General features: G+C 38.1%; 8 protein-coding genes and 4 long non-coding RNA genes across 29 annotated transcripts; 6 read left to right on the forward strand and 6 right to left on the reverse strand.

Annotated features, from left to right (window-relative positions):
- The first annotated feature begins 7,019 nt into the window (after positions 1 to 7,019).
- On the forward strand, positions 7,020 to 15,648 carry LOC129428133 (uncharacterized). 2 transcript variants are annotated; one of them, XM_073876119.1, is made up of 17 exons: positions 7,020 to 7,261; positions 8,305 to 8,505; positions 9,195 to 9,395; positions 9,614 to 9,697; positions 9,876 to 10,550; positions 10,664 to 10,758; positions 11,018 to 11,068; positions 11,161 to 11,542; positions 11,738 to 11,896; positions 11,980 to 12,102; positions 12,187 to 12,357; positions 12,507 to 12,601; positions 12,884 to 12,934; positions 13,279 to 13,660; positions 13,844 to 13,999; positions 14,085 to 14,207; positions 14,286 to 15,648. In XM_073876119.1, exons 1-17 carry the CDS (start codon positions 7,093 to 7,095, stop codon positions 14,390 to 14,392), a joined length of 3,225 nt encoding a protein of 1,074 aa, XP_073732220.1. In that variant the 5' UTR covers positions 7,020 to 7,092; the 3' UTR covers positions 14,393 to 15,648. The 2 variants fall into 2 exon arrangements, with proteins under 2 accessions (XP_073732220.1, XP_073732221.1); XM_073876120.1 differs by having other exon boundaries at positions 12,190 to 12,357.
- Positions 8,140 to 26,999, reverse strand: LOC141369478 (uncharacterized). Of its 5 annotated transcripts, XR_012373226.1 has the most exons (9): positions 26,385 to 26,997; positions 25,176 to 25,486; positions 24,420 to 24,981; positions 24,072 to 24,226; positions 23,576 to 23,821; positions 14,059 to 14,224; positions 13,856 to 13,964; positions 13,240 to 13,566; positions 8,140 to 8,490 (listed from the first exon to the last, which is right to left on the reverse strand). It is a non-coding gene; the product is annotated as an uncharacterized lncRNA (long non-coding RNA). The 5 variants fall into 5 exon arrangements; XR_012373227.1 differs by lacking the exon at positions 8,140 to 8,490 and having other exon boundaries at positions 12,841 to 13,566; positions 13,836 to 13,964; positions 26,385 to 26,999; XR_012373224.1 differs by lacking the exon at positions 8,140 to 8,490 and having other exon boundaries at positions 12,841 to 13,566; positions 24,021 to 24,226; positions 26,385 to 26,998.
- Positions 27,000 to 35,103: 8,104 nt separating this feature from the next.
- Positions 35,104 to 43,402, forward strand: LOC129427735 (uncharacterized). 3 transcript variants are annotated; one of them, XM_055184453.2, is made up of 17 exons: positions 35,104 to 35,385; positions 36,319 to 36,519; positions 37,231 to 37,431; positions 37,650 to 37,760; positions 37,909 to 38,574; positions 38,676 to 38,770; positions 39,024 to 39,074; positions 39,167 to 39,548; positions 39,744 to 39,902; positions 39,986 to 40,108; positions 40,193 to 40,363; positions 40,513 to 40,607; positions 40,931 to 40,981; positions 41,326 to 41,707; positions 41,891 to 42,046; positions 42,132 to 42,254; positions 42,333 to 43,402. In XM_055184453.2, exons 1-17 carry the CDS (start codon positions 35,217 to 35,219, stop codon positions 42,437 to 42,439), a joined length of 3,243 nt encoding a protein of 1,080 aa, XP_055040428.2. In that variant the 5' UTR covers positions 35,104 to 35,216; the 3' UTR covers positions 42,440 to 43,402. The 3 variants fall into 3 exon arrangements, with proteins under 3 accessions (XP_055040428.2, XP_055040429.2, XP_055040431.2); XM_055184454.2 differs by having other exon boundaries at positions 40,196 to 40,363; XM_055184456.2 differs by lacking the exon at positions 36,319 to 36,519.
- On the reverse strand, positions 40,897 to 48,459 carry LOC129427739 (uncharacterized). The gene is made up of 5 exons (XR_012373228.1): positions 48,321 to 48,459; positions 47,923 to 48,086; positions 42,106 to 42,271; positions 41,903 to 42,011; positions 40,897 to 41,613 (listed from the first exon to the last, which is right to left on the reverse strand). It is a non-coding gene; the product is annotated as an uncharacterized lncRNA (long non-coding RNA).
- Positions 44,498 to 50,122, forward strand: LOC129427738 (uncharacterized). Of its 3 annotated transcripts, none has more exons than XR_012373222.1 (5): positions 44,498 to 44,728; positions 46,782 to 47,096; positions 47,318 to 47,704; positions 47,909 to 48,088; positions 48,307 to 50,122. It is a non-coding gene; the product is annotated as an uncharacterized lncRNA (long non-coding RNA). The 3 variants fall into 3 exon arrangements; XR_012373221.1 differs by lacking the exon at positions 44,498 to 44,728 and adding an exon at positions 45,458 to 45,804; XR_012373220.1 differs by lacking the exon at positions 44,498 to 44,728 and having other exon boundaries at positions 46,493 to 47,096.
- Positions 50,123 to 52,652: 2,530 nt separating this feature from the next.
- On the reverse strand, positions 52,653 to 118,800 carry eif4g3a (eukaryotic translation initiation factor 4 gamma, 3a). 4 transcript variants are annotated; one of them, XM_073876118.1, is made up of 34 exons: positions 118,096 to 118,800; positions 106,799 to 106,865; positions 104,408 to 104,575; positions 101,609 to 101,701; positions 101,325 to 101,357; positions 88,605 to 88,781; positions 86,004 to 86,115; positions 85,677 to 85,783; positions 84,879 to 85,061; positions 80,067 to 80,154; positions 79,293 to 79,982; positions 78,081 to 78,166; positions 77,570 to 77,801; positions 77,185 to 77,309; positions 74,180 to 74,299; positions 73,760 to 73,906; positions 73,421 to 73,618; positions 70,618 to 70,764; positions 69,693 to 69,929; positions 65,037 to 65,141; positions 63,966 to 64,104; positions 62,823 to 62,935; positions 62,479 to 62,569; positions 61,440 to 61,560; positions 61,059 to 61,255; positions 60,808 to 60,923; positions 59,262 to 59,434; positions 59,032 to 59,157; positions 56,633 to 56,714; positions 56,339 to 56,437; positions 54,783 to 54,929; positions 54,587 to 54,674; positions 54,368 to 54,508; positions 52,653 to 53,633 (listed from the first exon to the last, which is right to left on the reverse strand). In XM_073876118.1, the coding sequence occupies exons 1-34, from the start codon at positions 118,257 to 118,259 to the stop codon at positions 53,452 to 53,454; spliced, it is 5,094 nt and encodes a 1,697-aa protein (XP_073732219.1). In that variant the 5' UTR covers positions 118,260 to 118,800; the 3' UTR covers positions 52,653 to 53,451. The 4 variants fall into 4 exon arrangements, with proteins under 4 accessions (XP_073732219.1, XP_073732217.1, XP_073732218.1 ...); XM_073876116.1 differs by having other exon boundaries at positions 84,879 to 85,070; XM_073876117.1 differs by having other exon boundaries at positions 60,808 to 60,926; positions 118,096 to 118,799.
- Positions 118,801 to 119,365: 565 nt separating this feature from the next.
- On the reverse strand, positions 119,366 to 139,906 carry ece1 (endothelin converting enzyme 1). The gene is made up of 18 exons (XM_073876121.1): positions 139,574 to 139,906; positions 137,199 to 137,337; positions 133,087 to 133,299; positions 130,272 to 130,396; positions 129,990 to 130,136; positions 129,613 to 129,678; positions 129,238 to 129,426; positions 128,991 to 129,133; positions 127,638 to 127,752; positions 125,418 to 125,528; positions 125,238 to 125,336; positions 123,807 to 123,884; positions 123,603 to 123,709; positions 123,415 to 123,522; positions 123,177 to 123,244; positions 121,043 to 121,233; positions 120,448 to 120,543; positions 119,366 to 120,356 (listed from the first exon to the last, which is right to left on the reverse strand). Exons 1-18 carry the CDS (start codon positions 139,700 to 139,702, stop codon positions 120,180 to 120,182), a joined length of 2,301 nt encoding a protein of 766 aa, XP_073732222.1. The 5' UTR covers positions 139,703 to 139,906; the 3' UTR covers positions 119,366 to 120,179.
- A 104-nt stretch (positions 139,907 to 140,010) lies between these two features.
- Positions 140,011 to 144,479, forward strand: LOC129427742 (uncharacterized). Its single transcript, XR_008638723.2, has 2 exons — positions 140,011 to 140,149; positions 143,653 to 144,479. It is a non-coding gene; the product is annotated as an uncharacterized lncRNA (long non-coding RNA).
- Positions 144,480 to 150,517: 6,038 nt separating this feature from the next.
- alpl (alkaline phosphatase, biomineralization associated) lies at positions 150,518 to 179,580 on the forward strand. Of its 3 annotated transcripts, none has more exons than XM_055184540.2 (12): positions 150,518 to 150,671; positions 156,042 to 156,162; positions 159,089 to 159,208; positions 162,492 to 162,607; positions 163,189 to 163,363; positions 168,632 to 168,807; positions 169,100 to 169,240; positions 171,447 to 171,516; positions 171,592 to 171,726; positions 171,920 to 172,111; positions 172,206 to 172,325; positions 176,151 to 176,869. In XM_055184540.2, exons 2-12 carry the CDS (start codon positions 156,102 to 156,104, stop codon positions 176,417 to 176,419), a joined length of 1,575 nt encoding a protein of 524 aa, XP_055040515.1. In that variant the 5' UTR covers positions 150,518 to 150,671; positions 156,042 to 156,101; the 3' UTR covers positions 176,420 to 176,869. The 3 variants fall into 3 exon arrangements, with proteins under 3 accessions (XP_055040515.1, XP_073732223.1, XP_073732224.1); XM_073876122.1 differs by lacking the exon at positions 150,518 to 150,671 and adding an exon at positions 153,956 to 154,477; XM_073876123.1 differs by lacking the exon at positions 150,518 to 150,671 and having other exon boundaries at positions 156,087 to 156,162; positions 176,151 to 179,580.
- Positions 179,581 to 217,382: 37,802 nt separating this feature from the next.
- LOC129428185 (guanylin) lies at positions 217,383 to 219,773 on the reverse strand. The gene is made up of 3 exons (XM_055185119.2): positions 219,614 to 219,773; positions 217,919 to 218,138; positions 217,383 to 217,798 (listed from the first exon to the last, which is right to left on the reverse strand). The coding sequence occupies exons 1-3, from the start codon at positions 219,683 to 219,685 to the stop codon at positions 217,740 to 217,742; spliced, it is 351 nt and encodes a 116-aa protein (XP_055041094.2). The 5' UTR covers positions 219,686 to 219,773; the 3' UTR covers positions 217,383 to 217,739.
- An 18,653-nt stretch (positions 219,774 to 238,426) lies between these two features.
- Positions 238,427 to 249,534, forward strand: nmur3 (neuromedin U receptor 3). Of its 2 annotated transcripts, XM_055183467.2 has the most exons (3): positions 238,427 to 238,883; positions 243,230 to 244,192; positions 248,840 to 249,534. In XM_055183467.2, the coding sequence occupies exons 2-3, from the start codon at positions 243,319 to 243,321 to the stop codon at positions 249,148 to 249,150; spliced, it is 1,185 nt and encodes a 394-aa protein (XP_055039442.2). In that variant the 5' UTR covers positions 238,427 to 238,883; positions 243,230 to 243,318; the 3' UTR covers positions 249,151 to 249,534. The 2 variants fall into 2 exon arrangements, with proteins under 2 accessions (XP_055039442.2, XP_055039443.2); XM_055183468.2 differs by lacking the exon at positions 238,427 to 238,883 and having other exon boundaries at positions 242,401 to 244,192.
- A 3,516-nt stretch (positions 249,535 to 253,050) lies between these two features.
- Positions 253,051 to 276,762, reverse strand: lactbl1b (lactamase, beta-like 1b). 3 transcript variants are annotated; one of them, XM_055183463.2, is made up of 8 exons: positions 276,637 to 276,762; positions 272,636 to 272,703; positions 266,066 to 266,216; positions 260,202 to 260,308; positions 259,402 to 259,559; positions 256,185 to 256,432; positions 255,436 to 255,541; positions 253,051 to 255,261 (listed from the first exon to the last, which is right to left on the reverse strand). In XM_055183463.2, exons 2-8 carry the CDS (start codon positions 272,696 to 272,698, stop codon positions 254,283 to 254,285), a joined length of 1,812 nt encoding a protein of 603 aa, XP_055039438.2. In that variant the 5' UTR covers positions 272,699 to 272,703; positions 276,637 to 276,762; the 3' UTR covers positions 253,051 to 254,282. The 3 variants fall into 3 exon arrangements, with proteins under 3 accessions (XP_055039438.2, XP_055039440.2, XP_055039441.2); XM_055183465.2 differs by lacking the exons at positions 272,636 to 272,703; positions 276,637 to 276,762 and adding an exon at positions 266,547 to 266,762; XM_055183466.2 differs by lacking the exons at positions 266,066 to 266,216; positions 272,636 to 272,703; positions 276,637 to 276,762 and adding an exon at positions 260,453 to 260,538.
- Positions 276,763 to 277,023: the final 261 nt, after the last annotated feature.

The following is a 277,023-nucleotide window of genomic DNA, read 5'->3' on the forward strand; positions in this document are numbered from 1 at the left end:
GGATGGCTCCTCATCTTCCTCCGAGGATTCTGAGGTCGACACGGAGGCCTCAGAGGTAGAAGTAGACCAGCTGGAGTCTAATTCATTAGAGAGATCTTCAGAAGACTTGTCAGAAGGTGAGAGCGGAAAGGAGATGGATGAAGTGGCGGCAGGATGGACGTCAAAAATTTAAAAATCTTCTGGTCTCCCACAAACATGGAGACGCTCCGCTACTTCCCAGCAGCCAGAAATTTGATCCCAGGGCTCACACACTATGCCACTGCCCGAATCAGCCCTGACTTCAAGCTTTTCATTGATGCTGATGCATGAAATCCTGCAGCATATTGGGGCCATGACAAACCTACATGGGAGACAGTCACAGACTGGAGAGATCTTGAGACAGAGAAACTGCAGGCTTATGTGGGGCTGCTCATTCTGACCGGTGTTTACAGATAAAAAATTAATTAGCTCTCAGTCTCTGGAGTGAGAAATCAGGACAGGTCACTATTTGGGCTACGATGTCCCACAAAAGGTTTTACGACATCAGCCGAACACTGTGGTTCGATTAATGTTAACATATTGGCATTTAAAGGGTTAAAATTTCCACAAATTTAATTAATATTTGACATGTATGTTTCAGGAAGAAGTAGTGTTAAAAGATTTAATAGTTTAAAGTGGAAAAAAATATTGATGTATGATATTTTTAGAGCAGGTTTTGGGAAGGTGTCATTTTGGTGTCATTTTGGCCTTAGGATCACAAGTGTGAGTTTTGTATAAAATCTGACCCTGTTCAAAAAATAACAATGCATCAAAATCAATGTTGCTACCAATCTTTGACCCATCTTGGGGTATAATAATAATAATAATCAGATGGTGGTTCAAATGTGTTTTTTGGAAAATATTTAGTTTTTTTGTTTTTTCTGTTAAAAAAAAACATGGGCTAATGTAAACAAACAGGCATATAAAGGGTTAAAATTTCCACAAATTATATTAATATTTGATATGTATGTTTCAGGCAGAAGTAGTTCTAAAAGACTGCATTGTTTAAAATGAAAGAAAATATTGACGTATGATAATTTTAGAGCAGTTTTTGGGAAGGTGTCATTTTGTGGCCTTAGGAACACTTAAGGAAGTTTTTTATAAAATCTGACCCTGTTCAAAAAATAACAATGCATGAAAATCAATGTTGCTACCAATCTTTGACCCATCTCAGGGTATAATAATAATAATAATCACATGGTGGTTCAAATGTGTTTTTTGGAAAATATTTAGTTTTTTTGTTTTTTTATGTTAAAAAAACATGGGCTAATGTAAACAAACAGGCATATAATGGGTTAAAATTTCCACAAATTATATTAATATTTGATATGTATGTTTCAGGCAGAAGTAGTTCTAAAAGACTGCATCGTTTAAAATGAAAAAAATATTCACGTATGATATTTTTAGAGCAGTTTTTGGGAAGGTGTCATTTTGTGGCCTTAGGAACACTAAAGGAAGTTTTTTATAAAATCTGACCCTGTTCAAAAAATAACAATGCATGAAAATCAATGTTGCTACCAATCTTTGACCCATCTCAGGGTATAATAATAATAATAATCACATGGTGGTTCAAATGTGTTTTTTGGAAAATATTTAGTTTTTTTGTTTTTTTATGTTAAAAAAACATGGGCTAATGTAAACAAACAGGCATATAATGGGTTAAAATTTCCACAAATTATATTAATATTTGATATGTATGTTTCAGGCAGAAGTAGTTCTAAAAGACTGCATCGTTTAAAATGAAAAAAAATATTGATGTATGATATTTTTAGAGCCGTTTTTGGGAAGGTGTCATTTTGTGGCCTTAGGAACACTTAAGGAAGTTTTTTATAAAATCTGACCCTGTTCAAAAAATAACAATGCATGAAAATCAATGTTGCTACCAATCTTTGACCCATCTCAGGGTATAATAATAATAATAATCACATGGTGGTTCAAATGTGTTTTTTGGAAAATATTTAGTTTTTTTGTTTTTTCTGTTAAAAAAAACATGGGCTAATGTAAACAAACAGGCATATAAAGGGTTAAAATTTTCACAAATTATATTAATATTTGATATGTATGTTTCAGGCAGAAGTAGTTCTAAAAGATAGCATCGTTTAAAATGAAAGAAAATATTGACGTATGATATTTTTAGAGCAGTTTTGAGAAGGTGTCATTTTGTGGCCTTAGGAACACTTAAGGAAGTTTTTTAAAGGAACTCTTGAGGGTTAAAGAAATTATTTGAACGTAACCCGAACAGCAATGTCGCGTGCGCTCAATTTATAGAAACAAGCCAGGAGTCAGGACCGCTGTTTTCTTCATAATCTTACTTCCAAATCTAATCCTATAAACTTTTCGGTGTTTGATGTATCGCTGTTACCGCCCTGCCAGACTGTCTTAAATAGAGAAATAAGTTAATTCCTTGATTTGCGTTGTTGATTCATTTATAAATAATTCCCCCAAGGGTTTAGTTTATGCGCAAAAAGCATTAAAATGAATAGAATGTGATGATTACGTCTTTCTTTGGTGAAAAAATAATAAAATAAATAAGCCTATATGAAATGTGTTTCCCTTAAATAATTAGCAAATTAACAAAACGAATTCAAAAGTAGCATATAGCCTATATGAGTTTATTTTTTTGTGTAACGTGCTCCCAAACCGATGCAGCACAAAACACTTTTTACCTATTTAAAAAAGCACAATGTTTTGTTATTATTGCGAGTGTAACTTTACATAAATAAATGTACACATTACAGTTTTGAATGTTGTTTTACTTTTATTTGTATGACCATAATTTAAGGTAATGCAAAATGCAAGCTCCTCACGCGTTTGCCATCACCCGCGTGGGTTTACACAGGGCAGCGAGAAAGAGACATTAAACTTAAAACATTTAACACTCTACTTGAGTTTTTTTTGACATCCCTTTGGAATCACTGCAATCATATCATCAATTTATAAGGTAATAATAAATATAAGCGCAGCGCTTATGAGTGTTCAAACACTGCTGACCGCTCAGCTGTCAATCAGCCGACCCTCACAAAGTTTCACATTAAATGATAATATATTTGAACAAGCATGGTCCTGTGCTTATTTCTGTCAATGTTCTGCATGAAGATCTTTAAAGGTTTCTACTTACATCACGATTTGCGGTGCGGCCGGTCGCAGTCTTTATGTAAAACGGGTATGAAATAAATTGATGCTGATGTCGGATAATGGGTCAACTGTTATTTTAATCGCGCGGATGCGGGTTATCAAACAGGACTGTGCATGACTCGTATAGGGAAAATGGAATGACAACATGAAAATTATAAAATAGCCTACATGTTTATATTCTGTATGAAACCACCATGGTCGCTAAACTTGCGGTGTTAAAGGGACAGTTCACCCAAAAATAAAAAATTCTGTCATCATTAACTCTCCCTCATGTTGTTAGAAACCTGTATAAATGTCTTTGTTCTGGTGAACATGAATGAAAATATTTTGAGGAATGTTTGTAACCAAACCAAGCATGAGCCCCATTCACTTCTATAGTAGGAAAAAATTATACTATGGAAGTGAATGGGGCTCATGAATGGTTTGGTTACAAACATTCCTCAAAATATTTTCATTCATGTTCACCAGAACAAAGACATTTATACAGGTTTCTAACAACATGAGAGTTACAAACCTGATTTTCAAATAAATTATACAGAATTTTAATGTTTGGGCGAACTATAAATCCGATGGGGTCAAAAATTAGGGTGCACCTAACTTTTGTGCTGGTGCACCTAAGAAAAAATGTTAGGCGCACCAGTGCAACCAGTGCAAAAAGTTAGTCTAGAGCCCTGGCCGGTCATTTAAAGTAGTCACTCATCATCAGCTGACCCCGCCTAAACATGTTCATGTATCTATGTGGTAAATTAAGAAAAAGGAAAAAAAAGTAAAGTAAAGTAATAAGTAGTGAAGTTACTTTTCAAATGCAGTAACTAGTAAAGTAATCTCATTACAATTTTAAGAAGTAACTAGTAACTAGTAACTAATTACATTTTTTGAGTAACTACCCCAACACTGCAAATGGGTTACAATTTTTATCAAGTCATACTTGGATCAGATAACAAAATATCAAAACTGATGCTAACAAATGATGTCAGAAAACAGCAAAACGTGATTGTACGAGACAGCAGAGACACATACGGTTGAGGAAAGAGGCCTAAATTCCTCAACCCTCTAATACAGTGGTTGTGTACGGTGCATACCTTGGCGACACCCCAAAGAAAATTTGTAACAAAAAACTGTTCTAAAACTCAACATTTTAATAAAAAACCATTAAATTATACAAAAAAATAGTGCTTTTGTTTAGTAGCCTTATTTTTTTTAGGTTTAATTACACATAATTCACGATAAATTAATGTATTTCATAAAACTGGGGCCCCCCTGGCACCATCTCGCGGCCCCCCTGTTTTAAATGTCTAAAAAAACCACTGCTCTAATTTCAGTTTGAAAACCACTGGTCTAATAAATACCTATACATGCACCATCCAAAAACACATTAATTAATCTCAATATATATTTAAATATTGAGTTTTCCTTAGGAGTAAAATCAGAGACTCTCAGCACCACTTCAAAGGAGTCCCGTCTGAAAGAAGTGGAGAGGAAGACCAAGCCCAACATTAAAGGCGGAGTCCATGATGTTTGAAAGCCAATGTTGATATTTGAAATCACCTAAACAAACACGCCCCTACCCCAATAGAATCTGGACCTTCTGTTGATAGACCCGCCCCACACATACGCAACCCGGCATTTGATTTGATTTGATTGGCTATAAGTGTGTTTTGGTAGTCGGCCCGTCTCCTTTTCCAACGCGTTTTTCAAACATCGTGGCTTCCGCCTTTAATGAGTTTCTGCACTAGAAGGTAAAACACGCTGTCCCCCCTTCCCCCAAGTTGGTGTACAACTTGGAATAAAACAATGGGGTAAGTATTGGACTGGTCATGTGATCTCATGATGTAGTTTAATGTTTTTGTCTTCTGATTTTGTGTCACATCTCATTTGCTTTTCTGCTAACCAGAGATAACTAGGATTTCGCAAACGATTTTTTTGGACTCTAAATTTCACTCTCTTTTATCTGCAGATCAGAGTCAGTCACTGCCTTATTCACATTTGTTATATAAGGCAGAGGAGGAGTCTGAGGATAATTGACATAAACAGACAACCGATGCAAGAAGGCATCCTACTGACACAGACACTGAACTGAACGCAGACTATAAAAGTCTAGCCATAGACTTCTACATAATACAGGAATGGCCAGAGTCCTTCACGTTATGACTTTTAAACACTTTTTGAGGCACATTTTGAGCTGGAACTTATTGTTCCCTCGACATCAGGAGGGAACAATAAATACTTGTATAATATATATAGAAAATATTTTTGTTTTAAAGTTTGACATTTTGCTTTTGTTACTTTTAAATAAAGAGACGTAAAGGTTCTGAACTCATTTAACTTAATTTATTCTTTTTTTAAAAGGCTGCAAATATATAATCTTTCTAACATTTGCACTCTAGAAGAACATTGATAGAAATAACAGAATAAACATGTATCATAACAACAATAAATTAGTGTAATTGTGTAAGCAGCCATCCTGAATTTCACGAGATTCACCTTGAACAGGGTAAAGATTTCCCCTCGGCAAAAATTAAATATCAGGCCTTGGCAAAAGGGGATCAAGGATGGAGACGGCCAGTGCTGTCTTTTTTCAGACTGTCAGAAGAATAAAAATAAATATGCATCTGAAAAAAAACTATAGGTGAAATGCAAGAAATAAATGCAAATCAGAACATTTTTGTTCAGTGTTCGTGTATTAAAGACCTGCAGAGGAAATGTACTGCTTGTAAATAAAACAGAAATGACATTTAAAACAAGCATCAAGTTTTGATAAATCTTAGATAATTTTTCTTATGAAAGCACTATCTGTCCCCTCTTTGCAACATGTGGATTTTGAGCAGTTTATCTGTTTTTATACCCTGAATTAATGGACACACCTTACATTAAACATCAGTTATAATTTTATTATGTTAAAGGGCAATGGGGAAATATTTAAATTGTCTTATTTTGTCCAGGTGCATTTAAAAATGCACGTAAACATATGAATTACCATTATTTTATTAGGTGTCCAAGCAGTAAGTGCTGGAACCATTTGGGGAAATATTTTATTAATATTGTTTCTCTGCCCTAAAACAGTCCCAATATGGTGGAGTGATCATGAATTCCTCTCACTATTCTACTAAATTATAGCAAGTGGTGCTATAATAAGCTAATTCATATTTTGGTAAAAGTAAGAGGCTACGTGTAGAATAAAAAATCTACTTTCTCCTAAATGTATAAGTCACTGAATTTAAATGTACTGATTTTACAGACAATCTCATTTATTTCAACTCTTACACTATTTGTTAACAGTTAGTGTTAGTTTATTTTTCAATAAAACTATTTTGATGCACAGATTAAAATCTAATCTTAAATTGTGCCATGAAACCGATTTAACTTTACCTGACTGTCTAAATTATCTGATCATCAGTGACAATAATGTTGGCTGAGGTGATGAAAGTTTGTCTTTCTGCTTTTTTAATGGCAGATTATCTACGTTTGTTGTCTTTCTGTAGAAACTTTTTTTTATTATACAGCAAAAGTAAAGACACATGTTTCTATTTCACAACAACATTTCGACAAAATAACCAGGAAAACAAATAAAAAATAAAACAAACTAAACACTGGGCTAGGGGTAATTATACAGTTCAATAAACAAATTAAAGAAAGAAAAAAGATTCTGGAGTCCTTTTTATTAATGTTGTGAGTTTAGACATGATTTTAGTAAACGTTTATTTATTTATTATATTATTTTTGCTATGTTGCTAAGATATGTTTTTTTTGTTGTTGTTGCTATGATATATTATATTAATATAGAACGTTCTATTACGTAATAATGGCTATGACGTCACACAATAGAATCTATATAAAGAGGCGCATTCAGAACAACGCTTCAGTTCATTGTCATTCTAAGCGCAAGCTGTGGAGATACTTTGAACATTGACTGAAATCTTTTCTGATCGAAAGTCAACAATGAAAAACAAAAACCTTCCAGTGCAGGAGACGGTAAAACCCCGGGCCAGTAACCAGCAGGTTGGTGGTGCACAGCGGAAGCTGAGCATCTCTCCTCAGGCGGCTGGTTCGGGGTCAACCGACCCGCACGAGGCTTGTCCTCAAACACAACACCCTGTGAGCTCAACAGGTTAGTGACAACACCTTAATTAGCCTAAATTACATGAAAAATTATATCCGTGTACAATCTACAGTACCGTTCAAATTTAAAAAACGCTTAACGTTAACTTAAATGTTGCTCATGATGTTAAAAATCGTTTAATTTTGAAGCTGTAGGCCGATATAAACATACAGCATCTACATGTAATTGAGAGCATTCGGAAAGACTGCTAATGTGTTATCATGTCAGTTTATTATAAGCAAGAAAAGACTTTAATAGTCAATTTACAGCTTGGGAAACTGATTTTTAGACTGGTGTAGATTTAATCAACATCTAACTCAGTCCAAAATTTACTCAGAAGAATTTAATAAACTGTTTACAATCTTCATTCCATGGCTAACACATGTATGAAAGGAAAACATGATCCACTCTTTCAATAGCTATTAACTATTGATAGCTAACATTACCATACAGTAATTTAATAGTGTGATGTGAGTAATGTTTTTAACTAATACACATTTAAGATGACCATAAATTAATATACAAGCAGCATATAAGAATGAAAATAGGCTTGTATCTAATTATTATTACAAGATTATCATGTAGCGTAATATAAGACACCAAAACCAAAGTGGAGATGATGATCTTTAATTTGTGGGTCTGAACTGAACATCAACGCAGACATGAATTACCTCACAGAAGTTTAAGACAAGTTTGTAACTTCAATTTTGATTTAATAAGATTCCAGTCACAGGGCAGCATAAGCAAAAGATTTCTTACCTAATTCAGTTCTAGCAGAAGGAACAGTTTTGAGAGCGTAAAGAGTATTTCACATCATTTTTTATTGCACGTTACATAAATAAAGTGATACAGGAGATATCACATAACAAAAAGAAACATGCTTGATGTTGGATGTATTACCCTCTTAGTTTAATAGGGTTTTAGACAGTGGGCGAATTTCAGCTGTATTCACACTATACTCAAATATATGAAATTACTTTAATTGGACAAATATAGAATTGTGCCAATTTCTTGTATTAGCAAACTAAAATAAATTATTATCATTCATACAGTGACGTCAGTCTTCACAGACCGACAGTCAAAAATGAGCACCACCGTGGATCAGGTGCAGGAGACAGTGGAGCCCTCGTCCAGCAGCCAGCAGGTTGGCGGTGTACAGCGAAGGTTGTACATCTCACCTCAGGCGGCTGGTTCGGGGACCACCGATCCGCACGAGGCTTGTCCTCAGATACACCACCCTGTGAGCTCAACAGGTCAATGACAGCATCACAGTGAAATGAAAATAAGACACAAGTGTTAACAATTATTAAATAGAAATACAATCCACAGAACTCTTTAACAGTTTAGAAACACTTAACTAAAATGATTCTGATGATTTTAAAATCTTTTAATCGTCAAGTCAAGTCAAAGTTTATTGATATAGCACAGATTTAACACAACTGTAGTTGATCCAATGTGCTTTACAATAAAACAGTTGAAAATAAAAGAAATAGAAGAGAAAACAAGAATGAGGATAAAATCAAATATCAAAACAATCAGACAAATACATAGTTGGAAGTGCCAATTATAAAGAGATCTGTACATGCCACAATTAGGTGCATATACACACACAAATACATATACACACCCCTGCACCCCTACACAACTACATATACATACCCAAACATCATTCGAATGCTAAGGTGTAAAAGTAAGTCTTTAAACTAGTTTTAAAAACACCAAGTGTTGGAGAGGTCCTAATACCCAAAGGTAAACTGTTCCAGAGTTTTTGGGGCGGCTACAGAAAAGGCCCCGTCACCTTTTGATTTGCAGCGAGAAGTTGTGTGCCTAAATGTTTCTTTTTAGAAAATATATTCGCGCCAACATATTAATTTTTCATTAGAAAGCATACGTTTTATTAAATGATTTTAATTTAATTTTTTTATGATTATCACCCATACAGTGACCGAAGTCTTCACAGACCGATGGTTTGAAATGAGCACCATAAGCACCATGTTCGATCTGGTGCAGGAGGCGGAGGAGCCCATGACCAGCAGCCAGCAGGTTGGCGGTGCACAGCTCAGGTTGAGCATCTCACCGCAGGCAGCTGGTTCGGGGAGCCCGCACGAGGCTTGTCCTCAAACTCATGCTGTGAGCTCAACAGGTCAGTGACAGCATCTAATAATATGAAAATAATGACCTAATGAATCTATACTAGTGTTCAAGTTTAGAGACTCTTGATTAAAATGTTTGTCATGAATTAAGAAGTCTTTTAATCTTAAGGTGTATGTCTAAAGGACAAAATTGTAATTGTCTCAATACTAATTTTACATTACATTAATTCATTTTCTGTCATGTAATAAATTATTTTTACCCGAACAGCGACGAAAGGCTTTACAGGCCCACAGTCAAAAATGAGCACCATTGATTCAGAGAGAATGGAAGATGTGGAGAAAAGCTTAACAGGTCAGTGAATGCATCTTAATGAGACTTGTATTAAATATAAATACAATCTATGCCCTTAAATACATTTAAGTAACTGTTTCAGGACATAATAATGCCAAGCTTCACTTAAGTTTGAAATATATTTTAGTTGTAGGGTTTTTATTTATGAAGTCCAAAAATGTGTTTCTCTCTCTTATAGATAAGCATACAAGTAAAAGGAAGGAGGAAGGCTGTAAAGCATTCTTCCAGAGAAAATTGTGTGCAGTGAAAAGTGCTTTCAAGTGCTGCCGAGGCAACAAAGTGGAGCCTCTTAATGTCCAGTTGAATGCCTCACTGGATGATAAGCGAGCAGATAACGTGCCGGGTCTTGATGATACCGGTCTAAATGATCACCAAACTGATGCCAGAGATCTAGCTGCTCATGAGCCCAATGCCATACGGGCTCAACATTTTGTCAAACGAGGCAACAAAGCCGAGCCTCTGACACCCCAGCTGAATGCCCAGCTGAAAAAACCCAAAAAGCGAGCAGATGCCCATCCCGGTCCATCCGGCTTTGGGATAACGGATCACAAAGATGCCAAAGATCCAGCTGCTCAGACGTTAAGTCCATCGGCTTTCCGGGCAGTCCCAGGCCCGTGTGATGCAGCCGGCCTTATGCTGGCTAAGCCCGAGTCATCTGACCAAAAGTGGGCTGAATTTGTTTCAGAGTTAAGGCCTGTTGAAGCCCTATCTACTCTGGAGGCTGTGACTAAAACTAGTTCGGTCGAAACGGATACGGTCAAATCAGCCGTACATGAGCCCTCACCTCTGCCAGGACCATCTCAACTGGGACAAATACCTGACACATATTTGGTCGATCCCAATCCAGCGAAGGGTGAGTCTACTTTCATGCTGAATTGCATTTGAAGTTTGTTATTGGAGTTTATCTAACCAATCAGAAATACAGGATCATCTAATCTGTTAACTTGTTCTTTCCATGTGTTTTAGATAAATACTCATCCTTATATAAACTGGGAAAGAGGCTGGGAGAGGGATATTACGGCACAGTGTATAAGGGCACACGCAAATCTGATGGTCAGAAAGTAAGTTTCATTTTTGCAATCCTGATATACTTAACATATAACAAGAATTTTCTACATCTTACTTGATTTATTTTGTACACCCATTTAATTTTTGAAGCAGATTTTAGCATTTTGTTCAAGTTTGATTATTTTAAAATATTTAAATGTGAATTTATTTTGCTGTGGTCTATTGGAAGAGTGCAAGAAGCAATTCTGTCAATCATCATATACATTAACATGACTTGATTTAATCAGTTTACATCTGTTTGTCTCTTTGTAGGTTGCCATCAAATTTGTTAAAAAGCTGCCGAGCGATGAGTACATTGACATTGTAAGATTTAACAGATCTGAATACATGTAATGAATTTTTAGACTCCACTGTACTCATTGTCAGCTAACCTTTTGTTGAACACTTTTCTACAGCCCGGACATCCTGAGCCCCTTGAAACAGAGGTTGCGCTCAATGTTCTGCTATCAAAGACTCCAAGGAGTCCGTACGTTTTGCCAATGTACCAGTGGTTTGATGAGCCTAAAAGACGGATACTTGTTTTGAAATATCCAAACCCCTGCGAGTCTGTGAATAACTTCATCAGTCGTCACAAAGGTCGCGTGAGTGAAGAGACGGCACGTGACATCATCATTCAAGCAGTGTATGGAGCGAAACACTGTCTGGAGCGGGGAGTGTTTCATCTTGACCTCACTTTGGACAACATGTTGATCAACAAAAAGACGTTAAATCTACAATTAATAGACTTTGGAGTTGGACAGTACGTTGGCAATGACGTGGACATCAATGAGGAGATAGGTGAGTGTTATTTGGTTATTCACAAACTTACTTTCAAGTCTCTGCACATTATTTACAGCAGATTCAAGTTTATTAATTGGAATTTACTGTGGGTTGGTGCCATTATAGATTCAGCAGATATTTCGTAATGTGATAAATTCTGCATTTCATGTGTTTGCTAAACTCATCATGAAAATCTCATGCTTCCATGAACAGAGGAACACCTTCCAAAGGAGTTCTATAGGAGACGCAGATATTTACTTGAAAATACAACAGTCTTCTCCATCGGTGCTATGATGTATGAAATACTACACGGACACCCACCCAAAAGGACGCGTGGAAATGATCTGATTCTTAAACCCAGTTTATCCAAAGGTGGAAGAATAGCATCAATAATAGCAATAATAAGAACAATTGTAGCCCATAACTAACCAGATCTCTTTTTAAAACCTGTACAGAATGCTGTGATTTATTAGCTCAGTGCTTGAATTGCAACACACTTTCAAGACCACATATAAAGCAGATCATTGACCATGAGTGGTTTAGGGGAACAGAACGACAGGAAGAGCTTCAGGAACCAGGTAGTGTAACAAATAGTTTGACAGAAGACCTCAAACCCCTTTCCACCCAGAATCACCGAATATTTTTTTCTTCTTTTTTGACAGCAGAGATGACTCCCATGAAGAAGAACATTTGGAAGAAACTGAACAAATTTTTCACACAGACCAAAAAGGCTACGGAAAAACCACTGGTACCTGAGCCCTCCCCTGTGCCAGCTCCATCTCAAAAGGATAAAACTCCTGACACATATTTATGTAACCCTAAACCAGCGAAGGGTGAGTCTACTTTTATTTTTGTTGTAGGTCTGGCAGCTGAATTGTTTTTGATTTTTTAAATAAAATAATTTTTTCCGTTACAAGTGTTGTAAACCATTCAGAATCTACAGAATCTAATCTATTAACATGTTTTTTTGTATGCATTTTAGGTAAATTCACTTCCCGATATAAACTGGGAGAGAAGCTGGGAGAAGGAAGCTTTGGCACAGTATTTGAGGGCATTCGCAAATCTGATGGCAAGAAAGTACGTTTCATTTTCGCAAGCCCAATATACTTTGAGTCCTAACAAAACTTGTTAGATTTCCCTGATTTTAACATAACATTCGAACACTCAAATCTGAAGAATTTTCTACACATTTTACTTATATTTTACTTATATTTTTAATATAAAACTATGTTCAAATTTTTGCTGTGGTCTTGAAAGTGTGCTGGAACAGTGTGGGAAGCAGTGCTATCAATCATCATATATATACACAAATACACTTTCATCAGTTTCATCTGTTTACATCTGTTTGTTTCTTTATAGGTTGCCATCAAAATTGTTAGTAAGATACCAGTCAACAAAATGATTGAAGTTGTAAGTTGAAGAGACTTAACATCTTTAAATACATATTATGCATACATTTTATTATAAATACCTACAGTGGGGTCCAAGTCTTAAAACCACATTAAAAATCAAGAAAACATTTTTTTTTAAAATTCTAGAGTAACGTGATCATTAAAGCAAAAGGGAAAATAAAGTTTGCATTTTTTTTAACTGAAAATGATACTTATAATAATAAAATCAATAATAATAAACTACTTCTACATGCAAAGTAGAAGTATTTTATTAGTGGTTTCAATACTTTGGACTCCACTGTATCTCATAAAAAAAAAGAGTACCTATTGTCAGCTAATCTTTTGTTGAACACTTTTCTGCAGCCTGGTTATCCTGAGCCCCTCGTTACAGAAATTGGGCTCAATGTTTTGCTGTCAAAGCATCCAAGATGTCCCTACGTTCTGCCAATGTACCAGTGGTACGATGAGCCCAAGAGACGCATACTGGTGTTAGAACATCCACACCCCTGCGAGACCCTAAGTAGTTTCATGACGCGCAACGGGGGTCGTCTCACTGAAGCAGTGGCACGGGATTTAATAATCCAAGCACTGCGTGGGGCGAAACACTGCCTTGAACGGGGTGTGTTTCACCAGGACATCAATTTGAACAACCTGTTGATCAACACAGAGACACTGAGGCTAAAATTAATAGACTTTGGTGCTGGGCAACATTTTGACACTAGTGTGGACATCAACGAGTTGCTAGGTGAGTGTTAATGATATTTGATTCTTCATCGAGCTTTAAAGTCTGCACATTATTTATAGCGGATCCATGTTTGTAAATCCAACAATTGGAATTTAGCAGATATTCTCTGTTAGATATTGCACTGATAAATTATGCAATTTATGTGTTTGCTAAACTGTGAAAATCTTGTGCTTACATGATTAGGCAAACCCTCACCGTTTGAGTTTTCAAAGAGGTGCCGATATCTGGCTGAATTAACAACAGTCTGGGATCTCGGCACCGTCCTGTATGAAATGTTGCATGGATACCACCCCACTGAAGAGGGCTTTAAAAAGAAGTTTCATCTCAGTTTATCCAAAGGTGAGAGAACAGCATCAATAATAGCAAAAATAAGAACTTGAGTGTAGAACATAACTAACCAGATCTCTTGTCCAAACCTGTACAGAATGCGTCGATTTATTAACTCAGTGCCTGAACCGCAACAGAATGTTGAGACCGTCTGTACAGCAGGTTATAGACCATGAGTGGTTTAGGGGAATAGTGCAGCAGGAAGAGCCTCAGGAGTCAGGTAGTGTAAAACATAGTCTGAAAAAGGACCATAACCCAGAAACACAGAATTAATATTTCTTTATATTTATTGATACAGCAGCAGAGTTAAGTCCTGTGAAGAAAGAAAAAGGAAGACGAAGTGCTTTTAATAACAAATTGAGAAAAGTTTTCAGAAAGAAAGAACGAAATTACAATTTACAATAAAAATATATTAACTAAAACCTTTAAAGGTGTCATGAACTGCATCTTTTTATTTTATTTTATGTTTTCTAAGGCAGGGGTCAACAACCTTTTTTACACCGTGAACCAGTTTAAGCTTTTAAAAAAATCTGCGGAGTAGGGGTGGGGGTCGCTCAGTTGCTGTTCAAACAAAGTGCTGAAAATCTTCTGCGCAATGTAGAACGTTTAAAACGGAAGATCAAAGAAAAAAGTGTTAAAAGTGTACCCATTAAAATATGTTTATTGCAGTAAAACAGTTTATTTTGATCATGGTGCCACAATCGTTGGATAATTCTGAAGTTGTTTTCCAGAAGCCTGCAATTACTTTTTCGAGGTACATTTGCAAATGATTCATGAAGTCATACATCTGTCTATTTTACGGTTTTATCGGTTATCGCATAGCGCGCCAGTGAACTTCCAGTCTGTATTTATTTATCGGTCTGGTTAGTGGCTAAACTGATCTCTGAAACAATTACCTTGCCGAAAAATTTAAAGTTTTGGTTTGCTAAAGATGAGGGGAGACGACGAGCATGGATCTCAATGAAGGCGGAGAGGCAGCCAGGCAAGAATTTAAAGACCTGTATCTAACATCGTACTATATACATTCATTTAACACAGTAACGTTTGCTCAGTGTAATAGTTGATACACATTAGATATGATACATGAACGAAGGTCATTTATTTCCCTTGTTATCACAAATAAACTACCAGTGTAGTTTTCCACATAGAAGTGTAAATAGGCTATAATTTTGACCCCAACTTTAATATAGTGAAAGCATGGTAATGATGTTTATGGCAGACTAATTACCATTTTACTACAAATACCATGGTTATTGTGGTGAGAGACTTTAATAAGTTTGAGGCTACTGTGGTTTTACTATAAATAAACCCCCCAAATACTATGCCAGTATAATTAAACAATGGTTATTTTAAAGAGCTGCTGGCCTTTTCTGCCTAATCCCCAGGATTAATGAAACGAGATGGCAGTAAAAAAATTTAGTAAACTGTATTTATATTATTTTAATAATATTATATTATTATATTTTTCTCTGTTAATTTTGACCACTTAACATGCGTTATTACTTTAATTTAAAGCTTGCAGTATAGTAAAAATAGACTCTGTGCATAAACGATAGCTGCACTGCTGCAGACGCACCGCTCCTTGATACACTGATGGACAGTGTGCAGTGTAAAAGTTGTAAAAAAAAAAACCTTGATCGTTTCATGCAGCATGACACTAACATTTGAACCTCTTGTTTTGCAAATAAATGCTTCTTTTGTTCATTATTTGACATGCATTTGTTGACACAAATTTTTAGACAACTTTGCATTTTAACAAAAATATTTCAACAGCATTACTGAAAAACTTTATTCTAATTTTAACGCCATAATTTATTAATTTATTTTCAATTTAACAAAACACTATCAGTTTGGGAAATTAAATCGATTCTTTATATGGGGGTTTCACTTCAGAAGATGTGAATATTATCTGTATTTTGCCTCTCGTCTTAAAAATGCCGCCATTTTTCGTAACTTAACTTAAAACAAAACCAAAAAAGAGAGGATCATGGAGGAAGGTCACTGTACCCAAGGACAGCTCAGGCAAAATTAAAGCCTAATGTGTGGAATTATTTCAAAGATGAATTCAGCATTTGTTGAATTTCGAAAACTGTTTTATTATGTTGCATGGATACCACCCCAGAAGTATAAAGCAGGGTAATTCATCATCCCAGTTTATCCAAAGGTGAGAGACTAGCACCAATAAAGCACTAATAAGAACATGAGTGTAGCACATAACTAACAAGATCTCTTTAAGAGAATGCTCTGATTTATTAGCTCAGTGCCTGCATGGTAATGCAGTGAGACGACCATATATACATCAGCTCATAGACCATAAGTGGTTTAGGGGAAAAGTGTGACAGGAAGAGCTTCAGGAGCCAGGTAGTGTAACATAGTTTGACAGAAACCTCACACCCCTTCCCACCCAAAATTAATTATTTTTCATTTTTATTGATACAGCAGAGTTGACTCACGTGAGGAAAGAAAAAGAAGCTCAAGGAGAAACATTTAAAAATTATTTTCACAAAGTCGCCGCCTGTCGCAGGCCCATCTACATTGGAGGCTAAAACCAGTCGGACCGAAACAGATAAGTTCAAACCAGCCGTACCCGAGCACTCACCCATTTCCTCACATGTGCCAGTTCCATTACACATGGATAAAACTCCTGACACATATTTTATAAACCTAAACCAGCGAAGAAGGGTGAGTCTACTTTCATTATTACTTGTCATTGCATTTTTATTTTGTTTAGGTCTGGCAGCTGAATTGCTTAATTTTTTTTTTATTTGTATATGTGATATGTAAAATACGATGAGGCCATCGCAACTGGCCCACCTTTACAGGTACTTAGCATTGCACCAACTGTGAGCAGTAGCATCGCTTCTCCTCTCCTTCTCTTTTTTCTTTCCAAGCATCAGGTCAAAGAGTTGGTAGGTACAGCTGATTCATCGATTTAAGCCCATGACACCTCTAGTGTATTGTAAACCATTCAGAAATGCAAGATCCAATCTATTAACATGTACTTTTTGTATGTGTTTTTGGTAAAATCTTTTCCCAATACAAAGTAGGAGAAATGCTGGGAGAAGCAGGCTTTGGCACAGTATTTGAGGGCATTCACAAATTTTATGATAAGAAAGTAAGTTTTCACAAGCCCAATTAACTTTGAGGCTTAACATATTGTGTCCACTAGTTTGGTTATAACTTGTCAGAATTCCTTAACTTTAACATAACATCAGCCAGTCGTATATTAACCCTAGGCAACAAGGCATCACGGCATGTCCAAATCCAGTGTTTGATTTACTTCCTGTCTCCTGAGATACCTTCATCGTCTTGTCCCACAATTCTATGCTAGTGTGCACGGGTAGGAATGCGATTGTTTGAGCCTGGTCGAGTTTGAAAAAATAAAATAGCGGCCAAGAAAGTGGCTGAAGCACAAATTTAGTATAAATAGTTACATTTTTACACCTTTTGGGGCTGTTTACACTTGGTATTAGGATGTGTTTTCATCGATCGGATCACAAGTGGACGAGAGAGACACATTACGTTTACACCTGGTATTTAAATCAGTCTCTTTTGTCTACTTTCGACCGCTTCTGTGCTGAATACTGTGAGGGGGTGGTCTGTGAGACGGTGGGCGAATCTCTCTGCTGTCATTCAACATTCTCTGAATTTTCAGCGCAATTGATGAAATAGGATCGCGCAACTTTCACACGCTTTCAAAACGAAACTACGGAGATCAGACGCTTTAGTTTTATCACTGAAAGGCTAAAAGTAGCGCTGTTCACCGTGTTCACGCCAGAAGTCAGAAAGAACTAAAACATTGTGTTCAGTACCTCAGATTAGATAAATGGGCGGAGAGAAGGCGGTCGCAGGTGGCTGTTAGAACGCATTCAACCACATGTGCGTTCCGCAACTCCAAAGCGATCCGATCAAAAGTGGTTTCAACTACCTCTGAATGTGGTTGAAAGTGGTCGAAAGTGGACAAGCTCAAAACGTTTTGAACACCGTTTACACCTGGCATTAAAGTCGTCCACTTTTGATCCGATCGACGAAAACGCATGTTAATGCCAAGTGTAAACAGCCTCTTTGATTGCATTTCAAAGGTTTAATATAACTGCATGTCATGCAGTTATATTAAACCTTTACTATGTGATCAGATTAGTGTTGTGCCGATAGACGATAGTATCGCGTATCGACGATCTTTAGACATATCGCCAATGGCAGACTTTCATGGCGATAGTCATGACGATAGTTGGCGAATGGTTATTATTATTATTATTATTATCATCATAGTTTTATATTAACACCCACAATGCATGCTTTTCCTCACATGAGGGTTTGTGGGCTTCACTTTACGCGCAGAGCTTGTAAAGAGAGAATTCCTTTTTGCACGTACCTGCACTTAATGTGCCCGTCTTGGACTCCTTCTACCACTAAATCCAGCGCGCCGCGTCATGAGCAGCTGCGCTTCTCTCTGTCTCACGTGCACGCGCTCTCGCGTCTGTCCGAAGTCTAAACATAAACCAAAGTAGTAATCCTTATGTATTTGTTCAGTTGAATGCGTTTAATGCGTTTCATGCGAGCTGAGGCAAACTTTACTTTTTGTTTAAAATATGACCCGCTGCATATTAGCGCCTCTCTCTCACTCTCGCGTACGTGCAGAAAGAGCTGCGCTCTGTCCGAAGTCAGATCACTAGGTATTAATCCTGTTTATGATATGCATTTCAAGGAGTTGTAGCAACACGTCCCTCGTGTTTAATATATGATTGCGTTTAAAATATGATTGCGTTCCGCTGGACCGATGCGTTTAAAAAGGCACCTCATGAGAGCACCACTGCTTGACACGAGTAGTCTTCTGCAACAGCACTAAACCAATGCATTGAATTGTTTGTATGTGCGCGCACGTGTGTGTGCGTGCGCAGATGCATGTTTTTACAGTTATAAAGTAATCATGGTTAGGGTTTTAATGACGCGCTCGCATTAATGGCATCAGGTTTAAGAAGGTTGCGGTCATGACGGTGTTGCTCTTGTTTTTTTGTCCACCCATCAAGTGACTTGTTATAATGAGTAAAAAATTTACAAATAAAAAAATGAGTAAACTACTTCCCCGCCCCCCGATAACATCGTGTATCGCCGATCTCACAGGCTGACGATAGGACGATCTGAAAATAGGGCATATCACCCAACACTAGATCAGATGTTATCTGTCAGGAATTTCTTAAACCATATGGGTCAGTTTCCCAGACAGGGATGAGACTAGTTTTAGACTAAAATAAATTTAAAAGCGGTCCAAACTGAAAACAACTTGCACTTACATGTCTTAAAATACATCAGTGCCCTTTGTTTTGCCTTAAAATGCACACAAGTAATGTTTTTAATAAGGCATGTTTGTTAAAACTAGTTATATTTCCTAATAAAACTAAGGCCTAGTGACTAGTCCTGGCTTAAACTAATCCCTGTATGGCAGGGGTGTCAAACTTAATTTCATCCCGGGCCACATCAGCATTACGGTTACTCCCAAAGGGCCGGTTGTATTTGAACGACTGTATGAATGTATCAACTCTTTTATTACTGTATATTGCATAATGATTACTATTGGTTTTGTTAATAAATTAATTAATACCTAGCTTTGAAAGTAGAACCCAGGCAACTAATTACAAAGTGTATAGAGTACAACTGTTCTACAGATTATTTTAAAAATAATTGTGGTGACAAAAACACATGGGGCCCTATTTTAACGATCTAAGCGCATTGTCTAAAGCGCACAGCGCAACGTCTAAATGGGCGTGTCCGAATCCACTTTTGCTAATTTAACGACGGGAAAAATGTTTTTTTGCACCGAGCGCATGGTCGAAAAGGGTAGGTCCTATTGTAATGGGAGTATTTTGGGCGTAACGTGCAGTAAAACAAATGAGAGTCTCAGCTCTCATCCCCTTTAAAAGCAAGTTGGGCTGGCGCTATGTCTAATCCCTATTTAGATGACGTATTTTGTAAACTGAAAAACTAAGCGGTTGTAACAAACAGGAGATAAAGAATTTACAAACGGCTCTCCGCACGTTTCAGCACTTTGGACAGCGTTTTTTTTAGCAAAGAGTTTTTTTTTAAGCATTATTTAAAAATGTTTAGCATCTGACCATATACACAGGTACAGAGTCATCATATACAATAAATCTGTGAGGTAGCATTAAAAAAACATTTAAAAACAGATGCGTTTGTTTAAACCAAAGCATTTATTTACATACCAGGCTGCAGGTGAAGCAGCTCTTTGCGCCTTCTAACGTCTCATAATTAGTCCTCATTTATGTCCAAGAGACTCAATAATAATCTTTTACATTCAATCCTTTAATCTTTTATATTTAAAAGCATTTTTGTGCTGCTGCGCATTCATGTACTTTGTGATAAGCAAACCCGCGTTGTCCTCCCGTTTATAGGCGCATATTATGCGCTCTTTAAATAACATAAAACATATTGCGCCATTGACTTTAGACTTTAGACCAGGTTTTTGTTGGTCAATGGAGTAGTCTATTTTAGTTGCCTCAAAATAGCAACGCGCCAACAATGCGCCTGAACACACCTCATTTTCAGACCAGAACGCCCATGGGCGCAAAAGAGGGCGCAAATGCATTTGCTATTTAAACAACGCGGCGCTAAACGTGAAAATTAGGGTGGAAACTAGCGAAAGACACTTGCGTCGCGCATTGCGCCGGGTGTAAGATAGAGCCCATGTTGTATGTGAGTACACTCAAAATGTTCTGTTATCCTTCATTGTGCAGGTAAGAAAATTAGATGCATTTTAAGATACTAATAAAGAGTTTTACAATCTCCACCACAATATGCATTTATTAGACACACATACTCTCATTTCTTGCCCTCTTTACAAAAAAGCTGTGATTTTTTACCTGGCTTTAAGTGTCTGACTGACTGACGTCTCATGAGTTCAGTGTTGTAGGCCAGTGGTTCTCAAACTTTTTCAGCGTGCGGCCCCCCTTTTGTATGGCGCATTCCTTCGCGGCCCCCCCAAAGAAAATTTATGACAAGAAACTGTTTTAAAACTCAACTTTTGATTAACCAAAACATATTAAATGATACTAAGTAGTGCTGTTGGTTATAAGTCTTATTTTTTTTTGGTTTAATTGCAAAGAATTCATGATAAATTAATTTATTTTATAAAATGTCATAAAACTGGGGCCCCCCTGGCACCATCTCCTGGCCCCCAGTTTGAGAACCACGCTTGTAGGCTACAGATCGTTTCAATCGTTTATTAAAGGGGACAGAGAATGAAAAACCATTTTTACCTTGTCTTTGTTGAATAATGGTAGTCTACCCACATTCACAAACATACAAAAAGTGCTAAACATGCTAAACATCTCAGTCTCATAGAAATTCCTCTTTTAGAAATGTCAGCCAGAAAACTGCCCAATCTGAAAAACTGATGCTTATGACATCACAGGCATCTAACTGCCCCTCTACTTTAAAATAATTAACTAAATTTTTTGAGTGGCAGCAAAGTCAGCCAATCAGTAATGAGATTGCAAGTTAAGCCAGTAGGGGGAGCCAAATAGGTGCAAAACCACTTGTTTAAAATCCCCCACCTTAATAGAGCTATCTGAGAGAGGTTTTTAGGAAGCTTCTAAGGCATTACAGACCCAAACAAAAAAATGTTTGTCATATCACAGAACAAGGATAAATACTTCGTTCAATCATTCTATGTCACCTTTAAAAGTAATCGGTTCAGATGAGTCATTAGTTCGCGTATTTAGCGGGAATACGCGTTGTAAACTAATCCCCGCTGGACATCGCGAAACATTTCTGTAAACAAGACAGAAAACATTTTCTCGCTGGATGCGCATGACGAGAGAGGGAGAGAAAGAACGAGCAGATACTGTCCATTTCTAAATTCAAAGGCTGCAGCCTGGGGAGGTCGCATATGCAGCGTCATCAAGCCTGGTTTATTTGGGTTAACTGACCATTACATTCGCAAGTCATACGCATATTACAACTATTTACTATAAACGAAGAATAATATTTAACTTTATAATTGTTAATATTCTGAAACAAGACAGTCTTGATGACGTATGCAGCCTGGAAATGCGACCTCCGGACGCTGCAGCCTTTGCATTAAGACACGGCCACTTTAGCAGTGCGCGCGTGCGGAGCACTGCTCGCTCTCTCTCATGCAATCATCAACATTATCACTATAATTACATTACAAAAAGACTTTGGCGGGACAAAAATTTGTTTTGGTGGCTGCTAAAAAAAATCAATGTAGGAAATAAACTGCAAAAAATAAAACTTAAAAAAACCAATAAAATAATCTGTAAACTCTCGCGGGCCACATAATTAACATAATTTGTAAACTCTCGTGGGCCAGATGAAATGAGGGGGCGGGTCGGATTTGGCCCGCGGGCCTTGAGTTTGACACCCCTGCTGTATGGGAAACCGCCCCTATGTGAGCTCTGTGGATTCCACTTAAAAGAATTTAAGTCTTCTGATTTGAAGGAATAAGTCTTGGCAAGTTTTCAAATAAATTCTATCTTGGTACATTACAAATGAAAATGAATTAGTGAGTTATTGAACTGGCTGGGGTGCACATTTGCACAATGGTGTTGATCCAGGATCACATCCTACTTTGTGAAATCACGTTCACCGTAGTGAGATATGTCACTTCATATCGTCTACCCACGTGACGACTGATGGGACAATATGAGTGCATAATTTTTAGATGCGCACTTTTCAATTTGAAAAATGGAGAAAGAAACTGAGTCTGACTCTGCACCACCATTTTCAATTAAAAAGAGAAATTGTGGGTACAAGAAAGACTGGGAGAATAAATATTTGTGGCTGACAGCCCATAAGATGTCCCCAGAACACTGAACAGTTTTTTTCCCTGCGCCTGCCTTTACTAACATGCAAGTTCCCCAACCATCCTCCCCCTTCTCGTTCCGTGAACCTCTGGAGTTGTGAGTTAAGACTTTTTTTTAACTGTTCCAGTGTTGTTGAGCAACTACAATTTATTGTTAATCCTATCATTTTATATTATAATTTATTTACAGTGAATAAATTGTAATGAAAAATAAATTAAATAGGCTAGCTAAAGTAAATCTACTGCGCTGTGTCTCTATTGACTTATGGCTAAGCCACGCCCCCAAACGCAATGAGCCAATCACAGTGCACATAGTTTAACATTAAATAACATCATATTTGTCCAAGTCAATAACGATTAACATTGGCTGCTAACGTATATTTTGCATTTTGAAGTAGACGCTATCTGACGAAGCTCGCGCTATTTAAATGTGCACTTCTGGTTTACAATACCTCCGAGTTGTCCTAGACGCGACTCGGCACGGCGCTGAGAGGCCGGTGTGCGATCCCCTTTAGTGCCTGTAAAGTAGGTACTTTGTGAAATTCAGTACCTTCTCAGTAAGTATGCGATTTCGGATTCAGCTAATGTGTGGGGAAACACTGCCATGTATTTTACAGGTGACTTTGATGAAGCAAAAAACACACACAAACGTATTACCTACCCAATTGAAATATGCCTAGCTGAATTGTTATATCAATTACATGACTAGTAGATTATATAACATTATAAACCAAAAACATCCTTACCTTTAGTGATCTCACCAGTTCCTACTAAGACGGGAAGGCGCGACGCCAAACTGTGGTCTCTGGGAGAAATTTCTTGCTGTGGGCAGGTAGACTGCCATAGATACGCAGCCCAAAGAAACACTAGTGGTTCGCGTGCATACTGATGTTTTGCCATGCAGTGTTCTGAAGGTTGAGCATCTCACATCAGGCAGCTGGTTCGGGGACCACCAACCTGCAAGAGTAAGTTCAACAGGTCAGTGATAGCATCTATATGACATGGAAATAATGACATTTATTTTTAAATATAAATAATACAATTTACAGAACTGTTCAACAGATTAGACCCACTTAAATAAAAATTATTTTAAAATCTTTTCATCTTAAGTTGTATGCCTAAATGTTTCTCATTTCTTTTCAAGACAAATAAATAAATGTGCATACATTTCATTTAATAAATTATTATTACAGTGGCCGAAGTCTTCACAGACCGATGCTAAGAAATGAGCACCATAAGTACCACCAATAATCCAGTACAGGAGGTGGAGGAGCCCTTGACCAGCAGCCAGCAGGTTGGCGCTGCAAAGTGAAGGTTGAGCATCTCATCTCAGGCGGCTGGTGCGGGGACCACCGACCCAAACCCATGCTGTGAGCTCAACAGGTCAGTAACAGCATCTAAATAATATGGAAATAATGACCTAATGAAACTATTCAAGTTTAGAGACTCTTGATTAAAATGTTTGTCATGATGAATTTAAAAATCTTTTATGGTTAAATGTTTGCAATTACTTTTGTTAGACAGAAACATAACTATCTTAATTTATTAAATGCATTTTAAATAAATTGACAGAAGTTAAAGTTATTTTACTTGAACAGTGACCAAAGGCCCATGGTCAGAAATAAGCACCACCATTGATTCAAAGAGAGAGGATGATGAGAGAGTGGATGACGTGAAGAAAAGCTTAACAGGTCAGTGAAACTGTCTTAATGAGACTTGTGTTAGAAATAAATAAAATATATGCCCTTCAAAATAAATAAAAATAAGGAAATGTTTTAGGCACATGTTCATGCCAAGATTCAATTTTGTTTGAATATTAGTTGTAGTATTTAAAGTTCAGGGTTCTGGAAGTCCAAAAATGTGTTTCTTTTCTTTAAAGATGAGCAAACAAATAAAAGAAAGAAGAAAGGCTGTCAAGCATTCTTCCAAAAAAAATGATGTGCAGTGAAAACTGCTTTCAAGTGCCGCAGAGGAAACAAAGCGGAGCCTCTCAATATCCAGTTAAATGCCCCACTGGATAAAAAGCAAGCAGACACCGGGCCTGGTCTAGATAGCGGTCTAAATGATCACCAAACTGATGCCAGAGATCCAGCTGCTTATGAGCCAAAGTCATGTGATGCCATGCAGACTCGATCTATTTCAGAATTAGTGCCTAAGAGACAACAAAATCAAGCCTCTGTTAATCCAGCTGAATTCCTATGATATTTATAATATAATACATTTGTATCCAATCTAGTAGCTTTTTTTGTCTATTCTATCTAAACCATGCAAAGTAGAAGTATTTTATTTGTGGTCTCAATACTTTGGACTCAAGTGTTCTCAATATACATGCACATGAAAGATTACCTATTGTCAGCTTTTGTTAAACACTTTTCTGCAGCCTGTCATTTTGAGCCCCTTGTTAAAGAAGTTGGTCTCAATGTTCTGATGTCAAAGCCTCAGAGAAGTCCATACGTTCTGCCAATGTACCAGTGGTTTAATGAGCCCAAAAGACGTATACTGGTGTTAGAATATCAAAATCGCTGAGAGTCTGAGGAATTTCATCATGGAGGTTTGTGAGTGAAGAGATGGCACGTGATTTAATAATCCAAGCACTGTGTGGAGCAAAACACTGTCTTGAGCGGGGTGTGTTTCATCAGGACATCAATTTGGACAACCTGTTGATCAACACAGAGACACTGAGGCTGAAATTAATAGACTTTGGCATTGGGCATGTTGACATTGGTGTGAACATCAACCAGCGAGTAGGTGAAAGTTAAAAATATTTGAGTTCCTGGGTTATTTAATTCTGCAAATTAGTTGGGGTAATGCAGAATTGTTTGGTTTGGCTTGTTATAACTATTTGTATATTTAATAATGGTTAATTTCAATGGTTTATTTATTTGGGGGAGGGTATAATGGTGTGTGTGTGTGTGTGTAATGGACTAGTCCTGTGTATATAGGCTTCCCTCATGTTGATGGGGTTTTTTCTTCAGGTTAGGACCCTGTTGTTAAGTCTTGTTTTGTTTGATTGTATTGGGTCAGATTTAGATTGATTTATTGAGTTATTTTTCCAATTTAATTTGTAACTTTGACGTTTTAACAGAGTAAACAATCTTTTTGGAAAACCTCTTGCCTTTGGCTGCTAGATATTACAAAGATATTATCTAGATATTACAAAATTTGTAAATATGTTTATAAACATTTTCCTCCTATTGTCATGGAACTGTCAATGATCTGTTTTGATTCCTTGGGTTAAACTCAGTATGAATATACCAAATAGCCCTAGATAAGTTAACACGTCAGAATTGTTTGATAAATTTGATGATTTCTATATTTCTGTTAGTCTGTTAATCATTTATCAGTAACATGTAACTTATGAAACTCCTGACCATTAGTAGTTTACTGTTAAAATATAATCTTTCTCCTGTACAATAACTAAGAAATATTCTAGTACATGCGTGTTTAATTTATGAGGGGAATGCAAACACTAAGTTAGCTTAAAGGTCAAAAAGTGTAGACACTATATGACAGATTAAAATAATCGTTCATGAATTGTTATTATTTGAGGTTTACCTTAGCAGGTGGTCGGTTGGCATCTCCCCACTGGTTACTAGTAGGGGATGCAGGCTCGCTGATAAAGCACGTTGTTTTTCTCAGAGTTTCAAATGTGTTGACGCTTTAAACTGTGATTGTATGTTACCAATGTGGCTCCTGCTTACGAATGCTCTTCGCACCGCTGTAATCTCACAATCCATCGGCTCAGCAGCAGCCTACTTCCGCCATTTTGGAGTGAAAGCGGCTGTCTAGCTTCTTGCTTTCGCTATGGCAATGTCAGCTGCTTTTTAAAAAAAAAAAAACGTACATTACAGTTAAAATCTATGAATGATGACGACACAGAATAACGTACAATCACTAGACTAGTGATCATCAAATTCTTTAAAGTTTATTTTACAGACTTTATGTTTAAGTTTTATGTTTCGCATATCGAAAGTGTTGGGAGAGTGGAAAAGACCATTAAAAATGTTATTTAAAACACGCATTTCACTCGCGCTCCTACCGTTACGTTGAGCTGCCTGTTTCAGTCAGATGCAAAATGGCGGCAAATTTAAATCTGCGTTGTCTGATTGGATGATTGACATGACGCGATTACGCGTCTGGGTGGAACTTTACTTCCGGGCTCAATGGTCTGACCGTGACCCGTAGCTGTGTCTGAAACCGGTCCCTCGTTCACTCATTCACTATTCCCTATATGGGGAATGACAGTTGAGTCCACTATATGGGGAAGAAGCAAATGAAAATGAGTGAGCGATTTCGGACACTGACGCAAATATCATGCGTCAGAGAGCTGTCGCAGAGATTCATCAAAAACACCCGTGTGGCTTTATTGATTGTGCTGTGAAATGGTAAAGTTTACTTTCTTACTGTTTTTCACATTTGTCATGTTTATTGTATTAGTTGATAATAAAGAGAACAAAACAACTGCTTATAATATTTATTTACTGCTGTTTATTTATTGTTTAATAAAAATGTGTATTAGATTTTAAATAAAAGATAACGCAATTATTTTTCATTTGTTTATTTTCAAAAAGTAGAAAATAACTGTCAACAAGAAAATGTTTGGTGTTTACTGTCAGTATCCTTCAGCTGATTCAAGTTACGCGTTCGTCTCCCGTTGCATCATGGGAAATATGAGTGAACGAGTGTACATCGAATGTACCCTCAAAATCAGAGTGTATTGTGGGTAAAAAGTAGTAAATGAATGTAGGGAATGAAGTTGTTCACGTATGCTGCGTCCGAAACCGCCTACTACATACTATATAGTACGCGAAAAGCAGTAGGCGAGGCGAGTAGTATGTCCGAATACATAGTATTCGAAAAACAGTAGCCGTTTCTCAATGTCAAGGAAGGATCCTCGGAAGCTAGAATTTCGAGGATGCTACGTCATCGACGTCTGTCGAAGGACTGTTCCAATGTCGAGGATCCTCGAAATTTCAGCCAAGGACTGAGTCCTTCGTTCGAGAAATATCCCATATACAGGAAAGGATGCAAATTTGTATCCTTCGCGCTTTTCACGCGCTGAAATCACCCACAATCCTATGCGCGCAGCACCGAAAGCACACCTTTCAATCACGCAATGACGTAATGACGTGCACTTGTTAGCCTGTTCCATTTAACGTGTTCTCCGAATGCTTAAAAGGAGCCTCGCCTCGCCTTTGAAGGAAGTGACTTGTAAGGACTAGTCCTGCCAAGGAAGTATCCTTGACATTGAGAAACGGCTAGTATGCGAAAAGTACCCGGATGACCTACTACTTCCGGTTAGATTTTGCAGTGTGCATACGATATACGCTTCACTATCCCATGATGCCCCGGACGATGAGTTATCCAACGAAGAAGAAGAGGCACGCTGCTGTTTTCGCGCTGAAATGACATGACATGATGACGACGTATGTCACGTGATGTAGCAACATGGCGGATGTAGTACGTCCGAATCTCATTCATACTACCAGGATTCATACTATACAGTACCTACTGTTTTAACGGCAAGTAAGTAGGTACTTTATCTTATTCAGTACCATACAGTATGCGGTTTTGGACGCAGCCTCAGGTTGCGGATACCACTACAAAATGGCCAACATCCGATATAGTGCCCTATATAGTGGATAGGGAGCGGTTTCAGACACAGCTCGTCTGACTATAGGTGCGTTCCATTTGACAGGGTCCCTGCGGAGTGTTCACTGCTTCCTACTCCCTGAGCACGGTATATCAGTTGAAGTGGACTTCACGGACAATAACCGCTCATTTGGAACGGCCTGCAAACGTCATCAAAGAAGTCAACGACAGGGTCGCGCAGATTGATATAACATAAATTTATATAGGACTACATTTCATATTTTAATTTTTATTTACTATCACATTTAAAATATGTACACTATACAATAATAAAAAAACATTGAGTACTACGTAATGAAAAACGTATGTTTATTATACACTTAAAGGCGGAGTCCATGATGTTTGAAAAACGGTATGGAGAAGGAGACGGGCCGACTACCAAAACACACTTATAGCCAATCAAATCAAATCAAATGCCGGGTTGCGTATGTGTGGGGCGGGTCTATCAACAGAAGGTCCAGATTCTATTGGGGTAGGGGCGTGTTTGTTTAGGTGATTTCAAATATCAACATTGGCTTTCAAACATCATGGACTCCGCCTTTAATTGACTACTGCTGCTATTACTTGACTATTAACAGAATTGAAGCCCTGGTGTAACTGTCATGCAAATATGAAAGTAAACTTTTATTTGGTTAATTATGTGTATATATGTGTTTTTACACGATTGTCATATAATTGCATAGCGGTCTGACCCATAGATATGTATAAAGGCTAGATGGCTCGTCCGCGCTGCTGGCCAATGGAGTGCAACGTCCGCATTTTGGGCGGCCATCTTACGACAGGGCGCTCGCTCACTCGTAGCATTGAGTTTTAATGATGCAGGTACTTTTAAATGACCATAACTTGCTTAATTTTTTACCGATTTTCAAACGGTTTGGTTTGTTATAAACGTCAAAGATGTACCTATGACACTGCATACCTATAGCCTACTAAAAATAAAAAATAAATTCATGAAACATGTTAAAGCATCCAGAATTATAGCCACGTTAATAACGTTTGTGAAAATCCAAACCGTTTGAAAATCGGTAGAAAATTGAGCAAGTTATGGTCATTTAAAAGTACCTGCACCATTAAACTCAATGCTACGAGTGAGCGAGCGCCCTGTCGTAAGATGGCCGCCAGGTGATGCCGTTAGGGACTCCGCCTTGAGCCATCTAGCCTTTATACATATCTATGGTCTGACTACTAAACTTGCTAAACTGAACTCTGAAACAAATACCTCACATTAATTTGAGAAAAATTAAAACAAAGTAATATTTCTAGAATTAAGTAATAATAACGAAAAAAACATTTTAATATTTGATATTTTGAGAATAAAATAAAAATCAAGAAAATAATCGTAACAACACAAAATTTAAGTCGTAATATTTTAGCTGGGTCCCAATTGGAAGGCAGATTCGTTCGAATGTAACACGCTATTTATAACAGTTTTACAGTCAAACGAAAACACCTGAGGCACTGTGTTTTTAGTACAGAATAGGCTTTATGCCCAGCTGCACTACTTCCTGAACTTCAGCCCGCTCCTTAATTGTTTCCTGTCTGCCATTATTGGACAAACTAATTAATCCAGGTGTGCTTGACCTCAGTAGTCACAACAATAATCAGACACACCTGGATTAATCAGTTTGCAAATAATGGCAAACAGGAAACAAGGAGCTGGCTAGAGTTCAGGAAATAGTGCAGCTGGGCATAAAGCCTATTGAAGATAAAATTGCATATTGGGAAAATAATACTTTATTTTGTATACCACACTTTTCCTTTAACATTTACGGTCACTATGGTTAACTTGCATGCATCATGTCGTAATAGACTTTGGTTGTGCTGCCACCTACTGGTTAAAATATTTGTCACTTCAAAAACTGTGTAAAGAACATTGGCAACATGTGCTTTAAAATTACTTTGTAGCGTTTGTGATGTAGTGATGAGGTAGTAAAACACTTCCACGTTTCTTTTGTGATCTCTAAGCACCAATCAATTCCACACTACAGCCTCAAATTAATGAAAAGATTCAGCTGGGTCCACAGGCTCAGATCAGCTGGATATAGAGCAGCAGCGATGGAGCCAAAGCCAGTGGCTCTGATGAGGATAACATGTACACACAATTGGCCCCAAATGGGTTTGAATTTTAAGAAAGTCACACTTGGATCAGAAAACAAAATTTCAAAACTTTAATGATGCTAACAAATGAGCCAAGAAAACTTGCAAAAAGAGTGATTGTACGAGACAGCAGAGAGACAGAGACGGTTGTGGAAAAAGGCAGGCTTAAATAGCTCGACCTTCTAATAAATACATAAAGATGCACCACCCAAAAAAACATTAATTCATCTTAATATATATTTAAATATTGAGTTTTCCTTAGGAGTAAAAACAAAAGACCACTTTAAAGAACTATATCCTGTGTGAAGAGAATGTGGAGAGGAAGTCTATAAGTCCATCATTGATGAGTTTCTGCACATTAATGACTAGATAAGATAAAGCATCCTATAACACCCCTCCCCCCAAGTTGGTATACAACTTGGAATAAAACATAGGGACTTAGGTAAGTATTCGACTGGTCATGTGATCTCTTGATGTAGTTTAATGTTTTTGTCTTTTGATTTTGTGTCACATCTCATTTGCATTTCTGCTAACCAGAGATGACTCGGATTTCTCAAATTATTATTTTTGTTGGACTTTAAATTTCACTGTCTTTTATCTGCAGATCAAAGTCAGTAACTGCCTTATTCACATTGGTTACATAAAGCAGAGGAGGAGTCTGAGGATAATTGACATAAGCAGATGACCGATGCCAGGAAGCATCCTACTGACTGACAGACACATTAAACTGAACGCAGACTATAAAAGTCTAGCCATAGACTTCTACATATACAGGAATGTCCAGAGTCCTCCACGTTATGACTTTTAAACACTTGGCCCATTTTGAGCTGGAACCACTGATCAGTGGCTGGAACTCTCGGCAACAGGAGGGAACAATAAATACTTGTATCATATATTTTTTTTTAAAGTTTGACATTTTTGCTTTTGTTACTTTTAAATGAAGAGACTTAAAGATAGGTTCTGAACTCCTAATTTATTAATTTTTAAAAAGGCTGCAAATATAGAGTTCTATCTAACACTTGCAGGCTAGAAGAACATTGATAGAAATAATAGAATAAACATGTATCATAACAACAATAAATTAGTTAATTGTGTAAGCAGCCACCCTGGATTTCATGTGAGTCACCTTGAACAGGATAAGGATTTCCCCTCTGCAAAAAATAAATATCAGGCCGGGGCAAAAGGGGATGGTTGGTCCAGGATGGAGATGGGCAATGCTGTCTTTTATCAGGCTGTCAGAAGAACCACACCTGCTTTTGGCTTGCTAAATTAACGTTTCATATAACAAGAATAAAAATAAGTATGCATCTAAAAAAAAATAATAATTCAGATACCTTATGATCAAAATCAACTACCTGTAAGGTGAAATGAAAGAAATAAATGCAAATCAGAATATTTTTGTTCAGTGTTCGTGTATTAAAGACCTGCAGAGGAAATAAAATGCTTGTAAATAAAAACAGAAATGACATTTAAAACAAAACAGCATCAAGTTTTGATAAATCTTAGATAATTTTTCTCATCAAAGCACTAATCCGTCTCCTTTTTGCAACATGTGGATTTTGAGCAGTTTATCTGTTTTTATACCCTGAATTAATGGACACACCTTACATTAAAGATCAGTTATAATTTTACTATGTTAAAGGGCAATAGGGAAATTAAAATGTCTTATTTCGTCCAGGTGCATTTAAAAATGCACATAAACATTACCATTATTTTATTAGGTGTCCAAGCAGTAAGTGCTGGATCCCTATTTAGGGAAATATTTTATTAATATTGTTTCTCTGCCCTAAAACAGCCCCAATATGGTGGAGTGATCATTAATTCCTCTCACTAAATTATAGCAGGTGGTGCTATAATAAGCTAATTCATATTTTGGTAAAAGTAAGAGTCTAGAACAGGGCTATTCAATTAGTTTGTCGTGGGGGCCAGTTCATAAAAAGTATCTTAAATGAGGGGCCGGAGATATAACAGTGATGATGACTAAATTTTTCTACATTTAAACATATTCATGTTGTATTTTGAAACTGCATAACAAAATCATCAGTGCATTGTACAATAGGCTTTTTCTACAAACATGTATTTTGAAACTGCATTCAACAACATTAGTGCATTGTTAGATGTCAGAGTAGGCTTTTTCTACATCCAGACATGTTCGTTGTATTTTAAAATTGCATAACAACATAAGTAAGATGCCCAAGTAAGCTTTATTATACATTTAAATAGGTAAATAAGATCCATATCACACTTGAGAATTTAACTCATTTACTCACTTCACATAACAAAAAAGTTTATAATATGGAACAATTGTTTTGTTTTTTTTGTCAAAAGCTAATTATTACAGTAGCCCTATTTAAACTACAACAGCCATCTTAATAACTGGCAAACATTAGGCTACCTTCTAATAAACAGAATATGTTTTTAGATTTCGCAAGAGCAGTAAAATCAGGTGTATATTTGTCAGCATGATACGCATACAGTGGTGCAGGTGCTGTGAGCGATGGGCGACTAACTGTTACTCGTTTTAATTGCATTCTTATGTGAGAACGATGACTCGCATAATATTTGAGCTTTTGTCTGCTTTGAATTTTGGAGAAACTACAGGATCTTTTTGTCTAGTTCACAAAATCGTTTCAACGAGTTTCCTTTATTAAGACATCTAACGTTAATGTAATTGTGGATAAGCATAAACATATCAGACAACAGTTGTCGGAAAAGGCAGTGTTTTAAGCTGAAAATACAACAAACAAAGTTAAAACAACCATAGAGTCCGGTCTCTTAACTCACCACTGTCTGTCAGCTATCGCGTCTTGAGACGCGGGCGCAAGCGGGGGAGGCGATCGCTTTGAACTTGTGGACAAAAGCGCGAATACTCGCGTGACTCGCGCTCTGCAGCTCATGCTGCATGAAACAGACGCACGCGCATCAACTCGTAACTGTACGGCCCGTTGTCTAACTTTTACTAAATTTATTTTAGAGATGTCTTTTTTACAGACTACATAAAGGGCCGGATCAAATTACCTTGGGGGCCGGGTTTGGCCCGCGGGCCGCCAATTGAATAGCCCTGGTCTAGAATAAAAAATCTACTTTCTCCTAAATGTATAAGTCACTGAATTTAAATGTACTGAATTTACAGACAATCTCTTACACTATTTGTTAACGGTTAGTTTATTTTTCAATAAAACTATTTTGATGCACAGATTAAAATCTACTCTTAAGTTGTGACATGAAACCGTGCTGCACTTTAACTTTACCTGACTGTCTAAATTATCTGATCATCAGTGACAATAATGTTGTTGGCTGAGGTGATGAAAGTTTTTGTCTTTATGCTTTGTTAATGGCAGATTATCTGCGTTTGATGTCTTTTTGTATAAAATTTTTTCATTATACATCAAAAGTAAATACACATGTTTCTATTTCACAACAACATTAATTTCGACAAAATAACCAGGAAAACAAATAAAAAAATAAAACAAACTAAACACTGGGCTAGGGGTAATGATACAGTTCAATAAACAAATTAAAGAACGGAAAAATTCTTGAGTCCTTTCTACTGTATTAATGTTGTGAGTTTAGCCATGTTTTTAGTAAACGTCCATTTATTTATTTATTTTTTATATTATTTTTGCTATGTTGCTAAGATATGGGTTTTTTGTTGTTGTTGTTGCTATACGGACTACCGGCACATCCGGGAACTTGACTGTAAATTTCGTCACCGCCCCTTTTCGGGGGTTAAAAAAGCAGCGCCTCCATTGGCTTCCATTCAAAATAGCGGAACAAAGCAACGGTTTTACACAGCCGGCAGGCGTAAATAACTTATGAAATCACTCGGATTGAGCATGTCGAGTGTTTGTCTGTCCATCCTGCCTGCCGTGGAGCGCGGGGGATACATTGGCACATTTGGTTTGGTCAATGTGGAAACATGTCCCTTTCATTCTCGCAGCGTCAAATTTGTGTAACAACGCCATCCAGTGATTGCTGGAAATATCGCTAAGCCAGTTAGTTGTATGGCTGGAAGGAAAAGTGCACTCATTACTCTAAATATAAAGACATAATAAATAAATACGAAGTAACTTTAAAATACGAAGTAAAATCATTCACTTGCTTCCCTGTTGACTCGATGAGGTACGAGTAAAATGTCCGGGTAAGACACCTCTGGCCAATAGGGAGCGTTGTTGCACAGATTTGATGCTGTGGGAGTGAGGGAGACATGTTTTTGTGTTGACCAGGTTAAGTGTGTTGATGTGTCTTTCGCGCTCTGTGGCGGGCAGGGTGGACAGATGGTTGGTCAGCGTGTTTGGTCTGGGTGATTTCGTGGGTTGTTTGCGCCTGCCGGCTGTGTACGAAGGTTGCTTTGTTCCGCTGTTTTGAATGGAAGCCAATGGAACGTCTAGTGCGATTTCCCCCAAAAGTGGGCGTGAACCTGTTCAGAGACATTCTATGACGTTGCGCCGGTTGTGCGTATGATATATCATATTAATATAGAACGTTCTATTACGTAATAATGGCTATGACGTCACACAATAGAATCTATATAAAGAGGCGCATTCTGAGCAACGCTTCAGTTCATTGTCATTCTAAGCGCAAGCTGTGGAGATACTTTGAACACTGACTGAAATCTTTTCTGATCGAAAGTCAACAATGAAAAACAAAAACCTTCCAGTGCAGGAGACGGTGAAACCCCGGGCCAGTAACCAGCAGGTTGGTGGTGCACAGCGGAAGCTGAGCATCTCACCTCAGGCGGCTGGTTCGGGGTCAACCGACCCGCACGAGGCTTGTCCTCAAACACAACACCCTGTGAGCTCAACAGGTTAGTGACAACTTCTTAATTAGCCTAAATTACATGAAAAATGATATCTGTGTACAATCTACAGTACCGTTCAAATTTAAAAAACGCTTAACGTTAACTTAAATGTTGCTCATGATGTTAAAAATCATTTAATCTGAAGCTGTTGGCCGATATAAACATACAGCATCTACATGTAATTGAGAGCATTTGGAAAGACTGCTAATGTGTTATCATGTCAGATAAGCAAGAAAAGACTTTAATAGTCAATTTACAGCTGGGGAGACTGGACTGATTTTTAGACTGGTGTAGATTTAATCAACATCTAACTCAGTCAAAATTTACTCAGAAGAATTTAATAAACTGTTTACAATCTTCATTTCATGGCTAACACATGTAGGAAAGGAAAAACATGATCCACTCTTTCAATAGCTATTAACTATTGATAGCTAACATTACCATACAGTAATTTAATGGTGTAAATGTTTTTAACTAAGACACATTTAAGATGACCATGAATCAATGTAATACAAGCAGCGTATAACAATGAAAATAGGCTTGTATTTAATTATTATTACAAGATTATCATGTAGCCTAATATAAGACACCAAAACCAAAGTGGAGATGATGATCTTTAATTTGTGAGTCTGAACTGAACATCAACGCAGACATGAATTACCTCACAGAAGTTTAAGACAAGTTTGTAACATAAAGAGTATTTCACATCATTTTTATTGCACGTTACATAAATAAAGTGATACAGGAGATATCACATAACAAAAAGAAACATGATTTGATGTATTACCGTCTTAGTTTAATAGGGTTTTAGACAGTGGGCGAATTTCAGCTGTATTCACACTATACTCAAATATATGAAATTACTTTAATTGTACAAATATATAATTGTGCCAATTTCTTGTATTAGCAAACTAAAATAAATTATTATTATTCACACAGTGACGTCAGTCTTCACAGACCGACAGTCAAAAATGAGCACCACCGTGGATCAGGTGCAGGAGACAGTGGAGCCCTCGTCCAGCAGGCAGCAGGTTGGTGGTGTACAGCGAAGGTTGTACATCTCACCTCAGGCGGCTGGTTCGGGGACCACCGATCCGCACGAGGCTTGTCCTCAAATAAACCACCCTGTGAGCTCAACAGGTCAGTGACAGCATCACAGTGAAATGAAAATAAGACACAAGTGTTAACAATTATTAAATAGAAATACAATCCACAGAACTCTTTAACAGTTTAGATAGAAACACTTAACTAAAATGATTCTGATGATTTTAAAATCTTTTAATCGTCAAGTCAAGTCAAAGTTTATTGATATAGCACAGATTTAACACAACTGTAGTTGATCCAAAGTGCTTTACAATAAAACAGTTAAAAATAAAAGAAATAGAAAGGAAGAAAAAACAAGAATGAGGATAAAATCAAATATCGAAACAATCAGACAAAGTTGTATATAGTTGGAAGTGCCAATTATAAAGAGATTTGTACATGCACACAATTAGGTACCCATATACATATACACACACAAATACATATACACACCCCTGCACCCCAACACAACTACATATACATACCCAAACATCATTCGAATGCTAAGGTGTAAAAGTAAGTCTTTAAACTAGTTTTAAAAACACCCAGTGTTGGAGAAGTCCTAATACCCAAAGGTAAACTGTTCCAGAGTTTTTGGGGCGGCACAGAAAAAGCCCTGTCACCTTTTGATTTGCAGCGAGAAGTTGTATGCCTAAATGTTTCTTTTTAGAAAATATATTCGCGCCAACATATGCATTTTTTCATTAGAAAGCATACGTTTTATTTAATGATTTTAATGTAATTTTTTTATGATTATCACCCATACAGTGACCGAAGTCTTCACAGACCGATGGTTTGAAATGAGCACCATAAGCACCATGTTCGATCTGGTGCAGGAGGCGGAGGAGCCCATGACCAGCAGCCAGCAGGTTGGCGGTGCACAGCTCAGGTTGAGCATCTCACCGCAGGCAGCTGGTTCGGGGAGCCCGCACGAGGCTTGTCCTCAAACTCATGCTGTGAGCTCAACAGGTCAGTGACAGCATCTAATAATATGAAAATAATGACCTAATGAATCTATACTAGTGTTCAAGTTTAGAGACTCTTGATTAAAATGTTTGTCATGAATTAAGAAGTCTTTTAATCTTAAGGTGTATGTCTAAAGGACAAAATTGTAATTGTCTCAATACTAATTTTACATTACATTAATTCATTTTCTGTCATGTAATAAATTATTTTTACCCGAACAGCGACCAAAGGCTTTACAGGCCCACAGTCAAAAATGAGCACAATTGATTCAGAGATAGTGAAAGATGTAAGAGTGAATGAGATTGTGAATGAAGTGGAGAAAAGCTTAACAGGTCAGTGAAAGCATCTTAATAAAACTTGTATTAAATATAAATACAATCTATGCCCTTAAATACATTTAAGTAACCTTAAGTTTGAAATATATTTTAGTTGTAGTATTTTTATTTATGAAGTCCAAATATGTGTTTCTCTCTCTTATAGATAAGCATACAAGTAAAAGGAAGGAGGAAGGCTGTAAAGCATTTTTCCAGAGAAAATTGCGTGCAGTGAAAAGTGCTTTCAAGTGCTGCCGAGGCAACAAAGTGGAGCCTCTTAATGTCCAGTTGAATGCCTCACTGGATGATAAGCGAGCAGATAACGTGCCGGGTCTTGATGATACCGGTCTAAATGATCACCAAACTGATGCCAGAGATCTAGCTGCTCATGAGCCCAATGCCATACGGGCTCAACATTTTGTCAAACGAGGCAACAAAGCCGAGCCTCTGACACCCCAGCTGAATGCCCAGCTGAAAAAACCCAAAAAGCGAGCAGATGCCCATCCCGGTCCATCCGGCTTTGGGATAACGGATCACAAAGATCCAGCTGCTCAGACGTTAAGTCCATCGGCTTTCCGGGCAGTCCCAGGCCCGTGTGATGCAGCCGGCCTTATGCTGGCTAAGCCCGAGTCATCTGACCAAAAGTGGGCTGAATTTGTTTCAGAGTTAAGGCTTGCTGAAGCCCTATCTACTCTGGAGGCCGTGACTAAAACTAGTTCGGTCGAAACGGATACGGTCAAATCAGCCATACATGAGCCCTCACCCCTGCCAGGACCATCTCAACTGGGACAAATACCTGACACATATTTGGTCGATCCCAATCCAGCAAAGGGTGAGTCTACTTTTAAATTACATTGTCATTGCACTTCTGATTGCACAATCAGAAATACAGGATCATCTAATCTGTTAACTTGTTCTTTCCATGTGTTTTAGATAAATACTCATCCTTATATAAACTGGGAAAGAGGCTGGGAGAGGGATATTACGGCACAGTGTATAAGGGCACGCGCAAATCTGATGGTCAGAAAGTAAGTTTCATTTTTGCAATCCTGATATACTTAACATATAACAAGAATTTTCTACATCTTACTTGATTTATTTTGTACACCCATTTAATTTTGAAGCAGATTTTAGCATTTTGTTCAAGTTTGATTATTTTAAAATATTTAAATATGAATTTATTTTGCTGTGGTCTATTGGAAGAGTGCAAGAAGCAATGCTGTCAATCATCATATACATCAACCTGATTTAATCAGTTTACATCTGTTTGTCTCTTTGTAGGTTGCCATCAAATTTGTTAAAAAGCTGCCGAGCGATGAGTACATTGACATTGTAAGATTTAACAGATCTGAATACCTGTAATGAATTTTTAGACTCCACTGTACTCATTGTCAGCTAACCTTTTGTTGAACACTTTTCTACAGCCCGGACATCCTGAGCCCCTTGAAACAGAGGTTGCGCTCAATGTTCTGCTGTCAAAGACTCCAAGGAGTCCGTACGTTTTGCCAATGTACCAGTGGTTTGATGAGCCTAAAAGACGGATACTTGTTTTGAAATATCCAAACCCCTGCGAGTCTGTGAATAACTTCATCAGTCGTCACAAAGGTCGCGTGAGTGAAGAGACGGCACGTGACATCATCATTCAAGCAGTGTATGGAGCGAAACACTGTCTGGAGTGGGGAGTGTTTCATCTTGACCTCACTTTGGACAACATGTTGATCAACAAAAAGACGCTAAATCTACAATTAATAGACTTTGGAGTTGGACAGTACGTTGGCAATGACGTGGACATCGATGAGAAGATAGGTGAGTGTTATTTGGTTCTTCACAGACTTACTTTCAAGTCTCTGCACATTATTTACAGCAGATTCAAGTTTATTAATTGGAATTTACTGTGGGTTGGTGCCATTATAGATTCAGCAGATATTTCGTAATGTGATAAATTCTGCATTTCATGTGTTTGCTAAACTCATCATGAAAATCTCATGCTTCCATGAACAGAGGAACACCTTCCAAAGGAGTTCTATAGGAGACGCAGATATTTACTTGAAAATACAACAGTCTTCTCCATCGGTGCTATGATGTATGAAATACTACACGGACACCCACCCAAAAGGACGCGTGGAAATGATCTGATTCTTAAATCCAGTTTATCCAAAGGTGGGAGAATAGCATCAATAATAGCAATAATAAGAACAATTGTAGCCCATAACTAACCAGATCTCTTTTTAAAACCTGTACAGAATGCTGTGATTTATTAGCTCAGTGCTTGAATTGCAACACACTTTCAAGACCACATATAAAGCAGATCATTGACCATGAGTGGTTTAGGGGAACAGAACGACAGGAAGAGCTTCAGGAACCAGGTTGTGTAACAAATAGTTTGACAGAAGACCTCAAACCCCTTTCCACCCAGAATCACTGAATATTTTTTTCTTCTTTTTTGACAGCAGAGATGACTCCCATGAAGAAGAACATTTGGAAGAAACTGAACAAATTTTTCACACAGACCAAAAAGGCTACGGAAAAACCACTGGTACCTGAGCCCTCCCCTGTGCCAGCTCCATCTCAAAAGGATAAAACTCCTGACACATATTTATGTAACCCTAAACCAGCGAAGGGTGAGTCTACTTTTATTTTTGTTGTAGGTCTGGCAGCTGAATTGTTTTTGATTTTTTAAATAAAATATTTTTTTCCGTTACAAGTGTTGTAAACCATTCAGAATCTACAGAATCTAATCTATTAACATGTTTTTTTGTATGCATTTTAGGTAAATTCACTTCCCAATATAAACTGGGAGAGAAGCTGGGAGAAGGAAGCTTTGGCACAGTATTTGAGGGCATTCGCAAATCTGATGGCAAGAAAGTACGTTTCATTTTCGCAAGCCCAATATACTTTGAGTCCTAACAAAACTTGTTAGATTTCCCTGATTTTAACATAACATTCGAACACTCAAATCTGAAGAATTTTCTACACATTTTACTTAAATAATCTTTTCTAGACCTATTTCTTTTTTGCAGCAGTTTATTTCAATAATATATTTTTAATATAAAACTATGTTCAAATTTTTGCTGTGGTCTTGAAAGTGTGCTGGAAGAGTGTGGGAAGCAGTGCTATCAATCATCATATATATACACAAATACACTTTCATCAGTTTCATCTGTTTACATCTGTTTGTTTCTTTATAGGTTGCCATCAAAATTGTTAGTAAGATACCAGTCAACAAAATGATTGAAGTTGTAAGTTGAAGAGACTTAACATCTTTAAATACATATTATGCATACATTTTATTATAAATACCTACAGTGGGGTCCAAGTCTTAAAACTACATTAAAAATCAAGAAAACATTTTTGTAAAAAATTCTAGAGTAACGTGATCATTAAAGCAAAAGGGAAAATAAAGTTTGCATTTTTTTAACTGAAAATGATACTTATAATAATAAAATCAATAATAATAAACTACTTCTACATGCAAAGTAGAAGTATTTTATTAGTGGTTTCAATACTTTGGACTCCACTGTATCTCATAAAAAAAAAAGAGTACCTATTGTCAGCTAATCTTTTGTTGAATACTTTTCTGCAGCCTGGTTATCCTGAGCCCCTCGTTACAGAAATTGGGCTCAATGTTTTGCTGTCAAAGCATCCAAGATGTCCCTACGTTCTGCCAATGTACCAGTGGTACGATGAGCCCAAGAGACGCATACTGGTGTTAGAACATCCACACCCCTGCGAGACCCTAAGTAGTTTCATGACGCGCAACGGGGGTCGTCTCACTGAAGCAGTGGCACGGGATTTAATAATCCAAGCACTGCTTGGGGCGAAACACTGCCTTGAACGGGGTGTGTTTCACCAGGACATCAATTTGAACAACCTGTTGATCAACACAGAGACACTGAGGCTAAAATTAATAGACTTTGGTGCTGGGCAACATTTTGACACTAGTGTGGACATCAACGAGTTGCTAGGTGAGTGTTAATGATATTTGCTTCATCATCGAGCTTTAAAGTCTGCACATTATTTATAGCGGATCCATGTTTGTAAATCCAACAATTGGAATTTAGCAGATATTCTCTGTTAGATATTGCACTGATAAATTATGCAATTTATGTGTTTGCTAAACTGTGAAAATCTTGTGCTTACATGATTAGGCAAACCCTCACCGTTTGAGTTTTCAAAGAGGTGCCGATATCTGGCTGAATTAACAACGGTGTGGGATCTCGGCACCGTCCTGTATGAAATGTTGCATGGATACCACCCCAATGAAGAGGGCTTTAAAAAGAAGTTTCATCTCAGTTTATCCAAAGGTGAGAGAACAGCATCAATAATAGCAATAATAAGAACTTGAGTGTAGAACATAACTAACCAGATCTCTTGTCCAAACCTGTACAGAATGCGTCGATTTATTAACTCAGTGCCTGAACCGCAACAGAATGTTGAGACCGTCTGTACAGCAGGTTATAGACCATGAGTGGTTTAGGGGAATAGAGCAGCAGGAAGAGCCTCAGGAGTCAGGTAGTGTAAAACATAGTCTGAAAAAGGACCAGAACCCAGAAACACAGAATTAATATTTCTTTATATTTATTGATACAGCAGCAGAGTTAAGTCCTGTGAAGAAAGAAAAAGGAAGACGAAGTGCTTTTAATAACAAATTGAGAAAAGTTTTCAGAAAGAAAGAACGAAATTACAATTTACAATAAAAATATATTAACTAAAACCTTTAAAGGTGTCACGAACTGCATCTTTTTTTTGATTTTATAATGTTTTCTAAGGCAGGGGTCACCAACCTTTTTTACACCGTGAACCAGTTTAAGCTTTTAAAAAAATCTGCGGAGTAGGGGTGGGGGTCGCTCAGTTGCTGTTCAAACAAAGTGCTGAAAATCTTCTGCGCAATGTAGAACGTTTAAAACGGAAGATCAAAGAAAAAAGTGTTAAAAGTGTACCCATTAAAATATGTATACTGCAGTAAAACTGTTTATTTTGACCATGGTGCCACAATCGTTGGATAATTCTGAAGTTGTTTTCCAGAAGCCTGCAATTACTTTTTCGAGGTACATTTGCAAATGATTCATGAAGTCATACATCTGTCTATATTACGGTTTTATCGGTTATCGCGCCTGAACCAAAGTGAACTTCCAGTCTGTATTTATTTATCGGTCTGGTTAGTGGCTAAACTGATCTCTGAAACAATTACCTTTAAAAATTTTAAGTTTTGGTTTGCTAAAGATGAGGGGAGAGACGACGAGCATGGATCTCAATGAATGCGGAGAGGCAGCCAGGCAAGAATTTAAAGACCTGTATCTAACATCGTACTATATACATTCATTTTACACAGTAACGTTTGCTCAGTGTAATAGTTGATACACATTAGATATGATACATGAACGAAGGTCATTTATTTCCCTTGTTATCAGAAATAAACTACCAGTGTAGTTTTCCACATAGAAGTGTAAATAGGCTATAATTTTGACCCCAACTTTAATATAGTGAAAGCATGGTAATGATGTTTATGGCAGACTAATTACCATTTTACTCCAAATACCATGGTTATTGTGGTGAGAGACTTTAATAAGTTTGAGGTTACTGTGGTTTTACTATAAATAAACCCCCAAATACTATGCCAGTATAATTAAACAGTGGTTATTTTAAAGAGCTGCTGGCCTTTTCTGCCTAATCCCCAGGATTAATGAAACGAGATGGCAGTAAAAAAATTTAGTAAACTGTATTTATATTATTTTTATAATATTATATTTTTCTCTGTTAATTTTGACCACTTAACATGCGTTATTACTTTAATTTAAAGCTTGCAGTATAGTAAAAATAGACTCTGTGCATAAACGATCGCTGCACTGCTGCAGACGCACCGCTCCTGGATACACTGATGGACAGTGTGCAGTGTAAAAGTTGTAAAAAAAAAACTTAATCGTTTCATGCAGCATGACACTAACATTTGAACCTCTTGTTTTGCAAATAAATGCTTCTTTTGTTCATTATTTGACATGCATTTGTTGACACAAATTTTTAGACAACTTTGCATTTTAACAAAAATATTTCAACAGCATTACTGAAAAACTTTATTCTAATTTTAACGGCATAATTTATAGGGCTTGGGAAAATATTAATTTATTTTCAATTTAACAAAACACTATCAGTTTGGGAAATTAAATCGATTCTTTATATGGGGGTTTCACTTCAGAAGATGTGAATATTATCTGTATTTTGCCTCTCGTCTTAAAAATGCCGCCATCTTTCGTAACTTAACTTAAAACAAAACAAAAAAAGAGAGGATCATGGAGGAAGGTCACTGTACCCAAGGACAGCTCAGGCAAAATTAAAGCCTAATGTGTGGAATTATTTCAAAGATGAATTCAGCATTTGTTGAATTTCGAAAACTGTTTTATTATGTTGCATGGATACCACCCCAGAAGTATAAAGCAGGGTAATTCATCATCCCAGTTTATCCAAAGGTGAGAGAACAGCACCAATAAAGCACTAATAAGAACATGAGTGTAGCACATAACTAACAAGATCTTTTTAAGAGAATGCTCTGATTTATTAGCTCAGTGCCTGCATGGTAATGCAGTGAGAAGACCACATCAGCTCATAGACCACAAGTGGTTTAGGGGAAAAGAATGACAGAAAGAGCTTCAGGAGCCAGGTAGTGTAACATATAGTTTGACAGAAACCTCACACCCCTTCCCACACAGAATTAATTATTCTTCATTTTTATTGATACAGCAGAGTTGACTCATGTGAGGAAAAAAAAAGAAGCTTAAGGAGAAACATTTGAAAAAAAACATCAAACACGAAGTCTGCGCCTGTCGCAGGCCCATCTACATTGGAGCCCGGAACTAAAACCAGTCGGACCGAAACATATAAGGTCAAACCAGCCGTACCCGAGCACTCACCCATTTTCACATGTGCCAGTTCCATCTCACCTGGATAAAACTCCTGACACATATTTTATAAACCTAAACCAGCGAAGAAGGGTGAGTCTATTTTCGTTATTATATTGTCATTGCATTTTTATTTTATTGTTGGTCTGGCAGCTGAATTGCTTAAAAAAATAAATTAATATTTATTTAGTAACATCTATGTTATTGGAGTTAATGTATTGTAAACCATTCAAAAATGCTGGATTAAATCTACTAACATGTACTTTTTGTATGTGTTTTTTGTAAAATCTCTTCCCGATATTTAGGAGAAAAGCTGGGAGAAGCAGGCTTTGGCACAGTATTTGAGGGCATTCACAAACTTTATGACCAGAAGAAAAGTATCATTTTCACAAGCTCAATTAACTTTAAGGGTTAACATATCGTGTCCACTAGTTTGGTAACTTGTCAGATTTTCTTACCTTTAACATTCAAAAAAGTGGAGTGTCCCTTTAAGCTTGGGCCACGAAAGCCATTTGTATGGCTGCTTCCGAAAGCTTAGGCAGGCAGCGTAATGTACTTCATAGGTAGCGTAATGGAATTCTGTTTGAAACAGAGCGCTTTTGTGATAACTAATCACATATTTGAAAACTAGTACTTTTTTGCTAGAAATGCAAATAAAAATTAAAATGTAAAAATAACTTTATTTACACTAAATTTGTGCTCCAGCCGCTACTTGGCCGTCATTTTATGTTTTCGAACTCGACCAGCCTCGACCAATCAACTTCCCCATGCTCTTGTCAATCATCCAATCACTAAACGCATATTTAAATTGGCCGCCATTTTGCGTCTAGCACAGGCAGCTCAACTTACTGTCGCGCGTTTGCGCGAATGGAATGCGTGTTTTATGTAACATTCTCATGACCTATTTCCACTCTCAACACTTAAGCTATGCGAAACATAAAATTTAAACATAATGTCTTACATAATGTTTAAAGGATTTGATGATCACTAGTCTAGTGATTGTCCGTTATTGTGTGTCGTCATCATTCATGGATTTCACCTGTAATGTACGTTTTTTAACAAAGCAGCTGATATTTCCATAGCGACAGCAAGAAGCTACTAAACAGCCGCTGAGCCGGTGATTGTGAGATTACAGCGGTGCGAAGAGCAGTCAAGCAGGAGCCTCAATGGTAACACACGATCACAGTTAATACATTTGAAACTCTGTGAGAAAAATAACGTGCTTTACCAGCGAGCCTGCATCACCTACTGGGGTCGCCAGTGGGGAGATGCCATCCGACCACCTGCTAAGGTAAACCTCAAATAATAACAATTCTTGAACGATTATTTTAACATGTCATATTGTGTCTGCACTTTTTGTTCATTTAAGCTAGTGTTAGCATTCTCCTGATAAATTAAACATGCATGTACTAGAATATTTATTAGTTAGTGTACAGGTTAAGGTTATATTTTAACAGTAGAATATTAATAGTCAGGAGTTTTATAACAGTTACATGTTACTGATAAATTAACAGAGATATAGAAATCATAAAATGCATCAAACAATTCTGAGGCGTTAACTCATCTAGGGCTATTTGTATATTCATACTAAGTATATCCAAGGAATCAAAACAGATCATTGACAGTTCCATGACAATAGGAGGAAAATGTTTATAAACATATTTACAAATTTTGTAATATCTTTATGTAAGGAACCAAGCAGCCAAAGGCAAGAGGAACACGTGTTCCAAAAAGATTATTTATTCAGTAAAACACATCATAGTTACAAATTAAATTGTAAAAAGAACTCAATAAATTAATCTAAAACACAACCAATCAAACAAAACAAAACTTAACAACAGAGTCCTAACCTGAAGAAAAAACCCAGGATATATACACAGGATACACACCTATATACAAATCAACCACAAAAACACAAACATTTTAAATAAAAAACAATGAACCATTATTAAATATACAAATAGTTATAACAAGCAAAACCAAACAATTCTGCATTACCCCAACTAATTTACAGAATAAAATAACCCCAGAACTCAAATATTTTTAACATTCACCTACCAACTGGTTGATGTCCACACTAATGTCAACATTGCCCAATGCCAAAGTCTATTAATTTCAGCCTCAGTGTCTCTGTGTTGATCAACAGGTTGTCCAAATTGATGTCCTGATGAAACACACCCCGCTCAAGACAGTGTTTTGCTCCATGCACTGCTTGGATTGTTGAATCACGTGCCATCTCTTCGCTCACACAACCCCCATGCTGAAATTCCTCATAGACTCTCAGCGGTGTGGATATTCTAACACCAGTATACGTCTTTTGGGCTCATTAAACCACTGGTACATTGGCAGAACGTATGGACTTCTCTGAGGCTTTGACATCAGAACATTGAGACCAACTTCTGTAACAAGGGGCTCAGAATGACCAGGCTGCAGAAAAGTGTTCAACAAAAGCTGACAATAGGTAGTCTTTTATGTGCATGTATAATTTGTATTGAGATACAGTAGAGTCCAAAGTATTGAGACCACTAATAAAATAATTCTTCTTTGCATGCTTTAGATAAAAAAGATTAACAAGCTAATAATAGATATAAATGTATTATTATAATTATCAGTTTTAATATGATATGAAACTGATTCTGTTTTTAGCTGGATTTTTAGAGGCTTGACTTTGTTTTCTCGTAGGCACTACTTCTGAAATCGATCGAGTCTGCATGGCATCACATGACTTTGGCTCATGAGCAGCTGGATCTTTGCATCGGTGTGATCCTTTAGTATCATCGAGACGGGGCTGGGTGTCTGCTCGCTTTTCATCCAGTGGGGCATTCAACTGGATATTAAGAGGCTCCAATTTGTTTCCTCTGCGGCACTTGAAAGCACTTTTCACTGCACATCATTTTCTCTGGAAGAATGCATGACAGCCTTTTTCCTTTTATTTGTTTGCTCATCTTTAAGAGAGAGGAACACGTTTTTGAAACCCTGACCCTTAATAAAAATACTGTAACTTATATATATATATATGAATCAATGGTGGTGCTTATTTCTGACCATGTGCCTTTGGTCACTGTTCGGGTAAAATAACTAAAACTTCTGTCACTTTATTTAAAATGCATTTAATAAATTGAGACGGTTATGTTTTTGTCAAACAAAAGTAACTGCAAACATTTAAGCATACACCTTTAGATTAAAATATTTTTAAATTCATCATGATAAACATTTTAATCAGGAGTGTCTTAACTTGAATAGATTCATTAGGTCATTATTTCCATTATTTAGATCCTGTTACTGACCAGTTGAGCTCACAGCATGGGTTTGGGTCGGTGGTCCCTGCACCAGCCACCTGAAGTGAGATGCTCAACCGTCGCTGAGCAGCGCCAACCCGCCTCCTGTACCGGATCATTGGTGGTACTTATGGTGCTCATTTCTGACCATCAGTCTGTGAAGACTTCGTTAACTGTACGGGTGGTGATCATTTATTAAATGTATGCTTTATAATGCAAAAAAAATATTATATGTTGGCACATTTATGTAAGAAACATTTAGGCATACAATTTAAGATTAAAAGATTTTAAAATAATTTTTAAGTGTTTCTCAACTGTTGAACAGTTCTGTAGATTGTATTATTTATATTTAAAAATTGTTAACACAGGTTTCATTATTTCCATGTCACATAGGTGCTGTCACTGACTTGTTGAACTCCTGGTGGTCCCCGAACCAGCTGCCTGATGGGAGATGCTCAACCTTCGCTGTTCACCAAACCGGCTGGCTGCTGGTCGAGACCTCCACTTGTCTCCTGCACCGGTTGTTCTCATGATGCTCATTTTTGACTGTCGGTCTGTAAAGACTTTGGTCACTGTTCGGGTGATAATTTATTAAACAAAATGTTAGTGTTCTAATGAAAGAAAAGAATATGTTGCAGAATTTTATTTTTGTCTTAAGAAGAAATTTCAAACATTCAAGCATACAACTTCAGATTTAAAAGTTTTAAGATCATGAGAAATTTTAGTTAACTCTTTCCCCGCCATTGATGAGATATCTCGTCAATCAAGAGAAAACGCTTCCCCGCCAATGACGAGTATTTCTGTCTTTCTGCAATACCACTATTATCCACTAGGTGGCGCCCTTCCGCAACTTTTTAAAACCGGAAGTATTGCCCTATGGCAAGCAGCTGCATGTCCGTGTCTGTTTAAAGATCACTCTGAATGGGATCTCTATGAAAAGTCCGTCACAAAAATGGAATTATCTCTGCTTTTTCCTCAAGATGTGGTGTTTTTGCAGAAACCTACTTGTATTCAAAAGCTGATTACAAAAGAACTACTGAAGGTAGGATGAAACGGTTTTTTTTTGTTTGAAAGCAGAGGGTCTGTTCTTTCATTTGGTATATTGTATGTTTTTATATTTGAAGAAGAACATTTTCTGGAAGGCATTAAACTTTTGTGAAAATCATGAAAAACGCTGGCGTTGGCTGGCAACTTTTTTTAAAAACGCTGGCGGTGAAAGAGTTAAAGGCGGGGTGCATGATCTCTGAAACCCAGTGCTGACATTTAAAATCACCTAAACAAACACGCCCCTTCCCCAATAGAATTAGGACGACCTTTTGATTGACTCCCCCACACATGTGCAACCCAGGCAGCGATATCAGTTAGTAGACACGCCCCTTACTGCTGATTGGCTACAAGTGTATACTCTCAGTCTCTAATTTTTAAAAAGTTATACATGCTTATATCTCCACAAGGCTGGATTATTGTATTTCGCTTTATATGGGGATCATCTATTAACCGTCTTCAAATAGTCCAGAATGCTGCGGCAAGAGTTCTGACAGGAACTCGGAAACGAGATCATGTAACTCCGGTCCTTAAGTCACTTCACTGGCTGCCAGTGCACCATAGAATTACTGTTAAAGTTTTAATGTTAGTTTTTAAGGCACTACATGGGATGGCTCCTTCGTACCTCACGGACTTACTGATTGTTCACCAACCATCAAGAGTGCTTAGGTCTGCGAACCTGGGCCTGCTGGTGTTTCCAAGAACAAAACTTAAGACTAGAGGGTATAGGGCCTTTTCTAATGCCGCTCCTAGAATCTGGAATAGCCTCCCTCCTGAAATCAGAGCTGCACCAACTCTCTGCATCTTTAAAGGGAGTTTAAAGACATTTTTATTTGATCTGTCGTATACAAATTGAATGTTGAAGTATTGCCCTATTGCTGTCGCTATATTGTATTGCATTATGTTTGTTTTGTTCTCTCTGTACAGCACCTTGGTCAACGGAAGTTGTGTTTATTGGTGCTTAATAAATAGCTCACTGCATGGGTTTGAGGACAAGCCTCCTGCGGGTTGGTGGTCCTTGCACCAGACACCTGAGGATAGACACTCAACCTCAGCTGTGCACCACCAACCTGCTGGTTTGCCAAATCCACAGATTTACAGTTACATTACTATTATTGGTTGTGAGTCTTGTCTTTAAAAAAAAATAAAATAAAATAAAGAATTATGAATTGTAAGAAAATTCAGTCATATATTATTATGTATTATGTTATTTGGAACAGTTTAAAGTCACCATGAAATGGAAATAGTGAATGCCTTTTTTCCACGTGGTGATGTATATGTATATAAATAAGGCAGGGCTGGATTTGAATTAATCCATTGGGATCTGATTGGATCATTTGAAGTTGTGTTGTGTTGCTAATTGCTAATCACAGCGATCTTCTTTCAGACCCCACCCACCTGCCATACGATATGACCGGAAGTAAAGAGAGATTGTTTTGAGGAGGGGAGGAAATTGCGTTTTGAATCCACTGTAATTCAAAATTTATGACATAAAACATTGCAAAACATACAATTTGAATTGACCAAAACTTATTAAAATATACAATGCAGTTGGTTGGTAGTCTTATTCTGAGATTTAATTACACAGAATGATTGCACAGAATCCATGATAAATTAATGTATTTTATAAAACTGGGGCCCCCAGTTTGAGAACCACTGATCGGATTCATGTGATTACAGTTGCATTATAACTAGGGCTGGGTGTATTGGCAAGGGCCTCCCGATACGATACGTATCACGATACAATACAATACGTTGCATGTTGTGATACATTGCAATGCTTTTTCTTACTTTTTTTCTAAAAATGTACAAAAAAATATAGAACTGAACACCTGCAGCTCTTTGAAAGCAGCAGGTGTTTTTAAAATTTCTGCCATTTTCTTACTCCCTCTAACTTCTGAGACATTGGCCGTATATGGCAGACAACTGGACAGTGACAACTACAGCAGTGGCGGAGGAGGTCGTTTGACGCACACAGAGGGATTTGATGGGTTTCAAATATCGATAGTAGAGAACGAAATATCGATACACTATCGATACAGCTAACTATCACGATAGTTAAGTTAGCTGTGTCAATATTTTTCCTCAGCCCTAATTATAACTTCAATTTGCTAACAAACTCATTTAAACAAGCTTTTGGGCAAAATTAACCATGCAGTCAGTGGCCATGGGCGCGGCTTTGTTTGTGGGACGTCGCATTAATGAGAGAGTGTGGACTGTTTTCATTGTAGGGTTGTTATGGTCTCACATTTTAGTCCAAACACGTTGGGGTGGATTTTGCACAATATATGATGCCCTTTAATGGGGGAAATAGAGAAATCATGCTGTAACCTGGCTGTAAGTCTGTATCTCAGTTAGTGACACCACAGAAAAAATGAGATATTAAAGGCGGAGTCCATGATGTTTGAAAGCCAATGTTGATATTTGAAATCACCTAAACAAACACGCCCCTACCCCAATAGAATCTGGACCTTCTGTTGATAGACCCGCCCCACACATACGCAACCCGGCATTTGATTTGATTTGATTGGCTATAAGTGTGTTTTGGTAGTCGGCCCGTCTCCTTCTCCAAACCGTTTTTCAAACATCGTGGACTCCGCCTTTAACCACCCAGTCAAATTTGAATAAGTAAAAACGCCAAATAAATAAAATAAGTTATCAAAATCTTGTAAAATGTATTCACTGCTCTTGAACGCTGGGGCCGTATCTGCTATCGACTTTAAACCAGACCCACTTGCGATAGCCTAGGGGCGGGGCCATTGTCGGTTTTAGCTCCGCCAAAATAATACTGAAAACAAAAATGTGGAAAAACTGTTAAATGGTGTGTAACCCCACAATTCAGTACTACATAGCTCATAATCTTTGCAAGGCGTAGCCAAACATTTCTTACGTATAATCTGTTTAGAAACAATGACTTTTACACGGACGACGGACCCATTTTACCTCAGCCCATACCTACTACACCTTCAGATTAAAAGTTGTTTAAATCATGAGAAACATTTCAATTAAGCGTTTCTAAACGTGAACGTTACTGTAGATGTTATTTCTATTTAATGATTGTGAACACTTGTATCATTATTTGAGCGTATTGCGGTGTTGTCACTGACCTGTTGAGTTCACATGCTGTCAAGGAAGATTTCTCGGAAGCCAAAATTTCGAGGATGCTACGTCATCGACATCCGTCGAAGGACTGTTCCAATGTCGAAGAGCATCGGAATTGCAACCAAGGACTGAGTCCTTCGTTCGAAAAATATCTCATATACAGGAAAGGATGCATATGTGTATCCTTCGCACTGTCAAATCACCACAATCCTATGCGCGCAGCGCCAAAAAGCACACCTTTGTACTGACGTAATGACGTGCACTTGCTAGCCTGTTCCATTAACGTGTTCTCCAAATTCTGAGGAGCCTCGCCTAGCCTCTGAAGGAAGTGACTTGGAAAGACCAGTCCTGCCAAGCAAGTATCCTTGCCTCGTACAAGTCATTTGTAAAAATAAATACCACAATAATCCAAAACAAATTCGTTTTTCATTTTAATTTCATTGCGACTCTAAAAACGATTTGTGCCATATTATAAGAGAATTGAAATATTTCCATATTGCCCGTTAACATAATAATAATGTTTAAAAATAATGCGTGCCACACACGTTGTATTGAAGAAAACATTCTCCAAGATAAAAATGAACTTGATGCTGTTTTGTTTTAAATGTCATTTCTGTCTTTATTTACAAGCTTTACATTTCCTCTGCAGGTCTTCAATACACGAACACTGAACAATCGTGGAAATGTCATGACTTGCATTCATTATTTGCATTTCACTTTCAATGCATACAGGTAGTTGATTTTGATCACAAGGTATCTGAATTCTTTTCATTTTTTCAGGATGCATATTTATTTTTAATTCTTGTTATCTGAAAAGTTCATTAAGCAAGCCATGGTTCTTCTGACTGATAGCCTAAAAATGACAGCATTGGCCGTCTCCATCCTGGACCAGCCATCCCCCTTCTGCCAAGGTCTAATGTTTATTTTTTGCAGAGGGGAAATCTTTACCCTGTTTAAGATGAATCACATGAAATCCAGGGTGGCTGCTTTAGACATTTAAACAAAATTATTATTGTTGTTATGATACACGTTTAATCTGTTATTTCTATCAATGTTCTTCTTGCCTGCAAATGTTAAATAGAACTCCATATTTGCAGCCTTTAAAAAAAAAAAATAAATTAAGAGCTCAGAACCTATCTTTAAGTCTCTTCATTTAGAAGTAACAAAAGCGAAAATGTCAAACTTTAAAACAAAAATATTTTCTATATATATGATACAAGTATTTATTGTTCCCTCCTGTTGTCGAGAGTTCCAGCTCAAAATGGCCAAAGTGTTTAAAAGTCATAACGTGGAGGACTCTGGCCGTTCCTGTATATGTGGAAGTCTATAGTCTGCGTTCAGTTCAATGTCTGTGTCAGTAGGACGCCTCCTGGCATCGGTCGTCTGTTTATGTCAATTATCCTCAGACTCCTCCTCCGCCTCACGTAACCAGGTGAAGAAGGCGGTGACTGACTTTAGTGCCACACCTTTTCCCTGCTGCTCCGCTGGGTCTTTACTTGTTTCCCATTTGTAGAAAGCATCCTCTGAAATAACATCCTCATCGTAAAGGCAGTCAAAGAACATTCGGAGCAGATCTGCAGATAAAATACACTGAAATTTAGAGTCATTGAAATCGTTTGAGAAATTCTAGTCTTAGCAAATGAGACGTGACACAGAAGACAAAAGCATTAAACAATACAAGCTACCTTCAATGCTAATCTAATGAGTTTATCATAGATATATACGTCTAGATGTCGCCTTGGCTACGGCAGTTCATTGGACCGAATGCGTCAAATAGAGCCGCCATCTTAAAACAGGGGAATCCCGCATCAGCGTCTTTGTAGGCAATGGTGTAACGGAAATAAAATCACATGAATGCAATTTTCTTGGGTTTCTTTTGGTTCGTTTCAACAGTGAGACTAACTATAATGCATAGTGCTAGTAGGCCTAACATCCATACGCAGCACAAAAGTCTGGCATCGTCCATGAATTCGAAGTACAGGCGGAGATAGCAGCTTTACCTAGATACTTCCTATGACAAGACCCCTGTTCTAAGATGGGGCAGTTTTGACGCATGCTTAGAACCCCAAGGCGACATCTAGTGTACATATCTATGTGAGTTTATCATGCAGAGATCACATGACCAGTCAAATATTACTCACTTAATCAGTCCTGGTATTAGAAACTTTTGCACACAAAATAACAAATTTTTATTAACTATCCCTAACTGCAAAAAGTACATTTCTAAAATGACAACGGTTAATAAAAATGTTGGCTTTCCTGTCATGCCAACTTAAAATGTTCAGAATTTGCAAAGAAATCTACACACTAGGTGGTTGATCCAAGGCGACGATTAAATCCTGAAGAGCGTAAAGGGCCTGTAGCTGTCGCTCGGTGTCTGAATTAAAGTATTTGTGTAATATAGGTAAACGTCTCTGGATGATAGCGGTGTCCACTCTACAGGAAGTGCTCTCATCTAAATAAGAAAAATAAAGAATAAATATCAATCAATTAAACTTTTTTTTCCTGGGCAAATCCAAGCAAGATTTCTCATCTTTAACTGCTGCCTTACATACGGCTGTCATTAAAGCTCTCAAAAACAGAGAGGAACTCATCTGAGATTCATCCAAATTCGCCTGGAAAAAAAAGCAACTTATAAAAGGGCATTTTATAAATTTTAGCTTAAAATATTTTAATTTTAGTTTTGGTTGGTCTCCAGTTGATGTATGTGTGCTCAGCCTCACCTCAATCCAGTCAAAGATCTGCTCATCATTGGTCATGTCTTCCAACAAGAGGTTTTCAAGTTGTTTGAGGAGCTCCTCAGGGGTCAAGCTGATCTTATCCAGGGCCGGGGAGATGGTGGAGCTGTCTGACAATGTGAACTCTAACTTCTGTAAAGAAAAAAAAAACAAATAGGACTGACTGATAGTGCAATCATATGTGCACAAAGTCAATTGGTGTCCTCCTAAACATTGCTTTTAGTCAAACAGTATCCATCTGTTTCTTGACGTAAATATGGGCGCCGCCATCTTTGAGCTTTCTGGTTTATGACTTCCTGTGAGCCACTAAAGCTAATGGGAGTTTATGCTAAGGACACAAGTGTGCCATTTTGACTGGCTGTTTAATGTTTATTATGAAATCCAGGAAGACCGACATCATTTGTGCAGTTGGCGTTGCCATAATAGCTGATACAAACGCAGTAAACCCCATGCACAAGAATTGAATATGTATGTGGCGCACATGCACTCATGATCTGTATTTACAAATCCATCCCGTAAAACTTTTATTGAAACTGCCAGTAAACCATTAATACAATAATTGTTTAAAAACAACTCATATTATGCTAATAAAATTATGCTGATTTAGCTTATTTATTCTGCTACTATATATTATTACAAAAATGCGATTACAGTACAGAATATATACAACATAATCTGCTTAGTTAATGTTTATAATAGTTCGTAATGTGTTTGCGCGTACTTTTGTTATGTTTTAAATGAAAAAGCAAATACTTTAAAAAGTAAGCAAATAATTTCATAAGCTCATGTCTCCACCCAATGTGTAAGAAGCGATGTAATAATATTTTCATAAAATGAAAACAATACTCAATACATGTAGTAGTTTAATATGTTTATTACGGCTTGTTCAATTAACTTACAATCTGTTATATGATACTGCTGACTGTGTCGGACTGGGTGAAGCTTGACGTGTCGCCATATAAACAAGTCCATTAAAAATTGCCGTTTAAAAAAACCTCACACCAGAGGGCCAGTTGTGACATTTTAAACCATCCCCTGAAAAGTTAAAAACACGAAGTCTTGATTTATTTCATGTACAAACACTCGACTGACTTTCCCATTGTAAAGATACTGGTATGTCTCTGTGATTTTATATTTGCGCATTGAAGACCCGTCACCTCCAATCAACAACACGAAATGATTGAATATATCCTAACATACATGGCAGGTGTAGTGAATATAAACTGTTTAAATCATGTTTTATGCGTGCTCCCACTACACTGTTTTTTTACCGGCTGACTATTGAACCAGAAGTCTCGGACCGGAAAGGAAAGGAAATACCTAACATCACTTACTTCCGCGTTCGAAAAAAAGGTGGATATATCTAGTCTTGTAGATTCACCTAAACATGAAAATTCTCACATAATTCACTCACCTTCATGTCATCCTAACTGCACGATTTGGTAATGCAACAATGACAGAGATCATATAATAATTGTGCTGTGTGGATTCATCTCATGCTCGCTCTTGTGGTTGCTGAAACTACATTAGTGTCTGCTCACCTGCTGTGAGATGAAAGCTGTAAGATCTTCTCCTTCAGGCAGGAAGTCGGCCCAGTTTAGCCCAGAGTCTCTCCACAAGTCTCCAACTTTCCTATGGCTCTTTAGAAAAAGCAAAACACCCAAGACAATAAATAAATAAATAAAGCAGCTTGTTACAGACTCAGTTGAGTTTGTGTTTGAAAAAAGATCATTTGTGACAGCATCATGCAGAAGAGGCCTTTAAGCCCCAAATGACGACTGAGTCGTGATCAACTCGTTCTAAAGACACCATACGTCTACTAAAGTTAATCTTACCATTTGTTTGCATAGTAGGTGCAGTATTTCAGAAAATAAGATGGCAGCTCTTCCCGCGGGGAGTAGCGGTTTACTTAACTCACTGCAGAAACAAAACAAATCTTCATTAGATGCTAAACTGAATGACTGTGACAGCTGTGAAAGCCTGGAATCACTGCATCTACTGTGCACCGGCAAACTGTTAAAGCTCCAGTACTGTTGAGAACTCATACACTCAACCTGAGTGTTTATTTATTTATATGCAAGTGTTTCATTTATTGCGGACACCACAGGAGGTTTGATTTGCATGCAATCCCTAAAATTTACGTCATGTTGTCTGAAGTTTTGACTGTGCAGTCTGATGCTCTGAACCTCAAAATTATATTGTGAGACTTTATATTGAGTTTCACAGGCATGGTCTCAAAATTTCTAAAAGTTTTTCTTGCTAAAGCACACTAGCATATACAGTTGATGAATTTAAACCCACATTTTGATTTAATGGGGGTATTCATTCATAATTCTCTAGAAAGCCCTAGAAATAAATCAACCATACAACAGTAAGCAGTCGGTCTTAGTAGATCTCAACTCAGTACTGGAGCTTTAACAGTACATGCATTTCCTAAATGATTCATTTAAAGAGAGAATCCACCCTAAAACACAAACTTACAAATGTGACTCAGGACCACAATGGGTCGTAAAGGTAAATTTTTGGAAATCGAGACTTATATATCATCCCAAAGCCAAATGAATAAGCTTTCCTTTGTCAGGATAGGACAATATTTGGTCGAGATACAATCAAAATCTGCAAATTAACTTTTGCCCCCTTGTGGCGATCATTCTCTGATGATGTCAGCTAGGCCCCTCCCCAAATAGCACACTCCGAACGTGTGGACTTCCTTAGAGTCTACACTTTGATGACATCATGTAGTGCAGACCTTAGGGACTCTTGGCGTGAGTTCACGAGAGTGCACCAGAGTTGGATTTTGGGACAGACTCGAGTGTCACGCTTGAACTAGAAAGAGTAGTTGCCCATAAGTGGGAACTCCTCCCATCCGTCATCTGATTCGCCAATTGCTCTTTCGCAAGGACTTCTGGGTTGGTAAAGTGCGTGAAGCCTGCAGCAGTGCGGGCCTCGTTGAAGGCCACATCACGGGTGCAAAGGTGGCGCTGATGAGCACACTTCGGAGCATAAAAATGACAGATGGACATCCCACGGACTTGTAGACTAAGCGGGCATGCGCAATTTAAGACCACGAGACCTAAAGTCGTCAAATTCGCGTCTACCACGTCTAGTTTGCTGCTTGCACATTTTAAGTTTACTCGCTTCATTCACGCGTGAAAGCCGCGCGTGAAATTCTAGTCATCGAGACATTCACGGAAATTTGCATCATGGGAGGGGCTTTTGCGACTCCGCTCACTTCCTGTAATCACGTCACTACTAGAGCAAGCTCCTGATTGGTTAACACCGTGCGTTTTTCCGCCAAAGTTCACATTTTTCAACTCGCGTGTTTCCCGCGGCAACGCTCAATTCGCGTCTAGTTCGCGCGAATAAGGCAGAATCGCGTCTACCGCGCCGCGCTAAACGCCTCATTCGAGACCTCCAGACGGGCGTTAACGCGTCTTTACGACTTAACATTGAAATCACTCGCGCTTGACGCCTCCACCGTGACTGGTCTGAACGCAGCATTAGACGGCTTCAATTGGAGCATCCGTTACCTCCGCCCCACCAACTTTCAGTCTGCTGCCAGCTCGATTTCTAAATTAAGAATCCAATCAAAGAATCTAATCCAATATCAATCAATCAATGCACAGTGGAAACACAAGCCACGCCCACTATTTTCCTCGCGTGATATTCTGTTTCACTCTGAAGTACGTCACAGCTCGGAAATAAAGTCAATCGCGACTTCTGGTTCACAGGAACAAAGTCCAAATAAAGTTCAAAGTCCAAATAAAGTCCAGTGAAGTATATTACTAAAAAAAGGTTTGTTTTAGCGCTCTCTACTGGTTTACCACTGTAATAACCTGTGGACTAAATGGGGGAACTTGTAAGCTTTTACATAAATGGGAAATTCCCATGGAAAACGAAGTTTGTAGGCAAGTTTCTGGCCAATTTTGATTGCGATTTTACGATATTTTTTATATTTACAGTAGGACATATCTTCATGGAACATGATCTGTACATAATAAAGTTTTTGACCTAAAATAAATTTGATAATTTTGACCCATGCAATGTATTTTTGGCCTTTTCTACAAATATACCCATGCGACTTACGACTGGTTTTGTGGTCTAGTGTCACAAATATCAACATTCAGACTACATTAGATATTTGGGGTGGAATGTCTCTTTATCTCAAATTACAAGAAGCCAAGAGACTCAAAGTAACAGAATGTCACTCCAATCTGAGCAGAAAGATTCTGACCTGAACAGATCTCTCATTGCAATCCCTCCCTCTCTTAACAGAGGGCTGAGCAGCTCAGCGAGGTAAAGCCAGATGAAGGGAATATCTATGGCCATATCATCAGCCTGCTCCAACATCTCTGAAAACCTACAGAGCAAAAACAAACCATTAGTACCTGTTATCACAGCTCATTAATAAAGAATGAATAATACATCTTAAGAAAACGTGTGTGTGTGTGTGTATAAGCTTACCCTTTGTACAATTGAGAATGGGGCATGATGCCCTTCTGAATGAGTTGATAGTACAGCAGTCCCATGTGCTCTCTGGCTATCTGACTGCGTTCTAGTGTGCACTCCAGACCCACACGCACAAACACATACAGCAGCGATGGCTGATCCATTTCCATTACACATTGCACTGCTTCCTGTAGACACACAAGCATTAATACAACCTAATACAGCACACAAACATTACACAACTGATACAGCTATACTGGTGTGTTTGTACCTCAGTACAAAAAGTTGCATGCTCGATTCCCAGGGAACACACATATGGTGCTTTACCATTGCATAGCACCCCACAGTCTGGGTCAGGTCGGGTCAGCTCACCTCACTTTGGCTTGGATAGCTTTACCATCAAGTTTAGTAACACTTCGGAGTGGGAGGGATTATAGGCGTGTCGTTATATTTGCACTGCCTACTGCTGGGACATCATGTGAGAGCGTTGTTGTACATTCCCATACATTCATTTATTTCTCAGTCTGCAACAAATTTTAAATTGACCACCACAAATAGATGTTGGCACACCACGTTTATCACTACCTCTGTATCACATGACAGTTTCTGTACAAACACCCGTGGTGTAGGTCGATGCGCTCCGCTGAGCCTCATTTAGGTAGCATATATGCGGATGTGCGCGTCTCAAATGTGCCGCCACAAACTGCAAGTTTGAAAAAAAACTGTTATGATGTTCCTGATTTACATCCTGTGGATGTTTTTCATCGCTAAAAGGTAGTTTGAGAACTTACAGCAAAGCACAGATGACAACATGTTTACCCGAGACAGCGCAAGCTAGCATGAAGGTAAAGCTAATCTTTTACATTATAATGATGACACTGGAAGTGACGATTCTCTCAATCAGTGATCTACAGTGTTTTCTCGTCACGTTTTGGTATCTGCTCGGGTCGCTTGAAACCCAGACCGAGGTGGTACTAAAAAAAGTATTGGGTACTACGTACTGCACCCAGTGGAAAAGCTCCCAAAAGTAAGCTGACCCAAACCAAACCGTGCAATGGAAAAGCACCAATACTGATAAATATAATCTGAAAGCACTGTAAGTCTCTTTGCCAAATGCATAAATGCAAATGTCTGCTAAGTGCATATTTAAAGTCAAAGGGTAACAAGTTGGACAAAGGACTGCACAAAGGTGGGATGAACTGGAATAGTGCACCCTGGTCCATCATCCACCATCAGGGCTTGACTTCACTGATGCTCATGTGACTTGCTAGCATGGCTCCGCCCTCCTACGTGCTTCCACTTAATTTTCATTTCGCTTCAGTACAACGTCTCGGACTGCTGTGTAGAATTTTGTTTTCTCCTGCAAAAATCTGCAGGTCCAATCAGCGAACAGAGGGGGTGGCTAAGAACGATGATGTTGAGGTCTTTAACAGAGGACCCTCCTTAACGGAAGTAACGCTTCGCAATGGAGCGTGGCCAGAGTCTCTGTACAAATGAAATGAATGTACGAGAGTCTGGTTGGACCAAGCTAGTCACTTGCGTCAATCACAGGGTGTTTTACCTTATAGTCATTAATGTGCAGAAACTCATCAATGATGGACTTAGACTTCCTCTCAACTGTCTCTTCAGACAGGATGGGCTTCTCTGAAGCGGCGCTGACAAGCGTCTCTGGTTTCACTTCTGAGGAAAACATTGCAGGAGCTTAATATTAAAATATATATTGAAATCAACATGTTTTAAATGTAATGAAGTAATTTTAAGCACATATAATGCGTTTTCACTGAAGGAATGAGGAATAAAGTGTGTGCTCACCCGTCTCTGTGGCTTTGCTGTTTTCAATTTCATTTTTGTCCTCTGAGATGCTGGCTTTGTGTTGTGAGTTGGGTGTTTCTTCGGGGGTCATGTTGTCTGTTGGCTCTTTGGTGCTGCTACTTCTGCTATATGGCCCTGCTCGTGACGGCCCCAAACTCAAAGGCTTTTCACTGCGTTCACGACCGGCATTGCCTCGGCTGATACAAACAGACACGTGAAATTCAAAACGATGAAAGATCATTAAATAAATAAAAACATTATTTAAATGAGACACTTCATATATGCGGCAAAGCTCTATATACCCAAATGGTTTTGCTGGTGCCTTACTACATGTGTTATATAGGATTTCTATTTTTTTTGTTTCCCAGTGATGTTAGTTACCTTCCCAGTGAGCGTCTGGCCTCAGGTTCTGAGTTCTGGGCTGGAGGTGGGCTGGGTTGAGCTGTAAACGACTGCAGCGCTGAGTAACGGTTCAGGGTGTTTCCGGCAGACCGTGTTAACTCTAAAACATGTACAAACACAAAATATATACAACTCAAATATCTGAAACATCATTTAAGTACATGGCCCAAAAATGACGTGTCACTTAAAGCGACATTCCACTTTTTTTTGAAAATATGCTCATTTTCCAGCTCCCCTAGAGTTAAACATTTCATTTTTACTGTTTTGGAATCCATTCAGCCGATCTCCGGGTGTGGCTTTACCACTTTTAGCATAGCTTAGCACAATCCATTGAATCTGATTAGACCATTAGCATCACGCAAAAAAATAGGCAAGAGTTTGGATAAATTTTAAAACTTGACTCTTCTGTAGTCACATCGTGTACTAAGACCGCCAGAAAATAAAAGTTGTGATTTTCTAGGCAGATATGGCTAGGAACTATACTCATTCTGGCATAATAATCAAGGACTTTGCGTCAGTACCATATTACGCAGCACCTGAAATTGGCCCCTTGGTTACTTTCAATAGCAGAGGACTATTTACAGTTGCTGTGTAACATCATTGCGCCTCCTGCAGCCATGTTACGGCAGCAAATTCCTTGATTATTACGCCAGAATGAGAGTATAGTTCCTAGTCATATCTGCCTAGAAAATCACAACTTTAAATTTTCTGTCGGTCCCAGCAGACGATGTAACCACAGAAGAGCCAAGCTTCAAATAGGAAAAATACTGAAACTCCTCCGTTATTCCCGAGCGCGATACCAATGGTCCAATCAGAATCAATGGACCACGCCAAGCCATGCCAAAAGCGGTACAGCCAGACCCGGAGATCGGATGAATGGATTCCAAAATGGTAAAAATAAAATGTTTCACTTTTTACGGGCTGGAAAATGAGCATTTTTCAAAAAAAAGTGGAGTGTCCCTTTAAGCCACTGCAGACAATGCTTTTGGCTTAAAGATTGTGTATGTGTCCTCCTCACCAGAGTCACTGGCTTTTGCTCCACCGCTGCTGCCCTTTATCCAGTTGATCTGAGCCCGTGGACCCAGCTGAATCTTCTCATCGATTTGAGGCTGTGGTGTGGAATTGATTCGGATTTAGGGGTCACAGAGGAGGCTAAATGCAGTTTTACTACCTCAAATGCTACAAAGCTTTTTTCACAGCTTCTGGTCACTAATATTTCAACCAGCAGGTGGCAGCACAATGTCCTTAATTGAACTTTTCTTACATATCTCGCAGTCTGATTCACATTTAAAAACATTTTGAACATTAACTGGTGTATAAATGATAACAATGCTTCAGCATGTGTACTTATTATCTCTTCACCTTGGAGATCTTAGGGATCTTGGTGGGGTCGATGGTTCTGCTGTTTTTAGTGGTGGGCACGGTGTTCCACGTCTCTTCTCTCTGCGAGCGCTGATCACGCTGCTCACGCTGCTCTGTAAACACAGACAACAGGACAACGTGTTACACAAAACGCTTTATTCCCAAATGCACCGCGCTTATACTCTTGATGAATATACAGTATCACACATCTGTATATGTATCATGTGCCATAAGGCCACAAGCCAATACTTTCCCTTATACTATTGAACCCAAAACGATCAAGAATAAAGTTTAAGTTTAAAGGGACATTCGACTTTTTTTGAAAATTTGCTCATTTTTCAGCTCCCCTAGAGTTAAACATTTGATTTTTACCGTTTTGAAATCCATGCAGCTGATCTCCGGGTCTGGCACTAGCACTTTTAGCATTACTTAGCACAATCCATTGAATCTGAAAGTTTCAATATTTTTCCTATTTAAAACTTGACTCTTCTGTAGTTACATTGTGTACTAAGACCGACAGAAAATTTAAAGTTGTGATTTTCTAGCCCGATATGGCTAGGAACTATACTCTCATTCCGGCGTAATAATCAAGGACTTTGCTGATGTAACATGGCTGCAGCAGGCGTAGTGATATTACACACTGCCCGAAAATAGTCCCCTGCCATTGACTACTTTTGGGCAGTGCGTAATATCACTGTCGGTCTTGGTACACGATGTAACTACAGACAAGTCAAGTTTTAAATAGGAAAAAAATCGAAACTCTTTGGTTATTTTTAGCGCGATGCTAATGGTCTAATCAGATTCAATGGATTATGCCAAGCCATGCCAAAAGTGGTACCACCAGACCCGGAGATCAGCCGAATGGACCACAAAACAATAAGAATCAAATGTTTAAATCTAGGGGAGCTGGAAAATGAGCATATTTTCAAAAAAAAAGTGGCATGTCCCTTTAAAGTAATCTAATGTTACTGTTGGTCATATGAATAAACCCAACAGAACAAAAAGCAAACACAAACAAGCCATTTGCAAAGCTTGCTGTCCAAACGTGCCATACTAATGTTTTTATATGAACTTTTCCAATTTTTGAATATGAACATATCCATATATATTATTGCTGAAGGAGTGCCATGTTCTTAATTTTACCTGGTCTCCTCTTGATGTCTTTAGATAGAAGCTGCTGATGAACCTTTCTCTGTTCTTCCTGCTCCTCCAGCTTGGCCTCTTTATGAATCTGCTCTATGGTTTTGGGTCCCTGGTCTGCTCTCCGGGACACCCAGTTATGCTATGTGCACAATGATATTCAAATAGAGAGAGCTTTGAAACACCGAGTTGTTAATTCGTGCATTTTTTTCTTTTTATGGTACAGTATTATCAGTGGCGGCCGGTGACTTCTTTTTTTGAGGGCGCGGATGTGAAGTTCGTCACAACATGTATGTAGCCCGTCATGTGTGTGGTTCGTAACCTCAAAATATGTCTTTGCGCGTCGAGAGTGTGCATCACGTGTCTTGTCAAAATAAGTGCCTGCTGCAGACGCATCCAAAGGGTTTATGATAAAAGAGACGCTCGCGTTTGCCAGATACTCACATAATCTCATGCGTAATCAGAGTTTACTGTTAAGGGAGTGTCTTGCGTGTATTTTGTGAACATAAGCATCTCTTTTATCATAAACGGTTTTGACGCGTGTGCACTTATTTTGACAAATTTGTGCCCCTCGGATGAGCAGTCACAAGCCGCCACTGAGTTTAATATACCTAGTACATCAAATGCAATTATTGCTTGATGCTTGCATAGCACCATATATGATTGTTTCCAAACAGGGTTCCCAAATATTCCAACTCCTTCCTTATGCCCCCAAACTGCTATTGGTTAATAAAACAGATGGTACCGTCCTAAACTCAACATTGCTGGTTGAGTCAAAACATGCTGATCTGCTTAAGCAAATAAGGGGAATGTTTTGAAAGTGCCACAGAAACGGTTTACATTTTTCATGGGACTCACAAATGTTTTAGGAAAAAAAAAACTTTTTACCTTTTAAAAAAAGATTAAAATATTACATTTTATATTTCTATTATTGTAGTGCAAATGGAGTCTTAATATAAGTTAAAATCTGTGCAAAAGCAGATGTTTTTAATGTTTCTTTTAGTTTGTAATGAAACCAGGCACTCTCTCATCACACGCAAGAGAAACCTAATCGAAATCCCTCGCGGCACTTACCAGTCTCAGATCTATCACATCCTGTAGCATGAACCGTATCCGTGAAGACGTCTTGCGCTCTTTGACAATTTTCTCCATCTGGTTGAAGTACTGGTCCATACGGGGCTATTCAAGGACACAACAGTGCAGCGGTTATTAAAAACACAGAGACTTTACTCCACAGCCATTTTCAAACCGTCATTCCTGTCACATAATTGATTATAAATGAAGACAGGTCCTTTTCTAACATGTCAGATGATGTAAGATCACACAGTCCAGAACCGTATTTGTCGTAAATATAAAAACAATGTTTTGAGACCAGAATCTGTACTTCGATCCTAAATCATCCGGGTCAATAAACACAGTACCTACTTCCCGACCCGACAAGCTGAAAGATGCCCGAAGCAGCTACAAGGTCAGAGAGAGAACGGATAGATACAGAAATCATTTTTATTTACTCTCTTGCCTAACACTGAGCTCCAGGCTTTTTTGCAGCATGTCAGGCCCAGCTGGAAAGCATTTGGTCGCTGTGTGTGCTTGTGTGTATAGCATTATTCACGCCTAATATTGATTATGTCTTATTTTGTATTGCAAGGTTACATTAAAGTAGGGATGCACCGAAAGAAAAATTCTTGAATAAAATGAAAAACTCAGCCGAAGGCCGAATACCAAACATTTTCAGAATGTCTTTTTACTAGGGGTACACCGATATATCGGCTGATGATGCTTGCTATGCTTCTCAATGAATTACGGTGAAATGCCGCTACATCCAAAAGCCAGAGGGCGCTCTTGTGCAGAAACTCAACATGCGCTGCAGACAAAGAACCATATACATGCAGCTATGACATTCATCTCCAGAAAATGGCTTAAAGGATTAGTCCATTTTCTTAAAAAAAATCCAGATAATATACGCACCACCATGTCATCCAAAATGTTGATGTCTTTCTTTGTTCAGTCAAAAATAAATTATGTTTTTTTGAGGAAAACATTCCAGGACTTTTATCATTTTAATGGATTTTAATGGACCCCAACACTTAAAATTGCAGTTTTAACGCAGCTTCAAAGGACTCTAAACGATCCCAAACGAGGCATAAGGGTCTTATCTAGCGAAACGATTGTCATTTTTGGCAAGGAAAAAAAAAATTAAACACAACTTCTCTTCTTCCTCCGGTTGTGTGACGCGTCAGCTTGACCTCACGTAATTGCGAAATGACGTCGAAAGGTCACGTGTTACATATATGAAACGCACATTTGCGGACCATTTTAAACAATAAACTGACACAAAGACATTAATTAGTATCATTTGACATACAACAACGTCAGAACGGTTCTCTTTCTCCACACTTGTAAACACTGGGGCGTAGTTTCGATACGTCGTTTGTGACCTCTTGATGTGACGACGCATGACGTGAGGTCGCGCCCGCGCGCCACAGGACCGGAGGAAGAATAATAAATGAAACTTGTAGTGCTGTATGTTTTCGTGTCTTTCGCAGACACTTTAAAATGCTTTTACCAACATGTTTGCTGCTTTTGCGCATCTCTCACTCTGTGCTGGTTACTATCTGATCGAACATCAAAGACCTTATTGTGAAAACCTAAAACCACTTAAAGAAATCTTGTGCTTTCAACTTTTAGATTGAATTTGAGCTATTTTCCTAACATAAGTGCTATATTCAACCATGCTCTTTGCCTTCCTCTAAGACTATCCCAAATAACACCCTACAGCATCAGCTATAGTCGCCTGCTGACTGCTGTATTTCCAGGGCACCGGACTGATTCATTACCCATTTTAATCAAGACAAATAAACAGCAGAGGGGTGCCGAAGAAGAACAAGTGAACCACTGTGATTATGTGGTCAGGCATTAAATTGAATAGAAGAGAGCGTTTGAGCATCTACTCAAGATAAACAAAACAAATTCCTAAATTATAATCTTAGCTTTAGACAAGCTATAGACACAGTCTGCCGTTTTAAATGTCACATTTGTGAAGATAAGTCTATCATTCCTACCATTCAATTTAAAAGTATAGTTCACCAAAAAAAGAAAATTCTGCCATCATTTACTCACCCTCAAGTTGTGACAAACCTGTATAAATTTATTTCAAGGAAGATATTTTGAGCTTTGGTTGTAACCAAACAGTTTTGAGCACCATTGATTTCCATAGTATGGTTGCCTACTATTCATTTACAAATATCTGTCTTTGTGTTCACTGTAGAAGCAAAATCATTTGAACAGGATTGTAAAGTAACTCCTCCTTCTTCGTTTTTTCGTACGTTACCGGAAAGATTCTGTAAAGCTAATCTTTCTTTTATAAATCTGATTAAACTAAAGACTCTTCAGAGATATAAAGGATGTCATACTACTCTATAGCTACTCCAGATTAACATCAGAAATGCAGAAACAGCGTGTATTACGTGAGCTTTAGTTGATCCCTGCAAAATTCCCATAAAATTGCCAGTGTGCCTTCTGTATAAATGCAAACGTGTCCCGTTATTGATTCTAGGAACGCTCCCGTAAAGGGGAACATGTTCTGTGTGAACAAAAAGCAAAAACAATGCCGTAAGTGGTTATCGTAGTGAGGACATTTTTGCCATCTGTACTGGAAGTTATGGTTCAGCTCTTCAACACAAGGATTTTAAATGCAGATCAACATTCACGAAGAAAAATGTCTGCTAACTAAAATAAAGCAGATATCAGGGAGCTCCAAATTATCCGCACTAAAGCTGAGATTGTTTGCCATCATAATAGAAAAGCAGATTATGTGCTAGTTTATGATAAAATCAGAAAATAAATGCAAGTAAAATATGACAAATGTCATTGTCGACCCCAGAGAGTAAAAATGAAGCTAGCATGATTTAGCATGGAGCTAGCATGATTAACCATGAAGCTAACATTATTTAAAGGACAAGTTCGGTATTTTACACTTAAAGCCCTGTTTTCAGATTGTTTATTATGAAATAGAACGGCCCTGACTGAAATTTCGACATATGCGGCTGCCCCGAGAATTTTCGGGTGTTTGTTGTATCACCTCCCACCTCCACAATGGCTGCACAGGTGCACCGGAACAATCCCTCCCAAAATGCATTAAACTTTCGTCCACAAAGACGTGAAACCCACCGAGTGGTCAGGGGTGCTCACCGATATGCCCACACAAAAATCGCTGCAAAAGATGCTTTCCAACAGGTGTTTTAGCATTCGTTGTAAACTTGTGGACCTATTTTTCCAAACGCCTCACACCCGTACATTCTTCCATTGAGAGCTTGAATAATAGACACTCCAGCCCAGTTGGTGGCGATAATTTGCCATTGCCAATGGCGAGAATAGAAACAAAGTTCCCGGCCCGGAGTAATACCGTACCTCACAGCACATCTAATACAAGTCAATGGAGCCGGACAAAACTAGATAAAACCTGTTGGAAGGCATCTTTTGCAGCGATTTTTGTGTGAGCATGTCGGTGAACGCCCCTGGCCACTCGGTGAGTTTCGCGTCTTTGTGGGCGAGGGTTTGGTGCATTTTGGGAGGGATTGTTCCTGTGCACCTGTATAGCCATTGTGGAGGTGGGAGGTGATAGAACAAACACCCGCAAATTCTCGGGCCAGCATCATATGTCTAAATTTCAGTCAAAACCGTTCTATTTCATCATAAACAATCTGAAGACAGGGCTTTAAGTGTAAAATACCGAACTTGTCCTTTAACATGAAGCTAGCATGAAGTTAACATGATTTAGCATGATGTTAGCATGATTTAGCATGGAACGAGCATGATTTAGCATAAAGCTAACATGATTTACAATGAAGTCATATTTTAAGAGAGAAATTGCAGATAATAAGCAAACTTTAGACAAAATCTGTGCAAAAAGTGCACAACTACAAGATGTCACATGCCTTTATGAGATATTTACGAGATCTATATGGGATGCGTGTGAATGCATGCACAGATTGCAAAAAATCATTGTCAGTGTGCAATCATTTTTAGTTTAATTCCTGTAATCTATGTGTAAAAAAGGCTTAAAGGAAAACGCCACCGTTTTTCAATATTTTACTATGTTCTTACCTAAATGTACATGAATTAATACATACCTATCTTTTTTTTAATGCGTGCACTTTAATCTTTGTACAGAGCCTCATGAATGTGCTAGCATCCAGCCCAGCCCCACTCATTCCCACGGCCCCAAACAGGGAAGAATTTAGAAGCCACAAAACCCAGGTTTTCGCTATTTAAAGACATGAGTAGTTACACGAGTAAGTATGGTGGCACAAAATAAAACTTTTGTTTGGAGCCATAGGAATGAACGGGGCCAGGCCAAATGCCAACACACCCAAGAAGCCCCGCACAAAGGTATGTATTAATTCATCCAAGTTGAGGCAAGAACACAGCAAAACACCGAAAAACGGTGGCGTTTTCCTTTAACAAGTGACCAGACAAATGGCCCAATTCTACAAAAGCGGCACAGTACTGTAGAATGAACTTTATGCTGACAATCAAAAGGTTAAATAAGGCAAAATGAGACTTCACAGTCCTGCAATCTCCAATACGGTCACATTACTTCGATAAAAATGCCAAATTCAACCTCAGATGCACTTAGAGCTTTCTCACAATTGAGGGTTTTCTCCGCTGCTCTTATGAAACATTAATCAACACGCTCCACAATGTCTCATAAACTGTTATGGCACTTACCTTGGCTTTCTCAAAGTCGAGGTCTTTGCCGATGGTGGTGAGAAGTCTACAAAGACACTCCAAGCTTTCGCTGTCATGGTTTTTTAGCAGCTTGACCATGCAGTCATGCATGATGGGCTCTGTCAACATCTTCAGCTTGAACAGCTCGCCGATGAACTTGATGTTTCCAGTGGAGCGTCTGCGGGCTTTATCCTTTGCTTCCTCTAGTTCCTCTTGTAATCTTTCTCTTTCTGTGGGCTGAAAGTGAGTTTACATTTCACATGCATTCCAACTGTAGTACTGCCAAGGCAAGGTCATGGATATAATAACATATATACCCATTTTATTTTAATTTACGTTTGTCATATTTTACTTCCCCTTATGTTATTCTTAAATCTATGTCATTTTATTAAATGGATCAATGTCATAGAGTATAAAGTTGATGTTTATCTGGGCTGCCAAGCTACAAAAAGACAAAAATGACTCATACAGTATATTTTAAGTTTTTGGATAGCATACAACAGATTTGTATAAAGAACAGAGATTAAGATGCGGTTTACTTATAATCTTAGTCATAATGTCATTGACTTCAAAGCTGTTGCTTATAAAGATGCCATATTTTAATGGGTGCAGACAGCAGATGGCACAAAAACAGAATAGAGTTTCAGAAAAGTGCTTTTCTTGTCACTTAAAAGCTCGACAGCCCAAACTCACTATCGCTTTTATTCAAAGAGTGCCAGCAAATTGTTCGACAGTTCTTTCCAAAAAGAAATTCAGTGGCATAACGACATAAAGATGACATTTTTTGGCAAACTATTCCTTTAAAATGCAGGCATGTATTGAATAGCAAGTATAAATCTCACTCTTCACATAAATGGTATTCCTAAATGAAAGCGAAAAGACATCTCTACTAAGATGAAAGAGTGAAATATTATTAAATATTTACTGATGTGGCCAAATCCAGCTCTTTCTGTTTCTTCTCCAGTACGACATCATCCACTTTGTCCCTCTCAAATTCCTTCTGACAGCGGTTCAAAAGCAGCTTCCGGAAGTTTACAGAAGTGTTGGGTTTGTCCGACGTGGGCACTTTTAGCTATAATGGGATCAGAAGAAGAACAAAAGCCATTTATATACTGAAGAATAATTCTCAATGAAAGAAAAAAAATGAACACAATCGTGGTTTGTTCTTTAGTTGGGTTTTGTAATACAGATTCCTTCTTATCCTCTCCAAACAATCTGACAAATCAGACCTCCAGAAATGATGCCCTAGCCAATCACAGGATTTAAAACTATGCCTCCTACATAAAGTTAGTACTGGATTTTCAAGAGCCCCTATTTTCTTTTTTATGATTTTACATTTCTTTTGATGTGTAAGTGTGTGTTTGTAAATGTTAATGATCTGCAAAGTTTCAAATCCCAAAGTCTACAATGACGCAAATCTCCAACTAAAATCTCTTTGTTCAATCCTTGAACACAAGTATTGTAGGCAACAGTTTACTTCATAATTCTGCCCGTTTATTATTCAGTAGCCTATGTTTTCATATTTAAGGAATTTGCTACTGACTATTCAAACCATGATTCATGAGTATTGAGCAGTAAAGAGTAGCGCTTGTTGTTTGTTTTTCTATGATCGCAAATGCCGACTTTAAATCCAGTTTTTATGTTTTAGTATCCTTACCTTACCAGTCTGTTACATTCTGCTCAAGCTGTGCTGGTAAAGTTGATCAATCAGCTTGGTCATCTGGGGCCGGTTGCATCAGCTGTGCGTAAGTTACAATGTAGCTTAGTTGCGACGTAAATGGGCACTAAATTACAACTTACGCACTACTAAATGTTTTTGCTTTGCACCATTAAACTTAGTTTAAACGTAACAATACTTTGTAACTTAATATTTACAGAAGCCTCTGTCCATGAAAAACGATTGGAATAAGTTGTCAGCCAGATTATATTACATCGATAAGCTTGTATAAATTATGAAGAGCCACAAGTTCGTCAACGAGTTTTCAAGAACTGTTTAATTTTCTGTGTATCCATCAATTAAAATAAGATTTAAAATTTCTGTTTATTTTCTCCTCCATGTGTGGGATAGATATTTTCAATTAAAAGTGTAATGTTTTGAGTTCGATAACGTTTGCTTTAACGTACTTTTTAACTTTCAATTTAGGCGAGACAAGAATGAGTTTAAAATTACGTACTGTTCAGACTATTTCCTGTTTACCCATTATAAGGCTTGTGATTGGGTTAAGAAAAATAGACGTCATTCTATGTGACAACGCATTACTTTACGGAGAGCTTACGACCTACTAGCTACGTTCTGCCTTAAGAACAAATGGTGCAACCGAATTAAGTAAAGAGTTAGTTATAAACTAGCTAGAAGTTACTAAGCCTCTAGTTTGGACTTTACGTCCCAGTTTAAGTAAGAACTTACGAACAACTGGTCCAACCCTACCCTGCATTTTATGGATCAGATTCGGGCTCGTATTGATAAGTTAGTAAAGACGATATTATCTCCTGTGGGGAGCTGATCTTCTAAATATGGTAAGGAGCGTCACATTTCGAAAACACGTTTGAGGTATTTTGTCAATCACAACCATAGACAGTAAAAAAAGATGGATGATGCGACGCCACTTCTTCTATTGTAAATGAACTGAACATAAAATGTATGATGATGGGCGCTAAGATGTACGCAAAAACGTCAGTTTGGAGTCAGGGCATGGGCAGAAGGAATCGTCCGTTAAGCCTGGAGGCGGAGCTGCGGTATCAAACTTCCTTCCTCGGATCAGCAAAATATAGGGGTGGAACGGTTCACAAAGCCCACGGTTCGCTTCGTATCACGGTTTTATGGTCACAGTTTTCAGTTCTGTACGGCTCTTGTTGTTGTTTTTTCTATTAATTGTTAACACTCCAGGAATTTACTTCAGCATATGATATATAGCTTAATTATTCACAATTTAGGATACAGTAATAACAATATTGTTATATCATGTAATTGTAACTGAATTTGACTTGACTTTAAGCACATTATTGGAACCATCTCTAAGGAAAGCTAGGTGAGATTTTGATACAGCAAGAGAGAAGACATTGATGACATGCTTTTCATTTATTTGGCAAAAAAAGAAGAATGTGTATCTACAGAAATTGGAATGTGCCTTTATAGCACACAAAGTTTGAACCTGAAGGACACAAAGATTAAACTGAAGAATTAACTTGCATTTATCAAACTGCCAACTTCAGTGTAACTTGCTTTGTTTATATTTGACGCGTCCACACGAGCGCGAGGATGCGCACAGCGAAAATGACGTTAATGCGGAGTGGGCGGTAGTGCGCGAGACCCCATTTCACTTGGCGGTGTGCACGTCAAATTTTGTAACTTTGGGTTCTGCAACCCAAGAAGCATAAGTCGCGCCGGTACCCAGTCTGTGCGTCGAGTATAAACACATCCCCAAACGGAGGCTCGTGTTGTGGAGTCAGATGAAAGTAGGTTTCAGGTAACATACGGGCACGATGCTACATCGCGCATGCGCCAAACTGTGCAACACATACATGCTCCGAGACAAGCAAACCGAACGGTTTGGATGTTTTTTCATGTACCGTGCCACCCCTAGTAAAATAATGTGTTTTTGGACCCATAAACCACATGAACAAATTGCATTACACCAAATACACAAAATAACCATTTTTAGCAATGTAATAGGGGCTCTTTCATGATCTGTCAAAGTTAGTGTACTCGTGCTCATTCTCAGACATACCGTAGCCAGGCAGCGACACATATTGGCATAGGCCACGGAGAAGCTGGGCTCATCGATAGCCTTCTCGAACACAAGGTCAATGACTCCTTTGAGCCTCTCCTCTGTATTGATGGTCAGATCTGCCACCTGTTTCATCAGCTGGTGAAACATCTGGGGCGTGAGCTTGTTCAAAATGCTACGGACTTTCCGGAACAACTCCTGAAAACCAACAAGATGTTTCAACTAAACATGAGTTTTAAGGATTTTTTTAAGAACAAACTTGCATCTTGTTCAGTTTATTGTAACCACATTTAAAGGATAATAAGGAATTATCACACAGGATAGCACAGGAATCCATACCTGGGTTTTCAGTGCCTCTGGGTCATCCACTGCGGATTCTCGCTTCATTCCAGGTTTCCAGGCATTTTCCGCCTTCTTAAGCTGGACATCATCGACAGAAACATTTACGATGATCTTGCGCGGTGGGAGCCGACGCACATTTAGAAGCTTTGGATGTATTCAGAAAGAAAACAAAGATGAATGAGTTACTTAAGTTATTTCACATACTGAAGTGTTGATTCATTGAACAAATTTTGGTTCCTGAATAGGGCTAAACAAACAAATGCTGTTTAAATAGCACCACAGTGCTTTCACATTCAACCATATTTATTTAAGTATTTTTCTAATGAATGTGTGTCCTTTAATAAAAATTATATCGCAAACCCAGTTCATCCATAACTAAAATCACAATATAGCATGTTTTCTGCTTGCATAACTTACCGGAGCTCCACGGCCTCCTGATATTTGTCTGCCGAAGTCTGCAAAAGCGGGTGTGAAGTCAGGGCCTCTGGAAATGAGCCTGGGGTCCACAGCCCTTAGCGGTAGCTTATTTTGGTTAATCTGGAACAAAAGAGACAAACCATGATTCAGCCAGGAGGGGGCGCAGTGAGAAACTCCCCTCTCTCTCTCTCTCTTATAAAGGATCATGAATGAAACACCAGACCTCTCTCTCTCCCCCTGCTATACATACACAATCTTAAATGTTAAATCAAATAACTACCCTCTCTTAAACCCAACCTAAACTGTTAACCCTACCCATCCCTTTAGCTCTGAGAGAAAATCAGTATCTGTGATGGAAAGCAGCTCTATGTTTTTCATATATGAACATTTTGTGTAACAATACTACTCCAGTCATTTTGAGGCACAGAGGGAGCAATAACATCCAGAAACAGATGTGAATGAGTGCACATGCAAAGTGAAGTCTAAACTAGGAACTGAAATGGCAAACTGAAAGTACAAAGAATACAAGACAAACAAGTCTGAGAAAGCGTATAGAAATGACTGATTCCAGGTCTGAATAAGCAAAAGTCAACTTTCTCAATTGCGCGGACTTGACTAAAAAACTAAAGCAGGGCAGAGCATTTATCTTCTTTACAATAAATGAAGCTTACTGCCAAACATGACATAATCGTAATGCAATTTTAATGGAAACAGCACGTTCAAGGGAGTTCCACAGCTGAAGTGCGCAGATTCGGCTGAAGTTTACAAATCAGGCCAGTCTTTTCTCTCACTTAATTTTTAAACATTTTATTGTGACAATAATGATTTTTTAGGTTTTTAGGAAAACTCCTGGGATTGTTTTGTTAACTAATGTAAGTTCCATGTTTTACATAATTCATACTTTATCCTGTCTTAGTATTTAATCCTGGTTAAAATTCGTGATTTCACACAGTACATTTATTAACTCTGGATGAACTCGTATTTGCACATCTATTCACATTTGCAAATAATCAGACAAACAGGAAGGCACTTATGAAATGGCTTTAAAGGAAAACACCACCGTTTTTCAGTATTTTACTATGTTCTTACCTTAATTTAGACAAATTAATACATACCCATCTTTTTTCAATGCGTACACTTCATCTTTGTACAGCGTGTCGTGAATGTGTTAGCATTTAGCCTAGCCACATTCATTCCTTAGGATCCAAACAGGGATTCATTCATTATGATCCAAACAGTTTTTCCTATTTAAAGACTGTTACATGAGTAGTTACACGAGTAAGTATGGTGGCACAAAATAAAACGTGGCTTTTTTTAAGCGGATAAAAAAATGAGAAATATATTGTATGGCGAAAAAGCACTTAGTTTGCAGCACTTCGACCTCGTGCACAGTAATATTGACGGAAGTTTGAGCGAGAGGGGGAGGAGTCAGGAGTGATGATGTTCTAAATTCATCCCTGTTTGAATCCTAAGGAATGAATGGGGCTAGGCTAAATGCTAACACAGTCACAACGTGCTGTACAGAGATTTAGTGCACCCATTGAAAAAAGATATGTATTAATTCGTTGTATTTTTACATATGTATTAGTTGAGGTAAGAACATAGTAAAATATTGAAAACGTTTGTGTTTTCCTTTAAAGTCCCAATGAAATCAAAACTAACAACTCTTATTTGTTAATTTAATATTGTAGTTTTTATTATAAACAATTTATATGTGTAAGTCTTCTATTTTATTCATGTCTCCTTATAAACTTTAATCAAAATCTAAAAATGTACTTCTGCCCTCTTGTGAAGATCATTTTCTGATGACGTCAGCTAGACCCAAACTTTTCATTTCGCAACCCACTTAAGTACAACAATACCGGGACCCACGAACATTTTAAAATGGAAGTATGAGGAAACACACTTTTACCTTTTTAAAATAGAATAGTTTTTATCCTCCTTTTTATTTTATTAATGAAATGTAAGTTTGATTGCAATATCAAAATACCTTTTGGTATTTCATGTCATTGCTTGTCACTACTTGACTTTTTCAATCCAATATCCATTAAAGCACAGTGGAAAACACAAACCCCGCAAACTATTTTCCTCAAGTGATATTCTTTTTTACTCTAAAACAGTGGTTTTCAAACTGGGGGCCGCGAGATGGTGCCAGGGGGGCCCCACTTTTCCGACATTTTATGAAATATATTAATTTATCATGAATTCTCTGTAATTAAGCCTAAAAAATAAGGCTACTAACCAAAAGCACTACTTTTTTGTATAATTTAATGGTTTTTTTTTTTTTATTAAAATGTTGAGTTTTAGAACAGTTTTTTGTCACAAATTTTCTTTGGGAGGCCGTGAAGGAAGGCACCGTACACAAGGGGGGCCACACGCTGAAAAAGTTTGGGAACCACTGCTCTAAAACACGTCAAAACATGAAAGTAAACGCCTACTTTTCTATATCAAATCAAGGCACAGTGGAAAAAACGTCACAATATGGAAGTTGACCGCGACTTCTGGTTCATGGGGGCTTTAAAGTCACAATCAACTTTACTTCCGTGTTGTGAAGTGCTTTCCACTATGATTTGATTCCGACGGAAACAAAATATCATGTGAGGTAAATAGTGGGCGTGGCTTGTGGTTTCCACTGTGCTTTCATTTGATATAGAAAAGTAGGGGTTTCATTCAGAAATAGAACTGGCAGCGGACTGACAGGGGGCGGAGTTAACAGATGCTCCTCCCAAGCCATCTAACTGATCGCCACAAGGGGGCAAAGGTACAATTTCAGATTTTTGTTGAAGTTTATGAGGGTACATGAATAAAAAAATTATAACTTACACAGATAAATTGTTTATAATAAACACTGCAATATTACATAAAAAAATAAGAATGTCAGTTTTGATATCATTTGGACTTTAATGCTGAAAAGCACATTTTCTGATCAAATGCACTTCATGGAGCTGTCCACAAAATTACAAATATATAATACAAATAATTCAAGAGAATAATAAAAAAAACACCTTGTCTAGCACCACATCACTGATGGGAGGCAGTCCTTCTGGCTTTTGAACACAGGCAGGCATAAACTGAAAGCCCAAGAGAAAGTCACGGTCGTACTGTCTCTTGCCATTAGACTGCACAAGACCTGAGGTGAAAAAAGACTGTGGTATTCATTTGCAAGTCTAATTTATTATTATTATTAATGTATTTAAACATAATTAACAAAGCACTAAAATCCTACTTACATTTTCATCAATGCATTTAAACGGAAGTTAATAAATAAACCAATCACTGAATAAATACAGTAAATGAATTTAAATACTGCTAAGCATCTAGATTAAAACTGCTAGGCTTCTGCGGAACAGAAGGAAACCCAAGCGGTTCCTGTGGGAAGTCTTACTGTACCTTCCTGCATGAGTGGAGTAGGGGAACACATGGATCCCCTGCTGTCCCCGAGCGTCACACCACTATCTGTGCTCTCCGTCTCTACCCCGTTCCTCAAAGCCTCCACCTCTGTCTCTCCGTTCTCCTCTGAGAGTCTCTCCTGGTGCTCAGGCAGTGGAAAGGGGCTGTTGAAAGTCCCTAGGGTTGTTTGAGAGACCAGCTCATCTCTAGTAGAACTGTCCTTGAAGGACTCCTTTTAATGTGATGTGAATAAGAAAAAAATTAGCACAAAGGGCCTGAAGGCTTTATGTGAGATGATGACTGTATTATAGCTTTATTAATGATAACAATATCATTAGATATGTAAAAACTTTCAAAGAGGGGTTTCGTTTCACTAATATTCGGTTATTTCGGAACGTGTTTTGCTGATCCATCTATAGATTATATATTATGGAAAACTTCTCAAACTAATTTAACAAACAAATACACAACCGTCAAGGACACGTGCACCTCCATGTAAACTTTCTCTCACCTCATTATCCTTCTGTAGTGTTTCCACCATGTAACTTTCTTCTTTTGGTTTCATCCAAGACTTTGGTACAGCAGAAACATCATGGGCTATGATGATAAAAAATTGGTAGATTAGTAACTTATACAGTACACATATTAAAGATTCAATCTTTACAGGGTTAATCTACACAGAATCAAATCAAAATTGCCCTTATTACTTTTTAAATATAAATTCTTCATATTAGTACACAAAATTCATAATTTTCATATTTCATAAAAATTATATCTTGCTCAACCTCTAAAATGACTTTCCTATTACCTTCTTAGTTACTTGCTAACCAATAACCAAAATGTTTAAACTGTTTTTAGGTCTGAATCCATTATGGTAATGCAAATCAATTCACAATAGATAAAAACCTCTTTAAAGAGACACATTTTTGAAAATATGCTAATTTTCCAGCTCCCCCAGAGTCAAACATTGGATTTTTATCGTTTTGGAATCCATTCAGCTGATTTCTGGGTCTGGCACTACCTTTTTTTGCATAGCTTAGCATAATCCATTGAACCTGACCAGACCACCAGCATCGCGCCAAAAAAACAACCAAAGAGTTTCAACATTTTTCCTATTTACTTGACTCTTCTGTAATTACATTGTGTACTAAAAACGACAAAAAATTAAAAGTTGTGATTTTCTAGGCAGATATGGCTAGGAACCATACTCTCATTCTGGCGTAAAAATCAAAGACTTTGCTGCAGTAACATGGCTGCAGGAGGCGCAATGATATTATGCAGTGCCCGAAAATAGTCTCCTGCCATTGAAAGTTACTAAGGGCACTATTTTCGGCTGCTGCATAATATCATTGCACCTCCTGCAGCCATGTTACTGCAGCAAAGTCCCTGATTATTACGCCAGAATGAGAGTATAGTTCCTAGCCATATCTACCTAGAAAATCGCAACTTTTAATTTTCTGTCTGTCTTAGTACGCGACGTAACTAGTCAAGTTTTAAATAGGAAAAATATGTAAACTCTTTTTGCTTATTTTTTAGCGTGATGCTAATGGTCTAATCCGATTCAAAGGATTGTGCTAAGCTATGCTAAAAGTGGTAGCGCCAGACCCGGAGATCTGCTGAATCGATTTCAAAAAAGTAAAAATCAAATGTTTAACTCTAGGGGTGCTGGAAAAAAGTGTAGTGTCCCTTTAAGGTACAATGGAAATGACTCCATTGAAAATACCTGTGGGTGTGGACTTTCTTGAGTTGTTTTGAGTCTGTGATTCCAAAATATCCTGAGCCTTCAGCTGGACATCCTCTGAGGTCTTGTTTATAGCCTTGATTGCAGCAGGCTTCAGAATCAGTGTTAAACCAGGTGGTGGTGCAAGGACAGAAGTGGTGCTTGAAGAGGCCTGCACAGTAGGAACCAAGGGCACAGGTGTAGCTAATGAAGTGAGGTGCTCTGCCTTGAGCTCCTCCAAGGCCACTGCAACTTCTTGATGGGACACCTCCGTAGATGATGTAGCCAAGGTTGACGTTTGAACTTCACAGGGCAAAGGAGTCTTTAAGGCTGCCTGGACCTCTGGCTCTTCATAGCTTAATAAGCATGTTTGATAATCGGCATGGCCATTTACGGCTTTGTCAGACGGTGAGGGTACGTTAGGCATACAAGGTGCTTCTGGAAGAGAGTCCTCGCCAGAGATGACCTGAGCCGTGGTGGTTGTGGGAGAAAAAAATTCTGGTTCACCAGCTGCAGTGGGTACAACACAGACGCTTGCAGGATGTGAAAGGAGATTGGATGGATTTAGGATCCCTTTTGGAGAAGATGATTCTAATAATGGAAGACCTGGGGCTGCTCTCTTCTCTACAGGGGACTCTGAAGGAACAGGTCGAGGAGATACCGACTTCATGGGCTCCGTTTTTGGCCTGTCATCTATAGAAATGCCAAGAAAGAAAGTGTGAATGCCGGTCTATGAGATAAAGGTCACAACTAAAAGCAGGTTAAGTGTGGGTTTACCCAAGTTGGAGTTGCAATCCATGGTTGCAGGGCTGAGTCTTTGAGGTTGGTTGACATATGCCGTTTGCTCTGCATGGCAGTTGCTTGGCTGTATTTGGGTAAAAGAGAAACAGAAATATAAGTCACCTATGGCAGAGGAAGACAGATTTCCCCAGCTCTTCACTTTTTTGCAACATGCATTAGAGTTTATTCTTTAGGCATATTCAGTGGTCATGATGATTTTTGTAACCGCACATACTTTGTATGCACATGTGCCTACAGATGAATGTAATATGTTTCCCAGTAGATGCCCTGCATTTTGTCGCAATGTGTGTATGTTCGTGTACACATACACAACTGAATATACTCTAGGTTTAGAGCTATCAGTATACACAACATCGATGTTGTGAAAATGATGTAGCATTTTTGAAAGATTTCACGTACACACGACACATGTTTACACAGATCTACAAAGATGACTAAATACGTTGTATTACGTGTGCCAGGCCAGTAGATGGCAATGCTACCTTGTAAAGAAACACATGGGAATTCTCCACAGATGCAAAAAATAAAAACAAATCAAGACCTGAGAGCATTGAGCAGTTTTGTTTAGATGTACGATGAGGTTGATTTATTAAAGCAATAAACCACCAGAAACAATGGGTTACCAGTGCATTTTATAACAGCTATGGGGCGTTGTTAGGCACGAGTGCCTAAAACCCCCTTAACTGTTATAAGATGCACTGTAACACCACTGCTTCGCGGGGCTTATTGCTTTTATAAAATGGTTACTTCATATGCATAGCAGGATTTCATAAAAAAAACACATATAAGTTATTAGGTAATTATATAAGTACTCTTCCGCCAAACAAAGTAGTTCCTCAGAATCTGCAACAGAGCACAGTTCCCAAGCAACACAGACGCAGCAAAGACACATTGATTAAAGACTGTGGTGTTTATTTTCATAAATCAACATTCATCTAATTTATACATTAACATTTATATTGTGCAACTGTTCAAGTGTGGATCAAATATGCTTGGAAGCATGCTTAACTCCTCAGGAAAGCGTTTTCTCTTTATTGATGAGATGACTTAACAATATTTATTGACATTTATCACGATATTGCCATTAATTTTGTAATTGTAGAAACAACATTTCGAACATGTTGTGTAAAGGTACGAGTAAAAAAAACTACGACTGTGGCCGTACGTTTGCGCACACATAAAAAAAACTCTTTCTATACTCCAGGCTTAAGTGATTTCTGAATTAGTATGATGGTACATCACAAAACCACAGCTGTAGTGTGAACAAAGTGTCCCAAAGTGAGATAAACCAGGAACTAAACTAATAGTGATTCCTGTTCAATCACCCTCTGAGATATCCAAGGTTTTTAATCAGTGCTTTTTCCCCCAAAGAAATTCCTCTTTATTTTGTATTCAGAGCATCTGCTACATTTTAACTATGAGTCATCAAAAGTGGTTCAATGGAACACAATTAATAACACACGGTAGGATTCACGATGCTCTATGTGTTTTCTGTAATGGCGTGCTTGGATGCAGGAAAGCCTGAGCAAGGATCAAACTACACATTATATCAGACAGCGGTGAATGTTTAGCTCTTGCTCTCTATATGCGGCACCATAGTCTGCAAGATTAAACCACGGGAGATTTACTACAATGTCTTTCACGAGGGTAATTCTAATCATCTGGTTAAGTAAATGCCTGCTTCTCTGCAAACACAGAAAAAGAGATAAGAGAAAAAGAAACAGATGCAGGGAGTCAGGTTGAAATCCATTAACTAAAAATAAACAGATGCAGCTCAATTTCTGTAGCTCAATTGTGTTAGCAGCGCAAACACTATGGGTTCGATTTCTAGAAAAAACACAAACAAAAAAAATGTAGATTGTTAGTCTCTCTGGATGAAAGTCTCTGCCAAATGCATAAATATACCATGTTTTGTCGACATGGTATCATGGCAGTACCAAAGTACACTGGAGCAAAAAAAATTACCTAGTATTTTTGTCTTGTTTTCAGTAAAAATATCTAAAAATTCTTAAATGAAGATGCATTTTCTTGATGAACAAAATGACCTTAGAAAATAAGTCTAGTTTTTAGAGAAAAAAAATAAAAAATAAAATTTAAATAAAATTTAAGTAAATTTGTGCTTAAAACAAGCAAAAATAATAATAATAATAATAATCTGCCAATGGGGTAAGAAAAAACATGTTGAAATAAGTTAATTTTTATTAAACACTTCATAAAAAAATGCAATAACTTTTTTTACCCCATTGGCAAATTTTTTGTCATTTTGTTCATCAAGAAAATTCATCATGATGTAAGAATTTTTATTTGTATTGAAAACAAGACAAAAAATACTAAGTAAGAAAGTCAAGTTTTGCAGTGTAGTTGAAATGTACTATTGTATCTTCTAGGTACCTTGATGTAGCATAAAGTATTTATCATGGTATGTGGATTTGGTAATTTTTTGCCATTATGGCATTCACAGTGGTGAGCTGTCAGGGCAAGCAAAGCCTTCTCTGCCTAAACACTATCTAAATCACTGATATATATTTTAATATATTTTCCATAAATGTGTATTAAATGAATTCCATAATAGTCTATTATCTTTATTTAATATCTTTTCTTTTGGTTGTGCTGCTTCCAGTACTGTATTTTTATGATAGAGCATTTATCCAATCATATTTCAGCCAGCGGTTAACATCATGTGTTGCCATGGTCAAAGAAATCTGCCTAGGCCTTCAGAACGAGCAGTGTGGGCGCCTTCAGCTCAAGATAAATGACAATGAAATCATTGCATTAACCACCAGATTTCAAGTTGGTGCCACCAGCGCCATCTAGCAGGCTTACAAATGCTGACGTCATTTCGCATCATTTTATTGGATTGACCCCCAGCAAAGTTAAGGAACACTATTTGATCTGTCCTGGCTAAAAACAGAACTGACTGTAATGCATGCCATGACTGATTTTGATGGCAAAAATCCTTGATTTCCTACAGCATAAAAATCAGCATGTGACAGCTGTACCCGTTGACATGTTTGCCGGTGACTATTACTGTGTTCACTGCTTCAGTCGAACGGACATTCTCAGCCTACAACAAATTAAAACTTATGCCAGAAATACTACTAGACAGTCTCGACTTTCAGTATTAGCCTCTATGGCGATAGAAAATGACGTATTGTTGTACAACAGCGTGATCGAACTCTTCTTGAGGAAAGAAAGGAGGATGGATTTTGTTTACAAATAATCTGTAGGCTAATTTGGTGAGTTTAATGCATTTTATTTAGTAAGCAAAAAATATTTGTAAAATGTAAATTTTGTAAAATATAACTTTTTTAATAGTAACCCTTTCAAAATGTTTTACCTTTGTATTATCTTCGAATAACAGACTGTCAACAAAGTAATTTGTTATACTTTTGTTTCTTCAAAACACTTGTAAGCTTTTTAAAGAACCATTTATGCGATTTCTTTAGCAAAAAAAAGTTTGACTTCATTTCAAATAGGCCTACCGTTCAAACGGGTTTCTGCATAATATTCACCGCGTCTCTTTTTGTATTGTCTTTTTTTAATAAAGTAAAATTTGACTTATTACTTAAGGTGTAAAATACAGTAATTTCCATTTTACTTTGCAACTAAACTGTTGATGTGTTTCTATTGCAGTAACGTTGTAATGATGTTATTACAAGACAAATTAATTCAGAGAGGACACCACAAAGGGCCTAGGTGTGAAATGCACGGACTGCCACTGATGGCATATATAAATCATCTAATATCATCAGTACACCATGGTGCCAGACCGGCACTTTAACATTTTGTAAAAGAGGTAATTGAAATCCTATCATGTTCACATTCACACCACAACTGACATTTCAGCATCACTGGCGGCTGGTGACTTCTTTTTTTGAAGCGCACGATGCGAAGTTCGTCACAACATGTATGTAGCTTGTCATGTGTGTGGTTCGTCATTTCAAAATATGTGTTCTGCGCTTTGAGAGATGGTGTGTGCATCACGTGTCATGCCAAAATAAGTGCCTGCTGCCTTGAACTTGAAAGGATGCGCTCGCGTGTGCCAGATACTCGCACAGTCTCATGCGTAATCAGAGTTTACTGTTAAGGGAGTGTGTTGCGTGTATTTAGGGAACGTGAGCGTCATTTTTATCATAAACGGTTTTGACGCGTCTCCAGCAGGCACTTATTTTGACAAAACACGTGATACACACAGGATCTCTCCACACGCAAGACACATATTTTGGAAAAGGGAACCACACACGTGACAATCCGAACACTTATTTTGAATTAGCGCATCCTCGGAAGAGCAGTCACGAGCCGCCACTGTTCAGCATCCTACTGACATGCTTTTCCACATTTATCCAGATTGTCCAAATCCAAAGACCCAACTATACATAAACATATAATGGTGCAGCAAACAACCTGACGCTCTCATTGTATTCATAAGGATACGACTAAGGATTTGACTGTGTGAGCTGGAACTAATCCATGCGTACAGCGTGTGCCAGGAAGAGAGTGTGTGTGTGTGTGTGTGTGTGTGTGTGTCCGATTTAGGCTGTACATGTCTGGAAAATAGCATTAGACAGGTGAGCTTAACACAACAGAGCCAAGTCACACTGGACAACAGCTTTAATCATAGATGACAGGACACATAAACTCATTAAAATGTGTTAAGATCTGCACTCCACCGAGGTAAGTATACAATGATAGGATGTGTAAGTAACTGTGAAAAATGTTATCCTTGACTACATCTGCTAGAGTTTGGCCGCTTCAAAAAACAAAGTTTGAACAAAGTGTGTTTCTTGCCTGTGGAGGGGTGGGTGTGGCCGACGTGTGTCCTGTGGGTGGGGTTGGTGTCGAGGAGGCGCGTCCTGCGGGAGGGGTTCGGATGGAAGCGGGGTGTCCTGCAGGAGGAGTGGGATTCCTGCTTCCGAACATGATCTCCTCCGTGATGTCCTTTCCGCCCTGGTTAGGGTCTCGGATACGGATCTGGGAGGACAATGGCACAGAAGGGCAAAAGACTAACTATAGCAACTGAGTCAATCATGGATGCTATGGGATGACACATGTGCTGATAGTTGATAACAAAATGAACTTAATTTTTTTTAACACATTTTACTGGATCAGTTTATTCCAAGATTAAAACCACTATGATAAAGAATTATCATAAGGTACTTCCCACGATTTTTTCTAAAATAAATGTGCCAGTTTGCAGTAACTGGTGTAAAATTGGCTCAGATCTATCTCTGGCTTGTGATAAAACATCTCGACTGTGCCAACCTCCCAGCATGCAACAGAACGGCCACATCACATAGTCTGATCCAAATACGTGAAGTGCAGCAAACAGATTTAAAAATGTAATACTGATACCTCATCCTGAATTCCGGAATTGTAATTGACTACCATGACGTAATTATACAGGAGTCAAGGCCAGTGTTGGGGTAAAACTACTACTTGATGAATATCCCTTTTAACAGCATTTAATCTGGGTCTGGCAGCCAGGGCTGCAGGGATTAAATTCAAGCCTTATCAGAAGAAAATTAACCGAAAGTAAAGTGGATTCCTTGGCATTTCTGGAAGCGGTGATTTGTTTTAGGTACTCACTGGTTTCTTTTCTCGTTTGGCAGGTGGAGGGGGCAGAGGTGCCGGCACTATGATGGGTGGAGAGGGCGGGTACACTGTCTGGCCAGCATAATACGATGGCCCGGCAGCTGTTGTTGGAAAAGAACAGGAAGGGAGGAAAAAAATGAGTCATAGTCGCTGTTTGAGCTTTCACAAACAGCCCTACAGCGAATCGCTTTTTGGGAACGAGGTCAATTCTCAGTTAGCTAATTAGACGCATGCAGAAACTACCTGAGGCTAACATGAACCAGCTGGATGTGATGTCAGAGCGCTCGCAATGAAGTACACTACAAAGGGCTCAGTACTTGCCATAAGGGTTTGGGTATTCCCCAGGGCCGGGTCCTGGGTAAAAGGTTCCAGATCCTGGAGGTTGCACGGCATATTGCTGCGGGGCTCCTACGTAAGGTGCGCTGTGACGATACTGTGAGAAGAAAAAAAAAAACTTGCTGATACACAAACTTTTCAGAATATCTTGTCGACATCCATAGCTATAATGCAAAATGATGTAAAGCCTACTGTATATTTTGCATATATAGGTCATATTTAAAATATTGGTTTCACAGCATTTTTTTATATTCACAGCCTTTTTGACTTGTCAACAACAATATTTGAAGGCCCCCAGTCACAATAGCTCTACCCCTTCCTTCGGAGGTCACATTTGTAAAACGGCATACGTTATCAAGGTTTATTATCTAAAAAAAACTGTTACATTCCAAAGTAAATGAATGTTAATTTAATATATTTTCCCTAAAATTATAGTACCTCAATGACAGATATGGTTGACTAATGCAACCTCTGAAAGTTGCCTTTGAAATAAGACTACCGAATAAAATATTCTAGAGGTTGATATAACTAGAAACTAAAGATGTATATTCGATTAGGACTGCATAACAACTAATCGCAATTAACCGTTTGCAAAAGAAAAGTTTTTGTTTACATTATACACGTGTGTATTGTGTATAATAATTATGCATATATAAATGCAAACAGATGCATGTATAATGTTAAGATAAAATATGTGTAGGGGTGCGCGGGGCAAACACTAACACAGGTTTAGTTGTAACACGGACCGTTTACATTGTTGCACAGGGTTGAGCGTTTTTTTTCTCGTATTGTTTTCAGGCTGCCAAAAGATGGTCTCCCGAAAATTTATGGAAAGGTATGTTTTCCCATCGAGTTATTGATGAAATTGTGTTTTGGAGGCATGCAAGTAAATTTTTTCATCATATGTTTTTTTTTGGTTTCTGAGTTGGGTGTGTAAGATACCAAAACCAATGTTATGTCATCTTAAGCAGTGTCTTGTTGACTTAAACATAGCATCATTTTGAAATATGTCTGCAGCTCTTAACAACTTTATGGTGTGATTGAAGATATTTTGACCCAGCGGGGTTAATTGTAACGCTGTGTTACAACTAACCCCTCAGCACTTACGATATGATAACAGCTATCGTTAGCGTTATTCTTGCCGTAGTTTTAAATAGGCTACACATGAATGATTGTTGGTTGTCTTATCAAAAATTTGTGTGTAAAAATGCATTTTTGTTCATATCTTTAATATTGATTGAATAAGGTCACGTCAAAGATTGAATTCATAATGAAATGAATGGCTAAAATCAGACTTTCATTTTCATTATCTCAGAATTTGATTTTGAGGCTTTAGTATGGTTTTAACTCAGTCACATATTTTTTTTTTTGTCATAATTGTGCTGCTTTTTCCTCACATATTTAGACATTTGTATCCATTTATAATTGAAATATGGTTAGATAAGGAATTAATAGTGTAGATACCTGTCTATTATAGACAGATATATCCACTTCAAGTATATAGACAAAGTAGTAGGGAGCACCGATACCGATTTAAACAGACAACTTCTGGCCGATACCAATATTAAACACTTGTATACTATACAGTTGGTCTATTTGCTAGTTTATTTCTGCATCAAATTATTTTTTACTGAATATGGATTGGATCTAATTAACATTCAACTGACCAACATAATAAGAGAGACACAAATTAAGCTAAAACAAATATAATAAGACAGCATGACAACCTTCAAAGGTGGTTTTTGCTATTCAGCATTTATTTTATTATCAACATTAACTCGTTTTTTACATATAATGGATTTCTTTATGCAGTTAATTAATAAACAATCAGTATTTGCCTTTCTCGTGCTTTTGCCGATATGCCGACGGTTTCAAATTCATCAAAAATCGGCAGATAAATATCGGCGGCCGATACATCGGTGCATCACTACAAAATAGTAATGAAATATTTGCCTGCAAACTTATTTTTTTGCAAGTGTTACAACTAACCCCCCACCTGTTAAAATTAACCCCACCTATGGGGCAAGTTGCAACGTTTGCACTTCTGTAACGTTTTGTGTAATTGTCCAAGAATGGTAAGTACTAGAAACAAACTTCAGATGGTCATTTGTAGCAGAGATGTGTGTGTAAAAATATAATTAATCAAACTCAAATATTTTTTATAAGACGTTTTTTCTTGAATTTACTTAACACAAGAAAAAAATCAGCAAAACTGTCTTATTCCATTGCCAGATTTTTTCTTGCTTGTTTAAAGCACAAATTCGTTTAAATTTTATATGTTTTGTCTTAAAACTAGAGTTATTTTCTTAGGTCATTTGCTCATCAAGAAAATATATCTTGATTTAAGAATTTTTAAATATTTCTACTGAAAACAAGACAAAAATACTAAGTAAGAAAGTCATTTTTAATTTTTAAATCTTGTTTTGTCTTTAAAAAAAATAATTTTAAGTCATCTTAAAATTAAGGAGTTTGTTTAAGCCCTGGTTGAGAAACACTGAAGAACACTTTGCTTAATCCAGGGTTAAAACTGGTCTTAACCCAGTATGTGAAAAGCCCTTTAAAGTAATAGGTTTACTGACACCGTACCTGGGGAATGTAATATTGGGCTGTCTGGGTGGGAAAGGCCATGGGCGTCATGGTCATCATGATGTGCTGGTTAGGGGGGTAAACCGTAGCCGTGGGGTTTTGAGAGCCTGGCCGTATGGAGGGATTGTTGGTAGGGAGAGTGGGCCGCGCGGTCTGCATCTGAGTCCGGTGAAGGAACTGTCAAGTACAAAAAATGAGAGCGAGAGAGACAAAGAAAGGAGGGAGGGAGAGAAAGGGTGGGTGGGTGGGGGAGGGAGAAAGAATTAAGCAGAAACAGACACAGAAAAGGGAAACAGAAAGAAAACACATAAGTGTTGACAAAAGACAGTTCACTGCAGGACATTATGAGGCACATAAAATATTTGCTTTGATTTGCTTGGATTAGAAAAGCATTGATCACACATACTGTATGACTTCATCAAAAACATATAAATACAGACAGGCGGGGGCCTAAAGAATGGACAGCATTAAGTATTCTCATTCTCTACTGTAGTAGGGTGGTAGCACAGCTCTGGCACAAAACATTATTCACAGTGAGAATACTGCATGCCAGCTGGAGGAGTCGTCCCCTCCCTATTACTTCCTCCACTGCTTTCACTCTCTCTCACTCACTCCGCACAGCAAACATTACCTCAGAAAACCCAGCCATTGGGCGCCAGCCGGGTAACACTGGGGTGAGAGGTGACTTCTCTCTCTCTGCCCGTTTATATACACACTATGTGCACACAGCATTTGCAATTTTCCTCAAGAGGATAATAATGTACATGTGACTGCACGGTTTTTATCCTCAAATGGAATTTTTGGATGAAATAAAAGACTTAAGTGTCCACACATATAAAATGATCTATGCAAATTGACACTGATGCGATTTCAGACTTAATTCACCCTAATGGAAAGCATATTTACACTGTCCAAGTCGTCTCCTACCCCCTACATAGTGCACTATGTGTCATAAGAACTAGTTAATGTATTACATAGCATCTCATTTAAGGCACTTGTGATTGAGAATTTTCATATTTGGCTGAATTATTCCTTTACCATCCTTAAAAAATGTTATAGTCACAATTGTAGATTATAACAAGTCTTGTTAAGTAACAAAATCAAAACGCAATCTATCCCCTTTAATAGGTTTACATTTTTCCCAGTTTTCATTCAAGGATTCTTAGTTTCAGTTTTCTCTTAGACAAGAGCCGACCTTTAACATAATTGCACAACCCAGGTAAAATCCTGTTAACAAAAACAAAATAATCCAAGCTATCATTAAATAAGCCTCAGGGAGATTTCCCAAAACCAAAAGTGTGTGTATGACAAGGTCTGAAAGCATAACAGAGATTAAGAGTAAAGCATGATTTACACTTCTGCGTTGTAGCTGAAGCGCACCTCTGCAAAAATATAACAACGCAAATGTAACAGACCGCAAGCATTGTGATTGGTCTGCAAAAACATCCGTGCCGTATTTCCTAGTCCCCATTTTCGCTTGTGATGAAAAAAATAAAGATGGACCAAGTTGTTCCGATAGACGATACTATTGTAGTAGTAGTAGATAGTCAGAAAAATGGCCAATATCGGGCTTTCATGACGATAGTTATTATCATCATGGTTTTTACATTAACATTGCATGCTTTTCCTCGCATGAGAGGCTTTGTGGATTTCACTTTGCGCGAGAGCTTGTAATGTGCGCAAATTACTTCTCGCATACACCTGGACTTGTAATGGGCGCGTCTTGGATTCCTTATAGCATCCGAACTTGTAATGCAGACTTTTCTTCATACCTGAGCTTGTAATACGCGCAGCTCTGCTATTTCCTTGCACTAGAGAGGGTTTTAGGAGAGCCTGGGTTTAAAACCAGCGAGTTTATTGTTCCCACACCTTAGTTAACTTCAAATTCAAGGACCTTTCAAGGACTTTCCAGGTCCAATATCCTCAAATTCAAGGACTAAATGTGGGGACACATTTCAAGGGACAGCAAGGTTACATCATGTTACCTTTTAAGATACATTGTTACAGTTTCCTTTCAAGGGGACTCACGCTGCGTCACTGCGGTGACACTTTGGGGACACCTCCAGGGGTCAGTGCGTCTGAATGTGTATATCAAATTCAACCAATGATGAGGCTTAACGACAAAGACAGGGTGACGCGGGAGCCAGGGAGTATATCGCTAACTGATATATTGCCAAAGATGGCATTACAGGGACGCAGGAAGTATGGCAAGGGATACGCAGCGTCTCGTTCCCTTCTCAGGGAACAACAGTTACATACGCAACCAGAGATGTTTTCATGTGTCAAACACAACTATGCAAAAAACATTTAGGTATGAATCAACATTCACATACAGAAGATATACGCATTTAAAGCGAAGAGTTTAGCACGTGTGCTTAAAAAGTCTTGAATTTTTATGATATTATCCTACACTACACAAAGAATAATATGGATTTTTTTCCCAGAAAACTTCTTGCATAAAATAGATTCAAGCACTTTAAATGACCTGTATCTATGTATGTATATTTTTAAAAAATTCCCAGGGCCTTGAATTCCCACCCCCAGATTCACCAACTTTCAAGGATTTCAAGGACCCGTGGGAACCCTGTGTTCCCGCTCCCTGGCACACAGGAAATTTTAGAGAGCCTGGGCTTTAATGATGCGCTCTGATTAATGGCACCTTAGAGTAAATCAGCTTCTTTTTTCATCCACCAATCAAGTGTCATAAATAAGTAAAGAATTAGGGTGACGATAGGACAAACTCACAATGGGCATATAACACTATTACGCAGAAGTATAAATCAATCTTAACTGTCTGTAATGATCTGTGTCCAGCATGTTAGTCCTGAAACAAATATGCTTTTACAAGAGGATTTTAGGTGGTCATCGTGTATTCTGAGAAGGCCTATGTGAACAGTTTTGCTATATACAAAAGGAATAAAAGATGCAAGACTAGACTTCACTGTGTACCCTTGTGAAATGATGCAGTATAGTGATCAGGATGCTGTTGTTAAATTCCAAAATTTTCTTAAAGTGGTGTATGTCATGTGTATGTGGTGTAATCAATCAGAAAAAAACAATAGGACATCTTAGCAAGCCGCACAATGCGATGTCTACTTCATAGCTGTAGCACTAAAGCAGCGAGTAATGTGGCAAAGTTCAATCCTAGGGTTAAAAGCCCAAGTGTTTATGTTACCATTCATTTTGCTATCTAACATCCAGGGTCCACACCTGTAGGTCAAAGGTGAACATGGATATAAGAATCAAGAGACAAGCCACAAACACGAAGACCACCAGTGGAGAAAAAAAAGTGACAGCACACATTGTTTGTGGGTGTGTAATGGGTGATTTCCTTTACTGTGACTCATACGGCCAACAGGGGATCAGGCACAGCCTGGGGCGAAGACCACTCTGTGCTAAACCACTGTCACAGCTCTATATGAATGTGTGTGTGTGTATGTGAGAGAGTGAGAGAGCAAGAGAGAAGAAAGGAAGTGGAGACTGAGTGTCTGTGTGTTTGTAAGGGACAGAGATAAGAATGAGTGAGTATATGTGAATGCCAGACAGACCAAAGAAAAATGAGAAACTGATGTTAGTGATGAGTGTGTGAGTGCATGAGACAGACGTTTTGTAGAAGCAGTTGTTTTTATTAATAGTAAATGTAATATTAAATATGTGGGAAAAAATGTAGTCTAGGGCTTGATTTTATCTACCAAAAATCGTTTGGATTGGGAAAAGTGGGTGTAACAGGGCAACATGGTTTGAAAAACGAAGAGGGATTCATGATGTCAGCAAAAAAAAGAAAGTATTTTTAAGAGAAGCAGGTTATTAAATTAGTAGTTCACTCCCAAAATAAAAATTTTGTGATTATTTACTTACCACCTTGACATCCAAGATGTTTATATCTTTCTTTCTTTAGCCAAACACAATCAAAATTATATTAAATAATATCCTGACTCTTTCTCGCTTTATTATGGGATTGACCAGGGATTAATGATAGATAAATGCACTATTGGGGCTTCGAAACGTTGATCCCGGTTAGTGCTGTGACGGATTGCAGTTGATCCGTGATCTGTATGGATCACGACCCACAGTTCGGCGCGCATGCGATTTGCGGATTAATATGCTAATTTAAATAGGGAAAGTTTATCATTTGCACGTGTTTCTAAGGCTTGCAAATGTTAACATTCAAGTGATTTTAAACAATTTAACCGCAAAAAGGCGCTAAAGTGAGCAGATTTCTGTACGCACATGCGGTTCAAAGTGTACGGTCCAGCTCCAGTCAGACATAATTCCCTTCAAAGATCAGAACTCCTCATGTGTAAACTATTGAGAGAGTTGCGCTGCTGTGTATCATACTGTAGTCCATTAACATACATTTGCTGAATAGAGCAATGAAAAACAACCTAACATTTTCATGTGAAGCGACTGTTTATGCTGCCTCTTCTTCCTGAAGGGCCGTTTGGAATTCGCCTTCCGTCTGTGTGTGTGCACGCGTTTAAGTGCCCTCACTAGTGCATATACGCAGAGATGCGTTTCAAAAAGTAAGTCAACATAAAATCTTTCTGTTCTTGACAGGGCACATACACACAAAATGATCTCACAGTATTCTTTTTCTAATAAAAACATCTGTTTATGTCTTAAGTGAATTATAGAGTCAGAAACCAGTCTGTGCTTATTTGTTCTTAAAGAGACAGCAAGACAACCCAAGACAAAGAGACAAACACTTCTGTGGCTCTAAAAAAGTAATAATAATATTTAATTTGTGCAATAAAGACAGTGTTATTATTCACTTAATTTAATTTCTGTACCTAATGATAATTTTAGACCTTACTTAATGTGCAACTTTGTTCTTTTTTTATAAATGTTTGTAATTTCTTTATTTGTTATTATATATTTCCCACCCATTTTGCTGATCAGAAAAATTATCCGATCCGTGCCTCAAAAACCGTAATGTGATCCGAACTGTGAGTTTTGTGATCCGTCACAGCCCTAATCCCAGTAAAAAGCAAAGGAAAGCGCCAGGATATTTTTTAATAGAACTCCGACTGTGTTTGGCTTAAAAAAAGAACGACAAAAATCTTGCATTATATGGGGGTGAGTAAATAATCAATACATTTTTAATTTGGGGTGAACTACTCCTTTAAATATTTTTAAATGTTCTGAAACAAAATCCATTATTGAGCAAGTAGATAAAAATCTTTCAAAACTCTCTTGCCTTACCACAATTCTTACTAGTAAACTTGTAATAAATAAAATTTTAAACTGTATCATGTGACCTAACCAGCAATTTATTGGCAATGTAGAGGCAAAAGTGTAAAATTTCATGAAAAATTTAATTTTCCATTTTCCATAAGATTTTACATTTTTATATGGAATAGGAAACCGGACCATTTTGATTTCCAGCTGCCTTTAATATACTAAGAAAAAATAATGGTCCCTTACTAACATTACATAAGCAGATTTTATAAGTAATATTTTATTGAAAAAGTTTACTGTCTCTGAGAAAACACAACATTACAGTATATACAACTATACACAACATTTGATTATAACAAATTACTTCTGGTAACCAGTTTGATATATAGAAGAAAAACTGGCATGGAGAACACAGAGTTAGTTTGAAGATTCATCATGGGAGATAAGAGCGCAACTATCGTATCCTTAGAGGGAGAATTTATACTGTCAATACCCCAACACAATTGTTTCAATACAGCCTGTGTGTTTATGTGTGAGAAAGAGAAACCACTCCCTCTCCACTCTCTCCTGTTTCTGTTTGTTTTCTAATGTCCTGTAGGCATCAGTTTTTGCCGGTCTGCAATGCAGACGAGCTGGGACGTGCCGCAGCCACAAGGGAGAAATGAAACCTTAACTCAGCTCTTTTAAACATCAGCGCAGATGTCAGAGCTTCTTTCATGCTGTTCATTACACAAAGCTGTTGTATTGCTTCATAGATCCGTGCACACTTACAATTTGTTTTAATTCCATCTTTGTACAAACATTTCTAATAAACCTTCTGTAAATGTGACTGTATCTGTATAAAAAACCAGCTAAAGTTATTTTTTGTCATCTACTGTTTTCTACATAAAATCATATTATATAATATAATATAAAGACTGTGTGAAAATATAACCTTGATATCTTTAATATTAACTGAGTAAGGCCATCAAAACAGTAAAATCAAACTTTGATTCTCCTAATCTCATAATAAATATAATCTCATAATAATAATAATAATAATAATAAATATGTCAAGAATGCAACATGATCTCATGGAAAGTCATGTTATATTCACGCATAATTCTATCCATTTATTCGTGTCCATGGCATGAAATTTATCTTTTTTACATGCCTTGACCATGAATGTCTTTTTCGTGTCACTCGAAAAGCACGAATTTCTATAAATTGTTTCTCGTGTCCGTGGCACGACTTTCTTTTCATTTTATGTATTGTTTTCTACTCCCCCCATTTTTAAACCATTGTCGCTTGGAGTTGGGGATAGGGTTAGGATTTATAAAAATGTAACAGAAAGTGATTCTAACCTCAGCCCCAAGCAAAAATGGTAAGAAAATAGAAAAAAACAATGAGAAAACAATACATAAAATTAAACAAAAAAGACATTCGTGCTCAAGGCACGAAAAAAGGTGAATTTTGTGCCAGAAAAGTTACACTGTATGACCAATCATAGCACATGCTAATTTTGCTGAATAAGGCATGCTAAAAAAATTAAGGTCATTCATGATGCCATAGAAGAACCATTTTTGGCTAAATGGTTGCATAAAGAACCCTTAGCATCCAATTTTTTTTTTGTTATAGTGAAAAAGGCTCTTTAGATTATAAAAAGATACAGTATGAAAGAAATGGTACTTCTAGGAACCCTTGACTTTGGTCTTTTGAGGAACCAAAACTTGTTCTTCTATGGCACAGCTATTTAAAACTTTATTAGCACCTTTATTTTTAAGAGTGTAACCAAAATCCTTGATCCTAACTTAGCCTATAAACTCGGGTAAATATGTTAAAGGGAACAAATCATGAAAATCAGACTTTTTTCATGTTTAAGTGCTATAATTGGGTCCCCAGTGCTTCTATCCACCTAGAACATGTGAAAAAGAACAACCCAGTAACTTAGTTTTGGTGAACCATTCTCTGCAAGCATGTGAAAAAATAGGTCATTGAAATTTGGCTCCCCTTGTGATGTCAGAAGGAGATAATCACCCCTTAATCTGCACTATCCAACCATGGCACTGTTATTTAATGCATAGATCAGCTCATTTGCATTTAAAAAAAAATCTGCTTACACCTACAAAGTGGCAATTTAAACATGATATAATATTTCTATATAGTATTTTGAGCTAAAACTTCACACAGGTACTCTGGGGACACCAAAGATTTATTTTACATCTTAAATCTTGTGAAATGTCCCCTTTAAAAATACTATGCAAGCTCCTAACATATTCCTAAAGTCAAAAAAGAAGCCAAACCAGGAGCCAGGAACATATGGTCGTCAGCAAAATCAGGTAAACCCTCATTTAGCCCAAACCTCTTTGTGCTGGACTATATAAAGTAATACAGCAAGACTACAGCTGTTGCATCTCTTCCAGAAAAAGTTTTCATGGTATGCAAAGCTTCCAAATAACAAACTATTTTTGCTGATATTAAAATCCCCTATAGATGAATATGAAGTCTCCATCAGTCAGTATAAGAAGTATTTAGAATCTGCACTAGTTGTTGACGACAAATCTAATACACATGTAAAATTACTTGTGTAATGACACCAGAAATGTACGTTTTAATAAATATACAGGACAACAGCATCATTCTGGAGGTGGCATATCTAAAAATATATTTATATTACATGCCTGCATACATCCAGAATCAAGTACACACTTCATAAATATGAGAATTCGGACAGAGATGAAGCTACCAGAGATGGCTACCTAGTACATTTTTGTAATAGTGCCCAATCATAATCTAATCCATCTCATGTGCTGCACTAAGATATTGTAACATAATACACCGTGTTCTTTTTGCGCATGGGGGAGCACATCTGCTGCACACTTAAAATTCAGGAGAAAGTTGTTTAGATGGCATGAACAACATATTTCCTAAATGCTACTGCATTGCTGTTTCATAAGAACAAGAAACCCGTGCGGCAAATGTTTCAGTGGTATGAATAAAAAAGAACAAGACAGCCCCAAAACGGCCAAATACAAGTCAAATAATCAGCAATTGGCATGGCTTATATATGAAATATAGGTTTATTACTAGTTACTAAGACAGCTAGTGGGAAAGTCTGGTGTACAGGGCATGCACAGCGATGTATAATCTAACAATACAGTATGAGTTAGAAGAGGAAAAATGTTAGGTTAATGCAGAATGTTAAACAACTTTCTTTAAAGGTCATCTGCATATGGCTGTATGGTCTTGTGGTGACACAGAAAGTACAGAAACATTTTGCAAAAAAAGTGGATGGGTGGTGTCACATGGGGTTGAGAGAAAAATAATGCTAAATGCTAAGAACTCAGAAAAAAGGTAAAAAAGCTGTCAGTGGGACGGTACCATTCAAAAAGTCCTAAATGTACCAGATGGTACAGATGAAGAGTTTGGTTCCAAAACATGATAAACGCCATTTAAAACAATGAGTTACCACCCAAATCAGTATTTTATCTGGTCAGTATTAAAAAGTAAATTCTTAATTTTACACAAAATCTGTTATGACAAAATATTCTGTCATCTTTTCTCCCTTTTTTTCCAAACCGCCACAAACGCCACTCTTCCTTCTCTGCAGAATGCAATAAATCCACTAAACCAATCACAGCGCACCATTCCACACATTGTAAACAAACTTTGAATACACACAGAATCCTAGTTTTCCACATCTACGCTGTACTTCGTGATCAACAAACAAACAAAAACAAAATAATATTTTTGATGGCATTTATAAACCTGTGGTGGTTTTCTGTGGCGTGGAAGAAACGTAAGCCATCAAAATCTAATAATTTACATGAGAGGCACTCAGAAGAAGGTAAAATGCCGTTTGCTTGTTCTCACACGACAGCATCAAGCTTCTGTCATGCTAACACATTGACCCCAGGGGATCTTATGAAAACCTTTTCATTATTTTACTCGAAGTCAACGAAAAACGAACAGGACCAAAACATTTTACAGTTGATCGCTGTCAAAAAAATTCAGCGACAACGTCGCAAGTATAACATCAGTGTTCTTAATATGACAAAGTAAGTGTTTTGATTAATGCCATTAATGTTTATTTATTTTTTAATCAGTGTATACCACTAGTCAACTAAATGAATATAACATGACAAAGATGAATGCACATTTATATATTGATTCAATAGATTTATAGGATTTTTGAAAAAAAAAACATAATTATTAGTTTTAATAATAAATCTAAAAATCAAATAATGGATTTGAATTTGTAATGTTATTATAACCTAAAGATGCTATGTGAAAGTTTGTAACAGAAATAGTGGTTTTCAGTGTAACTTTTTTGGTATAGAAAACACATTTTTACCCAAATTAGTCAAAATGGATTTATTGCGTTCTGAAACAAAACTCTTCAGATATGTAACTTTCAGGTACCAGTATGCTCCTCTAAATTACCAATATGCACCTTTTAGGTACAAAAGTGTCCTTTTTAAAAAGGTACTGCCCCAGTAACTTTTGTAACTTCTTGCACCTTTTTTTCTGAGAATGTATGTACTGTAAAGTCACTGTTGGGATAGCATAATTAAAATTTAGCTCATTAAAGGGGACAGAGAATGAAAAAACATTTTTACCTTGTCTTTGTTGAATAATGGTAGTCTACCCACATTCACAAACATACAAAAAGTGCTAGACATGCTAAACATCTCAGTCTCATAGAAATTCCTCTTTTAGAAATGTCAGCCAGAAAACAGCCCAATCTGAAAAACTGATGCTTATGACATCACAGGCATCTAACTACCCCTCCACTTTAAAATAATTGGCTGCATTTTTTGAGTGGCAGCAAAGTCAGCCAATCAGTAATGAGATTGCAAGTTAAGCCAGTAGGGGAAGCCAAATAGGTGCAAAACCACTTGTTTAAAATCCGCCACCCTAATAGAGCTATCTGAGAGAGGTTTTTAAGGAGTTTCTAAGGCATTACAGACCCAAACAAAAACTTTTTTGTCTACATGTCACATCACAGAACAAGGATAAATACTCCGTTCAATCATTTTATGTCACCTTTAAATTTAAAAAAAGGAGAAAAGTAATATATTTTTTATTTTTGACATTAATTGGTTAATTCAAGAAGTTACTCACCATAATTTTTTAAAGAAATATTGTAGTGTTTTTTTTTATTAAATAAATGATTTATATGTGCACTTCATTGTTTTTATTTTTAAATGTCCCATCATAATCTTTAATCAAAAAGTTAACCTCCAATCCCTCTTTGAAAGGACTTCTCTTCCTGCCACGAGTTATGATCAAGGACATTGGGATGCTTTTGGGGACTCACTGTTGTTAATCAGCCTTGTGTTTTATTAGTAACGCCCAGCTTCCAACAATCCAATCAGTTCCCGATGGATGAATTTATTACCGCCTAACATTTTTATCCTCATTTCAGAAGCAGTTTCATTCTGATATATGTCACAATAGGGACATAAAGACATAAATGCCGCCTTCAACTAAAATTACACAGATGGCAACATGGAGAGAGTGTGTGGCATGCTCTTATCTTTGGAAAAAAAGCAAAACTATGTTACCTAAAAAAAGATGCGACCCACACTTCATAAAATTTAAACAATATTTGCAGATACATCTGACCATTGTGAGTTTTGTGTGAGAGTTATTGGCCAAGAGCATGAAAAAATAAAAATTCAGTTTTATACAATAAACTATTTTGTTACTGTGCTGAGTCATCTTTGAATGTCCGATGTAAAATCTGGGCCCTGATGCTAACCCAGTTAAAAAGCACTGTTTCAGAGAATATGCATTGGCTCTAATAGTTCTAATGACTTCTGAATGGGTTTGGTTAATGACTGCCAAATCTCCAAGTCACTGAAACGCAACAACGATTCTGCTCAGGAAGGTGACACATTGAACTATTTCATTAAATAAAAGGTAGATTAAAGTCCTGACAAGCATTAGCAATCAGTGTCGGTCTTTATGAGTGCACATCTGCTCATCAGATGAGATGAATAGATAACATCATCATTAAGACGTTTCTTTAGCGAAGAAAAGAAACAGATGAGTCAGATGTGATACTTCGAATGTCTGCTTCTCAAGGACAGGAGATCATTACACAACTGAGCCGATGTATGAATATGCCATGTCTGAACGCCTCTCTAGTCAAAACTGTGTTGCTAAACCTCCAACCTTGCGACTTGCAGATTTGTTTAACATTAAAAAGATAATGGAAAATGCTAAAATGTTCATGTTTTTGTAGCTTCATGGCAAAGACAAACCAGGTATTACTGGCATTGAACTGAACTGGTGTGCTCAAAATTAGTAACAGCTGAATAGGAGATCTGTTGCTATGGTATTAAAAAAACCTTAAAGGAATAGTCCATTTTCTTAAAAGAAAAATCCAGATAATTTACTCACTACCATGTCATCCAAAATGTTGATGTCTTTCTTTGTTCAGTCGAGAAGAAATTATGTTTTTTGAGGAAAACATTGCAGGATTTTTCTAATTTTAATGGACTTTAATAGACACCAACAATTAATACTTAACTCAAAACTTAACAGTTTTTTTCAAATGAGTTTCAAAGGACTATAAACAATCCCAAACGAGGCATAAGGGTCTTATCTAGCAAAACGATTGTCATTTTTCACAATAAAAATAACAAATATACACTTTTAAAGCACAACTTCTTGTCTAGATCCGGTCGTGATGCGCCAGTGTGACCCCACGCAATACTTCATGACGTCAAGAGGTCACAGAGGACGAACGCGAAACTCCGCCCCAGTGTTTACAAGTGTGTTGAAAGAGGACCGTTCCTACGTTGTTGTATGTGGTGGAATGATACTAATTAATGTCTTTGTGTCAGTTTATTGTTTACAATGGTCCGCAAATGTGCGTTTTATATATGTAACACGTGACCTCCCTACGTCACTACGCATTTACGTTAGGTCGCGCTGGACCAGATCTAGACGAAAAGTTGTGGTTTAAAAGAGCATATTTTTTATTTTTCTTGTCAAAAATGACAATCGTTTCGCTAGATAAGACTCTTATGCCTCGTTTGGAATCGTTTATAGTCCTTTGAAACTCCGTTGAAAAAAACTGTTATGTGTTGAGTTAAGTGTTAAGTGTTGGTGTCCAATAAAGTCCATTAAAATGAGAAAAATCCTGGAATGTTTTCCTCAAAAAACATAATTTCTTCTCGACTGAACAAAGAAAGACATCAACATTTTGGATGACATGGTGGTGAGTAAATTATCTGGATTTTTCTTTTAAGAAAATGGAATATTCCTTTAACTTCACCCAAGTGAATAGTGAGTGCATCCTACTTTAGTTATCATTCAATAAAAGCGATTACACAGCACAAAATCTAACAATCTTGTACATTTTTAATAATAGCAGTTTTTTTTACCCAAAGCAACATGCAATTTAGAGACAAGGCTCTGATAGTCTCTTTGGAGTTGCCAGGCAAATACTACTACTCTTCTTTCCAATCAATTTCTCACTATTCTGAAGCAAAACTTAGAAAAGCCACACAGTGTCTGATAGTACAGAAGCATTAAATCTTTGGGATTTACCTGATGATGTGTCGGACGAGGTCCAGTCACAAACTGATGTGGGAGGGACCAAGTGGTGTTGTGGTATGACAAGGTCATCAGCAGTGAGAAAGAAGAAAAAGAAGTGAGGATTACAGCCTTAAATCCACCTTAAATGACTTTTCAAAGTCTTTCAGGGTGGTCTTCACCAGTTATATTGATTTTTTTACTTGTTTAACAGTCGAAATATAACATAAACCTGAGCATGGGAATTTCAGCTAAATGTCACTGACAGAAATTTTCTATGTTCATGATGCTGAGCTTACCGGTCGAGTCTGTTGCTGTACGTTCATTGGCTGCGTCTGTGGAGAGTACATCAGGGAGGCGGAGCCTGCATTCTGAGCTGGGTTATATGGAGGCTAAGAAAGATAGAAGATGAGAGAAATAGGAAGAGTCAATGTGAAATAGTGACAATATCAAAGGCACTTCCCTTTAAAGTCTCACAGCTACGCCTGCAACCATCAATTTCAACGCAAACGTGTGTTCAAATTAGGGATGCACCGAATCCAGATTTTTTGGTTTCAGGTTTGGCCGAATACTGAATCCTACTCGCATGCTTATTCCATTAACACAGTACAACACATTAATGAAGTAAACAACGTCCACAGCAGTGTATTTTTCATTTTATTTGATTTTAACTGTAAAAGGATAGGCAACATGCCAGAACATGACAATTACCATAAGCCTATGCATAATGAAAGTGATGCGGTGCAATGCGCTAGTTTTTTCCAGGTGCGTCCACGAAATGTGAACTGCCCCTAAAAAAACGTCAGCACCTACGTCAGCACCCGATGTGTGTAATCAACGGCCGCGGGACGTCGACCACGTAGCGCAAGCCTAGGGTTCGGTGAAAAAAAATCTAAGATTCGGCCGAACCTAAACCCCGTCAAAAAGCCCAGTATTTGGCCGAATCCGAATCCTGGATTCGGTGCATCCCTAGTTCAAACATGTGTCAAAATACTAAAGTCTGGGAACCTTTGCTGCTTTAAAGGGCCAAGGACCGCTCAAGAGGCATATAGCATCCAATCACGTTTCGCTTTGTGCTGCATCATGTTTAGGGGTGATGAATCGTCTCCACAATAACAGACTGGTGTGCAACCAGTAAATCATTCATTTACAAACATCTCTGAATTTCATAACAACAATGGTGAGCGCGTTAAAATATCTCTTTGCGATTCCCCCAACTGCATCAAGCTAAACTCTTGGACGTCTTTTAAAGACTTTATGGTGTGAATTTTGCATACTTTTCTGATTTGTGTTGTTTCCAGGCAGACCGTTAATCCTGTATAATTCAACCAATTAGGGGACAACTTTCCAAGCTGCTAAAGTGTTTCCAGAAAAGTGCCATATGCATCAGACATTCAACCAACGATCCCGTCTGAGTCTAAGACTATATTAGACCGATATAACGATATAGACGGTTTCATCGGACGCACGTGTCTTGTCGCTGTTACGCGTATTGTGGGACTTTTATTTACGGTCTCTGTTTGTTTAATGGTCTGACTAGTGTCTAAAATAAACTCTGGAACAAATACCTTGTCAAAAATAATAAACATTTGGTTTCCTAAAGACACGGGGAGACGGAAATCATGGATCACTGCTATGTGAAAGGAAGTTTGAAAGCCGGTTTGTAGTTAACACTGTATACAGTACACATTTTTTACTATTGAATGTTTATCGAAAATTACGTTTGTTCCGGGAAGCCGTTAGTTTATGTTGTTACTGCTGAAACCATCTATAGATGTTATTGTCTCATCCCATTTCCCACTGAGAAAAAAATACTGGTATATTACCAAAACTCGATATACTGCCAAGCCCAAAAAAGTGTCTGTGGAGAATGCATACTTAATATATAGAATATATATAGTGTGTGTAAAATTTGCATTATCAGCGGATCATTACAGCACCTGTGTCAGCTGGAAACACTATTTATAAAAAAAACACGACATTGTTCCTTTAGGCTGGTGGTAACCATGGTGAGGAGAGCTGTGCAAAAATCACTCGTAACACAAAATGTTTGCACTCTGTATTGTGAGCATGTGTCTTAAAGCATCATCTAAATTTTTTTTTAAAAAGTCAAAATGTGCTGATATGTAGTCTAGTATACAAGTTCATGTATTGCAACTCAAAGTCACAGCTTATACAGACCCAAAAAATAAACCTAATTATTATCTAGTATAAAAAAGGATAGTAGGCTATATCAATATAAAGATTAATTCTTACTGTAAAGCTTAAATGAGTAAACATATTTTATGTATATGTGACCCTGGCCAATAAAACCAGTCATAAGGGTCAATTCATGCGAAAAAGGAATAAATAAGCTTTCCATTGATGTATGATTTATTAGAACAATATTTGGCTGAGATACAATAAAAATCTGGAATCTGAGGGTGCAAAAAAAATTTTTATCGAGAAAATCAAATTTAAAGTTGTCCAAAGAAAGTCCTTAGCCATACATAGTACTAGTGATAAACACATTTTTGGTATTTATATTTATGGTCGGAAATTTACTAAATATCTTCATGGAATATGATCTTTACTTGATATCCTTACAATTTTAAGCATGAAAAAACAAGATTATTTAGACCCACACAATCAATGTATTGTTGGCTATTGCTACAAATATAGCTGTGCAACATATGACTGGTTTTGTGGTCCAGGGTCACAAATAATCCCCATGCCCAGCTTAAAATTTAAACCAGTCGTAAGGGGCAATTCATGCGAAAGATGAAAAAATAAGCTTTCCATTGATGTATGATTTATTAGGACAATATTTGGCTGAGATAAAATGAAAATCTGGAATCACAGGGTGCAAAATTTTTTTAATAATTGAGAAAATCACCTTTAAAGTTGTCCAAAAAAAGATCTTAGCCATACATATTATTAATGATAAAAATGTTTTTGGAGACAGATAAATGTCATCTGTAGCCTGTTTCTTAAATGTGTTCTTCTGAGGCAACGACTTTAATAAGAAATTAACAGAACGACAAAAAACGGCAAAGAAAGGTGATAAGACTAAAAGATGATGTCATCATGAAGGTGGTGGCACACAAAGAAATACTCACCCCTCCACCTGTCTCCCATCCCTTGAGGAAGCGGTACTGGGGGGCAGCAGAGACTGATACCTGAGAGAGGGCTGGGGGCGTGGCATGGTTCGGAGGGGTGCCCGCCAGATTTGGGTGGGTTTTGCTGAGGTCGTGACCTGGATATGGAGGACCAGGATGTCTGGTTACCTGTGAAATAAACATGCAAATACACAGTGTCACATAAAGTCAGGCTTGTAACCCAAAGGTTGCCAGTTCCATTCTCACGACCGGCAGGTTATGATTAAGGTGCCTCTGAGCAAGGCATCTTTTTCTTGATTCCTACCAGGGCATTACAGTGATAGCTGCCCACTGATCTGACTATGTGTGCAAAAACAAAAAATATTAGCTTTCTGCTTTTTAAAAGACAATACATATATGTGTTCACTACTTCCTGGGATGGGTTAAATGTAAAGGTCACTTTCCAGTCATGGGTCACCATCACTTGGCCACTACGTCACTTTCATATTAAAAACTTGATTTAAAACTCTTGGGGGAGGTTTCCAGGGCAGGGCTTTAGTATAGTGCAAGGTTAAAATGCTTGTTTCATCTCTCAAACTGAAAACATCTTGAACTGACATATCTTAAATGAATAGTTCACCCCAAAATTAAAATGTTGTCATTATTAACCCTGCCTCATGTTGCTCTGAACCTGTATGAGTTGTTTTTTATTCTGCTGAATACTAAAGATATTTTGATAAATGATGGTAACCACACAATTGAAGGTACCCATTGACTTCCATAGTAGGGAAAACAATAAACACAACATGAACACCTCCTCTCACATCAGCACCGCCCTAATCCTCAGCTGTTGGTTGAGAGGGAACAGGTGCACCTGGTGCGTTTGGTAACTTTTGTGGCTTGAAGGCCTACGGCTGCCATTATACATAACAGTGCAGATGTAAAAAAAAGGAAGAGTTGTGTTAATTTTTGGCAGGTGTTGAGTTATCACACTATGTTTAAGGACTGCTTTTGATAAATTTGTGTTTTTAGGGGCGGTTTCCCGGACAGGGATTAGACTAGTCCTAGACTAAAATAAATGTAAGAGCTGTCCAAACTGAAAACAACTTGCACTGACATATCTTAAAATACATAGTTACCCTTTGCTTTGCCTCAAAATGCACACAAGTAATGTTTTTAGTAAAGCATGTTTGTTAAAACTAGTTATACTTCGTAATTAAACTAAGGCCTAGTCCTGGCTTAAGATAATCCCTGTCCGGGAAACCACCCCTAAGACTTTATTTTTAGTGCTGGGCAAAGATTAATCGAGATTAATCGCATACAAAATAAAATATATAATAATAGAATATATAAAAATATAAATAAATATATATATAAACACACATGTAAATGTTTCTTAAATACATACATGAATGTGTGTGTATTTATATATACATAATTATACACAGCACACACTCATATATTATGCCAAAAATTACTTTTATTTTGTATGTGATTAATCCTTGCCCAGCACTATTTATTTTATTTTTTACTTAATAGTTTTTACTTTTACTTCAACTTCATTAAAAATTTTAACCAAAGCTTAATTTTTCAGTGCACATATGATCTAATTTAGATCTTTTGCAAACTTTCTGGGTAAAATAACAGTTGGCGATTCATGTACTGTAACATTGGACGATCTTGATATAGTTATTGATATGTTTTGTATCCCTGCTGATTATATTAACATTTTGTCAAATGTCTAGTTTTAGTTTCTGCTGTGTCATGCTGTGTAACCACAGCAAAATCGAACTGATTCAAAATCCTGTCCTCATGAACAGAATGGGGCGGTTTCGTTTCCCAGTCAGGGTTTAGATGAATCCAGGGCTAGGCTTTAGTTTTATTAAGTCGTTTTAACAAACATACCTTACAAAAAACATTAGTGGTATGTCTTGAGACAAAACAATGGCACAGAAATGTTTTAAGATATGTCAGTGCAAGCTTATTTCAGTAAGGACTTTTAGTCTCCAACCTTTTTTTGAGCAAGGGCTACCACAATGGGCAAAACAATCTGGAGGGCTACTTTTTAAAATATAGTCTACTCAAATCTTTTTATTTTACTTGTTGATACGTTTTAGTATTGTTTAAAATGTTAACATATGTAAACCAAGCCAAGCTAATATAAAAAATATGTAATAATAAATAAATATTAATTTACAATTGAGACTATTAATAGAATGTGCTATGGCGGGCACCTCACAGACTTGGGCACCACGTTGGAGACCCCTGGACTATTCTGTTCTGGGTATCACTGCATTTCACTTTGTGTGGATGTAAAAATTACCCATCATTGGAACCTGTCATGTATAGGTTTAGGGTTAACTGGTTGCAATGTGTGTATGTAAGTGTGTATGAATGAGCGTGGTCACTCACACTATAGACTGCAGTAACTCCTGAGGAATACATGCGTTCCTCCAGGGGTAGCGCTGCTCGAGGGATCCTGAAGAAGGTAATGTTAAAGAAATTCTTGAAGAAATGCTAAAGCAGTTTGGAAAGTTCAACATTAAGCACTAACCACATATAAATGTTTGTTTGTGCATTCAGTTCAATGGTGCAAATTCCTTTACACCAATAAATAATGACTGTCAACTACATCCAGTGAAGTATTTGGGGCAAAGGTTTCCAAAAAATATTCCCAAAAATGTTTCTGCCTCCTTTCCCAAAAATGTCCCATTTCCCCCTTCGACTACACCCCGTACCTCCACCAGATGTCAAACAGAAATCCTGACATGGATTTTCAGACATGTGCGAAAAGGATTACTAAATGTAATGTACTATACGTTTAAGATTTTATATCCCTTTACAGGCTGTTGATTCGTGATTTGTTGCAGATTTGTAATGATAAACAGATGTGGCAAATTAAACGAACAGTTCACCAAAAAATAAACTGTAACTCTTATATATATCCTCAAGTAACCTCTTAATGTAAGCTGTAAACTGAGAAATGTTTGAAGAACTGTTCATAATAACCTTTATAACCAAGCTATTGATGGCAAAAACCCTACAAATGTTATCCAATAGTGACCACTATACTTCAAATCTTTCAATTGTTTCGCAATTCAAGTGAACTGCTCCTTTAAGACTCCCAAGAACTGTGGAGTTATGTGGGAGTTATGGGAAATGAAAAACATGACATCATCATAATTTTATTTGCAATATTCACACATCTCTCAGTCAGCCAATCTTCCCTTAAGGAAGTCCTCAGGCAGGGTCATACAGTTCAGTAAGAAAGGTGTGCTGTCATACCTGCCTCAGGTGTATTGTAACACAAACACACAGGTAAGCCACAAAATTATAAAGCGCTGTATGCATGGAAATGACAGACAGAGAAAACAAAACAAACAAGAAGCAGGTCGGCATGCTCGGTAACCGAGAGACAGGCTGATCACATGACTTCAGGGAAAGCGGAGATCTGGCTTTCCTTCTTCATGAACTTCATGCGCTCATGGACACGTTTTAGTCATTGGGTGAAATCCTGCAGCCCCCCAAATCACTACCTCTCTGGCCCACTCCCAACTCAAACGCAGAGAAAAAAAGGGGGATGGGAAAGAAAAAGAAAGAAATATAAAGAGCTGCGAAAAAATTGTCAGGAAGAAACAAACGAATGGTAATGTGTGGTTGGTAGGCTTTAACTCGTAACATACTTTAATAAACTCTAACAAACAACGAAAACTAATGCTCACGTGCATTCAAAAAGTGTATCTGATTTTTTCAAACGCGCTCTCTGCCTAATGAGACCCAAGCTGCATCATCAGTTAAAAAATTATTAAATTGTTTTTGAAACAAACAATGTAACAAATAGATTGCATTCATTTGCAACATACTGTTTTAATTTAAGTCCATTTAATTCAGACTGTAAGTGTACAACAACACTGAAGGTCACCAAGAAAACTTTCAAGGTCCTATTACGGAGTCAGGGGGCACACCTGGGGAATACAGCCTGAGGATGGCTCACGAGGCAATCTGATGAGGTTAAAACAGAGAGCTGACACACGTGAGGATCTGGAAGGACATAAGGCACAACATACTGAATTTTTTTGTATGTGTTCTCTATATTGTTCCTTTTGTAAAGCTGCTATACTTAGTAAAGCATTATACCAATTAATGTGAATTTAACTAAATTGAATTGAATTGAACTGGAATTACAAGCTGATCTGATTCTTGTGTTTGGCACTCAATTGCATAACCAAATCCCTTTGCATGGGCAGGGCCATGCTGCAATGGCACAACAAGGAAACGTTTACCCTACAGGTGTGCAGTTTTCCAATGTATATACAAAATTTGAAAGAAATTTACACAGTTTCCACAAAAAGGCAAGTTAGGCAGCAAGGTGTTTTAACATGCTTTTCCATTGCATAGTACCCCACAGGTCGGGTCGGGTCAGCTTACTTTTGGGTGCTTTTCTACTGGGAACAGTACGTATCAATGTCGTAAAATGTGATATTACGCACTGCCCAAAAATAGTCCCCAGCTATTGAAAGTAACCAAGGGGACTATTTTCAGACAGTACGTAATATCATTGTGCCTGCTGCAGCCCTAGTACGGCAGCAAAGTTGATTATTACACCAGAATAAGATTATAGTCCTAGCCATATCTGCCTAGAAAATCTCAACTTTAATTTTCCGTCGGTCTTAGTATAAGATGTAACTACAGAAGAGTCAAGTTTTAAATAGGAAAAATATCGAAACTCTTTGGTTATTTTTAGCGTGATGCTAATGGTCTAATCAGTTTCAATGAATTATGCTAAGCTATGCTAAAAGTGCTAGCGCCAGACTGGGAGATCAGCTGAATGGACTCCAAAATGATAAAAATCAAATGTTTAACTCTAGGGGAGCTGGAAAATGAGCATTTAAAAAAAAAAAGAAAAAAGGAATGTCCCTTTAAAATGTTGTTTTTGACTTAATTATGATAAGTATAACATGAACAGCGAGTGGAAATGGATGATACAGTAAAAACTGTCTTGCCTTAAACATTCATATTGGCTTACTGTAAATCCAATTATGCACCAAATGGGGAAAGAGAACATAAGGAGTTAGATAAAGAAGTGGATTGTATACATGGGACACTACAGCTTAGAGAGAAAGCGTACTCACTCAAAAGAGATTTATCCCTTGCTATGTGACCCTCCACAAAGGTCAGACTAGGCAATTAATGTGCAGCATGATTATCAGGACTGTGTTCAGTGATAACATCTCTCGTTTTTGGACGAGACAAAGAGATCACTGTATGAAACGAACTGAAAAAATAATTATATATATATATATATATATATATATATATATATATATATATATATATATATATATATATATATATATATACGCATGAAATGCAGTCTACAATGTAGTCAGAGACACAGGAACCTTAATAGTCAAAATAAATTTTTTTTTCTTAAAAAACCAAAATGTAAAATTGACATTTATTTGACATATTATTGTAAAGCAAACTTTAACAAGGTCTTCCCCAAATAAAAATTTCTTTCAACCTCCTAAACAAAGATAGACTGCATAGCCTACTTCAGAACAGCTATGGACAGGCAACTAACTCATAGCGGTTAACAGATATTACATTACATTTACGCATTTTGGCATACATGTGAACGATCTACAGTAAGGGTGGGAAAAATATCGATTCTGTGATTTTAATCGATCTTCAGCTTATCAAAAGAGTGTAGATTTGGGAAATCCCTTAATGTGCGTGCTGCGTGCTGAACTCGACAATAAGTAGGGCTGCACGATTACATGACAAATGATGATCACGATTGTTTTGCTCAAACTTTTGATCACGATTAAAAATGACGATCATTCTTTTAGTGAAGAACTTTTTTTCACTTCAGTATTTTTGTTACACTACAGCCATTATATATATTTTATATATTATAAAATTTCTTATTGTTTTGTAAAATTCACAGCTTCTATTCTCTTAGATCTCTTTAAAACATTTAAAATCATGACGTTAAAATTGGCCCGAAACCGGAGCGGAGGGGCGTAAAAAAGTTTGAACGGAACAGGAGCACAGTTTGCACAAGACTCGTAACTTTCCTTAAATCTGAAATATCCAAACAATGGAGTATAGTATATGACCCGTTTTGTGAACTATATTTCTTCACTTTCTTCTTGTTGCTCTGCCATTATGTTCGTTCAAGGTGAATGACTGTAAATCTCGTGATGCCAACTTGTTATTTCTACCATAAAACAGACCGCACTTGAAATGTCCACCCTGTATACTCTGACTCCGCCCATAACAAACAAACAAACACATTGCTTGGTTCTAGACCGTCTGTTTTTTGCTTGGTCTTTACACATTAATCGTGACGATTGTCATTCATTAATCGCAGGGCAGACAAATCGTTATCATGATAAAAATACGATTAATCGTGCAGCCCTAACAATAAGGATAGCCAGATGGCCCAGGAAAAGCGTGAAAGATGCTCGGGCCAATTGACAGAACTTTCACTTCCCCGCACGGACCAATGCTACACTGTCAAAAAGTGTTTTAGTCCTTGTTTTAGTTACTCCAAGTGCAAATATTCAAGCAAAGACGACGTTTGAAGTTTTATGTGACCGTACATCCGAAGCAGGCCAATACTGGGTTCTTGTTTTCTTGCGCTTGACATATTTACACCAAATTATCTCAAAATGCCACGATTATATCCCAAGTAAACTTAGTATGTTGTTTGAATGTAAACAATTTAGAAAGAAAACACATTTGGATTTGTGCATTGTAGGTCTTAAAGAGACAGCACACCAAACAAATGACATGTCTGCAAACATTTTATTGAAATATTGCTAATTGATATTGGATTGAGTCGAAATTAATTCGAAACAATATATAATCAAATAAAATTGGCAAATTGGTCGCAATACCACGCCCATGACCTTTTGTGCAAACTAGGATATGGTCATTGGCTGAGCATATCAGACCTCTCAAACAAACTTTTCAAAACTCAAGCTGCGAATACCATTTTCTCTGTAAAAACAAATATCAACTCTGCACCTTTAAGAAAGACAGTATCTTCTATCTTGTGTAGTATTTAGGGAATAAGTTCACAGTTGTTCACAGGTAGATAAAACAAGGTGACAAGATGTACAGGAACAGCACGGGGGCTGCGATTTGGGGTTGCGTCAGGCGGTGTGCGAGACTGTCTTTGACCTAGGCAATTGTTGGCAGGCGGTGGAAAGCCTCGCATTCTGAATGCTAAGCAGCATTGCCATTGTCTGAGGGGTGCAGCGGCAGTCGCATATGTTACCAGTCGCTCTGGCAACCACTCCCTTCAACACCCCTACCCCCCCATTGCAGACACACACAAGCTCACAACGTAGCATCATAACCAAAGGCACATCCCCTGAGAAGAAATCCCAAGCTTTAAAAAGATTTTTTTCTAGCGGTGAGTGTGCAATATTGTGTCTTGAAGATAGGAAGACAATGTAAATTGCTATTTATGCAATCGTGAGCATTCCACAATTGTAAGACACCAATATACATTGAATGATGTAAATACTGCTATCAAGCGTAAGTGTAACCATGTGTGCCCACAATAGTTGGTTTCTATATACCCATATATTCATGCTTGCGGTTGGTGTTGATCCCCGCAAAACTTACTAGGATAAAGTAATATGATTTACAATTATAATGCAATGACAAATGTTTCTGTTATCAATTTGGGAAATAGTAAACCTATGTCATCTAAAACAAAGCAGAGACCTCATGAAGGCCTTAAAGCTGAGATCATTGTTTATGGACGTGGCATGACATGCCAACATAATTAATAAAAAATTTGAGGTTTAAAAATCTAAATCCACTGTTGAAGCAATCTGATGTTTCTACAACCAACAGAGCCCATCCAAGTAAAAAAACAAAAAAACAAAAAACATGAGGACTGCAGTGTCTACATATCTGAGACACTAAAATAACAATGCTTTCATTTTGGCATTTTTTTAATAAATTGTTGTTCATAAGCATTTAATTTAAAGTAGGGATGCTCCGATCGATCGGCCGATAATGCTTGCTATGCTTCTCAATGAATTACGGCCAAATGCCGCTACATCCAAAAACCAGGGGGCGCTCTTGTGCAGAAACTCAGAATGCGCTGTAGACGAAAAACAATACACACGCAGCTATGATGACACGCAGCTCCAGGAAATGTCTTAAGGATATATTTATATTGCTGTTCTTCAAACCATTTCAGGTATTTTCATGATAATAAAGAATATTTTTTATAATTATGTTTGACGTGTGTTGATTTTTCAAATGCATGTTATAAACGACTCAAACTAACAGTGATTTTAGATCGATAATGACTTACTAATCAAAAACCGTAGTACATGAAATAGCTGTGAATAAGATCGGCTGTCCGATTCAGAATAGTGATCGGCCACATATTTTTAGTGGAGATTGGCATTGATCGGAGCATCCCTAATTTAAAGGTGCGGTGTGTCAATTTTAGCAGCATCTAGTGGTGAGGTTGCGAACTGCAACCAACGGCTCAGTCCACTCCTCACCCCTCGATTTTGAAACGCTTAGAGAAGCTACAGTACCCACCACCGGTAAAACATGTCATCGTCAAAGACAACTTAGTAAAAAAAGTTTGTCTGTTAAGGGCTTCTGTAGAGATATGGCGGCACAAAATGGCGACCTCCACGTAAGGGGACCCTCTGTGTATGTAGATAAAAACGTCTCATTCTAAGGTAATAAAAACATAACGGTTCATTTTAAAAAGGTTTTTACACCCCTGATAATCTAGTTTTGTATATTATTTTGCATTTCTGTCAAGGGATTCTTCTAAAAATTACACACTGCACCTTTAAACCAAACAATGATAATCTTTTCTTAGTATTTGGCATGCCTCGCTTTTGTTTTAATGACATGCACCTAAGCTGGCATGGACTATGGTTTGAGCATAACCTGATGATCCATGTTTTGGGAGCGTTCCAAAGAGCATCTTGTGTGCTTCAATGGAGGCAAAGACATTTTCAGGTTTAGGATTTTGAATATTCAATGTAGTAAGATTAAGGGGCGGCTTCCCAGACAGGGTTTAGATCCAAGACTAGACCTTAGTTATATTAAGAGTTTTTGCAAACAAATCTTACAAAGAAAAAAAAAAACAATACAAGTGTGCATCTTGAGACAATTGCACAGATATAAGATATGTAGGGTGGCCATTCGTGCCAGTTCCGCCGGATACGTCCCGAACATGTTTTCGGGTTTGTTCTCTGGAAGTCGCGTTGCTCGACCGCATACGTCATCGAGGTTCTCACATTTCAGTTAAAATACATTAGAAAATTAAGATTTATTTCTTTTAAGACATACAATCGTTGTAGTTTAATTCTTACTTTGACATGTAACGGTTGCTTTTCTGAAATTAATCCCGAAATATTAAACCTTGATGACGTATGCGGTCGACCAATGCGACTTCCGGAGAACGAACCCGAAAACATGTTCGGGACGTGTCCGGTGGAACTGGCACGAAAGGCCACTCTAAAGATATGTCGATACAAGGCAGCCAAGCATTTTAGGCTGGGACTAGGATAAGCCGTGTCTGGAAATCAACCCTAAATGTTTTTGTTACACGCACATAGATGTCACATGAGTGTGCCAAAAACATTATGGCACATAAAACATAGGAAGGCTTTAAAGTTTGTATCTGTCACATAACCTGTGAGCTGAAGATCTGGCAACAAATTATAATTTGAACTGTTCAATGCATTTACTCCTATCACGATTTTCTTTATGTCGTTTCACAGTCTCACACATCTCCATTCTAGCTCATACGTGCATAGTTCTCTAAGAAGTTATGAAACTTTGTATTGTAACAATTTTGTATTTATGGTCAGACGATTTAATTCCCAGCAAAAATAGATTTTGTTGCAATATTGATCAGTTCTAAGTTGCTTTGGATAAAGCTATCCGATAAATAAATGTGACATTTTGTGCAAGATCCGTACCTGCAGAAAGCAACTGAGGTAAACAAAGTGACTTTCTAAACAGTTACTACATATTTCCACAAAACTAAGACAGGGCTGTGGGACCGTCTCTGTATGCTATTTCCCTGCCGATTTACATACAAAGAAACTAGATGTCGGCTGTTTTCTTAATGAAAACTTCCACAAAGGTTTCAAAGGGGATAGTGTCATTTCACTACTTGAGTATTTGTTTGAGAATCCCCACCAGGCAGACTGGCATGAGTTCTGTTTGTGCAAAAAAGACACATTTCACCTTTAATTCGACCTTAGCAAATAATAGTTCAGACCTGCAGAACAACAGAAACGTTCAGTGAGTGTGACCCAGATTTACAGTATGTTTATTGCTCAATGACTTTGCTTGGCTGCGTCTAAACTGCCTTTACTGGACTGATTACTTAACATCAAATCAGGCAGGAATTCTGAACATACTGTATATTTACCCTGATTACCAAGGAAGACTTTTATGTGTCATGTGATTTCCTTTCAAACTAGACCAGAATGACATTGTCCCTTTTCTGCTGATGTTGCGTAATAAACGTCTTTAGTGCTGATGGATCATCATCACCTTGTAATGTAGTTATGTCATTTTTATAAAATAAACAAACAATAGGAGTGTGCTGTATGAATAACCACAAGTCTTGTTTACCTGGAAAGCTATATACCGGTAATTGCAGGTACATTTGATGTACAAAGTGATATTTTTTCTGCTTTTTCAATTTGGGCTGTCAAACGATTAATCACGATTAATCGCATACAAAATAAAAGTTTGTTTGCGCTTAATATATGTGTGTGTACTGCTGTGTGTATTTATTATGTACAGCGACGGTGACTTATTTTTCGTGGGCGCACGATGCGAAGCTCATCACAACATGTATGTAGCCTGTCATGTGTGTGGCTCGTCATGTCAAAATGTGTGTTTGTGAACCTAATCACCATACATGCCTGCTGCAGATGGCTTGAAGGGGTTTACAAAAAAGGAGACGCTCACGTTTGCCAAATACTCACTTAATCTCATGTGTAATCAGAGTTTAGTGTTAAGTTAGTGTCTTGTGAGTATTTTGTGAATATGAGCGTCTCTTTTATCATAAACCCTTTCGACAGGTGTGCAGTAGGCACGTATTTTGACAAGATGCATGATGCACATAGTTCACATGATGCAGCAAACTCATATTTTGACATAAAAGCAACACACACGCCACTGATTATGTAAATACAATATACAATTATGTATATACATATACAAACATTCATGTACATACACTCACCTAAAGGATTATTAGGAACACCATACTTATACTGTGTTTGACCCCCTTTTGCCTTCAGAACTGCCTTAATTCTACGTGGCATAAATTCAACAAGGTGCTGAAAGCATTCTTTAGAAATGTTTGCCCATATTCATAGGATAGCATCTTACAGTTGATGGAGATTTGTGGGATGCACATCCAGGGCATGAAGCTCCCGTTCCACCACATCCCAAATATGCTATATTGGGTTGAGATCTGGTGACTGTGGGGGCCATTTTAGTACAGTGAACTCATTGTCATGTTCAAGAAACCAATTGGAAATGATTCAAGCTTTGTGACATGGTGCATTCCCCAACTGGAAGTACCCATCAGAGGATGGGTACATGGTGGTCATAAAGGGATGGACATGGTCAGAAACAATGCTAAGGTAGGCTGTGGCAAAGGGGCCTAAAGTGTGCCAAGAAAACATTCCCCACACTATTACACCACCCTGCACAGTGGTAACAAGGCATGATGGATCCATGTTCTCATTCTATTTACGCCAAATTCTGACTCTACCATCTGAATGTCTCAACAGAAATCAAGAATCATCAGACCAGGCAACATTATTCCAGTCTTCAAATGTCCAATTTTGGTGAGCTTGTGCAAATTGTAGCTTCTTTTTCCTATTTGTAGTGGAGATGAGTGGTACCCAGTGGGGTCTTCTGCCGTTGTAGCCCATCCGCCTCAATGTTGTGCGTGTTGTGGCTTCACAAATGCTTTGCTGCATACCTCGGTTGTAATGAGTGGTTATTTCAGTCAAAGTTGCTCTTCTATCAGCTTAAATCAGTCAGCTAATTCTCCTCTGACCTCTAGCATCAACAAGGCATTTTCGCCCACAAAACTGCCGCATACTGGACGTTTTTTCCTTTTCACACCATTCTTTGTAAACCCTTGTAAATGGTTGTGCGTGAAAATCCCAGTAACTGAGCAGATTGTGAAATACTCAGACCGGCCCGTCTGGCACCAACAACAATGCCACGCTCAAAATTGCTTAGATCACCTTTCTTTCCCATTCTGACATTTAGTTTGGAGTTTAGGAGATTGTCTTGACCAGGACCACACCCCTAAATGCATTGAGGCAACTGCCATGTAATCGCTTGATTAGATAATTGCATTAATGAGAAATTAAACAGGTGTACCTAATAATCCTTTAAGTGAGTGTATTTCATGTATGTTTTTTTTAATTTATACATGTATGTGTGTATTTAAATACATAATATACAGTATGTACATGTATGCAATTAATTGCGATAAATCGTTTGCCAGCCCTATTTTCAATATTTGATTCTGCTTTTTTATATATTAATTATTTATTTAAATAATTTGGTACCCGTTGTCATGGATCACAAGATGTTACAGGCCACAACAACATTATTTCATAGTCTGTGTCAATTCTGTTACTGTCAAACTCTGTTACCAAGGTAGAGTAACAGTGTTGACAGTCATGTGAAAGAGATGAAGATGATTTTCAGCCATGTAAGACACTTTTTTATAGAAAATTTTATATTGGTATGGCCTTGTGATTACATCTTCTTGTGATTCACGACGAGTACCAAATTATTAAAATAATTACAAATTATAACCATTTGAAAACGTGGACACCAAATGTACCTGCAATTATTTAAACCCATCTGGTGGATGGACATCTCTGACAACCAACACATTCAGATATCCTCTTGTCACAAACAATACATGCCCAACCTTACAAACTTCTTTATACAAATTGTTCTTCTTTAAAAGCCTTCAATACGATGCACAACAGCTGGTTTTATATATTATGTAATACAATAACTTTCAAACGTTTTTAAAAGTCTGGGTTAGTGTTTTCACAAAGCCACTGAGTTACTATGACTAAAACGAGGTTGCTAACACCAGCACTTCTCTAAGACAACCCTCAAATCAAAGCACCAAGTCCATACATTTGACAAAAACCCCAAACATGAGAAATGAGAATCATGTTAGTAAATTATATATAGTATAAACAAAGAAGTAATTTAACTAAATGCACAATACAACAGCAGGTAAGCGGTACGAGGAGTCTCAGTGAATCTGTGATGCACCGTGTACACAAAGCTGGGATTGTCAAGTTCAATGAACAAAGCAAGTGAGGACACCAGTGTGTAACAACACCACCAGCAGCAGCAAATACAAACACACACAGCTGATCCAACTACATCCCTCTGCTGCATGCGAATACCCCTGATCACCATAGCAACGCTTATCATGCTATACTGCATTAATATTAGCCTACGCTATCGATATGATCGATTATTAGCCTCTGCGTAGTAATTTCATCATCACATCCTATTAAAATGTAAACAAATAAACACTGAGGTCAGGTGGTTATAAAACGAATTCGCGCCGATTCCCACACTGATCACTTGCGTGGGACACCGGGGGCTTTGTTATTATTGAAGGATACTGGGCAGGCGGCACCGCTGGCGGTGGAGGAGCGTTCTGGGCTCCCGGTGGTAACGACAAGGAGGTCAGCGCTGCTCGGAGTTGCGTTGGCGGTGCCGGTCCGGTTACAGGTCCACTAACAGCGACAGCGGCCGGCTTCGGGACCACTTTCTGTGGCAAACTCATTGCAAGAAAAAAAATGAAAGAAAAACAAACGATGCGCAGCTGAAAACGGTCACGTCACGCGTTCCAACAATATCTGGCCGTTTCTTCTCTCTACGGAGGCCGGAACGTATGAATGTATCCTTATGCCATTGATTTGATTCAAATCTGGCTGTTAGTACAAAAATGTCATTTTATCACAGAAGTCTGGGGCTGTAGGTGTTCTGTGCATGGGGACGGTAGGGGGTTTGTGTTCCCCTCCAGCCTCCCTGAATCTTCCCGGTTGAATTCCTCGTCTCCTCAGGCTTAGATGACCGTATCCGGTTGAAATCTCTCCGTTTTGCGCAATAGCATCACATCAACGCGTCGGATGATAAAAATTTCTTATGAAGATGGGAGACTTCGCTCAACATGGCGTTGTTGCGGCTGCTTCCAGCAGTCCGGCTGGACGGACGGAAGGCTCGGCAAACGTCGGACGAATTCGGAACCGCTCGGGTTCACCTTACGCCAGTAGGAGTGACGTCATAAAGGCAGTCGCCACATGCCTGCGCTGTGTTGCACACAATAAATGGCATCTCTGTTAGATTTTAAACGACGAGTCTGTGAAAGATATAATGGACAGTGATGCATGATGATTGAATTAAAAATTGTAATTTTTACAAGGCCCCGCCCAGCTATTCTTCGGAAAACAACGCCCACTTCAAACAAAAATTATTTAGTTTAAATGAAGCGTTTTGGTAAACTTTAGATTTAGTCATAGAAATATGTTCACAGAGGTAACAGACTGTATAATGGCATTAAAATCATAAAATATATATTTTCTGAGTTTAATAGTCAAGAATTTGGAATAAGCGTCCGTTGCCATTGAAAAGTGTGTTTGTAGCGCCATCTGTCGGTAATGCACAGATACACCCTATTTACTTGTATTTTGTTAAAAAACCCACACACAATTATTGTTGTGGATTTCTTTGGTTTAACAAAAAATAAATGCTGTAAATTAAATTTCAACTTAAATTATTAATAAAAATCCCCCACTGTAAGTGTCAAGGTGACACTGTTTGAGACACTTTTGTATACAAAAACGTTTTTCATTAATGCAAGATGGAAAAAATAGTGGTTACAAATAGTGGTTACTCATTACCTTGAATTTTATTATATTAACAGTACAAAACATTATAATCATTTAGTTTGAAGATATATGGATCAATTTCGGTCTGTATTTAAATCAAGAGCAGCAAAAAAAAAAAAAAAAAATCCCCATAAACCTACAGGAAAACTAGAGAAAATACACTTAAACAGCAATGGAAACATCACACAAAGCTGCAAATGTCCATTTGCCTTCTTTTACAAAATGACTGTATATATTGCACAATATTTGCAGAATCTGTTCAAAAGGTAGGCTTCTTTTTATAGTGGTCCAGCAATATAATTCTAACAAAATAGTACATAATACAATGTATTCTTCATTCAACATTATTAAATGACATATGATGTGTAATCTGATCATTTGCATCAGTCTTAAAAAATGTTGATATGACACAGGTAAATTCAACAGCCCACAGTGGCTGACAAATAGGACTTGAAGGGTCAATGTTAAAAGTTATTTAACAGTATTGCCAACATGTTGGGCATAACAGCTGAAAAAATAAAATAAATATTTGCTATTAAAAAATAAAAGCATTTGCTAAAAAGGCATGGTACATAAACCACTATCTCCAGTGTTTTGAAAGTTTGTATAAGAATAAAACTTAATTTCAAAGACTTGCACAAAGCCCTTATTTAGCTGCTGGAAAATATGCAGTCCACAAGCTTTTTGACAGTCTAGACAAGGCAACCTGAGATGGAAGTTTGGCATATTTTAATCGATAAGTAGGCACTTTACCACCGTGCTGAGATGATATGCCCACCGAAGACTCAGTCTTGCTTTAAATAAGCTAGTTACTGTCACCACAGCTCACACTTTTGTTTGGGGTTCATGGGTGAATCTGCCTTGCAGCCAAAGTGCTCCGAGAACTCATGGGAGTTGGAGATGGTGCCTATGACCCGAAAACGTGATGGGCTGTGCGGATCTGTAATAACGCCCTCGTGAGAGCTTTCTGGGGTCCGAACTGAGCACCACACCTACAAAGACAGCAAAACAGATTTTTTAAAGAAGTGACTCGCATGATTCTTACAATTTTATGGTTGTGATCGCTGATTTTAAAACACACACCTGAGCAAATCCCACAAAAAACAGCTGATGGTTGGTCATTCCAAGTGCAGGCAGAGTGGTTTCCTTGCCATTCTTCTTGATCCAGTTTACATAGGCCTGCAATGAAAGTGTGCTAACATTAGACCCCTAATAATTCTGCATGTCACAGTGCGCACACAGTTCACAAATAAAGTGTTAAGAGAAGCCCTCATGTCAATGGTTATTTTCCTCCCCATCAGAGAGGTTAACGCAGGGTCTTCTCCGGCGACCATATGCTTTGCGCATCTGCTCTGTAACCTATGACTTTTCCGCCAATGGAAAGAATGTGCGAGAGTGGCTGGAGGTAGAGCCGCTCGTTCCGAGCCACCTGTTGCGCTATAAGGCTTTTCGGCGAAGACGGGATCATGACAGCCCCGACGCTATCAAAGCCGTCAATGTGAGAAATATGGAGATTGTAATGCCTTTCGTATCAGATTCTTGTACGTCACCGCGCGTCATTGTGGAAAGTGACCACAGGCTTCTCGTCCCTTTTTAACTCGCTGATAAACAAAACAAATCTGTTGATTGAATTAGAATAATTTACATACTGTAAAGTCACACCAAGATATTTACAAACCTTATAAGCTGCTCTCAGGCCTCCATTGTCTGCAATATTTTCTCCCAAAGTCTGTTTTCCATTAAGCGGCTCTTTATTTATAGTGTAGTTACTGTACTGTTCCACCATGCACTGTGTCTGCAGATTGAACGCGTCGACTGAGGAATTTTGCCACCATTTATGCAAATTCCCGTCCTTGTCATACTCTCGTCCTGTAGATTATACAGCATAAACAACATGCTGTACTGTTAAATCATATATGTTTAAAACTCAAAAAGGTAAAACATATAATTTTATCATTCACAATTACTATAGCAACCATATAAATACTCTTATATAATCTGATATAATACAAAATCTTGCCCCCCTCTAAGGGGCCGATCACACAGAATGCATTTATGGCAGTGGCTTTTTTGAATGGTTTTCTATGGGCAGTGAGCGTTATGCGTGCTGTTTATCCGCGCCGAACGCCTTGCACTTTGGCAGCCTCCCGGGCCATGCATTTTCGCAACAGTACTCTAATGCGGCATTTACACCAGCCGTGGTAGAGGTGGCAAAAGTAGAGTTGGACGCTTGAACATTTGAGTTCACTCACTTGATTCACGTGTGAAAGCCGCGCGTGAAATTCTGGTCATTCGAGACATTCACGCGGAAATTCGCGTCATGGGAGGGGCTTCTGCGACTCTGCTGAGACTCTGCTTACCTCCTGTAATCACGTCACCACTACAGCAAGGTCCTGATTGGTCAACGCGGTTCCGCGCCATTTGCGTCGTGCCTACCGCACATACCTAATTGCTGCAGGATGCCTAATTGCATCTTTGCATTGACTCAACATGTAAATAACCCGCGCTTGCCACCTCTACCGCGCTGTTGTTAACACAATATAATGCTGCATTCACACCAGCCGCGGAAGATGCGACAAGCGCGAGTGATTTCAATGTTAAGTCAATGTGAAGACGCGTTGATGCGCGTCTGGTGGTCTCGCGGCGCCAATGAGGCGTTTAGCACAGCGCGGTAAATGCGATTCCGCCTCATTCGCGCGGCTAGTTCGCAAATGGCGCAAATTGAGCGTTGCCGTGGGGAAACGCACAAGTTGAAAAATTTTTACTTTGTTGGAGAAACGGGCCGCGTTAACCAATCAGGAGCCCGCCCCAGCAGTGACGTAACCACAGGAAGCAAGCGGAGTTGCAGAAGCCCCTCCCATGATGCGAATTTCTGCGTGAGTGTGTCGATGACTAGAATTTCACGAGTGGCTTTCACGCGCGAATGAAGTGAGTAAACTCAAAGTGTTCAAGTGGCAAACAACGCGGTAGACGCGAATTTGATGCCTAAAACGCGGCTGGTGTGAACTCACAGTAAGCGAAAAGCGCCCGACGTCATTCACGTTTTTTCCATTGTCCAATCGAATGGGAGAGGTGGGCTCTTTCGTTCTGGTGACAGTTGCTTGCATAGATATGTACAATAAAGGCTAGATGTCTCGATATATGCCAATAGATGCCAATAGAGGTTGAAGTCCACAATTGGCGGCCATCTTACCTCAGACAGCTCGCTCACTCGTAGAATTGTGATTAATGGAGCATGTACTTTAAAATGACCATAACTTGCTCAATTTTCTACCGATTTTCAAACGGTTTGGTTTGTTATAAACGTCAGAGATGTACTTATGAAACTGCATGCTTATGAATAATTTTCATGAAACATGTTAAAGAATTATAGCCATGTTAATAATGTTTGTAAGAAACCAAACCGTTTGAAAATCGGTAGAAAATTGAGCAAGTTATGGTCATTTAAAAGTACATGCACGCTTCACTATTTGATTGACAGAAGAGCTGCCTCGGTGGTTGCCTAGCATTATAAAAAAACGCACTGCACTGCTCTTATTTGAAATCGAGCAAAAAAGCAATGTGACGTGCCTTGCATTTCCGAGCGTTTAAAACGTGTTTGGTGTGTTCGGCCCCTAAGTGTGTCTGACATGTTTTCTTGTAAATGAGCATATTTTTTTATCAAGCTCTTTGTGGATTGTGCCAACAAAGTGGTATTTCTGAATGGCCTGAGGCCGGGATTAAGCAGATTTGAAGCAAAGAATTTGATATCATTGATATGAGAGATATCATTTAGCAGTTTTTGCATCTGAGCTCTTCAATTATTTCTTTACCTTGATCATCGAAGGCGTGCGTGAGTTCATGCCCAATAACCACACCTATACCACCGAAATTCATAGCTCTAGAAAACACCAAAACACACTTATAAATGAAGCAAGTCATGACAGAACTGACTATGAGTAACTACAAGACAGCGCCACTGCAAACTGCCTCCTTAAAACCGAAGCAAGAGGTTAAATAAGCAAAAAGCATTCAAAGTAAAATCTTTAAGGAGGTGAGCTTGAATCTTACTTTGGCCAATTATGGTTATAAAAGGGAGCCTGGAGTATGCCAGCTGGAAACACCATTTCATTTTTGGTAGGGTTGTAGTATGCATTAACCGTGGGTGGGGTCATACTCCATCTGCGCATAGGGAGAAAAACAAATCAAAGACCTGATGATCTCACCGAGCACTTGTGTGCAGGATTTGGGCTGATACTCATTGATCTCTGTTGGGAGCCTTTCTGAGCTGGTCGGCTGTGACCCGTGCGGAGAAGTTGTAATTATTCATGACGTTTTGAAAGTAGAGATCTGGAACAACATCAAACTGATAGACAGTTTGGGAGAGGGGACACCATGCTGTTAGTTAAGTAGATATGCAAGGCACTGATAACCAGATATAAAGAGAGAAAATGTATACATACATCATTAAACACCTTATCCAGCTCTCTGGGCTTCATGATGAACTTTGGATATCCAATCATGTTGTATATTGCATCTGCCTGGGTGAGAAGGAGGAAATGAATGAGTGTTATACATTTCAACCACAGGTGGCACTACAGAGCATCAACAAGCCCTAGTATAAAAGCATTTTTTAAGCTAACTTAATGTGTGGGGTTTACAATTTATAAGAAAATGTGAGTGATGCTGCCAGGGTATTGCTAGATGGTTGCTTACTAGATGGTTGCTTAGTTAGTCGGGTAGCTAGGTAGTGCTCAAATGTGTTTTATCAAATGTATTGCATGTCAGGCAAACAGTACAGGATGAGTTTACACTAGTTTGTAAGGTTAGACGAGCATTGGTTTAAACCACTAGAGGTCACTAAAGAACAACAACAGTGTCTTGTCTCTTTAAAGCATCTACCATACACCATAAAGCTGGAGTCGGCACTTTGCCACATGCAGTGTTCCCACACCTTAGTTAAATTAAAATTCAAGGACCTTTCAAGGACTTTCCAGGTCCAATACCCTAAAATTCAAGAATTAAATGGGGGGGGGGGCAGATTTCAAGTGAGAGCAAGGTTACATCGTGTTACCGTTTAAGATACATTGATACAGTTCCTTTTCGAGGGAACTTGCGCTGCGTCACTGCGGTAACACTTTGGGGACCCAGCAGGGGTAAGTGTGTCTGAATGTGTATATCAAATTCAACCAATGGTGAGGCTTAACGACAAAGACAGGGTGACGCGTGAGCCAGGAAGTGTATTGCTATATGAAATATTTCCAAAGATGCCGTTACAGGGACGCAGGAAGTATGGCAAGGGAGACGCAGCATCTCGTTCCCTTCTTAGAAAACAACAGTTACAAACAGTACGTAACCCGAGATGTTTTCATGTGTCAAACACAACTATGCAAAAAAAGCATTTTGGTATGAATCAAAACATTTGCATACAGAAGATTTCAAGCGAACAGTTTAGCACGTGTGCTTAAAAAGTCTAGAATTTTTATGATATTATCCTACACTACACAAAGAATAATATGGATTTTTTTGTATGCATAAAATAGATTCAAGCACTTTTAATGACCTGTATCTATGTATGCATATTTTTAAAAACTTCCCAGGGGCTTGCATTTTACCCCCAGATTCACAAACTTTCAAGGATTTCAAGGACCCGTGGGAACCCTGAATATGGCTAACATGAACTGACAAAATAGACTTGGTAATCTTCAATCTGTTAAAAAGTAACTATGCACTGTATCTCTGAGATCATTTAATGTATTGCCAGCTGTAAAACCACAAAACATAAAGTTTGACACATAATCTAGTTGTTGATTTTACCGAGAACCATCCCTGTGGGAAACAGCGGGAGGAAAACATCATGTGGTACTGCTCTGTTCAAAGCTGTCGGTTCTCACCTTCACTTTGGCTGCTCTTTTTGTCTCGGGATCCATCCAGCCAACAGTCTGTATACTGTCTTCAAAAGCCCATTTGATCTCTGAGACCATATCTTCAACCTAATGGGCACAATAGGGAAGAACTTAGAGTATAACACGAGCGGGCGAATGAGCGTGCGAAAAACATCACAGGATACTCACGAAAGCTTTGCTGTCCTCAGAAAAGGTGGCTCTGACGAACAGAGCCCCAAGGGCAAAGCCCAGAGCGCTGTCCGTCTCGCTGACGCAAAGTTTCCAGCGTGGTATACAGCTCTGGAAAACACAAAGGTGATGCATTAACAACCAGCGCTTGCAGTCTTCTCAATGTGACACCTCGCCAACAAGTTATATCAGGACATAGATCTGTGAGGCCACACATTGACAAACCTCCACGTGTGCAACAAAGAAGCTAATGTATGAGGAGATACAAATAAATTGCAAACAAATCTCTCACTACATTTCACCAGAAAAAGTTCTTTGGATGTTAAAGGTTCTTTATGGAACCATTTAGCAAAAAATAATTCTATGTGATTATGAAGCACCTTTATTTTTAAGAGTGAAGCTATAACCCACAGCAGGTTTGTGTAATGTAAACTTCATCAGTGAAACCAGACATAAAAACGTGTGTAATTCTGACCTGTATAAACTGAGTTTAGTTCATTTTAGGAGTGACAACTGAATTGAACTGAATGTTAATCAAACTGTGCAACCATCCTTAAAGTCTCCCTCTCCCTGTCTCTTATCAAAACCCATCACACGCACATGCACGCATCACCCAAAGCTCAGGCTTTTGTTTGTTATTTCAGCCTGACCTCAGCGGAAAGTGAGGCCAGGGCAACAGGATCTCTTCCTGATAAAAGTCTGAACAACCTGGCTCCCTGCACAGAATAACACGCTGCCACTCCATACAAACTCAAATGTAAGCGCCGTCTCCTGTTATTGCTTTTCTAACTGACATGTTTGTTTTTATATATATTTAATTAACTCATAAGAATCAAATGATCATTGCAAGAGGAACATATGGCTTAAATAATGCACTTAGTTATTAGCTTCAGCTAGTTATCTGGGATTACAACACAGCTTGTTGGAATGCTTGATTCTGATTGGTCAGTTGTGACATTTGCAAGTTTTGTTATTCTAGATAACAACCGCTCAAAACTAATAACACACGGTAACCCGGATACTGCACATCAGAAAGTCTTGTCTTATCTTAAAGAGACACTCCACTTTTTTTGGAAATATTTATTTTCCAGCTCCACCAGAGTCAAACATTTGATTTTCACCGCCCTGGAATCCACCCAGCCGATCTCCAGGTCAGGCGCTACCACTTTTAGCATAGCTTAGCATAATCTATTGAATCTGATTAGACCATTAGCATCGCGTCTAAAAAATAACCACAGAGTTTGGATATTTTTCCTATTTAAAACTTGACTCTTCTGTAGTTTGTTTACCAAGACCGACAGAAAATTAAAAGTTGTGATTTTCTAGGCAGATATGGCTAGGACTATACTCTCAAACTGGCGTAATAATCAATAACTTTGCTGCCGTAACATGGGTGCAGCAGGCGCAATGATATAACGTAGTGCCCATAAATAGTGCCCTGAAAGATACTAAGGGGAGGATTTTTGGCTGTTGCGTAATATCATAGCGCCTCCTACAGCCATGTTACGGCAGCAAAGTCCCTGACCATTACGCCAAAATGAGAGCACGCCAGAATGAATCAAAACTCTATGGTTATTTTTTAGCGTGATACTAATGGACTAATCAGATTCTATGGATTATGCTAAGCTATGCTAAAAGTGGCACCCCCAGACCCGGAGATCAGCTGAATGGACTCCAAAACGGTAAAAATCAAATGTTTAACTCTAGGGAGGCTGGAAAATTAGCATGAAGTGTCCCTTTAAAACCGAAAATAAACAGACTTTCCTTCTGTATTAGTTAAAAATTAGCAACAAAAAAATATTTGAAATCAATATTTAATGTTCCCTATCTTACTTATGAGGTATGGCCGTGTAATGTACAGGCAGTCGGATGTTATAGCAAAATAAGCCCCTTCGGTGTGATAAAAAACATTTTGGTTCGTGTCAGGTCGCGATCACACTGTTGGGGGCCTATTTCACCAATAACAACTGACAGCCTGTACATTATCCCTTACATAACAAACTTCAGAATCTCACAACTGGCCAATCAGAATCAAGCATTCCAGACAACAAAACAATTTGGGGGAAACATTTACCTTAAATTTGCAAATAAATAATTATTTTAACTTGGCTACATAAAAATAAGTTAATGTGTTTATAGTGGGAAAAGAAAGAAGGAAATAGAGAGATAATTTATGACTGGTTCTCAGAGAAAAAGAGCGGTGCTGTCTGTATTTCTCACCTTCTTTGTGCCATACATAACTTCAAGGAAACGTTGCTCTGCATCTTGGAACCTCTGGTCTAAGATGGACCCCATTTTCCGTACCACATTCATGATCATGTAGTTATTCAAAACGCTAGGAGAGACAGATTCATTTTGTAAAAACGAATTCAGGTCTGACACACGGGCACTACATGATACATTTGAGTTATTTTAAAAGTGAAGCTTGTCATTTTTGCGCATACATTTTTGCAAATGCTAAAATAATTACTGTTAGTCCTGCCGACTCTATTGGTTGAGCATGTCAGATTCAGTGCCAAACCTACACTTTGAGGAAGTTAAAGGAGACATTTCACAAGACCTATTTTATTATGTCAAATAAGTCTTTGGTGTCCCCAGAGTATGTATGTGAAATTTTAGCTCAAAATACCACACTGATCATTTATTTATAGCATGGTTACCTTGCCACTTTGTGGGTGTGAGCAAAAATTTGCCATTTTGGGTGTGTCCTTTAAAATGCAAATGAGCTGATCTCTGCACTAAATGGCAGTGTTGTGGTTGAATAGTGCAGATCAAGGGGCAGTATTATCCCCTTCTGACATCACTAGGGGAGCCAAATTTTAATTACCTATTTTTTAACATGCTTGCAGAGAATGGTTTACCAAAACTAAGTTACTGGATTGATCTTTTTCACATTTTCTAGGTTGATAGAAGCACTGGGGACCCAATTATAGCACTTAAACATGAAAAAAGTCAGATTTTCTTGATATGTCCTCTTTAAACTTCAGAAATACTTATAGTTTATTCTGCACATTAAACTGATATAAGAGAATGTATTTTACTCTACAAAAAATTCACCTTAAAGGGCACATATTATGAAAAATCCACTTTTACAAGGTGTTTGGGCATAAATGTTTGTTGGCAGTGTGTGAACACAACAGCCCTACAATTTAAAAATCCACCCTCTCCTTCTTTTTTTAATCCTTATTAAACCAAAGCAGTCTTATTAGACATGCCATTTTGATTCTCTTGTAAATGTGACATCACAAAAACAAAGCCACGCCCACAGACACTGACTGACCGCTTAATTTTACCCAAAAGCTTTTCTAAATGTTTGGTAGCACTAATGCAGCTAAATATACTTTCGTCTCAGACTGTTTCACAGAAATCAGATCTATTTTTAACCAAAAGCACTCATGAAAAAAGCAACTTTTTGCTTTTACCCAAATAGGGGCATTTTGGGCATGCTGCAACAAATTATCTGTTAGGTATTTTGATCTGAAACTTCACAGACACATCCTAGGCACACCTGAGACTTATATTACATCTTGTAAAAATGTGCATAATGTGTGCTCTTTAACAGATTCGCCTTACCTCTTGTTGGTGTTACTGATGAGCTCTGAGACTTTCTGGAGGTATTCTTTAGCGTACACAACCACAGGTTCAGAATCATTTAGGACAACAGGAGCAAACACTGCAGAAAGGAAAGGCATCCAATCTACCACAGGAGCCAGCGTCTATGCCAGAAACACGTGACTGATATGATACAAGCTCACATGTACAATACAAATACAAAAAAAGAAAGAATGTAATAAAGTAGAGCATTCAGAAGACTGCTCACAGATAAGTCTTTGGCCTGCATCTTATTGTAAATTTTCATTTCTTCACGTCTCTCTTCTTGAGGCACTGTGATGTTCGCCAGCGCTGTTTCAAAGTCTAAGATCTCCTGCATTATGTTCTGAGAGGTGGCCTCTGAGCCACCCAAAAGGACCCCCAGATCCACCAAGAAGTCTAGGTATGCTTTTAAATACTGAAGGCATGGGGAAAAAACAATGGGGAAATGTAATCACTAAATTACCCCATAATTTACTCACCTTTATACCATCGTAGGTGTATATAGCTTGTATATGAAGTCATATATGCCTAGAATGGCATTAAGGGCTCATTTAAAATTTTCTGCGAAGTATTCCTTTAATTCAGAACACTATTTATTTACCTTTTCATTGGCTGTCTTATTAAGATAGTATTCTCTAGAGGGAAGTCCCAACCCCGACTGATCCACCTTTGGAAAAAAGGGGAATCGCTGTGACATTCATTGTGATATAAAGGCGTTTTGATCTATTATGACAGCTACCATAAAACAAAAAATGACATATACGGAAAGGATAAGAGATGTATAGCACTGTTATCAGCACAAAAAGTTTGTGGGCCCAATTCCCTTGAAAAATACACTAATAAAAATGTGTAATCAGATACAAGCAGTGCCAAATGCATGAATGTAGATGTTAACCCTTAACATTTAAGAATCCTTGTTATTACAATAAATAAATTATATCCTTGGCATTTCTGGATGCAAAGTCGTAATGATCCCACCTTGATGATGTTGCTATTGGAGCTTTTTGAGTCTGTACTGACAAAAACAGTGAAAAAAGGGGAAGTGCGGTATACGGCTGACACAGTCCGTAAAACTTCTTGGAAGTTATCCTTATCCCATGGGCCGTTCAAGCCCCAACCTCCTGTCTGGAAAACAATGTTGCTTTATTAAGATTTATATCCCAGAATAAAATGAATGCAGGTTTCTTCTGGGCTGATATATTTACAACATATCTGTTACTTTTTATACAGTTACATAAGGTAACCTAGTTCAAAAGTCACCTGGTTGATGAGATCCTGTAGTGGTTTTGCCCCGAGCGCTTCAATTTTGGTCTCGTTCATACAGGCTTCATAAAACCACTGGGCTTTTTGCTCCGCTTTGCTCAGGTTCTTCGTGTTGGTGTTCTCTGGATTTAACAAATGAATATCAAAAACCTTAAAGGAACACTAAGTAAGAAATTTATATCAATTAATCATAAAATGGCCCTGATATGTCACTAGACTTTAAGAAATAATTTTAATTTCAAATACTTATATCACTGACAACAGTGGTCCAGCCAGGATATTGTAATTTAAAAATGTTGTCATATTGTGCATTGGCCACTAGTTGTGTGGTTGCAGTACCAGTTTCAGCCACAAGTTTTGTGATTGTAGTACCAGTTTTGGCCACAATCCTACAAACAGTTCCTTTAAATAACCCTTCGGGCTCTATCTTACACCCGACGCAAGTGTCTTTCGCTAGTTTTCACCCTAATTTTCACGTTTAGCGCCGCGTTGTTTAAATAGCAAATGCATTTGCGCCCCCTTTTGCGCCCATGGGCGTTCTGGTCAGAAAATGAGGTGTGTTCAGGCGCATTGTTGGCGCGTTGCTATTTTGAGGCAACTAAAATAGACTACGCCATTGACCAACAAAAACCTGGTCTAAAGTCTAAAGTCAATGGCGCAATGTGTTTTATGTTATTTAAAGAGCGCATTAGTAAAATGCGCCTATAAACGGGAGGACAACGCGGGTTTGCTTATCACAAAGTACATGAATGCGCAGCAGCACAAAAATGCTTTTAAATATGAAAGATTAAAGGATTGAATGTAAAAGATTATTATTGAGTCTTTTGGACATATTTATAAATGAGGACTGATTATGAGACGTTAGAAGGCGCAAAGAGCTGCTTCACCTGCAGCCTGGTAAGTAAATAAATGCTTTGCTTTAAACAAATGCTTCTGTTTTTAAATGTTTTTTTTTAATGCTACCTCACGGATTTATTGTATATGATGTACCTGTGGATATGGTGAGATGAGAAACATTTGTAAGTAATGCTTAAAAAAACTCTTTGCTAAAAAACCGCTGTCCAAAGTGCTGAAACGTGAGGAGAGCCGTTTGTAATTTCTTTATCTCCTGTTTGTTACAAATAAAGTATTTTTAGAGTACAAACCTTATCTTACATACTTGTAAATTATGTTTTGATGATATTGGATAGCCATACATTTAAAGCAATTACAAGCCTGCTTTTTACTTCCATGACTAAAAGAAAACGGGTTTTAAAGGTTTTAATAAAAAAATAACAATTTCAATACAAGTGAAAACAACACAATTATTTAACATTAATCTTAAACTGGGGATCTTCTACCTCCACTTAGTTTTTCAGTTTACAAAGTCCGTCATCTAAATAGGGATTAGACATAGCGCCAGCGCAACTTGCTTTTAAAGGGAATGAGAGCTGTGACTCTCATTGGTTTACTGCACGTTACGCCCAAAATACTCCCATTACAATAGGACCTACCCTTTTCGACCATGCGCTCGGCGCAAAAACAATTTTTCCCGTCGTTAAATTAGTAAAAGTGGATTCGGACACGCCCATTTAGACGTTGCGCTGTGCGCTTTAGACAATTCGCTTAGATCGTTAAAATAGGGCCCTTTAAGTCAACATAAAACAGCATTCTCTATTGTACAGCGAGTTATTTGATGAAAGATTGGGTAGACATCATGAACAGGTATTTAAAGGTATTCCGACTACGAAGACTTGTACGCTGTAATACTTTATGTTTGCCTTTAACTACTAAAATGAATTAATAAAAACACACTAAATATTTTTATTACTTGTTAAAAACCCAACATGTAATATTCACTTTAACCTATGGAGGCCACCATTATGTTTTGCGCTCTGAAATTGATGATGTGTAATGGTTGTTGTGAAATATTAATAACAGTTTAAAATGTTTTATATTTAAACCGAGAGCTTGTTGACCCTTCATTGAAAATCTACGTATGGTATACTGTCCATGTCCAGAAATGTAATAATCATCATCAAAGTAGTCCATGTGATATCAGTGGATCAGTTGGAAAGCGTTGAAGCATCGAAAATACATTTTGGTCCAAAAATATCAAAAATTACGACTTTATTCGGCATTGCATTCTCTTCCGCGTCTGTTGTGAAGCGCATGCGTGAGACTAAAGTCACTTGACTGCAGTGACGCAGATGACGTGTTATCCTCAGACATGTTTGGCAAGTTTTTTTCCCAAACTTACAGCGTGCGTCTCCCTCAGACTGTAAACGAAGCCCAGGCGAAAAAAAAAACAGCTGGGGCGCACCAGATAACTCGTCAGCAGCGTCGTACGTCATACACGTCACTGCAGTCACGTGACTTTAGTCTCGCACATGCGCTTCACAACAGACGTGGAAGAGAAGACAATGCTGAATAAAGTCACAATTTTTGTTATTTTTTGACCAAAATGTATTTTCGATGCTTCAACACATTCTAACTGACCCACTGATGTCACATGGACTACTTTGATGATGTTTTTATTACCTTTCTGGACATGGACAGTATACGAAGTACATAGATTTTCAATGAAGGGTCAACAAGCTCTCTGACTAAATATAAAAACATCTTAAACTGTGTTCCAAAGATGAACGGAGGTCTTACGAGTTTGGAACGACATGAGGGTGAGTCATTAATGACATTATTTTCATTTTTGGGTGAACTATCCCTTTAAAACCTAATAAACCATACATGAGTTTATATCCGTGGTACCTTTGAAGAAAGTAAACTGGGTCAGTTGGGATGATCTTACAATCTCTCTAGGCTTTGTGTTTCTTACCTAGTAAGTCCTTCATCACTGCCATGTTGTGCTCCCACAGGTTGCTAAAGGGACCCCAGCGGGACTTGCCGTCCGGCAGCGGGTTCTTCCTCATCCAACCTCCGCATGCAAACTTGTAGAAATCCTCGCAGGGATCCACTGACCGATCGAGAGAGGCCATGACCGCACTTGCCACACTAACACACGGCTCTGATAGGCACATTCCCGGATGAGCTGTTCAAAAACACATTATCATGTACACATAAATACTTATATCTTTGCATCACGTGCTAAAAAAATGAAACAGTGTCTCTTTTTCTCAGTATATCTTACACATGGGAAATCATAAATGGAGCGCAATACTGGCTCAATGCATGAAACTTAAACAAACCTCCCCACTGTGAACATTACTTATCTTTATAGCTTTTAAAAGTAAATCAACATGGCTTGGGATTTAGGTGATAAGCGATACTTTTTGCCTTTGACTGAGATCTGAAGGCATGTTTCTATTCATGTGGGCTTATGCCAAAAGCTGATTTTGGATAAACAGACATTTATTCAGAATCCTGACCAAATTAAGGGTGAGATGAAAATCCAATATATTAGCTCAGTGGTCTTTGTCTTTGCTGGTTTATTGGATTTAAGAAAGGTTTTAATATGATTAGGAATGCATTTGTTTTTATTTAAATAGCTTTGAGGCAGGGCATGAGTCCACCGTCTGAAGTATTAGATTCGATATTGAAAATAATTGGATGGAAAGTCACTATTCATTTGGCCTGTTGACGCACAGAAAGAGCTCTCACACAAAGAAAGCAAGTGAAAATAAAGCTATAATAGACTTCATTGTTAGCTCTTCTAAGAAAAACATTGGATGCTGAAGATGCATCCCCTGCTCATAATCTGGAAAGATAAGACAGAGACAGTGGAGGCCTGAGGAAGAGTGAGGAAACATTAGGTAAACAGTCTGGCACAAATGTGATTTTTCATAGTGATTTGTCACGGTTGGGCAACAGTGGGAGACTGAATAGCAGGAAGTGGCATTTAGTTCACTCTATTATAACAACAAAGATATTACTGTGGAGCTGATAAAACAAAAACACGTTTTATATAAAGGTCCTTTTATAATGAAAGTCTTAGCAGTACGTCCTTACATTCATGCATTTGGCAGTTGCTTTTATCGAAAGCAAATTGCACTGCATTCATGCTATACATTTTATATTATGTTAGAATCGAACCAATGAGCTAATGAAATGCTTTATTAATATATACAGCAAGCATCTGCAGCATGCAGGCATCACATTTTCTTCCAACAATTCAAGGTTAGTTAACCTACATTACAGTATGTTTACTTAAAGGTGCCATAGAATGTAAAACTGTATTTACTTAGGCATAGATGAATAGTACTAGTTCTGTGCATGGTAATGACATATCAGGAGCCTCAAACACGATTGTTTCCTCCTTCTGATGTAATCCTCATGCATGCAAAATACTGCTGGAAAACAGGTCACTCTCAACATAAAACCGACTATGATGTTACAGTCGTGATGTACGCCTCTAACATTAAATTACACATTAAATTAAGTACAATGTTGTTACAATGCTAAAAACAAAGTTTTGACTGCTGAGTTAGTGCTATATGCTAGTGTTTAGGATAGGGCTGCACGATTTGGGTAATTTTTCCCATTGCGGTTATTGATGCTAATATTGCGATGTGCGATTGCGATTATACTAAATGGTATCATGAGTCAACTTGATTGGTTTTAAGAAAAATCCACACAAAGTTTAGCTAAAATGTGTATTTGTAAAACTAGAAATGTTTTCGTATTGCCACATGATGTAGCAACTGCTCAGTGTCAGTAATCCAAAATCCAAAATACTGCCATACAACAGACGTAGAGTTTTTTTTTAGCTACCAGATCACTGTCAACCTCCTCTGCATCCATCTTCGCTCTGGTATAAGTGACGACGCACACACGTGCACTGCCTTTTTTGTTCGTTTTTCTTTCTTTTTTTAAACAGCTAGGAAAATCATCAAACTGTTATCAGAAAGTTTGTGTTAACAAGTCCACACATTTATTTATTTAATATAATTGCAACTTTTTGCTGTCATATAATTGCACAGGCTGACATTGCGATTGCGATGCGATTAATTGTGCAGCACTAGTTTAAGAGCTACTGAAGGAGCTGCTCTAAGAAACAGCCAATCAGAGCAGAGTTCAACATTATTATTCATAACCCTTTTAAATGAGGTATTAATAGACCATTTCATTCTGAGGACACATCCTATGGATGTAAATGGACATGTAAAACCGTTTCTTGGTCATTTTTGCACTTAAAGGAACAGTATGTAGTAGGGGTGTGACGAGACACTTAATCCACGAGACGAGACGAGACACGAGATTGGGTTCACGAGAACGAGACGATATTTTTACACTTTTTAAGAAACCCTCTATGATAAAATAAATGAATAATGAATAATACTAACTGATAATGAAGTAATTTGTTATTTTTGGGTAATAAAAATAGACCCAAGTGAGCAGTAGCCTTTAAAATGACATAATAACGAAGATGCAATAATAATTGTTTCAAATAAAGTATTAAAACCAAGTTACATTAAACAACATTACATTAACAAACACATTACATTTGTGGTCTATAAATAAAAAGCATTATGTATATATTATAACCAATGCCTGCAGGGGGAGATAGTTGACTCGTCTCGCGGACGCTATCTTCACTTTCACTTTAGACGGAGAGAAACGCTTATTTTTAGCCAAACAATGTTTAAATCCATTAAAATTTTTAATATACGTCCATTTCTTTACAATAGAAATGAACATGCAGACATTAAATCATGTAAACTCTGTGATGGTTTAATCTGCTGAGACTTCACATCTGACACTGATCAACAGACAAACACAACACGTCTCAGACTTCATACGAGCTCCCAAATGAACATTATTGGAAACCCAAACAAAAAAGCAAATGCAGTAAAAGACAGAATATAATGCATGCAATGTAAGAGGCTAATTACACCAACCACGCTTTAAACGCTTGGAAACGCTTGGAAACGCAAGGCGCGACGCACTGCCTTTTTTAAAAAAGAGCAGTGCGAGTCGACGCGGCTTTTAATATTGCTAGGCAACCACCAAGTCAACTGTAGACTTCCCTCACCACAACGTAAGGCCCGCATCTCCCCTCATTCGAGTGTACAATGGAAAGACGCAAATGACATCGGGGGCTTCTCCGCTCTCAGCGTTCCTTCAAAGGCGCGTGCTGCGGCCGCCGGCAAAAACCGCAAGGCGCTCAGCGCGCATAAACAGCGCGCAAAACGCTCCATGCCCATAGAATATCATTTAAAAAAGGCGCCTGCAACTACCATAAACGCTTTTGGTGTAACTGGCCCCTAAAAGGGTCAAACAGAAAGCTGCATCCTCCGGAGGTCGCATATGCAGGCTGGATACGTCATTAAGGTTTATTTCAGATCATTAACTGAGCATTACATTCGCAAGTCGTGAGCATATTACAACAATTTGCAATTAACTAAATTATTAGTAAACTTTATAATTGTTAGTAGTCTTTAATAAGACAGTCTTTATGAAGTAAATGCAGTTTAAAAATGCGACCTCCTAAGGATGCAGTCTTTTATTTGAGAAACGGCCAGAATTTCACCTACACAAGAAATCTCGCGAGACACACCTAATCTCGCGATACATATTTAATCTCGCGAGATCTCGTCGCATGTAGGATTGTGGCCAAAACTGGTATTGCAATCATAAAACTTGTGGCTAAAACTGGTACTGCAATCACACAACTGGTGGCCAATACACAAAATGACAACATAAACATCAGTTGAGGGCTGCAACTCCACTTTTTAAATGACAATATCCTGGCCAGACCACTGTTGTCAGTGATATAAGTATTTGAAATGAAAATGATTTCTTAATGTCTAGTGACATCAGGGCAATTTTCTTACATACTGTTCCTTTAATAAAGCCACATACCTTCTATGTAGATACACAGAACAATTTAACAGATTATTTCAATGCATTATTTGGCACCTTTAAGCCCTTTTTTACAATGTCATTCACTAATTCTTATTTTAGTGACAATCAAGTGAACACGTTACTTACATTCTTTATAATGCAGACCCAAAGTCATGATGCAGATGAACAAAGCCAGAGAGAGTACACACACTATGACCACTAGCTTTCTCTCAACGTGAGTCTTCACCGCCCAGCACCGGGGACCCAGACCGCGCTGAAGTCCGACCTGTGTGATAAAATCATTATTATAATACCAGATTTTGAATAATCGAACTAACTATTCATGGAAACAAGCAATGTAACATTTAATAACTCTTTACTTATAAATAAACCATTGATTTCCCTGTTTATTTTCATTGTAAGTGAATTAATGTAACCCTTGGGGAGATTCCTTTAAGTTATTTGCATCAGGTTAACCATTAAACCCTTAGGAAAAATACTAATCCATTACAGTAAATGGGTGCGTGATAAACTCTATGCTTTCTAGGAAGGTGCTCTTCATTAAAGACTGACTGATTGCTTACATTGTTTTGCCAAGGCATTGCTATTCAAGACTGCCCATAAAAACAAGAAACATTCAGTATGAGATCACCCGTCTGTTTAATATCCCAGACAGAGGGATTAAAAAGCAACTGGAGCCTTTTTAATGCAATTAATTTCATATATTTGATCTTCAAAAAAACTTTCCTTTTTGCACAGTACTGATCAACTGTGATGTTCATGTTTTAATGATCAGTTCTGCTTGGCAAAAATGTCCTAGGGAGTAATAATAAATAACCTCTGTAATGCAAGTCAGATTAAGTCTCATTAAAGTACAAAAGTCAATTTTGGTGGCTAGCTGTGTTCACACTTTTACCCAACAAGCTCTTAGGTTTTGATGTATTTTTTTCTAATGCAAAATCCATGCAAGTCTAAAGCTGCAGGTCACGTAAGGGTTTGAAAGAGCAGAGAAAGTAAAAAAAAAGATTTTTTCACATTTTTAAATATATAAATATATATATTATATTTTAGGAACAGTTAAGAGATGAAAAAGTTATCCCAGTAGCAGAAATCAAACACAATTGACACCACTGTGAACTTGGTAAAACAGTCCAGAATACACAAAAAAGTGCCAAGTTATTTTCAACCCAGCATTGGGTCAAAAGACAGGGTTCCCACACATAAGTTTACATCAAATTCAAGGACCTTTCAAAGCCTTTCCAGGTCCAATATACCCTCAAATTCAAGGACTAAATGTGGGGACATATTTCAAGTGGGAGCAAGGTAACATCGTGTTACCTTTTAAGATACATTCTATGTTCTCTTTTGAGGGAACTCAAAACTGCGGTGACACTTTGGGGACGCCTCCGGGGTAAGTGCGTCTGAATGTGTATATCAAATTCAAACAATGGTGAGGCTTAACGACAAAGACAGGGTGACGCGGGAGCCAGGAAGTATATCGCTATCTGAAATATTGCCAAAGACGGTGTTATAGGGATGCAGGAAGTATGGCAAGGGAGACGCAGCGTCTCGTTCCTTCTAAGACGTTTTCATGCGTCAAACACAACTATGCAAAAAAGCATTTTGGTATGAATCAACATTCGCATGCAGAAGATATAAGCATTTAAAGTGAACAGTTTAGCACGTGTACTTAAAAAGTCTAGAATTTTTTTGATATTATCCTACACTACACAGAAAATAATATGGAATTTTTTCCAGAAAACTTTTTGCATAAAATATATTCCAGCACTTTCAATGACCTGTATCTATGTATGTATATTTTCAAAAACTTCCCAGGGCCTTGAATCCCCCCCTCCCCCCAATACACAAACTTTCAAGAATTTCAAGGACCCCTGGGAACCCTGAAAGAGGGCTAACCTAGCCACTGGATCAAAAGGGGACAAACCCAGAAAAATTCATAACCCAGCATTTTGGGTTGAAACAACCCAGCATTGGATAAGTTACAACCCAACTGGTTGGGTTTGTCCCTTTTTGACCCAACACTGGGTTGAAAATAACCTAGCATTTTTAGAGTGTATTCAAATAATATCCGTGTTTTATCACATGTGAACATTTGTCTATCAGTTTTATGTAAATTAGGTTTGATAGTGTATAACTAGCCTGTTTGACTAGTACAAAAAGTAACATTTTATGCCTGCTGTTTTATACTATTAAACAACAAAATCCTGATACTTATTAGCAGTCACTATCCACACAACACAAATAAAATAATCAACAAGATGAAAAGACTTTGTTTGTTTCTTTCATGCAGCAGCACTGACACACAGTTAATGTTTAAAGGAAAATCAACTTTAAAGGAAAAACAATCTATAAAAGTCATAAGAATTTAGTAGCTACAAAAGCAAAACAACCACTGACTCAAGGCACTGGCTTCAATTTCAATGCATGCAATTCCAAGTATGGAATTTACAATCTCAAGTTACATAAACATTTCTGTCATATTTACGACAATGAACTCTCACCTGCATGCTAGAGGTGTTGTAGATCCCGTCGGAGTCAGCGTCCAACAGCTCCTCTTCATCCAGAGTGGCCCGTTTGTAAGTAGACATCTGAAAGGTGAGATGAAGAACAGATTCCCTTAACGATTCCATTAATACCAAAAGGAACCACCTCCGCTGGGAGTGTTTGCAAGCATTTCAGCAGTTTTTGGGAGTCCTGGGAATGTTTGTTGTATTAGGATCCATCAGGACTAGATTTTGGCGATTCTGTTCCCTCCAGGAACTGGAGAAAGCTAAGCTCTGGGAGAATGAAGTTCCTCTTCCCCCACTCTCTACTCTTACCTCCAAAGCCAAATTTCCAACCCCCTTAATGACATCTACACCTAGGCTACAAGCTTTTAAGCATGGTCAGCTTTGTCTTCAAAACAAACATGTGTTAAGAGATGTCTATGCTCTCTTCTCAGCTTTCGCAAGGCCAGCCCTCCTGGCTCGGATTCCTGGACAAGGGATCCCTGGGAGTTTTTCCGTCTGCTGCAATAGCGTCAGTAAAAGGCAGGAACTTGTGAAAAACAGGAAGGAGATAGAGCTCGGTCAACATACGTGAGTAAGCGTGAGGGTGTGTGAGTATACACATGTAAGAGCGAGACAATGTGCGCATTCCATAGTGTGGTTTCATTTAGAGCGGGGCGGGAACTGTTAGAGGTGAGTTCCCACCCTCTCATTTTTACAGACTGGAACGTCTTGACTAGGGGGCGGAGTTGCTCTTTAAGGTTACATCCTCTTCATGTTTCTCAGTTGCGTAGCACATGTTATCTCTAAATGACACTTATTTCTGTCCCCCTTCTGAACCTCACGTCCTACAAGTTGGATGTGCTATAATCAATAGCAACATAAAAATAATGACTACTGTTTAAATGGTTTAATGTCTACACAATCCCACAAACAATTCTTTTTAGATAGCACTTGTCCATGACAGACCATCACCTTCCAATTTTGTCAAAGCCAGTTAGTTGAGGTCAAATAGTCATATTCAAAGCAACATTTGACCTAGGCACATACAAAACAGATCTGACTCTGATTCTCAGTCCTGCTCTAAAGAAACCAAGTGTAAAATAGTTCAAGTATGAAAAAGTAAAATAATAACCCTTACAAGACCAACCCAAATAGATTCACACCCGCTGCACACTACAGCTTACTGTATAAACTGTCTGACCAGATTCACTTGTCATGACCTCAGAGGGGTGAAGCCCTGTTATTTGATGACCCAACAGGGAGGGAGAGTAACAGAGCAGGAAAGTATTGACATAAGGTCTGAATTTCTCCCAGCTCCACAGGAAACACAGGCCACTTCTACATTTGTGGAATTATGAGTCTATGTTGTGGTGTTGTTTGAAAACTATGCGACTGACAGAAGCCAATTTCCTGTATAATGATTATTTAAAGGGATAGTTCACCCAAAAGCGAAAACTTTGTTATTATTTACTCACACTCATGTTGTTTGATCATCCAATGTCAAGTTAAGTGCCAAATTAAATAAAATTGCATTCGTCCTATTATTTTATTCAGTCCGAGGGCAATCATTAGTTATACATTTTATGGTCCTATGCCTTTTCACAGAAAACATACATTTATAAAAAAAATTCATTAAAGAAAAACACCACTGTTTTTCAATATTTTACTATGTTCTTACCTTAACTTTGACAAATTAATACATCACTATCTTTTTAATGTGTGCACTTAATCTTTACAGCACGTCGTGAGTGTGTTAGAATTTAGCCTAGCCCCATTCATTCCTTAGGATCCAAACAGGGATGAATTTAGAAGAACACTTCCATGTTTTCCCTATTTAAAGACATGAGTTACATGAGTAGTTACACAGATAAAAAGTAAGAACTATATTGTTTTTTGGAAGAGCATTTGAGTGATGATGTCAGGAGTGATGGATGTTACTGCGCGCAGAGGTCAAACTAAGTACTCTTCCGCCACACAATATAGTTCTCATTTTTCATCCAATTATTTTGTGCCACCATACTTACTCGTGTAATTACTCATGTAACATTTTTTAAATAGGGTAAACATGGAAGTGTTTGGTGGCTTCTAAATTCATCCCTGTTTGGATCCTAAGGGGGCGTGCACACCAACGCTTTTACGCCCGCGGCCGGTGCATGTTTTCAATTCATTTCAATGGAAACTCAGCGTTTTTAAAATAAGCCAACAGCTAGCGTTTTTTTCCACGCTGAAAACCGGCGCTCGAAGGTAATCCGCGCTGAGCGTCGAGAGTTGAAAGAGATTCAACTTTGAGTAAAAAGCACCGCTCGTCAATGTCAGTTCTCACACGGCCATCCAATCACAATGGAGGAGAGGCGGGACATTACCACAGCAACCAACCGGCTCACAGCTCAAGTATCAGAGCTACCAAAGTGCTCGGCTGAAAAACAGCTGGCATTTGGCGTCCTCAAGGCGTTTCCGCCGCGTTTAAAAGTTTTGGTGTGTCCAGCCCCTAACGAATGAATGGGGCTAGGCTAAATGCCAACCCACTCACGACACGCTGCACAAAGATCAAGTGCACGCATTGAAAAAAGACAGGGATGTATTAATTTGTTTAAGTTGAGGTTAGAACATAATAAAATATTCGAAAACGGTGGTGTTTAAGACAACTTAAGATCAACTTCAGGGATGCCTAAAGAAGATCGAATGATCAAAACATTGCAATAAAACTTATCGTATTCATTTGCAAGTGGACAGTGTGCAGGACTTTTCTTATTTTGCTTTAAGACAACTTAACATTGTGATTGCTATCAGGATGTGAAGAAACTTTTAACCAACATGACTAAAAACGTTTCGGTTAAAATCACCTACACAAGCCCATTTAATTATATTATTTGTTTTTATTAATTCATAACAACTCCTCACTAGTCAAAAAAGGTTAAAATAACTTGTTAATTTAAAGGAACAGTATGTAAGAAATGTATATCAATTAATCATAAAATGGCCCTGATATGTCACTAGACATTAGGAAATCCTTTTCATTTTAAATACTTATATCACTGACAACAGTGGTCTGGCCAGGATATTGTCATTTAAAAAGTGGAGTTGCAGCCCTCAACTGATGTTTTTGTTGTCATGTTGTGTATTGGCCACCAGTTGTGTGATTGCAGTACCAGTTTTAGCCACAAGTTTGTGATTCCAGTACCAGTTTTGGCCACAATCCTACATACTGTTCCTTTAAGTTTTTTAAACTTAAAAATTTAGCTGCAACAAACTTTCCTGCTGAATTAACAAGTGGCACCTTCACAGGAGCTACAAAACGAAAGACACTTTTTTAAAAAGCTATGACAAAAACCATCTGGATCAGCAAAAAGCAAAAAAAAAATACAGAATTAACACACTGTAAAAAATACTTTGCTGACTTAAAATGTTTTGTTAAATCAACTCAGATTTACAAGTCATGTCAACAGAGATAAAAAAGAAAAGTCAACTTAATTTTATAAGTTATAACAACTCACCTGTAGTTATAACAACTCATCTCTAGTCAAGATAAATAATAGTAAGTTAAAATGACTTGTAAATCCGAGTTGGTTCAACAAAAAATTTTAAGGCAGCAAAGTATTTTTTACAGTGCATCAGTAACTTCACTGCTTTTCCACGAGATGTAAACAGCTGTGTTTTGGAGGAGGCATGGCTTTGGATGGAAATTTAAATGCAGGGTGGGATTGTGATTTCAATGCTAGAAGGCTAAAGTTAGCATTTTTCAAAATCTCGCAAACTACCTTTAATATGTTACTAATATGTAACTTTATTTTTATAATTTATAGCAACTTCTGAAAAGTTGAAATGACTTTAAATATTTAAGTGCAGCAAGGCATCTTTACAGTGTAGTATTAAAATGTTGATTTTCCAACAGATTAAAGAAAATATATTTATATTTATATTACTGTATTACTTTTATGTCTTACTGGAGTAACAGAATTGTTGCGTGTGTCAAACGCAGTCAACATTACAAAATAAACAGAAAAGGTACAAAAGGTAATTATTAATGGGACACCTTTTTATACCCATGCAGACTGTATCAAATATTTATACACACTTTTTTATGTCCACAGGCTCTGCTGGTTTAATTCTACTCTACATCCAAAGGCTGATGCTCATGTTGAGACTTTCCTGGTGGGTTTCCCTCAGCAGATGTGCAATCCTATAGCTGCAAAAAGCCCTTCTTCCACCCATGACAACAGACTCTTTCCTTTACATTGGTTTCCAGTGAGATGATGACACACAAAGCTTTTGCCTGGAGGTTCTGCATCCTGTCGAGTGGGGCGTTTCAACCATCTGGTGACTACAAATCGAAGCGCCGTGCAGGTGTACAGAATAGCCTGTATGGTGTTGCTATCAACAGTGAGGATAGATTCACACTCTTTCCCATAGCTCATCCTGCTTGAGCATTTTATTAAAGCTGTTCTGGGATCACTTCTTTATTTTTTATTTGCACGATGACTGTGGTTCGGAAAGAGGGAAGTTGGTCCCAGTGTCTGTTTGTAACAAGAATACAAATATGCCAAGATTCTTGGACCGAATCTCAAATGCTGTCTTTCAGCAAGGCAGTAAACCACAGCTATGAGTCAGAAATGTGCCACTGGTCCGGTGAACCATTCAATTGTTTAAGTCATGAAAGAAATTCCCTGGTATGACTAAAGCATCTGTTTGTCCGTGAGCGTGTATGCACACTATTTATGTGGGTTTGACTAAGCATGTGTGTGTGTATATATATGTGTGTGAGAGAAAGTGCACTGGATTCTGCTACTGACAAACAAAATACGTTGGGCATGTTGACATGTGCGGCAGTGTGACATGCAGGACATATTCTGCGACGCACTCCATCTACAAGTGCATTTTGCTAATACTTTAACTTCAATAAATGAAAGACTACTCTGGAGTATTTGTTCATTTACATTTATGCATTCTACAGATTCTGTTTTATCCACAATACTCTATGTGCATTCAATGCATATATTTAATATTTGTAGGCATGTTCACACCATGGGAACCTTTTCATAGTACCTGAACTATTTGTGGACCTTCCTAATTTTTGTCGTGTTAACACTACAGGAATAGTGCTGGGCGATATTGACCAAAATTCATATCTCTGTATTTTTGGGGGGGGATGAATGACGATATAAGGTAAACATCTTAGTATTATCTAAACATGGTTGAAGCTGGTTGAAAAGCTTACGTCTGACCTCAGTGCAGATTTTTGGCAAAGCTAAGAAGGAGGGTCATCAGACTATACTGATATAGACGGTTTATCTAGGCGTTATTACAAAACCCACAACACACAACAACAAAGCTCTGATTACAACACTCGACATATCTGATATCCAAGCTTTATTTCATGAAGTTTTTGCTTTATCAACAGTAATACAATAATTTGTGCAAGTAGTGCAATCACATAACATTACTTTATACATTTACAGGGTTCCCACACCTTAGTTAACTTCAAATTCAAGGACCTTTCAAGGACTTTCCAGGTCCAATACCCTCAAATTCAAGGACTCAATTTGGGGACACATTTCAAGTGAGAGCAAGTTACATCGTGTCACTTTTTAAGATACAATGTTAAAGTTCCCTTCCACGGGAACTTGCGCTGCGTCACTGCAGTGACACTTTGGGGATGCCTCCAGGGGTAAGTGTGTCTGAATGTGTATCAAATTCAACCAATGGTGAGGCTTAGCGACAAAGACAGGGTGACGCGGGAGCCAGGAAGTATATCGCTATCTGAAATATTGCCAAAGACGGCGTTACAGGGACGCAGGAAGTATGGAAAGGGAGACACAGCATCTCGTTCCCTTCCCAGGGAACAGCGGTTACATACTTAACCCGAGACATTTTCATGTGTCAAACACAACTATGCAAAAAAGTATTTTGGTATGAATCAACATTCACATACAGAAGATATAAGCATTTAAAGCGAAGCCTCGAATTTTTATAATATTATCCTACACTACACAGGGAATAATATGGATTTTTTCCCAGAAAACTTTTGCATAAAATATATTCAAGCACTTTCAATGACCTGTATCTATGAATGTATATTTTCAAAAACTTCATAGGGCCTTGGGAACCCTGATTTATTATGAAACTGGCGTCCAATTTAATGTTGTTATTCTGCATCGAGTCCTCCTCATGCACGTTTCAGCTGTAATCCAGTATTGCGTGCGTATACTGTCTTTCTACCATTACCATTTACTACTGCAAAACATTATTAATGTGCCAACAGTATGCGGGTAGTTGCGGATGTGCATTATAGGGACAAAAGCTTATTGTTTAAAGCAGATTGCTGTCTTGTGAATATGTCACTTCCCTACTGGTGGTGCAAATGCCTCCAAGAAAATGGTACTGGGGACCATTTAGTTATTTGGTAATCGCCCCCAGTTCTCATTCATAAAAAGTAGTACCAGAACTTACCGGTCCGAAAGTGACTATGTGTGCTCTTAGCAATCAAATCCATAATCTTACCCCTGTGTTGGACTGGTCTTCTGTACTTGGTGTATCCTTGCCTTATCCTTAGAGAGCTGGGACAGGCTTCAGCACTCCCTCTGACCCAAATAGGAATAAATAGTACAGAAGAAAAAACATAAATGATAACTGAATCTGAGCATGAAAAAGAAACCATTTTTCTCTTTTGTATACGGTAGGAGTAATTCCTAAATAATGACGCTTGTTTTAGCTGGTAAATAAGTAATAAAATCTTGCCCTTCATGTTAGTACTTTCTTTAGCTGAAGACAAGCGCTTCTTTTACAAGCTTAAATAACAAATGGATCATACACAAAAATTGCTGTTTATCTGAAGTATAAAAGTGGCAAAATAATTGCACTTCCATAATGGACGCCCATTAAAAAATAAAAATGTCTCAGGTTTCCCACGTTTGCTTTACTGGTGGAGTCGCGCAAAAGGTCACCAACAAACTAGCACACCATCCACGTCTCATATGTCATTCAGCATAAAACAGTTAAGATTACTGAGATTCTCCGTTTCATATCACATCTAAAAACAAAGATTAAGTAAATAGAAGCTTAAAGGAATAGTCTACTCATTTTCAATATTAAAATATGTTATTACCTTAACTAAGAACTGTTGAATCATCCCTCTGTCATCTGTGTGTGTGCACGTAAGCACTGGAGCGCGCTGCGACGCTACGATAGCATTTAGCTTAGCCCCATTCATTCAATGGTACCATTTAGAGATAAAGTTAGAAGTGACCAAACACATCAACGTTTTTCCTATTTAAGACGAGTAGTTATACGAGCAAGTTTGGTGGTACAAAATAAAACACAGCGCTTTTCTAAGCGGATTTAAAAGAGTAACTATATTTTATGGCGTAATAGCACTTTTGGGAGTACTTCGACTCGCCTGAAAAGTCTGCTCCCCTTCTCACTCTCATAATGGGAGAGGGAGGGTGTTACTGCGCCGAGTCGAAGTACTCCCAAAAGTGCTATTACGCCATACAATATAGTTACTCTTTTAAATCCGCTTAGAAAAGCGCTGTGTTTTATTTTGTACCACCAAACTTGCTCGCACAACCACTCGTCCCAAACAGGAAAAACGCTGATGTGTTTGGTCACTTCTAACTTTATCTCTAAATGGTACCATTGAATGAATGGGGCTAAGCTAAATGCTATCGTAGCGTCGCAGCGCGCTCCAGTGCTTACGTGCACACACACAGACGACAGAGGGATGACTCAACAGCTCCCAGCCAAGGCAACAACACATTCCAACATTGAAAATGAGTAGACTATTCCTTTAACTCTGCTCTGGAACATGATAACATTACGTCTTATGATAATAAGAAAGGTCGAAACGTCAGAGATCCCCACTGCAGTCTTCCTCTCTAAAATTACACCAGGGCATAAATACACATCATGCACTCTGTATTTACACTTAACATACAGCATAGATATATATTTCATAACAGATAAAGTCTCTCTGTTAACCATGCAGTCATTTGAACAACTGCAAATATATTCTAATACCGCTGAAATATTAAAGTATAGTAAATTATACAATAATTGGCTTAAGCCTTAATAATCCATTCAAGTACAACTAGCATACATATCTGTGCTTGATGCAAACATATGCTACTGCTCACATGCATAGTTTGTGCTATGTATAAACATGATCATACTGCTTGAATGTGCTTTTTATTTGATTATGCATAACAGAAGTCACAAGCAAGGCTGTTTACAGCCTTGTTGGCAAGTACAACTGTGCCTGTGACTTTGTTTCCTTAGGGAAACACAATTCTTGGAAATAAGTTACTTCTGTTTAGACCAATAGAGAACATCAGGTTCACTTTCATTAGCAGGCTCAGTACCAAAGTATCAGAACAAATATACCAATAACTTGTGACACATGTGCCCATCACAATGACGCACTACATGAAGAAATTGTTTACTGTTTGTTCCAGACAGGAACACAATTATGATCTTTGTAACACATTTTAGCAGATTCATTTACATCTGGAACCTCAGTTTCTGAGATGTCATAAATTGTAAAAATGGAGATTATTAGATTAACCACATGACTGTGTACTTTTATATAAAGTTACATCAATACAACTCTTCTTGTAGTGTATTTTTATACATTTTATATTGCAATATGTACAACGTCTACTGGGTTAGTTTAACAACGTGCTATCAAACATATGAACAAGAAGTGGGTTATTTTGACAAACTAAGAAAAGTTGAAATTTCTTACCATTAGTTCTGTTGGGGATCTCTCTTTTTGGACAACTGTCCTTTTTTGGTGTATTCAAATTTCGATTTACATGTATCTTTATTTATTCGGGATGTAACGCGTGCATTACCTTGTTGACGCAACTGTGTACATGCAAGCTGTAACTCCGGAGTCCGAGATGCCGTCGGCGTTATAATTTTAACTTTTGACAACCAATCACATTATAAAGGAGGAGCCCACGATCAATTTCTGACCAATTGTATCCCGATGTAGGCGGGTCTTTGATAACAGCATATAATGCGTGCAGTTCTTGGTACAGATTATTGAAGAAGTACACGTCTCGTTTTTCAGAAATATCTTTAGATAGACTTTTTTGAGACCGTTGGCTGTGCCCGCCCACTTAACCCTTTTTACTCATTTCCTACATGATTTCACTTAAGGAGTCAGTCAATGAAAACGAATGACTAAATTCACTGAGTGCCACACAACCAAGGGCTGGGGCGCCATCTTGTGCCAAAGCGAGGAAATTCGTTCGGCGCGAGAGACTAGTGCGTGCGTGCGTGTGTGCGTATTGCTAACGCAGTCCAGCCTTGTTCTTAAATATAAATTACGTGTACAAAAATTGCGTATTTGTTCTGAAATAAAGCAATTTTGACCACTTTTCAAAACAGTTGAACCAGTAAGATCACGTAAAACACGACCACTGTGAAACGTAGGCTACAATTAATGGGTTCATTTTGGCCTATTGTAGCCTACACAGTAGCCTACCAGGTTAATGGGTCGTTAGATTGCTGTGATGGCGCCATCAAGCGCACTGCATTTAAATTTTGGAGATGCAGATGCAAATCCTTTGACAGTGTCAGGACGTTCCAAGCGAAGATGCGTGCGTTGGGTAAGTGGAAACATTAACATGAACACTTTTTCAATTTAAAGGTGTTAAAGCGAGGCATGTTATGCCTTAGAGAAACACTTTTAATGAGACACATGGGTGTTGGTTGCACAAGTCTTATAATGCAGCCTTGCATACATGGCAAAAAAAATCCAAATTAAAAAGTTATGCTTCTCAACAGGAGTCTCAGTATATTAAAGGGATAGTTCACCCAAAAAAGAAAATACTGTCTTCATGTACTCACTTTCATGTTGTTACAAACCTGTATAAATGTCTTTGATCAGATGAACACAAAGGAAGATATTTTGAGGAATGCTTATAACCAAACCGTTTGTGAGCCCCATTCACTTATAGCATTAAAATACATGTTTATCGTTCCCAGTAGTTGTTGCAGTGTAACAATAGTGGGTTGCAAAGGAAATTTGTATAGTTTACCCTGCTAAAAAATTAATAGACACAATCACAGAAATTCTATTGGATTTAATGGGAATTTTATTGGTTGTAGTGGAAACTAAAATGGTCTCTATGGGTCTCTGTTGGTCTCTACTGGTATGTGTTGGGTTATATTGGTGGGGCCATTAAATCCTAATGGATTATGTGCCAAAACACACTACAAAAAGGAATTTTGTTGTGGTTTTAATGGTAAAAGCTAATGGTTCCTACTGGTATTTTAATGGAAACCATTAGGAATTTCTGTAATGGTTTTATTGTTTTTTTCCAGAGGGATATTGTTTTGCACACTTTTGCACGCAGCTGGCTTGTAAGAAAAAAGTCATAGAAAAAAAATGCTGCCTGTGCCCCAGTACAGCTTTATGTCTAGCAGCAGTGCCCCTGAAGATTCAAATCTGTTTACAGGGTCAGAAAGTTTAAAAGATGAGAATGTGCTGGGTAAGTGGAATCATTAACTAGTGCACTTTTTTCAATTTGAAGGTGTTTAGCGAGGCATGATACAACCTGTTTGACACCCTACAGTTTATTGTGACTTTGTTGCCTAAAAGGAAACACTAATTATGAATTTTGTGTAATGAGACACATGGGTATCGGTTGCAAATCAAAACACATGTGGAGACTTGTTTGCATGTCCAAAAAAATAATAATAATCAAACAAACGTATGCAATGCACTGCACGTGTGTAACTGTGTCTCTTATAAAAAGGACGAGGTAAAATAATAAAACAAATATTGAATTTATTTCTAATGTAGGCCCATGAGGTATTGGACGGGACTTTAACGACTCCTATCAACAGGAGGAGCTCTCGCCTCAGTATTATTAATTGTGGACTACTGACCGGGGGTCGCTCGCTCGCTGCTCCATCAATCTCTCTCTCTCTTTCGCTCTCTCTCTCTCTCTCTCTCTCTCTCTCTCTCTCTCTCTCTCTCTCTCTATCAATCACACACACTTGGGCTGGCTCCATGGTATAGGTTTATAAAAGCACAACGTGAGAAGGGCACGCGAATCTGACTCTTGGAGAAATCGCCGCGGAGCAGGGACTCAGCGCATAGGGGGTAAGTGAGCATTATCATCACTTTACTGCCTCTTACCCAGGCGGCTCTGAATGGAGGAGCTGCAAGAATGCTTCTGTTGATGCACATCGTCATGTGACTAGAGTTTTAATAGCAAGACTTGCACGAGTTAAAGAGTTTATCACGTTTGTGCTTTGAAGTCTCCGGAATCCAACAAGTTGAACAAACTCGCACCGGTTTTCCATTGAATAACGGGACGACGCTTTTTCCTTGTATTTAAACGGAAAAGAACAAATTAGCTCAGGAAAATGTTGAGGCATTTTATGATCTTTTAAAGCTTTGTTCTCTTTTGCCGCCATGCCACGTGACTTCAAACAATTTGTGATTTTAAAACTAGAGCTTATAATTGATAAAGAGATGCGCTTTCGTATGCATGGCTGCACGTGATGTACTGTACAGTTACATTATGGACAGCGAGGGACCCATGAAAACGTTTGTAACTAAATTAGTAACGTATTTATGAATAAATAGGCTACTAAGCAAGGCAGATATACTATGTATGTATGATATTTTGCATACTACTAAAGTGTACTACATAGAATTGCATAAGCTTATATAATGCTGTAATGTCATGCTCCAACTAAAATTAATCAGCTTATCGAAAAAAAATTCAATCCTAATGTTTCACAGTCACATGTTAAACATTCATTCTTATCACTGGTGTGTAGTGTATAGAGATGAGTAATTGTTAAAAATAATAGGTTTGTCACAAACTAATATGGGGACCACTAACAGGTTTTACTTTAAAGTTAAGGTAATGCACTATTGAAAAACTTTCACACAGTCTCTATTTCTCACTATCTCCGCCAAATTTAAAGTTGTTGTATTGGCATGTATTAAAAAAACATACCAATATTGAACTGTTTGTCTTTAGGCTTTCATTTTTTTTGTGTGCTGTAAGCAGATGCTAAACTTAATCAGTTTTCAAAATAAAGAAAACCTGGTTGTAATTTAGGAGTTCAGATGTGAAACCCTCTAATGCGTCCAACATGTTTTCTTGTAAATTACAAGCATTTTTTTTATCAGGCTATGTTTAGGTTTAGTCATTTTACTTTAATGACAATGGAAAGATTAATAGTCAGTAATTGAAATGACTTATTTTCACAGATGTCACTTTATTAATTTTAATTATAAATGTGTTTTTTAACAAATCATTTCACAGCAAAACCCTCTAAGTGCATACAGGCTTTGAAGCTGACAAAATCTTCAATTGTAAAAAGCATTCACTTCTTTGGACAAGACATAGTAAACAATTGCAAAATCACTAAAGATGAACTAGAAAATTGCAAATAATGAAAGTCAGAATGTAAAAATGAAAAAAAACGAACCACATATTAGTGGGCGCTGTGATCCATGCCACATTCGGGTTATAGCCATTTAGGTCCAAGTACTCATAAGGGACCCACGTTTGAATGTGATCCACAGTCGTTCATCCAGTTCATCTTGTGTGCGCTTAGAGGACTTTGCTAAAAAAGTTGTGCCGTTTAGATAATTCTGCCAACAAAGCATTATTTCTGAATGACCTGAGGCAAGGTATTCGACAAACATATAATACATGCCGAGAGCATTCTGTAAATATCATTATTATAAATCTTATTTTTGACGGACGTGGCATTTAACAGCTTTTGCATCTGAGCTCCTCATTTGGTAGCATAAGTAAATGCATGAACTTACAATGAGCAATGCAGTTTTTCAGCATTTATTAATCTTTGTTAATGGTAGTTGATGTCAATCCAGTTGTTCATGTCAGTTTATTGTGCATTAAAGGAAAACACCACCGGTTTTCAATATTTTACTATGGCCTTACCTCAACTTAGACTAATTAATACATACCTATCTTTTTTCAATGCGTGCACTTTTAATATTTGTACAGCGTTTCTTTAATGCGTTAGCATTTAGCCTAGCCCCATTCATTCTAATGGCTCCAAACAAAAGTTTTATTTTGTGCCACCATACTTACTCGTGTAACTACTCATGTAACAGTCTTTAAATAGGGAAAACATGGAAGTGTTTAGTGGCTTCTAAATTCATCCCTGTTTGGAGCCATGGGAATGAATGCGGCTAGGCTAAATGCTGACGCATTTGCGAGGTGCTGTGCAGGGATTGGAAGTGCACGGATTGAAAAAAGATAGGTGTGTGTTGGTTCGTCTTGGTTGAGGTAAGAACCTAGTAAAATATTGAAAAACTGTGGTGTTTTTTCTTTAACTATAGTGTTAATAAATACATATTTTAATAATGTAAAAATGTATTAGTAAATGCTAAATTCAGCTTGAACTAAGATTTATAAATGTATTATTCATTGTTAGTTCATGTTACCTAATGCATTACAACAAATACAACCTTTTTGTAAAGTTTTTTCGAAAAAATAAAACTCAAGAAACTTAAAAAGCAAGACACTTCCAGTCGTAATGTGTTTGTGAGCCTTTTTGTTTATATGTCCGGCTGATTTGTATGCAACTATTGTATAGTGAAGTAGTTTTAGGTGTAACAACAACACCAGCATTATAATGCTTAGAGAAGCTTTGGGTTTCCAGAGTTTAAAAATGTGTTGTATAATGTTACTGTTCATTAAAATAGTTTTGTTGTTCAAAGTGACAAATCAGTATAATAACATTAATACTGATGTAAAATTGTTGTGTATACTTAAGAGACGTAAACACTTGGAATAATATATTATCTTGTCAGTACGTAATATTCTGTGACTAAAGGAGCTTTATGTTAAGGTTAAAATGTCCTGTTATTAGAACAGTGGTGTTGTGTTGACACTTTACGGTGTAGCACACAAGGCTGTACTTGCAAAGCAATGTAACAAACTGCATAAGATAAGATTTTCTTGTGAAAAAACAGGATGCCACTCCAGAAATTAAATAAAACTAGACGTCCTTCAGAAGCCATAGCTCTTGATCGCTTCGTACACTTCATTTGTCAGGGGTAAAAAGTGTAATTTCTGTGCCACGGGCTAAATGGCATTAAAAAAAAAAGATTCCTTTTAAACAGGTCTCACGAATTAACACTCCCCAATGTGCCTCGTGTTCCCGAATTCATGTTATTGGTTTAGACAAAATTGTTGTGTCTAGACTCGGGAAGGAAATGAAACCAGTGTTGTTTGTGCGATAGGATGAATTATTTCATCTTAATGTATCTTTAAAGATAAATGTAAAGTTAGTCTCTTTTTAAGGAGCGTGCACGAAGATTGTCCATAATCCTAATCCTCATCCTTTTAAGTAGGGTGCCTGTTTAATAGATCTTCACTTCATACACTGTAGTTTGCCTATGGATGGGTATGCTTCAAATGAAAACAAAGATCAGTGGTTATCTGTTTTAAATGCATTTTCTTCCCTGAAGCGGACGTAACGGTGTTCTGATGCCATGAATCGAGAAGAAGTTTGGGTTTTGTTGACGGCTTTCGTCTCTGGTTTGCTTTTCCTTTGTGTTTTGGCACTGCTGTGTTTCTTTACCTGCAGAATAGCTTCAAGAATACTGCCAGTTGGAGCGCCGCTGCATTTTTGACAGAGCTTTTGACTGCAGGCATGGTAGACGCCTCGCTGTCATATCGGAACCCATAAATTTAGCCTTAGGCTGTTTATAAAATGGCATCCTAGATTAACACATAAAGTGACGAGCAATTCATGTTTTGGCATTATAAATTAACACAGATGGGCAGATTTTATTGCTTGAGAGGTCACAAAACTTAAAAAACATTTATGGTTCATCTGCGGCTGGATGTGGAGGGGACTTGGGTGGACTGAGTCCATGGAGTGAATGTCAAGAGGGATAGCCTATAAACGGTATGCAAATTTCATACATAAATATAGTAATTTTCTGCATCTGTGCTTTGAAAACATATAAATATGTCCCTAGCTATAGTCCTCCCAGAGCCATTTCCACCCTTGGGTCGATGTAACTATCAATATAGATTTATGTAAATAGCTCAGATAGTTTGTTAATAATATTTGAGTTCAAATTAAAATTTCTTTTGATTGCAGACTTTGATATAATATGCTAATGTACACTGTAAAAAAATCCGTAGAAATTACAATATATTGCAGCTGAGTTGCTGGTAAACTACCGTAGATTTAAGTGTATGTTATTTACTGGCAAGAGTTTGTTCAAAGTTAAATACATTTTAAATATTAACAAGTCTTTATCTTTACAGAATAAAACTACAATAACAGCCTCATGCAAAGCATTCTGGGAACCAAAAATAATCATCAAACTTTTTCTGTTTTTTGCTTCAGATTTTGTTTCCCAGAATGTTTTGCTTGATGCTGTTTTTCTAGTTTTATTCTGTAAAGACAAAGACTTGTAAATGTCAAATGTTCATTGAACAAAATGTTGCCAGTAATAACATAAATTTAAATCTACGGTAAGTTACCGGCAACCCAGCTGCAAATTTCTACGGAATTTTTATACAGTGTAAACCCCTGAAGCTATTTGGTGGCTTTTCTCAGAAGAAGCTGGAAACTTGAATTTCAATTTGTTCTTTGTGTAACCTCATAGCTATCTTATAGAAACAACTGCGAGAACGAGATCTCATTGGTGTTTTTTTCTTTTCCGTGGGTAGACTTCACACTTAAAAGCTGCGTGGGCCTGACAAAACACTGTGGCTGTGCATTTATTTGAGTGTTTAATCATAAAATGAATATTTCAGTTTGTTACATGACCGGCAATATCCATACAAAGCATATCCATGTATAAAAAGTCATTGATTGATGCGTTTTGCACAATAACTACACACCCCATTGAAAGAATGTGAAGTAAGTTGTGGGTGTGAAATACAAACCGTGTACCCCGTCCCTCTGATCAGAAGCGTCCAGTTAATCAGCTTTGTCATGCCTATTAAAGCACCGTGTGCAATGGCACCCAATCCTATTAAAGTGACCTTGACTAAGGGGTAGAAAAGACAGAGGTGTAATACTAATGCAGTCATACCACGTTTTCAGGTGTGAACTTGTAGTTAGCTGCCTGGAATAATGTGCATATATGACACCAGCTGATTTACTGTGATGACATTTTTCTGACATACAACTCCTGCTGGAACAGGCTTTACTATTCTTTCAATTGCTTTTGTTCAGGAGGATAAGATTAATGGTGTGTTTCATATGGCATACACAATGACTTTGAAGGCCACTAGAATAGGAGAACAATCATTTCAACTTTGTTTCCATAAGAATAATATTCAGAAGGACTGTTACTTGTGTCCCATACCATTAATAACGCAAATTGGAGTGAACCTCATAGTGTAAACACATAAAGTCTTGAATATACATAAACTTGTACTTGAATAAGGTTGCATCCAAGCCCCTTATATCTAATAAAGAAAGGGATGTTCAACATCTTTTCTCATTGCAGATTACTGGCTGCTTTGGAACGTGAGAGTCATCCTGCAGACAGCGGTAGATAGACGACACAATGAACGCGGCCGTACTCTTCATACTAGGTTGCCTGGTGTGGGAAGGCTTGGGGTTTCCAGGTCAGTTTATGCATTTAGTAGCACTGGTAAACTTAATGTACCATTTCATTGATTAAAGTTCCATTAAAGGAATAGTCTACTCATTTTCAATATTAAAATATGTTATTACCTTAACTATTAGAATTGTTGATGCATCCCTCTATCGTCTGTGTGCGTGCGCGTGGGCGCTGGAGTGCGCTGCGACGCTTCGATGGCGTTTGGCTTGGCCTCATTCATTCAATGGTGCCATTTGGAGATGGGGTTGGAGGTGGCCAGGCGCATCAACGTTTTTCCTATTTAAGACGAGTAGATATACGAGCAAGTTTGGTGGTACAAAATAAAACGTAGCGCTTTTCTAAGCGGATTTAAAAGAGGAACTATATTTTATGGCGTAATAGCACTTTTGGGAGTACTTCGACTCGGCGCAGTAACACCCTCCCTCTCCCATTATGAGAGTGAGAAGGGGAGCGGACTTTTCAGGCGAGTCGAAGTACTCCCAAAAGTGCTATTACGCCATAAAATATAGTTCCTCTTTTAAATCCGCTTAGAAAAGCGCTATGTTTTATTTTGTACCACCAAACTTACTCGTATAACTACTCGTATTAAATAGGAAAAACGTTGATGTGTTTGGTCACTTCTAACTTTATCTCTAAATGGTACCATTGAATGAATGGGGCTAAGCTAAATGCTATCGAAGTGTCGCAGCGCGCTCCAGTGCTTACGTGTACGCACACAGATGATAGAGGGATGTATCAACAATTCTTAGTTAAGGTAATAACATATTTTAATATTGAAAATGAGTAGACTATTCCTTTAATGTATTTCATTGGTTAAAGTTTCATTGGTTTCATTTCATTGTGTTCCTACAGAGGGTATGCATTCACGTCACTTTTTTCCATGTGACTACGCAGGAGCTCACCCTGTTGAGTGGCAAAACATTTAGCAAAATGGCTGGCTGTTCTAGCCATTATGGGTGTTATACTAGTCAGTATAACTAACAATTATCAGCAAAAATTTTATTTAGTTGGATAGTGACCCTAGCAACTTGTCAACCCACCTGTGTTCAGTTGACGTTGGCATGAGCAATCTATTTACTTCTCCTTTCAGTGTTTTTTGGCAGTCTGTTAAACAATTGCCCTGAATTCTTGTTAAATCTGTAAGTACAGTCCATCGCACAACAGTGTTTCCCCATTTAGACCCCTGTGTTTTCGCTGATTTCACATTTTACACAAATTTTGCCGCTCTGTCTTTTGCCACTCAGTGGGCGTAACCGCAGTCACTTTCGCCGAAGGTGACGTCACATGAATACCATCTGTATAGCTAGGTGTTTGTGCATTGCGTTTGCAGCGCAAAAGGTCATGGGTTCAAAGTCAAACTCAGGGAACACACATACTGATAAAAGAAAAATATGTAGCTTGTAATGCGTTGTAAGTCGCTTTTTATAAAAGCTTGATGATGCACTAGAGCCACCAAGCATGGTCCTGCCCCTAATACAATCTCGAGCATCAATTCAGGTTGTAGCGGTATTGGAAAGTTGATAGAGACAACCGCTTTATCGCGAGCGTGTGTGGTTTCATCGCTGACAGTGGACAAGTCCCCAGCATATAAAGATTTTGTTAACTTATTTTATTTACTTGCCCTTTTGTATCATTCAAATTTTTGGGTGTTTAAAAACCCCTTTTTTCTGTTGTGTGAAAACTCAGAACACATTTATGCGATCTTATGCGATCTGAGCCATAGATATGTATAAAGGCTAGATGTCTCGCCCGCGCTGCTGGCCAATTGAGTGGAACGGCCATCTTACCACAGGCAGCTCGCTCACTCATAGCATTGAGTTTTAATGGTGCAGGTGCTTTTAAGTGACCATAACTTGCAAAAATGTATCTATAACACTCCCTACTTATACTAAAAAAATTTAATTCACGAAACATGTTGAAGCACCCAGAATTATAGCCACGTTAATAACATTTGTAAGAAACCAAACCTTTTGAAAATTGGTAGAAAATTGAGCAAGTTATGGTCATCTAAAAGGACCTGCACAACCAAAACTCAATGCTATGAGTGAGCGAGCGCCCTGTGGTAAGATGGCCGCCAAATGCTCGTCATAATTTTGCACCTGAAGTAAGGAGGAGTTAATGCCAGTGCAAAATAAAGAGCATTAAAGCCAAGTAGTAGGACGTTAAGGATCACAACAACCAGAGTATTCAGGACAGAACGACTTGCACATTTTATGAGCAATAATTAATTTTGGGTGATAAACCTAGCTGCCAACCCCCAGAAGTTCTTTACAGTTTTTCAGAGAAAGACGTGATGACAGAGAGACAGTGTGGACGATAATGATGTCGAAGGTAATCATTAACAATGACCTTTACTTTAAATAAGTGACGATATTAACGTTAGATAGCTAACACTATACCCAGTTAAGCTAACATTCTGTCTGGGCAGGAGTTTAATGTAAACACAGACATCGGATATGAGGCGTATCTAAAGTATGTGTAAACAGGCAGGACAAAATAAAGGATGTGGTCAAAAGATTGGATCTGTGCATTAAGATTTGAAGTGTGAGTGCAGCCTTATAGTGCATTTAAGGAATCTATATTTTTATCAGTATCAGTGTTCCCTGGGATCAAACCCGCAACCTTTTGCACTGGTAATCAAATGCTGTTCCAGTTGAGCTGCAGGAACATATCCTCTTTTATGCCTTGCCCTAAGTATGTAAACAAAAACTTATTGGAAATCACTGTTATTGGAAAAACTACTGCAGGTTGGTTTTCTTGTTATCCGTGCTTGTTTTCCCAAAGAGACCAGAAAGATAACATGCTCATAATCTCTAAATAGAGGCCTTCACTCTAAGGTCATCATTTTCTTGGTTACCAGGAGCATCTTTTGTGGCTATGTGTCATAATTTGTTGGCAGAAGTGTAATTATGTTTTCTCATGTCCTGTAGAGCCGGAGAAGAACCCTGCATTCTGGAATGAATGGGCCCAGCGCACGCTAAAAAATGCTTTGACCCTCCAAGAGCTCAACAAAAATGTTGCTAAGAATATCATCTTATTTCTTGGTGATGGTAGGTCATAGCAGTTGGATCTCTGTGGGTCTTTAACAGATATGTGTTGGGTTTCAGCAAAGACAGAGAGTGCCAACAGAGGGTGAGCTTGACACTGCTCATAAAACTATAACAGTTTAAAACACCAGTTTACCAAATACTAGAAAAATACATGTTTTTAAGTCGCAATTCAACTACTGTAATGTAAATCAATTGCAGTACTTACTGTTCAACATTATAGAAATGGCACATCTCTGTACCACATCTCTGAATAACAGCATTAAAGGAATAGTCTACTCATTTTGAATATTAAACTATGTTATTACCTTAGCTGGGAAGAGTTGGTGCATCCCTCTATCGTCTGTGTGCGTGCACGTAAGCACTGGAGCGCGCTGCGACACTTCGATAGCATTTAGCTTAGCCCCATTCATTCAATGGTATCATTTAGAGATAAAGTTAGAAGTGACCAAACACATCAACGTTTTTCCTATTTAAGACGAGTAGTTATACGAGCAAGTTTGGTGGTACAAAATAAAACGTAGCGCTTTTCTAAGCGGATTTAAAAGAGGAACTATATTTTATGGCGTAATAGCACTTTTGGGAGTACTTCGACATGGCGCAGTAACACCCTCCCTCTCCCATTATGAGAGGAAGAAAGGAAGCAGACTTTTCAGGCGAGTCGAAGTACTCCCAAAAGTGCTATTACGCCATAAAATATAGTTTCTCTTTTGAATCCGCTTGGAAAGGCGCTGCGTTTTGTTTTGTTCCACCAGGCTTGCTCGTATAACTACTCGTCTTAAATAGGAAAAACATTGATGTGTTTGGTCACTTCTAACGTTATCTCTGATTGGTACCATTGAATGAATGGGGCTAAGCTAAATGCTATCGAAGTGTCGCAGCGCGCTCCAGTGCTTACGTGCACGCACACAGATGATAAAGGGATGTATCAACAATTCTTAGTTATGTGTCTTTCCAGTGAATCAAATCCAATGCTGTACCACTTTGTACATCTATTTGAACTCTTACATTTTACAAAAATAATTGGACTTGGGCAATTTTTTTCGGAATTCACAGAGTGTACGGATTTCTAAAGAAGTATAGTTCCTGTGAAACAGGGCTTTAATGGGACTCAAACCCTTTCCGTATAACAGGTTATGTCAACACATGATAAGTGACAGGTGGTCATTTCATCACAGAATTCGATTTCATGATTTAATTTCATGTTTTCAACAAGTCATTTGACAGTTCAAAATGTGACAGATTTTTCTTAACATAGACATATAAGGGTTTTCATGAGCACCTTGAACTCAAACCATGTTTTTCTTTTAGATTTTGTCTCAAATGTTTTTCATCTCTTAGTACAGTGGTTCTCAAACTGGGGGCCGTGAGATGGTGCCAGGGGGGCCCCAGTTTAATGACATTTTATAAAATACATTCATGTAACATGAATTCTGTGTAATTAAACCTAAAAAAAAAGGCTATTTGCCAACAGCACTACTTTGTATAACTTAATGTTTTGTTTAATTAAAATGTTAAATATTAGAACAATTTTTTGTCCTAAATTTTCTTTGGGGGGCCGCGAAGAAGTGCACCGTACACAAGGGGGGCCGCATGCGGAAAAAGTTTAAGAACCACTGTCTTAGTAGAAGCATAATAGACACGAATGAGTCAATAGATGACACATAGTAAGAGTACTGAATGATCAACCGCGTACAACATGCCATATTGCGCTAGAAAACGATCAGCCTAAAGGGAAATTATCATGCCAACAATGCCAGAAATATTTGGCCTCCACAACATGATAATTACCAAGTACACACACACTTTTGTTTTTAGTTGCTTTTGAGAAACTTAGTCAGTGGTTCTCAAACTTTTTCAGCATGCGGTTAAAAGAAAATTTATGACAAAAAACTGTTCTAAAACTTCACATTTTAATTAAACAAAACATTAAATTATACAAAGTAGTGCTACCTTATTTTTTTTTGTTTAATTTCACAGAATTCATGATGAATTAATGTATTTTATAAAATGTCATAAAACTTTGAGAACCACTGACTTAGATCATAAAAGCATTCAGTATTTAGCTATTATGGTTAATACAAAATATAATTAATACAAAATATAACAATGTAAAAAGAAAACAAATCTCATAAGCAGGAGTCTCCATTTGTTCTTTATTTATTTTCATTGCCATCATGGAGAAACAAAAAAAATTGGGTCTCATTCATTAATAATTGTGTACGTTTTTCGTATTTATATGCACACTTGAAAACTCTCCGTCAAATTCACAACACGTGTGTACGCACATGAATGTGTTGTGTTCTTATACTTGTTCTTACGTTAGGGAATTTGGAGTGTTTTACATGAGCGGGCACGTGCACGAGGTTGGTAATTTGCATAAAACACGCCCAAACCAGCTCCATATAAAGGCTTTCCGCAGTGCAGCGCTTGTCCACAGAAAATTTTATAGCAGTCGGTCATAGAAGCAAAAGAGCTCAAAAAGAAATCCATGATCATATTTATGATCGGTAAAATTTCGTTTTGCTTTGCATTTTTTATTTGGGCGGTTTTGCTGTCGCTGTAGGAAGCCAGTGCTGTCCACCAGCCAGAGTAACATTTAAATAAGTATTGGATGCGTTAACAAATATGACATTTAATTAATATGACAGAGACGCGCATCTGTATTTAAAATAAAACAGACAAGAGATCAAGTGATTGATGTTTGGACTTCTTATTACATTTACATGACGTTTACATTAAGCACACACTTTCATATAGATATTTAAAAAGTGAGGAAGGAAAGCATGAAGATTCGTCATTACGTGCATCCTCTTTATATGTGTAGAAAAAATAAGTAGGCTATGATAATTTATAATATGATGTATATAATAATAATAATAATATAGATCATGTATAATAATATATAATACAGAAAATGTAATAATATAAAATATAATCAAGTAAATTTTATATATCAACATTATTATAAACATTATAATTATAGCCTAGTATTTGATTATATGTGATTATTGCATACGAGTTGTTTTGGGTTATCTTGATTTTTTCGTACATTTACAAGAAATTTTGGTACGAAAGTAACATCCGTACGCACATCTCACGCACAAATTTGTGCATATGCATGCTTCATGAATAAGACCCATTGTCTCAAAATCGAGAAATTACAGCGGATCATTTCATTGCAGATTTTTGAACAAAAACATACGATTTTATTTTTAGTTTTCAATGAGAAGGGAAAACAAAAGACCATTTTAAACATGCCACTCTTGTGTCTCGTGTCCTTCAGGTATGGGCATTCCCACAGTGACAGCAGCACGGATCCTGAAAGGTCAACTGAGTGGCCTGAGCGGTGAGGAAACTCAGCTGGAGATGGACAAATTTCCCTATGTTGCCCTCTCTAAGGTAAATCCCACATGCTGCAATCCCATCATGCCATTCTTTTGTGTTCATAATCCATGCATCCGCACAACAGCTCACCCAGAGCTGCAGGGAAAATAGTTTGATTTCTCTGGCAAACACGGATCTGCGGGTGCGATTGTGATCTAGTTAAACATTTGACTGATTTGTAAAGTAATGCATAAATTTTTTAACTGGACTGTGAAAGGTGGTCAATTATTGTCTTTGATGACAGTGAATGAACTCTATCTTGCAGTTTTCCAAATTTACCAGCATTGATGCACACAAGATAAGACCACGATATGACTTTCTGAAAGCATTTGGAATCAAGATAAAGCTCAGATATTAGAGCATACAGGCATAACATAAATAGGGATGTTTTGCTTAAACTTGCCAGCTCAAGTACCATTCACACCTTTAAATACCACAGTGGAAATCATTTGTATAGATAGCATTATAGTTTATATACGGTATAGTTCACTATAGTTATAACTTTTAATATCATTACAGTTCTTAGTACAGACAAATGCATTTCATTGCATACAATCTATGTATGTATTTAAATGGCACATTTTTTGTTTTCTAAGACATACAACACCAATGCTCAGGTACCAGACAGCGCGGGCACAGCCACGGCTTTCTTGTGCGGTGTCAAGGCCAATGAGGGTACGGTCGGAGTGAGCGCAGCAGCTGTTAGATCCCAGTGTAACACCACTCGGGGGAACGAGGTCACTTCTATTCTTAGGTGGGCCAAAGATGCAGGTGAGCGGCCATGTTGAGTCCCATACAACAGCTATACTTCATCTCTGCCTCGACTTTCTATGGTAATTACAATATAGATAGGATATCTGTCTCTGGGCAAATGTTTTCCCATTTAGAATCTATTAAGTTGTTTTTGCATGAGAGAAACAAAGGTGACATTGGGATAAACAGGTTTAGGAGATAAAGGATTGAAAACACGTCTTATCTGGGAATATATTCGAAGAGTGACAGTTTGAAGGATGAGTGGAAGACGCAAGCAGCTTCTTTATATTTTATTCTCATGTTGAAAATAATAACAAATGATTTGTTTAGAAGACAAAAGTCCTCAGCTGATGGTAGAGGTGAACAAATGCATTGCAGACTAGAAACTGGATTGAAGCGGAGATCAGGGAGTTCGTCAAATATCCACTCTGAAGCTGAAATCATTCACTAGCATACTAGAACAGCATGTCCTGTGCTCTTTTATAAACTTATAAAAATGCACACGCATGGTTTCTCAAGAGAAATCACAGATAATAAGCAAACTTCAGACGCTGCCGAGAAAAAAAACTACCAAGTGCAAGACTTTAAACACGTCACGTGTCTTTACGGCACATGTGTGAATGCACGCACATATTCCGGGAAATCATTGGCAGTGTGAATGAACTAAAAATCAAACGATCCTTGACAAATCCCAAATGCATTTTCTGTGTATTTTCCGTAATGTCTGTGTGAAAAGGGCTTAGTCTCTCTGTGTGAATGGTGTCCTAGAGGAATTTGTAATTTGTCTGGAAGATCTGACCTCCATAACATTTAGTCTGTTAATTTATGTAAGTGACTTACAGATGAAAGAGCATTGAACATTTAGTTTATTTACAAAGCCATGTTTATGAATGATACTGGAGTTGAAGGGATAGTTCGGCCAAAAATGATATTAAGCGCATGGTTTGCTCACCCCGAGGCCGTCTGAGATGCATATGTCCATCGTTTTTCGGACGGACACATTTTCAGTTGTTTTGGAAGTGTTTTAGATCTTTCAGTTAATCAAATGTGAAGTCACGGGGTCCACGTCCCCCAAGTCCAAAAAATGTGCATCCATCCTTCACAAAACAAATCCAAAAGGCTCCACGATGATAAACAAAGGCCTTCTGAGGGTAATCCATGCAGCTTCGCTGTAGAAATATCCACATCCAAAACCCCATAAACGAAAATAACTCGCATCCGATAATGCCGCCCTCTTAGTCGCGTCCGCATTCAAGATCAGAGCTTTACGCAGCGTACGGAGGTTACTCTGCTGCTGCTCGGTGCCCCCGCCCTCCGAATTTGTCAGACATCACTAAGAAAAGTGCGTACACTACGATAATACTCTCTCCTGAATACAGAGGAGTCTAAGATTGCGGCGCTACCGAAAGGTAGTTATTTTCGTTTATAAAGTTTTAAATATGGATATTTCTACAACAACACCGCGCGGATTGCCCTCAGAGGACCTTTGTTTGTCATCCTGGAGCTGTTTGGATTTGTTTTGTGAAGGATGGATGCACATTTTTTGGACTTTAAGGTCGTGGACCCCGTAACTTCACATTTAATTAACTGAAAGATCTAAAACATTTTCTAAAATATCTGAAAATGTGTTTGTCTGAAAAACGATGGACGTGTGCATCTCGGGCGGCTTGGGGGTGAGTGGATCATGGGTTTGATATCATTTTTGGCCGAACTATCCCTTTAAAGCTAGGAAAGATGAACAACATTGGAAATAAACTGGGAAAGTATGCAGGTATTACAGGTGCAGGCAGCAAGTAAACACCAAAAACGTATTGCACAAAACCAGAGGAAAAACAAAACACGCGAGGGAAAAAACTACACAAAACCATTAACACAAAGAAGAGACTAGACAAAGAACCTGTCCCAATAACTTAACTTCCCCTACATTTTTGCCCTAACCCTCAATTTTGCACGTGTAGGGGTAGGGCGTCCCATTACTTTAGGGAGCAAGACGAAGATCAACCCTCAAAATGTAGTCAGGACTGATGTAGGCTTAAAACAAGTGAAATATGAAATTACCCAGGATACCTTGCGAGCCCAGCACTATGCTAATTTCCATATAGTGGTGTCCCATTTCATAGGAAAAGATTGTAACCCCCACTTCCCTCCTTGGGAGGACTTTACTGTCGAGGGCACTCAAAATCAAGTGGAAGTTTTAAGGAGTAGAAATGGGACGGGCCCTAAGACCAACAATAAAGTTGACAAAAAGACTTTAGTACAAATAACATGACTAGGAACAGGAACGTACAGAACAGATCAGCAAACATAAGGGCATTAAATAAGGGAACACATCAAGAGGGTAACAGGTGACATGAATGAAACAATAACAAGGTGATTAATCAGGAAACAGGGTCAGGAGACAGGGAATCGCACAGCACAAACAAAGGCCATGTGCTACCACACAAAACACGTGGGACTGTCATGATCCAGACTCAAGACTAAAAAGTAGGAACAAGAAAGCCAGGATCATGACAGTAAAAGGTGTGCAATATTTTTACTTGCCCTGCCAACATTGTTACTAGGCCCACTACAAAACACACTTTTTAACTTTTGAAAAGCTCAAATGCAAAGTTCAATTCTCTAAGGGCGTCTGATATGTTTTCTTGTAAATTAGGATGTTTTTATCAGACTTGTAATTGATTCTTCAAACAAAGTGGGATTTCTGAATGGACTGAGGCTGTGATTAAGTAGATTTAAAGCAAAATTATCTAATGAACGTATAATATGTGCCAAGAGCATTCATTTAAAATCTTTAGTTAATTAATGTTTGTCCCAATATCAGTTCAGGCGATCTGAATTCGAGTCCCGGTTTCTTTCCTTCCTCCTGTTTTTCATAATGTATGATTTAATGGCATCTCATCACTGTCCTGAACAATGTAAACTAGAAAAGCCGAGGAATAACCTAAAAAATATCATTTTAAATCTTGGAACAAAAGCTACTTACTTTTATATTTGGCAGAATTTGCAAGACAGAATATCACATATGGTTTTAGTTTGCAAGACATAATTACACACTCAAAGTAAATGATCAAAACGGAAGTAATGTATTGACAATGCATCACTGGACAAGTCACAGACACCATAAACCAGTTCTGACCAGATCCTTGCCTCTCAAATACCTCATATTTCCATCATTTAATAAAGTCACTAAATTAAAGTTAAAGGAGAATTTCACCCATAGAAACATTAATCTTTATTGAAAGTGCGTCATATTTGTAGTCAAAATGTAACATACACTTCGAATTTGGTGTCTATTTGACCGAGAAAAGGGCTGTTTGTAGTCTCACCCCCTCAACAAAGATATTGGACTTCCTGCTTTCAATGATGCAAAATGATGATTTTGCATCATTGAAAGACGGAAGTGCAACACTAAAATCTGTATTTCTCCTGTCTCGGTGGCACCTGAGGAAATGAGGCACGACCATTCAAAAACATGACTGGGGTTCTAACTATCCTATAACTATAACTATAAAGCTTAAAGCTCCACTGTGTAGGATCTACTCCCATCAAGCGGTGAAAGTCTATATGACAACCAACTGAATATTACTTTCTAGCCCCCCCCATTCGGAACGCGTTTTAACTCGTACGGTGGCCCGGCCGTGTCATGCTAAGGTTAACATGGCTTCCAGTGGCTACAAAGCAAAAGCAATGAAAAAAATGAACAATTTGCAATGTCATTTGCGTGTGATCCGTCAAAGCACACAGATTTATGTTAAACATGTAAAAAGTCTGATTGTCATGATATGTCCGCTTAAAATCACATACAAACAGCAACCATAAACGTAGCTTAGACACTCCTTTTTCATCCACGCGAGGAAAAATATCACAGGGGCTCGTCGATCAGATCAAAAGTGGACGAGAGAGACACATTACGTTTACAGTTGGTGTTTAAATCCGTCTCTTTTTGTCCATTTTCGACCGCTTCTCTTCAGATTACTGAGGAGATGGTCTGTGGACGAGTCCCTCTCTCCTGTCATTTAATCATGAGCTAGAGTAATGACGGGTTTAAATGGACGCGAACTAATATGTCAGAGTCCAATGCTTATGTTTAAGTAAACGTTACATGTCCGTGTATATGTAAGAGCTTTCTCTGATATTGGTGAAATAAGATCGCTCAACTTTCACACGCTTGTAAAATGAAACGAAAGACGCGCAGATCAGACGCTTTTATCAATGAAAGGCTAAAAATAGCGCTGTACACCGTGTGTTTGTGTTAGAGGTCAGAAAAGATGAAAAACATTTATCTCAGTAACAGTTACCTCAGATTACATAAATGGGCGGAGAGACGGCGTGTGGCTGTTCCAAGACATTAAACCACATGCATGTTTACACTAACAAGTGTTACGCATACCCATGCTATAGTTAGCCAAGGAACTATAAAACTTCAAGTTTACAACATAAACTGTTGTAAACAAATATGCTGAATTACCTGTGGTGAAGAAAGTAACTTAGCAACTTCATTGTCCAATTGTCTTGTAAAACTAACTCCAATATTGACTTTGGTCTTGATGTTTTTCCTGTCGCGTTGTCGTTTTAAATCCCCGTTTCGCTTCCTTGGCGACTTGTTTTAATGTCCTCGAGAATATGTCTTCAACAGGCTTTCAAATCAAAGCATTAGATCGCAGGTTTATCACGGCGTGCGGCCGAAGGATTCAGTCTAACGCAGGTCGCATATCCGGGCTGCATACGTCATCAAGCCTGGTTTATTTAAATTAACTGAGCATTACATTCGCAAGTCATAAGCATATTACATCAATTTACAATTAACTAAGAATAAATGTCAGCTTTATAATTGTTAATATTCTGAAATAAGACTGTCTTGATGACGTATACCGCCTACACATGCAACCTCCGTAGGCTTCAGCTCGCGGCCAGCTTGAGTGTGCTCTGAAAGCGCGAAAGGCGGAGCTTGAATTTCAGGAATGTCCCTCGTCGGCGAATGTATTTCAAAGATGGAGGCACAACATGGATTCAACCAGAGAGCGACTCGATCGTATGTATTTTAAATAGCAGATTCTACACTTACGAGAATACTTTGATTAGTGGGGTGGAAGTAATTACACATGAATGAGCACATACTTTTGGAAGAAAACATGGGTTTTTGCTAAGAATTAACTAAAAAAAGTACACACTGGAGCTTTAATGCAAATTGGTGAAGTGTCCCTTTAAGCAATAAAAGATGTCCCTGTATGAACAATTTACAGTGTTAGTTTAAACTTTAAACCACGTATATGTTTGTTACCCCAGGTAAATCAGTGGGAATCGTAACAACAACGCGCGTGAATCACGCCACACCCAGTGCATCCTATGCCCACTCCGTAGATCGTGACTGGTATTCAGATGGAGACATGCCATCGGACGCATTGCAAAGCGGATGCAAAGATATCGCCAGACAACTCTTTGAAAACATTCCTGATATTAATGTGAGTTGTTATTTAATTAAGTTTAAAACATAACATAGCTTTTTTATGTGATAAAATAAATTTAAATTGAAAAAAATTTATTGTTATTAAAAAATTTTCAAATTCAGTATCAGGTTCTGTTAATATTGTGTTTGCTTGTTCCTTTTTATATTAAGATTATATTTTCACAGAATGTTCTTTACATTATGTAGCATGTAAATGACAAAAAATAACTAGCCTGGTTTTCACAGACTGGGTCACATAGAATAAATCTGTAACGTTTCTCTTGTGGTCTCCTAATTTAAATGGGCAGGTGATTATGGGGGGTGGACGGAAAAGCATGTACCCCAAAAACACACCAGATGTGGAGTACCCATCAGAGAAGAAGCACAACGGTACCCGCAAAGACGGCAGGAATCTGGTGGCGGAGTGGGTTGACAGAGTGAAGGATAAGGTGAAAATGAAAGCGTTCCCATCATTTCATTTATAACGTCATGCTTTCAGAAAAAGGATATCATGTTATGCTTGTGCTGACAGGTCATTTTTTCTTTGTGTTTGCATGTCTCTACATGTATTTTTGTGGTTTCATAATATGATATCTTGTTTATTGACTTCACCGAATCTGAGCTGATGGTCTTTACACCCCTCCAGCAGTCTTTACTGCTGTTCAGTTAATAACTAATACAGAAAATATGTGTCCCTGTTGTGAACTCCAAGCTACAGTAAAGTCTTATAATCTAATTTCGATTTCAATCATTGATTTTACAATGATTTCAATCTTTGAAATAACTTTTCTGAGTCAGTATTAAATATATTAATGTTATATTTTCACAAAATGATTTTTACATTATGTGGGATGATTTTATGTAATAAACAGTGTTGGCGGTAACGCATTACAAGTAACATACATTACGTAATAATATTAATTTTCTGAAATAACAAGTAAAGTAACGCATTACTTTTTAAATGTACACATTAATATTTGAGTTACTTTTTAAAGAAAGTAATCCAAGTTACTTTTTTAGTTTAATTAATTTGATTAAATTTTTTTACTGAATTAAAGCAACACTATGTAGTTTCCATGGAAAAATGACTTACAGCTCCCCCATGTGGTTGAAAAGCGCAACAGTGCCTGGTATCAGACACTCTTCTGCAGGCAGGGAGAGGGGCGGGGCTGTGTGCTTTACCCTCCACCGCCACTTTCAGAGTGTGCTTGTAGCAGCTAGGAGGCTGCTCAGGTTGCAGCAACAGTACAATTTGTCTAGTTAAAAGTTGTTCTATCACTGAAATAATTTTAGAGACATTATTTAAAGGTAAAAAAACTACATAGTGTTGCTTTAAACTAAACGTAGTCGCATTATGCATTCTATGCGTACACGCCTGTGTGGGAACAGTTTGAGTCAGAAACTGAGATGGCAGGCCAGAGCTCGACATTTTTGTGATAAAATATCAAATTTCTGAATGCAGAACACTTCAGTCATAAAAACACCTGCAAGGTCCGAAACAGGTCAAGCCTCAGCCAAGAAAAAGTAATGATAAGTAACTAAAAAGGTAACGTAAGCATTTCTTTCCATGAAAAGTAACTAAGTAACGCAATTAGTTACTTTGTTTGGGAGTAACTTAATATTGTAAAAATTACTTTTAAAACTTTAACTTTCCCCAACACTGCTAATAAAACAATGACTTCAGCTGGGTTTTCACCATAGACTGTAAAAAAATGGACGTAGTGCCCATGACATCACCCATTGGTTTGTGAAGAGCATTTTTTAAGCTTAAAATAGGCGGTGCCTGCCGTCGCCATCTTTCCCACGTGTCACTCGCGGATAATTGGTAATGGGTAAAAAGGCGGGACATGGGTGAAGCCGAGGTGTCTGGTTGCTGAAACCACGGCCGCCTAGCTCGAGTCTAGTGACAGCAGTGGCAGTTCAACCATCACTCAAGTGTCCATGCCCTTAATTATGCAGAACTTTAAAGCAACACTATGTAGTTTCCATGTAAAAATGACTTACAGCTCCCCCATGTGGTTGAAAAGCGCAACAGTGCCTGGTATCAGACACTCTTCTGCAGGCAGTGGGAGGGGCGGGGCTGTGTGCTCTACCCTCCACCGCCACTTTCAGATTGTGCTTGTAGCAGCTAGGAGGCTGCTTAGGTTGCAGCAACAGTACAATTTGTCCAGTTAAAAGTTGTTCTATCACTGAAATAATTTTAGAGACATTATTTAAAGGTAAAAAAACTACATAGTGTTGCTTTAAGGCTTAATATAATTTAAACGGATGATTTTTTACAAATTCACCCCCATCACAGTTGTCATGAAGGGCAAAACTAGCTATATAGACCTAAACACTTTTTTTGTACCAGGCTGTAAACATATTTTTTTCTGCTGTAAAATTGGGCATTTTAACATGAAGGTCTATGGAAATTGACTCCCTTTTGAAGCCAGCCTCAAGCGGCCAAGCGGTTTAAATCACTTCCGTATTGGCTTCATCAGAGAGATCGTATGGTTCCTCCTCAGTTTTCACAGGCCGGGTCACATTTGTTCTGGTTCTTGTTTACAGAGATTTGATTTCACAATGTTAATTATACCAGTGAAATGTGTTGTATAACAAAACGGATTAACTAAACAAAATGGTCTTTTCTTTGTTCCTTCTTTGTGTAATCAGAAAGGTTTTTATGTTTGGAACAAGAGGGATCTCCTTTCTCTGAACCCAAATAATGTGGATTATCTGTTAGGTGGGTTTTATAAATTTACTGGTTAAGTTACCATCATCAAAACGCCTTGTTTTACATTTTGTATTTGCGCTTCAGGCTTATTTGAACCAGCAGATCTGGCCTATGAACTGGAGAGAAACAATGAAAATGATCCTTCTCTCACCGAGATGGTGGAGGTGGCCATCAAGATCCTGAAAAAAAATGAACGTGGATTCTTCTTGCTTGTGGAAGGTATGAATATTGAATATATGAATATTTATATTTGCCACCCCTTAGTGTTGGAGGAGCTCATTATTAAAACTGTAGCTCGTGTGGTGAAGTGTACTCAGAATTTAAAGTACAGTTCAACTACAGCAAGGAATCGTTTTGAAAGACACTTGGCTACATTTTATGCAAGACATCTGACAGTAAATTTCACTAACAGGTGGACGCATTGACCACGGACACCATGAGGGAAAAGCGAAGCAGGCCCTGCACGAGGCTGTGGAGATGGACCGGGCCATTAAGCGGGCTGATCTCCTCACCAGCATTTATGACACATTGACAGTAGTCACAGCCGATCACTCTCATGTCTTCAATTTCGGAGGCTACACGCTACGAGGAAACTCAATCTTCGGTTGGTAATGAAGTTTTAAGGCTTAATTACAAAACAAGCTTTTGATTTCTCGCTTTATGGGGCAGAAGCTGAGCTTTCAATGGGTTTTTTGCAGGATTAGCACCCATGGTGAGCGATGTTGACCAGAAACCCTTCACATCCATTCTGTATGGAAATGGTCCTGGATTTAAATTGGTTAATGGCGTTAGAGAAAACGTCTCAACTGTGGACTATGGTATGTAATTACCGGCTTATCGCTTCACTTACCAAGATTCCTGTACTTCCTCTGGACCTTCTTTGAAGCATGTTTGGCTGTCCTATGCTTTTAAAAAGTATATACTCTAGAGAGCATACGGTAATGGACCGGCACGTACACACTATAATAAGCACTAATTTAGCATTCAACTGGGGGGGATGTGCACAAATGCATTTTGCATCAGTGTGTTTGGTGTACAAACTGAAACTCTCCTTTGATTAAAATTGACGAAGGCTTGGTTAAAAGTACACACAAAACATATGCATAGTTTATAAGACATTTGTGCTCAAGTTCACGTCTTCTATTTACCTCTTATTTACGTATAACATGATTTTCGTCACAGAAACATGCAAAGGCAATGGCAACATGCATTATTAATGTAATGGGGTCACGCGCTATACATTCTGCAGTGTTCATGTCTTTCCTAACATTATAAAGCAATAAAATAGCGTTGTGCCTTTTGTTTCATTGCCTATATCCGAAAACTTCTTAAGAACTACTTTCTCCATCTCAGCTTTGACATTTATCCAGAGATAAAGCGTGAACTTGACGATAGATTCTTTGGGCTGGGTGGCGTTGCCAAGTCCTCTGCTTTTTTGAGTTTATATTTGGGCTACTGTTTTAACGGTCTAAACTTTTCTGCTTTTTCTCCTCTAAAGATGAAAGGATTTCATTCATTAGTTATTGGTATTTGTGCTGTGAATAGTCATTGTGATGCATTTGGGCTAGTTTTGACTGTGCATTGGGATGTTTTTTTCAGTGTTGGGAAAGTTCACTTTCTACATGAACTAGTTCAAAGTTCAGTTCACAAATTTTAAAATGAACAGTTCAGTTCATAGTTCATATTTCAAAGTTTTTAACTAGTTCACAGTTCCAAAAATGAACTAATTTATAGTTCTTTTTACTAGGGATGCACGATATATCGGCCGACATATCGTTATCGGCCGATAACTGCTTATTTTTAATATTATTGGTTATCGGTCTGATAGCAAAATTAGGCCGATAAATGAAAGCCGATAAATGATGGATTATTTTGATTTGTTGAACCACGTCACTTGCTCATTGCTGGCCATGTGAAGCTTTGATTTGTGCTTTCTGTGACATAGCACGAAGATGACACGTGTTGCGGGCTTAAAGGAATAGTCTACTCATTTTCAATATTAAAATATGTTATTACATTAACTAAGAATTGTTGATACATCCCTCTATCATCTGTGTGCGTGCACGTAAGTGCTGGAGCGCGCTGCGACGCTTTGATAGCATTTAGCTTAGCCCCATTCATTCAATTGTACCATTTAGAGATAAAGTTAGAAGTGACCAAACACATCAACGTTTTTCCTATTTAAGACGAGTAGTTATACGAGCAAGTTTGGTGGTACAAAATAAAACGTAGCGCTTTTCTAAGCGGATTTAAAAGAGGAACTATATTTTATGGCGTAATAGCACCTTTGTGAGTACTTCGACTTACCTGAAAAGTCTGCTCCCCTTCTCACTCTCATAATGGGAGAGGGAGGGTGTTACTGCGCCGAGTCGAAGTACTCCCAAAAGCGCTATTACGCAATAACATATAGTTCCTCTTTTAAATCCGCTTAGAAAAGCGTTATGTTTTATTTTGTACCACCAAACTTGCTCGTATAACTACTCGTCTTAAATAGGAAAAACGTTGATGTGTTTGGTCACTTCTAACTTTATCTCTAAATGGTACAATTGAATGAATGGGGCTAAGCTAAATGCTATCGAAGCATCGCAGCGCGCTCCAGCGCTTACGTGCACGCACAAAGATGATAGAGGGATGTATCAACAATTCTTAGTTAAGGTAATAACATATTTTAATATTGAAAATGAGTAGACTATTCCTTTAAGAAGAGTATGCTAGTCTAGCGCAAAGACAAGATGTCCGCGGTCTGCGAGTTTTTTATTGTGAAAATAATATGAATATTTATCGGCCTATAGATATCGGTTATCGGCCCCCAAATTTAAAGAGTTATCGGTTATCGGTATCGGGCAAAATTTCCATATCGGTGCATCCCTACTTTTTATCCATATTATTTTTTAAAAATCATTGCCATTGTAGCCCATATAGAACCACAGACAGCAATTATTTTATCAGTTTTAACACTTAAGCTAAATGCGTCAGATTTCATCTTCATATCCGACTTTAACTCTTTCACCGCCAGCGTTTTTAAAAAAAGTTGCCAGCCAGCGCCAGCGTTTTTGATGATTTTCACCAAAGTTTAATGCCTTCCAGAAAATGTTATTCTTTGAATATATAAACATACAATATACCAAATGAAAGAACAGACCCTCTGCTTTCAAAGAAAAAAAAACGTTTCTTCCTACCTTAAGTAGTTCTTTTGTAATCAGCTTTTGAATATGGGTAGGTTTTCTGCAAAAACACCACATTTTGAGCAAAAAGCAGAGATAATCCCATTTTTGTGACGGACTTTTCATAGAGTTCCCATTCAGAGCGATCTTTAAAACAGACACGGACATGCAGCTGCTTGCCATAGGGCAATACTTCTGGGTTTAAAAAGTTGCGCCACCTGGTGGATAATAGCGGTATTGCGGAAAGACGGAAAATCTTGTCATTGTCGGGGAAGCGTTTTCTCTTAATTGACGAGATATCGAGTACATGTAAATGAACATTTTAATCAGATTGCAATGTTTAGGGTGCATGTAAACTGTATTGTCTTAACCTTCAATCGTATTAAAATCAATCGGATTGACAACATTTTGTGCATGTAAACACAGCCACTGTGGCGTAGCATATCAGGACATTTTAAAGGGTACTGCCCAATGTTAGAGCTGGGGTACATATTTTGAAGTTTTTTTTTAACAGTGTACGATGCGGTTTGCTTTATTATTTTTCCCAAGAAATACCTTAAAGGACAAGTTCGGTATTTTACACTTAAAGCCCTGTTTTCAGACCGTCCACGATGAAATAGAACGGTCTTGACTGAAATTTGGACACATGATGCTGGCCCGAGAATCTTCGGGCGTTTCCTGCATCACCTCCCACCTCTATAATGGCTGTATAGGTGCACTGGAACAATCCTTACTAAAATGCATTAAACTTTCGTTTACAAAGACGTGAAACTCACCGAGTGGTCAGGGGTGTTCACTGATATGCTCACACAAAAATCGCTACAAAAGACGCATTCCAACATGTTTTATCGTAGTTTTTGTCCAACTCCATTGACTTGTATTAGAAATGCTGTGAGGTACGGTATTACTCCGCGCCGGGAATGTTGTTTGTATTCTTGCAATTGGCAAAGGTGGATTATCGCCACCAACTGGGCTGGAGTGTCTATTATTCAAGCTCTCAACGGAAGAATGCACGAGTGTGAGGCGTTTGGAAAAATAGGTCCACAAGTTTACAACGAATGCTAAAACACCTGTTGGAAAGCATCTTTTGCAGCGATTTTTGTGTGAGCATATCAGTGAACACCCCTGACCACTCTGTGAGTTTCACGTCTTTTGTAAACGAAAGTTCAATGCATTCTAGGAAGGACTGCTCCAGTGCACCCACGCAGCCACCGTGAGGGTGGGGCGATACCACAGAAACCAAAAATTCCCGGGCCAGCACCATACGTCCAAACCTCAGTCAAAACCGCTCTACCTCATCACAAACAATCTGAAAACAGGACTTTAAGTGTAAAATACCGAACTTGTCCTTTAAAAGTTTTGATTTTTGTCCATTTTGTATTCACCTCATAATTTGATGGTTTAACCTAATCTGAAGGAGCTGTATATTATAAGATAAACATGTTTTCTCCCTTAACGTTGACATTTTTCTGTCCTCAGAGCATAACAACTATCAGGCACAGTCGGCTGTTCCTTTGCGCATGGAGACTCACGGAGGTGAAGATGTGGCAATCTTTTCCAAAGGCCCCATGGCCCATCTTCTTCATGGAGTCCAGGAACAACATTACATTCCCCATGTAATGGCCTATGCAGCTTGCATCGGTCAAAACAAAGATCACTGTCGTACAAAATCCGGTTCGGCCCCCTCTCTTAATCACATCTCTCCTATGCTGGCTGTTTTTCTCACAGTAACTTGGCTTTTTTGTTGACCTGTTTTGTCCTTTTTATCTATCACTATTCTGTGATTAGATTAGGAACTATCTTAACTAATTCCTTCAGATGGAGTTTGCCATTTTTATAATATGATGTTTTTAAAAAATTTCTTACCAACATAGGGACCAATGCCCGGGCATTATGAAGAGCCAGATGTGAATATGGTCAATATGAAGAATGTTTATGAGATTTTATTGGGAAACAAAAGTAAATTGTGGCCGATTTTCAAACTTTCATTTATGATAGTGTCTTATGATACAAGTTTAAAGTTTGCATGAATTGCAAAAGTGTTTCAATGGTTTGCAAAATAGCCCCTTTCACACATACAGCACTTACTGGATAATTTCTAGGCAATTTTGTAGTAACAAGAGGAGCTGTATGATATCATTAATAAAAATGTACTATTTTGTTTCTTGTGCGAGTAATAAAAATGCCAGACACATCAACATGTGTTTTTAAATCGTAAGGGTTTTTGGCACATCACGGGATTACCGGCATCTGGTCCCAATGTGTGAATGTGAATGGTAGTGAGTTAAAAAATGTAGGAAAACTTTCGCAAGTGCAAATAATTTTACGGCAATTTACCAGGTTGGATGTATGAAAAGGGCTAATGAAAGTCGAGGCATAATCATGTCAAAGATCTTTATCTTACATATTTTGGTAGTATGCACACTGCTATGTCAAGACGACGTCTGACAAGAAACCATACAGTACATCATCCTCACGTACTTCCTATAAATGTGAGTTCAACGTACGTGTTCACGTCTGGCAAATTGTTGGTTTGCAATCTGCAGTACTTTCCTTAAATTGTTTCCTGGTGGGTGTTAAAAAGACATGTGGCAGACGTTAACCCAATGTTTATGATTAACATCTTTGTTTGGATGTTTAAATGTCTGAATTTAATCATTGAGATGTGATGCTTTCCAGAAAATGCACTCTAAGCGGTGTATCCGTACTAGCTGGAGATTTGGTCGTTTAAAGGTTAAATATCTCAATACAGAAATCACTGTTAACTGTTGCTTAACACATTGTGACCCTTTACTTAGCATTTGCTCTATTTGTGACTCTGCCTGTGAAACAATGGCTAGTCGCGTAATCTAATTTTGATATTTAGAGCGTCAAAGTAAAAATTGTGATTATTGCTGTAAATTACAGATTAAAAACTAAGCCTTCAATATATAAAACCTTTATTTGAAGGACAAGTTCGGTGTTTTGCACTTGGAGCCCTGTTTTCGGATTGTTTGTGGTGAAGTGGAGCGGTTTTGACTGAAGTTTCGACATGTGCGGCTGCCCCGGGAATTTTTGTGTTTGTGTTTCACCTCCCATCTCTACAACGCCTTTGCCAATTGCAAGAATAGAAACAAAGTTCCGGCGCGGGGTAATACCGTACCTCACAGCACATCTAATACAAGTCAATGGAGTTGGCAAAAACTACGATAAAACCTGTTGGAATGCGTCTTTTGCAGCGATTTTTGTGTGAGCATATCAGTGAACACCCCTGACCACTCTGTGAGTTTCATGTCTTTGTAAACGAAAGTTTAATGCATTTTAGGAAGAATTGTTCCAGTGCACCTATAAACCCATTGTAGAGGTGGGAGGTGAAACACGGACACCCGAAGGTTCTCGGGGCAGCCGCATGTGTTGAAGTTTCGGTCGGGGCCGTTCTGTTTCATCATGAACGGTCTGGGAGCAGGGCTTTAAGTGTAGAATACTGAACTTGTCCTTTAAAAGATGAAAAATACTGAAATGAATGATTTTATTGACACTACGTTTTTATTTTTCTGCACAAAAATACCCAAATTTGGCTTGGTAACCATTGACTTTCGGTCACATTTTACCTAAATTTTTAATCAAATACAATCTACCTCAATGGTATGTGATGGTCACTCCAAGGACTGAAGTTGGGTCAATCAAATCACCAATAGTCCCATCTGAAGAGGCAAAGCTATTTTTATATATACGTTCCATTTCCCCATGAAGAAGCAATTTTTTGTTTGTTTATGCCAAAAGACCTTTTCCTTTTTAAATTCATGTTTTATTTTGTGTTTCCCACAAAAATAATGTCTATAAATCTTTAAATTGGCAATTATACGGTAACATTTTACAGTAGGATTGTATTTGTTAACAGTTGCATGAACAAACAATGAGAAATATGGTTTAGCATCATTTATTTGTGTATGTTAATGTTTCGTACTTCCAATACATGTTAGTTGTTCATGTTAGTGAACAGTTACAACTTTTGATTTTAAAAATGTATTCATAAATGCTGAAATTAAAGGGCCCATATTACTCAAAATCCACTTTTTCAAGATGTTTGAACATAAATGTGTGTTGGCCGTGTGTGAACAAAACAACCGCACAATGAAAAAAAAATCCACCCACTTTTTCTTTTTTTAATCCCAATTAAACCAGAGCAGTCTCATTAGACATGCTGTTTTGATTCTCTTGTTAATGTGACGTCACACAATGCCCCGCCCACGGCCACTGACTGACTGCTTAATTTTAACCAAAAGGTTTTCGTAATGTATTTGTTAGCATGTTGTAGCAAAATACTATTGTCCCAGACTGTATTCACAGGAATTAGATTTATTTTTTACGGAAAGTAGTAGCTCATTTGCATTTAAAGGTACACACATGAAAACCGCACTTTTTGCTCCCTCGAATTTTTAACATGATATAACAAACGATCTGTGTGGTATTTTGAGCTGAAACTTCAGAGACACATTATAAATGAGCTTAATATGGGTCCTTTAACAGCAACTAAGATAAATAAATGTTGTAAAATTATATTGGTCATTCATGTTAGCAAATGCATTAACTTATGTTAATAAATACAACCTTTTTGTGAGGTGTTTTTACCTAGATTGCTGTATCTGACAACAATACCTTATCAGACCAAACAGGCTGTCTTTCAAGTACTGACTGCAACATCTGAATGAAAATTTAAAATGTGCAATTATTGTGTTTATATCTGTAGCAGTCTATGAGCTCATTGAATGTATTGGATTTCATGTCAATGACTGTGATTTTTATTTTGAAGTTTTTGTTCATTTGAACCTGTTTTTAAACATGCTGAAAGAACAGACATAACAGATGTCATAAAAACTACTAAGGTCTGAGACGAAAGGAAAAATAAAGAGTGAGAGCGTGGGAAAAACAGTTGTTGCATGTGTAATTTTTCATTGACTGTAGAGCTTTAGTAAAACACACACAGCTCAGCCACATGGTAAATGGATCTATGAGCACTGCAGGATAAAAATATACGTAAGGTTGACATTTACACATTAGGGATTGTGCTGATCATTAAAAAAATTGTGTTTTAAAACTACAGTCATCAAATTGCAAATACAGGTAGAGTTTATTTCGTCAACTATGCTCACATGGGTTGCCAGACACATACATTGAGTCCAATTGAAAACGGAAAACATTGAGCCTTATACTGTAAGTTTATTTGTTAATTTATACGTTTGCAATATTTTGTTGTTTGCAAGTTAAATAAACAGTGCATGTACATTTATATTCCTCTATCTGCAGCTCATTTCAGAGGTTGCATCCTCCGGAAGTGGCATTTATGGGCCATTGTGGTCTAATTTAAGCAACCATGATAAAATTGTATGTTATTCCTCATAGGTTGTAAAATATTTATTTTATATATATTTAGCTTGCAAAGTAAATCTGGCAGTTCCTGTGGGCGGAGTTTAGTCCAAAAACCGTTCTAGTGACATCATTAAAGCAGGAAGTAGAGGGCTGTAGTCCAAACCGGCCGTTCGCTGTAGGCTTTGAAAGGCGAATTCTGTTAAAAAATATATATATATTGCCTGGCAGTGAACTTTGAGCTTTATAATTTTACAAGTATTATTTATGCTATTATAGCAACATTACACACTAACTAGGGTTTAAAAAGTTGGATAAGAAAGAACGTGACCTTTAAGTGACAGATCACTCAGACAACCATAATGACTGACAACCCACACCTTAAAAATATGATTTAGACCCAAATTTTACTGTATGTTGTACACACTTTCATCTGTTTTATGTCAGAATAATCACTAAAAGTGCCAGAGTGTGACAGGACGGGGGAAGATCAGCAGCCAAACTTTCTCTTTGGCAGTCTGCTGAGTAAATGAGCGAACGTGATATTTGTATTAAATGTCATCCTAGACACCACCTCTATGGAGAGCATTACCGCCTGCCCCAAACTGATCTTCTTTTCACTTTATGACCTCTGCGGCAATCACAGTCATGTTGTTATTTCATTTATTATCATCCTTCCATTTTGCATTACACAACAAATTGCCAGGTACACCCCCAACTCCCCCTCTCCTCCAGGGCTATTGGTTTTTATATCCATCATTTTATATCTAATGCTGCTTTATATCACCCTGACATTCAAATGCCAGAGCCGTTCATTTCCATATAGGAGAAGAGTGGTAGTGTCCTTCTGGCCTTCACAAAGTGTTGATAAGGTGTAAGCCATTTATGAGGGGGATGTGTGGAGCGTGCACTGCGCACGAGGAAGAAGAATGCACTACTCTAAAATTGCAAGAGGCAGTTACAGATGACCCTGAAGACAATCTGACTGTATCATCAAAGCCTCTTTGGAGCTGCTGTGATTGACATAAAGAATCCATCAGAGGAACTGTCTTTATCTGTCAGGACTTGAAATGAGGGCACCGCATGACAACTCGCGAGAGCACTGTACTAGAGGCTCGCCTTATCTGCCTCTTGCTTTCTCTATACGCTTATTTTAACCCTGACCACGCCCCCCTATAACTCACCATCACCGTTAAGGCCTTTGAAGATAAAGACTTAAAAATCGTTCTTAGCAGAACAGCAAGATCCACACCACGACTATATATTGACAAAAATATAGAGCAGTGGTTCTCAAACTTTTTCAGCGTGGGCCCCCTTTGTGTACCATGCATTCCTTCGCGGCCCCCCAAAGAAAATTTATGACAAAAAACAGTTCTAAAACTTCACATTTTAATTAAACAAAACATTAAATTATACAAAGTAGTTCTGCTTTATTTTTTTGTAGGTTTAATTCATGAATAAATTCACGTATTTTATAAAAATGTCATAAAACTGGGGCCCCCCTGGCACCATCTCGCGGCCCCCCTGGGGGCCCCGGACCCCAGTTTGAGAACCACTGATATAGAGGAACAGATTACTTCCAGAGCTGTTTATCAGCAGCCAAACAAAATGCATTTTAATTTAAATCAGTGGCAAATAATTTACAAGGTAGTTATTTGCTATGAATTCGTCCAATCTCATACAAATCTAAGGGAGTGTGCGCAACAAGGCGTTTATGCTGGTGGCCGGAATATGTTTTTAATTGTTTCCAATGAAAGCAATGCGCTTTTCAAAAATGCCAGCAGCTGGCTGGTTTGTTTGCACTAAGCATTGGCATTCTTTCTGTGTTTCGCACTGAGAATTAAAAAAATGTCCCCTTAGGGGGCATGCACACCAGGGTTTCCCGCAGCACTTTGCAGTTCGGGCGGCCCGCCTAAGCTGGGAAGCCCTACCGCCTTAACTAGGTCATCAAAAAAAAAAAGAAATTCACATACTAAATGCTAAAATGAGAGAAAGACCTGATCTGTCACTGTCTGGAAGATAACTAGCCAGTTGATAAAACGTCACTGAGAATAGCGTGGACGCACTTCACACAGCGAGCGTGCACGCACGCCACACGGCCGAAATGAGATAAAGACGTGGTCCAACCCTACCAACTAACACATTTTCTGCAAGAAGCCCTGCACACCAAAGTGTTTAAAGGGATAGTTTGGCCAAAAACGATATTAAACCCATGATTCACCCCCAAGCTGTCCGAGTTGCATATGTCCATCGTTTTTCAGACAAACACATTTTCAGATATTTTAGAAAATATTTTAGATCTTTCAGTTGATTAAATGTAATGTTACGGGGTCCAACAATAGTCCACGACCTTCGAGTCCAAAAAAAGTTCGTCCATCCTTCACAAATTAAATCCAAACGGCTCAAGGATGATAAATAAAGGTCTTCTGAGGGTAATCCGTGCCGTGTTGTTGTAGAAATATCCACATTTAAAATTTTATTAACGTAATTAACTACCTTCCGGTAGTGCCGCCATCTTAGACTCCTCTGTATTCAGGAGAAAGTATTAGCGTAGTGTACGCACAGAGCAGCAGCAGAGAAACCTCCGTACACTGCGTAAGCTCTCATCCTGAATGCGGATGCGACTAAGATGGCGGCATTTTCCGGATGCGAGTTATTTTGGTTTATAAAGTTTTAAATGTGGATATTTCTACAACAACACCGCACGGATTACCCTCAGTCACGGACCTTTGTTTATCATCCTGGAGCTGTTTGGATTTAATTTGTGAAGGATGGACGCACTTTTTTTGGACTTGAAGGTTGTGGACTATGGGTGGACCCCGTAACATTACATTTAATCAACTGAAAGATCTAAAATATTTTCTAAAATATCCGAAAATGTGTTTGTCTGATAAATAATGGACATATGCAACTCGGAGTAAATCATGGATTTAATATCGTTTTTGGCCGAACTATCCCTTTAAACACAGTTGAAAACCGCAGGCGGACACCGACTGTAGGCGCTTGCTAGCTTTTTTTCAGCTGAGCGGTTTGGTTGCTGTGATACTTCTGCTTTGTTTATCAGTCGTTGAACAATGCGGTTGGTTGTTGTGATATTTGTACAGCCCCTCCTAGAGCGAAAAAAAGTTACCTAAGACAATGAAATTCATCAAATCATTGTCATGGCCTTAGGGGCAGTTCACATTTTGCACACGCAAATATGTAATATCGAATGTAGATGCGTGGGAAGCCTGCTCTTCTTTTGCGCTGCTTTAGGTGTGAACGCCCCATATGCAATCATTAAAGATTATATAACAAGGTTATATTTTCACAGAATGTTCTTTACGTTATGCAGGATGATTTATGTTGAAAACAGTAAATCACTTAGAGTGCGTACAAGCGGTGGGTGCCCCTGCCCTCTTCTTAAATCCTGTGTGAAAGATGACTTCTGCAGAGCTAAACTTATGATCTTTCATCTTGAGATGCATGCCATAAAGTATGCGTAACCAGGCTGAATAATTGACGGAAGGGGGCTTTGAATGGACTCTTGCACGCTCAGATCAAACACTAACTGACAGCCACTGGCTGCTCCCATAAAAGAGGCACTGAGGCTGCAACAAGATATTAATGCCCCCTTTATCAAAACCATATCCTTCTTTAACCCCTGGTGCTCAGATCCTGACCTCTCACACAAACCCGAGGAAAACATTACATCATTCAAATCCTGTCTTAAACTGACAGCATACTCCAGAATAATGCACCTACTGTACTCTTCTCAGGTTAAACAGATGTTAAATGTAGAATTATTTAACATGTAATTTATTTGATTTGAAAACCAAACACATTAGGTTTGTGTTCATATGTCACATAATCTTAAAATGGGGTGGTGACTGATGATTTAGTCTATTTTATATTGTATAAGTTATTAATATATCCTGGAACAAGGAGTGGTGATGGATGGCCATGAAACGTATATACTGTTTAAAAAAACAAATGAATTGACATCATATAGCTATTGTGTACATGGGTGGTGAATTCCCAGACCATTAGGGATTAGGATAAGTAATTGTTGTTTGTCATTTGTCAGTTTTCCCTGTTTGGACCCATACATTAAAAATAAAGGTGCTTCACAATGCCACAGAAGAACCATTTTTGGCACGAATGGTTCCTTTAACATAAAAACATAAAAAAACCTTTAACATCTGAAGAAACCTTTTGTTTTATAAATAAAGATGTTAGTAGTGGAAAAGGCTCTTTAGATTATAAAAATATAAAGAAATGGTTTTTATAAGAATCTTTCTTTGAGGAACCAAAAATGTAACCACTAACACTTAACAGTTTTAATGCAGTTTAAAATTGCAGTTTCAACAGAGTTTCAAAGGACTCTTAGAGGCTGTTTACACTTGGCATTAACATGCGTTTTCGTTGATCGAATCACAAGTGGACAACGTTAAAGCCAGGTATAAACGGTGTTCAAAACGTTTTGAACGCGTCCACTTTCGACCACTTTCAACCACATTCAGAGGTAGTCGAAACCCCTTTCGATCGGATTGTATTGTAAACGCACATGCGGTTGAATGTGTTCGCACAGCCACACGCGACCGCCTTCTCTCCGCCCATTTATCTAATCTGAGATAATGAATACAATGTTTTACATCTTTTCTGACTTATGGCGCAAACACACGGTGAACAGCACTATTTTTAGCCTTTCATTGATAAAACTAAAGCGGCTGATCTTCGCAGTTTCATTTTGCAAGCGTGTGAAAGTTGCGCACTCCTATTTCATCAATTGTGCTGAAAATTCAGAGAAAGCTCTAACATATACATGTACAAAACACTGTGCAGCCTGTTTACTTGCTAAACAAGCAGTGGACTCCGACATAACATTAGTTCACGTCCATATAAACACATAATTCCTCCCGCTCGCGTTTGAATGGCAGCAGAGAGACTCGCCCACCGTCTCGACAGACCACCCCCTCATAGTATTCAGCACAGAAGCGGTCGAAAGTGGACAAAAGAGACGGATTTAAATACCAGGTGTTAACGTGATGTGTCTCTCTCGTCCACTTGTGATCCGATCGACGAAAACACATCTTAATACCAAGTGTAAACAGCCCCTAAATGATCCCAAACGAGGAATAAGGGTCTTATCTAGCGAAACGATTGTCATTTTTGGCAAGAAATAAATGCACTTTTAAACCACAACTTCTCGTCTTCCTCCGGTCCTGTGACGCGCCAGCGCGACCTCACGCAATTGTGTAATGCCGTGGAAAGGTCACGTGTTGCATATATGAAATGCACATTTGTGGACCATTTTAAACAATAAACTGACACAAAGACATTAAATAGTTTCATTCGACATACAACATCGTCGGAACGGTCCTCTTTCTCCACACTTGTCAACACTGGGGCGTAGTTTCACATACGTCATCCGTGACCTCTTGACGTGATGACGTATTGCGTGAGGTTGCGCTGGCGCATCATATGACTGGAGATAAACGAGAAGTTATGGTTTAAAAGTGCATATTTTTTATTTTTCTTGTCAAAAATGACAATTGTTTTGCTAGATAAAGCCCTTATGCCTCGTTTAGAAAAACTGTTAGCATTGGGGTCCATTTAAGTCCATTAAAATGAGAAAAATCCTGGAATGTTTTCCTCAAAAAACATAATTTCTTCTGGACTAAACAAAGAAAGACATCAACATTTTGGATGACATGGTGGTGAGTAAAATATCTGGATTTTTTTTTTTTATTGACTAATCCTTTAACACTATCTAAGGGTATTTGTCATCAAATATTTATTCTCACTCATATAATGTTCTCACTCATATAATGTTCCTTAAAGTACACAGAATAAGTGAGTGCTTGGTTTCTGTAGAGCCTCTACAGCGGTGATCCTGCCTGAGTCTTTAAATTAATTAAGAAGGGGAAAAGGTTCTGCTTGGCTTCCCATACATATTGCTTTGATTTGTTCTTTATAGAGGCCGGGCATAATGAGAATAATGAGAAGAAATAGCCATAAATGAGACGCATAAAATGAATTCTGCAGAAGACTTTATCCCAATCCAAAGGCAAATTATTCAGGCAGATTTTGTGTTTTATTATTATAACTCTAAATTGGTTGTGGTACGTTAGTTTGTGTAATATAAGCTGCTGAACCAACACTTTATTAAGCATATAAAAATTATCAATTTTTGCCATTCCAGTTTAGAGGCGAATGCTGAATTTCCTGTTTACGGTTTTTCTTCGAAGCAGGATGTTAGATTTTTCTGCTTCTTATCTTTAGACCCTGAACCTATACGTAATTTCCTGACTTTTGCCTTAAAAGCCTCCGGTTATTCATGGTCATATAATCACTTTAAAAGATGTGAGATTCTTGCATGTTTTGTGTAAACCCTTTCTTTAGATATGGCCTTTACATTGTACTCTTGTTTTGATTCTCCATAACATACATCTTATCTTTCTTAAGATACTGTAGAGTCATGGCCCAACATCTCGAGTCTTTATTGAATATTGGCTTTTCTATCTTGGTACTTGTACTGTAATTTGAAACAAACCAACTTGCTTATAGAAAATTACAAGTCAGTTGTTCATCATCAGTGCCCCATTTAAACTATTTGTGTCACAAGAAAAAGTTTTTTTTTTTTGCGTAAGGAGAGAGAAACTTTGGTTTGTATCACAGCTCTTATTGCACGCTTCATCTGTTTTTGGCTTGTGAAATCCACACAGGTTTCTGTCAATATTTAGATAGATGTCTTAAGGCCTGAGTGAGGCTATGATGATTGTTTTTGGTTAAGAGTGTTCAGTAATGTTATTTTAACGGAGGACGATGGAAGTCAAAACAGATTACATGCTGACTGATAAAACAGAAAAAATATACGAGCGCATAAGATAAATCAAAGGATCAGAGTTTGCCATAAAAAACACACTAGATGCTCAGTTTGCGTCGCACCCTGATGTGATTAAAAACAAATCTTCAATTACACTGAATCACCAAAAAATTTCATTACCGCTCCCACAGTTCTTCAACAACAGTAAAGCCCTCCTAAGACCTACAGGGGACATCCATTAAATTTTTTTTACAAACATTATAGTAGAGAGCTTATAAAGTCCATTCTGGGAAATAAAGGCTAGACAGACATAACACAGAGCATTAGATCTTTGGTTTAGAGAAACATTGTGTGGTTTGTGTTGGCTGTAATATTTAGTTTCAGGCTTTATAACAACACACATGGTATTTAAAGGGGGGGTTTAATGGTATTTCAAGCATTCTGACTTATTAACACAGTTATAGAGTTGTTTCCTCATGCTAAACGTAGGCAAAGTGTCAAAAATGCAGTTGGGCGTGTTTCAGAGTATTTCTGTGCCGAATGCACTTCGCCAGGGTTCGTACAAGTTTCGGCTAATTTTTTTCGATTACGGTTCTAACTGACGTTTCAGGGGTTTTCGATACGTATCACTTCTTTATATGGGCTTCCGCCGGAAAACTTCCCCCGGAAAACCCCGCCCAGCCGTCAGTCAGCGGGAGACGCTAGAGCTTGCTAACAGCTTATCACGCCACTCAGCCTTGTTTAATTTCAAAAGTCAACAATGGCACAAGAAGAAGTGTGTTTTTGGATGTAAGGAGAAGACATCCAGCCTTATGGAAACAATGGATATAGTTTATTATCCGGATTAGCAGCGGAGTTTTGCGTGTGTGTTTGATGCTGTGGATTTTCAGAACCGGGTCATGACGAGTTACACGTGGTAAGTAAGACTTCTGTCTTATGTTGGAAATAGGCGCGTGTATATTATATAAATGACACGAACATGTAGTGAATCATAAGTTAAAACAGTGTTGTATAGTGTTGTATGACTCGTACTCGCTCCTCCCGTGTTATAACTCCTCCTTCTTCATTTTTTCGTACGTTATCGGAAAGATTCGGTAAAGCTAATCTTTCTTTTATAAATCTGATTAAACTAAAGACTCTTCAGAGATATAAAGGATGTCATACTACTCCATAGGTACTCCAGATTAATATCAGAAATGCAGAAACAGCGTGTGTTACGTGAGCTTTAAATGTAACTTGCATGAACTGAAGAATTGAACTGAAAAATTATGTGCTGGGTTTACTTAAATATATACACACTATGCACCATCATGTGTGTTATTCGTCATTTTAAAATATGTGTTTGGTGCATCATGTGAACCATGTGCATCATGTGTCTTGTCAAAATAAGTGCCTACTGCACACGCGTCTAAAGGGTTTATGATAAAAGAGACGCTTGCGTTTGCCAGATACTCACGTAATCTCATGCATAATTAGAGTTTACTGTTAAGTGAGTGTCTTGCGTGTATTTTGTGAACGGGAGCGTGTCTTTTATCATAAACGGTTTTGACCGTTTTGACCATCTGTGTTGGTTAGGAACTGCGCTCTGTTTCAGTCACACTTGATTTTGAGGAACTACTTTTGTTTGGCGGAAGAGTAATATTTGTACTAATATAATTACAATTTATTTGTGTTTTATTTTATGAAATCCTGCTAACGTTATGCATATGAAGTAACCGTTTTATAAAAGCAATAAGCCCCGCAAAGCAGTGGGGTTACAGTGCATTTTATAACAGCTAAGGGTTGTGCCTAACAACGCCCCTTAGCTGTTATACAGTAAAGTGCAATGGTAACCCACTGCTTTGCGGGGCTTATTGCTTTATTATTTTTCACATACTGTACATTTTTGTAGCTCCAGATTTCACTCTCTTCTTAAAATGCACAGATTTGAAAAGCTCCCTGTCCATGATTGGCCAGCTAACCTGTACAATTGGCCTGAATACCTTTGACGTCAGCCGGAAATGTGACGCTCCATGTTTGAAAGATTCAGTTGCTAACAGGAGAAATGTACAGGCTTTGAGTCCGAAGCGGGAGGAATTATGATAATGTCGGTCTTTACTACATCACCAATCCCAGGAAGTAAAACTGTTGCCTACAATCCGTGTGTTTACTTTGCAGACGATAACTCGCGTCATCGTTTACAGTTTGTACCTTTTGCATATCGTTAACATATGTACTAATACACACTTACACACTAAAGGAAATTAAAAAACGTGAATCGGACAATAGGTGCTCTTTAAAGCACTTATTATATAGCATGGCTGTTGAGACAAAAAACATTCAATGTGATCTCATGGCAATTTACACGTATTTGTCGAGGTGGCTAATTCGCATTTTGTTGTAAGACCACATTCATATATTTTTGTATGATTTGCTTTTGCCCTCCTGATAAAAGCGTCTCTTTTATTAGAAACCCTTTTGATGCATATGCAGCAGCAGGCACGTATTTTGACATGACGCGCAATGCACATAGGTTCCCATGATGCACCAAACACATATTTTGACATGACGAGACACAAACATTAAACCCCAAACACATATTTAGCTTTTTTAGTGTTCAAAGATTATGGGGGGTTCCCAAGCGTGAGGCACACTTGAGACTTTACATTTATTTCAGACAGAAATCTTTTGGATTAGTTTATTCCGTAATTGGGACAAATAATGGACAGTAACGCTTTGTGGCATCGCAGCACAAGAATTTTAAATTCATGTAGTATTTTAATTTTAATAAAAAACCAGGGGACCCCCCTAATTTATATTTATGTGCTTTAAAGAGGTGGGTGGCGGTGTTCAGTGGTTCATGTAAGTTGTCTACAAATTGGAAGGTTGGTGGTTCAATCCCCGGCCCCATCTGACCAAGTGTCAAGGTGTCCTTGAGCAAGACACCAAACCCCAGCTGCTCCCGACGAGCTGGATGGTGCCTTGCACGGCTGACAATGCTGTCGGTGTGTGAGTGAATGGGTGAATGTGAGTAAATATGTAAAGCGCTTTGGATGGTCTATGAAAGCGCTATATAAATGCAGTCCATTTACCATTTATAGAGGGTATGCAACAATGTCACTTTTCCACATGACCACGGCAGAGCTCGCCCTGCGGAGTTACAAAAGATTCAACAAAATTTTCATGGCATCTGCTGTGAAAACGCCTGTAAAACTGACTATTATCAGCTTGAATTGAATTTAGTTGGCTTTTATCAGTGACCCTTACAACGTGCCAAACAACCAGTAGTCTGTGGACATTGGCATATGGCCAGACATCGCTTTTCCTGACATATCCAGTATGTTTGTCTTGCCTAACACTATTAAACCATCCCACCTTTGTCATAATGAATGTTTTTTAATGAAGGCTCAGTGACAAAACTTTACAATTACACAGAATAAGAGTGTTCATTGGTGTATTTTTTATAGGATTTTTTTCCCAAAATTGTATATACTTGACATATGGCTACTGCTACTTCTCCTTTGAGTGTTTTTTGTAGTCTGGATAAAGATCGCTTCAAATTTTTTGTTGAATTTGTTAGCACAGCTGATCACACAACTACTTTTCCCATTTTAGATGCGTTTTTCACGCTATGCGAATGCTGTCGCTCAGAGTTTTTGCCACTCAGTGGGCATAACCGCAGTCACTTTCGCTGAAGGTGGCGTCACGTGCATTCCAGTCCCTCAATGCTTATAGGAGGTCCGGGACCCCCTCAATACAAACACTGAGGCAACATTGAGACACCACTGGCTGCCACTGGCCCCTGTAACGTTTTTTATATATAAATCATATGTTTTGTCGGAGCCGATGGTGTAGTGGGTAGTGCTCCGACATGTGGTGCTTTCGCACTTTGGGCGACCCGAGTTCGATTCCCGGCTCGTGGTCATTTGCCGATCCCGTACCCCTCACTGTATAATAAAGGCAAAAACTCGCCAAAAAATATAACTTAAAAAAAACATATGTTTTGTCTATGATTCACTCCATACAAATCCATACGAATAAAGCCAACAAATAAAATACGTACAAATCTGGTTGTTTTTTCTGTGTGGACTTTTGGGCCTTTTAGAAGAAAGCTAATTTATTCTGCACACCCTGTTTAACAGTTTAACATTACTATTTCTTAGGACAGGGTATAAGCCTGTTTTTAACTTTTAACAAGTTACAATTTAACAATACATGCGTTTTACCTCATTTACTTTGTTCATGCATGAATGTGTGAATAGAACAAACAAGAGAGTTCATGTTAATTTTTGATCTGTATTGCTTACCTTTATTCATAATTCTATGTTTTAAACATCTCATAAAATGTATTCTTATGTTATCTAATATCTATCTAAGTTATCTAGATATTTATAACACTGTTTTGAATGATGTTCTGCTTTGAAATAGCTGTAGTGCAAAGCTAATGAATTAAATGTGTCTTTGCAACTGCCAATTGTATTCTCAAGGTACGAGTTTATACAGACCCAAAGCATCTTTTCTCACCAGTCACCATCAGTTCAAATCAACTGCCAGTACTCAATGTACTGAGACTGAATCTTTCCCTAAATGCTACATAACACAAAATGCCAGGTTTCCTCTCCCATACAATTTATCTACCAAAGAAGCTGGGGGTCTTGATATTACCTTCCGATGAGATGCTTTAAAGACCACAATGTCCTCCCTGTCATGTTTGTAACATGAACTCGTCTTGCACAGTTAGTCATCAACAGAGTCGTCATGCTTTAACAGAGATCGTAAGAATGATACATTAAGCTGTCGCATGGTTACTATGTTGTTTCTACTGTATATTAAAGACAAAATTTTATCTGGTCAGATCTGTCACATGAATAAGTTTAAATGTTGTATTTGAGGCATTGCAGTAATGGTACAGTATAGGACGTGGCCTTTTATTTTGATTTAAAGTCCCCCTGTAGTTGACAATTTTATCACTTAAAACTCATCACATATACAATGTTAAAATCAAGTGTGCCACACAAGCCATGAAAAGGGAGGCCAAAACATCTCGATCACAAACCCCCCCCCCAGTGACTGGTCCTATTATAAGTCATAAACCCAGCCTCCCCGATGTTATTCAATGAGACTAAGTAAAAAATGTAATTACACTTTAATTATCTTTTTCCAAAGCTGGTTTCTGTCATTTACTGTAGTTTTTATCGCGCTGATGTAAATTCAAGCGTTTGTTTTTAAAATAAGTTTTAGTAAGTTATTTAATGATATAAAAACGGTGGTGTGACGTCATGATTGACAGCTGTGATATGCGCATTCTGCGAGGGTGGGGCCTTGATTTCACATTTTACTTCCTGCTCACTACTGCGCAGGACTGGTCCTGAAATTGCTACTGCGCAGACTCAAGACCCAAGATGTCAGCGCCGTATCGGGACACTGGCGGCTTCACTTTTCACCAATGGAAGAGAGCGAATGGGCATCGTCCATCTTTTTATACAGTCTATGTTTAAAATTAATAAACTTTATTTTTACCATGGGGACAAATTGTAGGTGAAAGAATTTGATTTGCATTAGTTCAGATAAGATTATTATCAGATTAAACTAATTTACATATACACTCACCTAAAGGATTATTAGGAACACCTGTTCAATTTCTCATTAATGCAATTTTCTAATCAACCAATCACATGGCAGTTGCTTCAATGCATTTAGGGGTGTGGTCCTGGTCAAGACAATCTCCTGAACTCCAAACTGAATGTCAGAATGGGAAAGAAAGGTGATTTAAGCAATTTTGAGCGTGGCATGGTTGTTGGTCGGACGGGCCATTCTGAGTCAGACGGCAGGAATGGGCCGACTGATTCAAGCTGATAGAAGAGCAACTTTGACTGAAATAACCAATCATTACAACTGAGGTATGCAGCAAAGCATTTTTGAAGCCACAAACATGCACAACCTTGAGGCGGATGGGCTACAACAGCAGAAGACCACACCGGGTATCACTCATTTCCACTACAAATAGGAAAAAGCGGCTACAATTTGCACAAGCTCACCAAAATTGGACAGTTGAAGACTGGAAACATGTTGCCTGGTCTGATGAGTCTTGATTTCTGTTGAGACATTCAGATGGTAGAGTCAGAATTTAGCGCAAACAGAATGAGAACATGGATCCATCATGCCTTGTTACCACTGTGCAGGCTAGTGTTGGTGGTGTAATGGTGTGGGGGATGTTTTCTTGGCAGACTTTAGGCCCCTTAGTGCCAATTGGGCATTGTATGGATGCCGCGGCCTGCCTGGGCGTTGTTTCTGACCATGTCCATTCCTTTATGACCACCATGTACCCATCCTCTGATGGCTACTTCCAGCAGGATAATGCACCATGTCACAAAGCTATTCATTTCAAATTGGTTTCTTGAACATGACAATGTGTTCACTGTACTAAAATGGCCCCCACAGTCACCAGATCTCAACCCCATAGAGCATCTTTGGGGTGTGGTGGAGGGGGAGTTTCGTGCCCTGGATGTGCATCCCACAAATCTCCATCAACTGCAAGATGCTATCCTATCAATATGGGCCAACATTTCTAAAGAATGCTTTCATCATTTTGAATCAATGCCACATAGAATTAAGGCAGTTCTGAAGGCGAAAGGGGGTCAAACACAGTTTTAGTATGGTGTTCCTAATAATCCTTTAGGTGAGTGTACGTGCTGTTTTGTTTTCATTTTATTATACTTTTTTTGCATCCTTGTTGCCAAATTTTGAGACTTTTCTAAACATAAATTAAGAAAATACAGAACCTTCTTGACACACACATATATATATATATATATTAAAGAAAACACTTTGGATATATTTGATGGGATATTAGAAGATGTGTAAGACACTAGTCTTGTAATAGCCCTTTAGTATATGTATTTTTTCCTATTGATTGTCTGTATATATGTTGTACCTAAATAATACAGTAGGTATTACAAAGTGTTCCCTCCCGGTTTTACAAATAAGTGACTTGCTTTGGGCACAGCTGATCTGCGCTATGCATGCTCTCATGATTAGATGCAGCAGATGAGACATTTATATTTTAAGAAAAATATTCATCCTTTAGTAAGCTGATGCACAAAACCAGGCCAAAGAGGACACAGAAAATCTCTCAGAGTGCCTGGTGTGGAGTCAGGGTTTGCATAATCTCATCAAAACATTCTTACAATGATGATGACGTCCAATGGAAACGCCATTTTTCATTAGCCGGCAATAAATCATTTCGTAAAATGCATGCCAAAAAGCCTCTCCGGTTTGTCTTTTTGTTTCAAATGCATTACGTAATTCTGTTAACATCCAATTAACCTGGTTGGTGAACCTGAATGATGGCCATTGAATGACTGCCACACAAGATAATGTACCCAATTAAAGAGGACATTAGGCCAGACTTCATTATGGTATCATTATACAGAAGCAGCAGTTACTTTCTACTGCGCATTTCATAGCTTTATCATTCCACTGCAACATTGCTGATTTCCCATGAATAAACATGTAACTGCGAGTCAATTCAAATCATATACTGTAGGGTTACAACAATAGCAGCATTTTTGGTCAGAGCCACAATGGCCGAATAAAAAGCCAGAGCCACAATGGCAGCTGATGACAAATTGGACACATTTGCATTTACTAATTCGACAGACGCTTAAATCCAAAGCGACTTGCAGTGCATTCCATATATAAATTTTATCGGTATGCGTGTTTCCTTGGAATTGTACCGGTGACCTTTTGCGCCGCTAATGCAATGCTGTGCAATTAATTAAGCCACATAGACTTCTGCTCAATAAACAGCAGTGCTTTCTACAGCTACCACAAGGTCTCACAGAAATACAACTGAAGCCTGATGATTCAGAGACACTTCATCAAACCTCTCCCTTCATTCTCATCATCACACAGTAAATAAAAAACTATTTTGATAAAATCCTTGAAAAGCTCCTCGCCCATTCTCAGAGAGTTGTTGAGCAGTTGCCGACAATCCAAGGACATTCTTGTTTAGTGAATCTATGATGATGTGCGGCTTCAAATAGACTCTTTAAACCAGATGATGATTACTAGTCTCTAATCTCTTTTTACTACCATACTCTTCAGTCTGTCCTTGAAATGGGATTGTTAGTGAAACTCCTGAGATCTTTTCAATCACCAGCTGCTTACGACCAGAGACTCTGCATGGATGGATTTAGTATGTGCACTTATCTGTAATCTTATAGCTTGAAAAGAAAACAAACAATATTGCAGCTATATTAATGCTTAAATTAGATGCTGGTCAGAGTGTTCCTCAAACAGACAAAAAAAACATAAATAAGCAGATGAATCAATTTATTTAAGCTACATTTAAACAAAAAAGATTAGTAACATAAAATAAAATATAAAACTTTTGTTTAAATGTAGCTTAGATAAATTGATTGCAACCACTTACCTTAAAATCATTTTTTTCAGTGTACATATGGGTTGACAATTACATAAATACATTTTAAAACAAGATTAGATAGAGAAACAAGTGCATATGTCTGTGAACAAATTTGATATAATATTTTTAAAGGTTGAAATTAAAAGTAGTTTATCCAGTTCAAGAATAGTTTGTAGAGCATTACAGTCACGAGAGGCAGCAGATTTAAAAGATGCAAAACCAAACGCAGAGTTAGTTTTAGGAATGCTTATTAAAGATGAATTGAGGACCGGGTGTTATATGTGTCGGTCTTTGGCTGCACCAAGTAACCTAAGTAAGGAGGTGAGTGTGCGAGAAGGGTCTTGTAAATGAAGGTGAACCAGCGAATTTTACGGCGATTGTGAAGAGAGGGCCAGTTAACAGATGAATATAAAGCACAGTGGTGTGTATTGAAAGGAGCATTTGTGGCAAACCTGATAGTGGAATGGTAAAGAGCATCAAGGGTGGACTTGCAAGCAACCCTATATATAGTGTCTTTATAATCTAACATGGGTAGAATGGTAATTTGAATAAAAGTAAGTTTTGCAGAGGTGGTGAAGGAAGAGCGGTTTCTGTAAAAGAAACCAAGCTTGGCTTTGACCTTAGATTGCAGCTTTGATATGTGTATAGAGAAAGAAAGTGAAGTTTCCAATCAGATGCCCTAGTAGTTATATGCAGTGACTTGTTCTAGAATAGCCCCCTTGCAGGTGGTGATGTTATGGGCAGGAGGAGGTGTAGTACACCTACGACAAAACCACATGCTTTTTGTTTTGGAGGTATTGAGAGTGAGTTTAAGTTGCATAAAAGACTGCTGTAGTTGGTAAAAGCTATCTTGCAGGGTAGCTTGAACAGCATCAGGGGAGGGAACTATGGCATAAAGGATTGTATCATCAGCATATAAGTGAATGAGTAAATCACCAACTGCCTGTTATTAATATAAATTGAGAAAAGTGTAGGGATGCTCCGATCAGGATTTTTGCAGCCGATACCGATCACCGATTTGTAATCTTCGTGATCGGCCGATACCGATTCCGATACCGATTTTTTTAAAGCTGATATGCAAGCTCTTTGATGACTGTAACTGTTACAATCTTTCTAAATAAAATAATACCACCGTACGGATGTTGCCTTTGTTATATTACTTGCAGTAATTAGGTATATTACTGTTTTAATAGAGACTCAAATAAATAAGCACAACAAATATTTATTCTGCAAAGAGAAATTTAATATGGCTTTAAAATGGCTTATGTCTCCTAAAAGTACTGAAAATAAAACACTTCACAGACTATACTGTATTAATTAAATATACACGCATTCGTATGAAGTATAAAAATTCTTTAGTCAAGAGCAGAGAGTGATTTTATTGAGAAATGAATTAGGTTACTGCAGCTTTAAGACTTGACAGAGATCGCTCTGTTCACGTGCTCTGATGACAGGCTGCTGTGTGTGGGCGGCGGCTGAACGCAGACAAGCAGCTGTGAGGAAAATAAAAGTTTAAACGCTCAAAACTTTAAGACGCATGCAAATAAGAAACTTTTGGCATGAGGATGCAATTGTCCGTGATAGATATGTGTTGTATACGCTGTTTGATGGGGATGTGAAGACGCCTCGCGCTGTTTACCGGAGCGCTGTTTACCGGAGCGCTGTTTACCGGAGCGCTGTTTACCGGAGCGCGTAGAAAATACGCATATCTCTGTAAAGGCAAAGAAAGACATACCAATCTGCACGCTGCACATGAGCAACAGGTTGTAAAAATGCTCGCGCTACGTAAAAAATGTCTTTAATTGCAGCCACATTCAGGATCCTTTTGATGACAAAAGTAAACAGAAAGATCGGTTTATGAGATCGGCAGATTTAGCGAGCACCGATCGAGTCATTTAATGCCATTATCGGCCGATACCGATCGGCGGCCGATCGATCGGAGCATCCCTAGAAAAGTGTGTGACCAAGGATGGAGCCTTGGGGGACACCCCTGGTGACTGGGAGAGAATGGGAGAAAAGTTTTTCAAATCTTACACATCGAACCCGGTGAGAAAGATAATATGAGAACCAAACCAGTGAGTGATCAGTGACACCAATGCTGCGGAGTCTGTGGATAATTGTCTTGTGATCCACAGAATCAAAAGCTTTTGCAGTCAATGAATATAGCAGCGCAGTTTTGGTTGTTATCTAATGCAGATAGAGGGCTCTATTTTAACGATCTGAAACGCAAGTCCGAAGCGCAAAGCGCAAGTGACTTTGTGGGCGGATCTTGGGCGCAGTTGCTATTTTCCCGGCGGGAGAAATAAGTCTTGCGCCGGGCGCAAATCAATAAGGGGTTGGTCTGAAGTAGGTTCATTATTCATAGGTGTGGTTTGGGCGTAACGTCAAATAAACCAATCAGAACGCTATCCAACATTCCCTTTAAACGCAAGGGCGCAAGTTCCATGGCGGGTTGCTATTATTATGACGGATTTGACAGGCGCACACCAGGAGCGGTTCACAGCCGAGGAGACCCACGTTCTTGTAAGAGCAGTCAAAGACAGAGAAGTTGTTTTGTATGAGGATAGGAGAAACCCGCCCAAATCAGCGTCGGTTAAACAGGCGTGAGAGGAAATAGACGCAATTGTCTCATCAGCTGGGCCAAGCACTACAATGATGTGGAGACGGGGGGATCCCAAGCTTGCCAGCATAAATCGGGCACGCCGGGCACACAGGAGGACATCGCTGCGTCCACCCTCACCGCTGAAAGGGTTTGGGGGCTTTGAAATCGGACACAAGAAACGCAAGCAAGGTCCAACCCCAAATTACACTTACAAATCAAGTTCACATACATGAAGGTTTCTTATGAAAACATTTTAATTATTATTTAGATAAAATAAACGTAATACAGCCACACAACAAACTTATGAAAATATTTTAATCGTTATTTGCATGATAATTGTTTAACGCTGCCACACAAAATAAATAAAAACTATCACCACAATGCTCACCACAATGATTTCCCTTATCTCATGTATTAATATTTTTTTTGAAACAATTTATGATTTAATGATTTCCCTTATCTTATATTTTTTATTGTAACAATTTATGATTTAATGATTTCCCTTATCTTATATTTTTTATTGTAACAATTTATGATTTGCAAAAATAACTGTTGCATCTGTGTAGATTAGATAAGCAATGCGCGTTGTGCACGCTATATTATGGTCAAGCATGCGCCCTTAAAATAGCATAATGAACCACGCGCAACGCGCCACTGACTTTAGACTAGTTTTTTTTGGTTAGTAGCGCAATTGTTTTTTGAAACTGCAAAATAGCATAAAAGATGGTTTGCGCCAGAGCACGCCTCCTTTTTTGCGCTGAACCGCCCAGGGAGCGCAAGTTCATTCCCTAGTTTGCCGACGTGCGTCTGTGGAGGGAAAAACCCGCTGTGCGCCAGTGCAAAATACGAAATGATACATGCGTCACTGACAAAGTCAATTGCACTGGGTGCAAGATAGGGCCCAGAATGTCATTAAGCACTTTAGTGGTAGCTGTAACACAACCATACCCTGATCGGAAGCCAGACTGTGCCCCGAAAATGATACCATTTATTTAAAGGAACAGTATGTAAGAAATGTATATCAATTAATCATAGAATGGTCCTGATATGTCACTACACATTAAGAAATCATTTTCATTTCAAATACTTATATCACTGACAACAGTGATCTGACCAGGATATTGTCATTTAAAAAGTGGAGTTGCAGCCCTCAACTGATGTTTATGTTGTCATGTTGTGTATTGGCCATCAGTTGTGTGATTGCAGTACCAGTTTTAGCCACAAGTTTTGTGATTGCAATACCAGTTTTGGCCACAATCCTACATACTGCTCCTTTAACTATTGAGTCTTGCGAGATTTAGCAAGATTTCCTGTGTTCACAGTCGAGACTCTGGATGAAAATCTGTTTGTGTGTTGTGTGCTGTCTTTGACACATCATAGCACAACACACACACTATAGAGACGAGATAACGTTTTAGCTCGCATTGCATTCTGGGTAGTGGCGGCCATTTTAGGGGGCACGGCCGTAAGGAAACACAGCAATAGTAAAGGGAATAAATGGATCGAACACTGATCAAGTGTAAAATATACAATAAATATATAACATATAAAGACAAACTCAACAAGGAAGCAAAGTTGCTGTACTTAGAGAAAATCCGGATAATCAACAAACTCGATCTGTACGAACACAAACTCGATCTGTACGAACACAAAGAGTGGTGCGATGTAACATTACCTGGTGTGTTTTTGTCACCGGGTGACTATGATAGGGCGGAACCAAAAGTGGTGAAGAAAGGTTCCGCCTGAAGATGGCTTCCGCCCGGGCCCGATTTTTAATTGCACCATTTTGTTTCCTGGTCTCCCTAGCGACACAGATTATTGACAAACGAGCAACAGGTGTGACAAATCAAGCTGAGAACTCATGATTGGAGGATGGAACAGAGACAACACACATAAAAAGGCCCAAAGAAGCCCAAACGGGGAGAAGTTGTTTTGGGCACGAGTTGCTGCACTGCCTAGGGCAGACCCGATCACACGCTCCGTCCTTGGAGGAGCCGAAGGGCGCCGTTGATCCACGGAAGCGCGTGTAGCGCATGGAAAGAGTGCGGCAGCCAAGAAAGGCAAATCGGACGGAGCGGTGGATTTTTAAAGGAGCACTGCACCGGAGTGTGCTTGTGGTGTACTTTGTATACGCTGTGTTGCTGCTTTGCAGACGGACCACGCTGGCTGGATCACTCTCCTGGGGAAGAGAGAAAGGGTCAGTTAGCTGAAGAAGTAATATTGTGGAGTCTCATTTGAGAAAGAGCGTACACAGAGCCATCAAGATTGCAGTTAATAGCTTTTGTTGAAAACGAAGTGTGAGTAACAGCTGTTGTACTTATCTGTGCAATACTTGTACAAAGAGTGTTTGGTGTGTTCCTTTGTGTTTTTGAGGTCCCTGGCCCCACTGGAGAGGGAAGCGTGGGCGAGCCGTGGTTTGACCGGAAGCACGGACGAAGCACTTGGTAGGAAGCATCGTTCACCAGTAGAACAGTGGCCCTGTGGGAAAAAGGAAGCGCAGGTGAGCCAGAGGAGGATAATCAACACGCCGGGCCTGTGAATAACACACATCTCACTCTCATCGGCGGTCCAGCGATCGCCCAACCATCCTCTCGAGGTCGTCGTAGCCAGGTGGCAAGAGCAATCTAAAAACCACGTGAAGTTGTATAAGAGTGCTGTGGGTGAGTTTCACTGATTGATGGTGTTTACGCTTTACTTGCTGTGTGTATGTTGTGCTTGTAGCGTTCAAACCGCCTAGCCCTGACGAGTCACAAGACGGCGACATCCGTTGTGGCCTGGGTCCTAAGGAGAGCGAGAAAATTTGAGCCCTGTGCCCGGGGTGTGTCAACGAGAGCTTCGTTTGTCCATAGAGCAGACAGTGGTGAAACCCAGTGAGTATTACCAAGAGTGTACCGTGCGGACTGTGGGTTGTAGCGGTGTGTGTACTGACCTCTCCGACAGAAGCTCGTGGTGAGCGGAGCCCCGACGAAAGTTCGCCCCAACTCGTGACCCCGGTCGTGGAAGAAGGAGGGGGAGTTTGGGAAGCGTTCGGCTCCGTGTCATCGGACCCACTAGCCCCTACGACGCCCGGACAGCATGAGTGGATGGGCGAAGGAATACGGTGCACCAACACTGTAGCGAAAATCCACTGGTTGCAAGCAAAGTTCTGTGTGCATGAAGATCCCCAGTGCTGTGAGTAACGTAACCTGTGAAGTAAACCTGTTCTGTGCTTATGGCAATTACCTACCTGTGCAAGTGAAGCTCTGTGTGCATGAAGATCCCCAGTGCTGTGAGTAACGTAACCTGTGAAGTAAGCCTGTTCTGTGCTTATAGCAATTACCTACCTGTACAAGTGAAGCTCTGTGAGAACGAAGGTCCCGTGTTGAACGAGCGGCGACCGATAACAAAGTACCTTACCCCTGTTTGACTTTTATTTGATTCTGCCTCCAGGAGAAGCGGAGCGCGCCACGGATTGTTGGGCCGGAGCCCCAAAGGAGCCCCTGTCCCCAGTCTTTCCCCCAAGTGGCCCTGGAGGCGAAGAAGAGACACATTAGTTTTAAATTGCCCTTTCCCCTTTCCCCCTTTTCTTTTAAATATTTAATAAAGTTTATTTTAATTATAGTACACTCGTCTGTCTGGTCATTGGGGTGGTCTTGGGAACCTCCTCGAGGTGGAAGAACTGAGAGGGGTGTGACCTTTAGTTTATTCGGGTCCGCCCCCGGCCGTGACATTTTCTTACCTTGTCTGTGGTGTCAGTGTGTTCACATGCAAACAATTTAAAAATTATAAATCTCTCAAGGCCCATCTGCAATTTACAAATGGATGGGTGCAGGACCTTCAGATTTTCCACATCAACAAACAGTAAACGATTGCTTGCACAAAGGTATGTAATAAATGGGATGCATAGGCTCCGCAATTCATTGTGTGCATGAGCCCACACTTCAGACCTGTCACCCCTGCTTCAGATTTTGCACACTCACAGCAAGGCTGTTTGTCTTTCTGGGATGGATTGTTATCATGGTGGCCCGTGACAATGAAAACTGTGCAGTTCAGTAGTCCATCTCAGCTGACTCAGTCAGGCACCTTCAGAAACGGAGTCATGGCTTTGTACCTCTTGTACACATTGGAACACTAATGTGTTTTTGTACTCATATTGCATTGTTATATATGTTCTTGATACTTGAACTGTACACTGCTGTTTGTTACACCTGTTGTATCTGCACTACAGTTACACTGAATTCAGAAACGAAGGCTTTGTACAGGCTTTGTGTTGTAACTACCGGTATGTTTGCTTGTATGGTCCCTGTCAATTAAACAAATAAATAAAATAAATAAAAATAAATAAATAAAATTCATAAATTAAATGTTTATCTATTTAACTTTTTGCATTGTTATATACTGTATGTTCTTCATATTTTTTACTTGTTTACCTAATTATCTTATATGTGTTAGGCTACACTGTCCCATTACCTGTTTTGTTTTTAGTATGTGTTACTGTAAACTACACATTTACCTCAGTGTGTTATGATGCACAAAAAAGAGATATAGAATTGATTAGTTTACAGATGGTTTGCAATATGTATTGCACTGGTAATGCACAAGCAGCAAATCCTGCATAGGTAACATTTTTCATTAATATTTTAATGTAAGGTTGTATTTCTATTCATATACATTTAAATGCATACACACAATATTAAACATCAATAAACAAACTTATTTTGTATTAATCAAGAACAATTAATTTGACAGCCCTTTAAAGCTATATAATGGTTTTATAACAAGGCTAAGGCACATGTTAATCAAGGCACAGCAAACAGTCCAGGAATGTCATGTCTTCACCTTGTGCCATGCTGCTGACTGGTACCATTCCAATAAGTGTGGTGTACTTTGTTCCACCCAGTCAGGAACACACTCAAGCCTTTCATAGGTTGGTTTGCTTAAAAGATAAAATACACTACTAATTAAATAATGAAGTTATTTAGCAAGTTAGCTTATCAGTGTTTGCCAGGATTGAAAGTAAAGATGAGCCAAGGACTCGGAATGCAAGAAGAGTGCAAAGGGAATAATAAAGCAAAACAACCCTATGGAGGAAATCTTAGAAGTAGTGCAGGCATGAGAACCCAACCATCGAAAACACGAGCATATGATGAGGACATGTAGGGCCTACACTAAACACAGAACTCGAATCTCATTGTTACACAAAAACGAGATACACAAGTGTCAGGACTTTCACATAAACACGAATAAACAAACCAAAGTAAAGAACATTTCTCTGTCTAAACAATTAGCTATTAAAGTTAGCGGTGTAATACACTGTATTTAACTTACATTGCTAATGCTAAAAACAACAACAAAAGTTAGACTTGATTTGTGTTAAACTTACCTTTGTCAAAATGACATGTGTTTCAGGAAATGTGATTGTTTTCCGTCTTACTCCTGGTACCCAAGTCATGCAACGCCGCTTTGTTAACTCTGAGACTTGAAATCCAAACCCTACTGAAAAATCCAGCGAAGACCAGCATAAGCTGGTGAGCCGGTTTTAGCTGGTCTCCCAGCTTGGTTTTAGCTGGTATTGCTGGTGTAGCAAGCTGGTATAGCTGTGTTTTGGTCACTTTTCAAGCTGGTCTAGCAAGACTGGAAAACCAGCTTAGATCAGCTACTGCCACCTTAAAGGGACCATTTAAAATGTCCGCCAAAAAAAATCAATTCATACTCCACACTCCAAACAGACGGGCGCAGTATACCTCCAGAAAGTGAGTTGGTCTATTTTAATTTAGCAGCTGCAAATTTAGCAGCATACATCAAGTTTGATTTACATTAGCAACTAAGTTATCATTAGTCACAAAAAAAAACATTCGGTCACATTAAAATTGCAATGTTTTCCGCTACGTTTCGTGTGTCCATTTGGTGTTCATTATCATCGAAGACATTTCAAGCTTCTTAGCTAATGTTACATTTTAGCATCAGCTTGGTAGATAACAGGTGAAAACCGGATCGGATCCGTGGGTAGAGCTAACTATTAAACGCTAACAGCTAAGGATGCGCGATAATTTGCATGCGATAGTCAATTGCATTTCTCTGAGCTGCCTTCATGCCTCTTAAGTCAACAAGTCAGCTGCCTTAGTTTTCGGACGCAGCGGTAGTAGTAGAGGGCTGTACTCCCACACATGTGACTTATTCGTGTATTGCAGTTTGGCTGGCGGTTATGTGCGTGGCCCGTGGTCGAAACTGGTATTACAACACCAGTCGGCTGTAGCTAGTAATTTAGCATGCTAATTCAGATTGATATTTCTGCAGCACTATACCTTGTCATTTTTTAATGACATCTTTGCCCTTATTTCTTCTCATTCTTTTGATGCGTGTAGCTAATTTTTTCAGCATATGCTGGTCTTTGCTAGATTTTTCTGTAGGGAAGTGCTGTTTCCCGGCAGAAAAGCTAATAAAACTCACTCCATTTGAGATTCGGTTACTACGTCGGTTGTGAGTGAGATTATTCTAGCTAATTACACAACAATTGTTCACCAGTGTAAACATTTTTAGCTGTACAACTCAACAAATTGCCTGCATATTTCCTACCCAATCAGACAGCAGCGGCGTGTCCCCAAGTCCCAGAATGCATTGCGCTGCTGACGCGCCTGTCCCGCTCTCTATAGGAGCAAACGGTTAAATCTAGGATTTTTTTATCCTGATGTTTGTGGTCTATCACATTTTAAAAATCTTATAAGATGTAAAAAAATCTTTTGGTGTGTACCAGGCATTAGCTATAAATGTTGTTTAACTACTCCATATGGGGACACAGGAAAATTATATCATGACAATGCTGATTGGCTACAAGAACACACACAATCAAAACTCTTCATTACAGATAAAAAATGCTGAGTTGTTTCAACCCATGGCTGGGTAAAATTTTGACTTTTTCTAGGTTTTATACCAATGGGTTTATCTATACTGGAAACAATAAAGTATTATATAGTGTGTAAAAAACATTTCTAAGTTGTGATGTAAATGGGCAGCTACAGAGGAAAATACTAAAAGTCTATTAAATGCTTAAAATTGGACATATAGCAATTTTAATAATGCTATAAAAAAAACTCTATTTCATTAGAATACAAAGCTAACTCGAAATGTCATAATCATATCTTGATTTTAGTTATGATATCTATCAGCAGGGACTAAGAAAATTCATGCCAACCAGCCAAACCACATTGTTTAGACCAGTGGTTCTCAAACGCAGGGGGGCCGCGAGATGGTGCCGGGGGGCCCCAGTTTTATGACATTTTATAAAATACATTCATTTATCATGAAATCTGTGTAATTAAACCTAAAAAAAATAAGGCTACTAACCAACAGCACTACTTTGTATAACTTCATATGTTTTGTGTAATGAAAATGTTAAATTGTAGAACAGTTTTTGTCATAAATTTTCTTTGGGGGGCTGCGAAGTAATGCACCGTACACAAGGGGGCCGCACGCGGAAAAAGTTTGAGAACCACTGGTTTAGACTACCACAGTAAAAAAAAATATAAAACAAAACTTATTACAGTGTAGTAACCCAACTTTTCACTCTCCAAACCCGCTTTTCCTCTGCAAGGTCATGGGAGGGCTGGAGCTCAACACTATAACCTATAAATAAATGTAGACTATTATGTAAGACAAAAAGCAAGTTTCCTGTGACAAAGATTTGTCTTTCTACCCGAAACTTGAAAACTGTGCAACACCTCGCAGCAACATTAATCAGTAAATACTAGATTATTGTTAAATACTGTATTGAATTCACTTTGTGAAATGAATCGATCATTATAATGATGATAAGTCTTGTGGGTGGGGTTTACTTTATCACGTTGCACTTTATTATGACACACTGTAACAACCTACCACAACACCATTAAGATGAAAAAGTGACTACATGTACCTCCTTCAAACGCATAACAGCGATGTCATTTGCAGAAAAATAACAAGTCATTATTTTGACTGACTGTTTGAATGGATCAGTAGAGAAATATATTGAAGGATTTGATTGGGAGGGGAAGAACGCATCAATCCACCCAACTATATAATGCCTCCTTCACAAAGACACATGAAGTTCAATATAAAGAGCTTACCCAACACAATCCAGCACATGACAATGAACAAGAGAATAAAAGAGCAATAAAATAAAAAGAGAGGTCAAAAGATCAGAAGCTTAAAGTGTTTCCAATACCCAGGGCAGTTACTCTTCACCTGTCATCATCCACATACCCATATATAATGCAAATGTACATCAAATAAAAGACATAAGTGTGTAAAATAGGATTTAGAGGTTTTCCAAAACAGATATGTGAAATATTCCTGGGAATCTGTCTTTTAACATTTACATGTATGGGTTGGCAGAACTTTTATTTTTATTGAAAATGACTTCAAGTGCATTGCTCAACAAGTTGAGCTAAAGGAACAAAAATCTGTTCTTACACAACCTGTACTCTCTGACATTTATTCTGGTTTGTATTTTAAGATCTTGTTTACTTTAACATGAACATTATTTTGCTATTAATTTGCTTAGCTTGTTTGTATGCACACATTGCTCCCTGTAAGATGTTTCCAGGCAGCCAAGATCACAGCAGGTCACGCTATCCAAGTTTTCAACTCAGAAAGCCACCCACTGAGATGGACACAGTGAAGTTGAATTAGGGTACACCGTTGTGTGTATTTTAACCAAGTGTGCATGTGGATAGATAGGAAGTGATTTTAAGTTGGGATATCCTTGAGTAACCTTGTTGAAAAGGCGACAACTGCTGGTTTGGATTCTGAATTTGTAGTATTCCCCAGTAAGGAATTATTTTAACTTATGCACTGAAGAAGAAGATGATGATGAAGAAGAAGAAGAAGAAGGATCTTTCAGATGCAAAACAAATTGAAGGTTTCTATTTAGGGTTTGGCTCTTAAAACCTGATATTAATTCCTCCGGGTCAACATTGGAAATCATGAAAAGTAATTGATTATAAGCAAGGATGTCAAATAATACTCTCCTTTCTGATCCTGGGGGAAGAGATCAGTTGCCTGCATCTGTCGAATGTGGAAACATAATGAAAATAAACTAATACAAATAGCCTGATCTCAGCTCCCCACGCAAACATCACTTTGGTTTTTTTACAGAGCTCTCAAAACAAATCTTTTCCCTTTTAGTATTACAAAGTGTATGGGATTGCCGGAATCGTTCTCATTTTACGCTTGTGAAGATGAAAAAATCCTGTTTGACAGGAAATTGAGTCTGCTTTGTTTGATACGGTTCTGGGTTCTGGTTTGAGATGTAAACTACACAGACTGACATCATGGGTTATTTTCAGGCCAAACACAACAAAAAGTTAATTTGACCAAATGCATGCTTATTCATCTGGATTATTGTTTTTATTTTGAGAAAATATTCTTATATGTCCCCTATGAAGTGTGCAATGTGGATTATTCGTGCAAATGTATACCAGTAAACCCTGATCATGATATTTTAAAACCTCCTACATCCTCAAGCACACACAAACGTATGCACTTAAACAGATTGTTCCAGGTAACTGGAACATCTCAGTCAAGCCCAGTATTATATGTTCATAACTTCCAGATTAAATATTAAGATTGGTTTAAGCACATGTTACTTACAATTGTAGCCATGTTTAAATATTAAACACCTGTTTCTAATATTCCAGTCAGTGATGGGAATCAGAGCTAAACATTATTTGAGACGATGCTGACCCCTAGTGTACGACACAGGTATATGCAAGGTGTCACTAACAAACACTTCTACAGTTTTCAGAAGTTTAAAATTCAACTCTATCGTACTATTTATTGGAAAATAAAAAATTAATAATAGTTGTTAAAATCAAATGACCAGTCAATAATTGTGGTTAAAATCAATAAACGGTACATTGTAAAACGTTTCACAATCAATTAAAGACAAACTTGAAAGCTAATTATACAATTTTAAATGCTAAATATACTAGAAACAGGTTACACTTAATACGTTTAAAAATATAAAAAATATTTTATTTCAAAGTTACACATTTGTACCAAAAATGCACGGAAATATAATTATCTGAGTGTGGCCTACATTAAATTAACTAGGGGGCAGTATCTCCATTCAATGTGGACTATAAGGCCGCAGCCTCTGGAGGTCGCATTGTAGGCTGCACACGTCATACTGTCTTATTTCAGAATATTAACAATTATAAAGTTGACTATTATTCTTAATTAATTGTAAATTGTTGTTATATGCTGATGACTTGCGAATGTAATGCTCATTTAACTTAAACAAACCAGGCTTTTTTTTAAATCTTAATCGTGTTTATTGTCTCCATGTTTCAAAACATCAAAACATCTTTATTTGCATGTTATTATAAAAACAGCGATCGCTCGTTGCAGGTCACTGTTCAAGTTCACGTCTTTTTTATTTTTTATTTTTTTTATGCTTAACCAAAAAGTATACAGAACAATACAATATATGAAAAAGAATATACAACATCGTGGGTTACATTACATAAACATAAATATAAAGAAAATTAAGTTAGCTAAATGGATTGACACCATTGTAGAGTCTTACAAGCAACAGTATTTTTTGAATTCCTCAAGGAAATTAAATATATATCAACATCTTTCTTAAAGACAAAAAAAGAAGTTTTCTTTGAAAATTTGCATTTGTGAATATAAAATTTAGCAAGGAGAAGCAGCAGGTTAAGAATAAATTTAAAATGACAAGGGTCTGATCTCATAGTTTCACCAAAAAACACAATTCAACCCAATATATTTTGCAGTATATACATTCCCAAAATAAATGAAGGATTGTCTCATCAGCCTGATGACAAAAGGTGCACAAGGGGGAAATATTATTATTAAATTTAGCAAAGTTATAATTAACTGGGTAGCAATTGTGTATAATTTTAAATGAAATCTCAACCACTTTATTAGGTAAAAACATTTTTTTCTTAAGGAGCCAGAAATCTTCCCATACTATATCATCAAATTTATTATTCCAAAAGCTTACGCAAGCAGGTAAAGATATCTGATCTCTGTTAAGAATTGAGCGAATTTTTTTGTTTGATAAACTAGTGAAAAGATTTTGATCAACAAATAGATTAGTGTTATCAAATATAAAAGAAGAGCATAACGGACCTTTAGGGCCAGGATTGACTAAAGGTTTCACACAATCAGGAATTGCCCCAAAAACAATGGCATAGCCTATTCTCTTGGGGGGACTGGAAAAGAGAAATCTTGCATAAAATGTTCATAAGAGAGCAGAAACAAACCAGGCTTTCAAATTGCTCTCGCGGATCTTTGACGTCATCCTCTTGTCGGTTCTTGCAGCGCCGCATGAAGTCGAACAAGCCTTTTTTGTTAATAAAATAGCTATATTTTAACTGACCCTGTCATTTACAAGTATTCCTATTTTACTACTTACAGTAATACAGCCCTGTACAGGGATATAAATTATGAAAGTTGGCGTTTATGTAACGTTACTGTAGAGTTTATTGGATGACTGCAGTGGTGGCTCGACTGCCCTGCTGAAAAAACAATAAAACCATTAAAGAAAATTTAGAACCAAATGGACCCAATACCATTAGAGACCAACAAAGACCAATACACTGTAGTGTGTTTTGGCCATATTCCATTAGAACCAATACAATTCCCAATAAAACCAACAGAATTTCTGTGATGGTGTCTATTGGTTTTTTTAGCAGGGTGCTCAAAATATGTGTTCGGAGTGTCGTGTGTTGCTTTTGTTTTCAAAATAATGTGTTTGTTGCATCATGTGAACCATGTGCATCATGTGTTTTGTCAAAATAAGTGCCTGCTGCACACGCATCAAAACTGTTAATGATAAAAGGGACTCTCGTTCACAAAATACATGCAAGACACTCCCTTAACAGTAAACTCTGATTACAGTACGCATGAGATTATGCGAGTATCTGGCAAACGCGAGTGTCTCTTTTATCATAAACCATTTAGACGCATCTGCAGCAGGCACTTATTTTGACAACACACGTGATGCACGCGTGACATGCAGAACACATATTTTGAAAAAATAAACCACACACATGACGGGCTACATACATGTAAAAAAAGCTTCAAAAAAAAGAAGTCACCGGCCGCCCCTGCTAGGATGGTGTTCTTACCTGGTTTCTTAACTTAATTAACAAGCAAGCAAGCAACACTTAACAAGGTTAATTGAAATCATGAGGATCTATGCTCATAATTGTGTAGGGGTCTTTTTTGCTTCTTTTTAGTTTTAATCAAACTCAATAAATATGCTTGACTGAATTTTAAAATCCAATGAGACAAAGCAATATATGCACGGTGACTGGACAAATATTATGGGCTGTCAGTTTCCTTTGATCAGGTCTACTGCTAGAGCCATAATGGCGAGTGTGGTGTGCCTGTGTCGCAGTTAAGGTGATTACATCCCAGCGCTCCTGTCTGCCTGACGCCGACAGGAAGAGAAAATGCGACCCAGAGAGAAATCAGCCAGCCCATTGATGCTGCTGTATGACACAGAGGGAAAAAGCTTGGATTGTAATTGTTTGTGCGTCATGACAGCCTATGACAAATCACGTGTTAACTGTTGCACTGAGCAGTAGTACATACACAGACTTTTAAAGGGACAGTTCACCCAAAAACGAACTTTTTTTCTCACTTCCATGTTGTTTCTAACCTGTATGAATTTCTTCGTTGTGGAAGGAAGAAATTTTGAGGATTGTTTTTAACCAAACCGATCATAAGCCCCATTTACTTAAATAGTAAAAAAATAAGATAATCATGATCGGTTTGGTTACAAACATTCCTCAAACTATCTTACTTTGTGTTCAGCAGAATAAAGAAATGTATACAGGTTTGTAAGAACATGAGAGTGAGTAAATTATGACAGGATGTTAATTTTTGGGTGAACTATCCCTTTAAGTTTGAACTTTTGAGTGAGCCAAACAATACCTGATTCAGAATGCAATGTGCATGTATAAACCGATTGATTTACATGTATAATGTATTACATACTAATTTTTTTGGGGGGGAGGGGCAAAAAAGTGACCCTGTCTGTGAACTCCAAGCTAAAGTCTTAATATTGTAATTATGAGATTACGAGCATCAAAGTTTGATTTCACTCATTGATTTCACATTAAATTCAATCTAAACATGGTCTTACTCTGTATACTCTTAGTCAATGTTCTTACAAGGATGATTTTATGTACAGTAAACCAACACATTAGCTGTTTTTTTTTGCAGACTGTGTCACAAAAATTTTAATTTTAAGCAACCATAAGCTTTTTCAGAGTCATAGCGTTCATAGCCTCTAGGGCAAAACTGTACCTACTGTCCTACATAACAGACATCCAATAAGTATAAGTATAAGTAAGATGTGAATTATTTAAAGTATAAGATGTAAATTATTTTCCCACGCTGCAAGCAATTTTTCCACATGGGTTTGTTATAAACCAGTCATAAAGAGGAAGACTTTATTTATGATGCAATTAAACTGTCCATCTAAGATTATAGCCTTGCAGGTAGCCTGTGTGTCATTAAAAGGGATGTACAAAGATGAAAGTGAAGGGCACATTAGCCACCATTTACATTGATTAAAACGGAAATTAGAAACTAAATCGGTGCCCGTCCATTTAAACCACACGTAAATAGTGGAAAATAGGTACATCAAACAAGTTTTGTCAATTTTTGTCAATTAAGGCATCATAATTAAAGCCATGAAAGATGACATCCACAGAGAAATATTACAAACATTGCTTTTCTGAACACTGACATGAGTCTTCAAAACTCCATTGAGAGCTTGAAAACATGTTCTTCTACTATTTTAGTTTCCTTCATGATCTGATTGAAAATGTCACCTGGAGATGTTTTTGTGGGATTCACCTGCTCACGCACAATTTACACTGTCAGAAAAAAATTGTCAATAAATGGTCTGTCACTGGAGCAGTACCTTTTCAAAAAGTAAACTTCTGCATTCAAAGAATGCATGTTAGTACCTCAAAGCTACATATTGGTACCAAATGTATACATATCTATACCTAAATGGCACATATTAGGACCCTATTATAGGTTACTGCCCTAGTAGTGACTGCTTGGGACCATATTTGGACCATTTTTCTGACATTATTGAAGATACGGTAAATCAATCGTAAGTCTAAAGGCATTTAAAAGCATTGGAAACAAATATGAAAGTTCCTTCTACAAAGTTTAGACATAAAACTCATATAAGACACTTACATTTTTATCCTGTACAATCAAAAAGATGTTTATTATTGTCAATATCTTTCATTAAAATCAAATTTGTACCAACCTCACATTGTGAGAATTTGTGACTCACTTGTAACTTGCACACATTGTAAGCTGTAAATGAGGCATGTGGCCAGAATGAGGAAGAATATCAGCGATCTCATTTTCAGTCTCTGTTAGACACTAATGCCGCATTCCAGGCAACCTGTAACCTGTAAATCACGACTTCAAAACCACGACTCACCACTCTGAACTGGGAATACATCGATCTACAGTAGTACGAGTTCACGGGTAGAAGGTTGGAAAAACATGGGTTACATGCTGCCTGGAACGTGTACTCCCAGTTCAGAGTCGTGGTTTTGAAGTCGTGCCAATTGGGTATCGTTTAAATGCCACGGCCTACCTGAGCATTGTTTCTGACCATGTACATCCCTTTATGACCACCATGTACCCATCCTCTGATAGCTACTGCCTGCAGCATAGCACCATGTCACAAAGCCCGAATCATTTCAAATTGGTTTCTTGAACATGACAATGAGTTCACTGTACTGAAATCAGTCACCAGATCTCAACCCAGTAGAGCATCTTTGGGATGTGGTGGAACGGGAGCTTCGTTCCCCTGAATGTGCATACCACAAATCCATCAACTGCAAGATGCTATCCTATCAATATGGGCCAACATTTCTAAAGAATGCTTTCAGCACCTTGTTGAATCAATGCAACGTAGAATTAAAGGAATATTCCATTTTCTTAAAAGAAAAATCCAGATAATTTACTTACCACCATGTCATCCAAAATGTTGATGTCTTTCTTTGTTCAGTCAAGAAGAAATTATGTTTTTTGAGGAAACCATTGCAGGATTTTTCTTATTTAATGGACTTTAATAGACATCAACAATTACTTAACTCAACACTTAACAGTTTTTTTCAAAAGAGTTTCAAAGGACTATAAACAATCCCAAACGAGGCATCAGGGTCTTATCTAGCAATTTTACGTTAGGTCGCGCTGGACCGGATCTAGACGAGAAGTTGTGCTTTAAAAGTGTAAATTTGTATTGTTTGTTATTGTCAAAAAGGACAATCGTTTTGCTAGATAAGGCCCTTATGCCTCATTTGGGATTGTTTATAGTCCTTTGAAACTTTTATAGTCCTTTGAAAAAAACTGTTTTGTGTTGAGTTAAGTGTTAAGTGTTGGTGTCCAATAAAGTCCATTAAAATGAGAAAAATCATGCAATGTTTTCCTCAAAAAGCATAATTTCTTCTCGACTGAACAAAGAAAGACATCGACATTTTGGGTGACATGGTGATGAGTAAATTATCTGGAAAATGGAATATTCCTTTAAGGCAGTTCTGAAGGCGAAAGGGGGTCAAATACAGTATTAGTATGGTGTTCCTAATAATCCTTTAGGTGAGTTTGTAAATGTATATGCATACAAATGTATATCAGATCCACACATCTGTCAATAAAAGAGCAATTCTTTTGTAAATTAGCATTTTTATCAGATTCTTAAAGGCGGGGTGCATGATTTTTGAAAAACACTTTGGAAAAAGGAAACGGGCCGACTACAGAAGCACACTTGTAATCAATCAGCAGTAAGGGGCGTGTCTACTAACCAACATCCTTGCCTGGGTTGCATATGTGTGGGGCGGGTCTATCAAAAGAAGGTCCAGATTCTATTAGGGTAGGGGCGTGTTTGTTTAGGGGATTTCAAATGTCAGCATTGGTTTTCAGAGATCATGCACCCCGCCTTTAATGGATTCTGCCAACAAACCTGTATTTTTGAGTGACCTGAGGCCAGGACCCTACTGAAAAAAACAGCTAAGTCCAGCTAGACCAGCTTAAAATGCGACCAAAACACACCTAGACCAGCTTGCTACACCAGCAAAACCAGCTTCCTACACCAGCAAAATCAGCTAAAACCAAGCTGGGGACCAGCTAAAACCAGCTCACCAGCTTATGCTGGTCTTAGCTGGATTTTTCAGTAGGGGAGTAAGCCGATTTTAAGCGAATGCATTTGATGAACGTATAAAACGTGCCGAGAGCATTCGGTTAGGTGTCGGGCCGACTACCAAAACACACTTGTAGCCCACCAGCAGTAAAGGACGTGTCTACTAACCGACTTCGTTGCCTGTGTTGCGTATGTGTGGAGCGGGTCTATCAAATGAAGGTCCAGATTCTATTAGGGTAGGGGCGTGTTTGTTTAGGTCATTTCAAATGTCAACATTGGCTTTCAGAGATCATGCACCCCACCTTTAATAGATTCTGCCACAAACCAGTATTTCTGAATGACCTGAGGCAAGGAGTAAGCAGATTTTAAGCATTTGATCGTATGAACGTATGTACCGAGAGCATTCGGTTAGGTGGCGTTTAGCGGCTTTTGCATCTGAGCCCCTTAAATGTCTATGATAACAGAAGAGGATGTCAGCATTTCTCAATAGCTCTTTTCCTATTGATGAATCATTTGTAACCCTATTAGTTATTGAGTGATACACATAGGATACAAGTAAATCTCATGAATGTATCCTTTATGAGTAGCTACAAGACAGCTGGCTGGCTTAGAAAATAGGATTTAGATTGTACACAAGGCCTGTAATCTGCAGAAACAGGTTTCATGCGTTATTGCTTTAGTGCTATTTAAAATAAATGCAATAAAAAATACTATAAAATAATAATAATCATCATCATTTAACATTATTAACATTAAAATGAATCTGCACATAATAAATAATATTCATAAATAATAATGCTTTTAAATGACAGTAGAGCCACTGACCCTGTTGTTTGTCAATAAACTTGTTGTCATAGGTTCATAATAATGTTTTCTTTGTGCAACCAGCTTGTATTATGAAAACATAACTACATCTATGTGATCCTGAGAAAACCTAACAGGATATTGTATTCCCGTCAGTCCATTGAGCTACAGCAGCACCCAGCAAACACAAAGAGATTTAAAGAAAGCTGTCACTGAAGACATTGCCCACATTTATGGGGTTGCAGACAGGATGACATTTAACCAATAATGAAAAACAGACCATTGTTGCTCCAGGCACGATACAATCTGACCCTTTATTTGTATTTTACCGTTCTGTTGTTCTTTTGGCAATCATCAGTCTTCACCTCTAGTTATGTTTAAGTTATCACGGTTACAGAGCAATTCTCCATGTATGGGCGGCACCGGAGTTTAAGAATCACTCATCACTGAGTCATTAGGAGTCAAACAAAATCCATTAGATCTGCAGTCAAATGATATTGATTGATTGACTGAAAAACTTTATTAATCCCAGAGGGAAATTTAGCAACATATATGTAAGTTATTGATTAAAGTTAAGCGTCTTCAGTGTGTTCCTATAACTCAATTGTAGAGCATAGCAAAAGCAGCACAAAAGCTCATAGGTTTGATTCCCAAGGAACACACATGCTAATAAAATGTATAACATGAATGCACTGTAATGGATAAAAGCTTCTGCCAAATGTGTAAATGTACCATAGCCAGTGTTTTGCTTTTGAAGATTTTATTAATTTCACCTACAATTCAGGAATAATGATTTCTTTAGGGTTTGCAGCACTTGGAGGTCTTTGCTAATGATTGAAACCTTCAAAGCGAAGCAATGTTCCAGTAGCTGAAAGGGACGGTGTGCTCTCCACTTTCTTGTACACCATTTCAACAAAGCTTTCAAAACCAGTAAATTACCATGCCATCAGTGACCTCCTCTGTTCTTTTGGGCTTACATCAACCAGAATAGAGAATAAGCAAAAGTACATTGGGACTAATCAGTTGTTTTACTGAGAGCACAGGTGATTCCTATCAAAAGCGGCAAAATCAGATTTTGTATTCTATAAATATTTCCTTATAACTTATATGGACTACTAATGACCAGGTACTGATGTGCTGTGTGTTTATTTTATGGCACACGCACACACTTTCTAGAAAGGTTTCTCAATCACGCATCTGAATTCACAGTCACATCCTGTTTAAACACAAGACACGTCTTTCACGCCTCAATGACCTGAGGACATTTTGTGTCAAATAGTTCACGGCAAAACAGAAAATTTAAATGGGAAGTGAAAAGTTTTTGATATTAATGCACTCTACTCACACAATGTTTTTCTCATTCTGTATTCAATAAATCTTTCATGAGTGACAGATACAGCCCACATGACCCCATCAAGAAGTCATTGCATACGTTTAATGCATTCTGAAGAGCAATATATTGCATTCAGTTTAACAATTAGTATGTTGTATGTCGTCTCATGAGTGAAGGTGTTATTGGTGTGTTTTGTGTGGTAGAGAAAAACGTGAAAATATCTTGGACTTATGTTATCCTAAAATCTTATTTAAGGCGTTTAACCAAACCCCCATTCAAAAAAGCCATTGACTTCGGGACAGGATTTATGAATGTACCGTGTAAAATGTAAAGAGTATGAATACCCAGCGTTACCCCAGGTAACTGTAAGTTTGAACACATGTATAGGAAAGTTTAGTTTATTTATATGATACTTGCCCAAAAAGCAGATACATTGATATCATGTTACCAGGTAGGCTACTGCATCATTTTCAGACACAGAATTCATTACGGACCAGCATCCACATTTACATGTTTTTGACACGTAGCAGCTTTAAATGTATTTAACCTGCACACATATTTTTCTGAAAAACGACAAACCCAAACCAGAATGTCTGTTGCTCACAGAATGGGGTGGTTATCTTGTCAGAAGTTGAGCTACAGATACGCTGTTCCTAGAATTTTGGAGATGACACGAAATCATAGAACCATGCTAAAATCCCAATATTTATTCCCTGCATGGCACTGACACAGTTGTCACTCATGCAATATAATATTATGGTCTGTTTTTACTTTCTAATGATAAAAAAGAGGTTCTTGAACACTGTGTGTTTACATGCACTTACGTCTTATGCCGATTTTGCTTAATAAACTGATAAACGACCATCATGTACTGTACTATAGGCGATGATGTCACTGCCTGTGAGAACCCTAATAACTCTCATGTAAACTCTCAAGTTCCATGTAAATGCAGTTGTCTGCACAGCCGGTTTATTGATTTGCATGTGAACGCATGAAGATTTAGTAATGAGGTAATGATTTACCTCAGGTAATGATTTAGTAAGGCATGTTTGTTGAAACTAGTTTTATTTTCTACTTCAATCCCTCTCCGGGAAACCACCCTTAAGTGTTTTTCATGTTACAAATAAATGTTAAAGCAAGCTTAGTTTTAGGATGCAATAATCACAGTTTGTAAATGTTATGGTCATGACTATAATTCCCTAAACCTCAAAGAGATTACATGACTTTAGCCAAAGTTTCACAGGCGGGCTCAGAATTTTGAAAGCATTTTATTGAACACTAAGACACTGTCACACACAAAGCCAAAAACAGAAATAGAAATAATAAAAATAAAACAAATTTCTTTCTTAAATAAATGAAATATGCTGTAACAAAACAAGATGGAAATTCAAAGAGGCACGTAAGTGCAAAGCAAGTTTACAGTAAGTAACAGTTCAAAAACAGTCTGCTGCCATTTTCAGTTTTGCCATTTGGGCTATTACAGGATTTATAATGTTTGTATGGTCAAGATGACAAGATCTTGCTGGTTGCTCAATGACAGAGCTTACATTACCACGAGAACTTCTAATTAGATGAGTGAGATGAAACCAGTAGATGTTGAAGAGGATTAACACCCGGTACAAGCTGCAAAAGCACAGATCTCACAAAGATCCACAGGCACAGAAGCTGCAACAGAAGAGAAAACATTGTTATTTTAGGAAAATTTTTTTTTTATCAATTGTAGATTTCTTCTGTTCTCTCAAAGCTATACAACGCACAAAGTGATCATAAAATATAAAAACCTACCAAGTCTAGCAAGAGACATAGTTGCTCCTTTCTTCATGCACAAAGGCACAAACTCCTGTGGCAAGGTCGGATTGTTACACACAGAGAAGTAGCTTGTCTTGCCCCGGCGAGTGCTTTGGTTTGGAGGACTTTGTGTTGTAGCGTTTTGTGTAGGAGGGTTGGTGGCGGTCAGCTGCTGGAGAACTTTAACAGATTCTAATGAAAAGGAGAATTCACCTTCCTGCGGAAAGATAAGAAAAATAAAATACTGGGTTTCATTTTAACTTTCACTGTCATGATGTATTGAGAGCAATGCATTCGTTGAACATGGAAAATCTTTTATAAATTAGTCTTTATAAGAGGAAAAATCACTCAATGGTAAAGTATTTAATCATTAATTTAATAAAGGAACACCAAAAGTAATTCAATAGGTTCAGTAGCTAAATGAATTAACTGTGACATAATTCTTACAGTATTACCTTTATAAAAAAAAAAAAAAAGAGGGTAGTGTAGTTTATCATAAAGAAGCAGTAATGGGTCTCATATTCAAGACCATTAACAGTGACTATAGGGGAGAACAGGAGCGAATACCATTTTCAGGAAAACATAATTTTAAAAGATAATGTTTTTAAACATAAAACGACTTGAGTATAATTTTACTTTGAACACAAGTAGCACATTGTTACACACGTGGGTCAAAAGTAACACAACAGAACAAGATACATTTATGTGTTACACTTGTTTTTGGTAAATATACATGACTATGAAGTTGTTAATATGTAACTGCAAATATATTGTAGTATCTTTGCAAAAAATAAATTACATTACAAATTTCAATTAACATTTTAAATTTCAGTTTTATCAAATGTTTCACAAGCAACCTAACAGTGCAAACTTTAAGAAAATATTGCTTCAATAGTATGGAAAATATGAAAGTGAAATAAAATTAGAATCATATACATTTTCAACATAATAGGCTTGTTCGACTTCATGCGGCGTCGTAAGAACAGACAGGCGCGTGACGTCAAAGTACCGCGAGAACGATTAGAGAAATCACACGAAGTCTAATTTCTTCTCGCACTCGCGGCACCTTGACGTCACCCGGCCGTCCCGCAGCGCCACATGAAGTCCAACAAGCCTGGTGCCACAGTATTAGCTGCGTGACAGGAACTCCTAAAATTTAAACCAGATTTACTTTTATTTTGAAAAACTCTGAGAAGGCAAGCTTCAGGATGTGTAGAGCACTAAATAGGCTTGTTCGACTTCATGCGGCGCCGCAAGAACCGACAGCCGGACGACGCCAAAGTTCCGCGAGAGCGACTTAAAAAAGCAAACTCATCTGGACGATGTCGCAAATCGCTCTCAAGGTACTTTGACGTCATACGGCTATCGATTCCCGCGGCACCGCACGAAGTCGAACAAGTCTAGTAACTTTTAGGTTGATCAGCCCTGTAACACGTGATACGAGAAACACAACGTGTTAAGAAAAAAATACCGCTTTAGGAATTTACTTCTTATCATGGCTGAAAAAAGCTTTCTGGACATACACGCGCTAAACGGTGAGTAAATAACGCGGTATTTGTCAGCTCTGTCAAGGGTTGTATGCCAAAGATGCGGTCATCAGGGCTCGTAGAAAATCGCTTTTGTCCCGCGTTACTTTCGCGCCGGTTCTACCCTACGTTTAAATGGAGGACAAGTAAAACACAAATAGCATACCTTGACTTGCACAGCCTCAGAGATCAGGCAAAGAGCCATAACCATGATCGTAATGGACAGAAGTGTCTTCATGCTGCTTGCCGTAGTTGGTTTTCCTGAGGAATGTTTAGCTGTATGCTTTTCAGTTAGGCTACCGAAAACAAACTCTACCCCTCCTGTTTCTTTCATCTCTTTTAAAGCCACTAATCATCAGGATAGGTCTATGGCAACCAATCAGAACCTTTCATTTTTCCGCAGTTAATGAATAAAGAGGATAAATTTTACAATGTCGTAAAACTGACTTCATAAATCCTACGTGACCTCATCTAAAGTGGGATGTGTACTTTTATGGATCTTTTAGTTAAGTTTGTCTATTGGCTTGTACTTTAATGTCTTGTTAAAGTTAATTAATAACCGGACGGTAAGCACACAACAGTTGCTTTGTGTTTGGAGGCTATTGAGAATAAAGCGAATATTAACACAGCACACATGGTTTGCATAAAAAATCATACACTTTTATGAAAGAATTCATTGTCTGTAATAAAATATTCATTAATTTTAATGAGTTAATTTATCATGGAGATAATTATGCACAGTGAAGATCTTTGATGTACCCGGATGTATCAAATTAAATAAAAGACTACTACACAGGGCCCAGCCATGTGATGTAGACATATACAGAAAATATCAAGAATAACGCATCTCTCTTTTGATTTAAAAAAACACAGTTTTGCTGAAAGTCCTCGTGATAGTGTTTGTCTTAAAATTAAAAATAATATTAATAATAAATAATTAGATTCAGTCATATTCATTTTCAATATTGCAATTATTTGTACATTTAATCATTTAAGATTTTTAAAGAGACAAATAAAGTCATGTTTCTTATCAGTCTGGACAATAACTGTGACCCAGTCTGTGATTTACAGTTTAAACATACATAATGTAAAGAACATTATGTGATATAACCTAGATATCTTTAATATTCACTGAGAACGGTCCTGTTAATGATTGAAATTAATGTGAAATCCGTGATTATCAAACTTTGATGCTCCTTTGGATTATGATACCTTAGCCTGGATTTCACATACAGTGTCCCAAATATAACCATTCAGGATTAATTTATAAGCATTGTTTTTAAGGTGTCTACCAGTTGTTTGTCTGTGGTCAAATACATTTGAAGAAAAGGACATTTTGCTGTTCAGCTGACTGATCTATTGGATAGTCCAAGCTAAAACGCAAACTTTTCCCTATGGACAATGTTTAATACTGGTCTTTGTTGTATGCATTTATTTAAAGATTCAATATTGTTTTAGATTTAATTCAATTAAATACAATATAATACAGTTAAAATCGTAGGGGTTAGGGTGTGAGACGGTGATGCCCGTACCTGGCAGGTTGATGATGAAATATTATTTCAACACTGCTTATCTGCCAATCCTCTTCCTGATATTGTCAATATCCATGATTGTTTACACTATGGACGCAATTCCGAATAATCCCAGGCGGTCATGTCCACAAATGCACACATCTTCTCCGAGCACAACACGTATCACACGCTGACACATATTTACGTCAAGCAAAACAGTCACAAACAAGCAGAATCTAACACGGGTGTTTTTTGTAGAAGAATCTGCAAGGGCTTATCAGGGTGTAACACTATGTTTATAATGTCTTGTGTTGACTTATTATTGTCAGTATTCCTCTCTCCTGTGAAAAAGCCCTGTTTAAAGCAGCTTTATGGCTTAATATCCCTAATTATTACACTAGATATGACTTTGACCATGGCATCAGATACTCCGACACCTGTGAGAAAGAAATCAGGACGAGCACCCACTGCCAAATTTACAAATTTATCTGATGCAAAACAATAAACTTCAATTAATGTTAAAACAAACTGTCATAAAATGCTTAATTGCCAGTTTTAACTAAATGGACAGTGTAGTATAAAATAGCAAAAAGCATTTTCTAATAGCATTGAAATAAAATGATCTCTTTGAATGTTTGCTAACTGCCCTCAAGAGTTAAGCCGAAAGTATACTAGGGACGTCCGCGTATGCGCGCCGTCCGCATGACGTCATTTTCGTCATCAAGAGGGTCCGCGGCCGGCCGCGCGGACCGTCCGCGTGCAGCCCAAAATTTGAGACCGCGCGGACAGTGCGCGTACAGTCCGCGTACGACAGCGCATGCGCGTGAACATATTTAGACAGGACACTCCACTATAAACAATTATACAAAGGAAATAGACAGCATTTGCACACACACTATCGTTTTTCTTCTTTAACTTTTACTTCTTCCAAGAACAGAAAGCCCTGGAGCATGTTTGTTTGATTCCTGTTCTTTGTTGTCTTATTGTTTGTTCTAAACTGTGTTTGCAATGGTGGATCAGTAACTTTTCTTCACCTATCCTAATGTTTTAATGTACTGTAAATGTCGCCAAATCAGTGCTGCCCTGACAGCCTGTTAGACTAATAATTTGAATAAGAAATCATTTGAATTGCGTATAGTGTCGAACGCGGCCATCCGCGTGTAGCCGCGGGGACTATACTCGGAAAGCTGCGCGGACGCGTGCGCGCGCGAGCCGGACGCGGACGCGGAAAAAAAGTATACCCGGGCCTTAAAGGTCTTCAAAAATGGAACCAGCAAAGAACATTTTAGCATATCATTTTTGTATGCAATTCTCATTTTTGTAGCATGCAGATCAATTGTAAAATCATTTATTGTAGTTTTAAAATAATCATAATCTTTATGAAGCTACAGTAAACGGCTCATATTTATCTGAAATAATACAGGTGAAAAGCATGGAAGAGCATTTTTAGTAAAATGAGTGAAGTTTATTTCTTGTTTCAGCTGACAAAATGACAAAAGGGAAGTCCAAAAAGGCTTTGTCACTAATCTGACTCTATAAATCACTTCATGGTTAAAATTCAGATTAGTTTGTATCGAGAGCTTGACAAATGGGCTGAAAAGCCTTCAGCCGGTGGAGGAAAGCAGTATATTTCTGTCTGAACATCAAGTAAATCAACAGCTGGGCAATGACAAATTCCTTCTCTGCAGGCACAGCTCATCTGTATGGGCAGGTGGTGGGGCAGTGCCCTGCAAAAAATTAATCAACTTGAAAACAATAAAATGTGTCTGATATTTTTCAACAAATACTTTCGGAGTTTCCAGACTATTTTAAGTATTTACGATATGACCCAGAATCTGCCCCACCTAAATTTATAGTCAGGAGCAGCTACTGCTTCTCTGAAGTAAAAGAATAGGATAGAATAGTGTCAGAAAAAAGGATCCCTAGGAGTTACGGGTGGTACCCTTTCAAAAAGTACAGCTTTGTACCAAAAGAGGTCATATTAGTACCTAACAGGTACTTGTATATGTACTGAAGAGTGAATATTAGTACCTCAAATGTGCATATAAACATCTGTACCTTAATAGTACAAATTAGGACCTTTTAAAGGGACATTACACTTTTTTTGAAAATATGCTCATATAAGCTGATCTCCAGGTCTGGCGGTACCATTTTTAGCATAACTTATCATAATCCCTTGAATCTGATTAGACCATTAGCATCACGCTAAAAAATAGAGTTTCGATATTTTTCCTATTTAAAGCTAGGGATGCTCCGATCGATCGGCCGATCATGCTTGCTATGCTTCTCAATGAATTACGGTGAAATGCCGCTACATCCAAAAGCCAGGGGGCGCTCTCGTGCAGAAACTCAAAATGTGCTGTAGACGAAGAACAATACACAGGCAGCTATGATGACACGCAGCTCCATGAAATGCTTAAGGATATATTTATATTGCTGTTCTTCAAACCTTTTCAGGTATTTTCATGAAAATAAAGAATATGTATAATGATTATGTTTGACGAGTGTTGCTTTTTCAAATGCATGTTATAAACGATTCAAACTAACAGTGATTGAGATGGATAACTTACTGATCAAAAGCCATAGTACATGAAATAGCTGTGAATAAGATCGGCTGTCCGATTCAGAATAGTGATCGGCCACATATTTTTAGTGGAGATCGGCATTGATCGGAGCATCCCTATTTAAAAATTGACTCTTCTATAGTTACATTGTGTACTAAGACTGCCGAAAAATTAAAAGTTGCGATTTTTTTAGGCAGATACGGCTAGGACCTATACTCTCATTCTGGTGTAATAATCAAGGACTTTGCTTCCGTAACATGGCACGAAAATAGTCCCCGGTTACTTTCAATAGCTGGGGACTTTTTTCGATTGCTGTGTGATATCACTACGCCTGCTGCAGCCATGTTACGGCAGCAAAGTCCTTGATTAAAAACTCTTTGGTTATTTTTTTTAGCGCAATGCTATGCCAAAAGTGGTACCCTCAGACCCAGAGATCGGCTGAATGGATTACAAAATAATAAAAATCAAACGTTTAACTCTAGGGGAGCTGGAAAATGAGCATATTTTATTTCAAAAAGTGAAGTGTCCCTTTAAAGGGTAAAGCTCCAGTGACAGATACCGTATAGAGATCATTTATGGACATTTTTTCCTAACAGTGCAGTGCAGCTCAAAACATAAAATGTAAGCCTTTTTTTTTTTAGTAATGACTGAAATCAAGAGATAAAGAAGATTATTTTCAGCCGGTAAATAATAGTTTTATTCCAACAAATTTGGCATTTTATCTCAAAGTAATCTTTAGCCGAAATTGCGTAAAAAGCATTTAATGACGGGAGTATATGTGACATATACATTTTTACATTGAAATGTTTTAATGTACACTTTAATAAAAGGTAAGTCAAAATGCATAGGCGTACAGTACATTATCATATGACCGACCAAAGTTTGTTTTCACAGGGCTGTTGCTAATGGGGTAAAAGATCATATGAATAATCGGGGTACGTGTGCGTGGGAGAGCCCAGATCTGCAATAGTTTAGAATACAGATAAACAAACTTTATAAAACAAAATAACAAAATAAAATACCTAATATTGAACCTCATCAGTTATTCAGACCATCAGATCAAGTCTGTGAAATCTTTCACCAATTAATGATATTAAACTGACGACTGTAACACTAACTTGCCCAGATGGGTGACTCACATCCCTGAGCAATAATTGAGCCCTTGTACTTCTGATCTTTGTACCTGAAAAGGAAACGTAGCGAATTGAACATCAATTATGCATGAGTCTGATTGAGAAGGAGGATGGTGATAAGCGAAACGAAGATATAATACAGTAGTTTGCTATTTACATTTTAATAGAGATTGTTTCAGTGACTTTTTTTCATTCTAAAGGCACATGGTACAATTCTCATTATCTTTGTTTGCCAATGACACAGGAAGATACGGGTGGGTTAACTTATACTTTAATGAGTAATGATGATTTGTCGTCTAATTTAACACTGACTCACCACTTATCCAAAATGTTCCCCAGTGGATGCATAAATAAATACATTTTAAAGATCTCTGACAGTTTTTAGTACTCAAAAAGTCTATTATAAACAACATAAATAATGCTAACCAATTTTGTTTTATTTTATGGCTGAAGCACAAAATATATTATTAACATTTAAATTCAAAACATGAGGGATAATATATCAGTTGAATCAATACCAACCAACCATGTAATTATTACTGAGTGTTTGTTTATTGTTCAATCAAAAATCATAACAAGAAAGTTTATTAATAAATATTTCATCACCCATATTATTGTAAGATTGCAACCTTTCCTGTTGATCATGAGAAGCAAAGCTTATTAATTTGGTGCACAACAATATATAATATTTAAATAAATAATATTATTGATCATTTTTAAGATATAAATGACATAATTATAGTCGTTCAACAACAAACTTATAAAAAAGACCCATATGTTCATCACGACCAAACATAACATTAAATATAAATTATTTTTAACACATCTGCATGGGCTCTCCTCTCCCACACATCATCTGTGGAAAATAAACTGTTTTACAGGCACATGTGCGTCATTTTAAAGGTGGTATACAAATATAATGACGCACTCTTTGTAGTTCTTCATTCTGTCGATTTGATGTACAGCCGATTTTATAAATGTGGGAGCCTGTGTCTTATCTGTCTGTCTGTTGTAATGACTTATTACTATTGTAAAGGAGGCAATCATCCATAATACAAGTACATATAAAAGTCAATGGAAATACAATGTACATACTGTATTTCAAATAATCTCGCTTGAAAAGATCAATATATGTTGTGTTGTGGATGCTGGCATGCTGATGTCCCCATATTGATGACTGCCTATTGATTGAATAACTAGTATGTCCTTATGTTTATATGAATGACATAAAACAATATGTTACTAAATTGCATATAATTCTGTGCAAGAAGATTAAAGCTATATTTCATTGTTTTACAGTCTGCCCTCTCAAGTATGTTTACCACTGTATCCCTTGCAATAAAGATTTTATGCATGTGTGTCTTTTGACTGTGGATATCAGGTTATGGCCTAATTATTATAATCTTAATTCTCACACAATAGAAAAAACACATTTTATAATACAATCTCCTTTTGAACTTGCATAGTCTTTCACAATAATCTTTATCTTTAAGATATTACATACATGTATGTGGGCCATAGTTTTTAGTTAACTATAAGAATTGAAACATTGCGGTAGTTTAAAAGACTTTGCACAGGTGATTGTTTATTGTTAAGTATCAACTTTGTTTAATTCCTCGAAAAAATTAAAGGAAATATTTGAGTTTGTATCCAAATCTTGTAGATGAGATCTTTTCTGAACCTTCACATTAGAAGTATGCAAGATATTGGCCTTTTTTAACATACTGACATAGCCTGACGTTCTCATACTCAAATCTAGTCAGAATTTGAGTCTGATTCCGCTCCATTGAGCTATAATTATGAGGCGTGTCTCAACCGAAAAATGCCTCTGCACTCAATTGGATAGACCTACGACCAATCAGAGCAACGGAGTGTGTGACGTATGTTGAAATTACGTCTTTGCAGCCTGACCGCTAGTTATTTCGCTACAATGACACTAACATTATGATATTAAGTCTGAGTTAGCGAATGTACATCAACACCTACTATGTTTACAACATTTCGTTTTATCACAACATTAAGTATTGACTAAGTCATAGAGTAAGACTATCTCTTACCATTTGTACGTTAGGTGAACTTCATCCACGACGATACCCATTACGTTGGCTTGAAAATATTGGAGCCTAGCATGTCCTTCCACTTATTCAGCAATCACGATTCCAGGCTTCCGAAAAGAAGCTGGCAACGACCGCTAATTATATCCATCTCGTCGTGCACGCTGAGTTGCATCGCCGTGATAACGTTACCCATTTCAGTTGCGACCAACTTTTGCCGAATAGGAAGGACGGCAAAAACATCAACAAATGCCCTGCTCGCGTTTCTCTGTTCCTCTTTTAAAATCAATGCTCTGCCGATATCTTTTAGAACAGACTCAATGTCAGAATCCACACATCTGAACTCTACAGCGGCAGCCATTCAACACACGCGCTCTTTGGTGACGTGGTTCATTACGTTACTGTTGATTATCTGTCCATCATCGTATAAAGCACGCCCTGACAACTTGATTGGTTCGACCAGCATTTGTCCTAGCGTAGTAGCTCCTCAACGCAGAAACCCCAGACCGATCTTCTCGTTTTCAAAATCTTGTGGGCGGGGCTAAGATCGGCTGGCACCCAGGCTAATACTGACATACTAAAAATTATTAATTTTAGCAATGTAAAATTTATTCATTCAATTTACTCCAATTTTTTAAGGTAAGTGGTTGAAATCAATGTATTTAAACAAAAGTTTATTTTATTTTATTTTAATAATTTTTTTGTTTAAATGTAGCTTAAATAAATTGATTGCAACCACTTACCTAAAAATTTGTAAATTGAATAAGTCTTTTTTTGTGTGTGCCTCAAAAGACATGTCATGCATGTAAATAGAAATCCACCCTAAGCTTTAACATGTTTGTAAACAAGTTAGTTAAGAGATGATTGACTAACAAGGTTGTGGGTTTGGGATTGATCTCTGTAATGGCAACAGTGCTTTAAACGAAAATCAATATGAAGCCAAATGGAGAGCTTACTCAATGAACAATTTGTTCCAATTATTACAGCATTTAGCACAAGGCCATACAGTAGATGAAATATGTGACTCTGATGCGTAAAGCTTAGAAAGGCCAAGCGTGACCATGCAAGCTTCTACTGTGATATGAACAATCACAACTCCACAGTGAGTTACGACAATTATTCTTAATAAACTGATAATGTGTGGGATCATGTAATCGCGTAAAATGTTGTTTTTTTTTGTCTGGGAAAGCTCAAACGGTGTAAGCAAAAACTGATTAGATATTTTTGCTCATTTCCCTCATTTCACATTGCATGAAAACACCTGAACCGGCTTTCGCACAGTTTTGTTCATGTGCACATGTCAACATGTACACAAACTTTTTTAGTAAATACAACGTGCATTTTATTTGTTGACATTACTAAACAAAGCTATGTGGAACCCACTTGACGAAGTTTTTTTAAGTAAATCCAACTTTTTATTTTTTTGAGTGCATGTCCAGGCCCGTCTTAAGTTTCCCAATGACCATTTGGATGATCCAGAGAAGTCATGGGAGAAAGTCATGTGGTCAGATGAGACCAAAATAGAATGTTTTGGTCATAATTCCACTAAACGTGTTTGGAGGAAGAAGAATGATGAGTACCATCCCAAGAACACCTACTACTGTGAAGCATGGGGGTGGTAGCATCATGCTTTGGGGTGTGTTTGTCTGCACATGGGACAGGGCGACTGCACTGTATTAAGGGGAGGATGACCGGGGCCATGTATTGCGAGATTTTGGGGAACAACCTCATTCCCTCAGTTAGAGCATTGAAGATGGGTCGAGGCTGGGTCTTCCAACATGACAATGACCCGAAGCACACACACACACAGGATAACCAAGGAGTGGCTCTGTAAGAAGCATATCATATCTGGCGTGGCCTAGCCAGTCTCCAGACCTAAACCCAATAGAGAATCTTTGGAGGGAGCTAAAACTCTGTGTTCCCTTTCAGTCGGTCACTACGACGTCACGTCGTGACCGACGAATTGGGAACTCGCTTAGAGAGACCAATCTGCTTCGTATACTACTAAAACGCCAATGAACTTGGCATTGAGATATTTGCATAATGCTGGTGCCGCCCCGCCAGGTGCGTATATAAGGCGCACGTGCAAATAGGGAAATCAGCTTTTTCGCTTCGAAAGCCGGCTTTATCTGACTGAGAAGCTACTATCTGCTCTTCTGGGAACGGTTGCTGAAGTTGATTGACAAGCAGTACTAACACAGCGGACGCTCGCAGTATTCCACTGCTCTGCATATTTTTTGTTTTGAGTTTAGTGTGTGCGTTGCCTTTCCCTGTGCGCTTCATCAGCTGAGCACCTAAAGAGTGATTTCCCTAAAGAGTGATACGTGAGAGCTCTGTGTCTTTTTAAAGACAGCCACTCTCTCGTATATTCGGAGATCGGCGTCCTTTTCAGGATTGCTTTTCGTCCGTGCGATCTTGGATGTGAGAGGTATAAGGGTTCCAGTTACGGTCACGAGCGCTGTCTTCATGCTTGGGCATCAAGCACTCTGAGGCTGCGCTCGTGGAGAGTTTTTGTTCTCTCTGTGAGAGCATAACCCTCTTGGATTGCGGAGACGACTGACGTTTCTACGGGAATGCTGTCCGCGTCTTTGCAGTGCTGACACCGCCATGGTGCGACTGTCAAGCGCTCGCATGACGCTCTTCGCATCACTACGCTGAGGAGGACGGAGGATGCGTCCTCCACCTACCGGCCTTTCATCCTCAGCCGGTTGAGGTTCCGGTGGAGACGGCAGAGTCGTGTTCTACGATGTCTGCCGAATCCATTGGACCTCTTCTGGTCCCGTTCACTTCTGCAGCATCAGAGGGGTGTCCAATTTTCCTCCGAAGTGGAGTCGTTCCAGAGATGGCGGCCGTGCCCGCTCGAGCGGCGGTAACGGTAGAGTTGGAGAGGTTAACCCCTCTCCGCCCGAACCGTACCGCCCACGTGATTGGTATTTCGGAGCTGCTCGGGCCTCTCGGTCCTCTGCTCCTGTGCCTTTCTTCCCGACGGCACGAAGAGCTGACGTGGTTTGCGGCCATCCGGCCGTTCAGCTTCAGCTTTCACCCCTCACCTCCCTCACCAATGGAGCCGCTAAGGGCAGGAGCCCTTCAGTGGAGCGGGGGGTTGCGATGCAGCTGCGTTCCTGGAGGGACCACCCAACCCTTCCCTCCCGTGTTTGTAGACAGTCGTCCGGTTACGGGCGCTGTCCGTCAGGCATGCGGAGAGGCGGCTTCAGCCCTGCACGCAATAACGTTGCTACGGGTTCACCAAGGATTTACGAGGGAGGCCGCGACCTTCAGTCGTGCGATGTTCACGACAGTGGTTCAAGATCGCCACCTTTGGCTGTGTCTGGCTGACGGACGCAGGCGAGAACAACTTCTTGAATGCTCCTGTCTCACAGACCGGCCTCTTCGGCGAGGCCGTGGAGTCGTACAGCTCCGCTGCGCAGACTGAGGCGATCTCTGTGGTCACGCCCCGGCGAAGGAGAGCTGCCCTTGGTAAAAACCACCACGCCGGTTCCTCAGTCTGCCTCTCGCCGTCGGCGTCCTGCGGCGACCACCTCCGTTCCCCTCCTCGGACCCCATCTCGGCAGCGCGGGGGAACCGGTCGTCAGCAGCTCGCCCCGCCCGCTTAGCCGCTTCCCGTGAATCGGGAGTTTAAGTGGCCAGTAAGCGGGCGACCTGGATTGGCAGAGGATCACTCTTCAGGAGACGGTGATTCGCTCCTTTCCCCGATAGAGGGTCGGGTGGAAAATTCTTGGTTTGCATATGTTCCACCGGCTGTTTAGCCGGTGCCCACTAACCACACACAGAGTGCATTCCTCTTCCCTCTCCAGGTCTCCAGAGGATCGAGAGAGCCGTGAGCGGGCACACACCAGCTCACCCTACCTCTCCTCTATCGCCAGCGGGTGTTCTGAGGAGTCCGAGCCCTCCACTCAGGAGACCGGACCACCAGCAACCCCTTCGGAGTCTGCGTCCTCAGCTGAGGAGACCGGACGACCGTTTCCCTCAGCGGGCTCAGGTCAGTGTCACACACACACATACTGTAGATGCTTATGCTGTCACGGCAGACGCACCGGCAGTCCCGCCTGTCCCGCCTCGCTGCCCCGCCGCGGGTACACCGGTAGTGTTGTTAATTCTCCTCGTACGGTGCCTGGGTGCTTGGCTTCAGTTCCCAGCCCGTTCGTTGAGTTTTACGCACGATCCGCCTCGGTTACGAAATACAATTACCGGCACAACCCAAAATTCTCGGGCTTTCGCTTCACTATGTGAAAGTGTCCGATGCACATGTACTGCGTGCATAAGTCGATATCCTGCTGGCGAAGGATGTTCGAGCCGGTCCCTCTTACCGAGATGATGATATGATGATAGGGTTTTCCAGCCTTTATCTCATAGTACCCTAAATACGTGGTGGGTTACGATCGATTTGATTTACGCACCGGCTCTACAAAGGTGGTCTTTATTTGGATGATAACGCCGAGGCTCGTATTTCAATATTCAGATCGGTTGCAGCTTTAGACCTGTAAGACGTGTACTTTTGTGTCCATCTCCCCTCGCCTTAGACCGTTTTTTCGCTCTGCGTCGTGGGGTGGGCATATTAATATTAAGTACACCATTCGAGCTGTCTCTCTCTCTCCGTGTCTCCATGAAAGTGCTAGTCACGGCATTAAAATATCAGAGAGAGAGCGTTGTTCGCATTCTGCTTTTATTTACGTTGACTGATAATAGCCCGTTCTTGGCAGACGTGCGCGAACACAGAGAGTTAATGCTTCGGCATCTCGCTCGTTTAAGTCATCAGGTCGACTGGGAAAGAGCAACTTTGCCCCGTGCAGAGGATCCTTTTTCTCAGTATGGAATTAGACTCGATCAACCAATTGGCGTGTTTTACAAGAGCGCGCAATTAGTCAGTTCTGACTTGCCTCGTTTAATTCGAGGGAAGTACGCGGTCCCTCTGATACATTTCAGAAGCTCCTGGACATATGACAGCATGCTGCAGCCGTGACACTGCTCGAGCTGCGTCATATGAGACCGCTTCAGCGTTGGCTTTACGATCGAGTCTCGAGGAGAGCGTGGCGCACCGGCATACATTGTGTAAACACTACACCTGCGTGTCATTTAAATTTCCCCGTAGTAGACCCAGCATTTCTGATAGCAAGATATGCCTCTGAGGGGTCTCCTGGCATTCTGTAGCATGCGATGCCCTAAGCACGGGATGTTCAGCCACGTATGACGGGCCTGCAGTCTGGGGTGTGCATAGCACCCCAACTGCCGCGAGCGGTGCGCTGTGTATCTGGGACTTGTATGCTCCGCTATGGAGATGCGAGGGAAGGATATATTTGTCGACACCGATAACTTTGCTCGTCATCTCCTCCTTTGGAGTCAGAAGCATCTGAGGTCCCTTCGTGCCATTTACATCCCGGGATCGCTCAATACAGCGGTACGCGCTTCCGAGCTGCGCCCCCGGCGAATGGCGACTCCACCCCCAGACGGTCCAGCTAATTTGGAAGAAGTTCGGTTGTGCGTAGATAGATCTGTTTGCGTCGCCGGACGATACCCACTGTCGCCTATTTTATTCACCAACCGAGGGCAGCCTCGGCGTGGATGCGTTGGCACACAGCTGGCCGCGGGGGGTGCGTAAATACGCATTCCTTCCAGTGAGCTTTATTGTGCAGACACTGTGCAAAGTCAGGCAGGACGAGGAGAGCCTTTTATTAATCGTCCGTACTGGACGACCAAGAATTGGTTTTCATAGTTAATGCTCCTCGCGACAGCCCTCCCTGGCGGATTCCCCTGAGGAAGGACTTTCTTTCTTAGGAAGGGGCACATTTGGCACTCGCGCCCCGACCTGTCCATCCATGTATGGTCGTTGAGCGCGCGCAAGGTTTAGGTGATTTATCGCAAGCGGTATCTAACACCATCGACGCGGTTCGTCTCCGTTCCCTCCTTCAGGGAACGAGGGTTACATCCGTAACCGAGACGTTTCTCAGCGACAGGCCAGAAACCTGACTGATCTAGAGAACATCTGTGTGAAGGAGTGGGCCAAAATCCCTCCTGCAGTGTGTGCAAACCTGGTGAAAAACTACAGGAAACGTTTGACCTCTGTAATTGCAAGGCTACTTGAGCTTTATTGTGCAGACACTGTGCAAAGTCAGGCAGGACGAGGAGAGCCTTTTATTAATCGTCCGTACTGGACGACCAAGAATTGGTTTTCATAGTTAATGCTCCTCGCGACAGCCCTCCCTGGCGGATTCCCCTGAGGAAGGACTTTCTTTCTTAGGAAGGGGCACATTTGGCACTCGCGCCCCGACCTGTCCATCCATGTATGGTCGTTGAGCGCGCGCAAGGTTTAGGTGATTTATCGCAAGCGGTATCTAACACCATCGACGCGGTTCGAGCACCGTCCACAGGACGGGCTTACGCGCTTAATGAAACCTTTTCGTCACCCGGTGCTCTTCGCAACGCGAGGACCCAGAGAATGCCCTTTAACATTATGCTTTATATCTTTAACATGGGTTAGATGGTAGGCTGTCCCTCCACCATTAAAGTATTTCTGCTCATCACTCACTTATCTACGGCAGATCAGTTGGCCAGCATGATTTAATTATTACATTTTAAGAGGCGCTCGCAGGCTAAACCCCTCGCGCCCTCCCTCTTTCCTCCTGAGACCTGTCCATGGTGCTGAAGCCTTCTGGTCTCATGTTTTAGCCTTTGCAGTCTGCGAGTCTGAAGTTTTTATCAATGAAAACTCTGACCCTGCTAGCATTGGCCTCCATGAAGAGAGTAGGGGATTTACATGCATTCTCTGTTGACGATTCGTGCTTTTAGTTTGGCCCTGCTGTCTCGAGTGTAACATTGAGACCCAGACCAGGCTACGTGCCCAAAGTTCCCACCACTCCCTTCAGAGATAAGGTGGTGAGCTTGCAAGCATTGCCTTTGGAGCAGGCAAACCCAACCGAGGCTTTGTTGTGCCCCGTACGCGCACTGCGATTCTACGTGGTCCGCAAGCAAAGCCTCAGGACCTCAGACCAGCTCTTTGTTTGTTATGGTGGCCAGCAGAAAGGGAAAGCTGTCACTAAGCAGAGGATGTCTCATTGGATAGTTGATACTATCGCCCTGGTTTATAATTTGCAGGGCATTCCTTGCCCTTTAATTTGAGAGCGCACTCCACTCGGAGTGTTGCCTCATCTTGGGCTTTAGCTCGTGGTTCCTTGCTAACAGACATCTGTAGAGCTGCTGGTTGGGCGACACCTAATACGTTCATTAGATTTTACAATGTTCGTATCGAGCCTGTATCCTCTCGTGTTCTTTTCCTCACCAGGGAGGGCACGGAGAGCAGACTCGCAAGTCGGCTTGCAGCCTCCGACTGAGGCTCCAAATTGAGTTTTCAGTATGGAAGGCTAACAGAGCAAAAATGCGTAATGGTTTGATTTGCTCTCTCCACTGCCTTGACAGTCTTTGTTGCGGAGCATTGGCTGTCAGCCTTTCACTAGCTGTATTCTTACGAACCTACGTGTTTGGCTTGGGCCCCACATTGCGTCCCAACGGGTTCCTTTGTGAGTATTATTCCGTGGGGTTAATCCTACTAGCCCACGTTTCCCTTAGCAGAGCACTGCTTTGCTTACACAGCCACGGCTGTCATTTAGACCTCAACTACGGTTGACTTTCGCCCACCAATAGCCCTTAACGGGGCGTTGGCTTCTGCAGCGTCCCTATACCGCTAAGATAGGGCGCTTCCCAGTCGCTGGCACTACTGTGGGTTAAAGGAACATCTAGTGCCCGGCCTTCTGCCTTAAAACCTAATTCTCCTTATCCTTAAGTGGAACCGGAGGGCTTTACGCAGACACTGGAAGAGGTCAGCCCTCAGTGGCGTTTTGGTAGGGATTCCCAATTCGTCGGTCACGACGTGACGTCGTAGTGACCGACTGAAAGGGAACGTCTCGGTTACGGATGTAACCCTCGTTCCCTGAAGGAGGGAACGGAGACGTCACGTCCCGTCGCCACAGGTGCTGCCACCTGCTGTTTAGGCCGGTCACCTTCCGGCTTTCTCAGCGAACAGAAGCTGATTTCCCTATTTGCACGTGCGCCTTATATACGCACCTGGCGGGGCGGCGCCAGCATTATGCAAATATCTCAATGCCAAGTTCATTGGCGTTTTAGTAGTATACGAAGCAGATTGGTCTCTCTAAGCGAGTTCCCAATTCGTCGGTCACGACGTGACGTCTCCGTTCCCTCCTTCAGGGAACGAGGGTTACATCCGTAACCGAGACGTTTCTCAGCGACAGGCCAGAAACCTGACTGATCTAGAGAACATCTGTGTGAAGGAGTGGGCCAAAATCCCTCCAGCAGTGTGTGCAAACCTGGTGAAAAACTACAGGAAACGTTTGACCTCTGTAATTGCAAGGCTACTTTACCAAATATTAACATTGATTTTCTCAGGTGTTCAAATACTTATTTGCAGCTGTATCATACAAATAAATAGTTTTAAAAAATCATACATTGTGATTTCTGGATTTTTTTTTAGATTATGTCTCTCACAGTGGACATTCACCTACAGTGACGATTTCAGACACCTCCATGATTTCTAAGTGGAAGAACTTGCAAAAAAGCAGGGTGTTCAAATACTTATTTTCCTCACTGTATCTTAAAATACATTAGTGTCCTTTGTTTTGCCTCAATATGCACACAAGTATAATGTTTTTAGTAAGGCATGTTTGTTAAAACTAGTTATATTTCCTAATTAATAAGGCCTAGTTCTGGCTAATCCCTGGCCTGGAAACCACCCCAATATGTAGGCTACTACAGGCATTGACATCACTGGTTGCGAGAAACGTGACAAATCTCCAATCCCATGTAAATACAGTTTTCTGCATAGCAGGTTTATCGATTTAGGTAAACGCATGAAAACAGGTTTTCTTTACTAAGCAGATTTTTGATAATTATCCGCTTATTCTGCGCATGTTAACACAGTTACAGTCAGGTGACAAAATACAGTACGTGATGTGCATAAAATGAAGGCACGTATGACCGATCACATGACAGTGTATGGGTATAAGGAAATTATATTGAAGTGGAGTGTGAGAACGCAAAAAGTCCCTAAAGTAATTTTATGGTTGAGTGGTCTTGTGAGTCACAATCTGAAACAGAGTAAAGCACGAAACTGATTAAAAACAAATCGTCTTGCAAGTTTCGTAGATCTTTAGTCTAACTGAAGGTTTAACGGTTGTAGCTTTCTTGCATTATTACCCAATTCTGTTGATGGGTGGTGGTCTCAGGTGCATGACGTATTGCTGTTTTATAATGCCTTTGAATGAATTTGAATAAAGCATCTAATATGAATTGCAGGAACTATATATTTAAACACACATACAGTTTGTGGTTGTGCACATGCAAATTGTTTAACATATAAAACTATGAAAATATGCTTGGATCATACACTTATCATCTAATAAATAGGATTATACGATTTTTAAAGCTCACATAACACACTCTGCTTACTTTCTGCCTATCTCATGTTAATATTCACTACCTATAGAGTAGTGATACATCCTTCATATATCCAAAGAGTCTTTAGTTTTATCAAATTAATAAAAGACAGATCAGCTTTAATTAAATTTTAAATCCAGCATTAAACAAAAACACATGCACAACTTCCACTGCTACCCCTGGAAAACAAACAATATCCATTGTTTCCATAATGGTGGGTTTTTTGGCAAGCTGCACAAGCTTAAATTTCCCTCACAAACAACAACAGACCTCTTTGGTGACGTTGATTTAGTGTCAGCTCTTTGTGTGCGTGATATTCCGATTAAAGTCTTTAATGTTCAAAAAAACTTTCTCAAAACTTGTCCGAATCAGTATTTATCCCGTCATGTGTGTTGCCCGTCAACAAATATGTGTTTGGAGCGTCATGTAAACTTATGCGCATAGCGTGTCATGTCAAAATACGTGTCTGCTGCAGACACTTCAAAGAGGTTTGTGATAAAAGAGACGGCCACGTTTGCCAGATATTCCTTTAATCTTATCATGTGTAGTAAAAGTTTAGTGTTAAGTTGAGTGTCTTGCGAGTATTTTGTGAACGTGAGCATCTCTTTTATCATAAACCCTTTCGATGCGTGTGCAGCAGCATCAAATGACAATCCGAACACATATTTTGAATTTGCACCCCTTGGAAGAGACTGGTACAGTACGAACCATGCCGAAATTCATTTGGCATAGAAATACACTGTAACATGTATAATTGCTTTTTTGACACTTTGCCTATGTTTAGCATGAGGAATCCAACTCTTCAACAGTGTTAATATGTCAGAATGCATAAGCTTACCCCCCCCCCCCCCAATTTAACAAATTCCACTTATCCATTCTGCAAACCTGCTTGTATGCAGGGCACAACCTGGATAGATGGCCGGTTTCCTTTACTTTATGAACATATGGGTGCTTTGAGCTAAAGACTTAGAGTAAATCACTTAAAGAGCATTCAGAGCATTCATTTATGCAGTAAAGGGATTCTACAAAAGCACATTGCTGTGTGTACGCTCATTTATTGTATGTTTTATTGTGTGTTTTCTGTTATTTTGGGTTGTCCTAGTAACGTTAACAATATATCAAATCACGCTATCTCGGATGGTTATCTGTATCAATGTATCATGCAGATCATTAAAGTGCTATCTTGTTAAATCTTATCTTATATGATCTAATCTAGCTATGATTTACAGTTTAATCCAGTTTGAAAACATTATGCATAAGTTATGCGGATTCCCACAGTGTTTGCATATCATTGCTATGATTTTTTTCGGTACTTCTAAATTTCATTATACAATGTTAATTCAGTCGTGATGGCCTAGTACTGATGATCAAACAGATATGATATCCTAATGTTCATTTGAAGCATGTTTAATAAGTTAATCAATCAAATAAATCTGACTTGGCAGGTAAATATTTGTGTGTCACACAAAGCACACATATGAACAATTCTCTCTCTCTCTCTCTCTCTCTCTCTCTCTCTCTCTCTCTCTCTCTCTCTCTCTCTCTCTCTCTCTCTCTCTCTGCACTCAAATGTAGCATTTTACATAGACACATACTTTGCCCTCTTGTGGTGGACTCTATACCAAATCTAATATTGAACTATCGAATTATTGTTACTGGTATTTGAAAATCCAAATTTCTTTCAGCGTTTTAGGGTTAAAGCATTCACACATCATATGTAATGTTACATGTATATTAAGTTTAGTTACAAATCCCACTAACAGAGGTCTGCCCATCTTTATATCTTTGCATAAGCGCATAAGTGTTGAAAATCTTGAATATTAGTCTATCATTTTACTGAATAAACCACTTTAGATATTTCCTGTAAATTTGTTATACAGGCTTTTCTGAAGGCATTCTTAATTTTTTTCTTTTATAATTTAATCTTAATCAAATTATTCATTATTAATTACGGCTGTTAGACTTTTCCATGGTGAACCCGAAACCACAATATGTAGAAATATTAATATACAATAACAGAAGTGCTTTCAAGCTGGAAATTTGAATTAACCTTAAAGGTGTATGGACCTCATGTACCTTCCAGCAAAAAGGTCCAGCCTATTGTTTTGTCAAAACCATCTTTGAAACTCAGAAAGTTATTTTGAACATAAGAGTCTTTAGCAAATTTCAAGAAAATGATAAACAATACAGTAAATAATAGCGTTAAAATTAAGAGTTTTCTATTGGAAAGCACTGGAACATGATTTTATGCTAACTGACCACGTGTGTTGGAGTAAGATTGCATTTGAAATATAATAGAGTGGTACTAGACGCAGGCAGACGCGCGCACGTTTACGCATACACGTATCCATCACCAAGTGCATCCCTCGTTGATTTCACTTTAAAGGAAGCCGCACATACACAATCAAAGGCATCTCACTGTTTGATTCTCCGATAAAAACACAGAGAAACGAAAAATTAAGCGGAATAAAAGCACAAAAGCTTTTCATCTTCTGGTTGATTTGGATGCGCTCAGACTGAGATCCATTAACAATCAAACCATCAGGCATTAAAACAGATCTGAAGCGCTTGTCATGGATTCACAATTTTTGACAAACAATGATTTTTTTAAGATGCTGGAGTGATTATGAACATGTAAACACAATGAAGTTGAAGTTTTTGCATAGCACATCAGTCTGGATTCGACGCGTGTGCCCGGAGGACGCTGGAGAGGTGCGTGCCTTTTTGCTTTTTTCATACAACTTATAAAACTGTATAACGCTTATGACATATTCATAAATACATCAAAATATATATTTTTTGAATATCACTTGTTTGACGATTTACAAGTGGCATATTAATATTAAATTTAGTCAGCAGTGTTGTAACGAATCAGATGCTAAAATGTAGAATTCTTGCTTAAGGCTACATAATATCCTTTTATATACTGTTGGCTATTTTCACGTTGTAATGTATAAACATGTTTTATTAAAGATTTCTACAGTTTTAAGGAAAATTAGCATTATAGAATCTTACAGAAAGCATCAACCAAATCTGCGGGGTCTTAACATTTACATTACATTTAGCAGACGCTTTTATCCAAAGCGACTTACAAAGATTAAGAAATAATAAAGCGATTTATCATAATAAGGAGGCAATAAAAGGTACCAATACTGTACAAGTTTTCACTATTCTGAAACAATACCTGAGAAAGAAAGTAGGCTAAGTGTTAGTTTAAAAAATAAAAAAATATAGAAGAGATAGAAATGCGGTCAAGTATATTTGGAAAATATGTTTTTTTAATGTTGCAAAAGTGGCTGACCAGATTGCAATATGACAATATGATGATCATTCCACCAGCAGGGAGAAGTGAAGCTAAATGAGCGGGAACGTGTTTTAGTAGGCTACCCATTTGTGAAGGTAACACAAGGCACCGCTCATTGACGGTCTTAAATTGGTCAAAATATAGCTACCCCAGCTGTCACTGTGGCAGTTCGCTTTAAAAGCGTCCTAATATGTACCATTAGCTACATAAATGTATACATTTGGTACGGTACCAATACATATCTGTAACTTTGAGGTACTAATCTGGGCTGCGTTTCGATGACGTTGTCTCTTAGCGCGCTACGAATACTTATGAGGTAAACAATAACTACAGGTATACATTTACTAGGCGTGTTTCCCGAACTGTACTTTAGCGGGTTTCTTAGTGTAGGCTAGCCTATACTTTCTTACGTACGACGTTACCAGTTGCTGTCCATGGCGATGGTGCTGAATAGGTTGATATGGATCGCTCGACAATCAATTGTTTACTCTATACAATATACTTCGCTGCGTTATGAGATAGTGGTGATCTAAAGAAACATTTCAGAAATAGTTCAAATTTATTTAAGTTATTAGCACTATCTTGTAAAAATATTTCAAATGTCAAACAACTAAATCCAACCTTGGATATTTTATTTCAACTTCATGTCCAAACGTACATGCATAATCTGCTCCAATGCATCCGCAGTATGCCTTAGAGATCATTTATATCAGGGGTTCCCAATAAGTGCGTCGCAGAGGGGAATAAGGTGAGTTGGGCAAGTCATATTGCTTGGTTGTGCATTACACTTAATAGGCTATATAAAAACAAACTCTTCATTCGTTCAAGCGTTTATTGTGCTTGGACACTGGATGCGCAAGCAGCGCGTTTACAGTAATCTAATCTAGTATTTAGGCTGTCTCAAATATAATATATAAAATATATATATTAAATAAATATATATGATTGCTTAAGATTTTAGCTTTGATTAGTTTTAATGTGGAAAATTTGTTGACCTTTGGAGACTCAAGTGGAGCAGTTTCTTTTGAATGTTTATAAAGAATATGGCGTGCAGTTGCCTCAAAGTTATAAAACATTTAAAAACTTCGATGTAAAGTGGAATTAACATTAATAATCATAATTAGAGACAAATCATCAAGAATGATTTTGAAATAATCCGGTATAAGAACAGGTGCCAGCACTGAAAAAAATGATTCATTTAATTTACTCAGTTTTTTAAGGTAATTTAGCAAGTAAAATGTTTCTCTTCTTGTTTTCTTATTTAGTTAACTTTGATTACAAAGACTTCAACAGGTAGGCCTAAAGACAGTTTCAGCAGTAACAACATAAACAAACAGCTTTTGTGAAACAGACGTAACTTTCGGTAAACTATGAATCAATAACAACAAAGTCCCTTTAGAATAGTTTATTTCTGATAACAAGCAAAATAAACAAGTAGTTTACCTTAGTTCATATATCAAGTGTATAAAAAACGACCCTGAGCTAACGTTAATGTTAAAAATGTGTACTATAATGTATACAATGTAACTACAAACCGGCTGCCAAACCTCCCTTCACATAATGGTGATTCATGATCGTCGTCTCCCCTTGTATTTAGGAAAATAAAACATTTATGTATTTCCATCTCCCTTTAGTCACATTTACTCTTTTTCGTCTAAATCAAAAACCTACGGAGCCCCTAAGGTTACATGGAGCAAAAATTAAATAAAGTTTAGTTTCACGTGCGTGCGCGATAGTTTCACGTGAGCGTGCAAAACTAAACTTTTTGCACATGAAGGTTTTGTTTGAGCTAGAGGTCTACACGGAAGACCCGAGACCCGAAGACCCGGGACCCGACCCGGGACCCGTACGGGTTCGGGTCTATATTTTAAATGATCAGCCGGGTCCGGGTCAGGTCTCAATCTATTACTTCGGGTCCGGGTCTGTTTAACATTGTGGGTAATACCCGAGGTCGATCGGACTCGGAGAACACACACTCACATTTAAATAAAATATTTCTCCAGCAACAAAAACTTAGATGAACTGTCGCATAAATTTTTTCTATGACGCTAAAGTTGCGTTAAAAAGTTTATATTTGGTTGCTCCAACCAGGCAGCTAACGCGCATGCGCTCTTGTAATGTTTCTCTGGCTACCAGTCAGGAGCTTCTGCAGTGAGACGGAATGACTTTACCTTTGACAATTGGCTATTTTATTTAGAAGGCGGGACCTATTCCACCGTACCGCGCATTTTGCACTGACGTGACTTCTATAATTTTTATAATAATATTATAAATTGACCGTCTTGCTGTTATATCTAAAGTTTTCGCGACTCTGCTCAAAGAGCACAGAGATGATAGCAAAGTAAAGCTAACGAAAGCAGCTATGACACCGAACGAACAATCGTTATTATAATCCAAATGGGCAAACATTATTAAGCAAGTTGACCCGATACACAACAAAGTGGACTTTTAAAGCTGGAATAAGCATTAAACATTTCAATCGTCAAGAGAGGAATAACATGGATGGAACTTTCTTGGAAATAAGGATTGTGCATCACACACAGTCAGGTACAAGGAGGGAGAAGACTAACTTCTAACGTTATGGGTAAGACAAAAAGTTTAATTTTCGCTACTTGTTTATTGACTTATTAATAACATTTAGATAAAGAATATTTGCCGGTCGGGTCTATTTCTTCCTGGACGGGTTCGGGTCCAGCTTTTAAATAATAGACGGGTCCGGGTCGGTTCCGGGTCCAGCTTTCAAAACAACAGATGGGTCCGGGTCGGTTCAGTGTAGCACATTTACGGGTCTGATCGGGTTCGGGTAGGAATTTCTGGACCCGTGTAGACCTCTTGTTTGAGCACATGAAAGTTTAACGTGAGCACCTCAAGCGAGCGTAAAAACTTTTTTATGAATTAAGGGATTTTTAATCTAAATTTGGCGTTTCCATCACTCGTTTTTGATGTAATACTTTAAAATGTGCATAAATACATGGAGGTGGAAACATGGCTACTGACTTCGGTCCTTTGAATTATTTAAAAATAATGCACACCGTGCCACATTATCACCTTGGGTGTGCATTATTTTTGAATAATTTAATGGCCCATCGCAATTACTCCTTAGGGTAATAATCAAGAAATTTAAACCATTTATACCTTAAATAAGTTTTAAAGGGACTCAAGGCAGCATTTTTATGTTAATAAATCATCTTCGTAAGTCGGTATATGGTTAAATGACTCATTACATGACGAATGAAGACCCTCTCGCCCGCCCCTACCGTCTGTAGGAAGAATACCCCACTTGCAAGTTCGCTGTATCCGTCCCGGTGTCCTTCATTTTCGTAAAGTCTCAGATATAGAAAGCATTTACTCCCAGACACTAGGGGGAGCTAGTAGAGAAATAATACTCAGACTTGCCTTGTGTGCCTTTAAAACACTGTGTCCTTCTCGGTTATCCTGATAATATGAGTTTTATCATAGATTTACTGTATAGGTAAAGTGACTGGCCACTGTCAATGAAGAAAATTTTTGCGTATAAGTTAGTTTTTCAAATCATAAAAGAGCTCATTGTAAGTGAAGAGGATTCTGCAGGTGGTAGGAAATTGTCAAACTGTGTTTAATTATGCAGGATGATTAGAATTTGTTTGGAATGCTGTAAGCAAGCAAGATCCAAGGGGGAAAGTAACTAAAACAAAAATGCACTGTTTTTATTGCTGTAAAAATAACTGACAAAATAATCTTTTATATTTTATTTCATAATGCAATCTTATCACAGGTATCTATCATGATCAGTACCCAACCTGAGGGCTAGTAGTTTCTCAAGCAGCATTGACTTCAAGCCTGATTTAAGCATCTCACCATTTAATGCCAACAATGGCCCTGACCTGCCTTTGTGAGCCCGTAAATGGATCAGAGCAGGAGTTTATATTCTGCAACAGCACCACATTTAACATCAGTGGAAATGAGAGTGGACGCTGTCACCTTCAGACCCTGGATGAACTTCTGTTTAGGCTCCTGGGCCCTAGACGATCTCCATTCTTTTATCCCGTAACCTTCGCGTACATTTTCATTTTCATCACGGGGGTCGTTGGGAACCTCCTGACCTGCACCGTAATCCTTAAGGACATGAAGATGCGAACGCCCACTAACCTTTACCTTTTCAGTCTGGCTATCTCAGACCTTCTTGTGCTTTTATTCGGGATGCCCCTGGAGATCTATGAACTGTGGCAGAACTACCCCTTCCCGTTTGCAGAATGCATCTGCTGCTTCAAGGTCTTCTTGTTCGAGATGGTGTGCTTTGCATCCGTACTCAACGTCACAGTGCTGAGCGTGGAGCGCTACATTGCTGTGGTGCACCCGCTCAAAACCCGCTACGCCATAACCAACAAGCACGCCCAGCGGGTTATCTCTAGCGTTTGGGCCATGTCGTTGTTCTGTGCCATTCCTAACACCTCGCTCCATGGCTTGCAGTATTACTGCATGCCAGAGAAGGTGATGGAGTCGGCTACTTGCAACCTGCTCAAACCTAAATGGATCTCTAACTTGGTGATCCAGGTCACCACCATACTTTTTTATTTCGTCCCTATGATGGTGATCAGCGTGTTGTATCTGATGATTGGTCTGACACTGGGTAGAGGACAGAAGCAGAAGAAAGGCAAACTGGGCAGGAACCACAGCAATGACAGCTGGAAAATCCATTTGGACCGCGGACTGAGAAGGCAGGTCACCAAGATGCACTGTAAGTGATAACCAAATATTTGCAATACACTGCCATATACACACTGTCAGAAAAAAATGGTCATTCAAATATATAAAAAAAAGTGGGTTTAAAAAAAGTTCCAATTCTTTCATGATTTCATTAAAATAAGACATTTTGTCTCTATCTGGCATTTCTATCACAGTGTGGTATTTATTGTGTCATTGAAAAATAAATAAATACAAATAAATAAGCAGGTACCAAATGAACAATTTGCCCTTAAGGAACATTTGCAATTTAACCACATCTAATACTTAGCAGTTAGGATTAGCAGTTTACTTTGTAGTTTCACACATTAGACTTTTTCCTTTTATCTACTTTGTGCATCATTCTCAAAGCATCCAGTTTGTTTTCATTTTTAGAAAACTTGCCTGAAGTGATGAAGAGCAGCAAAACAAGATTAAATTCACCAACCATCCTACACACAAAACACTTTTATGTCCTCTACGTTTTTTCCTAATGGGGATGATGTGATCCTCAAAGTGTTTTTCACTGTGGAGAAAGCATCATGCTGCGATTCTCTGCTGCCGTAGGATTCATACTTTACTATGTGAACCATCATAATGAATAGTGACTAGAAGCAAGACACATTTCTCTGCTTTAAAAGTGCATTTGCATTAATGCTATTTCAATGTGAACCAAAACATAAGTTTATCACACTAAGTAAAAGTGTATTTACATTTCAACGGTGTGAGAGCCACTTTTATAATAGGAGTAAATTACTGTATACTGTTAAAAAGGCCTAATAGGTATATTTTGGTACCAGTGCACCTCTGAGATACTAATCTGAATTCTATGGGATGGTTTCCGGAACAGTGCTTATACTGACATATGCTAACACATGCGTCTCCAACCTTTTTGTGAGCAAGGGCTACCACAATGGATAAAACAATCTGGAGGGCTACTTTATGATATAGTTTACCTTAAAACCTTTTTGTTTAACTTGTTGATTTAATTTTATTTTACTTGTTGATATGTATACGGAGAATTTTCGGTTTCTGTTGTATCACCCCCCACCCCCACAATGGGTCCATAGGTGCACTGGAACAATCCTTCCTAAAATGCATTAAACTTTCGTTTACAAAGACGTGAAACTCACCGAGTGGTCAGGGGTGTTCACTGATATGCTCACACAAAAATTGCTGCAAAAGATGCTTTTCAACAGGTGTTTTAGCATTCGTTGTAAACTTGTGGACCTATTTTTCCAAACGCCTCACACCCGTATATTCTTCCGTTGAGAGCTTAAATAATAGACACTCCAGCCCAGTTGGTGGCGATAATCCACCTTTGCCAATTGCAAAAATACAAACAACGTTTTGTGTGAGCATATCAGTGAACACCCCTGACCACTCGGTGAGTTTAAAAAAATGCGATGGAATATGCGGGATATTTATGCAATTTATGAGATGGAATTGCGGGAATTTGCGAAAATTGCGGAACTTGCAAAAACTGCGGAAACTTGCAAAAGCTGCAATGATGTTCACGTCACATAGTCACGTCACTTCAAAACGTTCCCATGGCAATAGAGGACATGGCTGCGCTTTTGGGAGGTAAATGCAACATTTTTCAACTTTCTGCTAATATATATGTGACTTTTTGCTACGAAAATGCGGAGATTATGAAATCATGCAAGCCCCGCATACTTTGTGTGTGGAAATATGTAATTAATGCGGCGAAAGTGCGTCGTATTTGGAAAAAATGCAGCCCCGCATAAATATGCGGACTTTGGCTGATTATGCAATATATTGCGCGATCGCACAATCGCGTTTTTCTGGAGGGACTGATTAATCCAGGTGTGTCTGATTATTGTTGTTGTGACAACTGAGGTCAGGCACACCTGGATTAATCAGTTTGTTTGTGACTACTGAGGTCAGGCACACCTGGATTAATCAGTTTGTCCAATAATGGCAGACAGGAAACAAGGAGCTGGCTGAAGTTCAGGAAGTAGTGCAGCTGGGCATAAAAGCCTATTGAGACTATAGAATGTGCTTTGGCACCATGTTGGAGACCCCTGTCCTAACAGTGCCATTGTTTTGTCCCAAGATGCATAGCAGTACAACATGATCTCACAAATATCCGTGGCATAGTCATTCTCACGGATTGGTTACTCAACTGCTTTTTCCTATTTTCAAACCATTTTCGCTTCGGTTTAGGGTTAGATTTGGTGTTTGCGTTAGTATGTCACTTTAACTATTGGTTTATACTATTTTTTCTGATTTATTCTTTTTTTTTTAACTTTAAACAATTGTCGCCTGGCGTTGGGGTTAGAGTTGGGTTTGGGTAGGGATGTAATTTCATGTAAATCTAACCCTAAACCGAAGCAAAAATGGTAAGAAAATAGGACAAAACAGTTGAGTAACCAATCCGTGAGAATGCCACGAAAAAGGCAGTCCGTAGCAGGGCCACGGAAAAATGCGGAGAACCGTGAGAATGGCACGGAAAAATTAGCACAAAATTCCGTGACTATGCCACAGAAATTTGTGAGATCAGGTTGAGCAGTATTGTATTTTTGGAAGGTTTGTTTGTAAAAACTACTATCCTAAAACGCCTAGTCCTGGAATAATCTAAAGCCTGTCTGGGAAACCACCCCTTTAGATTTAAAGCTAGAGTTTATAAAAGGGTACCCCCAGTGAGAGCTGAGGTACATATTTTGACCTTTTTTCTGACAGTGTAGGTTTTGTGAAACATGCTTTTACATCATAAATAACATGTGATTAAAGATTTTTATGAAATTTATTAACCCCCTAAGACCCAGGCTTGGGTTTGTCTTTTTTCAGATTTCTTCCAGCTGTTTGGGGTTAGGAAGAACCAATAAATATAATAACCAAATATTTTTCTTTGAACATGAAGCAGTGTAGTTGTCCACGTTTGTGTACAACAGGTTCCAGTTACACAGAATTAAAGGGGTCATATGTAAAAAATCTGACTTTTTCTATGTTTAAGTGCTACAATTGGGTCCCCAGTGCTTCTATCAACCTAGAAAACCTGAAAAAGATCAACCCAGTAACGTAATTTTGGTAAGCCATTCTGTGCAAGCATGTGAAAAATTTGATTGTTTAGATTTCGCCTGTTTTGTGACATAGGTAGCAAGGACAATTACAAAAATACTAAGGGTGTCACGATTTCGATTTTAAATCAAAATCGATCAAAATTAAGTCACAACCTTGAACTTCAAATTAAAAAATGGGATCGTCGACGCTGCCACGCCCCCATGTCACGTCCGGTCAGCTTGCCAAGCGGGGGAAAATAAACATCTCAGAGGTGCCTTTAAAAACATCAATCTAGTGGAACGCGATTTATATTTTAAACACGAGGGATGTATTGCTACAACTCCTTGAAATGCATATCATAAACAGGATTACTACCTAGTGATCTGCCTTCAGTTCGGACAGAGCCCCAGCTCTCTGCACGTGCTCGAGAGAGCCACCAAGATGCAGCGGGTTATATAAACTTTAGGGTATATATATAGTTGCCTCAGCTCGCATGAAACGCATAAAACTGAACAAATACGTAAGGATTACTACTTTAGTTTATGTTTAGACTTTAAACTTTGGACAGATGTGAGAGTGTGTGCACGTGAGACAGAGAGAAGCGCAGCTGCTTATTGATGCACTGGTTTTATTTCAGATGTTAGGAGTCCAAGCGCATTAAGTCCATGTTGCAAGAAGGAATCCTCTCTCTACAAGCTCTCTCGCGTTAAGTGAAGCCCACAAACCCCCATGCAAGTTGTGTAATAATGGCATATCATTTTTGTCTTTCAAAAAAAAAAACCTCGAATCGAATCGTGACCATAGAATCGAAAATGTAATCGAATTGAAGATTTGGAGAATCGTGACACCCCTAAATAATACCGCCCCTTAATCTGCACTATCCAACCACGGCACTGTCATTTAGTGCAAAGAGAAATAGAGAGAGAAAAAATAATTGACAGCACAATTGAGTTTTACAACAAACCACCATCATTGTGATCAGTATTTGCATTTCATCAGCTCATTTGCATTTTAAAGGACACACCCCAAAATGGCACACTTTTGCTCAGGACTACAAAGTGGCAATTTTAACATGCTATAATAAATTATCTTTTGGGTATTTTGAGCTAAAACATCACATATGCACTTTGGGGACACCAAATATTTATTTTAAATCTTAAAAAAATCTCATAATAAAAGTATTATGGTGCAAACAACAAAAAAATGTGAGGAGGTTGAAGTTACCCTTGTGGGACAAACCCAGCTGTTGGGTTAAATTAACCAGAAAATGTTTATATTTGACGAAACTTAACTGGTCTAAAACAACCCAGCATAGGTTAAAGTACAACCCAAAAGGTTGGGTTTGTTCTTTTCTGACTCAACGCTGGGCTGAAAATAACCCAGAATATTTATTTTAGTAATTTATTACATTTCATTGATTATCTAGTCACATTACGTTTACATTTATGCATTTAGCAGACGCTTTTATCAAGTATGTGTGCTCCTTGGGAATTCAACCCAGGTCTACCAAATGAGCTATAGGAACATTTTGTAAATTTGTCTGCAAAAACAACAGGGTTGTCAAGTGAGCACTAGCTTAGGATTTTCACAATTGTTAAAACATTGATTTACTCGATGTCTCCTTTCTCTTTTCCTATAGTCGTGGTGGTGTTGGTCTTTGCCATTTGTTGGGCTCCATTCCACATCGATCGACTCTTGTGGAGCTTCATCACGAATTGGACGGACCGCATGCATAACATATTTGAATACGTGCACATAATCTCGGGCGTGCTCTTTTACCTTAGCTCCGCTGTTAACCCGATCATCTACAACCTGCTTTCCAGTCGCTTCCGCGAACGTTTTCGAGCGCTGGTGTGCCGCCACCTGCCAGTGCGCTCTTCTCGTAATGATTCTACACCATTTCACATCATCAACAAAGACTCCCCCACTGATTCCCAGCGCCCAGGCTAACCGCAGGGACACGAAGCCCACATCCCTTTGTGATTATCAGCAGCGGCTGGGAAGAGAATGAATGAATGCAGTGCAACATGCAATGCATTACGGCTCTGCCATTTTACTCGCTTACAGCCTTGAATGTTTGGGGCTTCTATTTTCAGCAAGAAGAGAATAAACAAGAAGAAGTGAAATCATGTAGTGATATCATTTGAACAAGTTAAGTTACAACCCCATGTGAGGCCAGGGGACATTTGTGTGAACTGTAATATTTTATTGTACTGTATATTAAAAAAAAAAATTGTGTTTAAAGGTGCAGTGTGTAAATTTTAGTGGCATCTAGTGGAGAAGTTGTGAATTGCAACCAACGGCTCAGTCCACTGCTCACCCCTCGCTTTTGAAACGCAGAGAAGCTACGGTAGCCCCACTGAAAAAAATGTAATTGACAGATACAACTTAGCAAAAAAGTTTGTCCGTTAAGGGCTTCTGTAGAAACATGGCAGCACAAAATGGCGCCTTCCGCGTAAGGGGACCCTCGGTGTTTGTAGATAAAAACATCTCATTCTAAGGTAATAAAAACATAATGGGTCATTATAAAAAGGTCTTTATACCCTCCTGATAATATAGTTTTGCATATTATTTTGCATTTCTGTCAAGAGATCCTTTTAAAAATTGCACATGGCACCTTTAAAGTATTATATAAAACAATGCTACAATGAAACGTACAGCAAAATGCAAAGGAGAACATAACAAGTCACCTAACAAATTTGTTACTCTCCCTTGCCTCCACTGTTTTTCTGAAGTTTTGCAGCTGGAATAGACTAAACTATTTTGGAAGCTGTGTGACCCTGTTGAATGAAAATGAAGGGCTGCCCATATTGACCAAATGGTGAATCAGCACTATTAGTACTAGTAATACATTGTCACTGTTAAGAATGTAATCGTGCTTGTAAGATCTCAAGTGTGTCTTTTACGTTTAATTTGTAGACGTAGTAGGTGAGGTGGGGTGTGTGCTTAAATTTTATCTCTTAGACCAAAGGGTACGATCACCTGTTGTAAATATTAGCCAATTCTTTTCAACCACACCAAAATAAATGAAGCTATAAGTATTACATTGAAAGTCTATGGGAGGTGAGGTTTTCATAAATTACAAAATCGCATCTGATTAAAGTAGAAATGAGATATCATCAAATGCAAATAAGGTCTGTATCAAAGATCATGTCATTATTGTGTAATGTTGTAACTCTGTTTCTTTAGCTTTTCATTCAGGTAGGGCAATGTGCATTTAAATGACAGATAGCATGACTTCTTTTTTAAAGGTGTCTATCTATCCACCGTGTGAATGGAAGCGGATGTCCTGCACATCTACAAATGAAAATATTAGATCTTCTATAGTGCATATTATGGATTGTACAATAACTGTTTCAAATGAACATCATCAGTTTTGTTTGGAACAAATTGTTCGATTGTGACACGGGGACATGAACAATTATTCATATAAGCCTTTTCTTCATGCCTTCATTTTCCACTAGAGAGAAAGAAGCACTTTATGCTACAATGGATTCATTCATGAAATACACAACAAAACAAGACAATAAGAGCTGGACAGAAAATAAATCCTTACAGATATATGATCAATGAACGATAAATGCCTGTCAGGTACAACTATGCTTTTTGTTGATTTTTAACATTGTACCAAAAATGTTTTATTAGATCTGAATGTCATAAGTATTAGACTATACCTTGTACTTGGGTATTGTAACTTCTCCTTTATGTTACAACCATGTATGTAAAGCATGCCGCTAGCAATAGCAAAGTCATGGGTTTAGTTTCAAGGGAATGTAGGGGTGAGCGGGGCACAAACTAACACAGGGTTAATTGTAACACAGCTACACTGTAAAAAAAATCAGTAGAAATTGCAGCTGAGATGCCGGTAACTTACTGTAGATTTAAATGTATGTTATTTACTGGCAACATTTTGTTCAAAGTTAAATGAACATTTAACATTTACAATGTCTTTACAGAGTAAAACTAAAAAAACAGCATCAAGCAAAACATTTTGGGAAACAAAATCTGAAGCAAAAAACAGAAAAAGGTTGATGATGATTTCTGGTTCCCAGAATGCTTTGCATGAGGCTGTTATTGTATAGTTTTATTCTGTAAAGATAAAGACTTGTTAATATTTAAAATGTATTTAACTTTGAACAAACACTGTAAAAAAATCTGTAGAACTTACAATGTTATTGCAGCTGGGTTGCCGGTAAATGACCGTAGATTTAAGTTTATGTTATTTACTGGCAAGAGTTTGTTCAAAGTTAAATACATTTTAAATATTAACAAGTCTTTATCTCCACAGAACAAAACTACACAACAACAGCCTCATGCAAAGCATTCTGGGAACCAGAAATCATCATCAACCTTTTGCTTCAGATTTTGTTTCCCAGAACGCTTTGCTTGATGCCTTTTTAAGTTTTCCTCTGCAAAGACAAAGACCCGCAAACGTTTAATGTTCATTTAACTTTGAACAAAATGTTGCCAGTAAAAAACTAAAATTTAAATCTACGGTAAGTTACCGGCAACCCAGCTGCAATAACATTGTAATTTCTACGGAATTTTTTTATAGTGTACTTTACATATTTATACAGGGCCGAGCAATCTATCAGATGATCTCCTCTGAAATGATAAATGTAAATATCAGGGAAAATAACTGACAATTATCATTTTTTGCCTTAAATGTGTGGCCCTTTCAAAAAAATGGATGGATGGATTGGTGGATATATCTATCCATATTATAGGTAGATATATAAACAATATCCACCTTTAGTATATAAACAGAATTTTATTGAATTATTTGTGTTAAAACAAAATCCTCTATTTGTTACAAATAAGCCCAGCTATGTAAGTTGTCATGTTTGTACTCTTGTCACTTTCAGTGTAATTGTAAGATAATGGTAGGTCCCACAAAAAAAACTTTAAAAGTGTTCATTTGTAGCAGAGATGTGTGTTAATTGTGTAAAAAATCTTTAGTTTGGCTTGCATTTTAGATTTCTTCCAGCTATTTGAGGTTAGGAAGAACCAATAAATATAATATCCAAATTTTTATTTAATCATGAAGCAGTGTAATTGTCCACGTTTGTGTACAACAGGTTCCAGTTACACAAAATTAAGTATTATGGTGCAAACAACAAAAAATGTCGATGTCATTTATAAAACCGTATGTAGAATCCTTACTAAAAGTCTACATACTCACAAAAGCCAAAAATGGCATATGCCAAATATACTAAGACTTAGCAATGTTCCCTTTATGAATCACAGATCTCCTGCAAGTGTGCCTACACAAATCGTCCTCATATCCCTCCTTGCAAGCCCATTCTCCCATTAAGTTTGTTTATTGTAGATTACAACCTTTGCGTGGGAACTGGCGAACGCACGTTTCCAGCCCCACACGCTTTATAAATAAGGCCCCAGGTCTTAGGAGGTTAAATATTTTTTTAATGATAGAGCCAAAGCCAAAAAGCGTTAGATTGTGCCCCGCTCTCCACTATACATACTAAAAGAAATGTATAGCTTGAATGCGCTGTTAGTCGATTAGAATAAAAGCTTCTGCCAAATGCATAAATGTAATGTAACTTACAGAAATATGTTCTTTAATAAATGAAACTAATAATTTAAGTTTCTCTTCAGCTATCGCCTTTGTGTTTGTTGTTGAATACTTTTCAATTTTGGCGATTCTTTTTGTTGACAGTTCAATCTACTGGTTTTACGCCACTGTGACAAAGATGAGAGAGATGTGAATAGAAAGCCGTCTTGAGGGGTTTTGAGATCTTTCGTTTATAGAATGAGTGTGTGAGAGAGAGACAAAAAAGGTGGTCATATTTTGAAATATAAATAATTTACATGTAGCGATATATCAAACCATTAATGCAAACTATAGATTTATCATCATAATTCACAATCTACATTATTCTTTTTTATATAATTCTTTATAAATGGCAACTCACGGTTTTATTTATATTGCTGATTGAAAATAAAATCCATTTTAGGGCACTCATTTAACATCATGGAATATAACAGGAGCACAGGATCTATAAGGCTTATGTTGCATACAGGGTTCCCACACCTTAGTTAACTTCAAATTCAAGGACCTTTCATAGACTTTCCAGGTCCAATAACATCAAATTCAAGGACTAAATGTGGGGACATATTTCAAGTGAGAGCAAGGTTACATCGTGTACCTTTTAAGATACATTGTTACAGTTCCCTTTCCAGGGAACTCTCGCTGCGTCACTGCAGTGAAACTTTAGGGATGCCTCCAGTAAGTGCGTCTGAATGTGTATATCATATTCAACCAATGGTGAGGCTTAACGACAAAGACAGGGTGACGCAGGAGCCAAGAAATATATCTCTATCTGAAATATTGTCAAAGACGGCGTTACAGGGACGCAGTTAGTATGGCAAGGGAGACGCAGCGTCTGGTTACCTTCTCAGGGGACAACAGTTACATACGTAACCCGAGATGTTTTCATGTGTGAAACACAACTATGCAAAAAAGCATTTTGGTATGAATCAACATTTGCATACTGAATATATAAGCATTTAAAGCGAACAGTTTAGCACATGTGCTTAAAAAGTCTAGAATTTTTATGATATTATCCTACACTACACAGGAAATAATATGGCTTTTGCATAAAATAGATTCATGCACGTTCAATGACCTGTATTTACATATGTATGTTTTCAAAAACTTCTCAGGGCCTTGGATCCCCCCCAGATTCACAAACTTTCAAGGATTTCAAGGACCCGTGGGAACCCTGTGCATAAAGGACATTTAAACCTCTGAATACCCAGTCCCAATGGCACACAAAATAAAACAGGTGACCGTGATTTAGTAAGGGCTTTTAGAGCACATAAACTATTGTTAAAGTAAAACAAAGCCTGTTATTATGCTAGAAGTGTTGGTGCAATTCATTTTTTATCTACAATGAACGGTGTAGGAAATGAAAACATAGGGCCATTTTTATAAACAAGGACTTAAAAATAGGTGCAAAACAGGTTACCAGATTTCTTTTCCAGCCAAAATCCTGTATGTACTATAGCCCCGTATTCTCAAATCACAGTTTTTCTAAAGCCTTTCTTTAATCCATTCGACTTCACTTAGAAAACGTGGGTCTCCGGCCTATTCGAACCACATTATACGTGTTAAGCCCTGGAGCATCAAATCCTGGAGAAAGCCCGTTCTTGTCAAAGACATAGAAATTAAAAAGCTGCCCATCTTGGGCTTCAAGAGACACCGATGCTGTGTTGACACGCAACACGCAAGGGTATTCTTTCTCAAACACAACTCTGAAAACTCGGTCCAAAAGGTAATTCAATTTTATGGTCCGATAACGCTCGGGAATGAGATCCTCTATTTGAGGTCCAAACTGCTGCATGATCAAGACACCATCTGTCCCTGCTCTTATCTCATAAAATGTGATGTTGCCGTAAGTGTAGTAGCCCACGTAGGGTGCCGGGTTGGGGGGAGGATTCAGAACACGCCTGGCCTCCCTAAAAGCCTTCTCCATGGCAGGTATTATATAAGAGTAGGCCTTCGACACGACGTCCTGGTTCTGTGGCCTCGTGCCCGCCATTAGCACCACCAAGCCCAGCTTGAGCCGAGGGACCAAGGAGAAGGTTGCGGAGTAGCCGTCCAGATCTCCATCTTTGCGGAGCACCTCGTATCCCAGCTGTTCGTTCACCTCCCATGGCGTTCCAGTGCGATTGGCAAAGTAATCTTTATCGCAGCGAAACAAAGGAGTTAGCATTATTTTAAGGGTGTCAGGCTCTAACAGCTTACGGTGATAAGCTCCTGACAACACCATGGCTAATTTAGCCATGTCGGCAGCCGTGGAATACATTTGGCCCGATGGGCGGTACCAGCCCAGGTCATAAAGAGGTGCTATCTGGCCACTGGCGTAGACACCTACGGCCATTTGACTCTGAATGCCAGGGTTGATGTCGAAACCGGTGTCTTCCATGCCCAGCCTGCCCAGAATGTTTTCACTGATCCATCGCTGGTAATTTATACCCACTACTCTTTCAGCCAGTACGTGAGCCAGCAAAGAGAAGCCCAGATTGCTGTAGTGACATCTGAAAGAGAATATTGCAGTGTTACTTATTCCATCTTTCTATCCTAAAGGGTTGTTAAACAGATTGTTGTTGTCATGGTCCCTAACACCCTCCAAAACAACTGAAGTTGATGTTTATTTAGGACCTGCCAGGAACAGATATTGGTACATACTTCAGCTAAACCATACAACATACTTGGTGCCTGGATCGGCGACAAGCACATCATCTTGCAGGAGACTGACTGCAGCTTGGGTCTTTCCTTTCCATAACAAGTTAGTTGCACGAAGTCTTCGGGGTAGACCTGAAGGTAAAGCAGTGACCTTTATTATATGTCAAGCACATTTCAGTGTACTGTAAACGTCAAAATGTAACGCAGATTTTGAGAAATTGCCCAGATAGCAACAAACTCCGAGGCGGATGAAGGCACATTTCACAGGCCACATTACAGGGAAATTGCAAATGTTCTTTCCTAATTCTGAGCTTTAGTTTGCCAGTAATAGGCTTTATGCCCAGCTGCACTACTTCCTGAACTTCAGCCAGCTCCTTGTTTCCTGTCTGCCATTATTGGACAAACAGATTAATCCAGGTGTGTCTGATTATTGTTGTTGTGACTACTGAGGTCAGGCACACCTGGATTAATCAGTTTGTCCAATAATGGCAGACAGAAAAAAAAGGAGCTGGCTGAAGTTCAGGAAGTAGTGCAGCTGGGCATAAAGCCTATTGAGGCCAAACATCAGACTTACTCTAGAGTTCAAAGAAACACTCATTTTGGCCTCCTCGTCTGACGATTGCACATGCTGTGGATAAAAACTACTATTATTTCAACACTAAGTGGTTGTGCACAACCACAGCATTGTTCTCTTGACACAAAAAAAGAGGTTTGGAACAACCTATTATTATATTGAGAAAGAAAAAATATGAAAAATGTGGAGGACAAAACCTACCAGAAAGCTGGCTAGCCATTCTTCGTAGAGTTACAGAGGACGATCGAATTTGAACCTCACCGCTGTCCAGGAAGATTAGACCATCTGTGACATATTTCAGCTGTGAGTCTCTGCTTTTGCCCAAGGGGTTTTTAATGCTGAAGCCTTCCACGTACTTTTCAAGAGGGTCATCCAGGGAGCCCACCTTACCATCCTCCCACAGCCGATACAGCATCAGGGTAGGAAAGAGCTTGGATAGACTAGCAATCCTACAGAAACACATTTAAATTAAACAAATGCTATTTTCTTACCTACCCTCTAAATCCCTCGAAAATAACATTTGCACTCTAAAAATGCTATTTTCAAACCAGAGTTGGGTTTCAGCTGGGTTGAAAATAACCTAGCATTTTATAGAATCCGTATTTAGGTAAATTCAAGACAATCAAAATATAAAATAAGCTTGCTTAAAAGTTTTGATTGACAGCTTTGGATTGCAGTTAATAAGCTCATTCACATTATTATGGACAATTTGTGGTTGACCAATAAGGTTTTGCCAATTTTAAAAAAGCAATGTGGCCAGTTGGCTGATAAGGCAGATATAACAGAAATGTAATTACAGTTAAGTGAAAGACAGGATAGGTGAAACTAAATTAACATTCATTGTGTATTAGATTAGAAATACAGCCATAGCCTACTGTAGTGTTTATAGGAAGAGCAGAAAAACAACTCAATACCATTAAGAAGACTCAATAAGGTCACTTCTCTTAAAGTAAGAAAACACATCTATGACCAAAAAAAAATCATCATCTGTATTCTAGACACCCACGACTGTCAACACTCCAGACCTTCAGTTTTCACAGCTAAACACACCACTAGAGTCCCTGGGATGTTTTTATAAACCAGAAGCGAATATAAATATCTTACACTGTTTAGAAGGACACATTTGAGGTCAAGGCTAAGAATGCAATAAGACTCTCTTTTTACATATAACCAGCTATAAATGCAAATTTTAGTAATGCAGAGACTAGTTTAGACAGAAAATAAGGACTATTATGACATAACACATGGTGTACTGTGTTTTAATGAAGAATATCATACTGAATACAGTCTGTAAATATCATGAATAGTAAAAATCTAATCAGTTTGTAAAGATTCAACAGGTTTTCTTATTCCATTGTGAATTTAATTCAGTGTTACAGGTAATTAATTATATTTGAAATACTTCCGACATACAGCAAGGATCACAATTTTACATTTAAGTTTACATTTCCTTGCAACAAGAAAAAGTATGCCACACTGTAAAAATTGAAAAGTTGGATCAACTTAAAAAATTAGTAACACTTTTGTGTCATTTTAGGTTGAAAAAACCCAATTTTTTTTAAGTGTTACTTATTTTTAAGATGATCCAACTTTTCATTTTTTATAGTGTAGTATCTATGTCCATTATTAAAGTAAAGTTGCCACATTTAAGATCAGACTGATATTACAATGAACTAAGAGTAATAAATTAAATGCAAAAATAATTTGTATGCTGCAGTATTGGGGGTAGTAACGCATTACAGGAAACGTGCATTACATAATAATATTACCTTTTTGAAGTAATGAGTAAAGTAACGCATTACTTTATAAATGTACACATTAATATTTGAGTTACTCTTTTTTTAAAGTAAGGCGAGTTACTTTTCAGTTTAATTAATTAGATGTAAAAAAAAAACAATGTACTACATTAAAGGAACAGTATGTAGGACTGTGGCCGAAACTGGTATTGCAATCACAAAACTTGTGGCTAAAGCTGGTACTGCAATCACACAACTGGGGGCTAATACACAAAATGAAAACATAAACATCAGTTGAGGGCTGCAACTCCACTTTTTAAATTACAATATCCTGGCCAGACCACTGTTGTCAGTGATATAAGTATTTGAAATGAAAATGATTTCTTAATGTCTAGTGACATATCAGGGCCATTTTATGATTCATTGATATACATTTCTTACATACTGTTCCTTTAAACTAAACATATTAACGTGGAATTACACACTCTAAAGTAACGCAAAAGTAAGAAAAAATAACGCAAAAGTAACTTAAAAGTAACGTAAGCATTACTTTCCATGAAAAGTAACTATCTAACGCAATTAGTTACTTTTTTAGGGAGTAACTTAATATTATAATGCATTACTTTTAAAAGTAACTTTCCCCAACACTGGTATGTATGCTGTACCAGCGATAAAGTTAGGTTAAATGTGCTCTAAAATTTGTTTAGAAATGTAATGCTATTCAAAACATTTGTACAAACAAGTCGACCATATTATAAAAAAGTGACATAACGGCAAGATGTCTCTTGAATGCGTACATACTTATAAAATATTCATAAAAATTCAAGAGGGACCTCAAATCTTGATAAATAGAATATAGCTCAAACACATTACAAAATTCGAGACACAACATATAATTAAAGCATCACTAAATAATTCTGTTCAATAAAATTGATTCAAAAAGTTAATATACAACACTAATATTAAATTGTGCTGCTTGGGAATCAGTGGACTTTCCTATAATTTTGACTGAATGACTGCCCAAAGACTCTTCTCTCATCAATTATATTGCATTTTTAAACTGATTTGAGGCCTTAAAATAGAGAAAATAGACTACTTTTGTTCAATCTGAAAGTCCATTTTCAAATAACATAAAGTGCAGCAGCGCTTGAAATGACAGCTCGAAAAAGAATTGGATTTGAACAGATTCAATAGATAAATGTGTAGCTGTGTGTTTTTCAATGAAAAGATGATGAGTAAGGCTCTTCAAGGCAATGACAGTTAAATTACTGCAACTATATGAATGCAAATTAATGACATGCTATAAATCACACACATACACTTAATAAGCAATTAAGATAATGTACTTTCACTGTGACAGACCCTAGCAAATGTGGGAGAACTGTGTGCTAAGCAGAGATGAATTTATTGTCAACCACTTCAGTAAACAGACCAATTATACAAAATATCCAAACATTATTACAATAGTACAAGCCTTTAGACTCTTTTGATGGTGTCTTTTAAAAAGTCTCAAATCTTGAGAAAAAACTTTGATGGTAACTAAGCAAGCAAGCTTATACAAATTGTAAAAGCTGGGTTGTGTAGAAGAACTTTCTATTAATTTTGTGATTTAATGAATTATGCATTTTATTTAAAAAAGAGCAGGTAAGTAACATTATTGGTGCATAGATGGGTTGGCCTACCTGTAGATGGTGTACTCATTTGGAGGTGCAGAGCTTGGATCACTCCCATTTCTCTTGCCGAAATTTCCAGTCCATAGAACTGTGTCATTATAAGTAACAATGGCTGACAACGAAGGCAGACTGACAGGGTTAATACTGTTGCGCAACAGTGCGTCAACCTAAGAAAATAAAATGATATAATTATAATTCACACAGGTAAAAATTATACAAAACATCTAAACCAGGGATCTCCAACCTTTTTGTGAGCCAGGACCACCACAATGGATTAATTAATTAGAAGGGCTCCATTTTTGATATAATGTAGTCTACTCAAAACTTTTTTAACTTGATATTTTTTTATCATTGTTTAAAATGTTAAGTTAACATACATAAAATAAGCCAAGCTAATATGAAACATATAATAAAATAAATATTAAAATGGATGCTATTAATAGAACAACTCACAACAGACTATCTATGCGGGCAACCTGGTGCCTGCGGGCACCATGTTGGAGACCACTGATCTAAACACATTAAGTGGTTAAATTAAAAGCTATTCAAAGTCAAATGTATTTAAAGTTTTTAATATTAAATAACTACTTTTTCTTGCCAGCTTAATATGTTTAATATACTTTATGGCAAGGTAATGACGTTCTTATCATGTTTTGTAGTCTAAATATTGAGTAAAAATGGGGTGCACTTTAACAGGTGCACTTTGCACCATTTAAAATTCATGACAAATACATTATGTGGATCAAGATTTGCAATAAGAGGATAAACGTCAACTAAAATTTGATTTTCAATCTTCTTCTTATGCTTACCTTCTCAAGTGCCTCTTTTAAAGTAGGAATTGGGTGTTCCAGAAGATTGGGCTCTGGAAAGCGAGGGCACATCCTTTCTGATTTGTTACTGTCATCAATATTTCCATCTGAACATTGAACATAAACACACATGCAGAGAGTGAAATGAGTAAAGAGCACAATACTTAGAGATGTGTTAACAGAATTTAGCTGAACAACCCTTGAAAACACTGCCTATGTATGTTCATAAAATGGACTGAGGAGTGACCGACCGTCGGCTTTGAATTATCCTCCTGTTCATTACATGCATGGCTTAAAATGCTGTCTGTACGAACTAAGCGAAATCCCTTCTTTTCTGTGCTGCTACCAAGGCCGCCTTAATGCACGGGCTTACCTGGGCTGAAGCCCAGGGGCCTCCCAAGTTCAAGGGCCTCCCAAGTTTGCGTTCATGATGAGCTGAAAAGGTCATATTGTTTGTAACTTGTCAGGTTTTCTGTCAATCACTCTAATTGCACTTTACATGGCTGCTGATTGGTCCGTTGTAACTTAACGTGAAATAAAATGTTAGACGTAACATATTTTTTATTCCGCGTAATGTAATTAAGTGCGCGTTGTCAACTTGACATTCCTGCAGGTGCAGGGGCCTCATTTATAAACGTTGCGTACGCACAAAAGAAGGCGTACGCCACTCTCTACGCAATAGTTGTTATTTATAAAAAGCAAACTTGACGGGAAAATGTGCGGTCCGTCACGCAAGCTCTGACCCAGGCGTACGCACAAAAACGGGTGAAATGAGAAATGGCGACACCGACGGCAGATGGAAGGAACACGTGAAAGTGAAAGTAAAAATGACAACACTACCTCTCATAACTAACATGAAGACTTCTGTTGTGTCGAAGTCTGTTGCCACTATGTTCCCCCTATTTTTCCCTTCGGTGTGGTGTTTTTGTGGCGTTTTTATCACGTTATAGGTTTTATTATTTATATATTTAAAGTTTTAATGGCTACTGAGATGTATATGTGTGCATTTCTGTAATGTATCTGTATTGTTCTTAATGGTAAGTCAATTATTTTTACAGTATGAATCATATTATATGTATATTATTTATTTAACTATGTATGCAAACATTACATTTTTAAAACGACCAGTAAAGGAAAAAAAAGAAAAAGACAGGCTATATTTTAAAAGAAATACCCTAATAGAAAACTGTCAAATGTATGAAATATTTAATAAATTGTATTATAAAATACATGATATTATGCCTTTTTAGTATAACCAATTAAAATCTTTAATCTTTCTAAATGTAACGTGATGAAAACGCTATAAAAGCACTACACTAAAGGGAAACATAGGTGGAACTGAGTTCGACACAACACTTCACAAAGCAAGTCTTACAATTAACAGCCTACACGAACACCCGTTTGATCGATCAGCAGTGAAACAAAAAAAATAAAGAAATCGAAAATTACAACAGAAATTCAAATGAACACATATTTGCTAAAAGAAAAGTGAAATATGTTCTGCAATAATATTGGCATGTTGTGCAATTCATCCTCATAAAGAATATAGTTAACAGAACGAAATAATGTACAAAACTGATATTCTTGTCAATGTGTCCGTCTGGCGGAGCATATATAGATGCAATTACATAGACAGATAGATAGATAATTAAGGAGATATATAGTTAGATAGATAGATAAATAAATAGATAGATGTATTAATTGTCCACTGGGGAAAGTTGTTTTCATAGTAAACCATATCTTCATAATCTACGGAATTATGGTATTCATGCATATGCCTTTAGTGTGTTTATTTTTGATAAAACAATGTATAGCGTGTCTCAACCATTCAGGAAGCAACAAGAAATTACATTTGCGCTGAACAATGTCCCATTTCCACGTCGATTATTACCGACATCTGTAGCTTGTCAGATGCAATTAAATGAATGGAAATAAAATGCCCCATCACAATGCGTAATGCCCACACTGTGCCCTCCAAACAACGTTTTCTCCTCTTTTCCACCTCGCCAACGATAACTTCTACTTCACATTGAGTGAATTTACGTTTTTTTTATTTCCTCTATGTGTTTGCCATGATTTCGCAATCAATGCATATTAACTTGTGGGCGTTTCACGGACTATTTATGGGCAACTATGGGCGTGTCATGAAGCCGCAAAAGCTGCGCTACATTTAGAATTGATTGTGATTTATTAAGGGAAAAATGCGTAGGATGTGCGTGCGCACGGTTTTATAAATCCGAATATTTCTGTGCGTACGCACGTCCTATGTTTCATCCGTACGCCACTTCTGACGCAAATCCTACGCAAAGTTTTATAAATGAGGCCCCAGGTCTCTCTCTCTTTCGTGCGCGCGCTCGCTCGTTCGCTCTCTCTGTGCTCATGCAGCTGTCTGAGTCTCTGGCATGCAGAAGTCTCTCCAAACCTGCAAAAGAAACTGTGCCGCTAAATTAAGAAAGGAGTTCACGCACATAATGCTGTTAGTTGTTATAAAGTTTAAGTTTACTCGCGTTTGTATCAGTGACGCGTGCGCAGCTGGAGCGATGTAGTTTGACGCGACGTTAGCTCACAGTACACACATCTGTTGGTTTAGAAAGACGAGAAAGAGACGCAACGGTAAAGGTGCAAGTGTAAGAAAGAGACGAGAAAGAGACGCAACGGTAAAGGTGCAAGTCTAAGTAAAGAGCGACCATCTCAAATGATCATCCCCTGATAGCACCATTATAATCTCATTATCTAAAGATATACAGGTATGTTCCCTGTCTGTCTTGTGCATATTCATACTTGGTCGTTTTACATGCTTATGTATGCATAAATACTAAATACAATGCATACTATATCTTCAATATCCTACAAAATAAACTGATTAAAAAACAAGATTCTGTCTATAAAGACTTATCTTTTGTTATCATTAATGCATTTAACAAGATTCTGTCTATAAAGACTTAGCTTTTGTTATCATTAATGCATTTAACAAGATTTTGTCTATAAAGACTTATCTTTTGTTATCATTAATGCATTTAACAAGATTCTGTCTGTAAAGACTTATCTTTTGTTATCATTAATGCATTTTCACTTTAAAACTAACTTTAACTTATTATATTTTTAAAACTGTGGTGAGCATTTAGTTATGAGTGGCAATTTTCTGCAAATTTGTATATTCCAAAAACTATATAAATATAAAGCTTATAAACATATATACTTTCACACATTTTGGTTTTATTATCACCACAAGTTGCTGTGTGTGGTTGTTAAATAAAGTGTCTTGTGTTTATGCTCAAGTGGGCTCAGTGATATGTTAATAATGATATTATGGTGTTTTCTGGCTCAAAGAGGGAAAACTCACTGTTGTATGTCTCGAAAGAAACTAATGCATTTTGTGATGTAGATTACCTAGATATTACACTTAAAATATTAGACTATAAATCGAGGGGAAGGGGGGCCTACAAAACCTCTTAGCCCCGGGGCCTCACATTAGGTTAAGGCGGCCCTGGCTGCTACCATAGGTAGTTAAAGAGAAAATTATCATTGGCGACTTCTTTAACACCTAAAAAAGTCTATTAACATTGTTACTGTACGTAGAAGTTATGTATTCAATTTGACTTCACGCGACGCCGCGAAACGAATGCCTATTTGGTACCGCGAGCGCGGTACTTTAATGTCACGTGATAACGGCGACTTCACTGATTGGTTCCTGCCACAGGATTGTGGGTATTGTATTTTTTTTAGTGTCGGTTTGGCAATTAAAATACGTTTCTTCATTTACCAATAACATGACAATCTCATTCTCAACCACCCAGATGTATACAATATTGCAAAAGTAATACTATTGTTGATTTTCTCTTTGGATAAATGACGATATTACTTACAATTCTACAACAACAGATGGTTGTTTATGTTTGTATAAGAGTTTTTTTTAATGTTTTTTTTTATTTCAACGGACTTGTCACTGCTTTACAAAGACGCTGCTTCAACCTCAGTGCTACACTTATGGAATAAGAACTGCACTGTGACAAAAGGTAAGACATGTTTCACATTTAATATTGCTTACTGACAGTTTTAGTTAATAATCCATCCTACAATTGAATATTTTAGTCAATATTTTACCTTCATAGTCTCTTAACTGTGCTATCAAACCACTTAAACTATATTTGTTGGCTGTTGTCATGACAACGTGTGGCTGTGGGTTTGGACTGCCTGTCAGTATGGAAGTGTGTTGATATCAGCTTGATAAACAGTATTTAATACTTTTGTTGCTGGAGTTGGACTTTGGCAGAAATTACAGCTTTGAAAAGCTAATTTTAAACAGGCTTAGGCAATTTCAAAGTGTGTAACATTATTGCTTTAGTGTTGTTGTGTGTGCGTGTCTGGACACCATGCATTCTTTTAGTATGATGGATTTTTATGTACGCCTTGTTTAGTTTATAATGTGGTGGTTTTATAGCTCAATTATTTGGGAATGTCGTTGTTGTATGGTCACATGGGAATTCGCCCTAGTTTTTTTGTGAAACATCACCACTAGTGTGTGCCGATTGGCTTTTTTGCACTGTACTAAATATGACAGACAACTTGTCTTTGGTTTCAGTCAGTCACATGTTGGGGGCAACATTGTGAAGCTCCAAAAGCACGCAATCCAAATGACTCAATGACTCAATTTTCATAAGGTAATTAATGTCAATTAGCGCAAAAGTGTGCATGAATAATTTACTCATTACAGTGCTAAGAATTATATTCAATAGTTTTATAAGCCTACAGTGGTTTTATGCAACCCATCGTAAGCAGAACCATGATGAAAGTGACTGTCAAGTATGGTAGGGTGACCAGTAAGAATGGTATAGTAAAAATGAAACTACAATGATTGTATATTATGCTTTTAAAGGCAGTGTGCATGATCTCTGAAAGCCAATGTTGACATTTGAAATCACCTAAACAAACACGCCCCTACCCCAATAGAATCTGGACCTTCTTTTGATAAACTCACCCCACACATACGCTGCCCAGTCAACAAGGTCGGTTAGTAGAAACACCGCTTACTGCTGATTGGCTGCAAGTGTGTTTTGGTAGTCGGCTCAACTCCCTTTTCCAAAGTGTTTTTTAAAAATCATGCACCCCGCCTTTAACTAAAATGTGAGAACCTCGATTACTTATGCGGTCGACAAATGCGACTTCTGGAAGACGCACCCGAAATCTTGACCAGGACGCGCCCCGGAGAAATAAAAACTTTCCTGCAGAGTTAATGCTAACCCTGATCAAACTCACCTGCCTGCAATTTTCTGGTATTCCTGAAGACCTTGGTTAGCTTGCCCAGATGTGTTTGATAAGGGCTGGAGCTAAACTCTGCAGGAAAGTGATCTTAAGGGCCAGAGTTGAGAACCTTTGATTTACACCGGCTGTGAGGCTCAAACCAGCAATCTTTGGGTTACAAGCCCAACTTTCTAATTATTAGTCTATGAATGAAGTACAAACAACTCATTAGATCACTAAAATACTTTACGTCTTTGCCTGAATGGATTAGTTACAACTATAAAACTCCACTGATAGCTTACCATTAAAAGACGGTAGTTGGATATCTTTAGCTGTCAGTCCTCTCTCACAGAGAGAGCTGTTAATAGGATTGACCAATAACACCCTGTACAACCTTTCACTATGCACTTCTGACACCAGAACATACCAATTTTATTTGTTAAAGTTATTTATACTCAGCGGAAAAAAATAACTTAAAACAACGATGTGAAATTAATTCTAAAACATGCGGTTCCTTCACTGATCTATATAAATGACTGGATTGTGCATAGAACGCTTAACGTAACAGCGTGAGGTGTCTGTAATGGTTGAAAACCCCTGCTTTAACACAACACCTGACTCACCTGCCACTAGTTTAGGTAGTTGATACTGCCAGATGAAGCAAGCAGTCATGACGAGGGACAACAGCAAGAAAAAGATCAGGCCCAGCTGAGTCCATTTCACCTTCATCTTGCTGGTTTTGGTTAATTCGTCTATGGCAAGTTCTGGGGTAGGCTGATAAATGGATAAAATAAAATTTGTTTATCATATATATTGATATGGTTTATAAGAAAAAGTGTGTTAAAATGCTATATTTATCTCTCATTTGAAAATGTATGAATAAGTTAGTGTATATTTTAGAATGTAAATAGATATTTTATGAATAAAGTCAAAAGTCTGGGATGGGTTTAATTGGTACATTTGCACCAAAAAGCCCATATGATTGATTCACAAAATGTAAAAAATATACATTTGGAAAAAAGTAAAACATCAGTATATTTATTCAGTGACACAAATGTATAAAAACATAATTTTACAGTAGTACTGTTTGCTAGCGCTCATCACCTGCACAGAAACATTGATCAGGTCTTCCATCCCTGATGAGCATCAACACTTGGCCTTCTTGGCCTTCACTTTTTCCGACTTTCTGTCCACTCCAAACTGATTTGCTAGCAGAGACCAATTTTTACTTATGGTAAAGGCGACATGCCTTTACAGATTTTGGACTGGTGCTGTAGTACCTTTTTTAAAGTTTTCTTGCTGAGAACAAATGATACACATTAGCAGTTTCACAGTGTGTATTTGTAGGCCTATCTAAATATAGTTGTAAATTAAGGTCATAAGTAACTTAAAGTACTGTAAAGGTTCACTGTAAAAAAATTCCGTAGAAATTACAATGTTATTGCAGCTGGGTTGCCGGTAATTTACCGTAGATTTAAATTTATGTTATTTACTGGCAAGAGTTTCTTCAAAGTTAAATAAATTTTAAATATTAACAAGTCTTTATCTTTACAGAATAAAACTATACAATAACAGCCTCATGCAAAGCATTCTGGGAACCAGAAATCATCATGAACCTTTTTCTGTTTCTTGCTCCACATTTTGTTTCCCAGAATGTTTTGCTTGATGCTGTTTTTTAGTTTTACTCTGTAAAGACAAAGACGTGTAAATGTTTAATGTTCATTTAACTTTGAACAAAATATTGCCAGTAAAAAACATAAATGTAAATCTACGGTAAGTTACCGACAACCCAGCTGCAATTTCTACTGATTTTTTTGCAGTGTTGTTAGGGTGAAACCACACAACGATCATTTAAAATGAATCACAACATAGTGTTTGTAATTCACATGCTTAATTCTTTGTCAGTCTATCTTTCAGTAAGTCTTATGTTTTGACCCTGAGATTAGCTTTGCGTACAAGCTAATAAAACTAATCTTTCTATTTAAAGCAAAATTATAAAATGCTATTGGTATACACGAAAAACAATACATTTATCTTTAAATTGTACATAATATCAACGCATGTACCAAAGAAATTACTGAAAATTGCAGAAATGTGTGGTCTACTGAGACAGCAGGCACATGACTGGGTCTATCTCAACACTGCAAATGTGATTGGAAAGTAACAAATCACTAATTGCTCAAAATAATGAATAGCATAACATATGATTTGGCTTGGATACAGTTAAGACGATCATTTAATTTAAGAGCATATTGTTTTAGCCTTTGTTGATGTTGCAAAACCTTTGTAAAAAAGCTAAACAAGCAAATTCAAGCAATGGGGTAGCCAAATGATGAACAACCTATATATAGTAGCTGACCAAACATTTTAATTAAATATATTTCAGGACACTCACCATACAAATTCCATTTGTAATTGCAGTATCAAATACTCATCAGTCCATATAGAGTAGATTTATATTACATATATATGTATATATTATGAGTAGGCATTCCAGTCAAAAAGTTGGCAGGTTCCATAAGGAATTCCTTGTTTGTAAAAGTGGGAAACCCCATTCCATAACTGTCACACCACAGCATGGCCATTTGGATAGCACAGACTTGTCTCCTGCCATCTCCACTCTGACTATGGCATAATCCTGGCCACCAGATTACCTTTGACAATTCATTTCCCCTCCCACTGGGGCGCCTGGCCTGACATCATAATCCCAAGATTTACCCATCTAAAACCCATCAGACCATGGTGTTTTTTATGTTAATCCCCCTGCAAATCAATTCACTTGGCTGCTGTTTGTGTGTTTAACTTTAGCTTGCTGCTTTAGATAGCATATAGAGGGACTGTTTTGTAATCTACAAAATTTTGGTTATACTTCATTACATATTTTCTACATTTAGCGCTACTACACCCCAAGAGAATAAACCACACAAATCACATTAATTTGCAGACGCTATCAAACTGATCTTTTTAGGCCATTATCAGACCATTTCACACCACTCAGAAAAGAGCTCTTAATGAAACATGGGACATTTTTAGCAGTCTGTGATTGGACCAAATGACTTGGTTGTGGAGCCGAACCTTTGGATTAGCAGAGACACAAGGGTTTGCAGGCAAGGAGAAACACACCGTCTATAAATAAATACTTGACTGTGAGATTACTGACATGTGAAGAACCCACAGATATCCTCTCTGAAACCTGGAAATGAATGTAAACTTACACTTGGTATTAAGACGCATTTTGGTTGATCGGATCACAAGTGGACGAGAGAGATGCATGTCGGTTCACACCTGGTGTTTTAATCTGTTTCTTTTGTCCAATTTCGACCGCTTCTGTCCTGATTACTTTTAGGGGATGGTCTATGGATGAGTCATTAAAACACGAGTGGCAGAAATGATTGGTTTAAGTAGATGCACACTAACATTGTGTGAGTCAGCTGCTTGTGTTGTTAGTAAACATGCTGTACAGTGTTTTGTACATGCACTCTTAAGAAAAAGGGTTCTTCAAAGGTTCTGAAATGATGGTAAAGGTTCTATATAGAACCATAGCTTACTAAAGAACGCTTTTTCCCCGAAATGGTTCTTGTCTTGACAAAAAGGGTTCTTTATTTCCCTCCTTTTTTTATTTTAAATCTTGAAGTTCTGTTTACTGTTAAACTCTGTAAAGTGCCATAAATAACAAAACAAAACAAAAATATAAACAAAAATAATCCTCCTGACAGCTGAAAAATGAAAGGGTTCTTTATAGCACCACTGAGGTTCTATGTAGCACTTTTTCAAGGCAAGGTTCTATATAGAACCATCTAAAAAAGGGTTCTATATAGTACCAATTTGGGTGCTGCTATTGTTACAAGCTGAAGAACCCTTATTTGGTACTATATAGAACCATTTTTCTTAAGAGTGTATGTAAGGGCTTTCTTAGATATTTCAGAGCAATTAATGAAATAAACAAAAATAAAGAAGGGGGAAAGCAACCGCTTTAGTTTTATCAATGACAGCCTAAAGACCATGCCGAATACTGTGGGTTAGCGCTAGAAGTCAGGAGCGATGTAAAAACATTGTGCTTGGTACGGGTGTGCGGGGCAAGCGCGGGGTTAGTTGTAACACGGACTGTTTAGATTGTTGCACAAGGTTAAGCATTTTGTATTTTCATTGCATTTTGTATATCAGTGTCTTGTTGACTAAAACATAACATCATTTTGAAAAATGTCTGCAGCTCTTAGCAACTTTTTTGGTGGACTTGAAAATATTTTGACCCAGCGGGGGTTAGTTGTAATGCTGTGTTACAAGCACTTACGTTATAAAAACCGCTAATGTTAGCATAATTCTTGCCGTTGTTTTAAATAGGCTACACACGAATGAATGCCGGCTGCCAACAAAATAAATGTGCCTGTCTTATCAAAAATCGTGTGTCAAATGTATTTTTGGTTATATCTTTAATATTGATTGAATAAGGTCACGTCAAAGATTGAAATCATAATGAAATGGATGGCTAAAATCAGACTTTGATGCTCATTATCTCAGAATTTGTTTTTTGAAACTGTAGTATGATTATTACAGACTGGGTCACATATAAAAAAAGTTTTGTCATAATTGTGCTGCCTTTTCTCACATATTAAGATATTTGTATCCATTTATAATTGAACTATTGTTAGAAAAGGGCTGGATGAATGAATACAGTGTGGATACCTGTCTATTAAAGACAGATATATAAACAAGATCCACTTCAAGTATATAGACAAAATAGTATTGAAATATTTTCCTGCACACTTAATTTTTAGCAAGTGTTACAACAAATAACCCCCTGCCTGTTAGAATTAACCATACCTATGGGGTAACGTTTGCACTTCTGTCACGTTTGGTGTAATTGTCCAAGAATGGTAATAGGCTACTAGAAACAAACTTCAAATGTTCATTTGTAGCAGAGATGTGTGTGTTGCTTGTGTAAAAATATAATTAATCAAATTAAAATATTTTTTTAAATGATTGGGCCAAACCAAAAAGCGTTAGGTTGTGCCCTGCTCTCCCCTACATCACACATTAGATGAATAGGCAAAGAGTCTTTTGTGTCTGTTCAAACACATGAGTGTCCACACCACAAAAGCAATCCGGTCGAATTAAAACTTCAGAGCAGCACCCAGATATTTCCCAAATATCTAGCAAAACTGTACACATGTACAGAAACAGTTAAGAGAATAGCCATACATGTTGTGATTGTAGTGAAAAGGAGAAGTATTTTATTTGAAATCAATTAACAAAACATCCAATGCAATACATAAAATATGCTTAATTTTTTTTTTTAAATATGGAAATGTCTTTTTCTGTCATGATTTTAGCTTTTGTTGTGCTCCAGATCAGAACACAGCTTGTTCACACAAATCGAATAGTGACACAATGACAGTCAGTCATTGACTGCTTGCTATGTTTTGACAGCAATTGCTACCTTACAAAAATAAGCCAATGCACTATTTGACACTATTTGAGTGTTTACAATTCCTCATGACAGTGAAGAATTTTCTAAGTTTTTGGTAGAATGGTTTTGTATTCCATTTACATCATAAACTATTGAAATCTGTTGAGAAGTCTAAACAATTTTGTGCATTTATCCAGAAAAACCACAGTGGCTTATTTGCTCGTATTTATTGGTAGGGCTGGGCGATTTGTCCCCCTAAAAAAATGTGTGATTTTTTTATAAAAAACTGGATTTACGATTCGATTCGATTATTTCCCCCCGCCCCCATTTAAAACAAAATAATTGCAAACTGTACATATATTTTAAAAATATAAATGCATTATATTTAATTAAAATGCCTCAACATAAAATTGCCGTAAATCCAAACCAACTCCACACGACTGAAGTCTAAGAGCATTTTTTTTGGAAGGAGCTGCTCTCTTTTTCGCCGGCTGTTTCTGCCATGTTGTTTGTGTATGCATGCGCTGCACCCGGGAGAGGGGAGGGGCAGAGGGCTGCACCACAGAGAGTGTGCTACGGAAACCCTGAAGGAAGATTTGGCGAATGCAAAATGTATTTACTGCGCTTTACTGCAGAGGGGGAGAAAAAATCTAAAAAAATAGGTTTTTTTTAAATATGAATCGATTTGACCTACCAACTCGATTTTAAAATCAAATCGATTTTTCCCCAGCCCTATTTATTGGGTAGTTTTGCACACCTGCTCTAATGTGGCAGCAACAGTGGTATACAATACAGGGATCAATGATTTTCCCCTCTAGATGGGCTTTATTGCGTGTGATATCAAGTGGCAACATGCGTCTGTTAGGTGAGACCATTCTTATTAATTTTACCATGTAAATACCTCTTCTGATGCCTGCTGATATAAATGAGAAAAAACATGAAGTTGATCCCACATGTTTTCCCTGCTGAGCCTCACAGCATATAGTCCAACTGCTGAAACGTTTCGGCTCTCCACACGGTTGTAAATTCTTTATCTCCTGTTTGTTACAAATAAAGTATTTTTATTGTACAAACTTTTTTTATATAAAATATTTTTAGAATACACACCTTTTCTTGCATATTGGTAAATTATTCTTTGAGATTTCACTGATCATGTAGGCTTTACAGCAATTAAAAGCCTGCTATTTTTTCAATACAAATAAAAACATCAATCTTAAACTAGTGGTTTTCTTCCTTGCTTAGTTTTTCAGTTTACAAATTCTGCCATCTAAATAGGAAATCGGCATGGCGCGTGCACAACTGGCTTTTAAAGGGGATGAGAGATGAGACTGTCTTTGGTTTATTGCACGTTTATTGCGGTTTAAAACACACCCATTACTCATCACAAGAATAGGAACAACCCTTTTAGACTGTGCACTAGGCGCACAAACCATTTTTCCCATTGTTAAATTAGCAAAAGTGGATTCGGACACAACTTTAAGACTGTGCACCGTGCGCTTCAGACCATACGCTTAGATCATTTAAATAGGGCCCAGATAGTCATAAACTAAATGATACAAGTATAAAAGGATCTGTAAAAAGATGCTTAATGCTTTTATAGCTATTTGCTTTTAAGATATTCTAATGTCTTTTGCAATTGAAAATGGCACAAGGTGGTCACATTTGACTGTTGCACATATCTCGTAGTCAAGAGCACTGTAAAGATGCACTTTTAAGACGTTTAAAGACGTTTTAGAGATGCAATTTCTTAACACAAGAACATGTCCAGTACATCTCGAAAGTTTACCTGGGACTGGACTTCATCCACAGAGGTCTCCATCAGGACCACCTTGCTTTCCATTTCTCCCATGAGTCCTGTGACCAAAATAATTCTGTGACTAATAACATCGAAGGAGCAGAGGCATAGATTTAATGTATTTTGTCTAAAATGTAAAACAGAATGTACTTTCTAACATTTTTGTTTTAAATAAAAATTTCACATTCAAATATAGCAAATTACCAGTGAACACAAACACATTTAGAAACACATTTAACATTTTTAAAAAATGAAAACATGTTTATGTATTGACAGTATGTTTATGTATTGATATAGTGTATTGACAGTATCAAGTGGTGAAATCAGAGGCGTCATGCCCATTTAAACTGAGGGGGCACCTGCCCCCTTGTTTTTTTTGAGCCAATGGGTTTTGCATCCAACCTCAAAATCAAATAAGCATCCATTAATCTGTTATTTGACTTTTAATCTGTTTAATATGCACAATATTATACATTCTGTGCTGCATCCTTGTCACTCGGAGATTTTCGCCGTTTTGATAGTGTTTTGATCATGTTACATTACTTTTATTCTGGCGGCAGCTGGAGCTGCAGTCAGCACAGTCGCAGACGTCATCAGCGTCTGGGCGCGCTCACGAGCTCTCTGCTGTTGCTGGCTTGCTGCTGCATTTGGCTATCTGAGGAATTAAAACGTGTTAGAAACGCTCACAACATTTCCAAACCCCAGTACGGTAATGTGCAGTTAACCTCCTCTGTGTAGAAAATGTATGGTTTTAAATGTGACTGTCTCAACGTTATATAGTAGAGATTCATCTTGGCACAACGCCAAAGTTCACTAGAGTTCACGCGGGCGCGGAATCTCACATACTCACATGAGGTAAAATTTAATGCAAAAATCCGTTCCTCTAATAATTTTATCTAAACATATTATTGAACATTAAAATCAATCACGTGGCTATAGCTTATGTCATTTTCGTTGTTTATATACTTTATGGATTTAAAATTACATAAATTTTATATGATAATGTAGTTGTTGTGCAAAATGCATTAATGACACAATTAAACAAGCCATTAAGACTTAAATAAAACATGCCGTTTCAGATGTAAATATGATGCAAATGTGTCATTATTCCGATATTATTTGATATTAAAGTTAGTCATCACCCTTATTTTGGAGGTTTTTGCATGAAAGCAGGGGTTTTCAGATTGTTAGAAATGTAAGTGCCATGGAAAAGACTGAACGCTCTATAATATTTTGTTTGATGTCTGTGTATGCACAAATTTCTGTGAGCTGTTGACACTGTGCCCCCTTAAAAAAATTGGTGCATGACGCCCCTGGGTGAAATAAATGCACTTTTCTATAAATCACTGCTTTTACAGTGAGTTGTTGCTCACAACATTAAGTTTAGCTGAAAGGTTGTCAATTCTTTCATCGTCTTGCTTTTATCTGTCATTACCACCTTTGAATAAACGATTCCTATTCCCTCTGCATTTCTATTCGTTTTCCCTGTATAACATTATAATGTCAACTGATCCATGAGAAGTCCCGCATATAATTTTACCCTTAAGAAAACTCTTTCCACCATTTCTCCTCAGTCATTTGAGCTTAGGGAACAACAGCATATAATGCATATCTGATAAACCCTCTGACCCTGAAAATTATATGCAACTTTCAGCATTTAACACTCAAAACGTCAAGCAATCTGACATTTAGGTTCCCTAAGGGCTAAGCATGTCTGGCATGTCCTTTTCACATGTTCAAATAAAGCATGCTGGATGAATAAATGCTGTTTAGCATATGAGTAAGTGTCCTGTGAGTGGTAGGATCTAGCGTACAAACACATTCATTTTTTAAAAGCACACAGTTCACCGAACTCTCAACAATGTGAAGTAGTATTACTTAACATTTTACAGTAATGGTACTACAGTAATGCTACTACATTTCAAACACACACACACAAATAAATACATACATTGAATCCACAAATATATTGAATACACTTTTATCATTTCTGTACCTATAGGTAATGTTCAATAAAATTGATGTTAATGCCACTAAATTGATTTCATTAAACAATATGCTATAACAAATTTGCTTGTGTAAGCTCACCTGCTTATCTCACTAGCAGTGACAGCCGGTGACTTCTTTTTTCGAGGGCGCACGATGCGAAGTTCGTCACAACATGTATGTAGCCTGTCATGTGTGAGGTTCGTGGTTTCAAAATATGTGTTCGGCGCGTCGAGTGAACCTGTGTTCATGTGTCTTGTCAAAATAAGTGCCTGCTGCACTGTATAATAAAATGTCTCAAATCCTACGTGCACTGTCAGAAAAAAAAGTTTTTAAATGTACCTTTTCTGTCGCTGGGGTGGTACCGAAGGTTCCGTTTTGTACCTTTACAGGTATACTAAACATAATACAATGTTGTACCTTTATGGGTATGTTATTGTACCTTAAGGATCTATCATGTAGCTTTAAAGGCATGGTTAACTGTTTCGTACCCCTAAAATTTAAATTGTACAAAACTGTTCCTTAAGGTACACAAGAGATCCTCAGGGTATCCACCTTTTTCTCAAAACACGGAAGTAAGTGATGTGACGTATTTTCCTTCCTGCGCGAGACTTCCGGTTCTATAGCCAGCCGGTAGAAAACAGTGTAGTGGGAGCACGCATAAAACATGATTTAAACAGTTAATATTTACTACTCCTGCCATGTATGAACCAGTGTGAGAATGAAATTAAGAAGTGGCTTGATATATGAAGATATATTCAATCATTTCGCGTTGTTGATCGGAAGTGATAGGTCTTCAAAAGTCTTCAAAAAGCACAGACATACCAGTATATTTACAATGGTCAAGTGTTTGTACATGGAATTTACCAAGAATTCGTGTTTTTTACTTTTCAGGTGATGGTTTAAAATCACAACTGTCCCTCTGGTGTGAGGTTTTTTTAAACGGCAATTTTTAATGGACTTGTTTATGGCGACACATCAAGCTTCACGCGGTCCGACACAGTCAGCAGTATCTTTCTCATTCAACACATTGTAAATTATATCAGCCTTCCTGAATTTCATAATAAACATTAAACAGCCAGTCAAAACGGCACACTTGTGTTCTTTGCAATAGACTACCATTAGCTTTAGTGGCTCACCGGAAGTCATAAACAAGAAAGCTCAAAGATGGCGGCACCCACATTTACGTCAAGAAACAGGTGGATTATAAAAGGTACCAAAATGAACTGTTGGGTACCACCCCAGTGACAGAAAAGGTATAGTTTTTTTTACCTTTTATGTACGTTTTTTCTGACAGTGCAGACAGTGGAACGTCTCCATAGGGTTTTTTATTTTAATAATACTCACAGTACACTAATGCAGCTGATAAATAAGAGATAAATATTAAAATGACAGAATAAGAATTTTTATTTTATTTTATTTTATTTTTAGAGTTTTTATCAGATTTACACGAAATTACTTTGTAGATAAAGCAGAATATCCAAATCGGTAAATAAAGATTAAGATATATACACGTGAAATATGAAATTTGCTTCTTCACATTAATTTTTATAGACAGCCATAATTGTGCCACAGTCCTTGGCCAGCTCACAACATCATATTAGTGCAGCAATTTGATATATACACCATGACTCATGAAAGAAACCTCAATCATGGCACACAACTCTGACAATCCTGGGGTTTATATCCCACTTAAACCAGACAATTTTTCCTAAAAAAAATTTAACCTATATAATAGAGGAACCAATGAAACACATTGCATGCAATAGAGAATGCAAAATAGAAAAGTAGACCGTTTTGGAACGACAACTTAAACAGTTAAATTTAAGTTTAATGAAGTATGCGTTACTAAAACTGCTTTTAGAAGTGTGTTATTTGCTGTTACAGTACCGGCTTCAGTAGTAAACTACTTGCAGATGTTTTATTGTTTATTTAAACATTCTCAGTAACAGTTTCCTTTATAGTAATTGCATATATTAAACAATGGTTAAACATCTTGGACTTACCCTTAGGTGAGGTTTAGGAACGCTTTGCTCTGTAATGACGGAGGCTGTTTATACTTTCCACACTATCTCTGGCTCTGCTAGCTTACTGTGAAGTCACGACAGATGTTGGTATCATGGCCATGGATAAATCCAGCTTGTATCAGACCCAAGATTCTGGATTATCTGCCATTTGCAACATCTGCCAACATCGGAGAATGGGTTGCTGAATGATGAAGTTGTAATGTGCGGTCATAATATGCCCGAGTTAATATGCATATGTGATCACTTTATTGCATTGTGTATTTACATTTATTAGTTCATTTGTTTAGCATTGTATAATGAGTTTAACAGGACATTTGTTCTGAGATCAACTACAGCGTATAGTTGCTCCAGATTGTCTTTGGACAT

The sequence above is a fragment of the Misgurnus anguillicaudatus genome, chromosome 14, assembly GCF_027580225.2.
Source record: "Misgurnus anguillicaudatus chromosome 14, ASM2758022v2, whole genome shotgun sequence".
Lineage (NCBI taxonomy): Eukaryota > Metazoa > Chordata > Actinopteri > Cypriniformes > Cobitidae > Misgurnus > Misgurnus anguillicaudatus.

Excerpts from the sequence above, each read along its gene's own strand:
- ece1 (XM_073876121.1), bottom strand. The coding sequence starts at position 139,702 with ATGGAATCGTTAAGGGAATCTGTTCTTCATCTCACCTTTCAGATGTCT. Across the intron at positions 129,679-129,989 it reads CCAATAGCAACATCATCAAG|GTGGATCAGTCGGGGTTGGG; the intron begins GTGGGATCATTA and ends TTTTTTCCAAAG. Across the intron at positions 125,529-127,637 it reads TTATGTATGGCACAAAGAAG|AGCTGTATACCACGCTGGAA; the intron begins GTGAGAAATACA and ends TGTGTTTTCCAG.
- lactbl1b (XM_055183463.2), bottom strand. The coding sequence starts at position 272,698 with ATGGGAGAAATGGAAAGCAAGGTGGTCCTGATGGAGACCTCTGTGGAT. Across the intron at positions 260,309-266,065 it reads ACTACCTAAACTAGTGGCAG|ATGGAAATATTGATGACAGT; the intron begins GTGAGTCAGGTG and ends TTCAATGTTCAG. Across the intron at positions 256,433-259,401 it reads AATGAGTACACCATCTACAG|GATTGCTAGTCTATCCAAGC; the intron begins GTAGGCCAACCC and ends GTGTTTCTGTAG.
- alpl (XM_055184540.2), top strand. The coding sequence starts at position 156,102 with ATGAACGCGGCCGTACTCTTCATACTAGGTTGCCTGGTGTGGGAAGGC. Across the intron at positions 162,608-163,188 it reads CCTATGTTGCCCTCTCTAAG|ACATACAACACCAATGCTCA; the intron begins GTAAATCCCACA and ends TTGTTTTCTAAG. Across the intron at positions 168,808-169,099 it reads AAAACATTCCTGATATTAAT|GTGATTATGGGGGGTGGACG; the intron begins GTGAGTTGTTAT and ends TTAAATGGGCAG.
- eif4g3a (XM_073876115.1), bottom strand. The coding sequence starts at position 118,259 with ATGAGTTTGCCACAGAAAGTGGTCCCGAAGCCGGCCGCTGTCGCTGTT. Across the intron at positions 70,765-73,420 it reads TGTGTCGCTGCCTGGCTACG|CTAAAAGTGCCCACGTCGGA; the intron begins GTATGTCTGAGA and ends ATCCCATTATAG. Across the intron at positions 53,634-54,367 it reads CGCCTTGGATCAACCACCTA|ATCTGCTCCGAATGTTCTTT; the intron begins GTGTGTAGATTT and ends TTTTATCTGCAG.
- LOC129427735 (XM_055184453.2), top strand. The coding sequence starts at position 35,217 with ATGAAAAACAAAAACCTTCCAGTGCAGGAGACGGTGAAACCCCGGGCC. Across the intron at positions 36,520-37,230 it reads CCACCCTGTGAGCTCAACAG|TGACCGAAGTCTTCACAGAC; the intron begins GTCAGTGACAGC and ends TCACCCATACAG. Across the intron at positions 38,575-38,675 it reads CGATCCCAATCCAGCAAAGG|ATAAATACTCATCCTTATAT; the intron begins GTGAGTCTACTT and ends CATGTGTTTTAG.
- LOC129428133 (XM_073876119.1), top strand. The coding sequence starts at position 7,093 with ATGAAAAACAAAAACCTTCCAGTGCAGGAGACGGTAAAACCCCGGGCC. Across the intron at positions 12,103-12,186 it reads GGAAGAGCTTCAGGAACCAG|CAGAGATGACTCCCATGAAG; the intron begins GTAGTGTAACAA and ends CTTTTTTGACAG. Across the intron at positions 12,935-13,278 it reads TCAACAAAATGATTGAAGTT|CCTGGTTATCCTGAGCCCCT; the intron begins GTAAGTTGAAGA and ends ACTTTTCTGCAG.
- LOC129428185 (XM_055185119.2), bottom strand. The coding sequence starts at position 219,685 with ATGAAGACACTTCTGTCCATTACGATCATGGTTATGGCTCTTTGCCTG. Across the intron at positions 218,139-219,613 it reads CTGAGGCTGTGCAAGTCAAG|GAAGGTGAATTCTCCTTTTC; the intron begins GTATGCTATTTG and ends ATCTTTCCGCAG. Across the intron at positions 217,799-217,918 it reads TATGTCTCTTGCTAGACTTG|CTTCTGTGCCTGTGGATCTT; the intron begins GTAGGTTTTTAT and ends CTTCTGTTGCAG.
- nmur3 (XM_055183467.2), top strand. The coding sequence starts at position 243,319 with ATGCCAACAATGGCCCTGACCTGCCTTTGTGAGCCCGTAAATGGATCA. Across the intron at positions 244,193-248,839 it reads GCAGGTCACCAAGATGCACT|TCGTGGTGGTGTTGGTCTTT; the intron begins GTAAGTGATAAC and ends CTTTTCCTATAG.